This window comes from Pinus tabuliformis, chromosome 9, assembly GCF_031772625.1.
Source record: "Pinus tabuliformis cultivar Carrire ecotype Pingquan chromosome 9, CPIR1, whole genome shotgun sequence".
Classification (NCBI taxonomy): domain Eukaryota; kingdom Viridiplantae; phylum Streptophyta; class Pinopsida; order Pinales; family Pinaceae; genus Pinus; species Pinus tabuliformis.
The window spans coordinates 856152773-856441130 of record NC_142307.1 but is presented as its reverse complement, the minus strand read 5'-3'; the positions used below and the strand labels follow the sequence as shown (position 1 = coordinate 856441130).

The following is a 288358-nucleotide window of genomic DNA, read 5'->3' as shown; positions in this document are numbered from 1 at the left end:
AAAAATTACAAAATGTGAAGTATATGATATCATCATTGTTTGGATGGTAAATGTTTATACATAAAACCTTTTATCAAAGGACTTTAAGTAGACCAAAGGTCAACAAAAATGCTCATTCATGAGAAAACCTGTAGTATAGGCAAAAATATATGTTCGCTGTAATTTTGTATTAGTAGTACAACACTATATAGAGATTGAGAGTTTCAACTCCATTCAACATTTAAGATGGTATCATAGAAAAAGAGGGAGAAAATTTTTATTAAAAAGAAACTTGTTAGTGTAAAAAAAAGTGGTATATATATGAGGGATATTACAAGTGGTAACAGAGTTGTGGTTACAACATTGGGCCTCTTTTTGGTCCTAAAACTAAAACAATTATACATGTCGTGAACATATTGTTTAACAATTGAGGAGTTTGAAAGTATGGTTGAAGAACTTAATGGACAGGCTTCTGTGGGATCACCAAGGGGTGGCGAGGAACCTGATACTGAACTAGGAATGGTGGGTGGTGGTACCAACAATGCAGAGAAATGAGAATATGAATTAGTGCAAGTAATAAGAAGTTTGAAAACATATTTGGATGATATAAAGGCAAACAAGGAAAGATTGCCCAAATTCAAAGAGGAACATGAGGAGATTAATGGATATTTGTTAAGAAAACTGGAAGAAGAAAGAGTCAACAGAAAGACTCACAAGAAAATATCTAGAAGCAAATCAATTAGTGGAACCAATTCCATAACTTCTAGTGAAAGACAAACAAATGAGTCTAGTGACAAAAGAAGAACAAAAATCAAGTAGTAGTACCTCTATGCCTAGGAAAAGAAGGCTTACCTCTCAATTACAGGGAGATTTTAAGAATATTAGACCCCCTAATTTTGATGGTGAATATTAAGAAGGAGTGGAAGCGTGGCTCCTCAATATGTCCAAATATTTTGAGGTTTACAATTATCCAAGTAATCTGAAAGCAAGATTAGAAACTTACCAGTTAACTGGTAAAGCAACTCTATGGTGGGAAGAGAACAAGGTTGTGAAAAGAATTAGAAGAAATAATGTAACTTGGAAATTGGTTAAGAATGAACTCAAGAAGAAATATTTGACTCAAAGGTATTTTGATGAAAAGGCTAGGGAATTTCATGAGATGAAATTGGGACAGTCTACCATGGATTAGTTTGTTAATAGATTCATGATTTTATTAAGATATGTCCCATACTTGAAAGAGGAGAAGGAAAAAATACAAATATTTATCAGCCACATGCCTTTTTCATATAGAGAAATAATTGAATTTGACTAACCAAAGACCATGGATGAGACCCATCAGAAAAGTCAATGTATGTTTCAATCAAAGCAAACAAACAAGGGAAATCTCTAAAGGATGGTGGCAAAGAAATCTGACATATTCAATAATAAGAGGAAGGGGTTTGAGAAACCTACCTTTTCTAAGAGTGTGCAAGAAGGAAATTATAACATAAATCTTAACCAACAAAAGTGTTTTTGGCAGAAAGGAGGATCTAGGACATGAAACATAAATTTCAATGAAACAATAAAACCACCAATAAAATGTTGGGGTTGTAGTGAAAATCACTTATGGAGAGATTGTCCACAGAATCCATTAAACAATAAGGCAATACTAAATAATGTTAAACAAGCATCTACTGTAAACAATGTTGCTTGTAACATACCTAGAATCAATGTTGCACTCGATGGGAAGCAAGCAGTTCATCAGTCCACCATGGTGGAAGTTCAAGGTAAGATTCTTGATAAAGATGTATCTGTATTTATAGAACCAGGATCCACATTAAGTCACATTTTCCCTGTTGTAGTTGAAAGATATAATTTGGTGAAATAAAAACAAAATAAGCATTAGTTAGTACAGTTGGCCACAAGAACTAAAAGAAGGGTGACTGAAATAGACAAGCATTACATAGTAAACCTTAACGGAATGCAAACTACATTAAATATGAAATAATTACCCTTGGGATCTAGATATTCTCATAGGTATGGACTGGTTAGAATCACATAGAGTGATATTGAACTGTTTGGAAAAGTCCTGTACATGTGTTGATGATAAAGAGGAAGCTTGCATGATTCAAGGAATTCCAAGAAAAAACTTTTTTAGACAAATTTATGCAATATAGATGAAGACATGTGCTAGAAAAGGGTGTCAAATGTTCATTGTCCAAGTACAAGACATTTCTGATGATAAACAACGACCATCATTAGAAGAATATCCTATATTAGAACAGTATAAGGACTTTTTCCAAAGGAAATACATGGGCTTCCTCCTAAGAGGTAGATTGATTTTACCATTGATCTTATACCTGGATTTTTCCAGAGGAAATACCTGGGCTTCCTCCCAAGAGGGATATTTATTTTACCATTGATCTTATACCTAGATTTTTTCCAGTGTCAAAGGCTCCATACATAATGAGTATCCCTGAATTAATGGAGCTAAAAATTCAATTACAAGAACTCTTAGACAAAAAATATATAAGGCCAAGTGTGTCTCCTTGGGGAGCACTAGTTTTGATTGTGAAAAAGAAGGATGGTACATTGAGATTATGCATAGACTATAGACAACTTAATAAGATGACCATCAAAAATAAATATCCCTCACCCATAATAGATGACTTATTTGATCAAGTTATAGGAGCTTCTATCTTCTCCAAAATTGATCTAAGGTTGGGATATCATCATATAAAAATTAAGAATGAGGACATTCATAAGACAACATTTTGCACGTTACGGGCATTATGAATTTGTAGTACTTCCATTTGGGCTTACTAATGCACCAACTACATTCATGTGCCTCATGAACAATGTCCTTAGACCATTCCTAGATAAATTTGTAATTGTCTTTATAAATGATATTCTAGTATACTCGAAGAGTAAATAAGAGCATGACCAACATTTGCAGATGGTCCTTCAAACTCTAAGATATAGTGAATTGTATGCTAAATTAAGAAAATATTCATTTTACCACAAACGAATTCACTATCTAAGAAATGTAATATCAGAAGAAGGAATTGTTGTTAATCCAGAAAAGATAAAAACAATAATGGAGTGGCCAGTACCTACAAATGTAGAAGAAGTTGGATATTTCATGGGAATTACACGCTACTATAGGAGATTTATAGAAGGATTTTCCAAACTTGCATACCCAATTACTTCTCTACAAAAGAAAGGGATCAAGTTTGAGTGGAGTCAAAAGTTTCAAGACAACTTTGACAAGCTAAAGCAACTATTGACCATAGCCCCAATTTTAAAATTAGTTGATCCCAACAAGGGTTTTGTGGTAGTACATATGTATGTAAAGAAGGTCTAGGGGCAGTTTTGATTCAAGATGGTCCTGTTTTTTCTTATGAGTCTAGAAAGATGGAAGAACATGAGAAAAACTATGATACTCGTGATCTACAACTAGAAGTCACCATTCATGCATTTAAAAAGTGGAGACATTACCTGATAGGGAGAAAGTTTCAGTTAAAGATATATAATGTTAGTCTTAAGTATATATTTGATCAACCTAATCTAAATGTTAGACAAGCAAGATGGTTAGCATTTATTAGTGAATATTATTTTGAGATGACACATATAAAGGGAAAAGAAAATAGAATAGTTGATGCCCTAAGAAGAAAACTTAATCAAATTTGTGTTGCATTACCAGTCAGTTGGTCAACAAACTTAGTAGATCAAGTCAAAATAACTACAAATTCTAATTGAAAATATATGAAAACCAAGGAAAAAGTGCATAAAACTGAAAATTTAGATAAGGAGATAAGTGATTTTTCAATAGACAGTTAAGATTTACTATTGTTTAAAGGAAAATTTTATATACATGATGATAAATATCTAAAACATTTTTTCTTAGATGAGCTGCACAAATGGCCAACCATTGGTCATCCTTGCTACAAAAATCTAATCACTATGTTAAAGAAGGGCTTCTATTGGCCAAATATGAAAAATGAAACAGAATACGTAGCTAGATGTCTTGAGTGCCAACAAGTTAAATCATCTCATCAACATCTTGTTCGGTTGTTCCAACGCCTACTCATTCCAGAATGGAAATGGGATACAATTTCAATGGATTTCATCACTGGGCTACCAAAGACTAGGAGATATCATGACTCCATTATGGGCGTGGTTGACAAACTTAGTAAAGTAGCACACTGCAAAAAAGTTCATGAGGGAAATTTTCAAACTTCATGGGATGCCTAAAGTTTTAATCTCAAATAGGGATGCAAAGTTTACATCCAAGATTTTTAAAAGGTTGTTTGAAAACATGGGAACAAAGTTAAACTTCAATACATCCTATCATCCTCAAACTGGTGGTCAAACAGAGAAGACCAATCAGATATTGGAGGATATTCTAAGGATGTATGTTAAAGACAAAAAAAAATGGGAATATTATCTATACTCAGTAGAGTTTGCTTATAAAAATGGATATCAAACCTCCTTGAAAATAAGCCCTTTTGAAGTCATGTATGGAAGAAGATGCAAGATATAAGGGATCATCCTGAAGATAGATTAGTACTTGGACCAAATATGTTAAAAGAAATGGAAGAAGTGGTTAAATAGGTTAAACAAAAGTTTAAAATAACTCAACATCGTCATAAAAGTTATGCAAACTTGAAGAGAATTCAGCAAGAGTTTAATGTGCAAGATCGTGTGTATTTAAAACTTAAGCCTAAGAAGAGCACACTCAAACTCAGAAGTTGTGCCAAGTTATCTCTTAGATATTGTGGACCTTTTGAGGTGTTAGCTAGAGTTGGACCTATAGCTTATCAGCTAGCCCTACTAGCCAACATTAAAATTCATAATGTATTTCATGTTTCTTTATTGAAAAAGTATGTACATGATCCATCTCATGTAATTGATTGGCATGTTGTACAAGTGGAACCAGAGGGAGAGTTCCTAGCAAAACCACTGTGTATTCTATATCGGAGGGTAGTTACACTCTGAAATAGAGATGTAGCGTAGCTGAAGGTTTAATCGAAACATTTCACTAAGGAAGCAACCTAGGAGTTGGAGGATGTTGTCAAAGAAGCATATCCTTCTCTATTTTGATCAAAACTACAATGTGTTTCCAGGAAAAAGATGTTGATTAGACATAGAGATGGTGTCAAAGTCAAGTGAGGGAGGATGTGATATCCCTTGGCTTGATAATTTTTTAATTAAATGTGCATAAGTATGTTTTGGTTAAGCACACTACATTGAAAGACAAGTGAATAGTTTAATTATCAGCAAATTTAGTGTTGATAATAACTTATTGAAAGGTTGTACTTACCGTGTTTATTTTTGTAAATAAAGAAATTTGGAAAAATAATTGTTGAACACAAATGGTTGAAAGAGAAAAAGGTTTCAATTTAATTGTGGAAGTGTTATTACCCATCAATAAGTCTCACGCATCTAATCCGAATGATTAAATTTAATTGGGGAATTATGATATTGGTCAATTAATTGTTTCCTAGAAGACATGGAGTTGTCTTTAAGAGTGGGAAACAGGAGCTCATTAATGAGCAAATAACTACCTGCCACCTATTGATAAGGTGGAAGAAGTTATTAACCACCAAAAGAGTGGTAGATGAGATATTATATGTGGTTTTCCTTACTTTTGTCTCATAATTCTGGAAAGAAAAATAGACAGAAGAAAAGCAAGAGGAAGCAGACAGACAAGAAAAGTTATCGGCCTTGTATGTTTGGGGGACACTAGTTGTGTTGCGGTGTCAAGGTTGGGAGGAGTCAAAGTGCTTGACCATTAATTTTCTAGAGAAAAGAAATACTTAATTTCAAGATGATATCTCTAACTTCTATTTCTATTTGTTTTAAAAAGAAGAGAATTGGAATTGTGTTATATTAGATAAAGAGTAAAAGGAGAAGAAAGATTTATGTTACAGTTTAGAATATATTAATTATGCATAATGCAAAACAAGTTAAAGTATGTAAGCTGACAGAAGAGTAAAAGGGTATGTTGCGAATTTATAAAATATTATTCATTCAACATAATTTTTAGTTTTTATATTTATGATGCGTCGAAAGGACTTTTACCGAAAAGAGAAATATGGTGATTCAAAAACTAATAATAATAATAATAAGTTGTTTTTAAGACTATATTAGCAGATTAACAATGTAAATAATAGAATTAAAGTAAAGAAAGGATGTGTGTATGTGTCCTATATTTTAGAAGCCGGAAATGAATTTTGTAATTATTAGTATAGGAATAACTCTATCAATACTTGTAAACAAAATAGACTCGAAAAAATAAATAAATAAATAATAATAATAATAATTAAAATTAATTAATTAAATTAAATTAAATTAAAAAATGCATATATTTGGTATGATGAAAATATAAGTAAACCAAAAATATTGTAACATAAATAACTATTTGTAAATAAAATAAGCATTTGCAATTGTACCAATTCATCAAGAAACGTTCAAAATCAAATGATATATATATATAGAGAGAGAGAGAGAGAGCGAGAGAGAGAGAGAGAGAGAGAGAGAATTCAAAATAGACATTTGTATAATTTCAAACATTGAAATAAGGACTATTAAAGTGAGCGCAGAAGCATATCTCTTTAGAAATTATTTATAAATGTATCAGTTCATGGGAGGAAAACTCCATAACTAAGTATTTAGTACAAAAGGTCGTAGCCATCTAAATAGTCGTTACGATTGGAGTAAAAACTTTAAACTAACAATAATAAAACAAAAATTTCGTTTTCATGCACTATGTTCACACCATAATAAGAAAGGAACCCGACCTAGTGAACACAAGTGATAGATTAGCTAGTTTGCACCGTCGAATTTCATTATAGAAAGAAGCGACATGGAGAAGCGAGGGCTTCAGAAATTACCTGCAAGAATAATGGAAACATATTGTAAATAAGATTCGAAGAAAGGAATTTTATAAATAGAGCTTACACCTCGACAATTTCAGGGTAAAACATTTACCTTCAATTTCATACTGAACCAAAAAAATGTCTCCACTTTCCTCTCAAGAAAAACATTGAAAATTAGAAGCAATGGAATGTATTTTAAGCAACATCATAGGGAAGGTGACAAGTAAACCTTTAAAGATTTGTGTATAGCACTTCAAATTAGCCGAAATGGTTTTCAACTAATATGCAATCAAACGCATCAATAATAAAAACAAGGATATGTATACATAACCAAGTTTAACAAAATATGAACTGGTATTTGAATAAAGGAGAAATACGACAAGACTCTGGTCATAAAACAATATATATATCGTTCAAGAGAAACCACCATAGTAAAAAAAAAACAACAACAACATGATGCAGGAGCATCAGCTCCGAAAAACACATTGTATTTTATCTAAGCTAGGGGGTTTCATGTTTTAAAATTTCATGTAAATATTAATATTATTTTGAGTGATTAATTATATTTTAATTAATCATTTGTGAGAATTTGTAAATATGAGAGAAATTAGTTTCTAGATTATTTAGAATTAATGATGGAGCCTAAGTTAGAATTAGTTTCTAAGTCTTAGGGATAAGAATCTATCTTTTATGGATGTTGAGAGATTTAGGGGTTTGATGAGGAATTGAAGGGACAAAGCATTTAATTAGATCATTTTAAAAATTGTATAAATTCAGCAAAGCCTCAAAGGCAATTAGGTAGATAGGGTAGAATAGAAAGGAGAAGTAAAGCTTGGGCAGCCAAGGCTTGTAAGCCTTCGGCAATTGTAAGGCCATCATTGTCGCACATCCGGCAAAGACAAAGTCTGTAAGTGCTTTCATTGTTAATGTAAAAAGTGGTTTCAGAGTTGTGTAGTTTGATTTCTGGAGTGGAATATATCTGCTGCAATTGGGTTTAAATGAAGAATGCCTGTTTTATATAATTTGGTTGAGAAATCGTTGTTTATGAGTTCATTGCAAACCTATTGAAGACAGAAGACATTGAATCAAACATTAAATCTTGTGTGAATGGTTAATTTGCAATGTAATGGGAAATCGATTTGAATAATCGATGTTGTAATTGGTTTGTATTATGACTCTGCACTGGTTTAAAGGAATTGGTATTATTAATATCAATATTGTAGTAATGATAGAATGTGGTGATGGAAGATGATTGGGTTTCTGTTTTAATACAAGAATTTAAATCTATTTCTGAGAATCGATGTTGTGATACAGAAATCATGTTAAATTCCCAAATGAATGGAGTTAAATGTATGTAAAAAGCGTTGTCTGGAATCAATAGCTGACAGAGGTCGATGTGCAAGCGAGTGAGTGGTAAGCTGGATGATAAAAGGTTGAGTTGAGTTTTGTTTTGCAGAAGTGCCGGAGAAGAATAAAAGCCCTGCGCAAGCCTGGAACATCTTCAAGAAAAGAGCGCTGAGTGAATTTGATTCACACATTGGGGAACTGCAGCTACGTTGGCTGATAAAGACCATGAGATGAACAACTTTGAAAGGCATTTGGACGGCGTATTGATCAGTCTTGACAGTGGCACGAATTGCCAGACACAGCAAAGGTAATGCATGTTGAAACTTTGTGAAGAACTGTGGTTGATTGTAAGTTGGGTAAAGGATTCCATATAAATTTGGAGCATCCATTATTTACCATGGAAATCGATACAAGTTTAGATCCTTCGCTGTGATGATTGATTGTATTTAACACATATTTCAAAGTTGAATGGATTGTTGTTAGGTTGACTGAAAGAATCGATGCCCAAGGAAAAATCAATACAAATTTTTAATTAGCACTCCTTTGATTGCTAAGCATTCAACCAGTCAACGACTTCAGTTTGCCTTTCTGTATATTTAAACAATTCTGCTTTGCAATAGCGTGGAAGTGATGTGAAAGGATTTTGTAAAATTGTGATGGTTATATGTCCATGTAGACAGAAGTCCAATTGCAGGTTTTGAAATCGTGGACTTCACATAAACCATTATCCTCATTTACTCGGCAACCGGCTTCAATAGTGACTCTGGTTTTCACTGTGTGCTGCATAAAATCAAATTCAATTAATGTTGAATTCATACGCTGTTTGGTTCGTTGTGGGACCATTGTTGTATTGGGTTATATGAATGCGAATTCAAGGTGTCTGGTGGGTGTTTATTCTTGAACAAATTCGAGTTGAATATTTAATCTGCTAAATTATATATACATGATTGATATTGGGTCGAAATACAGAGTTTTGTGCTGGTTGGGTCGATTAATATAATGTCGAATGGAATATGGGCGCATTGTTTCATGGGTTCAAGTCATATATGCATGAATTGAGTCATTGGATTTGATTGAAGATTTCAGAAGTTGTGAATTTACCATGAAGGAGGAAACTCTCATATACAGAGATTGATTGATTGTGAAATGGTTTTATAACCATAATCTGAAAGATAGCTTCTGCATACTAAAGGGAAAGTGTGAATTTGCAGGTAATTTCTGTTCTGATTTGGGTAAAAAAAGCTGAGAAGATGTTTATATGCACAAAATATGGAGATCCTGGTTTTGCAGGTTGGTACTGCATCATTTGGTATCAGAGCTTGGCTCTGAATGAAAGTTCTTGAAAAACGTTGAAGACTGAATTTGAATTTATACCAAATTTTGCGTGGAGAAGTAACTCTTGGTTATGCATTCGAACAGAATAGAATTCTGTTTTGATTGGTAAAATTCGATATGAGTTGTATGAGTGATTGACAAATTGCAGGCAATAAGTGCAGGGATAAATTATGACAGCGTTTATGAAGTAGCAGATGTGCATGCAGGCAAAGGAGATCAGATTCTAATCTGACAGTCAAGCAACCAGAATGCAGCTGAATGAATGAAGAATTGTGCAGGTATTGTGTTGTTTAATTTTGATTTGAGTTTTACTGACAAAGAAATGGAATGAGGATTGATGGTTGCAGAAATGAAGTATCTCAGCAAAGGAGATCAAGGGTTAGTAATGAAAGAAGTTGTTAATGATTTTTGAGTGGAAGAAACTCAGCAAAGAACGAATTATTGCTGACAGCTGAAGTTTGCCAGAGGATTGGAAAAGAGGATCAGATTCTAAAATCTGATTGATAGTAGTTGAATATCGAGAAATTGTGCAGAGGAAGCATAAAGATTTGCTGAAACAGATTTGCAGGAATTAATTGAAGTGCAGGTGAATGGAAGGACAAGATCGGACGAGATCTTGGAGGTAAGATGATATGGTTTTATTTGGATTTGAAGAATAGAATATTGTAGTCTTTGCATTGAAGTATTATTGCAGCTCCCAAAAGGCAATGTGTTTAGAATTGCTAACAGATAAAGAAAACTGGTGAAAGTTTCTTAGTGAAAACATAGATGTGGCAGAACCTTGAGGAATTCCAACAGAGATTGGATAAGGAGGACAGTTGTGAAAAGGCAGATGAGTTGGAGCCCAGGAAGAGCAAAGAGAAGTGCTCAAAGGAGGTTCGAGAGATAGAGAACCAATTGCTTACCAAAAGACTGAGTGAGGAGAGCTTGGTGAGGTAAGTGGCGGCAGGACAGGACTTGCTGCTGAAGAGGCTTTAGTGCAACTCATAGTAAAGTGAGTGAGGGACTCATAGAGATGGAAAGGATAATGACTAGTGACAGTCGTAACAAAGGTTCTGAAATAAACTACAGCAGAAGACAAAAGGAAAAGGATGCCAAGGCAATTGGCATACAGAGACAATTAAGCAAAGAGGAATATGAGAGGGAGAAGGCTAAGATAGTAGTTTAGCTTGAGGTGTTAATGGAGATGTTGCAAAGAAATGAGGAAGACCAGAAGCATGGTTATGTCATGAGAAAGAAGTTGAAGTGGCAGAGGCTACAAGAGAAGAGGAATCATCAGGTGAATATGCAGTTGATAAAGGAACTAAGGGAACTTGAACAGGTTATTGATGCCAGACAGAGGATAGAGAAGCTCGAAAGAGTTGAGCTACAGCAAAATGAAGATACTGAAGAAGATGTTGAAGTTTCGATATGTTACCCAGAGAGTGGACCATTACTTTTTGAAAGTGATGAAGAGCTAGAGGAGTTGAATCATATGAATGATTCGAAGCAGCCCGAAGACTTGATGACTGAAGCATCAAATAAGACTGTAAGGTCTTGTGATTTTAAAACTAATGATTTGTGTGTGATTGTAGGTTTGGAAGAAGATAGGCAGTCTTTTGAAGTTGTCAAAGATGTGAAAGAATACCTTCCAGAAAATGAAAGTTTTGAAGCAGAATATGATAAAGAGGCTGGGAAAGAATCAATTCACTACAGTGGACAAATGTTGGAAGACATCATTGAAATAGCTGATGAGAAGGGGAGACTAGCTGACAGTCTCAAGAGTTCTTTGAGTTTGGATCAGCATACTGATATGCTGACAGAAGAAGAGAAATCAACGCAACATACTGAAGTGTTGCTAAAGGGAAAAGAGGTACAGAGGCCTTATTTTTTTTATTATAATGATTGTCTTATGATTGAAGATGTTGTTGCAGACGCTGGAACATATTTGGCACAAGTGGATAGCCAAATGAAAGAAGGAGAGGAAGAACATCTACTAAAGGATGTTAAGGAGAGATTGTTGAAGAAGGATGACAAAGCAGTTGTCATAAATGATAATCAAGAAGAAATTGACAGATGCAGAAAACAGAGGCAAGAAATTGTTCTAAAAGACGATGTAGCAGCAGCAGAAAAGGTGCAAAACAGCAGTAAGGGTGAAAAGGAAACGATCAAAACAAGTAAAGAACAAGCAAGAATGAGAGTTCAGCAATCAAGAGATGGAAACAATCAGCAAACAGAGGACATACTGGACAGAGAAATTGAGTTGATAAGGAGGTTAATGATAAAACCATCCCAGAGAAAGACGGCAATAAGAAAGAAAAGGAAAGACAACAAGAGGAAGACAGTAGCAGACTTGGAAGGCAAAGCAAGTGGAGCACTACAACACAAAATATAGAAACCTAGAAGACAACAGCAGATAACAACAGCAGTAAAGCAATTGACAAGCAAGGAAAATAAAATTTGGGATCCAGGAGGAGATAATTATCCAGACTTATGACCAGGTGGTCATGAATTTTCTTACATGGGGAGTCTGATGCAGGAGCATCAGCTCCGAAAAACACATTGTATTTTATCTAAGCTAGGGGGTTTCATGTTTTAAAATTTCATGTAAATATTAATATTATTTTGAGTGATTAATTATATTTTAATTAATCATTTGTGAGAATTTGTAAATATGAGAGAAATTAGTTTCTAGATTATTTAGAATTAATGATGGAGCTTAAGTTAGAATTAGCTTCTAAGTCTTAGGGATAAGAATCTATCTTTTAGGGATGTTGAGAGATTTAAGGGTTTGATGAGGAATTGAAGGGATAAATCATTTAATTAGATCATTTTAAAAATTGTATAAATTCAGCAAAGCCTCAAAGGCAATTAAGCAGATAGGGTAGAATAGAAAGGAGAAGTAAAGCTTGGGCAGTGAAGGCTTGTAAGCCTTTGGCAATTGTAAGGCCATCACTGTCGCACATCCGGCAAAGACAAAGTCTGTAAGTGCTTTCATTGTTAATGTAAAAAGTGGTTTCAGAATTGTGTAGTTTGACTTCTAGAGTGGAATATATCTGTTGCAATTGGGTTTAAATGAAAAATGCCCGTTTTATATAATTTGGTTGAGAAATCGTTGTTTATGAGTTCATTGCAAACCTATTGAAGACAGAAGACATTGAATCGAACATTAAATCTTGTGTGAATGGTTAATTTGCAATGTAATGGGAAATCGATTTGAATAATCGATGTTGTAATTGGTTTGTGTTGTGACTCTGCCCCGGTTTAAAGGAATTGGTATTATTAATATCAAAATTGTAGTAATGATAGAATGCGGTGATGGAAGATGATTGGGTTTCTGTTTTAATACAAGAATTTAAATCTATTTCTGAGAATCGATGTTGTGATACAGAAATCATGTTAAATTCCCAAATGAATGGAGTTAAATGTATGTAAAAAGCGTTGTCTGGAATCAATCGCTGACAGAGGTCGATGTGCAAGCGAGTGAGTGGTAAGCTGGATGATAAAAGGTTGAGTTGAGTTTTGTTTTGCAGAAGTGCCGGAGAAGAATAAAAGCCCTGCACAAGCCTGGAACATCTTCAAGAAAAGAGCGCTGAGTGAATTTGATTCACACATTGGGGAACTGCAGCTACGTTGGCTGATAAAGACCATGAGATGAACAACTTTGAAAGGCATTTGGACGGCGTATTGATCAGTCTTGACAGTGGCACGAATTGCCAGACACAGCAAAGGTAATGCATGTTGAAACTTTGTGAAGAACTGTGGTTGATTGTAATTTGGGTAAAGGATTCCATATAAATTTGGAGCATCCATTATTTACCGTGGCAATCGATACAAGTTTAGATCCTTCGCTGTGATGATTGATTGTATTTAACACATATTTCAAAGTTGAATGGATTGTTGTTAGGTTGACTGAAAGAATCGATGCCCAAGGAAAAATCAATACAGATTTTTAATTAGCACTCCTTTGATTGCTAAGCATTCAACCAGTCAACAACTTCAGTTTGCCTTTCTGTATATTTAAACAATTCTGCTTTGCAATAGCGTGGAAGTGATGTGAAAGGATTTTGTAAAATTGTGATGGTTATATATCCATGTAGACAGAAGTCCAATTGCAGGTTTTGAAATCGTCGACTTCACATAAACCATTATCCTCATTTACTCGGCAACCGGCTTCAATAGTGACTCTGGTTTTCACTGTGTGCTGCATAAAATCAAATTCAATTAATGTTGAATTCATACGCTGTTTGGTTCGTTGTGGGACCATTGCTGTATTGGGTTATATGAATGCGAATTCAAGGTGTCTGGTGGGTGTTTATTCTTGAACAGATTCGAGTTGAATATTTAATCTGCGAAATTATATATACATGATTGATTTTGGGTCGAAATACAGAGTTTTGTGCTGGTTGGGTCGATTAATATAATGTCGAATGGAATATGGGCGCATTGTTTCATGGGTTCAAGTCATATATGCATGAATTGAGTCATTGGATTTGATTGAAGATTTCAGAAGTTCTGAATTTGCCATGAAGGAGGAAACTCTCATATACAGAGATTGATTGATTGTGAAATGGTTTTATAACCATAATCTGAAAGATAGCTTCTGCATACTAAAGGGAAAGTGTGAATTTGCAGGTAATTTCTGTTCTGATTTGGGTAAAAAAAGCTGAGAAGATGTTTATATGCACAAAATATGGAGATCCTGGTTTTGCAGGTTGGTCCTGCATCACAACAACCAAAAACAACAACTTTATGTCCATGGAGTATGAGGGTTAAATGAATAAACCCCAATACAAGCCATATTCGTCCACAAGTTGGATAATATTCAAAAGCCCAACTAGGGTTTTCTTAGGAACAAATATTACATGTCAGATAATACAGTAACAGAGACACGCTGACAAATATTTTGCATACAACTACTAATACAAGTCCGACAAAGATCTATACCAACATTTCCCTATTATAAAATTATTATATCGAACATTAAGACAAAAAAAAATAAGTTGTAGGTTGAGAAACCCTAACTTTATTAAGAGAAATGTATTAAAAATTATGGTAAACAATTAAAAAACACAACACTCTAACTAGTAGAGAAGGGAATAAACCCAAATGGGTTTGAGCATGAGGGTTTGAAACCCTCGCATTTCTTACAATATCAAATGTATATATATATTCTAGAAAAACCTTAAAAAACAGTGGACACTGGTTTTACACCAATTATAAATCTAAATAATGAGAAAATTATGTCAAACAAAAAGGAGTGAAAGGTTCAAAATTATTTTACCTTGAAATGTTGACACGGAAGTTGCAAAACGTTCTGCATTTGCCATGGCAGGCTTTTGTCCCAAATTTGATCTGGGCATCTTTTACATAAAGATTATCGACAAAAATTATGAAGGGCTTTCAAAGGAAAAGTGTTCTGATAGGGAAACATGCCCTTCATCCACCTGCAAAAACCAGTAGAACCAAAATATAGTCGTAAATTTATAAAAAGTTTTAGAAACAAGTAAAATTTTGCCAAGGAAGAGTTGTAAGGGTAATATAATCACCTCACGGTGTGTCGCGACTAAGACGAATGAATAAGTGTACTCAATAAGCGAGCAACTTGATGACAAATTAATGTAACATTGTAAAATTCAAAGGAAAATGCAACCCTAACCTCCAATTGCATAGCCAATAACTTGGTGGATAAAACAAATGGAAATGACAAAGGAAAGTGAATGAACCATAGTCAACACAACCACGAAAAAACCTAAAAGATTATCTATCGTTGATCTCGTTTCAATTCATCTCCAACATCTGTTTGTTAGGTCAAATGTACCTAGACATGGAGCCATCAATGCGAACCACGTGTATTCGTAGAAATTTCTAGAGAGGCTCCGACATTTTTCATAAGCCTTAGGTTAAGGATAATACCACATTCATAATGTGATATAGGGGTTTATATAAAATATCAAAACATTGTGTCAAGCCACCAAGAGTATTATCAATCTGAAACACGAGCTATGTTTACGACATAGGCTACATAAATATGTTATAGATTATTAATAAGTGACAAAATGTAGCATGTGTATTGTGTTATATGGTAATAATACAAATATACCAAATGTGATGCAAATTACAAAGGTAGTCCCAAAAGTTATTAATAGATGCAAATCATAGTTAAGAGATGGATAAGGAAATCTATATTTTTAATAAAAAAGTATGTTTAAGGACAAAGCATTTAGAATTCCTCCATATATATAAGCATTTAGAATTCCCCAATATACAAAAAATATTACAAAATGTAAAGTAGATGATATCATCATTGTTTGGATGGTAAATGTTTATGCATAAAACCTTCAAAGGTCGACAGAAATGCTCATTCATGAGAAATCTGTAGTAAAGGAAAAAAATATATGTTCGTTATAATTTTGTAGTGGTAGTATAACACTATATAGAGGTCAAGAGTTTCAAATTCATTAAACTTTTAAGATGGTATCATTGAAAAAGAGGCGGAAAACTTTTACTAAAAGGAAACTTGTTATTGTAAAAAAAAAATAGTATGTATATGAGGGACATTACACAAACAATTGTCATCAATGGATTTCTCATTGACAGGTTGACCATTTTATCTCCCAATCTAAGAAGTGATAAGAGGTATTTGACTTCCTAGTAAGGAAAGTTTGATCGGAAGAAATGATTGGCCCAACTACCATTTATTACAATAGCTAATGAGTAAGTATTTGTCTACTTTTTCTACTTTTTGATGAAATTTTTGTAACAAAGAAAGAATAGCCTGAGAATTTAAAGATTCTCATGGTTGTCCCTCGATCTCTTCAATCAAATTAAAACTACAACATTGTCTATAAGAACATCTTTCTCTACTCGAGCTAGAGAGGATGATTAATTGTAATTTTCATTTTGAATTTCTACTAATACAAAGTTTGTGGTTCTATTATGCTATGTGCATATTGTGTATTACTAACTTAGGCATTCTATTTATTCCTAAGGAGGTAGGCCTCCCTCCTTAGTCAATTATTGCTTGTAGCTACACACATTAGCTTTTAGTTTATCTGTGTTTTTGTTAATTACTATGTTTCTTTATGCTCATTAATTTGATTACTAACTTAGCTTGATAATGAAAATTTGTGTTTCACTTATTCTATTTTCCCAAATTTGCAGTATTACCTCTAATATATCATGTTGGATTGGATTATGTGCATTAAAGATTGTCAACATTCTACCATTTCATATGCATTTTTGTTGGAGGGATTGGAATCATCAAAAACCTTGAACAAGTCACCATTTACTACATGTGTGATTTATTTATGCGTGTGTGATTTGCTTTCTAACTATGTGGATTGTCATACTTGTGTTGGCGGTTACAACATTAACCTTCCCGATCTTACTATGCAAAAGTGTTTGATTTGCTTTCCTACAAAAGTAGTTTAGTTATTCTAACTATGTTGGGGGTTACAACATTAATCTTCCTAATCCCACTGGCTAGAAGTGTCTTATTTGTATTATACAAGTGTGAACTTTAAATTCCTATAATTGTGATTTGCTTTCCTCAGTGAATTGTAAAATAACATTTATATCTTGCTCTAAAGCACTCCTTTAGGATACTAAAATCTCATTGGCAGTTAACAGAATTGTACTAGCATATACAATGCATGACAGTCGAAAGAACTATATGAGCCTTTTATTGATAATTAAATGCACAATTTCTCATTTATCTGCTAAGTAATTAGGAGGTCATTAAAGAACCTGTAATTTTTCACGTCATTGTCGAGGAATTGTCAATAGAATTGCCATTGTTTTGTTGCTTGATTTAATTAATAGTTTTGAATAATTAATGTGATGTATTTCGTTTAATTTTTTCGTTACAAAAGTTTGTTTTAGAAATAATGTCATTTTAAATTTCCATGCGCAGAGTTAGAGACAAACAAGGTATATTTTGTTAGCTCCACCAAAAATACCCACAATACAAATAGTGGAGGGAAATTTAAAGAAGAAATTGGGTACAGTCACTTGAACTATTTAACTCCTACAACAAGCTCCCTTGGAAATAAGAAACCTATATCCTCTTTTTAGGGACCCAAAATTGTACAAGTTTCACCTTTTGCACAAACATAAATCATGTTTCGTGAAGGTCTTGTTATCCTCCACAATGTCCCGGGTTGAGAGGAGATCGACGGAGGTAATTACAGACCAAGCTTTTAGTTTTGTAGCTAGCCCTACCAAACCAGAGAGGGCTCTCTCTATGAAATCTTGACCAACAGATGACTATGATGTAAAGGATTTTACGTTAGATAACTAGGCTCGGGTGGGTTTTGGAAAATTTAGGGTTTTGTTGCTGGATAAGGGAGAAAAACTAGGTAGCTAGGTCAGAGGATCAAAGGGTTACATCAGCAAAGATATGAAGGAGAAATGTAGTAGTACTTTTGTGATGGATCTTAGGGTTTGTCGGTGTAGTATGGTGTTCAGAAGAAGCATAAAGGTCTTAATGAGCATGAAACATGAATTCATTAAGCAAGAGAAAAAGTAACACATAATAATTTTCCATCAAAACAGAGCTTATTGCAAGAATTTTGTTTATAAATTGTAAGAAAAACCATTTGAAGAATTGATAAATGAAAAGAGAAGGTGAATATCTTTCATGTAAATCTATAACAGAGAAAAAGCAACATCACAAACTTACTGCACATGAAATCCTAAATAATAGTTGCAAATTGTGTCCTTTGATTTCTAGAAATGTCAAATACAAGCTACAATAGTTTTCTCCTCAGATGTCCAACCTGTTCTATGACTGAGAAACTAATACATGTAGACCAAAACAGCCTCTCCCCACTCTCAGGGGTCGAATCCATGACTCTAGGAACTGTTCCATGAGGTGTTCTAACCAAACCCTAATGTCTAAGGAATTTGAAACAACTTCTACAATTAACTTTGATTGCAATCTCTCTCATAAATGAACCTCAATTTACATCAAAAAAAATACCAACCATTCATTAATACATCATATTTACATTTCCTCTTACCCTCACATTCATCTGCTTCACCATTTTGAATTTTACCAAAGTCAAACCAGAAATTACAAAAATTACACAGTGACAATTTCACAAGAAACTCATAAATTTCCAAATGCGCAACAAGCTTTTGGAGGCCATTTTTTATTGCCTTAAGGAAGTCCAAATCATGATATGAAGCTTGTTCTGGAAATATGAGAGTGTCAATGTCTTTAGAGTATTTTTGCACTCAAAATGACTCATTTGTGGCTGAGATTTGGCCATTTCCCCAAGATGTCTCCAGGTGCGCAATGAAATGGAAAAAGAGAGGCGGAAAGGTGATTTTTAGCCTCTTTTTTGCAAAATTGTCGAAAACTGAGTCGTCGACCAGGAAAGTGAGAAAATGGGTTTTGAGAGGAGGTCACAAGATTTCCAAAAATTCTGAGTTTTTATCATTTAGGGCTTTGAGGAAAAAACGCAGCGTGAGTTCTCTGCTCACTTAGACAGAAATTGCCAAAAACTGAGAATTTGCACGAGTTTGCACCAAAACACAAAACTTTCTCCAAATTCTCTCAAAATTTGTCCAAATATGCATGATGAGGTGTTTTATGCAACCATGGATGCATCAGCAAGAAACTCTAACTTACCCTTATCCTTTTGGTTGATTATGGTTTCCTTGAGTTTGGCCTTCAATTACTTGACTCTGACCTTGGCAACCTGATTCCTTGTGTCATAAACTTATAATGGGTGGCCATCTTCTTTTGCAACTTGTTATCCCTATTTGCCTTGTCAAGGAGCTTCTTGTTGAAAATAGCAACAAGAAATGCTAAAAATAGAAGTGTTATAAATATAGTTTGGGTACCAGTGCTCGATTGAGAAACAGGGAATGAAAAATGGAAGTGCTAAAAATAACATTGCTATTTTTAGCAGTTCAGGATGGATTCCAATTTTATTCAGTCCCTAGACTAAAATAGGAAGTAAAATTCGAATTTGAACTTCATAGTTGTTTGAAAATAAATTAATTAATCCACCATGAGTTAATTAGTTGTGAAAAATCAAACATGAAGTCTATGTGAGGACGTGCAACAGTTTCTCCATTAATTGAGGAATTTATCCATCAGTTAAAGAGATAAGGATGAGTTCTAATTTGAGTTGTAATTAGTTGGCTCAGTTAATTGAGTCAAGTCCAATTAGATTGATTTAAACAGATTGTTTAAATTAATGCAAGTTCAGTTAGTTAATGCATGCTTGCATATAACTGCTGCACTTCAGATAACTGAATATTCTCTCATGAATAACTCATGCATGTCAGTTCAGACAGAGACCCAGTTGAGATCAAAGGAGGGAAAATGTACTATAGTTGGATGGATTTTTCCTATAAAGGAAACTCATCCATGGAGAAGGATTCATCTCCTTCAGGATTGCGTAGTTAGATCAGAGGTTAGTGAGTGTGTGAAGAGGCCAATTCACACAAGTGGCTGCACTAGACCCCAATCAAAATTGCACAAAGAAATAGGAGGCTTGGAGGGCAGAGGAGAAGGTTTGAGAGAGGCCTATGACTGTCTATGAACAGTAGAGTGATTGCAGAGAGAGCAGGATAGCTTGTGAGCTGATTCTTTTTGTAATCCGGACTATATTTCCACTTGTATGATAATACAAAGTTGGGTTTTTAGGCTGAGGCTTTCCCCGGGTTATTTCTTCTATGTTATGTGTGATTGATTCCTTCTTATCAGTTATATGTGTTCAATTGATCTTACTCAATTTGATTAAGCTTCCGCATAATTGGTTGTAGAAGTAGATCAAGTATTTTGCTTTAGTCTATTGCATAATCCGTTGATCTACAGTGGGAATTTCTACACTTCTTAAGGCGGCAATTGACCTTTTCAAGCCAGATCTCCCTGTCTTCATTTCTTTCCATAACAATCTTCTCCTCAAAGATTAACTCTTCCATTGGTGACTTTTGTTCTTTTTATTTCTAAAGTGCCTTCCTAAGACCCCTTATTCTTGATCTTTTTCTTGCCACATGTTCTTCATGCTGCTCAAGGTCTTCATGGTCCACCGGTGCCTTACCCTTCATCTCTTGTTTCTTGACTTTGAATTGTTCTTTCTCCATAGCTAGTTGTTGTGCTTTAAGTTGATTGTTTTCTTGCTCAAGGAATGAAATGATGAATTTAGCCCTTTGCCAAATTGTCCTTGAGCTCCATGATCTAAGAATCATTCTTTTTGATGACTTGTTGCAGGTTTTGAGGCTCATCTTGTGCCTCAGAGTCAACTAGGTCAAAATCATGCTCAATGAACTCCTCATCATGCAAAAAAGCCTCATGTTGTGATGGTGATCCTTGTTTTGCTGATCTAGTAGGCTTGGCCCCTTCCTCAATTTGAGGAGAAAAGATAAGCCTTTTGCCTCTCTGATATGTCTTGGTCACCACAAGTCTAGGTGCCTTGGAAACCTCATCATGCTTGCTTGATGACCCAACCTCCATTGATTATGTTGACATAGTTGGGTGCAGGCTTGGTGAAGTAGTTATATGCATTTTTTAGGCTGCCTCAATAAAAGTGTCCCATGTCATGTTCTTCTCTATCAACCGATGGAGAACTGTAACCTTTATCAGGCTATGATGAAAGATACTGGGATAATGCACTTTGCCTTTCAATTGCACCTTTTCAGACATCTTGGTTAAGCTCCTATACAAGTAACTGCACAAATTGAGAGACTTAGCTATTGTAAAGTGCATGAGAATAATTTCATGACAGCCTTCATTAATGCTGCATATCTCTCCAACAAATATCTGAATAGGCAAACATCTGAGTGAGTTTCTTTATACTGTGATTTCAGGTAGGGTTTGTACTCTTCTAGGTCTAGGTTCATGCCTTTGAACCAACTTTCACCATGGTTTGGCATGCCTGTAGCTTGAGAGATAGCATTCACTAAAAACATGAAATCAATCCCTGCAATGGTGATCTTATCTTCCTTCAAGGTGAGGGCAAATATACTTGTGAGATGCTCATGGTAACCTACTTCCTGCACTCTTTGACAAAACCCTAAACAATTCACATCTTCAAAGTATTTAATGACAAATGGGGAAGAGGTGATTTCATTGTAATTAGAGGGCTCAAACCTCAGTATCTTTCCCCCCTTGTTGTACTTCCTCTTCTTTGATGGTGATGAGTTAGGCTCCATACTTCAAACCCTAGGTGAAAGGCAAGCAAAAACAGTGAAATTTGCTGCTGCGAGGGAATGAGGTGGTATGAGGGACTTGGGAGTTGGCTAAATTTTTTAAGAAATTTAGGAGGGTAGGGTATGATGTTAGTGAGTAGGGGAAGAAGGAATTTTTGGAAATGAGTGAGGGGAGCGGGTGGAAAAGATCAAAACACATGCCTACCCTAGAAAGAGATAGGGTAGACTAGGATTTAGAGGAAAATGATAGAAAATGAGGGAAAAAGGATTTGTGATGGAGGGAGATGATAGTTGCAAATAGAGGTGTAGGGATAAGGAATCTAGCGTTTAGGGAAGAAATTCATCATTTGAATAAAACCATGAAAATCATGTAAACCCTAGGAGAAGAAGTATTTGATCAATTTCTTGACATATGAGGCAAAGGAGGGCATGAAAATGATTAAACTTACTTGTTATAGAGCCTTGAGGATGAAATGACTGAAGAGGAGCTTTGGAAAACGAATTTTGGTGGTGAAACACCAATTCTGGAGAACTCTGCCCTGTGCACAGCGAAGGCTTCCTGTGCGCAGCGTGTTGTCCGGGTGCGCAACATGGGCTCTCTGTGCGCAGCGAGCTGTATTCCAACCCGCTTTTGGAGGCCTTAAACTGCTCCAAATTGTGAACTTGATAGCTCGTTGGAAATATCTTCAATTATGCTACAATATGGATGCCTCAATATTGTAATTTGGACACTCAAGCAGGGAGAAAAATTGATTTTCCCAAGGTCACTCCAAAAATGCAAGTGTGTATCTAACAAAAGCACAACGCCAACTTGCAGAGCACTTTTAATTGCCTTCCTGGAGGATTTTTGGGTTGAAAGTGATATGGTTGGAAATATTATGATGTATGCTACACAATAGAGTCCTTAAGAACTGCCAACACCTGCTCCTAATCCCTGAAAAATTGTCTTGAAGTTAAGTTGTCCAGAAGTGTAACAACTCTCTCGTAGCAAGTGTAGTTTGGGCATTTCTCTCAAATCATAATACCTGTGCATAAGATGAAGGAGGTTTTTTTTTGTTGGCCTATCATTGACAAAAACCTCTTTAACTTTTGTAAAATGCTTCTCCATTTGGTCAGAAACATATTTTGAAGAAAAAGTGTCGCTATGAGAAATGATGAGATGAGGTAGTGTATTGCAGCATTGTCTTATTTGAAATAAAACATTACCTTTACCTTTATTTTGCTTTCCCTAAGCTTCTAACTCCCTTTACCCACTGACTCACATGATGGACATGTTTTTGTTTTTGACATATGGTATCATGATGACACATGGAGTGAAACCCTAGACCATGACCCGAAATGAGGAATTTTACCATTTCATGACGCAATACATTTAAATGAAGACATGATACCTCGAAGAAGACAATGACCATGATGAGTGATGAAGACCATGAGTAAGTGAAGGGAGTAGTAGTGACCTAGACACAACAGCCAGTGACCAAATTTTTATTTGAAGACTCACTGAAATGACAAAAAATTTACTTGACACCCTAACAACACCTTGTAAGAGCATATTTGATCATTGTTGACTGACATGACTAGCAGGCATTAACATTGGCTCCAGCTAGGGATGGCAGCTCCTTGGAGGTGTCAAGAACACTGTAGACCAGGTAGCCTTATTCATTGGGCATGGAGTCAAAATGCAAATACCAAAATCAAACTAAAAATTGACTAACTAACTGAACTGACTTGACTATAAAAAACATACTGACTGAACTTACTTATGGCAGAAGACCATCGAGATCATAGGGTCTTCACCTTGGGCTTCAAATCCTGATGATAACCACTCACTTGCTGAAGATATATATACAATCATGTGAAATGATCCCTCCAGTGTAACCAATCCAGCAAATGGCTACTTACTTGAATTATGCTTGTACTTTCCTTGAGGAGGCAGAAAAAACAAAAGCTAGGCCACTGCAAGTGTCCATTGAACATGTGTACATGATCCATAAATATAATAAAACTCATCTCCCTTGATGACTACAACAACTTAACAAAAGGATCTTGAAACTCGTGAATGACTACCTTTTCTTGATGATTAACAACGAGACAAGAATCTTATTCCTTTTTAGACATGGTTGTTTTATAAAATTAAGTTTGTCATTCTCAAGCTAAACAGATGTAGATTGCAATTTTTTTTATGAACTTCGTAATGCGACTCGTGCTGAACAAGACAATGAAGGCAGGTGCTTGATCAAATTCGTGTCATGTTTGTTTTGAAGCTCATAGTTGACTAATGGAGAAGGGCTTTGACTACATATATCACCCACAACATCAACTATTGGATCAAGGAGAACTTGCGAGGACTGCTGCAACTTGTCATACATTCGTTCCAATGAGACTACATGATTTTCTATAAACTCTTCATGTTCCACACTTTCGGCTACATTTTCAAACTGAATGTTGCTTGGTAACAATGATTGTGGACTGGAAAAATGTTCATTATTACAAACAACAGTCTCAACAACTTCAGGAGAAGGTTGTCTACTGTTGTTAACTTACTTATTTGCTTCCTTGGTAACCTTATAGTTTGCTCTTATTATTTCGAAAGAAGAGAAACACAAAGGTAAGGAGTCTTGGTCAAGAATTTCATGGTCTTCTCCATTCTCCATGTGAAAACTGAAAGACTATTGATTTCTAATCTTAGGAAAGTTTTCTCTCAGTAATTGAAATGAAGTAAAACATAAAGGCAAAGACCTTTCACCTAATTTGAAATTTTCTAGATTCTCTTCATTACTGTCATGATTGATATGCATAGGCTGAGTGCTACATCTGAGATGCTGTAATGAAGATTCTTCCTCCCAAAAACATGTCGTTGATTGCCTTGTAGAGTCAACCTCTATTTCAACAACATAATCATCATCATATTCATCGTACTTAGGAAAATCAGGTTTAGGAGAAATGTCACCAAACATGAACATTGAAAAAGAAGACAATTTTTCTTCATGTTGATCTATAAATCCAGTTTTAGGATTGTCCTCAAGCGAATACATAAAATCATAAGCTTCTAGCTCCCAGCAACATGGGTCAACAACGAAATAATTTGGACCAGCAACTTCTTCTTCTTCTGCAATAAGTGAGACATGGTGCTTCTGAACAACAAATCCATCTCTCATGATGATCTTTTGCATCATTTCTTCCATTGTACTTATCAAAATGTTGAGCTTCACTTCTGGAGATGTTAGATGTTCCTTCTTTATGTTCTCCCTCACTTCTTCTTTCAACTTTGATCTTTTGACCAACAAATTAGCTTCCACAGCTATTGCACTGTCCTGCATTTCTTTGAGTGTGGTAGGATCCCTTTCTCTCAATTGAAATGCCATTTCCAGATCAAAGGCATCCGGGTAGTGTAAGAGAGCTAAACCGGGTGGCGGTTTGATATCAGCAGGGATTGAATGGTATACTTGATTGAACCTGGCTAAAAAGTGTTGCACTGTTTCTCCTGGTTGTCTTTCCAACTGATTATATTCTTCTAAAATTAGAAAAGGATTCCTCTTGATCACCCATCTATCAAGGAATACTTTCACAAACTGATGGAAATAAAAAATGCTTGCAGCTGGTAAGTTCTTAAACCATTTCTTAGCTTCACCTTGCAAAGATAAAGCAAAAATCCTGATACTGACATCATCTTCTTCAACCTCAAAAAGGTCAAGAAAATTTTCAAAATTCTGAATGTGTTTCTCAGCAGTGATGTTACCATATTCTCCATCAAACCTGGGAAGATATTTATAATAATTTTGAAGGAAATCATGGAGTATAGGAGGTAATATGAGTGGATTGTATCTATGTGGAATTTTACAAGGTGTAGGAGTATGTATAGAAGCTATAGGATTAGTCTTGATCTCTTGAGGCTTATCAAGTTGAAGATGGTCATCATAAGATTTGGAAGAAGGGTCTTGACCAAGATCAAAATTTATATTCACAATCTTCAAAGGAAAGGAATCAAATGCGGGTTTGGGATCTTTTCTTAAATACAGTATACTCTGGAAAACCTTCTTGACATTCTCAGGGAAGAAAAGAAATAATTTACAACAAATAACATGAAGTCTTGGATGAAAGTCCAACTTGAATACCTGATCATCCAATATTGTCCTTTCATTTTTCTATTGGTAAGGTTCATCCTCCAGTGGAGTCTTCGAATTAAATTTGAAACTGATTTGGAGTCGCCAGGTGAATGATTTCAGCCTTCCTATCTATGACCGCTATCCACCATCAAAAAATCAGATATGATCCTTGTCATTCCTTCCCAGGGAAGATATGATCTCTCGTTTCCCAAACAATGGCGCCAAAATGTTATCCTCCACAATGTCTCAGGCTGAGAGGAGATCGACGGAGGTAACCACAGACCAAGATTTTAGTTTGGTAGTTATCCCTACCAAACCAGAGAGGGCTCTCTCTATGAAATCATAGACAACATACGACTCTGATGTAAAGGATTTTGGGCTAGATAGCTAGGCTCAGGTAGGTTTTGGAAAATTTAGGGTTTTGTTGCTGGATAAGGGAGAAAAACCAGGTAGCTAGGTTAGAGGATCAAAGGGTTACATCAACAAAGATATGAAGGAGCAAGGTAGCAGTACTTTTGTGATGGATCTTAGGGTTCGTAGGTGTAGTATGGTGTTCATAAGAAGCATAAAGGTCTTAATGAGCATGAAACATGAATTCATTAAGCAAGAGAGAAAGTAACACATAATAATTTCCCATCAAAACAAAGCTTATTGTAAGAATTATGTTTATAAATTGTAAGGAAAACCATTTGAAGAATTGATAAATGAAAAGAGAAGGTAAATATCTTTCATGTAAAGCTATAATAGAGAAAAACCAACATCACAAACTTACTACACATGAATTCCTAAATAATAGTTACAACTTGTTCCTTTGATTTCTAGAAATGTCAAATACAAGCTACAATAGTTTTCTCCTCAGGTGTCCAACCTGTTCTCTGACTAAGAAACTGATGCATAAAGACCAAAACAGCCTCTCCCCACTCTCATGGGTCGAATCCATGACTCTAGGAACTGTTCCATGAGGTGTTCTAACCAAACCCTAATGTCTAGGGAAGTTGAAACAACTTCTACAATTAACTTTGACTGCAACCTCTCTCATAAATGAAGCTCAACTTACATCAAAAAAAGGCCAACCATTCATTAATACATCATATTTACATTTACTCTTACCCTCACATTCATCTACTTCACCATTTTGACTTTTACCAAAGTCGAACCAGAAATTACAAAAATTACACAGTGACAATTTCACAAAAAACTCAGAAATTTCCAAATGCGCGGCGAGATTTTGGATGCCATTTTTGAGTGCCTTTCTGAAGTCAAAATCCAGATCTGAATCTTGTTTTGGAAATCTGAGAGAGAGAAGATGTCTTTATAGTATTTGTGCACTCAAAATGACTCATTTTTGGCTGAGATATGGCCATTTTCCCAAGATGTCTCCAAGTGCGCAGCGAAATGGAAAAAGAGAGGTAGAAAGGTGATTTTTAGCCTCTTTTTTGCAAAATTATCAAAAACTAAGCCCTGGATTAGGAAAGTGAGCAAATGGGTTTTGAGAGGAGGTCACAATATTTTCAAAAATGCTTAGTTTTTATCATTTAGGGCCTTGAGGAAAAAGTGCAGTGTGGGCTCGTTGCTCACCTAAACATAAAATTGCCAAAAACTAAAAATTTGCACCAGTTTGCACCAAAACACAAAAAATTATCCAAATGATCTCAAAATTTGTCCAAAGATGCATGATGAGGTGTGTTATGCAACCATGGATGCATCAGCAAGCAACTCTAACTTACCCTTATCCTTTTGGCTAATTAGGGTTTCCTTGAGTTTGGCCTTCAATTGCTTGATTCTGACCTTGGCAACCTGATTCCTTGTGTAATAATGGGTGTCCATCCTCTTTTGAAACTCGTTATCCCTGTTTTCCTTTTCAATGACATTCTCAAGGTGGAAATTGACCTTTTCAAGCCAAAAATCCCTGTCTTCATTTATTTCCATAACAATCTTCTATTCAAAGGTTAACTCTTCCATTGGTGGCCTTTGTTCTTTTTCTTTCTGAAGTGCCTTCCTAAGACCCCTTGTTCTTGGTCTTTTTCTTGCCACATGTTCTTCATGCTGCTCAATGTCATCATGGTCCACCAGTGCCTTGCCCTTCATCTCTTGTTTCTTTACTTTGAATTGTTCTTTCTCCATAGCTAGTTTGATTGTTTTCTTGCTCAAGGAATGAAATGATGAATTTATCCCTTGCCAAATTTTCCTTGAGCTCCATGATTTGAGAATCCTTCTATTTGATGACTTGTTGCAGGGTTTGATGCTCATCTTGTGCCTCCAAGTCAACTAGGTCAAAATAATTCTCAATGAGCTCCTCATCATACAAAGAAGCCTCATGATGTGATAGTGATCCTTGTTTTGCTGATGTAGTAGGCTTGGCCCCTTCCTCAATTTGAGGAGAAAACACAAGCCTTTTGCCTCTCTGATATGTCTTGGTCACCTCGGCCCTAGGTGCCTTGGAAACCTCATCATGCTTGCTTGATGACCCAACCTCCATTGACTGTGCTGACATAGTTGGGTGCAGGCTTTGTGAAGTAGTTATATGCATTTTTAAGGTTTCCTCAATGAAAGTGTCCCATGTCATGTTCTTCTCTGTCAAATGATGGAGAACTATAACCTTTATCAAGCTATGATGAAAGAGACTGGGATAATGCACTTTGCCTTTCAATTACACCTTTTGAGACATCTTGGTTAAGCTCCTATACAAGTAACTGCACAAATTGAGAGACTTGGTTGTTGTAAAGTGCATGAGCAGAATTTCATGACAACCTTCATTAATGGTGCATATCTCTCCAACATATATCTAAATGGGAAAACATGTGAGTGAGTTTCTTTATATTGTGATTTCAGGTATGGTTTGTACTCTTCTAGGTCTAGCTTCATGCCTTTGAACCAGTTTTCACCATGGTTTGGTATGCGTGTAGCTTGAGAGATGGCATTCACTAAAAACATGAAATCATTCCCTGCAATGGTGATCTTATCTTCCTTCAAGGTGAGGGAAAATATACTTGTGAGATGCTCATGGTAACCTACTTCCTGCACTCTTTAACAAAACTCTAAACAATTGACATCTTCAAAGCATTTCATGACAAAAGGGGAGGAGGTGATTTCATTGCAATTAGAGGGCTCAAACCTAAGTATCTTTACCCCTTTGTTGTACTTCCACTTCTCTAATGGTGATGAATTAGGCTCCATACTTCAAACCCTAGGTGAAAGGCAAGCAAAAACAATGAAATTTGTTGTTGTGAGGGAATGAGGTGGTATGAGGGACTTGGGAGTTGCCTAAATTTTTGAAGAAATTTACGAGGGTAGGGGATGATGTTAGTGAGTAAGGGAAGAATGAATGTTTGGAAAAGAGTGAGGGGAGGAGGTGGAAAATATCAAAACACGGGCCTACCCTAGAAAGAGATAAGGTAGACTAGGGTTTAGAGGAAAATGATAGAAAATGAGAGAAAAAGGCTTTGTGATGGATGGAGATGGTAGATGTAAATAGAGGTGTAGGGATAAGGAATCTAGGGCTTAGGGCAGCAATTCATCATTTGAATATCAAAACCATGAAAATCATGTAAACCCTAAGAGAAGAAGTATTTGATCAATTTCTTTACATATGAGGCAAAGGAGGGCATGAAAATGATTAAACTTAGTTGTTATAGAGCCTGGAATATGAAATGATTGAAGAGGAGCTTTGAAAAACAAATTTTGGTGGTCAAACACCAATTTTTGAGAACTTTGCCCTGTGCACAGCGAAGGCTTCCTGTGCGCAGCGTGTCATCCAGGTGCGCAGCGTAGGTTCTTTGTGCGTAACAAGTTGTCTTCCAACCTGCTTTTGGAGGCCTTAAACTGCTCCAAATTGTGAACTTGATAGCTCATTGGAAATATCTTGAAGTATGCTACAATATGGATGCCTCAAGAATGTAATTTGGACATTCCAACAGGGAGAAAATTTGATTTTACCAAGGTCACTCCAAAATCGCAACGTGTCTCTAACAAAAGTGCAATGCCAACTTGCATAGCACTTTTGACTACCTTCCTGAAGGATTTTTGGGCTGAAAGTGGTATGGTTGGAAAGATTATGATGTATGCTACACAATATATTCCTTAAGAACTGCCAACACCTACTCCAAATCCCTCGAAAAAAGTCTTGAAGTCAAGCTATCCAGAAGTGTAACAACTCTCCCGTAGCAAGTGTAGTTTGGGCATTTCTCTCAAATAATAATACCTGTGAATAAAATGAAAGAGGTTTTTGTTCCTTAGCCTATCATCAACAAAAACCTCTTTCACTTTTGTAAAATGCTTCTCCATTTGGTCATAAACACATTTTGAAGAAAAATGTCCCTATGAGAAATGATGAGACGAGGTAGTGTACTGCAACATTGTCTTATTTGAAATAAAACATTACCTTTTTGGCATTATGATACAGGTGCTGTCCTTGATGGCAACTCACTCAGATGGAAGATCACGGTGCAGCATGTCAACAACAAAGAATTATAGATCAAACTACAAAGAATGAAGAAAGAGAGGTATATGCAAGTTCACCTTAACCAAGCTGCGTATACACGCAGGTTCACTGAACACAAGTCGCGTATACATACACACTTACTTTCACAGAAGGAAAAGTGCGTATATGTTGGAAAACTAAGTTTTTGGTCCGTGGTATTTGGTCCAAGGTATTTTGATCCATGGTATTGGTCCAAGGTATTTGGTCCGAGGTATTGACCCTAGGTATTTGGTCCAAGGTATTGATCCTAAGTGGTTTTGATCCATGGTATTGAGAAAGGCCTAAAACTATATAAGGAGGAGAAGATCATTAGGCCAAGGTGTGCAAGCATTGAATATCTGATGAAGTGTGAGATCTAGTATGCAGGTTATCGACTTATGGTGCATTGCTTGATCTAAACCAAGGGTGAACCTGAGCGGTTGATGAGGGATAAGATCTAATGATGGATCGTGATCTTAAGGCTTGAAATGAATTATAATTATGTCGTTTGATCATGTATAGTCTAGATCTGAATACTGACACATGTGTTGTTCTGTAAATGTTATGATCTGGGTATAACTGAAGTCTGGAATAGCTGCAAAATTATGAATTAATATTTGCAGATGTATACACTGGTTGGCTTTGGTAAAAGCGCGTATACACGCTGGTTCAGTTCATCAGAGTAGCATATACATTATGAGATTTGATATTTGAAGTTGCAGTTGGATCTGGCTGTTGTTGTAAAATTCTGCGTTCTGCTCTGTGTTCTGGTGACTGTGTTGATGATAGTATTCTGAATGTTCAAATTGATTGATTGTGATTTGCTTCAGTGATTCAGATTCAGAGATTTATGATTGAGTTTCAATGATTGGTTAATGCATATGTATTTGATGGTTGTATTGCAGTGGTGATTGATTTTAAGCTTCAATGTTGTTGATGGGTCTAGTATGAAAATTGGATGAAATGTGGCCTTCAGATTGTGGTGTTGTGTTCTAGGAGTATCCAATCTGAAAATTTATGAAACGTGGTCCCTGGAGGAAGAGAGAAGGTTGTATCCTTCTGTAGGTCGGCGCTACGTACTAGTAAACATATCGGCTAGTACAAGAGCTAGGGGGTTCTAGCTCCCTTCCAGTAGAAGCTGGAGAACGAGAGAAGGTTGTAGCCTTCTACAGGTAGGTGCCTGCATACTGGTATGAGTCTGCACTAGTACAAGATTGTAAACAAGTTTTTCTTATATTAAAAGAAGACAACAACAGGTGGTTTTTGTCCCGTGTTGGGTTTCCACCTTACATCTTGGTGTTCATGCATTTTTCTCATGTGTGATGGTTTGTTCTGTTATTACTGCACCTGGTTATTGTTTGTATGGCTAATTAAGTATTGATGCACTGATTAAAGATCAACATATGATGAATTAACTGAATCATAAGTTTGTTGGATATACGCTTGTTGCCTTAAATATAGTTGCGTATACACGCAAGTTACCTTCATTGAAGTAGAGTATGAAAAGAAAAATATTGTTGATTTGACTAATACTAATTCAGCCCCACCCCCCATCGCTCCCCACCCCCACCACCCTCTTAGTATTATTTCCAACAGACCTTTACGTTTATTTTTCTTACCCTAAGCTGCTTACTCCCTTTACCCATTGACTCACATGATGGACATGTTTTTGTTTTTGACATATGGTATCATGATGACACATGGAGTGAAACCCTAGACCATGACCTAAAATGGCGAATTTAACCATTTCATGACCCAAGACATTTAAATGAAGATATGATACCTCAAAGAAGACAATGTCAATAATGAGTGATGAATACCATGAGTAAGTGAAGGGAGCAACAATGACCTAGACACAACAGTCAGTGACCAAATTTTTATTTGAAGACTCACTGAAATGACAAAAATTTGACTTGACACCCTAATAACATCTTGTAAGAGCATATTTGATCACTAGTGACTGACGTGACTGGAAGGCACTAACATGTCTGCTAAATGAGCAATACCACTTCATAGAGCTGATTTTTCCTACCTCTCCCAGGGGACCTTAAGAAGAGGAGGATAATTCTTAAGAAAAGATGATACATGAGATTGTCAAGGAAAAGGCATCAACCTTCAAATTCCTATTCCAAATTCAAATGAAGAGATCAAGATAAATAAAATTTGCACTTAGCCTTGCCTAACTTACATGGCTTATCAAAAGCGGATCTTGACACCTTCCTCTTTGAATTTTATGTTCTTTATAGAAATTATGACTATGTGACGGAGGCCTAGAAATTGAAACTCTTCCCTACTCAAGAATGTTGCACTATGCTAGTTCATGAGCTTTGACAGGGATAACATCCACACTTGGGCACATATGAAATAAGAATTCTTGGAGAAATATCAATATTATTGTAAATACAACGAAAGGAGAGGGGAACCCTTTAGGATTCCCTTAGGATAACCCAAAATGAAGATGAGAGCCTTGAAGGCTACGTTGAAAGGTTCAACTACAACTTACAATGAACAAGACAAGGAGGTTTGGCTCCTAACACACTATGTGTTGTGCTGCTATGAGGAAACCAAGATGATTGTATTAAGCTTTTAAACTTGATGGGGGGAGGAGATGTCTCTCAACAATCCTATGATTTCATTGTCAAGTTGCGTCGAGGATATTCCAAAGGTACTTCAAAGACTAGAAAAGGACAGAGAGTTGGAAAAACTACTAGTAATGGAGTTACTAGAGTAGAGATTAGGAATATTTTACAAAACTTTAAAATTGATATTCTCAAATCATTGAGTTCCCAACTGGACACATTACACATGAACAAGTAGAAGGATTAGATGGAATAATTTTTGTCCATATTTTGTCCAAAGTGTGGAAGAAAACACCCATTTAAGGGATGCATAATATGTATTGAGGTCCATGATATGAGCAAGTTTCAATCCATACCTAGATTAAAAGTTGTTTATCAGGATGCCGAAGAGCCTGAGCAATTGTGTTTTATCTCCCATAAGCATCCATGGCAGCCAAAATCTCAAGGTATGATTCAAGGCCAATCACAGTATTATAATTCATTTTCGACTAACCCTTCAATGCAATATTCTTCTCTACCATGGTGCTTACCTACTCAACCATGGATGGATCCTCCACCTAACCATCCTTGGCCAAAGGTGTGGATGAATGCATCCTATGGAGGCCCTCAACAAGCCTTCTCTTCATCAATTAATTTTTTGATTGCTATAGAGTTTCTTCTCAATCATTATCAAAACTAATTTCATTGCTTTCTTCAAACAAGTCACTACCCCTTTTTTTGGTAGAGGTTGTTATTCTACTTATAAGAGTTCTTCTTCTTTTCATGCATGTCATGTTTGTGCTTATATTTGTGTTGATGATATTTGATTCTTTTCTTTATGTTGCAGTCTTCTTCATCAATACTACTTTCATTTTTCACATATGGAGACATAGTAACAAAATGTCCTACTTTTCCAAAATTAAAGCATTTAAATGGAAGCTTGCATTTGTATTTTTTGGATCATTCTGAAGTGCCTCACAAAATGAGCTTCCTCTATATTTGATCCTCTACTAGAGTTATCACTTGATTCATGCTCTTGTTCTTTGTCTTCTTTGAAGATTTGAAGGTTGCTTCTTGCTTTGATGGCTTCTCTTTCCTAATCCTCATTTCATATGTCATGAGAATCCCATGCAATTCATCCATTGTTAATTTATCAAGGTCCCTCATTTCTTCAATAATAGAAACTTTGGCATCAAACCTTAAGGGGAGTGATCTTAACACCTTTTGTACAATAATCAGTTCTTCAACCCTTTCACCAAATCCTTTAATGATGTTAATCATTTCATCCCCATGAAGGAGATAGGATGCAATATTTTCTTCATTTTTTAGTTTCAAACTCTCAAACTACCTTCTATGAGTTTGGAGCTTTCCTTCTTAACCTTGTCATTTCCTTCATAGATATTTTGAAGCTTGTCCCAAATTTCTTTTGTTGATTCACAATGCATTACCTTGAAAAATTCTAATTTTGATAAACCACACAAGATACCATTCAGAGCTTTTGCAATATTTTCACTAGCCTTCTTTCCAGCTTGATTTGTTGGTGTAGTTGTTGGAGATTTATAGCTATTCACAACATATTGCCAATTGTTAAAGCCAAGAGCCATTATATAAGTATGCATCCTTATACTCCAATAAGCATAGTTTGTTCCATCAAACAATGAAGCATTTTTTGTGGAGAAAACTTCTTGATTTCCCACATGTTCTTCTGAGATCTACCTTTCAGATTTTAGATTGTTTCCAAAGGAACCTACTATGATATCAATCATTGAGTAGACACTTATAATGAGGAGAGGGGTGAATTAGTATAAGATAATTTTTACTTATTTAAACATTCATGAACCATAAGAAAACATTCACATATGAAATTATTAGTTGCAGAATATGGAGCACAAGAATTATATGGAAACCCTTTCAGGAGAAAACCATAAAAATTCTTTTTATAATTCTTTGTAGACACCAACCTACTAGAGACACCATTCCCCACTGGTCCAATACTCGGTAGGCACCAACCTACTCTTACAAGTCTTTGTGTACACCAATCCCTACCAACCTACTTGAGACATTAATCCTCACTACTGAAAATATTCATAGGCACCAACCTATTGGTGAAACCAATCCCCACCATTACAAATATTCATAGGAACCTAACTACTGGAGAAACCAATTCCCACCATTGCAAATATTCACAAGCACCAACCTACTATAGATACCAATCCCCACTGTTAAGCAATAACTCGTCAAGAGACAACAATTTCGTTGATTGAACAAAAATCCTCAAGTACAACTTTTCTTTAGTTCATGTAACTTCTTCAAAAGATAATAACATTCACATCACCTTCACCAATTTTGCTTGTTACTTCTACCTTCACTAGATTTGGTGCTACTTCTGCCTTTATCAAGTCTACTCATCGCTTCCACCTTCACTAGGTCTACTCACTACTTTTGCATTCACTAAGTCTTACCAAAATTTGGATCTCCAAATGAAATTTATGGTAATCCTCCCAAAGGTTGTTGTTTTTAGCCTCTTCCCAAGAATAAACTTATACAACATGTCATATATCCAACTTTGTAAAATGCTTTTAAATTTTTTTACTTAAGGAACTTATGTATGTCTCCTCAATCTCTAAATTTTTTGCAATCTGTAAAGTCCTGGAGAAGAAGTTATAACAAAATTTCCAAGCTGACATGTTTGAAATTGATTTCAAAACCATTCAAAAATCCTAAATTCCGTACGACATATCTCCCAAAATATAGCAACCATAGTTTGAAATTTTTATCATAGGTACCTAGAGATCTCACCTATGTCTCCTAAAAAATTCATGGTCTAAAACATCTCAAAAAATAAGTTATAGTGAAAATTCCAAACCAACCTATTTGAAATTGATTTCATGAGCATTTAGGAACCTTAACTTCCTCTTAGCATATCTCTAAAATTATATGGAATTAAATTTTAAAATTTTGATCATAGATACCTAAAAGTCTCACCTCTCCCTCGTCAAAATGTTATAGTATGAAATTCCCTAGAAAATGTGTTATAGCGAAAATGCCAAATTGACCTGTTTGAAATTGATTTCAGGAGCATTCAAGAACCCTAACTTCCATAGGGCATATCTCATAAAGTATAACAAACGAATGTATGAAAAATTGACCACATGAACCTAGATATCTCACCTTTGTCTCTTCAAATTTCATGGTATGAAACGTCCCAAAAAAATATGTTAGAGTGAAAATGCCAAATTGACTTGTTTGAAATTGATTTCAAGAGTATTTGGGAACCCTAACTTCCACATCATATATCTCTGGAAGTATAACAAACCAAGATTTGAAATTTTAATCAGATGCTCCCTTCAATCTCTCCTTAATATGTTAATTTCATGATTTGAAGCAGCCCAAAAAAAAGTTATAGAGAAATGCCAAGATGACTCATTCTCTCCACAATTTACATTTTTGCGCATACACAAATTCCTTCAATGCTTTCTCCTTTTATACATTATGATAACCCTTCATGAAAAGACATTACAATTTGAAAATGTCACATCAATTCATTAATCAAATAATGAATTCCCTCTTTATTTCACTTTTCCAAATGCCATGGGAAAACACCATGGGCTTCCCAAACCATGGGTTTGAAACCACTATTTCAATTTTTGACTTCTCCTTTTTTACGAGAACCCCTTTTTTAATATTCTTGGATACTTATATATAATATCAATGATATAAGCCCTTTGACATCAATGACAAAAATTTGTTCAACATGCTGTGAAAATGTCTACCAAATTGGGGATTATTCAATTAAATATCATATGTTTTCCATTGAGATAGAGGGTTGCGCATGAGGGGCATAACTACACTTTCAATGGCATCATGATAGACTCACCAAAAATTATCAATTCACATCACATGGAAAAACTCCTCAAGAAGGGTAATTTTGGTATCATTGCTCAATTCCATGTTACTAAAGCTTTTGAGACTCCTTCCCAACCAATTCATATTGACATGCAACTTCTCTTATCCTGCCACCACTCCAGTTTTTAAAATCCCCAAGGCCTCCCACCTTCCTGCAGTTCCCATGATCATTTTATTCCACTCATCCCTGGTAGCCTTCTCCCTAGTGTTCAACCTTATCACCACCTGTTTCCTTAGAAAAATGGAATTGAGAAAAATGTTCAAGATTTATTAGTTATCAATGTCATCCACCCCAGTATCAACTCTTATCCATCTCTAGTGGTTATGGTCCTTAAAAAGGAGACAATTAGCACATGTGTCTTGAAAAAAATTACCATTAAGGACAAATTTCCTATTCATATAGTTGATGGCCTTTTGGATGACCTTTTTATATCATTTTGTGGTAGTCTTCTTCGATGGCATCGTCATTTACAATAAAACATTACAAGTTCACCTCACCCATGTGGATAAGATCTTGCAATTACTTTCTCATGATCAACATTTTCTTAAAAGGTCCAAATGTGTCTCTGGGGCCTTAGAAGTATTGTTAATAAGGATAGCATATGAGTAGACCCCAAGAAAACATAAGCTATGAAGGATTGGCCATGACCTAATACTTTTAAAACCTTACGATGCTTCTTGGACTTAATAGGATACTATAAAAAGTTTGTCCACCTCTATGGAAAAAATGTTGCTTCACTTACTATTTACTTAAGAAAAATGATTTTAGTTGCAATGAGGTTGTTGATCATGCCTTTCATGATTTGAAAGATGTTATGTGCACCACTCCAATCCTAGCCTTACTTGGCTTCACTAAGACTTTTGTTTTGGAGTGTGATGCTTCTGGCAAAGGCATTGGCGTAGTTCTCATGTAAGAAGGTCACCCCTTGGTCGTTACAAGAAATATTGAAGCTACATTTGGGAAAATTCACTTATGAAAAAAAAAGATGGCCATTTTGCATGTTGTCAACATTTGGTGCCCCTACTTGCTTCGGAAATGTTCCTAGATTAAAATGGAGCATCACAATATCAAATACTTTTTGGAACAATTAATTTCATCCCCAAAGAAATATGAATGGTTTACAAAAATGTTTAACTATGATTATGAGATCATATATAGGAAGGGCAAGGACAATGTGGTCATTGATGTTCTTTATAGAAATATGAAGAGGAAGGGTCCCCTTCTTCCCTCTCTTTCATTGTAGTTGATTGGTTCATGACAGTTTGCCATGAATGGTTCCAAGATTCCAAGACCTCCAAACTAATCCACCAACGTCAACAATATATTTAAGCATTTCATGGCTTCACTTGGAAAAATGAGGATCTTTATTATAAAGTCCATCTTTATTTGCTCCCTTAGTCCAATCTTAAACACATAGTGCTTTAAGGACTTCATGCTTTGTGAATAGTAGGAAATTCGAGCTTCCACAGAACATATGAACACATTAAACACACTTTTTTCTTAGATGGAATGAAAAAGGATATTCAAAAGTTTGTTGTTGAATTTGATATTTATCAATACAAGGGTGAAATATTGAACACTCTATGCAAACTACAACCTATACCCATCACACCTACTATGTGGACTGATATATATATGGACTTCATTGTCGAACTACCCAAATATGGTAATAAATCAGTCATCATGATGGTTGTTGATAAGCTTTCCAAATATGTTCATTTTTGTGCCCTCCAACATCCTTTTAAAGCTTCCATAATGACCCAAGTTTTCATGGACAATAACTTCAAACTACATGGGATTCCACAATCGATTATCATTGACCATGATCTTGTTTTTATTAGTAACTTCTTGTAAGAATATTCATGCTCCAAGGCACTCAATTACACCTTATCATTGCCTATCATACCCAAAATAATGGTCAAATAGAATCTGTCAACATTGTTTGGAAGCTTATTTATGGTGTGAATGATAATCTCAATGGGTTCAATGGTTATCACTAACTAAATGGTGGTATAATAAAATTTATCATGGTGCTACATGCATGACTCTCTTTGAGGAAGTTTGTGGTAAAAAGGCACCAAAAAATTTATCTTACCTACTTGGTGTCTCAAGGGTACATGAAGTGGAAAAAATTCTTACAATTTGGGTTGACATTCTCTATACTCTCAAAGAGAATTTGGTCATGGCTCATAATAGGATGAAACAATAGGTTGATCAACATTGCTTTGAATTCCATTTTGTTGAGGGGGATTAAATGTTTCTTTGTCTACAACCATATAAGAAAACCTCCCTTGGAAAAGTTTACAACCTTTGTACAGTACTCTAGCACATTAGACCTGTAGCTTACAAATTACAACTTCCTAGCCACTCTGAGATTTACCTATTTTTTCATGTTCCTTGCTTAAAGAAAGTAATTGGATAGGATTGTAATGTTTAAACTACTTGACCATGATTGGATGAAGAAGGTTTCATTAGGTTGCAGCTAGAATCCATACTTGACCATCATGAGTGACATCTTTGCTAGTGCACAATTCAATAAATTTTAATACATTCAAAGGACATTTCACCCAAGGATACCACATCCTTTGACATTTTGCAACAATTTTCCCATCTCAAGCCTTAAGAACAAGGTTGTTCCCTAAGGGGGGTGGACATGTTAGGGTCATAGCCTCCCTAACGTTCAATAGATAAATTAACATATTATTATGTAAGAAAGGTAACATTGGTAGTAGTATGAACGCAACTATTATAAGAGGGCTTACTAGAACGTTATGCCTTCTAGAAAGTTCATCCTCTATGATGTTCTAGGAGGGTAAAAAACAATATATAAAGAGCTAAAAGCATTGTAAAATATGTCTTGGATAATTATTGGAATTGAGCTCTGCACTATTGAAGGTTTCCCCCTTAAAGAGGTGAGTGAATTTTCAAGCCAAGTATTTGGTAACTCCACAAAATTGAAATTTCTATTAAGCAGAGTCATTAATATATACATAGAAAAGGGAGACCTTTGGGATTCACATTCCAAGATCTCTTTGTCTTCTTATTTTGTGTTTACATATTTACAAAATATTTTCCCAGCCTCAAAGGATTAGGTGTCAACATTCCCCCCCCTTAATCTGAAGGGATGTTTGTAATTCCAAGCACCATTCCGAATCTTTAAAACTTTTCTCTTCCAAATGTTTTAGTGAAGATGTATGCAATCTGATCATTTGTGGAACAATGGTGTAGGTGAATAGTCTTGGCCTCAACATGATTTTGAATCAAATGATACTTTGTATTGATATGGTTGGTTCGATCATGGAACTTTGGATTCTTGGCCAATTTTATTGCAAAATTATTGTTAATTAGAAGAGTATAATACACGTATTTCTCCTACAAATATTCAAGATTTTTTATGATCCACACAGTCTCCTTGGTTGCTTCTGCAACTGCCACATATTCTGCCTCTATTATGGAATCTACTAGAACTGATTGTTTGTGTGACCTCCAGGAGACAACTACTAATCCAAGACCCATAACATAACCCGAAGTAGATACTCCATTTTTCTTATCTCTATCAAAGTCTGAATCAGAGTATACAATCAAGCTAAAGTCATCCACATGTGTTTATTTGAGTCCACAGTCTTGAGTTCCCTTCAAGTACCTAATAACTCTTTTTGCAGTAGACCAGTGACCCTCACAAGGTTTATTCATAAACTTGGAAAGGATTCCAATAAGTTTGGTAGTAGCGAGGTAGTTAAGACTTCCTACAAGATGTTTGTACTTAGTTGCATCCTCAAATTCATTTCTGGCTTTGGTTGTGAGCTTTAAATTTTGTTCCATTGGAGTGGACAAAGGATTGCATTCAACCATACCAAATTTGTTCAACAAAACTCCAATGTACTTCATTTGAGAGAGGAATATAAACTTATGATGGTGGGTTACTTCAACACCCAAATAGTAGTCAGACATATCCCAAATCTGTCATCTCAAATCCTTCCCTCAATTATTTCTTTATGGATGCAATATAATTTTCATTGTTCCATGTCATTAGTAGATCATCTACATACACCACAAGATAGACAATTGCTTTGCCAACTTTCTTGCCAAATAAAGTTGCATCATCAAGATCACAATGTTTGAAATTCAATTTTAGAAGATACTTTGTCAATTTCTCATACTAGGCTCGTGGTGCTTGTTTGAGGCAATACATGGATTTGATAAACTTGCATACTTTATGCTCTTATCTCTTCACGACAAATGCTTGAGACAAAAATTTTTTCTTTCAAATCTCCATTCAAGAAGGCAATTTTTACATCCATTTGATGGAATTTCCATCCATTCTAAGTTGCTAAGGCAAAGAGAGTCTTGATGGTAGCCCATCTCATTGTGGGGGGGAAGTCTCCTCATAATCGACCCCTTCTTTCTATGCAAAACCTTTTGCCATAATCCTTGCTTTGTGCTTGTCAAATGAGCCATTTGATTTATACTTGTTCTTGAAGACCCACTTGCAGCCAATCAATTTGGTTTCAAATGGATGGTCCACCAACTTCCACGTTCCCTTCTTTGTTAGAGAATCATAGTCTTTAGAGAAGCAAATTCTTTAAAGGAAATTGGTTCAAAATTTGTAGAAAAAATTAATTCATAATCATAATAAACATCCATATCAATTGCTGAATCATAATCATCTACATCACCTCCATTATGTTTAGTAAAACTTCTCGTTCCTATCTTTCCAACCTCATCAGGATGAACAATTTCAAGTGTCTTAGTGGGCAATTTTGGAGGACCTTTATGAGATGGCCTGGGCTATTCTATTGACTGAGATGGGGGTTGAATCAATGTTTATCCTTCCAATTCTCTCAATCACATCACTTAAAGTGTATTCTTGATAAGGAGTTGGAGATTCATGAGGGTGGAGAGAGTGCTTCAAAAAAATATTCCACAGATCGATCTAGGATAGGGATCCCGCCTTCAAGATGTGGAATCTCATTATCAAATTCTTAAAAATATTTTGCATTCCTGAACCTATCCAAGCGATTAAGTTTTCGCTCAACAACATTGTGAGTCTTGGAAGATTCAAGAAAAACCACATCTCTAGACAGTATGAACTTTTTATTTACTTCATTGTAGAGATGATATGCTTTGGAGGTATCCAAGTACCATAATAAGATACACTTTTGACTCCTTGCACCAAGTTTGTTTCTTTGTTCCTTAGGAACCAAGGCATAACAGGTGGAACCAAAAACCTTGAGATGCCTCGTCGAAGGAATGTGGCCATTCCACATTTCATAAGGAGTCTTGTTTTTTAGAGCATGCGATGGACATTTGTTTTTAATATACATTGCACATAGAACTGCATTAGCCAAAACATCAGCTTTACATTTTTGAAAAACACAATTGAATGAACCATATTTGAGATTGTCCTGTTCATTCTTTCAGCTACACCATTCTCTTGAGGATTATAAGACATTGTTGTTTGATGTTGAATCCCATGCTAGCAAAGATAGTTTTTTAATTCATTTGAATTATATTCTTTTCCATTATTAGTACGAATAGAGCCAATATGATATTGTGTATTATTTTCAACCCATGCATGAAAGTTTTTGAAAATTTCAAAAGCTTCAAATTTGTTCTTCAATAAATATACCCAACACATTCTGGTAGTCATCAGTAAAATTCATCATGTATTTATTTCCATTTGCAAAAGGAATAAGCATAGGGCCACACAAGTCAGAATGAATCAATTCAAGCTTTTTATGTGCTCTAGAAAGAGAATCATAAAATTGGTGTTTGTTATGTTTTCCTAAGATACAAGAATCACATTGCTTCAGTTTCCTATGATTGGTTGGCAAACTAGTAACACCATTTATCTTCAATAAACGAAGACTATCACAATTCAGATGTCCATATCTAGCATGCCATAAGATATTGGATGGTAATGTACCTTCGTCATACTGAGAACTCTATGCAAAGTTCTATGCACGAGCAAAGGTTCCTTGCATCTTCAAGAGTCTTTCTTCTTCTATCCTGGTCATGACAAGTGAATTTTGTGATGCTTTTCTCACCTCAACTTTTCCTTCAAACATGTGAATAGAGTGTCCTTGTTGGTGGATGTGAACTGAAGACAAGAAGTTTCTTCACAATTCTTGGAGGTAGAGAACATCATGTAGAATAAAGTCAGGGAGTCCAGGCAGTTTGAGCCTGATGGTGCCAAGTCTGGATGGCTTGAGTTTTGACTTGTCTACAAAGTAGATTGCTCCATCTACATTGTCATTGAAATCTTCAAAGAAGTCCTTCTGAAAGGTCATGTGGCAAGTTGCTCTTGTATCAAGCAACCATGCATCTTTCCACAAAGCAAGTGAAGTATTAAACAAGTCTTTATTTACTCCAATATTGTAATGTGCCACAATATAATAAGTGAATTTAGATGCTTTACCTTTCCCTATATCTGGTGATTTACCTTTCTCTTTATTTCTTTCTTGCTTGATTTTGTGCCAAGAGAGCTTGCATGTGGATGCATCATGTCCATTTCTATTTCGATGTATACAATGATAATCAAGTCTTCCTCCTTGGTAATGTTTGCCCACCCCCCCACTCCCACCACCTGTGTTATTCGTCTTTCCACATCCCCTTCTACCACCTCTTCCTCTAAAAGAATCTTGTGCTTGATTCTTCTCTTTTTGTGCAAGGCACACCAATTCTTCATAATATTGAGTAGTTGTCTTCCTCTTTCCGAAAACTCTCTCTTTCTGCAAAATTATCCACAAGAGCGTCAAATGTAATCTCTTTGAGTTTGCCACTAGCTTGTAATGATTCAAGATAGTTAGAATATGTGGGATGTAGTGCCTTGACGAAAGTTGTGAGAGGAACATCCATTTTAACTTTGGTGGCTTCTACATCATGCATGATAGCTCCGATTTCAGAGGCTAGGGCAAGAGGATCATTATATTTCAATTCAAGATTAAAGAGTTTGATCATCAGTTGAACTACTTCAAGCTTGGAGTGTGAGTCATATAAGTCGTTCAACTTCTTTAAAGCACTAAAGGCATTGGTAAATGGCGCAATGTGACAACTCACCTCTTTATTTACTAATGCAGTAATCAAGGCATAAGCCTTGTTGTTTTTCTTCTCCCATATGGCAAGTTTTTTGTCAGATGTGGGTTTTTTAGAGGATTGCCATCTTCTCATTCACAAACACCTTTCCATAGTTCATTGAAAATGAGAGTATGCTTTATCTTTCTAGACCATTCATGCTAGTTCTCTTTTCCAGTGATAACTACTCCAACTACTGAGATGAGAGAATACATTATTAAATAAAGTACCAATGCACCAATATTACAATCAACAACCGGTGTGCAATAGTTTTTTTCTAAGGCATCTCATACAAACGTCTTCTCTCCTCATGTGTGTAATATTAAATACAATTCCACAATATTGAATATAATTTTACAACCATGTAACCATAACCAATTGCCATATAAAAATAATTTAGTTCAACGTACCACTAACTGCTCTTCAGTTGCATATAATTCATTGCTTAACGCATGCCATATCAACTTACTCAATGCACAAATGATTTGGAACCCTCAACAATAGTTTAACATGTATATAAAAAACTCAACCCTCAAAGCACATATAAATTAAACAAATCTCAAAGTGAGCGCCAATGCAACACAATCCATAATATACACACAGAGAATAATACACGCACAAAGGCTTACTCCTTATAAATAATACACATAAAGAATAATATAACTCACTGCTTCACACCAGAGATTCAACCAATGCACAAACTTCAACTAGAGAAACTTGAAGAGACACAGTTGATTGTTACTTTGGACATGGTTGATTGGAGTTGTTATATATAAAACATTCAACATATCCCAACGCTCAATGTATCCCAATGTTGTAGCAATAATATGTCTAGCATGAGGCTGAGCTCCAAGTTCCAGTCCACCTATCTTGTTAAGCGAAAACCCTTGTTTTTCCACCCAACGAGTTGAAAAGAAATAGCCAGCCACAATAGCATAGCTTCAAGGCGAATCCGCATGTTTGCATGCTTCCATGTCAATCCAAGTATTTGGTAACTCCACAAAATTGAATTTTTTATTAAGAAGAGTCACTAATGTATACATAGGAGAGGGATACCCTTGGGATTCACATTCCCAGGTCTCTTTGTCTTCTTCTTTTGTATTTACATATTTACAAACTATATTCCCAATCCCGAATGATTAGGTGTCAACATGAATATTGTGCTCTTAATAATAAATGTATCTTATATTGGCTACTGGTATCATTCCACTCGCTATGTAGATTGCTTTATGCTAAATATTTTTATGTTATTTGTGTTTATGCTCTGAATATTTCTACTGGGTACACTACGTAAACCCCTATCTTATGCAAGGAACTACCCTCACCTGAAGCATCACATTGACCATAATAGGTCCATCCTCTCCCCTCTTCAAACTCATACATCTTGAGCATCAATATTGCTATAACATGACTATAAACCACAACCTTTGCAATAACATGGCACTACTAGCTACTTTGTTTCACAAATGAGGTCTTTAGTTTACTTTATTGCTTTCCTTTTTGTCACATGGCCCATATGAATAATCATAATAGAATAAGAAATTTTGAAACATTAGTACATATGATAGACAATATATGCACTCTCATTACTAACATCCAAACATCACATTTTTGAAATACTTATAGCTCATACCATAAGGTTGTGCTACCGTTTTGGCTTGGGGGTTTGTTTTATTAGTGCATGAATGTACATGGAATGCTAAGATTCATTTCCTCCTCTCTAATAAATTCGATAATTTCATATGAATGGATTAATGTGACACTATCAATGTTCTTATTGATTTGATTTATTTCATACTACATTAGAGCCTCAACAAAAATGGTAATCATGTCTTTGAGTTATCACACCTCAAGGCCCATGATTCTTTGCCTTTTGCCTCACATGCAATTTTTGCATTGATGCCTATAAACAATGTGTAATCACATTGAGAAAAATATCCATCCATTCACATTATCTCCAAAATGCATCCATTACAAATTTGTGAACATCATCTTTCAAGGTATACAAGACCAAGGTTCAAGAGTTAGAATGTTCAATCTCAACTAGAATGTTACCATATTAAAATGCAAACTACTAAACAAATGCATGGAGAATGTTGCATTATAACTTAATGACAAAGTTAATCTTTCTTATATTTAGGCATATAATTAAATGGTGAGATGCTTCATATCTACTCACAAGCTTCTTGTTATGAGAGAAGATGTGGAGGATCTTCACCAAATTAGGTTGGGGAACTTGAATTCTATATGATAAAGAAACGTGAAGTGTATAGTCAAGACAAAACTACTATGAATAATGTGTGAATCCTGTTGTTTTTTATGCGATAATTCGATGCCAAATGACCTCCAATGTGGCTCTATTTATAGTGGTCAATGTGAAGGGTAATGACCCTTGAAAAACCACCTTTTTTACCATGGAACCAACTTGATCTTTTAAGAAGTTGACTTGACCAGAATAGAAAAATTTAAATTTGTCTCCAATAATATGCCAATGAAAGTACAGACCAAAGCTACATTTTTCAACAATCCCTCTTAGCTAGGGAGGTACTCTTCATTCTCTCTCTCACGATCCATCTCCCCAACCAAGTGACAAGTCTCATCAAATATAAAAAAGGGAGAGATCAAACACATTATAAGGAAAGGTATATAGTCCACACTCTCTCACAAAGATGACTCATCCTTCATCAACCAAGGAAGGGATCATACTATTAATATCCTCTTTCGAAGAGATGAAAAATGATACACCACCAATCTCTTATCATGGAGAGATGATAATAATACACCATCAATCTCCTCTCATAAAAAGATGAAAACAATACACCATCAATCTCCTTTCAGGGAGAGCTGAAATTTGTACACCATCAATCTCCTCTTCAAGAGAGATGAAAATAATACACCATCAATCTCCTCTCATGGAGAGATGAAAACAATACACCATCAATCTCCTCTCATGGAGAGATGAAAATAATACAACATCAATCTCCTCTCACAGAGAGATGAAAACAAGACACTATCAATCTCCTTTCAGAAGAGATAAAAAACAATATAATATCAATCTCCTTTAAGGAGAGATGAAAACAATATACCATCAATCTCCTCTCAGGAGAGATGAAAATAATATACCATCAATCTCCTCCTATGGAGAGATGAAATTAATACACCATCAATCTCCTCTCAGAGAGAGATGAAATTAATACACCATCAATCTCCTTTTAGTGAGAGATGAAAATAATGCACCATCAATCTCCTTTTATGGAGATAAGAAAACAATATACCATCAATCTTCTCTAAGGAGAGATGAAAATAATACATCATCAATCTCCTTTCAGGAAGAGATGAAATTAGTATTTTATGACTGCAAGCCTTAGAACCAAACTCCCTGATCACATAGGTCTTACAATGACCCAATGATGTTATCAAACCAATGCTCCTTGTCAAAGGGATCCTCAGCCATTCTAGGCTTCTTACATAGTCATCAACCTGGTCAAAAGCAAAAATGTAGCCATGGTGGATTTTAGCACTTATTTCAGTAACAACATCCAACTTTAACCAGAGATTTGCACAAAAGAAAACATCAGCAACCTATAAGTGCTCTTTCTTTACTTAACGGGCCAAATCAACATATTAGCAATGGAATCTTGCAACTTCTTCTTTCATTAAGCAAGTGCCCATGGACTCATATCTCATCATGCCACATTTTCAACAAGTATTTCATCAAGCTCACACAACACTTCCAATCAACTCACTCTTACACTGAAGAGATTCTCAACCTTTGTTAGAAACATATCATCAATGCATAGTAGATCAACATCTTCTTTTAGGACTTCAAGCCATATTGATATTTTAATTTACAGGTCAAATCATGCTTCAATCAAGCTGATCTTGTTTGCTCTCTCTAAATCCAAAGCTCATCCAATCACGAGTCATCTTGTCATTTCATTCATCCATCAATTTTCACTGGTTTCCACACCTTGGCAATCTTTAATATGTACTTGCAATCCTCACTAGGAGGCCTCTTGAGAGTGTGTCAACTCCCTTTTAATCTTAACCTTCTTGCAATCAATCAACTTTGTCCACATTGACAAGACTGTGGAGGCCAATCATTAGGGAAATAGTCCACATCATCAAGAAGATAAATTTCCAAGATTTATCATCAAACGATTCCACATCATCATCATCAACGAGATCCATATTTACATCAACATCAAAGGAATCTACGTCTATAAGGAGTCAAAACACATCATCAAGGAATCCAATCTTCATCCATGTCAACAAGGAATCAATTTTGTCGACATTATTAGGGATATAAACTGGTTTATATCATCAAGGAGTTGAACTTGACCAAATCATCATCAATTGGCTCCATATCATCAAGAAGTCTACATTATCATCATTAAGGAGTAAGCACCAAGGAGTCTATATCACCATCAAATAGTCCAATCTAATCACCCACGTCATCATCACACGTCAATATCATCAACATAATCCACATCATCGAGGAGTCCATGTCGTCACGGAGTCCACCCATATCATCAAGAAGTTCAATTTCGTCCATGTCATCGTTAAATAATCCACATCATTCATCATCATCATGATCATTAATATGTCATGTATATAATTGTTCTTATCTCAAGTTTGTAGGCCACATAGTCATAGAGACAATGCAAATAGATGGGTCGACTTTATGTAGTGCTCCATTCATCTTTTCATTTCAAGTGTAGTTTTTTATGACATAGTTTCTATATATTTAAGTCACAGGGACACTGTTCCGTTGGTCATAGAGTTACACTGTGATATATAGAGAAGAGCATATGACACACATAGAAGATGCAAGTCCCATAAACAATACCACAGAGTGCGTCACATAGTGTATATATGAGCCATCACTTTTATATCATTGCGATGCCACATAAGATCATGTGTGTCATATAGCGAATAGTACATGCCACATTACGTAAATATTAATAAGCAAATTACTGTGATCCATAAAGAACTATAACAACCTGAGTGAATATAACATTCTTTAGAGAGGGATGGACCATCTACGAGCCATGTATATGAAAGAGATTCTAAAAAAGATACATATTGAACCACAGAGATATCGACCCATAGTGCATATTGAGTATAGTGATAGTGAGTTGGAGAGGAAGCGAGTCATGAAAGGTGAGATACAAGTCTCCACACACATACAATGTGAACCTCAGATATAAGTCTTTGAAACATATGCACGAGCTACATTGTAATGCGAGTTCTCCAACATATTTACAACAATTACACTTCTCCAAAAATAGATCCAAACCTCCGTTTATTAAATATCATGTCATGATTTGGTAGTGATGTTGACCGTAGAGGAGGGTGAGCCATAAAGAAAAGAATGAACCACCAATACGAGTTATTGTAAATATATATATTTGAACAACACTGTACACTATGCAAACCATATAGTAAATATTTTTGCAGGCCTCTTCAATCAGAGTCTTAGACAACTTCGAATTTCACAGATCTATCCATAGGTCCCATCATAAGACATCACAGGGATTCATCATAATAGGTTCACACGACTCCACAACAACTCGCATACTAAGAAAACAGTTCCACGGTAGTTCACATGCAATCTTTAGAAAACCACCACATGTGTCTCGCATTCTGTCACAAAGAAATATTACATAAGCTCGCATATCATCCAACAAATTTGCTTTATGAATTTGTCACAAAGAATGCAAACAGATTGATCTTGAGGCCTCCTTCTTTAAACCATAGCTTTGATACCATGTTGTTTTTGATGTGATAATTCGATGCCAAATGAACTCTAATGCAGCTCTATTTATAGTGGTCAATGTGAAGGGTCACGACCCTTGAAAAGCCACCTTTTTGACCATGGAGTCGACTTGATCTTTTAAGAAGCCGACTTGACCAAAAAAAATAAAAATATTTTGTCTCCAATAATATGCCAATGAAAGTACCGACCGAAGATACATTTATCAACAAATCCACCTACATTGACACCTTTATATTGGAGCCAACATGCTAAACTTTGTGAGAGACATTGAATTCTTGACAAACATATAATGTTAGGCACCATTCCTAAAACACAAGGTCATATGCCTACAAATATTGTCCATCACACTTCTATGTGTGACACCCAATTGTTTATGTGAACCTCCATTTTTGGGACTTCCTTCTATCTTCTAAAAACATTTCATTAACTTGGTTTTCATTCTCTCTAAGCATGGGAACAAATATGGTATTATTTTGATCATGGATTTTTGACAACTACGCTTTATAATACTATTAATTTCAATTATATTATCAGGATGTTTGGTTTCAAATACATGCACATAGCCCTTTACATTATTCTCACAATTCAAGAAAGATGGCATCATGCATTGTGAAGAAAACACATTTGTAAGAGATTACCTTCTCATTTTATAGAATTAGAGAGTTGTAGAACTAGTGATTTTATATCGAATGTATTGTAGTTGGAAGCCTTTCCCAACAAAGGTAAGGCATGCCAATCAATTTCTTTCTATTATTTTGGGACAATGTGCAAACCATAATTTAGTCCCATGACCAAAATGTTATTAATCATAACACTTTACCATATAGATGGTTTGTTTGCAAACTTCTTAGTTTTTAGAATAAGATTGACAATTCCAATGCTTGGTTGGTGTCTTAATCTAGTTTGGATCTAAATTTTTTTATGAACAAGTACATGGGTTTGGCAATTCTTTGAAGATTTATCCAACTTGATTGACATGTAATATATACAGATTAAATTTCGCAACCGATCATTTATATTTTAAAGAATATTTCTAGGCTATGTTCTCCAATTTGATTTCCATGTCGAGTTTTAGAGCCACATATAATATATTGATAATCAAACCTAGTACATATAATACATAAAATTGAATCTTGTCACTCTAGGATTTCATATGTAAAGCCTATAATGGAAATCCATAATTTTAGATTAGTATATAAATGGCACTTCATATAAATGTATGTTAATTTGGATCTTTGTAGCATCAAAAGTTATTGCCTTCGAGGGTTTCACATTACATAAAATAGTTATTTCAAGTTGTATGGTGCATGCACCTTGGAAAACCCTGTCCTAGAACACAATTGCGAGGCACGCTAAAGAAGTTTTAATACTTTTTCATCAAATACAATTAGTACATATGAAACCTAGTTCCATGACCATGCCAAGTATGTTCCTAGCATGCACCAATGTCGTAGCTATATAAGAAGGTTATTAGATCCATAATTTATGTGTGCTAGATATGGCAACATAAATGTTGCACGTCAATTGTTTCAAAAAATCACTAAATATGATGTTATCTCATGGAGTACAACGATTACAAGATATGGAATACATGGCTTATACTAGGATGCCCTTGGATTTTTTTTATTATTATTTTATTTCCTCAAACACAACAATTAGGGATGAAGTTGCATTGCACTAGTTTCGTTGGTGTTTTATTTGCACACACTCATGCAAGCCTTGTGGATGAGAGGTAAAGATAGTTTAATTGCATGAGTGGCGATTTTCTTCTCACACTTAGGGTGAAACACTATGTCTGCATGGTTGAGTTATTGGTCATGATAGTTAGTTGGAAGAGGCAAAAAACATTATAAAAAACATGATAATAATTTGATAGTGAGGCATGAGGGACTTTACTTGCTATTTGTAGAGCTCATTGAATATAGAGTTGGAAGAACATGTGTCAACAAGAGTTATAACTTAAAAATGTTGGAATTTATGTGTTGCTTGCAAACCTTAATGCTGTAACTAGAAGGTTAGAGGTTGTAAGAAATGTAAGAGTGATGTCAAAAGATAGGGGGTTGAAAAAGACTATAAGATGCAATTGGATTGAGATCAAGATCAAGGTATATGCATCCATAGTTAAAGACTAAGCATGCCCACAAACATAACAAAACCTACTTTATGTTGAATACTTTGGTTGGATAGATGGTTGATGTAGTATATGCCCCTTGGCCCAAATTTTCATTGCATTGAGTGGATAATGTAGACAAGGAAAACATCGTTTTTAGCCAAAATTCAAAGCTAGACATTTGAAATTTGGTTTTTTAATATCAAATCCACGAAACCTATTGAGATTACAAGAGGAAGATGATCTTCACCTAGGCCTTCACTGCATGATAGAGGAACTTTGTTGCCTTTGAGCTCGAGATTAATTGTGTTACATGGATGAAGACATGAACATAGTAGTATAGGTGAGGATGAAAGCAAATCACAGATAATTGCACCATCTTGCATTAATTCCTTGTTGTCCACAAAAGGAACAATCTGGGATTTTTTTGGACCATTTTAAGTGGATTAATAAAGAATAACTTAGACAGAGATGGGCCACAAGTATTTCTTAGATGGAGAACTGTTGAGATTGAAGGAAGATAATTATTGGTAAATGCTGAGTCTATAGAATCAATAAACTACCCTTTTTTGCATATATAAGGTCTCTAACTAATGATTGTTGTGATATGCTCCTTCTTAAAGAATGGTAAAGGGATTTTGTAATGTTACAAGTGCAAATATAGTCTCCACCATGAGGTTCTACCCGCAACCTAATAAGGACCTCCAACAACACCCAACCAACAAAGTACTCTGGGAATAAGAACTCTCTAAAGAATTACAAACATTTGGACCACACATCAAGGTCTCACTCACCTCTAGTAACTAATGGACCAACCTATAACCTCAAGCCCAGGGGTAGCCATAAAATGACACCGAAAGACTTTATCGCAAGGTTAAAGTGCTGATTAGGAAGATAATACAAGCTAAAACTTTTTACCGATAACCTAATAATGACCTCCAACAACACCCAACCAACAAAGTACCCAAATAACTAAAACTATTTAAGAATTCTGAACATTATAACCATATAGTGAGATTTCACTCACCTATCGCAACAAATGGATCAACAAATCTAATCTTAAATAAAGAAATACCCATAAATAATACTAAAAGATTTTATCTCAAAATCAAAATGCCAAATAGTAAAACAAATTCACATCCCAATACTCTTCACTTATATAAATTTGGCTTATATGAATTACCCAAATTCAATGATATATGAAAAACATATATGTAAATAAAAATAAAAATAAAAATAAAATTCATATAAACACCACCTTGTAATTTGGAAACATTAATAACTTGCTATTTTGGTCCAAGATTAAAAATATATACATAAAAATAAAAATCATCGATAAACACCTTGTAACTTTGAAACTTGCTATCTTGGTCAAAGAGTAATGTCCAGAAAGCTTTCTTTTGGTTACGGATTCATGTTTACAAGGTTTTTAAGCCAAATTCTTCGCAATGGTTGGAGTAGGTGGTTCTTTTGAGTTTTGTTTATTTCCGTGGAACGGGCTATTTTGAGAGTTCGGGAGTGTCCCAATCACTTCCCCTTAGGATCAGTACACTCAATTTCTCTATTGACTTAGGATCTAAATACTGAATCAATATAAATACTGCAGAGTGAGCAGGTAAGAATCCAAGGTGAGGGAGCTGCAGACCTGTGACGAAAGCTTATTCTCTTTTCCTTCGACAAATCATTTGACATGCTTATTCTCTGTTCCTTCGACAAATCATTTGACGTTTAGCTGTTTGAGGTGCCCTGGTTGATAGGGCACATAGGATACTCATTCTAGGATTATTTGGGCAGATTTCTAATATAAACGGAAGGAATTTAGGGGGTAAAAATGCAAGTAATCAACAGGCTCCGGCAGCTGGACGCGTTTCCAAAGATCAATGAGGATTTCTACAGCAGGACTCTATCTGGTGGTGTCATTACACTCGTCTCCTCCATTGTGATGGTCCTGCTTTTCTTCTCCGAATTTTGTAAGTTTTTCCTTTTTTGTTCTTCCTTATTTTAGCTATAATTTGCGGCTACCACACAATTCATATGCTCCGAGGATGCGTACCTATTTCGATCTTAAATTGCGATCTGTAGTGAAGGATTTTGCATGGTGTTAATAAAACATAATATATGGTTCTTTTCATGTATTGAATGCTTAGTAATTACAAATCACGCTTTTGAACTCAGAACGCTAATCGGCGACGCTTTTAGCTTAAATGTCAGCGTGGGATCTATCAACCGGTGGCAATAATTGAAACCCACAAAAGATCTGCAAGACTGCTGTAATATAAAAATGCATAGTCTCATTTCGAGATTCGGAACTCTTACATGTTCAAGGTTCAATATTGGACCAAAATCCTCAATCGGGATTTTTACCTTTGCGGTTAATTAATATATTCCCTGATCTTAGCACGTAAAAACGTTGCACAAACTGGGAATTGAACCCGACCCGCGTCTAGCTTTTGGGCAACTCTACCACCGAGCTATACGCTCTTTCAACGATGGGCAATAACGGGTTCAGGTTTGGGTTGATACTCCAACATGCTTCTCAAGCCAAATCAGTCATTGAGACCTAGGGATATGGAATTTCTAGCCACAACTGTGGCACTGATACCATATGAAGCCGTTGGACATGACGGGGATCGAACCCAGCACCAGTGCCCAGCCCGTGGGCTGCTTTACGACTGAGCTACATGCCTTTTTGATGATTGGCTACAGTATGTTCAGTTTTGGATTGACACTCCCAACATAGCACAACTTTTCCTTTCCATCATCCTATCAAGTCAAATAGTAAGGGTTCAGTACCCTTTTTTCTAACAAGTTAACTTAGTGGATTCTGCATTAATCTCAACAAGTTGTTGCCTATTTTACTATCCCACAGCTGGAAACCTTTGTTCAAGCACAAAAAGAAAAATCACTACCATTGGAAAAAATTGATTGTGTTGGGGCTGTCAGGACCATTTTTTCATTTTACAGGATCAGTCTTCACAGCAGTGTGCCTCCCCTACCCCCTGCATATTCTTGTCCTTAAGAAATGTCCAAACACTGATAAATGTTTAGCCATGTTGTCATTATGTCATGAAGAGTTCGTTGATGAAATTCATAAAAACAAATAAATCATTATTGCGAAGGCATGGACATGGGGATACAATAACTCAAATTTTGATTGGATGGTTTGGATTGTTTGCAAAGTGCACATTGTTTATTCAACATTATTCAATGGCTAGCCAATAGAGATATCTTTAGATAGGTTAGAAGGGTTTTTGAACTCTGAATGTTCCCAATTGGAGAAACAATGTGTCTCTTCAAGCACTTGTTCACAACCCATGTTGATTGGAGCACACGTGTCACCTTATACGACAGTCCATCTTGGAGATAGTAGTTCAGGAAAGGTTTTTGATCGACATGTCTAGGTTGCAGCAAAAATGACAATCACTTCCCAGAGTGTGGGTTAGATGGATAACATATTTTCCCCTCATCATAATTGTGACATCAAGCACCTAGAATGTTGATACGAACATGGGAAAGTTGTTGGCTGAATTAGTAACTTTAATTTTGTTTCTTTTCTAGTATTTAGTTATATGGTTGGTCCATTTCATTTGACAATCTAGTCAACGTATATGTGTAGCATGTGAATGCTCGTTACAGTAATAAAACAAAATGGAAAAAAAAATGAAATTTGTTGTCAGATGTTAAAAAGAAAGAACGGACAAAAAAGTAAGTGTGAAATAAACTAGCACATATCCATGCTAACTTGATATCTTTTAAGCATAAAAGGATTTTCACCTTGATTTTTTTTAATCCATCTTGGTTCTTAATAGATCATGGTTAAGACGGATTTATGCTAGTCATATAAAATATTTCCTTCAACTGTCAATAATATCACTTATGTACATATTGGGCCAAAAAACACGTTGAATGGTAGCTACTGCAAGTTGGTAAAATTTGGCTTCAAAATCCCTAAAAGCTATAAAAATTGCTTAATAGCATAAATCCTATTAAAATTGCCAATTACCCATACAATAAAAAAGCAAAATCTAGAGAAGGATCATCTTTGGTATTAGGTGCCAACACCCAACAATCATTACTAGGTTCAACATTTGAGATAGCTGGACCCCAGCTATCATTAGTCGGATAAACATTCTCTAGTTGTTGCATATTTTTAAAGATTGCTAGGGAAAGGGTTGGGACTTATCATCCTAGTGTCGTGGAGTGTTGTGAGGCCAATTATTGCGTTTCTGTTGTGTTTCTTGAATAGCTTCGCTAACTTTGTGTCTTAGCCTTCCATTAGAACACCATGATTGCTTGGAGTCGGTAGGAGTAGAACACTCGACATTAATCTATTTTCTTACAGTGCAAGGAGTCCCCATCCTCACCAATACTCATAACTACAATGGCAGAGATGTGCCACACACATCTCCACTTTCTTTCTATAGATAGTTATTTTCTTAAAGTTTGGTGCAAAATAGTGAACTGTTAGCCCAATAGAAGCTCTGAACAGGTTGGCCTAGTTAAGCAAAGAGTCATTTCCTTTCTTCCAAGTAAGTAATAAGATCAATGTTACATTTGTTTTTATTGGCAACTTATTGCCGGGGGTCCAAAATTTTAATTATTGGCAATATCAGGGAAATTATCGGGAAACTTAAAAGAATAAAAAAATACTATTTTTTTTCAAAATTTTAAACTTCTAAAGCAACATCAACATCAAATAAACACAGTCACATAAATATGAAGATTAAACTACTATCTAAAATGTATAAAATGTCAAGTAGTACATCAATCATTGATACTAGATAGTAGATACTAAAATATGACATTTTTTCAAATTTTTATTCTTTTAAAGCACTTAGCAAACATCAACATCAAACAATTAACAAACACATTGTCACACAAATATGAAAATAAAATTATAAAACTACAATATAAAATGTATAAGATGTATATACTACTATTAGATACTGAAGTCTGAAATATGATATTTGTCATTTTGTCTTGACTCCTCAGTCAAGAGTTATGAGTCCTGACAAGATAATAGTTAAAACTTAAAACTTAATACAAAATCACTTCATGTATCTCATGAGATGATCATCATGAGGCATCTAGATTCTAGATACTATAAGTCTGTAATGATAATCCGCTAAGCTTGTGGTTCTCTCTTTCTAGTAGTATCACGAATTGAGTTCTTTGCAATAAGGACAATGTCTGGGGTAGCTGTAGGGCAAATATGCACATCATGCCCTGGGATTTTGGCAAGGTGGTATTTCAAGCGGGTGATTCAGCCAAACATTTCCATTCCACAGAGCTTGCACCTTAGCTTTGCTCTATTATCATCCTCACATGGTTCACCATACTCCCACATTTGGTCCAATTTTGTAGAGCTCTGATTAAATTTTCAGGTTTTGGACCTACCACACAAAACAAATGTGGAAATTCAAAAGAGGATAAGAAGAGGTAGACTATAAATTGATAGTATATACTAATCTTGCTTGATGAAAAATAGTCTCAAGACTCACACAACTCTCAGAGGTCAATCTTAGCACAAGGAAAAACAAAAATAACCCGAACAAAATCCAAACCGCAACTTATATTTGAGCTTTTTTTCAGCAGGGTGATCATTTCCGATCGTCTTACGATAATTTTGAAATTATCACGATAATTTCACTTGTTGCATTAATTTTCGACGATAATATCGGTAGAATGTCTTATTGGGATAACATTGTGATAATTCCAATATTATTGCGATATGTGCAACACTGAATAAGATGTCATCATTGGGGGCCTGAAAGTGTTTCCAAGCCGTATGAATCTGGAATAGACAAGTTGTCTTCTTGGATTGAAGTCTCCAAATTTGCTTCAGCATTAGTCTATTATAATGGCAAGTTTGAACTTATTTTTCAACTCAGGACAGTGTCAGATTTCTTAAACCATGGTAAACAGGCGTTTTACTAAAAGAATTTGTAACTTACTAGATAGCTCACTTTAATTTTGGTATTTCTACTTTCTGTGTTGCAATAATTTTTTTGATTAGTTTTTAATTTCATCAGAGCGGTTTATTTTTAAATTCTTATATACTTTATTTTTTGGTTTCTTGTAGATTGAAACTTATTAATATGGTTTTACTATGCCCTGCCAAATGCAACCCATCCTGGGCCATTATAATTTTTCATACTATTTAGAAAAAGATGGACATTTGAAATTTTCAAATTGTGTAAAATAAGTTTAATGATACAGAAAGGGGCAAAATAATAATAATGTGAAGATTAGCATGATACGGAGAGGTATTTCAGTACTCTCATATGAGATAGGCATTTCAATACTTCTCATATGAGAAGACATCAGGTTGAGAAGTATGTCAGTACTTGCCATGTTAACGTCTTTTCAATAAAATAAGACCAAATAGAAAATTGTTCACAAACATCTTACGTTGTCAAAGTTGAAAGCAACGAGGTAAAATAATGAACGTGAAACTACATAGATGAATCTTAACTTCATATACATTGAAGATCCACAAAATTTGGATGTGAACTTTGTAAGCATCGTATCTATGTTTATTTTTCCTCTAAAAATTTGTAATTTTTATTTGAGTTGAAAATGAATTACATTCAGAGATGCTTGTAGCATTGAATCGTATTGATCATCAAAATAAGGCTTGACCAGCACTCTTTCGTGGATTCTATTATATTCCTGAAATTTTTTCTTCAAAAAGACTGTTCATGCAGATCACTTTGTACTGGATTTTTTATAAATCCTTACATAAGTTCAATAATATACTCTCTATTCTATGACACTCGTAATTAATACTGAAACAATATTAAAACTTTATATACTGAAATCAGAGCTGTCTGTCTTTAAAACTTTGATGCTTCTCCACACTTCACTATGCTGGGCATTCCCTAGAAATCTGTTTCAAGGTAGGGAAGGAACTGTATGATTAGCTGGAGGACTAACTTAATTTATATGTATGACAGTTGAGTCTTGACTACCATAACCTGGGTGTAGGTACAGGGTATTTGGATCTGATATCAAAATAGATATGGGCCAAGTGTGCATCATGAGAAGCTAGAAACAACTAATAATGGTCTCAAGGGTTGATACTGGAAATGCAGAGAAAATAGACAAACATTAATTTGAGGCCTTTATCTAAGAGTCAGCCTCTTACATAATTGGAGACTCAGTTATGAGCAGACTTGCATAAAAGATTGATAGGACTATACACATATATGTGCTTACTATAAAACGATATCATGTAATACAAATGAATCACAAAATACAAACAGCATGATTAGAATAGAATGTTATTGTCATGTGCATTTTCCCTTTTTGGCTGTCCAAAGTTTTCATACTGGTGTACTGGGATCCTCTTTGGGAGCTGTGATAGTTGGAAACCTGCATCCAGATAGAAAATATATGCCACTCAAACAGAAAAGAAACACTGTTTCCTAACCAAATGATCAACCTTTGTTTCTGGAAGAAAATGTATAGAAAATGGAATAGCATGGAAAATGGTGTTTTGTATGTTTGTTTTCATTTCTCAGTCCACGAAACTGGTTTCTCCAGAAATGGATGGTTTCATGATACAGTTTTCTGAGAAACGTGATTCCATTTCTCCTTAAACTGTTTTACCTGCATGGAGGAAAATCCCCACCAGTTGGTGCTTCTTTCCTAATGAAATTCGTCGTGCCCACAACAGAAGATCTGTATCAATGAACTAAAAGAAAACAAATGCCAAATGTAGCAAGAAAAAAATATGAAAGGGCTATAGTTCTTTTAACCAAAAGAGAAACCCTAACAAGATACACCGTTGATTTGCCGGAAACAAATCAAGACCACCAGTTACAAAACTACATCCTGTCATGTGATAACGTGTGAAGTCATGTGCAGAATGACTGCGTGGATCAAGGTAGTCGAACCATGTGGCTAGGTCGCGGATCCCATGCAATTAGCCACACACCACCTCATTAAGATCAAAGGCTAGCTATATACATAACAATTGTAGGAATAGAAATCAAATCAAGGGCGTTTGATTTGCAAGCAAACATATATTACAAGGTTGGGTAAACATGATAAGATAATGAATTGCAGCTTTGTTCACATAAGGGATAAGAGAAAAGCCCTTCATGATTATATCTGCAAGTGCCGACCATGACCATGAGCGAACCATCATAAGATGTAAAGGATTATGCCAGTGCAAGGGCCCAACACTACTATTAAGGGCATAATACATCAATTAATCATAAGCAACCTGTCCATAGAATATTATGGGATGAAGACCCACGAGAAGGGTAAGAGTATGTTGGGATGTAGATATGCATGTACTAAGAAGAGTTAATGACTCACACCAGTGTTCTAACATTAATGCATTAATGTAAATATTGTTAATGATCAATTCAAACATAGAAATATGTCTCACTGGTGATGAAAACCATTTATAGACTGAAGTTAAGACAGTAAGAATTTTTTATTTTATTTTGGTGTGTGAATTGAGGTACATTACATTTTATTTCTTGCTTTTTTTCCCTGGATATGCTTATAGTTATAAGAATACATGTAATTTTTCAGTACTGCAAAACTCTTATTCTTATAAATGTTTGCCTGTTTTGTAGTATCACTGATTGCCTTAACTTTTGGATCTACTTTCAATGTAATAACAAAGGACATATTATATCTTTTCCTTCACTAATCCACCATGGCTAAATGTGATCATTACAATTTCACCTATGTAATCAATGAATGCAAAACCTCCAAGCTCTGTTTCTCGTCCTGTTGTCATTTCTTGTTTTGTTTCCCGTTTCTCGTTTCTGGTAACATAGGTTAGCTCAACCGGTTCTCACGAATGTTGGGCATTTGGGTAGTTCTGTACCAGTGGGTATGCAGTTTCTATTCCCTTGGATGAGGAACAGTAATCTATGATGATGGGTTTATTAAGGATGCCATACATGAATTTGGGGAAGTATCCTTTCGGTTTCTCAGCAAGGTTTTCGTTGGAAACAAATTAGTTCTTGTCAATTCCCATATTGTGCCCACAGGCTATCTAGTACCTACATATGAAACTTAGGTACTTTATGGAAAACTAGTGTCTACATGCTGCGCACAAGCTGTCCGCAAAGAAATTCAAGTGCCCAGAACTTAAAGACAGCTTTTTGTTTGTCAAATTCAGCTCCTCTAAGTTCCCAAATGCTACTCACATGCAAAAAATAAGCATCCACTTGCAAAACAAGTTCATGTGCACTGCCAATAAGTGGAAAGTGAGTGCAACATGCTGCATAGTAGTGACAAGCAAGTGGCCAATCATGATAGATAGCTTCCACAGTTGAAAACTGCGCTTCTCCCACTAGGACACACTGGGACATCCTTCATGTATGGGCATGCATATACTTGGCAATCAGTCACCATATCAGCACATTTGAGACGTGGACGTACCTGTTCGAGTGTACCAATTCCCTGGGGATATGCACCAGTGTAACTACTTTTATAAATCACAAACATTAACCGGGCAGGAACAAATTGGTTTCTAAGGTGCTTCTGTTGCACTATATTGGTTATAACTTTACCTATTACCTTTCATGCTTTGTTCAAGTTATTGATCTGTCCTATGATAGTGTTGAGTGTGTTCCACTGTTCCAATTTGGGATGCAGCCATCCAGTGGATTTGGTTTATTGATACGTTATTAAAATTCTCTTCATTGTCAGTCTGCATATGCCATCTTCCACATTGAGATGTTGCCATTGTTATATGGCCTGCTTATGGTGTCCTCTGCATTGATTGTTTGGTGTTTATGATCAGATAAATAGCAAGTGGCATAGTGAGCAGATCAAGAATCAGTATGATGAATGTAGAAAGAGTGAGGGATTGATGGGATTGTTTATGCAGGAATTGGTTAGTATGTTTTGCTTGTGAGGAGTTGTATGGGACCACAGAGGCATTTGCAGAGGCTTGAATAGTAACCTACCATAGTTAATAGATACTGGAAACAGAGATCAGTAAGGGGTGACAGAATCAGAAACTATGGAAGAGTGGATGAAAATGCAGAAGCATTTCAGAGGGCAGAGATGCAAATAAAGAAAAGGAATGGTGACAGCAGCAGAAGGATGGAGGGATATTACAGGCACAAGAGTACACTCTGATACCAATTGGAAGCAGATCAGGAGTTGCCTATATTTAATTTTTTGATAGGAATATATGGTGATTTTGAATTATTACAAGTTCAAGTGTCAACACATAGTGATATTGTTTTCGAAAAGGAGGCGACTATTTGTCATGATTCTTTATTCTTTATTTTGACTATCATTAATTACTAGTAATATGATTTTTAACACTGGTAATAGAATATATTCACGCGTTCAAAACAGATCCACTCGAATAATTTTATGACTTCATCTCATCACAATATGTTTTGTCTTTTGGATGTAGTTGCTTCCAAGTGTATTTATCCCTTAGGTTTTTACTTATAAAAAAATTCCTTGGGTATTCTGCTTTTGTCCAAATTGCCTTCAATGAGGGGATTGATCGCTTTTGTATCAGTTGTTAAGCTTTTGTTTTGATGCTAGAATAGAGAGCGAGTTGAACATTGATCTAGTTTTCTGTTTTTAATGATCCTGCAGCATTATTCCTTAATCCAGTCACTGAGAGTGAGCTTATAGTCGACACATCAAGAGGAGAGACCCTTCAAATCAATGTAAGATATATAATTTTATGTTCTGATCACATTTCTCTTCCATAACCTGTTTCAGTTATATCTTAGCAATCACATTACAAGCAATATATGTCATCTTCATATACCTTAATTTAAATTTGGATTTTATTATATGCACAACTACTGTGTATTATTTCTAAGAAGTTTGATAAGGTCTTCTTTACCATCAGGGACTGCAAATCATAATACTTGCTAGAAGTGTGTTGAGAGTGCATGTTGGATGCCACTTTATTGTATTTGTACAGCTGCCAGTTTATTAGTGTTAATTTTCTTGAAACTCTGCAACTACTTAGATGAATCAACTGAAAACAAGGCAACTGAAAACTGAAACCAAATTTACTTTCACCTGTCAAGATAAAAAAACACATGCACACAAAATTGACACGCTTGTTTTACCTAGTAAAACCAAAAGGGAAAACCTGCTTTCTTTGTTGTGGTATTTTATTGATTGTTTGAGCAAATGGATCTATTACAATTCACGCTGCTACTGCAGCCAACAATCTGTCTCTGAGAAAGCGCTAGGCTTCTCCTCACTATTCTCAGCTCTACAACTGTTCTCAACCTTCTCTTGATCTTGGCATTGCACAATTGATCTCTGCTGAGGATAGTCTTGACATGCTCTACGAATCCTGATCCCCTGCGCCATAATCCTTGCGCACTCTGGCACCTAAGTCCTTGTGCACTTCTAGCTCCTAAATCCTTGCGCACTTGTGGCTCCTAAATCTATGCGCACTATTGATCCTCAACTGATGCACATTCCACAATAAAGAATGATCTATGATCTTGTGCCTTGTCCTTCTCTTTATAGATAGAAATCGATGCATGCAAGGAGGCCTTAGTTGAATATCAGTTCACACTAGTGTCACGAGTTTCTTTTGCTAGTTAATTGGAGCAAGTCCTAGTTACACTTGGACTAGCTCTCAGTTAACTAGCTCGAGTTCTTCCTTGATTTCCTCTAGTTGTGATTGCGAGTTAACTGAGAACTCAACTCGTTCTCTCTCCAATCAACACTGAAGTCTTAACTCGCTCTAATTGAACTTGTCACTGCCACCTCATCCTGTAGTCTAATTGAAGAAGATTCCAACGAATTGAACTCCAACACTACGCATGCAAACTTGATGACTATTCCATTAAACTGGAAATCAACTCATCGAAATTGAAGTCTATTTCATGAACTCGCATTGATGCTAGAGAAAGACTAAGTTGAGGTCTTCATGGGTTAAGGCACAAGCCAAAAGACCTTCCATTGCTACATTTTCAACGATTAGTAGAGGACACAAGATTCCTAATAGGATTGTGTTAGGTCCTTATAATACTAGTGTATTCCCTTATTATTATTGTCATTGTACCCCTTATTTTTGTTGTTGTGCCCATGTTGTCCCCATATTGTTATTATTGTGCCCTTACATTATTATTGTTATGTTGGCTCTGATTATTTTGTGACCCTTTAGACTCCTATATATAGAAAGGAGGTCTTGTCATTTGTGTCATCCAATAATTGTTCATTTGTGTAATGTAAAGGAGGTTGCCCCCTCGAAGAGGCTACGTTTTAAGTCGTTGATATATCTCTTTCTTCTATTTTGTGAGCTGGTTGCCTAACAATTGGTATCAGAGCTTTGGATTCTAGGGTTTTGTTGCTTCAAGCAGGTCATCGTGGCATTTTCGCTATAACTTTTTTCTACGAAGCTTTAGAAGCTGAAAATAAAACCCATTTGAGATGAAATCGCAATGAACCGTGTGACCGAATTTAAGATTTTGTCTCGCTGTATTTTCAGAGATATGAACTGAGGAAGTTAGGGTTTTTGCAAGCTTTCGAATTGGATCTCAAACAGGGCACCTTGGGAAAATTGTCATAACTTTCTCTTTGAGCATCTGATTCAAATTTCGTAAAAATTAATAGAAAGTAGACGGACTGTAGTTTGTTGGGTATTATTTTTAGAACCGAAGGTTGCAACAATGCACGTCGTACAAGTTCGCTCTATTGAACTAGTCTATAATTAGGTCATCGCGAGAGATTGGGATAACTCTTTCTTCGGGAATCCAATTGCAATCAGACTTGTGGGGTTGGAAAGAAGACTCAGTGGGAAAATTCAGAACTTGGAGATCAGAAATTACAGAGTTATAGGCATTTCAAGATCGAGCCCCTACAAAGCAGAAAACAAAAAAGGTGTGCAGTTTTTTTTTTTTTTTAAATTTGCATAAGCCTTGTTTGAGAAAGTAGTTTGAAGTGATTCAAAGGGCATTGGGAAGCCTATCATTCATTGATGACTCGAAGAAAGAAAATTGAAACACCTAGTAAGCAATCTGAAATCTCTACTATGACACATGAAGAAGAGGAAAAATGCAACACGATATATCAAAATTACGAGACCAAGTGCAACAAATTTCGTTCTCACAAAAAGTAAATGAAGCTAAGATGGATGGTTTAAAGAATGGCATGGAAGCTAAGATGGATGGTATAGAAGCAAAATTTAAAGGCAACATGGAAGATTTGAAGATAGATTTGATAAAATTGTTACAAGAAATGCTTACTAATGGCGAAAGGGTAGTAAAGGAAACTCGTGATGAAAACAAAAGAAATGTTAGTCATGATTTCATAGACTCTAACATTGGATTGAAGACCTACCATGTTCCAAAGATCGATATGAGGAAGTTTGATGGCAAGGATCCCGTAACATGGATACTATAGATAGAGCAATATTTCAATTTCCATAATGTGCAAAGCACACAAAAGGTACGCATTGCAACTTTATATTTGGAACCCAGTCAGTTTGTATGGTATCGATGGCTTTGCTCTCGTAAACAAATTGCAACTTGGGAAATTTTTATGGAAGAAATGATAACACATTATGAGGCTACAAAAAACAAAAACAACACCTTTTTTAGCCAATTGATAAATCTCAAACAAAAGGGTTCAATGGTGGAGCACATTGAGGACTTCCAAAAATTGAATATAAGGGTAAAAGATATTCCAGAGGAGCATAGGATTGATGTGTTCATAGGGACTTTAGAGGATAACATTCAACATGAGGTTTGCCTTTGGGAACTTGATTCATTGGAGAAGGCATTCAGGTTGGCAAGAAAAATTAAAAGCAAAATTATGGCAACAAGGAAGTCTACCACTCACAACTATAAAAGTGGAAGTGTTGTTGTCCCTAGCCTTCCACAACCTACAAGGTTGACACCACAACAATTGGAAGAAAAAAGAACAAAAGGGCTTTGTTACAGTTGTGATAGCAAATACACTAAAAGTCATAAGTGTGCTGAGAAGAAATTATTTTACATAGATTGTGAAGAGGAGGAAGAAAATGAACAAGAAACATCGAAAGAAGAGGATACACACAAGGGACAAACCCTAGATAACGAAGAAATGAATCTGACCATATCTTGTAAGAAACCTTTATTGTGGAATGTGATGCCTCAGGAAATGAAATTGGTGCTATTTTAATGCAAAAAGAAAGACCCATTACTTTCGAAAGTCGTCCAATCAAAGGAAAATATTTACACAAAGCTATTTATGAGAAGGAAATGTTGGCAATACTACATGCACTTAAGAAATGGCATCCTTACCTAATGGGAAGACACTTCAAGGTAAAAACAGATCATGATAGTCTTAAATGCTTTTTAGAACACAGATTATCTTTAGAAGAGCAACAAAAATGGGTCACCAAGATGTTGGGTTATGACTTTGAAATCATCTACAAAAAATGGAAGCAAAATGTTGTTGCAGATGCATTCTCAAGAAAGGATGAGGATGTGGAAGCATTGCTTTGTGCCATTTATATTATCCAACCAGATTAGATAAACGAAGCAAGGGATGAATGGAAGAATGACGAAGAAGTGCGGGCACTCATTCAAAAATTGCAGCAAGATCCCAATACATCTGAGACATTTCGCTCGAAAAATGATTTGTTATGGTACAAAGATCGCTTATACCTCTGTAAGAATTCCCAACTCAAACAAAAGATTCTTAGGGAATTGCACACATCTCCCTTAGGAGGGCATTCAAGATTTGTAAAAACTTACCATAGGGTTAAGAAGGATTTTTTTTAGGATGACCTTAAATCTGATATTCAAAAGTTTGTGGCAGAATGTTTGGTTTGCCAACAAAATAAAGTTGAGACAATTAAGACCCCAGGTCTATTACAACCTTTATCCATTCCATGTCAACGTTGGGAGGAGGTTTCAATGGATTTTATCACAGGTTTACCCAAGTTAGAAGGAAAAAGTGTCATCATGGTGATAGTTGATAGACTTACCAAGTATGCACACTTTTGTGCATTATCTCATCCATTTAAAGTCAGTACAGTGGCTACTGCATTTATGGAAACAGTTCAAAAGCTACATGGAAATCCAAAGATTATTGTAAGTGACAGAGATCCTATTTTCACTAGAAATTTTTGGACATAATTATCTTCTTGTCTGGGTACTCAGTTAGCTCATAGCTCATTTTATCTTCCTCAATCTGATGGGCAAAATGAGATAGTGAACGAATGTTTGGAAGGATATTTCAGTTCCTTTGTATCTGATAAACAGATACCATAATGGTTGCTTCTCGCTGAATGGTGGTATAACACTTCTTTCCATACTGCAGCAAAAATGACCCCATTTATGGCGCTTTATGGATATCATCCACTGTCGATCACATCATATTTAAGAGAGAAAATTCTAAGATTCAAGCAGTGGAAGATCACATCGAGCATCAACAAAAATTTCACCAAATCTTAAAGGATAATCTCACTTTGGCGCAAAATAGAATGAAACAACAAGCATATCAACATCGCAACGAAAGGAGTTTTGATGTAGGTGACTGGGTATTTCTACGGCTACAACCAAACAAACAAATGTCCCTCAAGCAAGTTAAGAAGGATAATAAATTATCACCAAAGTATTATGGTCCGTACAAGATGTTGGAACTTTCTGCATCTTCCCGAGTGCACCCAGTTTTCCATGTTTCATGCTTAAAGAATGTTATAGGTGACAAGATCCCAGTTCAAACAATATTGCCAGAGTTTCATAAGGAAGGAAAAATCATATTGGAACCCTGAAGCAATCACAGAAACAAGAACTCGACAGCTGCGAAATCGATCAATTTCAGAGTATCTCATCAAGTGGAAGAACTTACCTACTGAAGATTTTACATGGGAGGATGAGAATTTTATACAGAAGCATCCAGAATTACTCAAGCGTTGAGGACAACACTTTTTTGAAGGAGAGGGGCATGTTATGTTAGGTCCCTATAATACTAGTGTATTCCCTTATTATTATTGTCATTGTACCCCTTATTGTTATTGTTGTGCCCATGTTGTCTCCATATTGTTATTATTGTTCTCCATAAAAGCCCACTATTGTTATTGTTGTGCCCTTACATTATTATTGTTATTGTCATTGTACCCCTTATTGTTATTGTTGTGCCCATGTTGTCTCCATATTGTTATTATTGTTACCCATAAAAGCCCACTATTGTTATTGTTGTGCCCTTACATTATTATTGTTATGTCAGCTCTGATTATATTGTGACCCTTTAGACTCCTATATATAAAAAGGAGGTCTTGTCATTTGTATCATCCAATAATTGTTCATTTGTGTAATGTAAAGGAGGTTGACCCCTCAAAGAGGCTACGTTTTAAGTCATTGATCTATCTCTTTCTTCTATTTTGTGGGCTGGTTGCCTAACAATTTCTAAGTGCACTTTATGTTTTTAAAGTGACTTTTATTTTGAAAGTCACTTTATGAGAGAAAAAGTGACCATGGTACTAAAACAATAAAAAGTACAAGGTAGGCTCATTAAATGGAGGGTATCACATGAGGAAGGGGGTCGAGAGAGGGATTGATTTCCACCCTTGATCTAATGAGCTGATATTTTCAATCTCAGCCAGTAATCTAAGGTTTAGGATTCTCATCTTATTGAAAAGACAAAAAGGAGGAAAACGAGAATGGAGGCTAATTATTCTCTTTAGCACTTGAGAAGAGGAGAGGGAGAGCTTGAAAGGAGGAGCAGCCATTAATTGTAGAAGGACCTCAACATTATAGGAGCTCGACTTCCAAGGAAACTGTTGGCTCAAATTCCAAGAAATTGGTTGGCTCGAATTCCAACATAGCTTGAGTTTCTAGGAGCAGAAATCAGATTGTGAGTCTCATGTTTCAAGCAAATTTCAGGAGCTGGTTTGGCCTAAAATTTGTGGGCATTTTCTCTAGGCGGAACACATGTTTTGAGGCAGGAATTGGGTACAGAAATTGAGGCTGTCTCTGCATTTGTTTCTCTCTGTCAGTGCGGAATTTAAGGCTACATGAGCGGGTATTTCGAGGCTTTGTAGATCATTTTTGATCACTGTTGGAGGATTTTAGCAGTGCAGAAATCGACTCTTTAGGCAGACTTTCTTGGAGGTCTTCTGCTGTGTTTGGCTCAGAGTTTGATGCAAATGTCAGAGACTACATGCACTGAATTTGAGGCTAATAAATCAGTTTGAGTAAAGACTGTGTGGAGGCTCAAAGTACTATGAAATCTGACTGTGACATCAGCAAACACAAATAGGGAGATAAGTGATTTTTTCTCTTTGTGTAATGATCTCCTTAAAAGCAATATAAAGACTCCCTTAGAACTAGTTTTCCCCTTTTGGGTTTTTCCAGGGCCAGTTGACCAAATACAAGTGTGCAAAAATTTATGTGTGTGCTTGCTTGTTTATTTCTTATATCAGCTGGAAGACTAAATGGTAGAGTAGTCCTTTGTTTTCAAGATAAATGCAAATCTGATATATATATGAGTCATATGTTTTATAATGGGTTTGGGAATTAAACCATGCAAAACTTGAAAATTGGGTTGAGATACAGATTGAGCAATTTTTTCTACATATTTCTGGCCCAATCAACATTAGTGTACCCATGTAGTCTCACATCTCCGACAAAATATCTTAGTCAAAGATTGATAGTCCCATGCAGGTATCTCAACACATGCATAGCAACAACCTAGTGTGCATGTAGAGGCTCAGTAATAAATTGACTAAGAGTGTTGACAACAAAAAATATGTCCGGTCTAGTGTTGACTGAGAACATTAGTGCCCTAATCAATTGTCGGTACTCAGAGGGATTTGGTAAATACAGGTCCCGCAACTTCACCACATAACTTCTTAAATTCATCTCTATCAATGTGGCCATGGAGTTGCATTCCACCATTCCAAATCTCTCCAATAGTTTGACAACATATTTCCCTTGAGAAAGGAAAATCTAACCAGGTCTTTGCCACACCTCTAAGCCCATGAAATAGTGCATCAAACCAAGGTCTTTCGTCTCAAATTCAGAGGCTAGCTTCCTCTTACACTCTAGAATAAGAGGCTCTCCACCTGTCAAGAAAAATCATCAACATATAATACCAAAATTAGGGGGATACCTTGGACAAATTTGAAGTAGAGGTTCGGGTTAATGTTGCTTCTCGTAAATCCAAGCTTCACTAGGTAGCTATCAATGCGGGAATACCAAGTCTTGGGGGCTTGCTTCAATCCATAAAGCGCTTTCTTCAACCTTCACACATGAGTCTTCCTATGATGCTCCTCAAAGCCCTGTGGTTGTTCAACATGTACTTCTTCCTTAAGAATGCCATGTAGAAACACAATCTTCACATCTATTGAAGTGTCCATCCTGGGCTAACAACAAGAGCAACAATAGATCGAATGGTAGTATAGCACGAAACTGGTGCAAAAATGTTATCATACTAGTAAAAAATGTTGCCTTGTTTTTCTGGATACTTCCATCCGCACCATGCTTAATCTTGTACAACCATTTAGAAGTCACAACAAACTTTCCTTTGGGTCTCAGAACTACTTCCCATACATCATTCTTCATGATAGTTTCATATTCTTCAACCATAGCATCCGTACATACTTATCCTGTCACTGCTTCTTCAAAGGTGTGTGGTTCAACTTGTATAATGTTGCTCATTGCTACAACATATCCTTGATATTGGCATGGCTTCTTGCTTTCCCTAAAGGTTCCTCTTGCAACAACATGTCTTTCAGCATCTTGTAAAGTATCACGAAGCCATAGTGGTCTCTTCTTGATAGGAGGACCACACAAAGGGCGATCCAAGGGGTCCATGGGTTCCATGGGATCATCAACAACATTAGTCTCTGGCTCATGCATATGAGAGTCGTCTTGTACATCCATGGCATCATCCTTTTTCTCAACATTGGCAAGGGGAGGAGTGTCCCTTGCTTTCCCAGGGCAACATCTTTATTGAATGTCACATCCTTGCTAATAAGCTATATTCACATGTAGCTTGGATTTTTCTCAATCTAATTCAAACTCTATATTCTATTGACTAGGCACATATATTCTATTAGCTTTAAAATTTTCACAATAACCAACAATCGTACCTTTCTTTCTTGAAGCTTCCAGCTTGTTCCTTTTGTCCTTCGACACATGAAAGTAGACAGGGCAACCAAAGATCCTCAAGTGTCCAACATCGAGCTTCACACCTGTGAAAACTTCTTCGGGAGTCTTGTCACCCAAGGCTTGATGAGGAGTCTTATTTTGAACATAGACAATAGTGTTTGGGTCTTGTCACCCAAGGCTTGATGAGGAGTTCATCGACTCCATTTTGGTTGGGGTTATATGGTATGATGGTCTCCTTCTTGATTCCTGCTTTCTTGCAAAAGTCGATGAACTCATTTGAAATAAATTCATCTCCATTATCATACCTGAAGATTTTGATCCTCTTCCCTGTTTGATTTTATAGAGCCTTGAAGTTCTTGAACATCTCAAATGCTTGGTCCTTGTGCTTTGAAAAGAAAATCCATGCCCTGTGAGAGAAGTCATCCACAAAGATTATGTAGTAGAGGTAGTCACCAAGAGAAGTCACTGACACGGGTCCACAAAGATCAGGATGTATGAGTTGAAGTATTCCACTGGTCCTACTCCTTCTTGAAGGGAATGGTCCCTTCACCTTCTTTCCACATGCACATCCTGGACAAACTCCATCATGATTTACTTGAACCCTAGGCATTCCATAAACCATCCTTCTCACCTTAGGCAAGGCTTCATAATGAAGGTGAGCGAATCCTCGGTGGCACAACTCACATTGATGATTACTATCATGAACCAATGCTTGGGTTGGTCTTCCATCAGGCAAGATTCCATTGGCCAAGAAATGACCTTTCCATTTATAAAACCAACTTTCATTCCTTCAAGCAAGATTCCATTGGTCAAGAAATGACCTTTCCATTTATAAAAACAACTTTCATTCCTTTGTCCTCCAAGGCAAATATAGACACAATATTCTTTTTCAATCCTGGGACATACAAAAAATCTTGTGTAGATGTATAGTTTGACCATAATCCAAATGAAATGAAACAAAACCAAACCCTTTAATAAGATAAGTAGAATTGTCCCCAAGAATGACTTCAAATTTGACTTCCTCTCAACCAGGTTTGAGAGGACTTCATGATAACCAGTGAAGTGTATAGAGGCCCCACTATCCACTAACTAACTATAAAACAAATCCGGAGGAGAGGAACTAGAAAGAACATAAATAAGAAAGTATTTAGATTGAGTAGCAGCTGCATTATTATCATACCTTGAGTTCCTTGATCTCTTTTGAGGACAATGGCCTTCTTCACGCACAATGGGAGCATCTCTTCTTCTTCTATAGTTAGACCTGTTATTGTTGTAGCCACGATTGTTGTTGTTGGACCTAGGAGCATTATCATTCTTCAGCAATCTTGGCCATAGTGACCATACTTGTGGCAATTGTAACATTGATTATGTGACAAGTCCCTATCCCTTTTCACTCTTCTGTTGGAGTCCTTGGATGTTGGTGTAGGCTTTCCCACTTCCTTTCCTCTTCTTGTCTTGAGCAACAAATGTAGAGGGTTCTCCTTCTTCATGTTTTTGAATTCTTCCTCTAGAAGTCATCGTGGTCTCTTCTTGAGTGCACTTGTCCCATAACTCATCAAATGAAGGGAACCTGTTATTTTTACTAATGGTGGTAATAAATGTTTCCCAAATTGGAGGAAGACCTCCAAGTGCAATTAGTACCATCTCTCTATTAGTTGTAATTTCTCCAACAGATAGCAATTGATCCTTGAGTTGGGATATCCTCATGAAGTATGATTGCACAGTCACTCCCTTGTTCATCTTAATGTCCTTGAGTTGATTTTTCAAATATAGAATATGGTTCAAGTTGTTGACTTCATATATCCCAACCACCTAATCATACATTTCCTTTGACTTCTTCAACTTCGCAACATAAGTGATCTAATGATCTCTTAGCGAATCAATAATAATTTTCTTAGCTTTGACCTCACCTTTCTTGTACTTGGACTTGATAGCAGCGGAAGCATTCTCTGGAGGCTAAGGTACCTTTCCTTCAACATATTCCAAAACATCATTCTCCTCCAAAGTCAAATAAACTCAGCTCTCCAAACAACATAGTTAGATGAGTCATTCAACTTCTCTTTGATCTTGAAGTATGAGGTAGTCATCTTGACCAAGTCAAGTGATCTTCAGCAGCAGATAAGAAATCTTCAAATGGTGATTGCTCTTCTCCTTGGGCTTGTCTTCACCTCAAGTATGATACCATGTTAATTTCCCAATGTTCTATGCTGAAACAATCACTTATAACAATTCTTCTTCCAATAGCATATAATTATCCAATATATTTTCAATCACCTAGTAACAATAAGCAATTTTAGATAAAGCATAAAACCATATGCACAATAGAAGACAATCAAGAACAATAGAGACACGGAGATTTAATCAAAGACCAGGGAAAAGCCCCACAAGAGGGAAAACTCTTTCCAAATTCTTCTTCTATTAGATTGTCATCAAATGTTCAGCAAAGAGATACATAGTCCAAGTACATCAACAACTAGTCAAAGGTCAAAGCCTTGACCAACCAATCAACCAACCAATATCCAATCAATTTTGAACATAAAAGTCAATTCTGTTCAAACTTCAATTCTGCAATTATCAGTCAAAGTCAACAACAGTCAATGCAGCCCTAACCAGTCGCACGGCAATGGTCAAATCTGCTCCAAAAAGTTTTGTTAGCCTGTCAAAGAATGCAGCCTTCCTTGCTTGGTCAAAATCAGTCAAAACAATCCCAAAAGTATGCCCACAAAATCTGGTCAAAGTCAAAGTTTGACCCACAGAAACCCTAGCTCAGAAACTGCAGTCAATGATTGTCAAGATGCCCAGAAAATTTCAGTCAAAGTCTCAGTCAACTCGCCCCTCCAAAACAGATCTAAATCCAAGTCAAATGAAGTCAAACTTCCCCAAGTCAATGCTGTCCAAACAGTCTGAAAACAGTAGTTGACGCTGGTCAATAGAATTACCCTCTCTCTCATTCGCACGTGTCTTGGACCCTGCAATTTCAAACCAAATTGAACCAATGAAGAAGAGATGAATGTGTGATGAGATGCCTAGTAACTTGTATTTATATGTGGTCTTGGGGGTCGAATTTCCTCTTCCAGGCTGACTTGTACTTTTTGATGTGACATGGACCAGCATTAAAATAATAATTTTCACATGTGCAAATTAAATTTTTCCAAGGGCAAGAAGGGTTTCCTTAGGGTGAGAAGGGCTCCTTGAAGGAGGGAATTTCTCTCTGAGCTGCCAATTTTCAACACTGTAGTTGTTAAGGTGCATTTTTTTTTGCTGATAAAAGTTATTTATACTAACAGAAAATTAAAAAATACAGAGATCCAAGGGCATCCCAGATAGCAATGCAAGCAATTGTAAGAAAAAATATTTAAAGAATGTCCCAACAATTTAAGATTGTCAGGAAATTGAAATTCCCATTCTTCTTCTTAACCTTGTTACCTTAGCTGTCATCTGGATTCTGAATCATTAGAAGATTTAGATGGTGTGGATACCAAATGAGAAAGCTGTTTGAAACAGGCCTCCTACTATTCCTTCATTCTATAGTTCTGAACCTTACCCTCTGCACATTCCTTATGTTGATTGTAGGGAACAAAGCATTTTAAATTCTTCCACTTGCACTCAATGTTACTAGTTCTATTTCTTCGCATCAAATGTTTAAGATTGTAAGGAAAGCTCCATTTCTTAACCAAACAACTGAAAATACTACAAGCAGACTAGAGGGTGACCTATCATGCCTTGAGTTGCTTTACTCCTTGTCACTCTGGCTATCGTCTGAATACTTAGAGGATATAGATGAGCAGATACCAAATGACAAAGCTGTTTGAAACTCACCTCCCATCTTTCCATTATTCTGTAGTTTTGAACCACACTGTCTAGACGTATTGTTACTTTAATTAGTAGTAATGGTCATATATTAGTCTTTAGTAGTTACTTTAAGTCAATAAATAGTACATTAATAAGTTTAGAGTTAATGATAAATAAACAAGAAGAGGTTACTTATATTCCATCTTCATTTATGTGTATGTAAGAAGACATTTGTTCGTTATATTTGGTTTCAGAGCATGTTAGTCATTCAAGCAGAAACACCTGCAGTGTTGAGGACAACACTTGTTTGAAGGGGAGGGAAATGTTAAGGACCTTATTAAACCCTAGATATTGAGAATTGTTAGTAGTAGGTTGGTGTGACACCTCTCATAATAAGTTCCCCTAGCTAAATTTTTGAGTTGGCTCTTTAATGAAGCCCTGATTCAACAAAGAAGATAGCCATCTCTAACATCAGATTAGATATTGCAATTTTTGTCACTGTATCAATCAAAAAGAAAACTCTAGAGTCATAGAGAAGGAAGCCACGATCGTATTAATAGAAAAGGAAGTTGACCTTTCATCGAATCAAGGGAATTGTTGCAGGGAGCCATTGGACATCATGGACCTATTGCAAGAAGCCACTGTCCTATCAATAGAGTTGTGCACTGCCACAATAATAGAGATGTGGATTGCTACTGTAGAGAACCTTACATATTGTACAGGGACATTTATCAGATTTGGAGAATTTTATTTGGACTTCAAGGTTTGTATGTATTAAACTTGAGGTTTTTAGGTTCCTGGAAAGGAACACATTGTTACCAGACTTGGAATCCGTAAAAAATTAGAGAGGCAAAGGAGCGAGGAGTTTGAATTGGATTGAGAATATGTTGGGAAAGAATTGGCTAGTACCAAAAGAAAAATGGATATACACATAAAAAAGCATTTTTCCTTGATATTTAATAAAATCATGTCCAGACAATGGAAAAATACCATTAGTTATTGAAAATTGGTTTGATGAATAGGTATCTCATATATAATACGAGTTCAAGTTCAACTTTAGAACTCGAAGCATCTACTTATAAAATTTAATTAAATAGTAAATATCTAAGTCACAGGACACGTCCCTCAGGGTCTCTTGTCCCGTGTTTCACGTGTCAAACACGAAACATTCCCTAAAACCTGTCGAAAACGTTTTTCTTCGTGGTCTCCAATTGAGACACGTGATTTGGACGTGGCGAAAACATGCCCTTGGCTCTTAGGACACGTGTCCCATGAAAAGTGATATTTAAAACCTGCAATATGGTTTATTTTTGGGTTTTTTTTGTCATTGTTTGTCGCTGAAGTTGAGGTTGCTCATTGCAGAAATCAAATTTGTTGTGCAGTGTGAGGAATTCCACGAGATTCGAGCACAATGCTCACAACTTTACATTGAGAGCACAGTTCACAACTTCACATCGACCTAGCCCTGGAGATGCAGGAGACGAGCGTTTGCATGCTTTGCTGAGAGTTTGGAGCACTTAAATTCCTATTAGTTGTGTTATTGCCTATGGAACTTGACTTTATTATACACCAGTGACCACATTTTATGACTAGTGACCATGTATAGATCATGTGTTGAAATAAAAGGCCCAGCTCCCCATCACGTTCTCACTCCTTACTACACCTTCAAGGTCTAAAGGGAGGGAAAGCTCGATTAATGCTCTGGTCAATAGTAAAGTTTGAACAAATATAAATTTATAATTTATAAACTACCTTATGTGAAGTTTAAACATGATCTAACCTGTTTGAAGTTATTAACAAAAGTTATAACATGAACAATGAACATTGAACATCATTGATGTAGTAAATTAATAAACTAACTAGTAATTTACTAAATAGTAAATAGTGTATATTAAATACTAAATAGATATCATCATGATTCATATCTAAATGGATCATGTACTATCTTTTAGTATTTTTTTAATATATATATATATATATATATATATATAGATATAGATATAGATATAAAACGTGTCCCTCATGTCCTGTTTCCAGGGTCGCTGTGTCTCGTGTCGAATACTCGTATTTACGTGTCCTCCGTGTCTCGTGTCCTCATGTCATGTGACTTAGGTAAATATTGATACTAATAGTGAAAAAATTAAACCTCTGACTAAGAAGTGTTCACCGATTGTGAAAGTACCCTATTGCCAAATGTTGTAGTGTTGGGGTAGCACTGCCATGCATATTCCACCACTCCTTGATAAACAATGTTTCACCACTGCTTATATTGGGATCCTCATCATCAGTATCATCCTTCATTCTATTCTTCTTGTCTACCTTTGCCTCTACCTCAATCCTCTAGGGACATCAGTGGACACCACTCAATTTTGATGAAACTGCCTAATCCAGATTCCAAACCTTAAAATATGGTAGAAAAAGCTTAACATGCTTGATCAATGATTTTGGGTTGATTGAAGGGTACATTTTTGCAAAGGCCATGACAAAGGAGTTCAACAATCAACACCAATAACACTGGGGTACATATAGGGTTTGGTGCTCTTGATTAAATGCTAAACACATACCCTCATATCTGATAGGATCCAATGAAATGCTGCAATCCCATTGATCCTGAAATCCTGAGAACTGTGGACTCTGCTGAATTTTGAATGGGATTTGGGATTCGATTTTCTCCATACGAGGTCTGATGAGGTTGGAATCTCTCTCAGACATCTTGAAAGAATTAATGGTAATGTTAAAACTTTTACTTTAAGAATTTAATATTACCATTAGGGAGTGTCTAAGGAGTGTGTAGGAACTGTTCAGAGAATGCCTTGGGAGCACACTCCTACCATTAGGGAGTGTCCAGTGAGTGCCTAGGAAGTGTTCAGGGAATACCTTGGGAGCACACTCCTGCTCGGAATGTGGTTCTAGTATTGGGAGTAGGGTTGGGCACGGGGGTGTGGTAGGGGACAGTTCCGGAATCCGACAACATTGTTCTGGAGTTCGCTTTTGTACTCTTTCTTGTACTAGTTTCCAAGCTGTTTATGGCTTATTTTGTATATATTAGATCTTTTATTGTTGATAATAACTTAGATCTGGGAGCTGCTTTAGCACTCCCACTTTGTACTATTCAGATTGTACATTATTCTAGTCCCATTGACTTAATTTGTGATCATTCATTGGATAAAATTATCTTATCTTATTATCTACTCCATTCATATATACACAGTGGTCCTTATTTGTTCTGATATTTACAAATTTGACTAGTTGATTGATTATCTTCAGGGAACGGCATGAAGAGGCATTTATATTTTAAAGGTAGTCACAATTCTGGCTTTACCAGATTCATGACTCCTAGTTATAAGGAGTACTCATTTTATTGTTTTAGTAGAGTCTCTTTGCATTACAAACTGCTTTTGCAGGGAAGCCTAGGGAAGAGTAAACACTAAAATGAAAATTTTTACTGGCCATTTCTTATGTATGTGATTTTTTTTTTTTGTGGATTGATGTTCTTCAAGCCTTGGTGTTAAAAGTAAAAGAGATATTGTCTAGCAAATAAATAGACTGTGTAGATATTATTTCTTATGTTTTAAGCATGTTTAAGGTTAATTAAGAGGAACATCATGATCAAAATGAAAAACAGCATCATTACGCTCTTCCTTAAGAAAAATAGGGGTCTTTTGAAGCAATATTGCAAATATCGGCATCAGGTTAAAATCGGCAAGGGTCAGTAAAACCAAAAGATCGTAAATATTGGGAAAATATCAGTAATAATGGGCAAACATCAGCAAAATATCGATAAAAATCGGTAAGCATCGGCTAGGCCAAAAAATCGTGATTTCGCAATTTTATCGCGATAAAATCAGGATGTTTGCATCACTTTTTTGAAGTTGGGCATCTGTTGAAAACAGGACTCACAGTAAGACAAGAGATATAGAATGTATAATTTTATTATCAATGGAGTCATTCGATACAACGAGGTTGATAACATTTTATTTGTTGCCTTGTGTAGTTGATCTACCCATATGATCTAACCACCTTATTAGTAACCCTGTTTTAATGATACCTGATTCAATGATATTAAAGTCACCATTACATTTACAACTCTATAGTAAATGACTGTTATATCATTGAGTCATATTGGACTGTTATAGGCTTATAGCCAATGTCAAACTTTAATAACATATCTAACTTAAATAACCATCAAACTTAGATAACATGAGTGACAACAAAAACATAAAATAAAAATTTCTTCTTAAATAACATTTCTATTCCACAGATCCAGGATTGTACAAGTACCTCATTAAGTTATCTCATCACCCTTCCAAGTGTAGAATTCCCAAATCCATGAATACTCTGAATTCTCCATTTCCTGAATTGTTCAAATTTCTGAACCCCTGAATTACTGAAATCCCCAAATTTCTGATTTTCTTAGTCAACTATCCATGCCAAGTTAAACCTTTTTTGATTTCTCAGTCTTGGAGGAATGTTATATCATTGAGTCATACTGGACAGCCAATGCCCCCTCTTAAAGCCATGATGTTAACCATCAAAATTTGACTGACTGTAAAAACATAAAATAAAGCTCTTAGATAACATATCTATTCCTCAGGTCCGGGATCGTACTAGTACTCTGTCAAGCTATCTCATCACCTTTGTAAGTGTAGGATTCCCAAATTCCTAAATTTTCTGAATTTTCCTGTCCTGAATTGTTCAAATTTCGAAACTCCTGAAATTATTGAAATTCCTGATTTTCTTGGACAACTATCCATGCTGAGTTCAGCTTTTTGTGATTCCCCATCCTGGAGATTCAACCACTCAGAATAGGAAATCACTGTTAAAATTTTGTTAGAGCCATCCATAACCTCTGTTTCATGGGTATAAATATATTCGTTTTGGTTTTTTGAGTGGTAGACACATATCTCAAAATATTCTCAGATTTAAAAATATGTCGAAGTTCTTTCTCTTCGTCCAAATCCTGGATAATGTTGGTCAAATAGACAACCTGGATAAATTAGAATTGTGACCAATAACATATTATTTCGAGGCCAAAATGCAAAGCTTCTGGAAATAACACAAATTCTGTATTCTAGAGATAAATTTGTCTTTAGTTCTAAAAGTTAGGGCATTATCTTCTGCTTTCTGTAACTGAAAATATTTAGAGAAAAGTACCTCTGTGCTTCTCTAATCATTTGCTTTATTGGAACTTTAATACAGGCTCCAATTCTGCAAATTTCAAGAGGAAATCTGTCTCTCAGAAACTCTGCTTGTCAGTGTACTGAGTCTATTATAGGTTTATTAGGGCTTTCTCTCTGTGTCAAGATGGAGCCACTGACTGCTCTCTTTTGTATACATTAGGAATTTTATGAATCTTCTATGTTTTCCAACTGTTGGTGCTCCTATGTTTACGTCATAGCTTCTTCTTTATGAATCATCTGTTTTTGTTGCACAGCTCAAATCCCCAAAAAGGGCTAAAACAATTTCTATATGCAAATGGTCCATGTTCCATCATCTGGTCACATGTCAGAGCATGGGTACTAGCCTCTAGGTTGTCTGTTTTGCATTCTGTGCTGGTATGGTTTTGTTTGTTATTGGCAGATTATAAGCTTTTTTCTCATCCTCTGCAATCATTGTGTTCTGGTGGGCATTGTGCTCATGTGGATATCTCTCTTTCTCTGTGACTTTTATGTTTTGGTGGGTGTCACATTTTTCCTACAAGCTTTCAAATGGCTCCTATATCTCTTGTTTTGTATCTTTAATCTCTTTTATTCTAATTGAAGTGCAACACCTTTGATGTTTTTTTCCACTTAGACAAAAATCATACCATCTACTAATGTTTAGACTTTCAAAACATAAAAACAATGAATTGTTTTATGATTTGAATTATGCTACAGTTTGTTTTCTCTTTCCAGGTTGATGCCATGTTGAAAAATGGACTCACAAAAATGTATTCACAATAAAGTTGAGGGATATATAATGTATAATTTTATTCGTTTGTTTTTGGGGCTAGGTTATCTGTTTTGCGTTCTCTGCTGTTATGGCTTAGGTTCTTACGGATTGCTTGCAAATTTCTTCTATTCTCTACAATAATTGCGTTGTGGTGGGTGTTGCACTCATGTGGATTCTTTGAGAAAGCAATGTATTTCCACATGGGACGAGCACCTTAAGCAGCTGCTCACGTAACTAGATCAAAGATCATTACATCAGTGTTTTATGTGGTAAAACCCTAAAAAAAGGAAACAGTCCATGGCCCCAGTCGATGTGGCCTTTTGAGGAAATATATTTATGCAGAGAAAATATTGTACATAAGAGTTTCTCACAACTCACAATCAATCTTCAATGAATGACACTCAAGCTAGGCACATATCAATATAGCTGTTAGTATTGAGGAGATATGATCCGTTTGATCATTTTATGTCTAGAAAGTATTGTGACCATCAGATTACATAACTGCAAATGCATACTACTAAGAAACACACTTTTAACTAACTCCTAAGTGTCTAAATATCCTAACATCTCCCCTTGAAAACAACTTTGTAAAGGATTGAAGGATTTACAAGGTGACACAATAGTTGAAGGAAAGAGGCATTAGAGCCTATTTGGATATCTTTTTTTTGTGACCATCATGTTTTAGTGGGCATCATGTTTTTTCTTGCAAGGTTTAAAAGTGGCTCCTCCATCTCATTTTCCTTATCTTTAATCTCTTTCTTGAATCTTCTAATTGAGACGTGGCAACCTTCGAATGTTTTTTCCCACTTCAACAAAAAATCATGTCATTTACTAAAGTGCGGACTTTTGAAGCAAAAAAATAATGACTTTCCTTCTGATTGGAATTATGCTACTCTTCCTTTTCTCTTTCCTCCAACTCGTCTTTCTTGAACTTCAATCATTGAGATTCTAACCCTGGATCTTTTCAGGTTGTTACTATGTTGAGAAATGGACTCCCAAAAATGTGTTCACAATAAAGATGAGAGATATAGAATGTATAATCTTATTACCAGTGGAGTCATTTAATACAATGATGTTGATCTAACCATTTGACCTAACCAGCTCATTAATTACCCTTTCCTAATTGTGCCTAGCCACCGTTATATTTATTACATTAGCAGTGAGAAAATGTGAAAGACAACATCAACATACTTGGAGAATGTATGGAAGCCTGATATTGCCCCAAGTAATTGGAGTTTTTTAGAAATGATTCTACAAAACCCATGAGAGGGCATACAAGTCCTAGATATTCTTTGCTATTAATTGCTTGAAGCAAACATCGAGAAAGTAAATCACTGTTCTTTGGAAATTTAGGCCGGGATTCTTAAATGCTTACTCACGGTACTTGAACAATGAATAGTCAAGTTTGAACTGCTGTATTTTACTTTATTTCTGTGTGACTAAGTTATACAACATCAATGGCAAAAATAAGGTGCTTCAGGTGTACATCAACTGATAGTAAGTTGAGACTATTTTGGTTTTATGGTTTTATGACTAGTTCAGTATGAATGTGAGCTATGAACTGGAGATATGGTATCCAAAACGTGAAGCAATGGTTAGAACATTCGTAGTCATATTCTAGTTTCTTGTCTTTTGCATTGGAGCATAGGCAAGGATCCTCCCTACCATTTCAGATTTTAACTGACCTACTTTCTATGTTCAAGCATTTTACACTAACTCGTGTGGGCGTATGTGTGGGTGATTTTGAGCAACTGCCGATAGGCCATTGTTGTTGATTACAGTATGTTCTAGGAGAAATTACACGTGAACTAACTCTTGCTTAAGATGTAGAAGCTACACATAAGATCTGTTCCTTTTCAAAGTTAGAAATTCTTATTTTGTTTTTACACGTGCTTTTCAATGTATCTAGAGTAGATATATTAAATATTTTAAAATTCTAGCTTGTCAAATAACATCCACTACTACTTGCTTCTAAGACTTTTAATTATTTTTAATGAAAATGTTTCCTGCTTTGTTAATAAAGGCTGCCCTGTTACAATTATAGTGGTTGACATTCTTATTTTGTCTCCGTGTTTATGCAGTTTGATGTGACTTTCCCAGCACTTGCATGTTCCATTCTTAGTCTCGATGCCATGGACATAAGTGGGGAGCAGCACCTCGATGTGGTAAGTGTTGGATTGTGTTCTCAGTAAATTTCTCATTTTATAATAAATGATTGTGATTGTTCTTCGTAGTGGATATGTAAAGTCATGGCAGGAATGGAAAAATCCCTCCAGATGAAAGCAAGCAATAGACATGGGTTGGGTCATCCAGTTACGTTAGTTAAGAAACACATTTATTGGTTAGGATATGATACCAAATACCTCACGTGCTACTGAAGTGTAACTGTTTGAAAGGTTGGGTGAGTGGAAATAAGGTGTCTAGATTAATGAAAGCATTCAGCTTACATTGGGGTCTTGGCAGCTGGATTATATTTCTGGGACTGAATTAACCTTAATAGGATTAGAAATGACTAGCCAACAGAGTGGAAAGCTTCCTATATGAAACTAAGGTACTAATCTTATGACTCCATAACCTTTGATTTCTACTATTAGGCTTGTGTGCATTTGCTAAATTTAAATTGTGAAGTCGAGCCATTGCTTTTCAATAATTTTGAGATCCCTTAGTTAAAAACCTGTCGCCCCTCCCTATTGCTCTTCCCCCTGAATGCTATATGCAATCTTTAACCCCCTTTAAACAACATTAAAATGTTGGTGCATCTCTAGTTGCTGACATACAAATCTACAGTCGAAGATATGAAGATTCCCATATGCTACTAGCTTCATGTGGGTGAATTATTGTGAGCCGATGTGGCTACCACTTGGATCTCCTGGAAATATTTTGACCATTAACTTGCCAGGGGTAATAACATTATCATACAAATCTTGCTTGATGAAAATGAACCATTGTTGGTACCTTCTGACTTGTAGAATGCAGGGAGGACCTTTAGGACGATTTTCCTGGAGGTATTTGACCCGAAACTTTTGCATCTTTAACCTCGAACTGGAGGATTTTCAGTTTTGGTCTGTCAGTGAAATTCCAAAGCACCAATAAAGTCATATAATAACTTTGTCGATCCATTTGGATCATGCGGTCTTCGGAATTCACCAATGGTGTTCATTCTATTGGATTTGTATCACTCAGGACTATCATGTATGGTATTTGAAAGTAGAATACATGGCCTAGTACCAGGGCCATGAATTCACGCAGAAAACCATCAATTAACATCCCCTCAATTGTTCGTTGTGCCAAGAGGCTACCTTTTAAGCTACCGGTCATACAAGCAATGAAACCCCTTCACCTTTCTTTAAAAGTTTATATGAAGATTGGACATGGGGTTTGCTCCCACATTTTGTTAAGTAGCCATGATGCTTGTCAATTCTCTAGAAGAGTATCTTGGAAACAGATGCATCTTCAGATTATTTGCTTCAATGTTTTGCTAGTTTCTTTAGCTTTTTACACCTATTATGTTGGCAAATTCCATCTTTGAAAATTAGATTTTACTGTTGGGGAGCATCCACCTTTTTTTTTTAGTCATAGGCACACAAAATTATTGTTGGGTTTTTGTATGTACTGATGAAGCCCAAAACCAAAAGAATTGGCTTCTAAGTTCTTATCCAAAACCAAAACATTCATGTATACATATATTCTAGCATGTGCAATATATTTACATCTCCTTGTGATTTCAAATGTTTTGATGTAGTTCCAAGCGTATTGCATTTTTTGGACCGAACTTTCCATCCAAAAATGCAGTTGCAGGCCTGTTGAGTTGAAAAAATATAGGCCATCTTAAAAGATGTGCTCCCTATCATCAGTGTTTGTAAAAATTACTGTAAAGAAGCCTTTGGATCCAAGATTCAGGTCTAGATGTCTTTTTGGCAATGTTGTGAAAATCGTGATCGGGATTAAATCGGCACATGGAACAAATCGGAACAAATCGGAAAAATTGGGAAAAAAAAAAATCGTTTGGTATAAAAATATTCATTTTTTTTTTTCAATTTTTTTAATATCTAAACCATCTACAACATAAAATAAATACATTGACACATAAATATGATAAAAAAACTAATATATAAGATGTTTAATATCATTTCTAGCGCTAAAATCACTCATAACATTGAATCATGTCCTGAATATTAAGTCCTGACTCCTGAGTCCCAACTCAGCCTCAAAATATCAACAAAAAATATGATAATGTATCTCATCATTTCATAATGTCATATACAATAAAATGAAAGTCATCATTTCATTGCAATCACTGCGTGATCTTTTATTAACTGTCGACTTTGGAGGAGGTGACTTAATATGTTGGATTTTCTGTTTTTATAGCAAGGTAACTCTTAGAGTGCTTGTCAGGTACCCTTAGTAATTTTGTGGCTTTTGCCTGCTGTACCTTTTTCTACAGCTAAGGTGGCCTCTCTTGTGCCTTTATTTCCTGTGATTTACTGGACTGTTCTGACAGGACATCTTTGAATGAGGGTACTTCCTTTAGGACATTTGGCTGCTTGATCTTTGTGTCCATGATTGGTTGTAAGCTTGTCCTAAGATGTAGCCCTGTTTTCAATGTTTGTTGAGACAATAGTTTCAACAATTTGGCACTGATGTCACTGCGAGAAAATGCTAGTTTGAGAACTTGGAGGTGTACCTCTTTTGGGCTGGTGTCATGATGATAATAGCACAAGAGGAGTCTACCTACTTATGGAAGGAAGGAAACCTGCAAGTGAAAGTTCTGTGCAGATTAAAGAAATAATGCAACTCATATAAGTAAATGTTCCTCTTGAGAATCTAGAAACAATGCATATAGTAGAGAAAGAGGTGATTGTGTTGTTCAAACTGTTACTTTGTCTTGGAAAGAAGGGAAACAAATGACGTAAAAGTTAGGTGATAATTCTTGTGGTTGAGACTGCTATTTGAAATTGTTGGTTGAAAGAAAGATTATATATGATTAGAGAAATCAACTATCAGTTGAGAAGTGGAAGTATCAATTGTTTATTATGCAGAAAATAGGTGAATTGGCTATAGACAGTGCTTTGTTAGTGGAGTTCTTGTAATGCTCATGTGCCTTTGAAAGTTCTGTTGACTAGTGTAACTAATCATAATGTTGATGTTTGTAGCTCAGGCAGATACTTCTGCGCAGGCATTGAGTCTAGGTGTGTAGAAGTCACCCATAGTCTCCTTATGCATTTGCTCAAGTGTGAGCAAGATTGCTAATGTAACTTAACCTAAGTCTAACTTAGGAAAAAACACATTATTAAGTTGGCTTATTGAGCGAAAAGAAACTTGGGAAAAGTAAATAGTTTACTTTAGTGATTATGTTTTAATCTAAGTTGCACTGAAACGGATACGGATACAGGGTTTGAAACCGATACGACAATTTTTCAAAAAATCTGGATACGATACGGCAGGAAACGACACACACACATATAGATATTTTTTAATATATATATATATATATATATATATTTCATATTACCATTCATCTTTTAGAATCTAAATTCTATATCTAAAAATACATAATCAATTATCATCCAACATCATCATCAATTCAGCGTAAACATTGTCATCATCATTAATGATTATTATAACATTCATGATTCAACATATCATCAAGTTTCTTTTTCAAATTTCAATCATCAACATGACAAGTTACAACATCATCACCAAAATTAATAATGCACATTACATATTACAAAGTACAAAATGAACTATGACTGACAGTCTACTATCATTATTCATAATTCATATGGTTGTTCAAAAGTTTAAAATTTAAAACACCATCATAAATTACATTTACATATAATCAAATATGTCTTCATTCCTGTCACTAAGAAGTTCCACATCCTCTCTAGAAGTGGGAGCATTGCTGCCATGTCGCCTTTTGTATGTTAGTTCAAACCTTTTGCTTTGAACGTGTATGTTAGTTCAAACCTGCTGCCATGTCCACCTATTCGTCTCTTTTGTGTGACAAAAGGCGAAGGTTTGAACTAACATACACTAGTTTCTCAGCCTTCTAAGATCCAAATCTGTTTCGATTCACTGAATGGATGAAGCCATATGTACTCCAGTTCCTTTCTGCTGAAGAAGAACTAGCAACCTGCGACAAGATCCTGATGGCCAATTTTTGGATATGTGGAAGTTCCCCACCATAGTAGTTCCACCATTCAGTTGGACTTATTGCCCTCTTGTCTTGCATACAATCAATATTAGAACCGCAACCCTTTGATCCCACAAAATGAGCAAACTCTGCACGAATCCGAAGCCCAATTTCAGGATCTACAAAAAGCTTTTTTAAATCCTGGTGAGACTTCTGGGTCTTTGCTTGGTGCAGTTCTTTCTGGATCACTTAGCAACTTTGCAGCATAATGTTTTGGATTCATTACATAGGCCAAAAGGTGCAATGGGGTGGTCATCGTGTTCCACCTTTTGGTCAATATACCTTTTACTTCTCTTTAAAAGAATTCATCTATGTCATTCTCCTTGGCATTTATAACCACCCTTATCTTCTCTATCATGGAATCAATGCCCTCATACACCTCTTCCAAATTAGGCATATCTGTGTCAAACATACGGAACAAATCCACAATTGGCTTAGTAAATGCCAAGAGGTACTCCACCCTATCCCACCATTCATCATCAACAACCAACCTTTTCACTGCTTGTGCTCAATCATATTGGGATTGCCTCCATTGATTACAAAGAGAATTGCATACCATTGATTGTAATGCATTTTTCACTTGCATAAGCCTTGTTAAGACTATGATGTGAGAAGCAAAATGAGTCTCAACAACCTGCAGGTGCCAAATTGCCAATGTTTCAATAAATTAAAAATCATAATTTGATTGAATAACTATTATGATTCATGAATCATGACATTTGAGAATCCAATTTACATATTTGAATTTAGAGTCATAAAAATTAGAATTTATGAAATAAACTTTAAAGTTTAGGTACCTTAAGGAGCTCCAACTTTGCAAATTCCCTGTAGATGCCTTGGGACATGTGGTGGTTTGTGATGAAGGCTTGAATTTCTTTTGCCTCTTCAAAAATAACTCGAATCCATTCAATTTGCTTCCTCATCTTGCTCAACATGAGGTTCAATGAATGTACAACACAAGGGGTCCAAAAGATGCGTTGACATTTGCCTTCAATAATTAGGCCTGTTGCTCTACACCCTGTTGCATTGTTAGTTATTACTTGGACGATATTTTTTGGCCCCACCAATTCAATTGCTTCAATCAAGACGTCAACAATGAATTAAGAACCTTTCATTTGCCCCTCACAATCCACTGCCTTCAAAAACATTACCCCTTTGGGCTCTGAGCAATCACATTGATCAATGACCTATTCCTTTGATCTTTCCATCCTTAAAAAATGATGGACACCCCTAAAATGCGCCATGAATTACGAATGGGGCTTAATTTAGCCTCCAAATCTAACTTTTTAGCACTCAACATTGTGGTGTGGACCTTTTCATATCCAGGGCTCTTGAGCCCTTTTTGGGTTTAGGGAAGGCCATTTGCATAAATGCATTGACCTATAGCTGCAATTGCCGTCTCTCGAGCATCATTATTAAAACTCTTTTCAAACGGTCCTAAATTAGACTGCTTTGAACCAACAATTCCATGAGAATGAAGTGGAGGCTTTGATGAAGATGCTCCCAACCTTGTTGGGTGTTTTAATTGCGAGGCAGGATTTTCCTCATTTGCTTTAGCATCTGCCTCGTTTTGTTCTTTCTGATGTTTTGCAAGTTTTGGCTTGCTTAAACCATTTCCATCTGTCCCATTCTCTTTAGGTGGGCCCATGCTTATTCGAACCCCATTTCCATTTAACCCAAGTAAATGTGCTTTAACTCGTGTGTATGATTAATTATACTCCTTTTTACACTCACTGCAAAGTGATGCCAATGATCCTCCTCCTTGGATCTTCCCAACAATAGTTACATATTTCCAAAGTGGTGACTTTGGATCAACTTTAGGGGCAGGTTCAATTTCATTTTCCATTGCCTTTGCCTCACGAATAGTTGAACTTGAAGTTGCCATGAATGATGATGATGATGTATATGAAACTACAAAATAAAATTGACAAATTTGTATTTCAAAAGTTAAAACAAGTTTGTAACTTGTAAGCCTTGAAAAAAAAATCATTGTTGAAACCAGTGATTGGACATGTAATCTATGCTGGTTAAAATAAACAAATAAATAAAAAGTGATATATGGGGACATCAGTAAACCCTAGAGTGTCGCTGTTGGGACTATTATATCTTCCTAGAAACCCTACACACTTCTCATTCTCACAAACAGGACAAAACATGACAAAACAATATAAGGTTTTATGTGCTGATATTTTTGCATGGAAGTGCTGCCCAACATTAGCAATTAAGATCTAGTGATTCATCTTCAAGTTCTGTATGTCATGTGATTGCTATCCATTCTGATAGTATTTGGGTTTTGCTCTTAAGCTCGATGACTCTAGATTGTAGGAATGGCTTTGGTTATATAAGAAGATTGACAAAGGAGTAACTGGCCGGTGTACTCATTGGCTATCTTTTAGGACAAAGATTAACACTGATTAAATGAAGCTTAAGAGTATACAATGTGAAGTAAATATAAAGTAATTATTAGGAAATTAGCTAGTAATGTTTTAGGGTTTGATTAATAACTGCAAAAAGACAATTTAAAAACTACCAGAGCTGGGGAAATGAATTTAATGGAATGTAGCTGTAGATAATGAAAATAGAGCAGAGATAAATATTTAAAATGGCTCGTCATAAGGCAATAGTAGAAAGTCTGCTTGAAGCGTAAGAAACAAATTCTCTCCACATCAGGGGATGGAAAATAACAACTGGACTCTTCTGGACTTCTTAGAGGAAATGAAGGGAATTGGTCAATTTGTTTTTTCTGAAAATAGAATCAATCATATAAGGAGATCACAAAACAAATGTGCAGACATGTTGGCAAAATGGAGGTGCAAATCAAAACCTACAAAATTGAAACATATACTTTCGAGCGTGACACATGAGACAAGGCTATGGAAATCATTAAGTCGTAAGCTATCATTGGAACATAAAAGATGATTCGAATTATTATGAATATCCAAATGATAGTGAGGATCCAACGAAAGAGTGTCATTGCATTGGTAGAGTCTTTGTAAGACTTTAGTTAGGAAGAATCTGTGCTACTCAATCGACCATTTCTCGTTTTGTAGGAAGTAATTGGAAAGAGGTGTGGAGCTAAGCTACATTTAGAGACTGATGAGCCGTAGGAGAAATGATTTACCCTCATTGGGCAGTCGGTGGAAGTTTGAACTTTGAAGACTCTCGATGGCAGCGACAACAGTGAGAACTGACAACAAAAATGGCAGTTGGCGGTAACAACGAGAACTGAGCAGTCGGCAGAACTCTGTCTCAGGCGACAAGAATGAGAACTGTAGTCTTGGGCAACAACAGTTGGCAGAATTGTAGTCTTGGGCAGTAGCAATGATGGGCGGAAAAGTTTAGGAATTATCTTGTTGAGATCTCAATAGATGAATCAATCCAAACCTCAAATTTCAATTAGACCCTGATGATTTTATCAAATCCCCAAAAGGTTCTCTGGGTAATAACCTTTTCATTTTCGCTCATTTGATGAAATATGCTAAGAGAAATCAGATACTATATCATTCTTTGGTCATAATCAACATAATTATGAGAGGGGATAGATCCTTCGATTTATTATAGGAAATACCTCTTTCATTAAAACTTAAAAGTTATAACGTATAAAAAAATTTGACCTAATGTTTAATCCGTTCCCGACTGCTCAAGGATCCCAACCCGTTTCCGGCAGCCGAAGAAAAAATCGTGAAACATATTTTAAATTTGCCGGATCCGTTTCCAAAAGTGCAATACGTATTCATTTTTTCCTGAAACGGATTGGTTTCCCAAAAAACCTCTTTGAAATGTTTCAAGATCTTTCCTAGCCGTTTCCGGAATTTTGAAATGGGGTTGAAACATATTTAGGCCGTTTAGTACCTGTTCCAGGATTCGAAATGTCGAACGACAGATCTGGGAGGCTAGGCTAGCGTTTCTGGTAACTTAGGTTTTAATCTTAGCCATTGATCTCAAGTGAGGTGAGATTTAATCTTCATCATTAATCACTTTGGAGATTAGCGTTAGGGCTAAGGATTTAGCTCAATGTAAAGTTATAAAAGCAAGGTCAGGGAGAAGGGAAAGACACACAACAACATCACAAGATTGAGAGAGACATCTCAGTGAGTAAAGTGTTGGGTTCAAGGGCAGTGCGGCAAACATCTTGATTTTTTCATGATTAAATTTCGAAATTGCGATTTTTTGGCATAGCTGATGTTTGTCATTTTGTCGATATTTAGGTTAGGTGGTATCTTAATTTTGTTGAAGTTTGCCTATTTTTACTAATATTTTCTCTATTTTTACGATATTTTGATTTTCTTGACCCTTTCTGATTTTATACCGATGATGATGTTTGCAACATTGTTCAAGGGAGTGCAGGGAAGTTGGAGATCCATATTTCCAGATAAGATGGAGCATCAATCTAGGGCAGATTTGTTGGATCAGATCCAACTTCCAAGTCTATTTTGTACTTTGTATTTTCTCAGATGGGCCATTATCCCAGGACGAGAGCCCAAGTAAGTTTGGATTATTAATGAAAAATTGTGATTGGGCAGGATATGTCATGACATTGTGATTGAGATAGATATATTTTGCTTTTCGTTGAATTTTATTGTGTTAATGAACCTACTTGTGTATTTAATCAATAGATTTGTTGACTCTGCTAGGAATTAAGTGCCAGGGTCTAGGTTTGCAGGAAATTAACACATAAGAAAGACTATTGCCGATGAAAAAATATTCAAAGGCACATGCTAGTTGAAGGAAGTTAGAAGACCAACTAATGAAGAATGCAAGTAGAAAGCAAAAGATATGTGGCTGCAATTGTATAATTCATTATGGGGAAACACAAAGTCTATTATTAAACTTTTCAAGAATGCAGAAACGAGCTTGAATTTGAAGTTTGGATGGAATAAGGGTAGTTTACCCAAAAACCATGAAGGGATTGTTTGTCTTGGGATTATTTGATGGGCCAACTAGGAGTAGGAGGACACATTTGGTAACATAGGTCTATAGTATCTTAATTTTTTTTTGGGGTCATAGAAGTAAAATCTAGCCACTGAGTTGTGTCTTAGTTGAGTCAAGCCTCATGTGCAGAGCGTCATAGAATAGTGAGTCGGAGCCATCCTTCATGTATATATAAATATCATATTCCCACATATTGCTAGAGACCTAAAATTAGTTTGATAGATTTGAATACTTGATAAAGGAGCTAGTGAGAACCCCTGTGATTGAAAGGGCAACAAAAGAAAGACATCATCCAAGCAGAAGATATGTTTGGCAGAGTAAAGATATATCTCAATGCAACACAAATTTTTCTTTGAGTATTGATTTTGATTGCAGACTTCAATTGGCTGTGTCAAGCACATAGGTAAAGAGCATTAGAGTTGAGCATTGATTGAGTGCTTTTGCAACATCAACAACTGAGCATTTTATCAAGCATGACATCAGATGACACACACATAAGGATCTTAAAGAAAAGATGATGGCAGAAGAACAAATGAAATGATTGAACCCCTTGGTATTGTCAATTGCAAAAAAGTTCCTTGGTTTATGACCTTGGATGCTAGAAGATAAAGAAATGGTAGGTAAACAGAGCTCAAAGTAAGCTACTCATGTTGATAGAGGAACCGACCTTACTGCCAATTTTGATTAGGTACAAGATGAGCATAGGACGAGCCACTCATGACTCCAAAGGCACCAGAGAGAACATGGTGAAACAATAGGATCAAGGGGACTATTGTTCAATGGGAGAAAAATGCTGGAGACTCTTTGATTGCATAGGCACCTACTAGATTGAAGATGGAGGCTAAAGAGTAACAGGTTATGCTAGAGCCTTGTATACATGCATCTTATTGTCGCAAAATCTAACAGGCCTTGGAGAGGGAAAACCTACAAGGCATAAACTAGACCAAGAAGCAATAATGGGGTAGTGGCCCATTGTCACGACAACCAAAACCCCTTGCTCTTTATGGATTTTTATCTATTAAGGAGTCTCAGTATGTGATATAGGTCACCTAGGGTAAGTATTTTAGGTATAATACAAGGTGATACAACCAGGTCTTCAACAATAAAGACTTAACAATGGCACAAGGCTCTAATGGGGGCAATTCACATTCAATGAAGAGACCTAGAAAAGAAGGCACAAGACCTAGGGTTTAGTAATTATGATGAGTGTTGTATTCAATTGTCAAGATCAACAATGTTTTGCAAGATCAATGCCTTGCAACCTTCAAGGAAAACCCCTAAGTTGAAGGAATATAAACTAGGGCTTCCTTCCTAGGGAAATAAAGTTTATGGATGAAATTGAAATGGATGCCCACCAAAAGGATAAATATTTTTGTGGCAAATACTATCCCCTTGATGTTTAGGTTGTCCAACCCCCAAAACTCCTCTTGTGTAGGGATTTGCACCAAGCCCTAGTTTCTCAACCTTAGCTTTCAAGGGGCTGAAATAAGGAGGGAGAAAATATGGATAAGATATAAGATTGATCACCAAAGAAATGGACTAGACCCTTGTCCCTTCGGAGAATGGAGTTCTTGATGTGTTAGATTAGCTAAAGAGCTTCTAAGGAGGCCAAATTTTTGATCCCCTAGCAAACCAAAATTTCAACAACTACCTATGCAAAGGAAGATGTATTTTTCATGGGAGAGCTACCAAGAGTTCACCACTAAGGATATTCATTTACATGTTAAGCATGAGTAATGCATGCAATAGATCACCTACATTAGCATTTCCATAAGTATTCAACAAATTGGGTCTCGATTGCATTACTAGAATCAACAAAATTCCATAAATTAGACATGTAAAAGATCGATTTTCAACATTTAGAGACACTTACAAGATAACATGCAAAGAATCCATTCCATTCATCCAAAGAATAGCTCCAAAGATAGATAAACCAACTCCAATGTCAAAGTGCATCAAGATATTCCAAATCCTCCACAAAAGAGAAGGCTAAAATTAGCTAGATAGGTCGAAAATCCCAGTCAAGTGATGATGAGAAGTTATAATGAATGTCTCTTCTATTTTATATGAGGCATAGAGAGACCTAATTTAGCCTAATGCCCCTCTAAATAATAAAATAATGGGCAAATACTAGTCTAGGTGACAAGATGACCTAGTAGGCTTTGTGAAATAAATTAAATCTCCACATGTGCAAGGCAAAATGCTGATGTCATGCTAGTGTAGGCCTCTTCTAGGCAAGCATTGAGGACCTTGAGTGCCTTGACTTGTGTATAGGCCCTCTAATTCACCTTCTAGGGGTTTGCCCTTGGACCTTTGTCAAAATTATCCTATGGACCCCAGTTTTGGCTTTGGGGCACAAAATGGCTCTCACCGGTCTCCAAGTGGTGTATAATGCCTGATTCTGCTCCAATGTTGAGGGCTCTGAAGATGGTGTTAACCTTCCCATGTCCCAAGGTATGAGACAAACCGCATCTAGGTCCTGGATCAATTGCTTGACCCTGTAGAACTACTAAGCCAACTGGGGGCATGTTGGTCCAAGTGCATCATCTCATTAATGATATGGGGCAAAGTGCAGGGATGCTGGGGTGTTGAAGGTGCCCATGGATACAAATGATGCTCTACAAATGTTAGGAGTTCCCATGGCTCTCAACGAACCACCTGTGGGTGTCAATATGCTCCTCTGGTGGACTTGGACCTTAGTTAAGTTGCCCAACCCTCAATGAAACCACCTATCAGTTACACACAATATTCAGTGCTGCAACCTCACCATTAGGTACATTTAATCATTATTGCATCTAAGTGAACCAAGCTTGTTATTTAAGGGAAAATTGACACTTCTGACAAGGCCCCCCTTCTAAATTTGGGGCTTTGATCTCGTAATAGTGTTACCTTCTTAGGTAGTAGTGGCTAATAAACAATCCTATTAGGTGCTTCTAGCCCCAAAGGGGAAAGACATGTCCTTAGTTCACCCTTCAATTGATAGGTGTCATGTGAATGATGATGGAATGGAGGGGAGAAGACTTCATGGCCAAGTGCCATGGTCAATGGGACCAACAATAATGGGGAATTCCACATCTTGAGTGTACAAATGTGAGGTCCGTGGAGGGAGAAAGCATGGATGAATGAGTTACCTCGACCTTTGTTTTTCCACCCCTCTAATGCATTTTACTTTTTCTTGATTATTCTTTGTATTACTGCTTGAAGCTCAAGGAATGAGAGCGTGCTTTGCATGATATGTAGTGGTTATTACCCCCTTAGTGATGTGGCAATTCATTGCCCATAAGGGGTTGGGGCTAGTAACGATTCCTTTTCCATAATGTGGCAGGGAAACATTAGCCCAAGAACTGGGTGATGGTCATAATGAAAGGGGTAGAGCTCATGCTTGGCTTTTGCCCATGCGCTTATTTTAATGTCTCGACCATCATTTGCATTTTAATAATTTTCTTTCTTTGCTTTACTTGTGGCCACGATATGCTTTTTCTCTTTCTTTTAGTTGCATCAACCTCCCAGGGAAAATTTCTAGGGTCGGCTCAGATATGTGGATAGGGGAAGGGGTTGTGCCAAATCTCAAGGAGTCATGGTTAGTTGACCCCGAGGTATAGAGGTGGAATATAGGGCTTATAACAGGAGATGGATATAGGTATGGAATAGGGATAGATGGGATCACACTATCTCAATCAGGGTTTCGCAAGTAGTGCCCTTCTTAAAGTCATGGGCCATTAGGGGAGGTTACACTGGACTAGGACAAAAAATTAACCCCCCCATTTTAAGGTGAGGGAACACAACCATAGTCAAAACACTTCCTTCTTCTAGGTTAACCTGTAATCCATGCCAATTTCCCAAATAAAGACAAGCTTAAGCACCTAATTGCAATGAATAAAGTACCTTTTGGGTTGGATGCCCACCTTCTAACACGAGCTCTTGGCAAATGGGCGGGAAAACATATGACTGATGCAGGTGGTGGAGATATGAATGGCATGTCACATCGGCTATTTGGTGGCTATCAAGGGCTGTTGGCTGCCGGCTGGAAGAGATGAATAGGAGAAAATTTCTTGTAGGGGTCACCCACTTTTGGTGGGTAACACATCTTTCTATATTGTGGGTGGCTGGTTTACATATGCAAACCAGTATGCTTCGTTCATGCACATTGAGGTTATTTCAGTAGATGCAAGGACCCAAGATGTTGTTGCATAGTTGCTTTGGGATGAAGCAAGACTTTGACGTTGGGGGAGATGTTGTAGATCCTTGTAAAGGTCATCATACATTGTATTAAGACAATAGCCTATGAATAAAGTATAAGTGATAAAGTACATGATAATTATAACTTAACAAATGATGACGTGATGGTGGTTGAAAAAGCCTTAACCATCATTATATTGTATAAATACTCACGTACCTTATTTTAAGATCTGGTCGGCTCGGATCTGACTCGGTCTAGTTTGTCCGAGCCGGAATTTTTTTTTTGTGACCCGACAGATTAACCGATTTGGGAGGCCGAGTCATGACTGACTCGGCCAACCCGGTCGGTTCCGCATCTACTCGGCCAAGTCAATGAATGCGGCCTGTAACCCCAAAAAAACTGTGATTTTTCATTTTTTTTTTTAAATTTTTAATTGTTAGCTGAGTGTTTGGGACTCCAAGGTGTTTTATAAATTAGTTAAATGCTATTTGGGGTCCATTCCCCTCTCCCAAACCCTATTTAACTCACTCAAATGCTCTCATTCTCTCACAGCCATCTCATGCATTTGAGTGAGAACTTCAGTGAGAGTTAGTGAGCAGTTCTTCAGTTTGTTTTTGGAGCAGCAGTGAGGAGTCTTGGGCAAGCATTGTAGCTGGAGTGAGGAGCTTCTTGCGTAGCCATTTGGAGCAGCATTGAGGAGTTGATTTTTGGAGCAAGCTTGAGGAGGCAGTTTGTGCCTAGAGGTATTTTTTTTCACTTGTACAAATCTGTTTTTGCTTATTAAATTTTAGGTGCATATCTAGAAAGCCTAGAGAGTGTTTTTTGTGAAGGAAATGAACATTGAATCAATGTTTTTTTTTTTTCATTTTCAGATTGTTTGCTTTCATTTCCTAGTCAAAAAATGGCACGCAGAGTTAGAGATCCTGCTTGGGCATATGTTGAAATGGTTGATAGTCAAATGCATTGCAAATTTTGCCAAAGGAAAATTAAGGAAGGTCCTGGGGGCATTAATAGGCTGAAACAACACTTGGCGGGGATTAGAGGTCAAATTACTCCATGTACCTCACCAGAAATTGGGGAGATTAGGAAGCAATTGTTAGCCAACTTTGAGAAGTTTAAAGAAGATAAGGCTAGGCAAAAAGAGTTAGAGGCTGAAATTGGGAGGAAGAGGGAGATACAAGAAATTATGGCTACCAACCCCCATTATGATTTTGAGGGTTCTTCCTCTATCCCTCATACTGATGCATCCAACCCTTTCCCATATGTTCCTCCCTCTTTTGGTTCTGTTCAAGATAAGGGAAAGGGTAGAATGAAAATGGGTGATATCAAAAGTTATTTCACTCCCTCCTCTCCATCAGATGCACATGGTCCTCAAGCTAGTAAAAGTCAAATGCAACCCACTTTAGATGACCATTGGAAGAAAGAATTGAGGAAGGCTACTTGTGATTACATAGCTAGATGGTAGTATGATGCTGATATCCCCTTCAATGCTTCCCGTTCACCATATTATGAGCCTATGTTTGATGCCATACATGCTGTTGGAAAAGGCTTCAAAGGCCCTACTATGCATGAGCTAAGGGGGTATCATTTGCAGAAAGAAATTGCCTCCATTAATGAGTATTTGAAAGATTTCAAGGAGTCATGGGCAAGAACAGGATGTACCATCATGTCAGATGGATGGACAAATCAAAGAAACCGTACCATCATAAACTTTCTTGTCTTCTGCCCATGGGGAGCCATGTTTTTAAAATCAGTTGATGCATCTTATAAGGTAAAAGATGGGCAATTGTTGTTTCAGCTATTGGATCAGGTTGTTGAGGAGGTGGGGGTGGCTAATGTTGTTCAAGTCATCACAGATAATGCCTCTAACTATGTTCTTGCTGGTAAACTGTTAGAGGAAAAACACAAGACCATCTTTTGGACCCCATGTGCTGCACATTGCATAGGCCTTATGCTTGAGGATATTGGAAATATAGATTGGGTCAAAAACATTGTAGATCATGCCAAAAGCATAATTTTTTTTATCTACAATCATTCATGGATTTTGAGCCTCATGAGGAAACACACTGGGGGCAGGGATATTATTAGGCCTGCCATCACTAGATTTGCTACTCATTTTTTGACATTGCAATCTATGCTTTCCCAAAATAGAAACTTGCAAAAGATGTTTTCCAGTGACGAATGGAATCAAAGCAATTGGTCTCACAAATTGGAAGGCAAAGAATTGAAAAAGAAAGTTCATGAAGAAACTTTTTGGAGAAAGGCAGCAAAGATTGTGAAGCTTGATGAGCCACTGGTTAAGGTGTTGCGGTTGGTAGATGGGGAAAGGTTGGCTATGGGCTTCATTTATGAGGCTATGGATCAAGCAAAGGAGCAAATAAAGAGGGCATACAAGGATAGAGTGGCTAAGTATGGGCCCATTTGGGCAAATCATTGATGAAAGATGGAACAATCAACTCCATCGCTCTATACATGCAGCTGGGTATTTTTTGAACCCACGGTATCATTATAAAGGTAAGGAGTCAAGAGCTTTGAGGGGGGAGGTCAGAGATGGACTGATTGACTGCATTGATCGCATGACCCCATTGGAGTCTGATCAGATGTAGATACACCAACAGGTCACGACCTTTAGCAATGCCTCAGGTACCTTTGGGAAGAACCTAGCAAAGATTGCAAGAGAAGCAGATGAGCTAGAGAAACAAAAAATTCAATTTTCAAATTCTTAATAGTTTTAATTTTTTTTAAAATTTTGTTAAATTGTTTATTATTTGAAATTGAAAGTTGTATATAATTTGTAATTTTGTTGAGCTAACTCATTACACTCCTATGTTTTTGCAACACAATGGTGGGAGGCTTTTGGTGGCCATTGTCCTGAATTGCAGAAATTTGCAATTCATATTTTGAGTCAAACTTGCAGTGCTACTGGGTGTGAGTGCAATTGGTCTGTCTTTGAGAGGATTCACACAAAGAAGAGAAATCGTTTGGATCAAAAACGGTTAAATGATCTAGTCTATGTCCAATACAACCTCCAGCTCAGACGAAACCAATTGCTGAACAAAAGACCTGATTCAAATCCCATTGTGTTGGAAGACATTGATCCAACATCAGATTGGGTAGTGGAGAGTCAACCAGTAGAGCTTGATCCTGATGAGGATCTTGATTTAGATTTTGATATGGAGGCATCACTCGAACATGATGTTTAGTTGAATGCAGATCCCGATCCACCTGTACTACCAGCCTCAGTCTCACAACCATAAGGACTCCAGTTGCAGGCGCTTCCTCTGCTCAGCCACGACAGAAGCGCAACCACATATCTTCTCTATCTCAGCTTGCATCTGCTGCAGTTGCACAGCCTGCTAGTGGTACCACTTCTATAGTTGCAGTTGGAGATGATGATGATGAGGAGGAGCCATGGGGCCCCCTGCCTGACTTTGATGATGGTCCAGAGATTGATCGACATGATCTTGGCTCCTCCGGCAGTAGCTACTAGCCAGTAGTATTGGACCACTGGTCACAGTTTACTTTTGTTGTAGAGGCCATTTCTAGCCTCCTTGGTTATTTGTTTTTTGTTTTGAATCTTTGATCATTTATGTATTGCCATTGGACAGTGCACTGGGTGCCATTTTGATATAATGGATATATTCATGAGCCTACTTTGATCATATGTTGTCTTCCATCTATATTATAATGTTGTGTGTCTGGATACATGAATGAAAATCTTTAAAATTATGTTTTTTTATAAAAAAAATAAATATTTAATGTATTTTTTACAATGACCGAGTCATTGAAATCGAGCAGGCCGAGTCGATACCGAGTTGGAGTCGACCCTCGGCCAAGTCAGAGTCTTAAAACATTGCTCACGTATAAGGAAACTGGTAAAACCAGCTGGTATGACTAGTTACGGGGCCGTACCAGTTCAGTTCAAGGTAGAGAATTTCAAATGGTGGGTTCCAGTACATGAATAGCCAAATTGGCTGGTTTTGTATGGAGCCATAGCACCAAGGCTAGGGACCACACAAAAAATGAATACACTGAAGTCAACCCTAAACCCCCATTAATTCTATTTAAAGATTTTCCCACCCTCCATTTCACTCATACAATTCGTTTGAGCTTATTTGGAATTTTCAAGCTTAGTTTCTTGGGCTGATTTGGAGAACTGATGGAAGAGTTGTTTTGAAGAATTTGTTGTACTGATTTGGAGAGTGTTGAGCTCATTCCAGGGATTATTTTAAGAAGTTCTTGGGCTGGTTTGGAGTTGATTCAAGGGTTGATTTTCAATTTTTTTGGGGCTGTTATAGAGCTGTTTTTCTGCTGTTAGGATCTGTTTTGGACTATTGGAGCTTGTTAAATTCTTTTATACCAGATCTGATTTACTTTACTTCAACAATTTATTAAGAACCCAGAAAATATTTATCTCAAAAATTTCTGAAATTGCTCATAAAATAAACACACTGGTATATTATCTCAGAAAATAAAATGCAGTGGAAATAAATGGAGGGATCAATCACACTATGACAGCAAATTTGCACCCAATACAATTTTCCTGCATATTAAATTTATCAAGAAAATCTGGGCCCGGATCCACATGAAATACATAGAAAAATACAACTGCTGGGAACCTGGAAACTCGGCCCCACTGGGAAAATTTGTGTCTGGAAATTGACCCTCCTAAAGAAACTTGGCCGTGGAGAATTAGACCTGTATCACCTGCAATTTCTTCTCACCTCGTACGGCCCCTGCAGACTTGAGAAAATCAGCCTCTCTGGATATTTCAGCCTCCTCCACAATTCGACCCTCCTCTTTAGCAACTCAACCTCTCTCTTTCCTTAACTCGATGCCCTCAATTTCTCCCGAAATTCCCTGCTGCACTTCTCTTCACTTATCTTCAATCTAGTCAAGTGGCAAGCCTCTCACTCTAGAGAAAATAGGTTGCTTTGCTTTTGTGTGTCTTCACCTCTCCCTTAGGCTTATTTTATAATTTCATTAAGCCAAAATCCCTAACCCTAATCTCCTAAGTGATCAATGGCTAGGATTAAATCCTAAGCCTCACTTGAGATCAACAGTTGAGATTGTTTCCAAGTCACTTAAATAATTTTATTATTTATCCTTAAGACCTTTGACTAATAGTCCACAATAATTAATTATTGATTAAGTTAACCTTAGGAAAGGAATCATAAAATCACTTCACCAAGCAAGAACCTAAAGAGGCAATCAAATATCTTCTACATGCTAAGACACCAATGTAGAAGACCTTTCAAGGCTACAAAATCAACAGAGCTACTCTTCTTCTCTTAATTTGGAAGGCTTGTGAAGGTATGTGATTTTTTGAAGGAATGCTTGAGCAAGACATTTGAATCAAGCATCATAGTCTTGGATGATATATATATATATATATATATATATATATATATATATATATATTAAATATTTTATGTATTTTTTGGTCAACTGGGATTTTGGTCCGGATATTTTTCTAGTTTTTGTCCAGTTCTAGTTTCTGGGTTTGATTGGTTTGATGATCAGTTTACTATGGATAACATTGCTCAAGTATTTATGCCTATTGTAATGTCCTAGGATAATTTTTACCCTTAGGGTTGTAAAGATGATATGATAATTTACAGCACATTTCATCTTTAGGCAGAGATAAGATAAATCATACAATAATGCAGATGACAGTACACATCAGGTTATTCTCATCTATCTGATCTACTAAGACTTGTTATATCAACAGCAGTTATCTATGCAATGTAAATTGTCGACTTTCATGCTTACAGCAGTAACCAATATCTAAGCAACAGTACTGATTCCATAATTCAAACTAAGTTACAGAAGCATTTGATCCACTTAGCAAACTGATTTCAGCATACAGAGAGTCTGGCCATCTAATGACAGCCTAACTGGACTGGCCGTTTGGCTGTTTACCTAGTTCTTCCTTCCAGACTCCTTTACTCCTGTGCATATCCACAACCCTTGTGAAGTCTAGGCTGCAGCCTTCCTCAAACTCCTCTGCAACCTAATCTGTCCCCAGAGATCTGTCCTCACAGGACTGCTTCCACAGAGAATGCTCAGAACTGATCTGCTGCCCTTCAAATAACCAGAGGAAGGTGTGCCACAGCCTCAGGGAGGTCTAATAGGCTGATCCATTACCCTAAGCAGCCGCAGGGAGGTTCATTAGATTATGACGCAGTCCTAACAGCCTCAGGAGGGTCAGCTGACCACAGCCAATGCCCTAGAGCTTTCGCTGCCCTTGATGCATATAGCTTGTCGTTTGCCCCAGGGAGAGAGTGGTGGAATGAGTAGTTTCTTCTCCAAGTAGAATCTCGCAGAAAACTCCTCCTGTTTGCAAGATAACCAGATGAGGGGCCTTCGCTGTTTGATTCCCCTCAGCTTGGACGTCACAGAGATATCCTTTACTACAAGATATCCAGAATTGCCTTGCTGTTTCAGATCAAGGGGGTCCTGCGGTTAAAGGATACGGTTTGACCTTTGCTCCAAGAGAGGCCACAGGAATGACTTCGGCCGCCCTTGAACAGCTTCGTTTGACCACAGAAAACTACTTCCTTACTTGTCAGACCAGACCTGAGCTGCTCCAAGGAATATTCTGTGCCAGAACAAGGAAAATAGGTGTCTAGGTAGGGTGGGATCAGCTCCACTGAAACTAGACAAATGATTAGGTAGAGTGGGATCACGTCCACTGAAACTAATCATGAAGAAGGGGGGTTTTAAAAATCTTAGCCTCAACTCAAGAAAACGGAGATATCCAATCCAAATTGATGATCCAAAATGATTCCAACTCCTCTATGGTTATAGATTTCCTTATGGGGTCCTCTCTAATGTGAGGGGTTGCAAGTGTAACCCCCAATTTGGGCTGTTTGCCCCAGCTGCCCCAAAATTTATCCAATGTTGCTCCAAAACATTGGATAATTTGGTTTTCCCACTTTATCAAGACTATAGCCTACGGGGTTGGATATGCTACTTTGTCCTCCCATAGGCAATTTATCCATAGGGGATATTACATGTATTTTCCATGATGTGGTCATTTCTTGATTGCTTCTTGAAACCCTACTTTCGCCACCTGGCCATTTCGAGTTATTTAATATTTAAAAGATATTTTTATCTTGCCAGTATCCATGGCTTGAATTTTGAAACGTTTGCTAATGGATTTGAACAAAGGTGTCAAATTTTTCTTCATTAAACATGTCTCTATTTAGCACTCATTAATGAATACCGTTTGAAAGAAATAAAATATTTGAAAAATGTCATTGCCCATCCCTTACCTCTTTGTAATCCAGCTTCTTCAACATATTAGTCACTTATCACTCTCTTTGCAGGAGGCATCTCATTTTCTGATGTCAAATCATGTCCTGGGTGTCTTCCACAACTCTGTGCCCTGTGTTTCTTGCTGGGTTATCTAACTGTCGTTTCTTGCAAAAAACGTGCGGCGTCTTCAACACTGGATTTTCTCGATTTCTCTGAATTTTTTTGTTTCTGCAATGTGGATGATGTTGGGGTGACTGTATAATGCTGTATCCAACTTTGGCTGGTGTTTATCTTTGCTGCCTGATTTTCTAAAATTTAATAAATATAATCTGTTGAGTATTCCACCTCACTGCTTGTATTTGTCAGCAAGCACCTTGTTTTCTGTGCAATATTGAATGTTGTGACCCTGGAATAAACAATAACTTGTAATGGTCACAAATCAAACTCATGCACAACACATTGACTAGGCACGGTGGTTGATGGGTCATTTCCCTTGATTAGGTCATGTCCCTTCGTATGTGTCACTTCAATTATTAATGTAAATATTAATATTGATTTTTCTTATATTTATGTTCATTACAAACATTAACTGATTTAACCTGTAAAGTGTTCACATGATGCCATTGCTATTGTTAAAGTCATACAATAATATACATCAACAAAATGTTGGAGCTTGCTGTTTGCTTCTCCAACAGTAAAGCAAAATGATCCCTCTTTATTTTTCTTATATATGTTGGCTTATTGTTTTTAGTGTTCTTCTGCATTGAAACTGCCCTTTGCTGGATATAATTGTTGACAGAGATGACTCGAAATACATGCAAAACTCTCCTTATGGTATTCTATTTTCAACTGTTGCTTATCAATGTGGCAGAAACACTGCTAGACTACTGTTAGATTAATTGGGATTTTATAGTTTGTCCAGAGTTGTACCATAGAAATGTCAGATGCATGATTCACTGGGAAACATTCTTATAGAGCCGCATCAATAAGGGCACATGTATCAAGAGATGATGGTATTATCACCAATTTTCTCACTATGAGGCTTTTGATTCTGGACGTTCAGAGAATATCTGCTGATAGCATTGAAATTCACTGTATCCATATAGTACATTCATCTTGAGGTCACCCTAAAGATGATTATATCCATCATGAAATGAGTATATAAGTATTTCCGTGGTCCTTAGGTGAATGCATGCTGTTAATGATGTAAATGATGGTTGATGCTGCATTCAAATCAAACTTGCATCTGTATGAGACTTGTACATCATCTATGTAATGGTTAGCGGGGCACCAGTTCTTAAGAAATTGACTGTGCATTACCTTTCCTATTTTTCTTCTTTCAACTTCCAAGAATGATGCTTACTTCATTCCGTTGATTACATGTATATATTTATAGTTTACATGCGCTATTGATAGCTTTTGTGGTTTTTTGTGGACACATGTGATGTCTTTCCTGCCTTCTGTTTTATTTTGCAGCAGATGCTTATGTTATACTTGTTTATAAGTTGGTATTGTGCATGTTTTCTCCTATATCTCTTTTCTGCAGATGCATGCTTTGGTCTCTTTTACAAAACGGGCATCTTCCAGGAAAGAGGAAAAAAATCTTCTCAGGTCAACATTCTTGCCAAGAAAAATTTAGGAGATCACTTGGAAATTGTGCCAATAACAAAAATCTGCCTGTGGAACTTGGAATTACAAGAAGTAATAATGGAAAATTAAAAAATGCCTAAGACATCTCCTCTCCAAGGGAAAAGTACAAAGAAATAATAGTGAAATTGGGGTTAAACTGAAGACGTGTAAACTTTCACCCCTTGATATGAGACATAGAACACATGCTGTTACAATTGAGAGATCAAAATTAACTGAAATATTTCAACCAGGGCTTGTTTCTATATAGGAGAGATTTCTATACAGAAATTTACCAGAAGTTTCGTGTGGGGAAATCTTTTTGAAAAGTTTCCTAAATCTTTCTTAGCAGATTCCAGGAAGGATTTGGACAGTTAAAGCAGTTTTTTTTTCTTTTCGATTTAGTAAGCACTGGATTGGTCTCACCACTTCTTCAAAAAATGGAGAAATAAAGCAATAATTCATAATAGATAAATGAGCAACGCTGAAATCTAAAAAAAAACCTGCAAGTATATACATCTATTTTCAGGTGTCTACTTTGCCTGTTTCCTGAAATTTTGAAACTGTTGTTTCCAAATCCTGCAGCACTTACCTGGTTATCTAAAAAAAAACTTGAAAGTATATACATCTATTTTCAGGTGTGTACTTTACCTGTTTCCTGAAATTTTGAAACTGTCGTTTCCAAATCCTGCACCACTTACATGGTTATCCTAACCATTGTTTCAAGACTAAAGAGAATGAAATAAATAATTAAAAAAACAATAAAATTAAAATAAAACTGAAAAGATCATTTCAAAACATCTCTCTTACCGATTTCCTGAACATTTTATAGTGTTATTTTGAAAGCCTGCACCGTTTTCCTGGTTCCAGGCGAGATTTGATGTTATATTTTATAGTCATGCTATTATAGAAGTCATTAGATATATGTGTGGATAAGTGTAATGGGATATTATGGCATCGAAGATGTAAATACTAAATATAACAGTCTGCTTATAATCAGTGGTTTTCAAACTGGAATCCCAATTTCATGATGTCAAGTGAATGCTTTTCTGTTTGAATGTTGAACTCATATATTGCATTTTGCCTGCAGAAACACAATATAATCAAGAAAAGAATTGATCAACATGGTAACATTATTGAAACAAGGGTTGATGGAATTGGTTCAACAAAGGTTGGGTCTTTTCTACCCTAAAGTCCCTTTTTTTGGAGATTTTGGATTTTAGAGTTGGTTTTGAATTTTTCTATGGATTCTGATCAGTTATCCTATATTATTTGATGACATTTGATTCAACTTTATTGATCTGATGAATATTAAATTCTATGGTTTCCTGACAGCACAAACTGCCACACGGTTTTATAGCTTTTCATCTGATGAATATTAAATTCTAATGTTTGAGTACATTGAAGGACTGGAGGCAATCAATGTTTTATCAGAACCAAACTGGTCATCGAACCAGTCAAACCCAAAACCAGAAAAAAAATTGAACCCAAGAACTGGTTGATGAAAAAATACATAAAATATTCAAATTTTGAATGCACACACACATGTGCATCCATATGAATTCAAACCATTATGCACAAATATTAAAGTTCCATATATATATATATATAGCAAGGGTGCCTATAACCAAAATAGCACTGAGTGCAATCCATCTCTGAACCAAAAATACAACAACAAATAGGGCTCTAAATGGTCTCTAGAGTACAAAAAAATCATGCTACAATAAATAACTACATATCATCAAAATCATTGCCTGTATTGGGATCCTGTTAAAATTGGCAACTAGGGCCAAGTTACACCTTAGGACAGCTCATATGATGAAGATGATTATTGCATTGGATTCCTCTTTTCGAAAGGTCCAATTTTGATATAAAGATCATCTCATTCTAGCAAGCAGAAATGGAATTCCGAATTTATTCTTTCTCATGGACAAATTGTCAAGGTTGGCCTCAGTCAAATGTAGGCCCTTGAAGCCCAATGGATGTGTCTCCTCACCCTCAACGAAGTGTATAAATAGGAGTGACCTCTCTCTCATTTGGACATCATCTCAACACATCACATCATCTTCTCTCTCCTCTCTTGATTGGTTCGTACAACTCAAGGACAACCTCTCTCTTCTTCGCACGTGTGGCAGGAGGCTGAATTTCTGGACTGTTTTGGAGGCCGAAATTTTCAGGGAACAGGGAAGCGTTGACCAGCATTGACTTGGACTATTTGACCATGCTTTGACTTCGATCTGGGGGCAAAATTCTGATTTCTGAAGGCTGCATTGATTGGCATGGTTTTCAAGGTGTTTGGGGACAGTTTGACCAAGTTGACTTCAGTGTTGACTTTCTGATTTGACTGAAGAATTACAGCAGGGTTTTCTCTCTCCTTTGACTGGTTTGACCGATCTATTTTGGGCTGACCTTGACCCTCTTGGAAGGCCAGATTTTTCTGCTGTTGACCGAGCTGCTTAGAGGACATTTTGGAGCTGTTTTGACCACCGTTGACTTTCTAGTTAGGGCTGCAGTTGACTGCTGATTTGATATTTGTACTCTCTCTCTCTCTACTGAACTATGAAGAATAATAAGAAGATTTGATCAAAGGGTTTCCCCACATTGGGGTTTGTCTTTGACATCTGCCATATTTTGTGTCCTCTTGTCTTGGCTTGTCTTCTGCACTTGTTTTTATGTTTTATCTGCATTTACTGTCAATGTGATTGCTATTGGATATAATTGGAAATTGTCATTGGACTACTAAACATTGAAGTAAATTGTGCTAAAGCATAGAACATACCATTGTTTTTTTTCTCTAAAATTAACAATTGGTCATCGAACCAGTGAAACCCAAAACCAGAAAAAAAATTGGACCCAAAAATTGGTTGATGAAAAAATACATAAAATATTCAAATTTTGAACACACACGCATGCATGTGCATCCATATGAATTCAAACCATTATGCACAAATATTAAAGTTCCATATATATATATATAGCAAGGGTGCTTATAACCAAAATAACACTGAGTGCAATCCATCTCTGAACCAAAAATACATCAACAAAGAGGGCTTTAAATGGTCTCTAGAGTACAAAAAAAATCATGCTACAATAAATAAACTACATATCATCAAAATCATTGCCTATATTGGGATCCTCATCATCAATATCATCCTCTAAGCATTAGTATAAGATTGACAAATCTTAACATGCCAAATCAAAGGTTTTGCATGAGTGAAGGGTACATTTTTACTAGGGTCATGACAGAGGAGTTCAACAATCAATGCCACCAAAATCAAGGTACATAAAGGACTTGGTGCTCTTGATTAAATGCTAGTTCCATACCCTCATACATCACAAAACCCATTGGAAACTTTGCAATTTTGTAAATCCTGAAATCTTTAAACCTGTCGAGTTGGCCGAATTTTGAATGGGATTTAAAATTCTACTCACCCCATATGAAATCCAATGAAGTTGGAACCACTCTCAAACATTTTGAAACAATTAATGTTCATGTTGAAAATTCAAGTAAACGGATGAACATGAAAGATAAAAATTGTATTAGCAGGTCCCTAGGGTTGAGTATTTGGCTTCCCCACTCATAAATTATTGTTTTTTAAAACAAATTTGAGTTTCGTGGGTCTTTTGTCATGTTTTATGAAGTCCTCTAGAACTGGTCGGTTCAGCGAAATAAGGCCAGTTTGGACCAACCAATCGGACCAGTTTTGCCTCTAAACTAGTCTGACAAGCATCGGTTCCAATAGCACTGGAGGCAATGTCTTCAAGTAAAATTTCAAACATTTTGAGTATTAAAAGCTTTACTAGATATTTGACATAAGTCAAGGCTGAATCTATTAAGGGTTTCAACATTGAACTTGAAGAAGATAGGGAATATTTATTGTTGTCATAAAGCACATTTTTGAGCCGTTTTATGCTTCATAAGATTTCCCTAGAGGGCTGAAACATGTTGCCACACATTTGGTATCTTTCCTCTTGGATTGCTTTGTTGTGTTAGTTTGTGTAGCTCAGACAGGTGTTCTAGTCTCAAGTGGTGTCAATGAGGCTAGGAACATAATTGGATTAATTATCTCCAAGCCTAGTTTATTTTTTTAAGTGAAAATGTCTTAATTAGATTATTGACTAGTTTTTAATTATTTTCCTAAGTCTAACTTAGGGAGTTTTTTAAATTAATCAATATTAATTGAGACAAGTTGATTTCTCTCTAGTGACTTCTAGAAAAGTGATTTGATGGGGTCAATATGATTTTAGCTATCGATTGTGATTAGATCGTAGTTGTTGATTCGTCAATGAGAGATTATAAGAGAAATTTGATGTGGCTCTTGGAGACACAATTTGAATGAGCAAGGGATGCACAATGATAGCATGGGAGGCACCAAGAAAAAGGTTTCTTTTTTTGGCTTAGGCAAGAGACGGTCCTTCTATTGACTTAGGCAGGAAAATAAATTAGAAAGTTTACAACAAGCGCGTCGAGGCGCAAACCCCCACAAAGGAAGAGGGAAGAAGACACAACGTGTCTGAAAAACTAAAACCAAGGCCGAGACAGCCCCAGAACCTTAAGTATGAACGTGGACCCCAAGTTAGCCACCAATGATCTATCTCCTTTCTATCCGATGATCTAAAACCAAATCGTGCGAAGCAGTAGCTCGCGGAATAACCCCTAACCTGCATGACCATCGCTAGTTGTCAATCTTCTCCTTCTAATCCGACGCCTAGTATCCATATCGCGCGGCTTAAAAGCACGATAAATACCGCGCGATGAGGGTGGTTGTCCTTTCCCGTCCCCTGCCACGTGTTGCTCTCTAAGTGGCATCGTTGGTTTTTCATGAAAAGCATCTTTTGGTTTTAGGGCGCTCGATGAAGGTGGTAAACCATAAGCAGTTTTGACCTTCCAGACCCACGAACTTGCACGACAAACTGTGGTTGTTGATCTCTCCCCTCCTGATCTGACGACCACAGTCAAAATCGCGCTACCCATAAGCTTGAGGAATATCGCATAGTGAGGGTGGTATTTTCTCTTCTTCCCCCGGAAGGGTCATCTCGTGCGTGGAATTTCCTAGGATTTGTGATGGCATTCATTGTCCTTATTCACGGTAGCCCATTTCCTCATAGCTTTTTCCTTTTTGGCAGATATCCCCTGGCCCGTTGACTATCTCTGTCTAGGCTTCTTGTGAGAACTTACAGTGCCCATCCTCTGAGAAATACTTATGCTTCATTGACATGAAGTGTAATACTGTCTCGTTGTCTATTCTGATATTGCTGTCTGTAGCTGAGGGCCTGCGCTGAGCATTCATCTCTCATTCTGTCATTCGTTACCTCTTACCACAAGCAACACATGTCTGTGAGCTTACTTCTAACCCCCTCATTGGGAAGCCAATCCGCCACTTTGTTGGCTTTCCCGCGAACATGCACAAACCTAAGAGTTCTTAGGATTCTTAGGTGTGATTGAATTCTTTGGTAGACTTGTAGAAGCCGCCAGTGACTTGAGATTTTCTTTGGTGTTGCTCCTGCACTTATCCGCTTGACCGAATTAATTACTAATTCCGAGTCAGCCTCAATGATGACATTGTGTATGTTGTGCTTGAGCAATATTTCCAAGCATAGCGCCATCGCCATGAGCTCAGCCATATTGTTGGTTGCCTTCCCTAGATAACTGTAGAAGATGACCTGTGTGTTTCCCTCCTCATCTCTCAAGACCCCTCCATAACCTGCTTCTCCAGGATTTCCTTTCGAGGCTCCATCTATTTTAAATTTCAAAAAACCTTGAGAAGGCGGTTGCTAGAAAGCCTTTCCTTTTGAGGTATCCTTGTTGATCTGCAGAGTTCATTGAGGGAGATGAACCTGTAGCTCCAACTTTTCCAGGATTCTGGGCTTTTTGTGTCCTAAGGGTTTTTCTGTAGAAACACCCCCAGGATGTGGACAGTCTCCTTGAGTTGCTTAAGGATTAGCTTTAGGATGCTGCTTATCGGGCCCATTTTGTCTTTAAAAATCTTGTTGTTGTGCTCCTTCCATACATTCCAGATTAAGAACCCTGGAGTCAATGCCCAGGCTGAGTTGATTGTATCATTATCTGAAAAATTTTTCCTCCAGTTTTTCAGCGTGGTAATGATGTCATCTTCGTGCCTGTCAGTCTGCTCGAAGACATCTCCAACCCAGTTCCATAGTGTGGCAGTGAAGGAGCATCTGTTAAGGAGATGATTTGTGGTTTCTTCCTGCTGTCCACACAGGTGACATCTTGAGGGGCCAACAAAGCCTCTTTTTCTTAGATTATCCCATGTCAGAATCTTGCCCTGATGGACCAGCCACTTGAACAGTTTGACCTTCATCCAATGAGGTTTATCCCAGATTTCTTTCCAAGTCTTGTCACTGCTTGGAAGGTTAAGCCTTGTGGCTATTCTTTTGGCCTCTTTAAGGGTAAAGAGACCTGTCTTGTTCTTTCCCCATCTTAATTGATCATCCGAGGTTGAGGTTAAGATTTGCCTTTTTTCCAAAAGACCTTTAAGGGCTATAGCTTGAGTATTCAATATGCTCATCTCATTGTAAACTGGAAGTTTCCATATTCTCTGTTTTCCATTGTTCCTTGATTGGTCCCAAAAGTCACTTACCCTCCTTAATCCTTTGCTGATGGTATCTGTTTGGATACTCACTAAATCCTCACTACTGAGATTTCCTTCATGCTGCCAATTATCCTCCCAGAACTAGGCCAAATTTCCGTTTCTGATCTCCCAGAAACTGTGTTTTTGTACTAGGGCCCTGTTCCATACTTGAGAACCTTTTACTTGTCCTGTCATTCTTATGAGGTTCATATCTTGCCAATTCATTGCATACTTTTGCATCCATAGTTTTGCTTAGGGGGATTGTATTTCCTTTAGCCATCTCCACCAAACTTTAGCTCCCAAAACTCTGTTTAGAATTTCTGGGTCATGTAGACCTAGGCCACCATAGGATTTAGGTTTTCTTACCCTTTCCCATGCCACCAGGGCCCATTTCTTCTTTTCTTCACCTTTTCCCTAGAGAAATTCTCTTTGAATGTTTCGTATTTGAATATTGACCCTAGTTGGTGTCGGAATGTGTGATTGCATATAGATAGGGATGGTTTGGAGGATAGCCTTAGTGAGAATCAACCTCCCTGCTAGGTCTAGGGCTTTGTTTGTCCACTTGTTGATTTTGTCTTTCAATTTATTTAAAACAGGCTCCTAGATGTCCTTGTGCAACGATTTATCAGTGAGGGGAACTCCCAGATATTTCGAGGGCAATGAATCTCTCTGAAAGCCCAAAATCCTGGAAAGATTTCTTTGAATCAATATATCAGTGTTGAAAAAGAAAATCTTTGATTTATTAAGACTTACCTCAGTACCCGCTGCCATAGCAAACTCATGCAGAATTAGCTTGAATGCTTTGGCTTCCTTGATTGTAGGTGTGCCTTGAAGCATGGTATCATCCACCAATTGCTGATGTTTCACCGTGTCCCCGCCTCGAGTGAGTCTCAGACCTTGAATTCTTCCCTCTGCCTTAGCAGAACTGATTGCTCTACCTAACCCATCCATCATTAAAATGAAAAGGAAAGGGGAAAGAGGATCACCTTGCCTGAGACCTCTTGTAGGCTTGAAGGTTTTGGAGGGGGAGCCATTGAGAAGAATTGAACAGCGAGCAGTGGTAACTAGAGCCATGACCCACTTAATCCAATTATAGTCGAAGCCATATGCCTTTAGTACTGCTCTTATGTACGTCTAGCTAAGCTTATCATAGGCTTTCGCTATGTCCAGCTGAATTATCATCCCTGCCTGCTTATTGGTGATGAGTGAATGAACCACTTCATGTGCTTGAATTATGTTATCAAGAATTTGTCTTCCTTCCACATAGCCTGTTTGCTCCTCTGACACCAGGGTTGGGAGGAGTGGTTTGAGTCTGTTGGCAATTACTTTGGATATTATTTTGTACACCACATTGCATAATGCTATAGGTCTAAATTTGTCCAGAGAGGTGGCCTTTTCCTGTTTGGGGATTAAGGCTATGAAAGATTCATTGAGCGCCCTCAAGACTTTTTTAGATCTACGTAAGTCTTCCACTACCTCCAGAATATCATGCTTTACAATCCTCCAGCATGTCTTGAGAAAGTCCACATTGAAGTCATCCGGGCTTGGAGCTTTCCCATTGTGCATCTCTGTGTACTATGTAAATTTTTCCGTAAACTATGATCTATCTGCTGTAGTTTCCTTTGCAATTCTCTGAAAATGCTAGATTAGAACCTCTTCCATCTCTTCACGAGTGTTCCTTTCTACACCATGATGATCTGTAAGTTTCACAATTCTATTGTTATTTCTGTGACCTATGGTGGATTTGTGAAAGAATTTGGTGTTTCGCTCCCCTTCCTTAATCCATTGGACTCTGGATTTGTCTCTAGAATATTTCCTCTTGTAGACATCTGTTTTCCCATTCATGCTGAAGTGACTTTGCTATCTCTTTCCTTTCTTCAGTGTAGCCTTTCCTCAGAGCTTTGAAGATATTCCCAAATTCATTTTTATTCCACTCTTTGAGTCTGCCTTTAATGTGTTTGAGCCTGCGATGTAGAAGGAACATCTTTGTACCTTGCAATTGTAGCTCTTCTTTCCACCATTTTTCAACGTTTGTGAGGAAATCTGAGTGCGTGAGCGAAACGTTCTCAAACTTGAAGGGGCCCTTCCTTGGTTTACCAATTAGAGAAGCTTCCAATTGGATGGGCTAGTGGTCTAAACCACCAAAAGGAAGGATGAACGTTGTCAGGCCACTCCCCATGAGTAGAAATTTCTTTGAGATAATAAATCTGTCTAATTTTGAGGCTACTTGGGTAGAACCCCCTCTTTTGTTATTCCAAGTGAAAATACCATTGCTAGTGTCGATATCTACCAGTTTCATATTGGTGAGAAAGTTCTGGAAGGCAACTGAATCCCTACCAAGTGTTCTAGTTCCCCCTTTCTTCTCTGTGAGTGATTTTATCATGTTAAAATCTCCCCCTAGAATCCAGGGTAAAGCTTGATATCTCTTTTTCATATTCTCCAGTGTAGTGAGGAGCCAAAGTTTGTCCTCCACTGGTTGAGGACCATAGACATTGGTGATCATGTAACACTGCCTGTCACCTACAGGTTGGATTATCAAAGAAAGGTGGTGTCTGGACGCCTTCGCGTCAAGCATACCAAATTTCTAAGGATCCCATAGAGTGAGAATGCCACCAACAGATTTATTTGAATACTGACCCCAGGCCACTGAGCATTTTGTTTCTTGTATAAACACTATGTCAGGTTTTTCCTCTTTGATCCTATTGCTTAGATTCCTCTGTTTTCTTCTACTCCCAAGTCCTCTGATGTTCTAGGTTGTGATCTTCATTGAGGTGGGGTTTTGAAGGAGTAACTGGAAAGGCCTTTCATCCTTCTTGAGTCAATCATGAGTTTGCCACATTCTAACAACAAGTCTTTCTGCCTCTTTCTTCCTTTCTTCTTGCCTGGGTTTTTTTGTCAATTTTCCCTTTATTAATCCTATTGAGGAAGCCCCTTTGTTTTCCTGGTTATCATGTCCCATTTTGTCTCCAACAGCTTTTTAATGTGACTTGTTAAGGAATATCTGTTGTACCTTGTCAACTTCCTCTTGTGGTATGGAGTTTATTCCCAGGTTTTCTCCTCGTTCTAGAAACTTTTCTAGCTCTAGGTTCTCCCTTTCCAGGATCTCCTGTCCGTCTTGGTCCTCTGTACCACTTTCACTTTGAGTCATTTCATGGTCTTTGTCCGTTTCCATGGTACTCAATGGGTCTGCTGTGTGTTCATTCTGTTCCTGAGTGAACTCCATGTTGGTCTCTTTACCTTTCCCCCTTTCTGCCTGATTCTTCGTTTTCCTTTGATTGCCCTCGTCTTCTTCTCTTTCTTCTAAGATCTCAAATCTATTGTGACTTCTTGTTTTGTTATCATTAGGATTCTTTTGTATCTTCCTTCCTCCTTTCCCTTTTCCTCCCACTTTAGTAAAACCTGTATGGTCTTTTTCTTTACTGGTGTTTAGGTATTCCTCCCTTTTATTAAGAGGACAATCTCTGAATAGGTGTCCATGCTCATGACATTTGCGATATCTGAACGGGATATGCTCATAGTCAACTGTTTGAACCCATTCCTTATCATAGACTTCTAGAATGACCTCATCTGGAAGAGCTCCTGATAGGTCCATCTCCACACATATACGGGCATAGGAGGTATACTTACCTCGTAGTGTTGCCTCTGAAATCTTTAAAAAATGACCTAATTTATTGCCTATAGCTTTTAAAGACTCTGGCATCCAATAATCTAAAGGTAAGGCGTAGAGTTTGATCCATACTGATACCTATGTGAATGTTTCTCGCTCTGGCACAAAGTTCATCGTCCATGGCCGCATATATAGACCAGCTGCCGCATAAAAGTATGGTCCTCCTTCAAAATTCCTATCTCTGTCCTCCATATTCGTAAACACCACTGTAAAAAAACCTTTGGATCCAAGATGTATATTTAACTCCCCTTTTGGTTTCCAGTTGTATTTTATCCAAGTGTATAGCGTTTTCTCTGTTGGCCAGATTCCCATAAACTTGCATATTATAGCATAATTTGCCATGTGATCCCTGTGCTCTTGCAGAGCTGGATCATTCAATATTACTCGCGGTTTAGTATTGGTCTTGGGTTTATAGGGCCCCATCTTGGTTCTATTCTTTGTTCCCTGACCTCTGTCTTTTGCTATCTTCTCCTGTCGGTCTTCCTTGTGGGTCCCTTGCTCTACATGGGTATTGCTGCCTTCATCGTCTGGGTTTTAGTATATTTTGTCTTGTCCTCCGGGGAGTGTGGAGGCTTGTTCTTTCTCCCTGCACTTCCTCTGTTTGAAACTACATTACTGTAGGAGGGAGTGGAGCTCCCTCCTCCATGCGCTTCCATGGTTACCTGTGTACCTCTGTCACTTCCTTTGTTGAACCCTAGAACTAGGTCTCCCTCCCTCTCCCACATTTAAAAATATCACCAAGAAAAGGGTTTCAACAAGGGAAATTGAGGAGAGATTTGTTGGAGGAAATTTTTCATAGTGATTCTAGTTTTTTGAGAGACAACAAGAGGCCAAATTATTCTACAAAAGGGAGGCCGAATTTACTAGTGAGATTTTTCGGAGGATCAGTTTGTGTTACAACTTTCAGAGCAATTTCGCATCCTTTTGAGTACATTGAAGGACTGCAAGCAATCAATGTTTTATCAAAACCTAACTGGTCATTGAACCAGTCAAACCCAAAACCAGAAAAAACTGGATCCAAAAACTGGTTGATGAAAAGATACATAGAATATTTAAATTTTGAATACACACACACGCATGCGCATCCATATGAATTTAAACCATTATGACCAAATATTAAAGTTCCATATATATATATATAATAAGGGTGCCAATAACCAAATAACACCCGCATGTGCATCCATATGAATTCAAACCATTATGAACAAATGTTAAAGTCCATATATATATATATATATATATATATATATAGGGTCCCTATCCAAAATAATACTGATTGCAATCCATCTCTGAACCAAAAATACATCAACAAAGAGGGCTCTAAATGGTCTCTAGAGTACAAAAAAAAATCATGCTACAATAAATAACTACATATCATCAAAATCATTGCCTGTATTGGGATCATCATCATTAATATCATCCTCTAGGCATTAGTATAAGATTGACAAATCTTAACATGTCAAATCAATGATTTTGCATGAGTGAAGGGTACATTTTTACTAGGGTCATGATAGAGGAGTTCAACAATCAATGCCACCAACATCGAGGTACATAGAGGACTTGGTGCTCTTGATTAAATGCTAGTTCCATACCCTCATACATCACAAAATCCATTGGAAACATTGCAATTTTGTAAATCCTGAAATCTTGAAACCTGTCAAGTTGACCGAATTTTGAATGAGATTTAAAATTCTACTTGCCCCATATGAAATACAATGAAGTTGGAACCACTCTCAAACATCTTGAAACAATTAATGTTCATGTTGAAAATTCAAGTAAAAGGATGAAAATGAAAGATAAAAATTGTATTAGGATGTCCTTAGGGTATTTGGCTTCCCCACTCAGCGCTGAAACATGTTGCCACACATTTGGTATCTTTCCACTTGGATTGCTTTGTTTTGTTAGTTTGTGTAGCTCAGACAGGTGTTCGAGTCTCAAGTGGTGTCAATGAGGCTAGGAACACAATTGGATTAATTATCTCCAAGCCTAGTTTATTTTTCTAAATGAAAATGTCTTAATTAAATTATTGACTAGTTTTTAATTATCCTAAGTCTAACTTAGGGAAATGGGTTAATTAATCAATATTAATTGAGACAAGTTTATTTCGCTCTAGTGACTTCTAGAAAAGTGATTTGATGGGGTCAATATGATCTTAGCTATCAATTGTGATTAGATCGTGGCTGTTGATTCGTCAATGAGAGATTATAAGAGAAATTCGTTGTGGCTCTTGGAGACACAATTCGAGTCAGCAAGGGATGCACAGTGATAGCATGGGAGACACCAACATCAAGGTTTCAATAGGAGAAATTGAGGAGAGATTTGTTGGAGGAGATTCTTCACAGTGATTCCGAATTTAGTATTGTGATTTTCAGGGGGATCAATGTGTGTTGCTAACTGCCAGAGCAATTTCACATCCTTTAGAATTGAATGTGACCTCTTGCCCTTTATTAACCATTTGACTTACACTTAGAATATTGTGCTTTAAACCTTCAATAAATAGAAGATCTTCAGCGTTAGCTTTTTTGTTACCAAGGCTAACTATTCCTTTTCCCATTATTCTGGATGATGCATTATCTCCAAGAGTGACACTGACATGTTTGACTTTCTTTAGAGATGGAATTTTGGTTTTATCTCCAGTCAAATGACGTGAACATCCACTATCTATATACCATTTGCTATCATTGTTTTGAACATATAGAGCTGAACCACATTCCACCTGCTCTTCATGCTTCCTTTTCCATACCTTTTTTCATTGATTTCTGTTTTTAACAACATCTTCTCTACTTTGGTTTAGCAACCTCATTTCTACTTCTGACATCTTCTTCTATACTTTGGCTTAGTGTCCTCAATATATCACTTCTGCTATCTTGAGCTTTGTACCCAAAAGTATTGCACTTGAAACATTCAACATGATCTGATAAGGGGGCAAATGAATCGTAAATTTTGACTTCATTCTCATTAAAACTTCATGGATTGCTGCTCATACAACCAGTGTTTTAAGATTCGGCCGGCTCAGAACTGATTCGGCTGAGTTGGTTCGAGTCAAGGCCTCACCGGGTCGACTCGCCCAGTGAACCGGTTCGGCTGGCCGGGTTATTACTGAGCCGGCTCAATTGTCTAACAACTCGGCTGACTTGGTAATAACCCGGTCGGCTCGGCTGGGTTGGATGGCAGCGGCCTGTGAACTAAAAAGCAACATTTTTTATTTTTTTATTTTTTTGCTTTTGGGGGACTCCAATGTTTTCACTATGATACTTTAATGGTTTTTAGTCCCTAAATAAGTTATCTCGTTTGATCTTGAGAGGTTTGTAACTTTGTTTAGGTGGTATCACATATGTAGTAGAGATTCCTTAAGGGATAGCTTCATTCTTCTTCAAAACCTTCCAATAGGTTCTTTGCCCCTTTCTTAAAGCAAATCTAACTTTGTGGCCCCAACCTTGGCCCTCCAAAGATGAGCATCGAGCCTTGAGTTGATTCCACGTGATGCTACACCCCTTGATGAGCCTCCAAATGCTAAACACTAAACTAAAAGCTTGGACGTTGGAAAATTTGGTGATATGCCCAAATGGACTGAAGATGCCCCCTGGCTGGCCTTGACCTTGTTTTGGTGGATGGTACCTTCTTCCAAAGCACAGATGAGGATGGTTATCATTGAGATGACTTAGGAGGGCTAGCACATACCTCTTTGATGCCAATGCTTACCCTTAGGGGTGCCATGTCACTCACATGCTTGAAAAGGGTGACATAGGGTCTCTCCTAGATGACATCATGGTGGAGGATGCACCTTTTGAAGATGTACACATTCACTTTGAGACTTTCTTGGAGTGAGGAAGACTTTTGGACCGTTGTATTAGTTCCTTGATTTCTTACAATCTATTTTGGAGGATAATGCCATTTCTAGCCTCCTTGGTTATGTGTTTTTGTTTTGATCTCTATATCATCATCATGTATGTATTGGACAATGCACTGGGTGTCATTTTGATATAATGGATATATTCATGAGCCTACTTTGATCATATGTTGTCTTCTATCTATATTCTAATGCCGTGTGTTTGGAAACATGAATGAAAATCTTTAAAATTATGTTTTTTTTTTTATAAAAAAATAAATATTTAATGTATTTTTTACAACGATCGAGTCATTGAAATTGAGCTGATCGAGTCAATACAGAGTCGGAGTCGGAGTCGACCCTCGACTGAATCGGAGTTTTAAAACATTGCATAGAACCATTCCTTGAGATCTTATATGGTCCCATGCTTTTATTCCTCATATAATCATTTCTTACATAGGCTCTGTAATTTATTGCCTGATGACCAAAGTTATGGCATGGAAAGTAATACCCATAAAAGAAATTTTGATACCTGGATGTGATGAGCCTTCTTGATGGAACAATTCTTCTAAGTCGATTCTCGGGTTTTGGCTGGTCTTCACTTCCTTGCTTGGTGCTACTTTCTTTTGTTTGAGGATTAGATCTCTGCTTGTCCTCTTCTTCTTTTGGTGTCTTGAGCTTGATTCTCATTTGAACATCTCATGATCTTCTTTAAAACGAAGTCACATTTTGAGGGCCGATGATCTTTGTCAATTGAGAATGTTATCTAATGAGTCAGTCTCTTTTTCAAACTTTAAGTTCATATTCAACTGAGCATTTCCGTTCTAGTTTCTTACAATGTCTTTTCTTTTCTTCTAGTTGACTTAATAGTGTATCTATTTTCTTTGCCTCTTTGTTGAAAATGTAGCGAGAGAAGGTATTTTGTCTTGTGCCTTAGCCAGTGAAGACGTCGATTTGTCTTTCTCTAGCATAAGTGCGAGCTCATGAGATAGACTTTAGTTACGATGACTTTATTTCCAGTTTACTGGAATGATCATCTAGATTGCATGCGTAGAGTTGGAGCTTCTGTTATGTGGAGTCTTCTTCAATTTGACTATAGAATGAGGTGGAAATTACAAGTTCAGTTAGAACGAATTAGTCTTCAGTATTGATTGGAGAGAGAACGAGTTAAGACTCCAAGTGATGATTCGAGAATGTTGAGTAGTACTCTCAGTTAACTTGCAACCAGAACTCAAGCTTCTAAAGTGAGCTAGGCCAACTTGCATGCTGAAATTGGGTCTATAAAGAGGAGGATGAAGGCCCAAGATAATCACAATTCTTGTCAGATCATTCTTTGTGTGTGTGTGTGTGTGTAGATTTGAGGTGTTTGTGCCCTAAGAAATAGGAGGCCACAAGTGCCCAAGGAAATAGGAAATTTGTTCTATAAATTGGAGCTAGGATTTGCACAAGAAAATAGGGGTTGCTAGTGCACAAGGAAATAGGAGCAAGGATTAGGGATTGCAAGGGCAAGTTAAGGCTATTCAATAGGAGAATAAGTGTGTTCTTAGAGATAGATTGCTAGCTGCAGAAGGCAGCGAGAATCGTAATAGATCCAATTGCTGAAGAACTATCAATAAACTACCACAACGAAGAAAACAAAATTTTCCCTTTTGGGTTTCCTTCGTAAACAAGTGTGTCAATTTGTGTGAATGTGTTTCACTCGATTATTTTCCGTTGCTTATAAATTGTTAAGAAACTTTGTATCTTGGGGAAAGTAAATTTTGTTTCAGTTTTCAGTTGTCTTGTTTTCAGTAATTCATATAAGTAGTGGTAGAGTTTCAAGAAAATGAACATGGTATCAAAGCAAATTTCAACATAAAGACCAACACCAAAATGCTTAGTAAGTAACGAGCACAATTTAAGTAGGAGGCTTGCCCTAGAGTTTTGAAGATCAGTGTTTGGATAACATGATGGCTTTCCAGAGACTAAGGGCATATCAGTGTTTAGAGGGAGCCTCAAACTTCTGCTCATGGAAGGGAGAAGATCTCAGTGGTGTTGGAAGATAATGGGGTTCTACAATTTGCGAAGAATCAAATAGTCCCACCTCAAGTTGCCCAATGGTTGATCCAACATAATAAGAATGACACCAACGCCAGGAAGATCATTGTTGAGGGGGTCAAAGACCATATTATCCCTTATCTCCATGGGAAGAAGACAACATATGAGATGTGGAAAGCCATCTTAGATCCGTATTAGGGTTCCAGTGATGTCAGGAAGCTTACCTTGAAGGAGAATCTAAGAAGTATCAGGACGAGCAAAGGAGATCTCATCATTAGGTATCTTTCCAACTTCACCCAGGTTCAAGATGAGAATGCTAAAGTGGGTGATACCATAGCAAACAGTGACCTTGTGAGTCTTGTGCTTTTGGGACTTCAAAAGCCTTGGGAGAATTTCGAGGATGTAGTTAGTGGCAGAGAGAATCTTCCCATTGGGAAAGATTATGGTTATATTGCATTCAAGAAGAAATCCAGAGAGAGACAAGAGTTGGAAGATCAGCAAAGACAGAGGATGAGGAGAACTTTGCCCTAATAGGCAAAGGTAGCGAAGCCAAGGGAAAGAAGGGCCAAGGTAAGGCCGAGTCTAGTCAGAAGGGCGAGAAGAAGAAGAAATATATGAGCAAGATCAAGTGTTTCCATTGCCATGAGTCTGACACTATTTCATTAAGTGTCCTAATAGGAAGAAGGGGTCTAGTAAGGATCCTATGGATGCATCAACTGAGGTAGATGAGTTTTCTTCTCAGGCTTCTCATTGATAGCTTGCATGGCAAGCCTAGTAGGCAACATTGTATGGTACATTGATTCTGGAGCATCCTTCCACATAACCGGGAATAAGGAGTGTTTCAGCCAGCTGAAGGAGGAGGACAGGCAATTTCATATTGAGCTAGGAGATGATGTCAAGTACTTGACTAGGGGAGTTGGTATTGTTAGCTTTGAGAGGGATTCTGGGAGCTCTCTCCATTTAAGGGATGTCCTCTATGTTCCAGGCCTTAAGAAGAACCTTGTTTTTGTTGCTACCCTAGAGGACAGGGGTTATGATGTCATCTTTAGCAGAGGTAAGGCTTACCTCAAGCACTTTGCTTGTGGATCAATGAAGCATATTGGAGTGAGGATGAAGAATATCCATAGGATGCAGGTTGAGACATGCACAACCTTGAGCAGTAAGGCATGAAGTGTGTAGAGTAGAGATGTGGGGGAACTTTTGCACAGATGCATGGGGCACTTGCATCATGGGGCACTGAAGATCCTTCAGTAGATCGCCACAGGACTACCATAATGCGCATTCGACCAACATGATGTGTGCAAGTGGTGTACACTTGGCAAGTATGCCAAGTCATCTTTTTAGGGCCGAGACAACAGAGCCAAAAGGATTTTGGAGCTGGTACATTCAGACGTATGCAGGCCCTCATCTTCTACATCTCTCATGAGACATAGGTACTATGCCCCTTTCATAGATGATTATTCCCGGAAGATATGGATCTTCTTTATGAAATAGGAGGAGGAGGTCTTCTCCAAGTTCATGGAGTTTAAGGCCTTAGTAGAAAATCATACTGGGAAGAAGATTAAAGCATTGAGGAGTGAGTGACAATGGCAAGGAATATTTTTCCAATGCTTTCAGGGATGTGTGTGCCATGGGAGGCATTAGGAGAGAGCTCACAACACCCCATAACCCTCAACAAAATGGGGTGGCTAAGAGGAAGAGCTGCAACATAGTTGGAGCGGCCAAGGCCATGTTGCATGTCTAGGGACTGCTTATGTTCTTGTGTGTAGAGGCATGCAACACTGCAATATTTCTATAGAACAGGAGTCCACACAGGGTGCTTGGACAAGTTACACTAGAAGAGGCTTTCATAGGCAAGAAACCTGATGTTTATCACATCCACATCTTTGACACAAAATTTTACTACCATGTGACCAAAGAGAGCAGGAAGAAGTTGGAGCCCAGAACTGAAAAGGGAATTTTTGTGGGTTACAGTGAGACAATTCAACCATACAAGGTGTACATACCATCACTCAAGAAGATAGTTATCAGACAGGACGTGAGGTTTGAGGAGGACAGAGCTCTGAGGGCATCCTTGGAGCGAGAGCAGGCTAGAGTACCTAAGGAGGAGCTACTTGCTTCCAAGTAGGAGCCTCAACCAGTTTCACAGATTGAGTCTTAGGTAGGTGGCAAGAGGGCCGTATAGCAAGATGACCAAGAGTCATTACAAGATGAGGAGAGGCCGGGACGAGTGGAGGCAGCCACTCAATCAGTTATTCCTAGCATAGGGAGGAAGAGAGCCAAGTGGGTCAATAGGTTAATTTAGGAGGCCTAGAAACGAGTTGAGACTCCTAGCTCTATGTTTAGGCAGAGCAAGCAGTTGCAAAGGTACATAGGATATATGGCGTTGATGACTGAGTTGTTGGACACAATTTTCTTGTTATGAGGAGGCAACCTCTCAGCAGGTTTGTCGGGATGCCATGGTGGAGGAATATTCCTCCATCATGAAGAACAATGTTTGGGAGATTGTGCCATGGCTAGAGGGAAAATCAATGGTAGGCTCATGCTGGGTGTACAAGGTGAAGCATGGAGCAGATGGGAGTGTGGAGAAGTATAAGGCCAGGTTTGTGGCCAAGGGTTTCTAGCAAGTTGAGGGCATTGACTATGATGAGACATTCGCTCCAGTGGCACGTTATTCATCCATCAAGAAAATTCTAGCACTTGTAGCATAGATAGGGTGGAAGATCCACCAGATGGACGTGAAAATAACATTCCTTAACGGGGTGGTTGAGGAAGAGATTTATATGGAGAAGCCAAAGGGTTTTGAGACCTTTAGCAGAGACACTCATGTCTATTTGTTGAAGAGAGCTCTATATTGGCTCAAACAGTCCCCGAGAGCATGATACACTTGTATTGATAGCTACCTTCAAGGATTGGGCTTCAGTAAGAGTGAGGTAGATGCCAACCTATACTGCATCACAGTTGGAGGGTTTCTGCTCATCCTAGTGCTCTATGTCGACAATCTTATCTTAATTGGAGCAAACAACTTGATTCAGGATTTCAAGGCAGACCTTGCAAGGGATTTTGAGATGAAGGATATAGGGCTTATGCATTATTTAATCGGGCTGGAGGTATGGCAGTGTGATGGGAAAATCTTCTTGGGGCAGGGGAAGTACACTACGAAGATCCTCAAGAGGTTTCATATGAAGGATTGCAGGCCCATGACCACACCTCTAGTTATAAATTGGAGGAAGGTGGATGCTAGCATAGTAGAGCGAGTAGATGCTACATTGTACAGGCAACTAATCAGGTTGTTGATGTACTTAGTCAACACATGACTTGATATTTGTTTTGCAATGAACTAATTGAGCCAATTTATGATGGACCCTATGGGAGTTCACTAGGTCGTTGCGAAGCATGTTTTGAGATATCTCAAAGGCACAATAGATTATGGATTATGGTATAGATAGGTTGATGAAGTGAGGCTTGAGGGCTTCACAGATGCAGATTGGGCAGGGAGCTCCACAGATTAGAAGGATACATCAGGTTTCATCTTCAACATTGGGTGAACAACTATTTGCTGGTTCAACAAGAAGCAGAGATCAATTGTGCTCAGTTCAATAGAGGCCGAGTACATCGCTGTTAGTTTGGCAGCATGTGAAACTATCTAGATGAGGACGCTGCTTGTGAAACTTTTCAAGCAGGGTATGGAGCCCACAGTGATACACTGTGACAATCAGAGTTGCATTTAGCTCTTTTAGAATCTAGTGTTTCATGATTGCTCCAAGCATATCGAGCTCAGGTATCATCATCTTAGGGATTGTGTGCAGAAAGGGATAGTTAAGCTACCGTACATTACAACAGAGGAGCATACAACATACATATTGACCAAGTTGTTGGCAAGAGGCAGTTTCGTCTATTTCAGAGATAAGTTGGGAGTTGTTCAAAATCCTTCCTCGCTAATAGGGAGTGCTGGAAATATAGCGAGTGAAGGTCTTCCGGCTTGTGCCTTAGCCAGTGAAGACCTCAATTTGTGTTTCTCTAGCATGAGTGTGAGCTCATGAGATAAACTTCAATTACGATGACTTTGTTTCCAATTTACTGGAATTATCATTTAGATTGCATGCGTAGAGTTGGAGCTTCAGTTACTTGGAGTCTTCTTCAGTTTGACTATAGAACGAGGTGACAATTACAAGTTCAGTTAAAATGAGTTAGTCTTCATTATTGATTGGAGAGAGAATGAGTTAAGACTCCAGGTGATGATTGGAGAAAGGATGAGTAGTACTCTCAGTTAACTCATAATTAGAAGTCGAGCTTCTAAATTGAGCTAGGTCTACTTGCATGCTTAAATTGCGTCTATAAAGAGGAGGACAAAGTCACAGGATAACACATTTCTTGTGAGATCATTCTTTGTGTGTGTGTGTGTGCAGATTTGAGGAGCTTGTTCCCTAAGAAATAGGAGGCCACAATTGGGGGATTTGCGCTATAAAATAGGAGCCAGGAATTGCGTTATGAAATAAGGGTTACTAGTGCGCAAGTAAATAGGAGTAGGAATCAAGGATTGCAAGGGAAAGCCAAGGCTATTCAGTAGGAGAACAAGTGTGTTCTTAGAGACAGATTGCTAGTTACGGAAGGTAGCTTGAATTGTAATAGATCCAATTGTGCAAGAACTATCAATAAAATACCATAACAAAGAAATCACGTTTTCTCTTTTGGGTTTCCTTGGTAAACCAATGTTTCAATTTGTGTGAATGTGTTTTTATCTCTTGATTATTTTCCGCTGCTTATAAATTGTTAAGAAACTTTGTATCTTGGTGACTATAAATTTGGTTTCAGTTTTCAGTTGCCTTGTTTTTAGTAATTCATTTAAGTGGTTGCAGAGTTTTAAGAAAATTAACACTCTTCTAGTTCTAACTTTAGGAGGATGATTGATGCTTCATCAAAATCATGATATTTCTCTTCATATTCTATAATAGATCCTCTAACTCGTTATTCTTTCTTTTGAGTTTCAATCTTCATTTTGATGATTAGTGGCTTGAGCATTCATGGCTTTGCCTTCTTAGTTCCTCTTGAGATAGATTACGCTTCCTCTGCATCTGACTTATCGTTGGAGTAATCACAAGATTTGAATTCTCCTATCTTATTTGAATCTTTGGGGCTGCTTCCTTTTGAGCAGACTATTTTGTCTTTGTTTCACATGGAGTGTGAAAGTCATCTCCCTTATCAATGCTTTGTAGCTTGTCCCAAATCTCTTTAGCAGAGTCATGATGAATCACTTTAGCGGAATTTGATTTTGATAGGCCACACAAGATGATATCCATGGCTTCTTTTTTATGCTTATTGTAATTTCTTCCATCCACTACACATTGCCAAGTATAAATGCCATGAGCCTTTAGATGATGCCTCATTCTTATTTTCCAGAAAACGTAATTTGAGCCATCCAATAATGGAGCTTTGGATGCGCAAGATTCATCCTGACTAGCCATGGTCCCTTTGAGATCTACCTTTTAGTGGTTAGACTGCTACTGAAGGAACCCACTCTGATACCAATTGTTGGAATTGACAATTATACTAAGAGGGGTGAATCAATATAACGACAATTTTTACTTATGGAAACCCTCGTGGGAGAAAACCACAAAACTTCTTTATATGAAGGATCTTGTAGGTACCAACCTACAAGAGACATCAATCGCCTTTGCTTCTTTGTAGGCACAAACCTACAGGACACACAAGTCCTCTCTGTTGCATTGTCTGTTGCTTTGTAGGCACCAATCTACACGAGACACCAAGCCTCTTTGTTGTTTATAGGAGACATTAATCCCCACTACTGCAAATATTTATAAGCACCCAGCGACTTGCTTGGTTCTTCACATTGTTTATTAGTTGTGTCTGCTTCACCAAGTCTAGTTGTTGCTTTTGTCTTCACCATCTTTGTTTCTTGCTTCTGCCTTCACTAGGCATACCTGCTGCTTCTTCCTTCACTAGGCATACATGTTGTTTCTTCCTTCACCAAGTCTATTTCTCCCAAAACTTGTTGCTTGTGGCTTCTTCCCAAGAATGAATTGCATAGCATACTACGTATTCAAGTTTGCAAATCTGGTTCTGAAATTTCTACCACAGGTACCTAGAGATATTTTGATCCAAATTTCACTAACCAAAATATCTTAAAATGAAAGTTGTAGCAAAAATGATGAGCTATCCTAATTGGAGCATGTTTCATGAGCATTCAGGAACACTAACCTCTTCAAATCATATCTTTGAAATTGGAGTGAAACAAAGTTTGAAATTTCTACCAAGATACCTTGAGATCCCTCCTATGCCCCCTCCAAATCTCAGATTTTGAAACATCATAGAAAGAAATATATAACGAAAATTCCAAGTTGACCTATTTGACAAAGATTTTAGGAGCATTCAAGAAGTCTAACTTCATTCGGTCATATCTTCGAAATTATAGCGAACTAATGTTTGAGATTTTAACCGTAGGTACACAAAGATCTTCTCTATATCTCCTTCAAGTTTCACGGTCTGAAACATTATAGAGGAAAAGATATAGCAAAAATTCCAGGATGACTCGTTCACTCCATAAATCAAATTTTTGCTTCCACCTTTAGACTCTACGAATCACCCCAAAAGTTATTCCTTAGCTCCTCTTGTGACTTTAGATATGTCCTTCAATGTCTTGATGTTAAAATGAACTCATATGCCCTTTATTTATAGTGTTTGTATGTGGCCGACTTGTAAAACTGGTTAGGTTTCTTTGGTTGTACTTTGGATGGGTCATCTTGACGAAATATTTCATATCTCCTCATTCCTATGGAATTAAAGGAAGGGACATATACTGTTGGAAAGGTCTCAGAATAAGCTTTCCAACCATATATTCTATTCTTCCATTTGAACTAGGTAATTGGAGTAAAAATACATTTAAAGATAGGGTATCCGAATGGGGTCGACATGTAATTTGATCGGGTCATCTTGACAAAATTTCATATATCCTCATTCCTCTGGAATTAAGGGAGTGCCATATATTCTTGGAAAGGTCTTGGACTAAGATTTCAACCATATATCCTTTGCTCCCATTTGAGCTAGGTAATTGGAGTAAAAATGCCTTCAAAGATAGGGTATCCAATTGGGGCATCAAAAGTCCAAAAACAAAATTTCCAACAATTTTCATTTTCCAATCGTTATCCTGGACATAAGTAGTCTCCCCGTCTTTGACATCAATGACAACAATATTTCCAACAACATGGTGAGGGCATGTGTCAAACACGTGTTTGGAATGTCTCCTGTGAGCAGGATATGTGCCAATGACATGTCCTCATGTATTGTGTCCAAAACATAAGATACAATATACGTGTTAATTTCTAAGTATTAGGTTTATATCTGAGTTTCCTACAACTATTTTATTCCCATAAATTACTTTAACTCAACAAATTATTTTTTTGCTATAAAATAAAATCTAAAATTGTAAAACACAAGTACTCTAGGAGCTTCCTTATTAGAGAAATTGGCCTTAGAAATACAGAAAGCTTCCTTATTAGAGAAAGTGGCCTTAGAAATACAGAAATTATAACAGAAATTAACTTCGAAATATTAAGAGAATTTCCAGCAACAACTATCTTCTCCACATGTGGCAAAACACCCTACGCAGCCTCCCACATGTGGCTGATTGTTGTCCCTGTGCTTTGGTAAATTTGTACAACTCTTTTCTCAAGTCTTTAGCTCTTTTTATAATTTGAAATTGAGAAAAGTCCCTAACCCTCAATCTCCATAGTGATAGACAAATAGGATTAAATGTTAACCCAATTAAATCAATTACTTAGATTAGATCTAAGTCAATTAAATAATTAAATATTTATGCTTGGAAATTTGCTCAATTTACCAACATTAATCAATTAAATTAATTAATGCGTTTTCCTAAAAACTAAGGAAAGAAATCACATTAGTTTTTCCATTTAAACAACCACCTAAAGAGGAATTCTTCTCTAGCATGTGAGACATTGGCTTATGCAGAAGACCTTACAAAGCTACAAAATCAACACTCCCTCCTAGCAAGGAAGTTATTCTCCAGCACCCCAACTTGTTCCTGTAGAACTTCCCCGTCACTAGGGGCTTGGTGAGAATATCTATCACTTGCTCATTCGTGGATATGTATTGTAATCTCATAGCACTTGCAATCCTCCATCCTAAATCTCATGAGGATATCAATTGCGTACTTGCCATGCTCAAAGAATATCTCTCCTGACTGCTGCCACACCTCCAATCATAGAAAGTAGCTCATCATTCCAATGCCCATCTTGAACTACAAAGCAAGGTCATTCTTACATATTAATATGACTCTCTTAGATCTCATCTAAAGAGATTGTTCTCATAGAGCACCAAGATGAATGGGTCTCCATCAACAAGTACATAAAACAAGTTGGAATCCGCTTCACTCTTAGTGCTTGCTTAAGTCTGTACAATGCCTTCTTTAACTTGCATACATGGAACTCCCTCCCATGTGCCTTAAATACCCATGGCTACTCAATATAAACCTCTTCCTCGATTAACCCATGGAGGAAGGCATTCTTCAGATCCATTTGATATATCCTCAACTACATCTGTAAAGCAATGGAAATGATCACTCTGATCAATGCATATCTTGTGACAGGAGCAAAAGTCTCCTCATAGTCTATACTCCCTCCTTTCGGGATAACCCTCTCGCCTCGAACCTTGCCTTATACTTCTTGAGATTGCCATCTGCTGTATGTTGGATCTTGTAGATCATTGAGAAGTGACAACTGACTTCCCCTCAAGCCTCGGTATAATATCCCAGATATCATTCTTCATGATGGAGTTGTACTCCTCCACAATGGCATCTCTCCAAACCTGTTGGTCTGCTGCCTTCTCAAATGTAGAAGGCTCGGTCTCACTGATGTTGCTCATTAATGCCATGTAGTTGGAAAATCCCCTTGGCGGTCTACTCTCCTTGAAAGTGTTGCTAGGAGCATCCAGATGCTCCTCAACATCACTCAAAGTTTGCTTGACCCATCTTGGCCTACACTTGATAGAGCTTAAAGGAATATCTTGATCCTCCTCTTGATTAGAAGGTTGTGTCCTTGCTATTGGTGCTGCTAGTCCCTCTTCAGTATTTAGAGCCTCTTGCTTTTGATCCTCTACCATTGTTGGATCCAACTTGTTAAATTTCCAATTTCAATCCAGATTTATTTATACCTCAACAATTTTTATTCCTAGAAAATTACTGAATAAAACTCAGAATTTTTGTGAAAATAAAGTCACTAGTATTTAACTTCTCAAATAAAATATTTGCAGCGGAAGATTTAAGTCAGAGAGATCAATCACATCACAATAGTAATTATACACCCATAACAATTTTCCTTCTTTAAAATCCTTGGGAAAATTTGGGCCTAGACATAGAAAAATACATAAAAAGATGCACTACTAGAAATTGTAAATTGGGCCCAACTAGAAAACTCATCCCAAGGAATTCGGCCCGCTAGAAAATTGACCCCCTGAAGAATTCGACCTTGTCAATGTTATCGTAACCGAATCGATGATTGCACTGAAAAACCCTCTAAACTGGGAACTGGTATAAAAAATGGGACCAAAAAACTGGTCGACCAAAAACACATAAAATATTAAAATTTAAAAGAAAAGCATATATATCCATGTGCATCCATATGAATCCAAACCGTTTATGCACAAATAAGAAAAAGTTCTCATTTATATAACATGTAAGGGTGCACATAATGAAAATAGCATCAAGTGCAATCCAACTTTGAACTGAAATTACATCAAAAAACATGCTCTAGATGGTCTCTAGCATCGAAAAAAGTTATGCTACAAAAAATACCTACCTATCATCAAAATCATTATTTATATTGGGATATTTGTCATCAATATCACCCTCTAAACAATAAAATAAGATAGAAGAAACATAGCACGTCAAGTCAATATTTTGTTTGAGTGATGGGTACATATTTTGTAAGGTCATGATAGAGGAGTTCAACAACCAATGCTACTAACATCAAGGTACATAGACGGCTTGGTGCTCTTGATTAAATACTAGTACCATACCCTTGTACATGACAAAATCCAATGGAAATGTTGCAATCCACCCAATCTTGGAATCCTGAAAAATTGTACTTAAAATTCCATATGAAATTCAACGAGGTTGGAACCACTCTCAAACATCCAGAGTCATTTCATGGTAATGTTAAAAATTTAAGTAAAACGATGAAAATGAAAGATAATGGAGAATATCACTTTTGCTTTAAGAATTTAACATTACAATGAATTGCATATAAATACTTGGGGCATAGGCTTGAATATAAGCTTGTCCCACTAAAAAATTCTTGTTTATATTTTAAATTGCATTTGGAACATTTGTGGTCAAATTGTATAGAAACAGTTGGTTTGGTACAAAACCAGCTAGTTGGGTTCAAAACTTGCTTGTTTGGCACAAAATTAGTCGATTCAGTGAAAAAGGCTGGTTTGGTACAGAACCAACTATTTTCGGTTCCAAGCTTTGAACTGGATTGGTTTGACCCCCAAATAGGTCGGACCAATCTATTCCACTGGTTTTGATAACATTGGGCCTTTTAGAAACTCGGCCTCTAGCACTAGCAAATTGGCCCTCTCCTTTCCTCCTCGTACGACCCCTGTGCACTCAAGAAAATCGGCCTACTAGATAAATTTCCCTCTCCACAACTCTGCCTCCTTTGTGCTTTAGCTATCTGACCTCTCGATTTCATGAACTCGGCCTCTTGGGAATGCTCCTGAAATTTCCCTATACTCTTCCTTCTCTTGAATCTAGTTGAGCCTCTCGTTCTAGAGAAAATTGCTTCCCCCACTGTGTGTCTTCACCTCTCCATTAGGTTTATAACTTCATTTGCTGATTTGTGAGTGCATAGAGGTTGAGTGAGAGCAATGTGTAGTGGCCAATTCACTGGTGAGAGGACGACAAATTTTCTCCAAGCCGAATTTGTTGATTAGGGTTAGGGATTTCGGCTTAATGAAGATTATAAATGAAAGCCTAAGGGAGAGGTGAAGACAGACAAAGAAGAGAGGCATCTATAATAGTTTTAGGAAAACGATGCTCCCAATAAGGAGAGAGCAAATTCTCTCGAGCGAGAGGTTCAAGGCAACTGAGGAGAAGGAAGGAGAATACAAGGATAATTTTGGAAGTGTTCCAGAAGGCTGATTTGATAGAGGTTGGAGAGGTGGAATTGTTGAAGCAAGGGGGCGTAGTTATTGGGGAGGCTAATTTGTGAATGCGCAGAGGCTGAGTGAGGGAAAGGCGCAGGGGCCAATTTAATGGTGAGAGGAAGGCCAATTTTATCCAAGTCAAATTTTTTGAGTGGTTAGTGTTGTCGCCTAAGATGTACACCTAAATGTGGGAAAAGTTTCCAACCCCACAAGGTATAATCTTTGTGGCACAACGCTTAGAGCAGGGGCTGTCGTTTGTCACTAATTCCCTACTAACTCGGTTTAAGATCTCTCCTAAGTATGATGAGGGTGGTGGTCCCTAAAGATGGTTAGTGAAGGAAAACTTGTTGAAACAACAAGTTCTAGGAGACTAAGGGCAAGGCAATTGCCTATCTAAGTAACTTGAAATTAAGGATTATTTAGCAAATATGATTATTAAATGAGCAATGTAAAGGATATATTCAATTAAGATCAATGAAGCATTCAACAAGATATAAAGATTATAGACCAATGCCTTAACAATGCTCAAATGGAATTACAATACTTGCAAAATAGAATGATTTTTCAGCCACAAGACAAGCAATACTGCAAGACAAGGTGAGTACAAGAGATGACACAATATTAAAACATGAACAGTGAGATGTAACTTGCAAAATGAAAGAAACTTGTACCTTACTTCAAAGAGATGCTCCAATAAAATATGATAATATCGAAGGATAATGAGCAAGGAATTTAAATGGCAAGTACAAGAGTAGTAATGTAAATTTACAAGTAAAATAAAATGCTCACAATTAACAATATGCCCAAATGAAATGAAAGTTAGATGAATGCAAGACTAGACTAAGTGAGATGCCTAATCTAAGGTGAATGCCTCCTCCTCATTTGTCAAAGCTTGCCTTAGAACAAGGTTGTAGAAAGAAGTGTTGGGGAAGGAGGCTAAGGCCTCATTAATGATACTTGCCCAGGAATTCTAACGACCCAAAAGCCTCCGTTCCTACAAGGGACTCGGCCACAAGAGAACTACAAGGTCACATGTTTTAACTGTTGTTTAAGGGTCAAGCTCCTTATATTGAATGGTGAAGAAGGTTGTCCTAACTTTCTATTCAACCAAACTTATGCTTGGAGGTAGATTTTAAGAATGCAAATCTAGGTCTAGTATGAAATGCAATGTTAATGAAATGCTTCAATGAGATGCAATTATAACTAGAGATGCTTCAAAGAAAGAGATACTAATCCATAAGATAATGATAAATATTTAGAACAAGATTAGGTCAACTTACACAAATAACAAATGAAACATATAATGATTACTCAATGAAGCAAGAGATGACAGTGTAACAATGTTAGAAAAAAGAACTCAAATACCTCAATTACAAATGATAGACAACTTTAAGATCACAAGATAATTGAAAAATGGCAGATGAGATTGCTAATGCAAATTATTACTTTAATCTAGATTTCAAATGAATTTTAGACAAGAATACCCAAGTGCAACTCAACCAAGTAACAATAGCTCACAATAGAAATTGATTATGACAAGATAAGAGGGATTAGATACAAGAAACAAGTTATTAGTTAGATCTAATCTAATTTAGTAACTTAGAAGGGATACCATGGCATGAATTCCCAAGCTTCCTCAAGAAATAAAAAATCTCATTAATGAAAGTTACAAAAGTAAGACCTTTTGACAGAGAGAAGGGCTCTTTAAAACTTGAAGAGGGTTTACAAAAAATGGATCTTTTAATGAAAGAAGGTCCTCTCCAAATTACAAAAGAGAAGAAAAGAGCAACACATGAGTGTGCAAGAAATTTGCTCCAAATCTTCAACGAACTATGATCCTCACTGGTATAAAAAAACTGAGCCTCCTTCGCTCTTGGCCAAGGGGACAAATTTATTAATCTCAAACTCCCAATAATGTGCAAAAAATCCCTACAAGGCAAAGGCTTAAACTTGATGATAAATCCTGCAAAACCACAATGTTAACCTTAAGAAAACTTCGTACCATGTGAGAGAGAAGCTCTCGGCCTTGAGAAAAAATATGCCTTGGAAGCATACGATCTTGGAGAAAATGCTTAAAAATTTATTTAAAATTTTATTAAAATTTTAAAGTGATTTCTTTTTTGAGATTTCAAGGCCCCAGGACTTAAAAATTTCTCGCAGTCATTTAAGCCCAAATGGCTCTCGCCCCCGGTGGTCTGATTTCGACCCTCTAGGCTCACGACTAAGAGGAGGAAACCCCCCAAATAAGCCTGCGGCCTTGGAAATTTTTTACAAACTTTAAACGCTGAATTTCTTGCCAAAATTTTAATAAAATACTCGTCCAAAATAATTTAATTTCTTTGCAAACTAAAACTAGGGTTAGTGCAAATATTTCAATAGAGATCAAACCTTTTATGCCTATGGCTATGCCAATTTGTGATTAAAGAAATGCTTGCATCTAGCTAGGAAGGATTTCAAAAATTTTAAACCACATGATAATGCTATATGCCCACAACTCTCAACTTTGGTGGCTAGGAGGAGCTTGTGGCTTCACAAGATTTTTTTTTTCCAAGTCTGCAAAATGAAACCCAAGTGAGAAAAATCTTGATTTTTTTTTTGTAAAAAATTTCTATAATAAAAAACCCTTTCAAAATGCTTTCAAATTAATTCAAGGTTGGCCTTAAACTGCTTGTGGCCTAAAAAGAAATTTCGTGATTCAATTTCTTAAGCCTAAACAAATTTAAGAAAATAAAAAAAAAAATCTTTTGAAGAAATCATACTGGAACTTGGAAGCAAGAGACGACCTCTCTTGCTCGCGGCTTGAAAGGAAAGAAAAAAATGACCTCAAAAAATTTGATAAATGGTGAAACCCTAGCTGTCCAAGAAGGAGAGGGTTTGGACAAAAAATAACTTGATTTTCCTCTTGATTTTAGATAAAATCCACCTGCAAAAAAATATATCAAGAGATCCAAATTCAAAATCCTCGCTCCTGTCTTCATATCTGCAAGTAAAGCTCAATAAAAACCCAACAAATATATGCAAAAAAAATTCTAGATATAAGGGTTAGGAAATATTTGCAAAAGGGTTAGGAAATATTCTAGATATAAGGGTTAGGAAATATTTGCAAAAGGGTTAGTAAATATATACAAAATAAATTTACAAGTAGCAAAATCAAGTTCTTACTTCTTAGATATCAGGTTTTCAATATATGTATGTACTTGAGAACAAGAGAGATTTGAGATAAATAAGTTTTTTTAGATCTAGAGCAAATGGCAAGAAAAACTCCCTTTTTGCTTCGAATGATAAGTCTTCCAGAAGTCTTGCTATGGGTTCTTAGCTATTATGTGTCAAGTAGATGGATGATCCAAACAATAGTTTCTCCAAATGCCTGACTCGAGTAGATGGATGATTCAAACAAGAATTGAAGAAGAACCTTGTATCTATATCCGCCTTGGAAGATAAAGCGATGAGAGTTGCCTTCATAAGAGGAGAGGTCCTCACTTGCCCTATGGAATGTCGCATGAGGGATGCATCCACTTTGGGATCTAGAATTGAAGGATTCTATAGAGTCAATGGAAGACTGATGCGAACATTGTCACATAATAGCAATCATCAAAGTGAGCTATGACACCAAAGGTTTGCCCATCTTCACTATGAAGCCTTGCCTTAAAGTAAGGGGGATGGTTTTTGGAATGCCAGAAGTTCAATCAAATCATGATGGGGTCTGTCCGGGATGTGCAAATGGAAAGAAATCGAAGGGATCATTCCCCTCTAGAAAAAGCAGGACCAATGACATTCTTCATATAATACATTCTGACTTATGTGGACCCGTGCCGGTGAAATCTCTTGGTGGCTATCTCTACTATATGACCTTTGTGGATGATTTCTCAATGAAAACAGGGATATTCTTCTTGAAGCACAAGGATGAAGGATTTGAGATGTTCTAGGACTTCAAGGCACTTATAGAGAATCAAATAGGGAAGAGAATCAAGGTCTTTAGGTTTGATAATGGTGGAGAATTCACATCGAATGAGTTCACTGACTTTTGGAAGAAAGCTGGAGCCTGGGATTAAGAAGGAGACCATTGTACCTTACAACCTTCAACAAAATGGAGTGGCTGAAAGAAAGAACATGAACATCATGGAAGTTGCTCGAGCCATGTTGCATGATCAAAAGTTGTCGAAGTTTTTGTGGGGTGACGGTGCGAACACTGCGGTCTATGTTCAAAACAGGACCCCTCATCGTGCCTTGGGGGACAAGACCTCCGAAGAAGTGTTCATTGGTGTGAAGCCCGATGTTGGAATTCTGAAGATCTTTCGCTACCCTGTGTTCTTTCATGTGTCGAAGGATGAAAGGAACAAGCTTGAAGCCATTGGAAAGAAAGGTACATTTGTTCGATATTGTGAAAATTATAAAGCTGTTAGAATATATGGTGCTTGGTGAAAGGAATATCGAGTTTAGCAGGGATGTAACTTTTGATGAAGATGCTTCCCTTGGAAAAGCAAGGGACATTCCTCCTCCTCATGTTGAGAAGAAAGATGATGACATGGTCCTACTAGAAAGTCCTTCTATGCTTGAACTAGAGATAAATGTTGCTGATGATCCTATAGAGCCCATGGACCCCTTGGATCCTCCTCCATGTGATCCCCTTGCCTGGAAGAGACCACTTTGGCTTCATGATACATTATAGGATGCTGAAAGACATGCTGCAACCAGAGGAACCTTTAGACAAAGTAAGAAGCCATGTCGATATCAGGGTTATGTTGTGGCTATGAGCACCATCATATAGGCCAAGCCTCCCACCTTGGATCCTCCTCCATGTGATCCCCTTGCCTGGAAGGGGCCACTTTGGCTTCATGATACATTATAGGATGCTGAAAGACATGCCACAGCTAGAGGAACCTTCAGAGAAAGTAAGAAGCCATGTCAATATCAGGGTTATGTTGTGGCTATGAGCACCATCATGTAGGCTGAGCTTCCCACCTTTGAAGAAGTAGTGAAAGAGCAGGTTTGGAAAGATGCTATGGTCGAAGAATATGAATCTATAATGAAGAATGATGTATGGGAAGTAGTTCTGAGACCTAAAGGGAAGTTTGTTGTGACTTCTAAATGGCTGTACAAGATCAAGCATGGAGCAGATGGAAGCATTGAGAAATATAAGGCGAGGTTCGTGGCTAGAGGTTTCTCCCAGAAAGAGGGAGAATATTATGATGACATCTTTGCACCGGTTGCCTGCTATACTACTATTTGATCTATTGTTGCCCTTGTTGCTAGTCAAGGATGGACTCTTCACCAGATGGATGTGAAGACTGCATTTCTACATGGCATACTATAGGAAGAAGTATATGTTGAGCAACCACAGGGTTTTGAAGTGCATGATAGGAAGACACATGTGTGCATGCTGAAGAAGGCACTCTATGGATTGAAGCAAGCCCCTAGGGCTTGGTATGCCCACATTGATAACTACCCGATGAAGCTTGGATTCACGAGAAGCAATGCTAACCTGAACCTCTACTACAAAGTTGTACAAGGTATGCCCCTTATTTTGATATTATATGTTGATGATTTTTCTTAATAGGTAGTGAGCCTTTGATGCTCGAATGCAAGAGGGAGCCAACCTATGGATTTGAAATGAAAGACCTTGGATTGATGCACTACTTCCTGGGCTTAGAGGTGTCGCAGAGACTTGGTGAGATTTTCCTTTCGCAAGGGATATATGTTATGAGGTTGTTGGAAATATTTGGAATGGTAGAATACAAGTCCATGGCCACACTGATGGATATGAGCTTCAAAAAGCTATGTGGAGAAGCTGTTGGACCTGTCTTGGCAAATCCCTCCGAGTATTGACAGTTGATTGGGGCACTGATGTTCCTTGTGAACACCTGATCAGACATATGTTTTATAGTTACCACTCTGATTCAATTTATGATTGAGCCTCTACATGCACATTGGGTCGCTGTTAAGCATGTGTGGAGATATTTACATGGGACGATTAATCTTGGTCTGAGATATACTGTTAGAGATGTGAGACTTCATGGTTACACTGATGTTGACTGGGCTGGAAATGTTATTGATAGGAAGAGTGCATCAAGGTGCTGCTTTAGTTTGGAACTCACCATGATATTTTGTTTGAGTAGGAAGCAAAGAGTTCGTTGCTTTAACATACCTGAGGAAGAATACATTGCTGCTAGCATGGCTAGCTACGAGGCTTTATGGTTGAGAAAGCTCTTTGGAGAGTTGTTTGAGCAGGTTCTAGATACAACAATTATGTATTGAAACAACAAGAGTGGGATTCGATTGGCAGAGAATCTCGTGTTCCATGACAAGTCCAAGCATATTGAGATTAGGTATCACTACATTTGAGATATGGTGTAGAGAGGAGCAAGGAGACTCCATCAAATCTTGAAAGACTAGCAGATAGCAAATATTCTTACCAAGGCTTTATTGAAAGAGAAGTTCTTGGTCTTTAAAGAGCAGCTTGGATTGATGGATGTGACCCTCTTGGGTAAGGGTCATGTCTGATCAATGACACTGGGCTATGCTCTTCCTCCCTTGTTTGAGCTCCTAGGGTGAGGAATTGAGCCATAAGAGCTCCTGGGGTTGAGGGATCTCTGGACAATAGGATGTGCGAGCCTTGTCATTTACGGCAAGTCAGGCTATAGGATGTGCGAGCCTTGTCATTTACGGCAAGACAGGCTATCTTGCCTATTGTTACTGTAGGGTGTATGTGATCCTTGTCATTTATGACAAGTTGGGCTATCCTGCCCTACCATATGTTTGAGACTTAACAGAGTATACCCTAGTATGCATCCTCCCACAAGCTCGGCTTGTTGGGAGTGCCACCCATCTGGCTAATGGGTGAGGAGAGACTTGGGAGTGTGTGATCCTTACCTCAAGTAAGTTGGGTATCATCCCCAAGTGATAGGATGCAAGTGGTCAACCACTTGATTCTTGAGGGTAAAGGTGGGAAGATCAACGGGTAATAGGATGTGTGATCCTTGTTAGTTGGGCTATCCTGCCTATTGTCCTTGGATATATGATCATGATTCTTCTTCTTTAGATTCGAGAATGTTCAACAAATGAGCAAATATGAGATATGTCTTAATGACGAGGATGAGACATTTGGGATGGGACTTATGATGCAGTTGAAAATTTCTCCCTAGCTAAGAGGGAGTGTTAATTTGGTAGCTCAGGGATAAATTCCCTCCATTGGAGAGCCTTCTTCATTCAGGGAAGCCCCTCCGAACCCTTGGAAGAAATTAATCTGGTCAAGGAAAAATATTATTTTTAAGGTGAAATCCACATGTGCACAAAAGTACAAGTCGGCTTGGGCAAGCTAATTCGACCTCTTGAGACTCGTATAAATAGACCACATGTCACATCACTTTGGAGCATCATCACACAACACATCTTCTCTTGGATATACTTCACACGTGCGAAGGACTGAGAGAGTCTTTTATGTAGGTCGAAATTCATCTTCTGTTTTGATACTTTGACCAACATTGACCAGCCTTTGATTTGGTTTGACTTTGGTTCATTTGACTTGGAAAATATGTATTTTGGAAGGCCAAATTGCTTGGGAAAGAGATGAACTTTTTTGGGCTGTTAGACCATCCTTGACCACAGACTTTGACTGAAGTTGGCCGCAGTTCTATGGAGGTTTGACCATAGGTTTTATCTCTCCTTTAACTGAGTTCTTGTTGATTGTTTTTGTTGTGTTTGACTGAGCTTGGAAGGCCACATCCTTTGACTGTTGACTGATCTTTTTTAGAGGCATTTTGACCATGGACTGTTGACTGGTTAGAGGATCTTTGACTGTTGCTGATGTTGACCAGAAATTGCAGATCTGACTTATACCAGATTTGACTTTTGAGCTCATCATTGGATTGGATATTGGTTAGTTGATTTTGGATAATCAAAAGTTTGACTTTGACTCATTGTTGAGTAATTGGAACATTGTGATCTCTCTGCTGAACATTTGATGACAATCTAATAGAAGAAGTATTTTGAAAGGGGGTTTCCCCTAGTCTTTGACTAAGTACTGTCTCTCTTTTCTTGGCTGTCTTCTATTGTGCATTGGATTTATTGTTCTATCTACAATTGCTTATTGTTACTGGAAGATTAAATTATATTGAATAAATTGATTACGGAGAAAATTGAAATAAGTGATTGTGCTAAGCATTGAACATTGGAAAATTAACATCTGACCCTCTCAATGAACACAACTTCTGAACACTGAAACTGAAGAACCACCCACTCTCAACCACAAATCACTGGGTATATAGTTTGGTTTATGCTTGCTGGTTGCACTTTATCGGTTGTAGGTTCACGAATCACTGGTGCTCTGATACCATATAGAATTTTTTTGTGTCTTGTAGACTACCACTACTCTTTCACTTTCACTTTAAGATGATAAAAAATTTCACAAGCATGCACGTGAAATTTTGGACGTTTATTTTTGGTCAACACGACCCTGGAAAAACCGTGAAGGGAAAACCAGTTAGAAGAGGATTTTTATTTTGCTTTATTCAGAGAATTATTACATCATTAAATACACATCAGGGTACTTATCTTTCCCCTTGGAGTTTGTGCCACTGACAGACTTTGATTGCCTTGAATTTTGTGCCATAGTCAACACTTCAGCTCCTCGATTTTCGTGCCACAGTGAGCAATCTCAGCCCTAAAAAATTGAGCCACTGTTCAGTGAATTCCTCGAATTTTGGGCTACTATCAGAAACCTCTGCCCCTCGAATTGCATGTTGATGGACTGAAAATTTCTTCTCAATCTGCGTGCATGTTAGTTTGATTCTCTGCCTTAAAAATCACACCTTTTCGACTGAAATTTTCTCTTGGAAATATGTGCTGTTAGACCTGCAATTTAATGCGGTCTGACACGCTAAAAAACCATGTTAAATCTCTACCCTTGGCCCCTCAAAAATTGTGCTGAGATGGAAAATTGTACCTCAGTCTGCATGCCTGTACTTGCTTGGGAATTCGGGCCTGTGTGTTGACTTTTGCTTGCTGTAGATGGTTCTCTCCTTCAACAAAACTTGCTATCTCAACCTTCCTCCTCTTCCATCCTCTTCTCTTCTCCAACTTTGCACATGAAGAATGAATTCTCTCTTTGCCTTTTTCCTCCTTTTTAGTCTCATAATGATGAGAAATCCTATCCTTAGTATCAAATGTTGAGATTAGATCAACTCTCCTTGATTAAGGGTGGAGATCTAATCTCCCATTGACCCCCTCTTATGTCTCCCCATTCATTAATGAGCCTCCCTAGTCACTTTAATAACTTATTGTACCTTGTACATTTTCCTTATAAAGTTTAAAAACATAGTCACTTAAATATAATAAAGTGCAATGTACTTTTAGTACCTCATAAAGTGACTAAAAATATTACATGACTCCAATAACCACTTAAAGTCACACTAAAAAGTGGGTTCACATGTTTTCCTAGGCCAAGGCAAAAAGCAGTAGGAAACACCTACTTGGTACCTTTTTCAAGATTATTTATCCTTAGTACTTTGGTTTAATAGTCCACAATAATTAATTGACTTAATAGTCCACAATAATTAATAATTATTGTACTTTTCATAAGACTAAGGAAAGAAGTCAGAAATCACTTCTCCAAGCAAACACCTAAAGAGGCAATCAACCATTTCCTACATACTAAAACACCAAGCTTGTGTGGAAGACCTTTTGAAACTACCAAAACTTTAATATGACTCACATGACTTCTTAAATGTCCTACCCTCAAATATGACATCCTTGCTGACCACTGCCTTCCTCTATGTTGGAATGTTGACATTGTAGGCCTTTGAAGTGTCATTGTATCCAACAAAGTTGCCCTTCTTTGCTGAGGGCTCTAGCTTAGTCCTTTTCTCTAATGGTATGTGGACATAAATTGGACTACCAAAGATGTGGATGTGGTGCACCTCTAGTTTCACTCCTATAAAAGCCTCTGGGGAGTCTTGTCCCCAATGCCTTGTGAGGATTGCTATTTTGCAAATGCACAACCATATTACATGCCTCTGCCCACAAGGACATAGGAAGATCCTGAACATGGATCATGGCATTAGCTGTTCCATTGATAGGCCTATTCTTCCTCTCTGCTACTCCATTATATTGCAAATTATATGGTGTTGTTGCCTCCTTTTGATTCCTACCTCTTTGCAAAATTTCTTAAACTCATTGACGGTATACTTTCTCCCAGTGTGGAACTGATTGAAGGCCTTATCCTTGGCCTTTGGGAAATATATTCATGTTATCCTAGAGAAATGGTCCATAAATGTCACATAATAGCAATATCCAATCGCTGGACCCTACACATTGGAATGAACCAAGTTGAACACACCCTTGGATTTGCTTTTGCTACTTGAAAAGGGAGCCTCGAGATACTTTCCGAGTGTGCATCCCTCGCACACTCCATATTACCAATGTTTTAAAACTCTGACTTGGGTTTGGAGCCGGCTGAGCATCGATTAGTCCTATTCGGTATCGACTTGGCCTAGTTGATTTCAATGACTCTGTCGTTGTAAAAAATACATTAAATATTTTATTTATTTATGAAAAAACATAATTTTAAAGATTTTCATTCATGTCTCCAAACATAAAGCATTAGAATATAGAGAGAAGACAACATATGATCAAAGTAGGCTCATGAATATATCCATTATATCAAAATGGCACCCAGTGCATTGTCCAATACATACATGATATAGAGATCATAACAAAACACATAATATATGAGGCTCTAAATGGCCTCTACAACCAAAGTTAAACATCACTAGTCACTAGTCACTACTGGCTACTGCTAGAGAAGCCGACATCATCTGGCTCAGATAGGGAAACCCATGGCTCCTCCTCATCACGATCTCCTACTGCAATTGTAGAAGTAGTAGCACTAGCAGGCGCAACAACTGCACGCTGAGATAGATGAGCTATGCATTTGCGTCATGGCTGAGTAGAGGAAGTGAGGAAATGTGAGGGGGTTGGGTAGATTTTATAGGCTTGGGAGAGGTTAGATGGACAAGCAAAAAACCTAAAACCAAAAATAACCAAGTTTGGAGTCTGCTTTCCCTCCAAATTCCGTCGTTGACTGGCTTTGACTGGCTCGACCAGTTTAAGTCGAACTCGGCCGAGGCGGTCGGTCTGTTACCGAACCGGTCGAGTCAATGACTAGCTCGGTTGGGCTGATTCGGTAACAGACTGGACCTTTGGACCAGTTTTTGTATCGAGACGACCTGGGCAGGGGTCCGGCTCGATTGGCTCGGCCTATTCCGAATCGACTTGGCCGTTTTCGAATCAACTTGGTCGAATTTTAAAACACTGCATATTACTCTACAATGAACTCTGTTAGACTAGTGACCATCTCTTGTGAGGATCGTAAAGCTCTATAGTGTAAATGACCTATCCTCTTGTGCACAACTCACATAGATTGTCACTGTCATGTGCTAGGGCTCATACTGACTATCATGTCAACAAGTATAGATTAGCCTTTCTTCCTACAATTACTCACCTCGCGCTAGAATCAAATCCTTTCGGCCTAACAAGTACTTGTCCTTCTATTAAGATGACCTCATACCTTTGTCCTCCATGGCCGAAATTGAGAGTAAGTTCTTTTCAAGCCCTGGTACATATAACACTTCATTCACCTCTATGGGACTCCCATAATCCAAATGGCATTGTATGTTGCCCACACCCTTTACTACATACTTGGAATTGACACCGAGCTGCACATGTAGGTCTCTGTGTTCCTTAGCCATACTGGTGAATAGGTCACGAGATTCTGTCACTTGATGAGATGTCCCATTGTCCATAAACCACACCCTATGTCTAATGGTGTCACAAAGACAAGGCACCAAGGAGAATTCATTCTAACTTATTGGCTAACTAATCTATTTGTGTAGATGCAACCCTAGGTGTCTTCACCTTGCTCTTCTTGTTTGGACATTGACCTACATAGTGTCCATATTTATGACATGCAAAACACTTGACTTTGCTCATGCCCTTCTTCTTGTTTGAAGATGCTTTTGCACTTGATTTCTACTTGGCCTTTGCCTTGCCCTTCTTTTCTTTCCCGACAAGAGCAAGGTCCTCCTCATCCCCACCCTTATGTTGTCCACTAATCAATTGCTCCTCCCAAATCTTCTATTTTCTGGAATTGTCCCGTAGGAAACCACTGTGTCTGATCTCTTCATTTTAGTGTTTCTCAACTTATCTCTTACCATCATTTTCCGGTTCTAGTTATTTTTTGGCACATCATTGTCAAGGTTGTCCACATGCTATGGGCTTTCTTCTTTCTCGATATATGAGGGATCACATGATCCTTAATGACTTCCAAAATGATATGTCTATCCTTCACATCCTTCAAGTTACCAATGGCTTGTGCTATAGCATCCAAAGGAGGTTGGAGGTCCAAAACAAATTCTCCTTTTTTAAATTCTTATTTGGAAAATTAGGGGCTCCCTTACCAAGGAAATTGGTGTGAAAAAATATAGAAATCACAACAGAATTAAATGTGGAAATATTTAGGAAATTTCTAGCAATAACAATCTCCTTCTTGAATATGTGCCAAAATACCCGACTTGACCTCCCACATGTGTCTGATCACTGTCTCTGCGATTTGGTTAACCTTTGCAGTTCTTTTCCCATGTCTTCAACGTCTCAAACTTGCTTCTCTAGAAATGAATGTGGCTTCATCCTCTCCCTTAGGCTCCTTTATAGTTTCTAGTGTGGAAAAAGTCTACAAAAAATCGCGATTTAATCCCCCGACTTTTTGGCGACTTTTTCAGCAAGGGAAAAATCGCGATTTAATCATTATACTCCCGATTTAATTGGGAGTCGACCCAAAAAGTTGGCCTCTCTCCCAGGGCTCGGATAAAGAGGCCTCAAAGGCGAAAATGATATAATTTTCTGCTGTTTAATCTTAAGGCAGAGAGTGGAATCTTTCAAACATAGCCCTAGAAATTTGATGATAACGTTGTGCTGTGCAATTTGTTTTGTTGTTGAATCTTCATTTCAAGCATTATAGTTGGTTGGTGTTACTGATAAAATTAATTGCTTAGTTGCTATATTCTGTTGAATGTTGAAACATATACGGCTATTATTGGTTTGCTCTTGCTGGATGTTATGTCTGCAAAACAATAGGGATCTATATGAGATGTGCAAAAAAATACAGAGAAGAGACATTAGCGAGAGACTAAGCTGTCAGAAGGTTGCTATAAGAAATTGCTATGAAAAAGAAGTGCATACCTACCTCGACGAGCATGATTGTGAGACATAAGAGCAAGAGGACAAGGAGTCTCCAGACTAGCAAGCAAGGAAGTGTAAATAGCTGAAGAACATTCCCAAGAATCAACACTGTTATGATCATATTTTTTGTGGATAATGTTGAAAAATATTGGTGATAAAATGCACTTAGAATGCAGACTGCAAGAGTGTATTGTGTAACATGATTTTAGTGATCGAATTCACTTGTAAAGAATGACATTGTAGTAAAACACTGAAAACGCCTCTAAACTATGATTTCGACTCTAGATGTTAAAATAAAAAATAAAATGAATAATTTTGTGTTTTTTTTTTTAATTTCGCTGACTTTTTGCTGACTTTTTCAAAAAACTCCCAACTTTAACGAGTTTTTCAACTTTTAGACCCTTGCCGAATTAATCCCGACTTCAACTTTTTCCACATTGATAATTTCAAATTGAGTGAAATCCCTAACCCTCAATCTCCAAGGTGATAGATGGCAATGAGTAAAACCTAGCCCACTTAGATCAATAACTATAATTAGGTCTAAGTCACTTAAATAATTAAATATTTATCGTTGAAAATTTGCTCAATTAGGCAACACTAATCTATTAAATTAATTAATTTTCTTTTCTAAGTTAGACTTAGGAAAGAAATCATATTAGTTGTTCCTCTCAAGCAACCACCTATGGACGACTTCTTCTCAGACACTAGTCTATGCAAAAGACCTTCCAAAGTAACAAAATCAAGAAGAGGCCCTGTTTGTAGGTGTCCTATTATTTAGATTATATGTTAATGGCAATCTGAAATATCTTGTCAAGTCCTCCTTCAGGGATAGAGATTTCAAAGGGTTTTGACTTGTAACATACTCAAATAGTTTATTAAGTAACAAAAAAGTTAAGGATTAGGAGAATAGTGACAACCTATTGATTTGTGTAGCTTAGGAGGTACTCCCAATTTCTAAGGTTCTAAGTTTTGGGAGAAGTTTGACCCACATGGGCTTTGTGGACAAGTGCACCCAAGTAGTGGGTTTTGCAACCAAAGTCGTGGGCATGAAACCAAGTGGATATTTTGATGGTTTGATCATTGAGGGCATGTAGGGCACCCTTAAAGGGCTAAGGGGCACCTAAGGTATCAATGACGTGGCATTGGATGAAGGAAAATAAATTTTGTCTTATGTTTTGATGGAGTTTAAACATATTGTTTAGGTCTGCTTGGAGTCTTGTGATGACCATTGGTGGCTATGGGAAACCCACCAAGAACTCTAAAAGGGAGGCAAGTTGAGTTCATTCAACAACCATCCAAGTACAATCAATCAAGTGGATAGGCAAATCTGATATGGTCCCAGACCTATAGGAGCAAAACTGGAGTGAAAGGAGGACGAGTTTGGCTTCTTTCTTGTGTTTTGGGTAGGCCGAGTTAGGGCATCTGCTAGAAGAATTGTTTAGGCAGAATTCTAGGCACTCGTTGGTGGGATATTCTCTGTAGCATGCCAAGTTGTATCTCTTTGTATTGCAGGAGGGTCGAGCCCATGTTTGGAAGCTGGACAGTGGTCATATGACCTAAGGAAGAGGTTTCCCACTGGTTTTGAGGTTTGTTTAGGGCCAAAATTAGGGCTGTCCTGGGGTGGTGACAAAAGCCCTAAAGAGGGCCAAAAACCTTAGTGAATTCTGTGCATAGAATTACAAGGCTATTGGTGATGTCTTGTAGAGGTATGTATCTGTCTTTCAAGTTGATGTTTGTTAGGAGATGGTGTGGCTATTCTAGTGTGTTTGAACAATGGTTTTGTGATGCCCTAGTACTGCCAACAAGGAGCAGACTTGTGAGAGTTAAGAGCGTTGTTTTGGATGCCCTAGGGAGAGCGACAAAGGGGCTGATTTTTCATTGTGTGGGTAGTCCTTTGGAGCCCTAAGATTAGATTTTTGCAGTGAGCTAAAGAACTATTAGTGGGTTAGTTATTGTGCCCTAGTTCAGTGGGTTGCTAGTGGATAAACTCAGTGATAAGAGGGCAGCTTGTTGAGCCCTAGTTCAATGATTTACAATGGGTGAAATCAATGATAAGAGGGCGACCTCCAAGCCATAAGTCTGGTTATCTGGTTCAGTTACGCTTGGAGTAGTAGGAGGGTTGATAATGGTAGTTTGAGTAGTTGGAGATGCAAGCCTTCTGAAGTTGTAGTGATCAGTAGAAAGGGAGGCAAAGTACCTGCCATATGTGTTCAAGGTATGTGGACTAAAAGGATTGTGGAGCGCTACATCAACAAGTATGTCAAGTGTACTTTGTTTAGGGAAAGATTGGTCATCATAGTTGTTGATACCAAGCCCTAGTTGTCTTGTATTAGGGCTGATTGTAAGAGCCATTATTCTTGGTACGAGAGCCCTAAGATTGTTGTATTAAGTTTGTAATATAACAAGTTGTGGGATGAAAAATTATCTTGTGTAGTAGTTGATTCACTGTTGTACTTTATTCTGTCGTGCAAAGTCGTAGTGTTGTGGCATTTGAGTGTGTTTGTGATCGTAATCTTAGACTCAAGCCTGATTTTTAAGCACAGTGGAAAATCAACATGGTATCAAAGCCACTTTGAAGGGCCAATGAATCAGAGTGTGCGCAACATACAACTCAAAAGGGAGCTGGTTCCATTATTATTGAAGCACTAATAACAATGGTGAAGTTGTCGGTTGGTCTGCGATATGAGGATAGGTTGGATGGCTTGCCCAACTATAGTTCTTGGAAGGAAAAGATCAAGTTGGTCTTGATGGTGAACAAGATCTAGCATTAGTGACTAGTGATGTTTTGTTGTAGAGGCCATTTAGAGCCTCCTTGGTTATGTGTTTTTGTTCTGATCTCTATATATTACATGTATTGGACAGTGCACTCGTGCCATTTTGAGACAATAGATATATTCATGAGCATACTTCGATTATATGTTGTCTTCTCTCTATATTCTAATGCTTTGAGTTTGGAAACATGAAAATCTTTAAAAATATGCTTTTTCATTAAAAAATAAATATTTAATGTATTTTTTACAAAGACCAAGTCATTGAAATCAACTAGGCTGAGTCGATATCGAGTCGGAGTCGTCCTTCAGCTGGTTCCGAATACGAGTCTGAGTTTTTAAACTGTGACTGTGAGTACAAGAGCTCAAATACAACATTTTTTCCGTCTCAGTTATCGAGGCAAAGGGGTTTGAGATGATTTTCCAGGATGTGAAAGTGAGACTCAGGCTCAAAGGCTCTAACTTTGCTGGAGTTGTCATTGGAGTTAGGGAGCATGGTCTATATCGACTGATGGGCAACTATGTAGATCATGAGAAGATGAAGGAGGTTCCTGAGGCTCAGAGGGAGCCAAGTTGTAGCAGGAGTATGTAGGTTCAGAGCGAAAATCTACAACCTAAGAAGAGCGCATGGTCAGTTGGAGGTAAGGGGACTTCTACAGCTACCAAGAAGGAACGTGGGATGGCATGAAGGCCTATGCGGAAAGGAAGCAACAACAAAAAGCTTCTGGTGGCAGAGACACTACCGAGACAAGCAAGGTTCATTCTATAGGGTATGTTGTAGTGGTGAACACTAGAAGTTGGGTTAGTGTTGTTAGTGACAATGACGACGAGATAGTTTTGAGTGGTGGAAGTACCTCCCTTGCTAAGAGGGAGTGTTGATTTGTGTACATTAGGAGGTACTCCCACACCCTAGGGTATTGGATTTGGGAGAAATTTTTACCCACATGGTCTTTGAGGGCAAGGGGTACCCAAGTAGTGGGTTTTGCAACCAAAGTCGTGGGTGCTAAACCAATTGGAGATTTTGATGGTTTGATCATTGAGGGCATGTAGGGCACCCTTAAAGGGCTAAGGGGCACCTAAGGCATCAACGACATGGCATTGGATGAAGGAATATAATTTTTGTCTTATGTTTTTATGGAGTTTAAACATATTGTTTAGGTCGGCTTGGACTCTTGAAGTCATGTGATGATCCTTGGCGGCTAAGGGAAACCCACCAAGAACTCTATAAAAAGGAAGCAAGGTGAGTTCATTCAGCAACCATCCAAGTGCAATCTATCAAGTGGAGAGACAAATCTGATCTGGCTGCAGACCTATAGGAGCAAATTTGAAGTGAAAGGAGGACGAGTTTGGCATCTTTCTTGTGTTTTTGATAGGCCGAGATAGGGTATCTGCTGGCTGAGTTGTTTAGGCAGAATTCTAGGCACTTGTTGGTGGCATATTCTCTGTGGCAGGCCGAGTTGTATCTCTGTGTATAGCAGGAGGGCCGAGCCCCTGTTTGTATGCTGGACAATGGTCATATGACCTAAGGAAGGGCTGTAAGAACAGGCCAAGTTTCCTGGAGTAATAGTGCAAGAGATGAAGGTCTTGTGGACTGGTTTGTCACTGGTTTGAGGTCTGTTTAGGGACGAAGTTAGTGCTGTCCTGGGGTGGTGACAGAAGCCCTAAAGAGGGCCGAAAACCTCAGTGAATTCTGTGCACAGAGCCAAGAATTACAAGGCTGTTGGTGACTTCTTGTAGAGGTATGTGATCTGTCTTTCAAGTTGACGTTTGCAAGGAGATATTAGGGCTGTTCTGGTGTGTTTGAACAACAGTTTTGTGATGCCTTAGTACTTTCAACAAGGAGCAGACTTGTGACAGTTAAGAGGGCTGTTTTGGATGCCCTAACGAGAGTGACAAAGGGGCTGATTTGTGCATGTGTGTGGGCAGTCCTGTGGAGCCCTAAGATCAGACTTTTGCAGTGAGGTAAAGGATTGTTAGTGGGCTGGTTAATGTGCCCTAGTTCAGTGGGTTGCTCGTGGATAAATTCGGTGATAAGAGGGCAGCTTGTTGAGCCCTAGTTCACAGTGGGTGAAATCAGTGATAAGAGGGCAGCCTCCAAACCCTAAGTCTGGTTATCTGTGGAGCAGCAGAAAGACTAGAAGAGGGCAAGTTGTGAAGACCCTAAGAGTTGGCACACTCTTGGAGGAGCAGGAGAGCAGCTAGAGGGCAGACTTGTATGGGCCAAAGTTAAGTCACTCTTGGAGCAGCAAGAGAGTTGATAATGGCAGTTTGAGTATGTGGACTGAAGGACTGGCGCACCACATCAGCAAATAAGTCAAGTGTACTTTGTTCCGGGAAAGATTGGTCATCATAGTTGTTGATACCAAGCCTTAGTTGTCTTATAGCATCGCTGATTGTAAGGGCCATGATCCTTGGTACAGGAGCCCTAAGATTGATGTATTAGAGTTTGTAATATAACAAGTTGTGGGTTGAAAAATTGTTGTGTACTAGTTGATTCACTGCTGTACTTTATTCCGCTGTGCAAAGTAGTAGTGTTTTGGCATTTGAGTGTGTTCATGATTGTGATCTTAGACTCAAACCTGATTTTTAAGTGCCATGGAAAAATCAACACAACTATGGTAAATATTGATAATGTCGTTCAAGAGAAAAATGTAATCAATATCGAAACCAAAATATATCGACAAAGAGGCTCTAAATGCCCTCTACAGTCCAAAAATATGCATAATACTAATTAATAATTGTAGTATAGATTCTAGACTCTACAATCTAATCATATGTGATGATCATTTACGTCCTCAGCATGACTAGAATATGAAATGGGATTCTGGTTTTGGTCCCCCTGGCCCTGAGGTACCCATCCAATGTTCAGATCCTCTGGCTGTGGAAGGGGGTCCAAGTTCATTCAAGATAGGTCTTTATTGTCAAATGCTGGTTGCCAAGTCTCTACAACCCACTCTGACGAGAGATCAAATTCATCCGAGACTATGGTGTTTGATTCAGGGGTCTTTTTCAAGGCTTCCTTCACATACCTTCACAAGCCTTCGAAGTTAAGAGAAGAAGATGAGCTTCAGCAGCCCAAGACAGCTCCAAACTGCAGTTAAACAGCTTTATTACAACCCAATAAAATTTGAAAATCAGCCCTTGAATCAGTCCCAAACCAGCCCAAGAAATTCTGAAATAATTTCTTGAATCAGCTCCATATCAACCAAAGAAACTTATTTTGAAAAATTTCCAAATCAGCCATTCATTCAGTTTTCCAAATCAGCCCAACAAATTCTTCAAAACAATTCTTCAATCAACTCTCTAAATCAGCCCAAGAAACTGCTCTTAAAAATTCCAAATAGCTCAATGGAGTTGTGTGAGTGAGAGAGGGGGGGGGACATTTTTAAATATTATTAATAGGGGTCTAGGGTTAGTTTTAGTGTATTGATTTTTATAATTCAATGATTCTTTTTAAAAATTGGGTTTATGTGGTCCCTAGCCATGTCTATATGGCACTGTATGGATCCAGTTGGTTTAGCTATTTATGGCAGGTTCCAGGACAGACCTGGCCATTTCTGCTTCTTTACCTTGAACTTAATTGGTACGGCCTTGGAACTGGTAGGACTGACCGGTTTTGCTGGTTTCAGTCCAGTGCTGATAACATTCTTCCAGTTTCCATATTTTTGATATAATTGTTTGCTTTGTCTTTGTAGACGCTGAAGCAATTTAGATTCAATATGATAAATTTTATGTATTTGAAAAACATCCCTATAACAAAGATTCATTTCATTTTGAATTTCAAGTCTTCCAATGATTAAAACTTTCTTGATGTGTATATATTATGAGCTTGCCATTTTTTTTTATCTTAGGGATTGAACTTTTTTTCCCTAGCCAGTATGCTAAATTTTTGTATTTGAAAAGAATCGCTATAACAAAGATTCATTTTGTTTTGAATTTCAAGTCTTCCAATGATGAAAACTTTTCTGATGTGTATATATTATGAGCTTGCGGATTTTTTATCTTAGGAATTGAACTTTTGTTCCCTCTGGTTGTATCTTGTTAAATGTGGTTTGATTCTCCTCTGAATTCAGAAGTTTCAGTATAGTTTCGATTTTGTCTTGCGCTTGAGCTATTTTAAATTAGTGTGTATTTTTTTTTATAAAAGAATGTTTGCTAATTCATGATGAAGTCTTCTATTTGTATTTTTTTCTTTATTCCTCTAAATTTTAGTTCACTGGGTCAGCTGACCTGATTCATCCTTTTTATACAATCTTAGGTTTGACTCAACTATCTTGAGTCTCTTGATTACTGTACAAAGTCTCCAGCTGGAGAGTTGCATATCAGTGTCATTTTTTAATGTATATTAAGCTGTTTTCCAAAATCTTTGGTAGCTATAAATTTGCTGTTGCTATGCTTGCAGATTGAGAACCCGCTTCAAAGGCATGGTGGCAGGTTGGAGCATAACGAGACATATTGCGGGTCTTGCTTTGGGGCAGAAACAGTGGGTTTTCCTCCACATTAGCTTCCCTCTTTTATTAGAATTTAAATATTCTAACTGTTTGCTAATGCTGAGCTGGAGTCTTTAGCCCATACATAATTTTTTCCTTGAATTAATTGCTATACCTATACTGCAATTAGAGGATGTTAACAAGTTCAATGTGGTGATATTAAGTTTAATCTTGAGTCAGATATGGCATTACTCTATTGTTTCTTTGTACTTTTTTTTTGCTTCATTATTTACAAACTAATATTAATATGAAGGGTCTGCAAGAGTCACGTTCATTTTGTTCATCCGGTGAGATTTTTTAACATATTTGTAATTTGGCTAATTTATCTTTGACAGTTGTAAAAACTATATATGCCAGAGATTTCAGTTTCAATCTGATCCTGGAGAAAGGTGTTAATCATGTTTCTAATGCAATGCCACTACTCTCAGAATTCCTTTCAGTTTTGGATTAAAATTGCAAACATCTGGTTGCAATCAACATTCTAAAATACTTTCGATAGAGGGGTGAGATATTCTGTCATATTTTCTTTTGATTTCCTTGATGACAATTCTTCTGAGCCCCCTGAGATGAAGTGCAGTGTCCATGAATCATCATTGAATATGAACATGTATGCCAATTGTAGAATGGATTTTTCCTAATTCTTGCATTTGTCAGTGCTATACAGCATTACAGGAAACTCATAAACAGTTACAGTTCCATGAATGGTTCCATATACTTGACTGTACCATATCCTTACTGTATAGAAAATTTGTTGAATTTCCATACAGCAGAGTCCAATACAGTGAAATCTTGCAACCATGGAAGTCACCTATCCAGAAGTGAATTGCTGATTTAGACTCCATGTTAGTTGTGGTCCTGACTCACAATCCTACTAGCTGCTTCTGGCTTCATTTTATAGACCCCAATGGTCTCTTATCTAGTTGTAATACTCTAGTGCTAACAACAGCAGCAAGACTGTTGTATGCCATGATCTCATAACAAAAAACCAGTGGAAAACATGTCTTGCGAATAAACTATCAGAGGTATTGCGCAAGATGGATTGATATGCTAAATATAAGGAATGTTTCTCTTGTAAAACATGCAACATTATTGGTTAATAAATGTAGTGTAATATTTTTGATCTGTCGATGACCATTTCTGAACCATCATTGGGAATGTGGCCAAGTCTCAGACAGACGAGAAGTGTTCATTGGCCACTGGCAAGGAAGGCATTTGTATTGACGCTCTAGCCTGTCTTCGCATTGATGCTAGGATGGTCATCAATGCTAATCCAACACTCTTGTGGATGTCGACCAAGCTCCCTTGGACATAGACCAAGGTACTTGTCGATGTCTATTAATCACCTCATCAATGATGATCTTGTCTTCACCTCAACATCGGTAACAAAAATAATTGATGTTGAAGTAGGTTTTGTTGGAAGAATAATTTGTTATTGATGTCAAAGGATGACTTGATGAAGATAGGACGACATAGGCTTGTAGAGGACTTCAAACCCTTTCCAACGAAGCCTCCTAGCTCCTCGTTGAACAGAATTCAAATTTACAGGTTAGGAAATCCATTTTTGCCTCTCAGGACAAGTCAGCCTAAGTCAGCCTACATAAACATAAGTCGGTCCCCCTTCCAAAAGACATGACGGTTCAAGCATTGTTGAATTAGTATAAATAGACAATACGACTCCTTCATTTGCTCATCCAACTAGGCCAAGGAGACTGTTGAAAAAACTGAGAGGGGGGTGAATCAATATTCCTTTTCAATTGTTACTTTTACTAGTTAAATCAATTATATTTAGAACACAAAATGAGCAATAGGAATAAATGCTTTTATTAATATAATCTCTATAATGAATCAAGTACAATATATAGGGCTCCAACCCTTGATGAAGACACCGATCTTCAATCTCCCAAGCTCCAACTTGTTGCAAAGCACCAACTTGGTCTTTTGTGAGGCTCCAACCTCTAGGGCACCAACCTTGTGTTTAGAGGCTCCAACCCCTAGGGCTCCAACCCTTATTTGGTATAGGTTTCGACCTCATTTATTGAGGACACCGATCCTCTAGGCCCCCAACCCTATCCTTCAAGGCACTTACCTTGTTTGTTTGAGGCTCCATCCTTTAGGGCACCAACCCTTTGGGTTCCAACCCACTGCTACACTTTATCTAGATATGTTTATACTTTATAGTAATTCACGGCTCCCAAAAATCCATAGCTTCACTGTAGTCTCCATGCTACATCATCAATGACAACCTGTCTTCATATGAAGGAGTCTTCACAATTCTTCATATTGCCCAACAAAGTCTGCAAAGTTTACCTCATGATGATTTCAACAATGCATCATGATCTTCAATAAAGTCTCCAAGATCTGCTGATGCTTATCAACAAGATATCTGCGCTAGGCCTCAATGTCTTTACAAAACAACTCTCTATTTCAACTTTCGACCCTCTATTCTTATTGTCACGGTAACTGCTTCAGGAGTGGCGCTTCAGGAGTAATTCCTTCAGAGGAGTGATTGTTGTGGCTACAGGTTGTGTATTCAATTAAAACGACCCTGTCTATGCAGTCTTCTTAACAGATCGCACGCTGCAATTCTACGGATTCATTCTAGGTCCAATCCTTTCAATGAATAACCCAGTCAACAGAATGCTCGACCTTTGGCTTCCTTCTTCTTTGTTGGACCTTCGGCTTCCTTCTGCGCTTGCTTGACCTTCGGCTTCCTCTTTCGCTCGCTCAACCTTTTTCTGTTCCTTCACGTTCACGAGTTGTGAACTGTCCTTCTGCTCTGTGTTCGATGCTCGAGATTCAATTTCCAGAAATGAGGCGTCTTAACTTGTATTTATATGAGTTTCACCAATGACCGAAAAGACACGTTTATTGGAGGGAGGCCGACTTGTATATTAAAATATATTGAAGAGTCTTCCATCCAATTATATCATAGACTTGATTATTCATGGAAACCACATAAAGAAGAGGCTATACCCACAGAGAGGTCCCACATACTACGTCACTGCTTAAATACTGCAATCGTAACTCTATGAAAATCCCGCAATCGCAACCCTTTTGGCTTCACGATATAACATAGTTGATGCCCCTATTTTCGACGGAGCGGATGCGATGTGATATTAAACAGTTGTTAATAAATCTGTCGGGTCCACAACTTTATTGCAATCGGCGGTCCGCAATAATATTGCAGTCGGCGGTTTTAAGTGACATCCCTTTTAAGGCTTGCGGTACATGACTTCCGATGAGGCGGATGCAATATTACATTAGGGCGTGTTCTATTTGAACAATGGGGTTCGCAGTATTCATGTCGCAATCGGGGAATTCGAGTGGTAACGCATAATAAATCCGTCGATATAATAACTCCGATGCATTATGGACTTTTGTTAAAAAGGTTTTATTACGTGTTGTCAACTTTAAAGAGTTTCCATGGTTTAATACTCGGATGTTCCTTACCTCCTCCGATATGTTAACTTCTTCGATATTTTGATTATTTGAAAACAATTTCAGAAGAAATCACATTGGTAGATTTAGGCCGACGCGTTTCGAACCAACCAGTGTGGCTCATCATCAAGACAAGATGAAAAATCAGATCATAGCGGTAAGTTAAATAGGGAGTCAAGACCTTCTAACGACTAAGAGAAAAGGGTCGGAATCTAGCAGCTATTGATTTTCCAACCGTCATGTTAGTTATATATAATTATATATTGTATTTAATATTTAATTTGATTTATTAATTAATTATTAATTAATAATAAATAAAAATATTTTGTCCCTTTTTCCTATCCAGTAAAAAATAGCCGTTTTTTAGCCATTTTCCATATAGCCGTTAGAAGGTATTGACTCCCTATTTAACTTACCGCTATGATCTGATTTTTCATCTTGTCCTGATGATGAACCACACGGGTTGGTTCGAAACACGTCAGCCTAAATCTACCAATGTGATTTCTTCTGAAATTGTTTTCAAATAATCAAAATATGGATCACAGTAGCTTGAATTTGAATATCCTTAGATATTGTTTCATGTGATATCTCGATATGGCTCTTACTCTCGGTACTTGCGATATTTCAATAAAAACAGATTGTAACAGACTCTTACTCTTGGCTTGGCTTTCCTGTGGCTTCTCTGTGATTTCCAATGGCTACTCTTTGATGGTTCCTGTTCTTGTCTTCCAATGGCTTCCCTGATGGCTTTCCTCCTTGGCTTCTTGCTTCTGTTACTTCACAGATCTGCTTCTCCTTGGCTTTCCTCCTTGGGTCTACTGCTTCTATTCTGTCTGTACATATATATATATATATATATATATATATATATCATTCCATATGTTGTATTCAGTGCTTGGGTCCTTCATGGGCAACATAATGATCACAAGAATTTTCCATCAAAAACATTGCCATATTGACATCAATGACAACCTTGATTAACAGGAGACAAGAAGAATTTGGATGTGGAGACAAATTATAAGGGTTCATAATGTTGAATGTTGTCATTGATGCCAACATTAGTTAATGAACACTCTTAATATATGTCTAGATTGCATTAGTTGTGACAAATTATAAGGGTTCATAATGTTGAATGGTGTTGTCATTGATGCCAACATTAGTTAATGAACGCTCTTAATATTTGTCTAGATTGCATTAGTTGGAAGCACAAATTGAAGGATGGCTAGAAACAATGGACATACTCTACACTTTTTGAAGGTTTTTGAAGAAGCATATCACTAAATTTGCCTTGGAAATCCTCGCCATTGGATTCTCCTTGTCAAGCTGATTCCGGTGGTATGTGGCACGCCTTGAGAAGCTCATACACACATAAGAGACAATATTTGCTTTGGGAAACCCTTTTGGGAGAAAAACCCAGCTGGAAGGTGCGGCCACTCTCTTTCTTTGTCTGGAAATATCGCTGTAAGTACAAAGAAGTATGGCCTGTGGCCTGTGGGTTGCTACAGTGCACAAATCCCCTCTGTGTTCTCTACCTCCTATCCCTCTTGGCTATTTTTGCTTAGCTATGGAACAAATGAACTTGAAAGAATAGAATCCCTTTTCCTCTTAGTGGCCTGGTTATAACAGAACTCAATAACCCTCTAGTGGTTAGGTTTGACTAACTCAACTCTTAACCAGAGTTACAATATAGACCCTTCTAGAGTTTTTTACATCAGAATCACGTGGCTAGCCCCTTTTCCACGAATAAGTGGGGTTGATGTGACATCCTCCTGAATTATGGGTGTGAAATTAGGAAGGTCAAACTTTTGAGTGGCATAACTTTTACATATAGACTCTGATTGTCACGGTCCTTATGTTGTTGGAAAGATCTGTGTGTAAAATAGCATGAAAAGCTGTGGCGCTAAAATAGAAAAGTTTTACCCCCAAAAAAGTCGTTTGACGTCTCAAAACGCTCTTGGAAGGTTTAAGAACCTGTTTTGCGAAACTGGGTCCCACCAGTAAAAACAGTCCCATGAGTTGATTCCTCCACTTTTTCCCATTCGAATGCATCGAGATGGATGAAAAACAATATAATGATCCAATTTGGATCACACCTCTCCATTTTGGAAGGCTTTTGGTCCCTAAAAGCTTCTATTGAATGAAATGAGGAAAAATTTCCTCCACTTCCTCTCTAGTGTACCATTTAGCTTTGCTTGGAAGTTGTCCTTTCAACCCAATCTGCCAAAGGTCGTGCTCATAGAGTTTCAAATTCTCTACATTCACAACTGAGTAAATGCACATATAATATGGTAAACTAAGTCGATAGGCCTTATCACCCACCTTTTCTAGTATCTCAAAGGGACCATACCTCAGAGCCTTGATTTTCTTACCAGTTCCTTGCAACCTCTCATTGTTCAACTGTAGCCATACTCTATCTCCCACCTTGAATGATTTCTTTGTTCTATGCTGATCATGCCTGGCCTTATATTTCTCCTACGACTTTTGCAGTGTCTCTTGTACCTGTAGATGGATCTGCTTGATATTTCCTACAAACTTTTTAGCCCTCAAGGCGTCACCTATAAGATATTCCCTCCCTCCTTGCTAGCCATATGCGATGTCAAAGGTAAAGGTGGCAAATATCCAAAACAAGTTTCAAATGGGCACTTTCCTGTAGAAGTATGGACTGCTCTCTTGTAAAAATGCCATATGTATACCAGATTTTCATGCCAAGTCTTCAGATGCTTTTGGTTGTATCCCCTTAGAAGCTGCACCAAAGTCCTGATGATTACTTTTGTCTGCCCATCTGTCTGTGGCTGGAATGTTGTAAATCTCTTCAACTTCGTGTCCATCTTCTCCCACAATGTAGTCCAAAATGCACAGAGAAATCTCGTATCCCTGTCTGAAGCGATGCTTCTTGGTGTCCCAAAATGCACCTAGACCTGTCCAAACAACATGTTTGCTGCTTCTTGCCTGTGATGGTCTTTTTACAGGGCATAAGAACACACATCTTGTTGAACCTGTTAACTACCACGAACAGGTAGTCATGTCCCTTCCTGGTGGTTGGTAAACCTCCCATAAAATACATGGAAACACTTTCCCAAGGATGAGTGGGTATAGGTCAGGAATATAGATCGTGTTTCCTGTTGCTAGGCTTGCTGGTACAACAAAGCATGCATCCTCTTATGAACCTAACTACCTTCTCTTGTATCTTGGGTCAATACACATACCTCTGCAAGTTGGCCACGATCTTCCCCACACCAACGTGCCTTTCAACCTTGGAGTTGTGAGCCTCTCTAATTAGCTGCAATCTCTCACCTGTAGGAACACATAGCTTATTCAACCTGTAGAGTAACCCATCCTAGAGATGGTAGTCAACGATGTTGTCGCCATTGTGCACATGACTCTGAATCTGCAATTGCTGATACACCTCCTTGATGTCCTCATCCTTTGAATATGTCTCTCTGTATGCATCATGGGTAAATGGCTTCATGTGCATAAGAGTCCCCAAGTTGTGATCTTTGATGTGGGTGGCCTTGAGAGCATATCGGGCAACTTGTTTGTGCTGCCTTTCTTGTGTTTGATCACCAAATGAAACTGCTGTAAAAACCCCATACACTTGTAATGCCTGGTCTGTTATAGCTTACTTTGGGCCTGCAAGTATTGTGGTGGCTGGTGATTTGTGTGGATTATTGTCTCCTTTCCCATCAGATAATGCTTCCACTTCTTCACAACTTGCACCAGGGCATAAAGCTCATTCTTGTAGGTGGGGTAGTTAAGAATTGCCCCATGAAATACTTCAGAATGATAGCATAGACGCCTTCCTCGCTACATCAAGGCTGCTCCCATAGCATACCCACTCACATCTGTATCCACTTCAAAGGGTTGCTACAAGTTTGGTAATGCCATAACTAGTGCTTGAATGATTTTCTTCTTTAGCTCCTCGAAATCCCTTTGCTAACCCTTTCCCCACTGGAAACTCTTGCCACTTGCTGTTATGGCGTGGAGTGTTGTTGCTACTGCTGAAAATGAGGCTATGAATTTCCTCAGGTATTGTGCTGCCCCAATGAAACTCTTGACCTCATAAACATTAGTAGGCACCGACCATTTCATCATGGCCTCCATCTTGGTAGGATCTATCTTCAACTCTCCTCCACCTATCACATACCTAGATACACCAAAGGCTGCTGCGCAAATTCACACTTCTTGATATTTGCTAGCACTGAGCAGCTGGTGCTTCTCTATTGTCTCCAACACCTGTGTCAAATGTGAGATGTGCTCTTCCGAGGTAGCATTGTATACCAGTATATCAGCCAAATAGACAATAATAAATGAATCTATAAAAGGGTGTAGTACATCATTCATTGATATCATAAATGTAGCTGGTGCATTACATAGGCCAAATGGCATGACTAACCGCTCATACGAACCTTGCTTGGTTTTGAAGGCGGTTTTCTAGGTATCTTGGCCAGGGGGTATCTGTTCTTGAGTGTGATTTTGTTCAACGCCATGTAATCTATACACATCCTCCAAGTCCCGTCCTTTGGCACAATGATGATGGGTGACCCACATGGTGATGTACTTGGTCGAATGACACCCTGTTCCAGTAGCTGTTGCAACTTTTTCTTCACCTCACTTGCTTCTAGAACAAATTGCTTGTACAACCCAATGTTTGGCGATGGGGAGTCTGACAAAAGTTCGATCTCATGCTCCACTTCCGTCTTAGGCGGTAGTCCTTTAAGCTCTCAAAACACATCCCTGTATGCCTATAACAACTCTTCTAGTTGTTGTCTCTGTTTCTTAGTACATGCCTCCAGGGTTGCCTTGCCTCTTATTGACTCTGCTACAGACTGAGTTTCTCTTAGAAACAATAAAACATACTTCTTGTTGGAATTGATAAATTTCTTGGCTTGGTTAGCACTTACAAGCAAACTTTTCGACTTGCCTTTGTGTGCATTGATGATGAACGATTTTCCATCCTTGACGAGTTGGTACTGGTTGGCTCTCCTTATGAATATTGCATCTCGCATGTACATGGAGGGACTTCCAAACACAACTCCACATACATCAAGGGGAACACATCTAGTTCCACTTCGTCAATAAAATCAACACTGATGGCAAACCTAATCTTGCATTGTTTTGTTACCTTCAACTGTACATCCTTATTCACCCATCCCAGTGGATATGGGTTTGGATGATCATGAACTTCCAGCCCCAACTTCTTGACCAGCTCTGCTGCAATGAGATTCGCCTGCGATCCTGAATCAGACAGAGCATCAATCTTTGTCTTCTTGACCTGTATCTTTATATGGAAGAGTTTGGTCATTTTTTTCTTTTCCTGTTGCTGAAGGCTACTCATATTCACCTCCTTTTGCGCTGACGTACAAACGATCATCTCATCCACATCTGAGTTGATTTCAACTTGGTTGCTCGAATTAGTGGCCATGATATTCTTCTTCTTATTATCTTTCTTTTTGTTTGTTGAGGTCAACTTTGGATGCAACTTCCAATACTTCTCCTTTGTATGGCCATCAATGTTGCAGTGGTTTCATTGGTTGGTGGGATCTTTGCACTGGTGTGCTGTGGCTACTGTCTTTTTATTTTTTCCTCCTTTTCCCTTATTCTTCCTCTCCTTAGAAGTGTCATGTTGCTCCTTTTTCTTCGATCCACTTGATTGTGCTTTCTTTAGGCCTATGTTCTCCAGGAACTATACTTGCACACAAGCCTCGTCCACTGATTTGGGCTTGAACAACATCACTTGCTCCTGTAGATGGTGGTGCAGACCCCCCAAATACTTGAGGAGCATATTTGGGTTATTTGGGGAGATACCCAACATTATGGCCATCTTTCTGAATTTTGTGGTGTACTCCTGCACACTTTGCCCCGACTTTTGCCTGAAGTAGTGCCACCGGATCCATTGGTCCTCTACGTACCCAATAGGGTAAAACTATGACTTAATGAGTGTTTTGAAGTCCTCCCACTTAGTTATTGGAGGCTCTCTCTCCAACTTCAGGGTCTCTATGTGGCTCTCCCACCAAGTTAGTGCATGGCCCTCTAATTTCAGCTGTGCAAATGAAATCCTTTGTCCTTCCTCAATTTGATGATGATGCAAAATAACCTTCTAGTTGATGCATTCAGTGATTCAGCTTTAGAGCGTTGATTTCATCGTGGTACGACTTGATATCGACTTTAGCTTCCATTTTAAATAGGGATTGTGATTGATTCATAACACTCAAACTAGGTCGTTCTTTTTCAGGTTCTTTCTTCAACTGGTTCTCCGTTTCTTCCCGATATTTGAATCCCCCTTTTGATTTGTCCTTTGCATTTGAATTTTGAACCCCCATCTTCTCCAAATATCCCAAGCTTATTGCTCAGGGCCACTGTGAGGAGGTTTACATTGCGATTCCTATCTGCGACTTGTTGTTCTAGCCGCGAAAACCTCACCTCTGCAAGATGACGAGGGTCATTCAAAGATTTGTCGGCCATGATTAGGATTTTACAATTTTCGGCCTTGTCGATCTAGATCCCCTGCAAATCTCCACAAAATACCAAAGAAACCTGCTTTGATACCAATATGATCCGTAAACCATTGTGGATATTCCATTGGACAGTTCGTCATAACAAATCTAATAATATTATGCTTAAAATCCGAAAGCCTACACTACTACAATTTTATTAAATTTCTAGATCTGTAGATTTTACTGGAAATAGTGCATGCATACGAATGGAAATTATGTAGAAAATAGAGAATGACAATAAAATCTCACACACACATAAGACACTTAGACACAATATTTTCTTTGGGAAACCCTTTTGGTAGAAAAACCTAATTGGAAGGTGAGGCCGCTCCACTCTCTTTCTTTGTCTAAAAATATGGTTGCAAGTACAAAGAAATATGGCTTGTGGTCCGTGGGCTACTACAGTGCAAAAACCTTCTCTGTGTGCTTTACCTCCTATCCCTCTTGGCTTTTTTTGCTCAGCGATGGAACAAATGCACTCGAAAGAATGGAATCCCATTTGTTCCTAGTGGCCCGATTATAACACAACCCGTTAATCCACTAGTGGTTAGGTTTGACTACCTCAACTCTTAATTAGAGTTACATATAGACTCTTCTAAAGTCTTTTATATCATAATCATGTGGCTAGCCCCTTCTCCACGAATAATGGGGACTGACGCAACATCCTCCCAAATTATGGGTGTGAAAACAGGTAGGTCAACTTTCAAGTGGCATAACTTTCGCATACAGACTTTGATTGACGCACTTCTTGCGCGTTGGAAAGATCTGTGTGTGTAGCATAACATGAAAAGGTGTGGCGCTAAAGTGGCAATGTTTTGCCCCCAAAAAACATCGTTTGATGCCTCAAAATGCTCCTGGAAGGTTTCAGACCCTATTTTTCCAAACTGGGTCCTGTTGGTAAAAACGGTCCCGTGAGTCGATTCCTCCACTTTTTCCACTCCAAATGCATCTTAGGTGGATGACAAACAATATAATGATTCAATCCGGATCACGAAAAGAAGAATAATGACATTGCTCAATCGAAGATAAAGGCAAAAGAAGCAGAAGAAGTTCCGTGCAATAAAGACACAAGCTCCAAGTCCCCGCAAAACAAGATTGATGAGACGTCTGATAGGAGGATCTGTCAAAGGGAAAATCAAAATAAAGGACATAAGAAGATTAAAAATGTTGCGGCTCCTAGACGTAATGTTGAAGTATTTAAGGACAAGAATCAGCAAGAGGCTGCACCTCCTCCAAGAAAGAATGAATATAGAAGATCATCCAGAGAAGATAACTCATCCTGGTACGCTAATTTGTTTAATGGTTATTGTTTTTCATGTACCAACTTTGGACATATGGCTAGGGATTGTAAAGTTTTTGATAGGTACAATTATCAAGGCCATTATCAAAACTGTAGTAAGGCTGCAGGAACTCAAGAGAAATACTTCAATGATTTTGTCAGCCCCTCAGGCCAAATGTTGAATGCTACAACTGCCATAGCTATGGACATATAACATGCGATTGCAGGTACAAGATGGAATCTTTCATGACGGACAACCCAAATATTAGGTACAAGAAAGTTTGGAGAAGAAAACATATGTAAGGAGACCAAGCAAATGAGAAAGTCTTAGCAGTAATGCTTTCAGGTTTTGTAAAGGCAAAAGGGCATGATGAATCCACAAAGAAATATGGCAAGGTTCAAGATGATCGAACTGTAAAGTTGGTTTCAACCTTGTTTTGAACTTTGTTGTTGAAGACTCCCTATCTGGTGAATGTTGAATTGGGGGAGCTTATATAGCAGGTTGACAAATGATAGAGTATAGTTTGCATCAACAGTCAGAGAAACTTACAGCATCAGGGACAACTTCAGTAGAATAGCAACATTAGATTGACAAGCCATGGAGAAGATTGCATAAAGATTTAGGTAGAATCAGATGTGTCAAGTCATGGGATCATAAAAAACATTAAGGAAGAGAAGAACAATTAAAGGAATACAGGTCCACAATGATTGTCATCTTGAGGAATAGCAGGTTTGTAGAGAAAAATAAGGAAGAAGTCAAAGAGTTATCAACATTGTGGGCAGATTAGTCAACTTGAGGAATAGCAGGTTTGTAGAGAAAAATTGCAAAAGATCTCAATTATGGCAATTCTTATGAAGCACATGTCAAGGGGAGATTGGTTGTTTTTCGCATTAAACATTGATCAAGGCATTTCGAAGTAGATAGGCATCCTATATGAAGATAGAGGAAGGCACTTCATTAGGGGAAGCACATGCATGTTATAGGTCCACAAAAGCAGGGAATTTGTCAGGAGAGTCACCCTTGGCCAATGATGCCAAAGGGGGAGAGAAAACATGAAAGAAGAGTCAGAGGCTTCGAGTTAGGGGAGCAGTGATCGCAGGAGGAGTATGTGTTGCCATCAACGGACACTCTTAACACTGGTCTAGATTGCATTAATTGGAAGCTCCAATTGAAGGATGTTTGGAAACCCTAGCTCCAAGTTTGAGATTCCTTGGATGATGGACATACCCCGCACTTGTTGAAGTTTCTTGAAGAAGTAGATCACTGAATTTGTCTTGGAAATCCTCTCCATAGGATTCTCCTCGTCAAGCTGATTTTGGTGGTATGTGGCACACCCCGAGAAGTCTCACGAGTTGTGAGTTATGCCAGGTTGAAGATGAAGAACCCAAGTTGTGGGTAATAACCCCAAAAGGGTGTTGAAATGGTAACTCCTCTTTAGTCAAAACAAATGGTCAAGGAATGTGACACTTCTCCGTCAAATAGAAAATTACAAAGGATTATTCTTGAGGGCTTTCAAACCTATTTTAAAACCCAAAATCTAAAGAAAGGGTTTGTGGTCCAAAAGGTAACTTGAGGGGTCCAAAATATTAAAAACCCACAAAGGGGTTTCTCTTTCAAAGTTTGAATCTTAAATCAAGGGTTTCCCTCCAAAATGTGCATACGACTGCCTCTTTGGAATCCCCTTCTCATGTATAGAGCTATCTATTTAAAGGCTTCAATTAGCTTTCCTCCAGTGTGAAAATGTAATGCATATCTCTTGTACGAAGCTCTGAAATAACCTCGGCCCTTGCGGAGACATTGTTACATTTGACGAGAAGGGTATGGTTTGTCTTGTTTTGATTTCGTTGAAGGTTTCGTTGGAGTGATTCATTACAGGTGGAGATAAAAGGTTTTGTGGGTATCTTTCTGTAGTTTCGATCTTCTTGAGGACAAAAGGAGAGTTATCTCTAAGAAGATATATGATGCAAATTTTCTATGATTTGTTGTTGAACTTAATCTAAAGTGCGGACCCGTGGCAATCCTCTAAGACATAAATTCAAAGCCTATTTGTGAAAGCCCTAATCTTTGCGATTTGAAGTTTGGCATTGGTTTTGTGGCTTGATATCATTCTAAGAATTGTTTAAGGTTTTGTTTGGCATCCTTGTAAGGATTCAGAGCATTTATTGCTCATTTTGAAGTGAGGAATTGTTAAGGCAATTTGCAAGCAAACAATTGGTTCTAAAGCTTGATTTCTAATCTTGCATGGTTGCTTTTTGTCTCTCCTGTGTGAATTTTAGATCAACGAAGTTCACTTTAAAAGAAGACTGAGCTTTGAAGGAGTGCGAAGTTTGTTTTGTGTTACAGGACTTTCGACCTCCTTTTAGAAGGATTGAGGGTTGTGTTATCCTTGCGAAGGATCTCGAAGATCATTCAAATAACTCTGCGGCTTCTTGTTTATGTCATCCTGTGGTCTGGAAGAAAAATAATCAAAGTCTGAAATCAAGCACAATGGTAACTAGTAAATAGTAATATCTTATGAGCTCAGTTGTGGATGGCTAGTTTTGGTGCGCTATCTAATTTGCGTAAGAGACTTTTATGTCATACGACAAGGAGCATTGTCCTTAGACTGATATATCAATTATTTTGCAAACGCTTGTGATTGGTCTCTTTTTTGAAGACGTTGATCTGGTTGTTACGTTGCAAAGGTAGGAATATTACGCTGGCCATATACATAGCAAAAGACTAGTTATAATGGCATAAATCCATCATTTTAGCTAAAGTCGAGTTGAAGTTTTGATCACAACAGAGATTGAAGTTTGGCATCATCTGTGTTTTATAAATATGACATGCAAATCTCAGCAGACACGTTGACATACACGATGACATATGTGTGATGCTTCTAGGCAACTTAGCTAGTAGTGTATGCACACACTATATTGGTGGACCCCTGGGAGTGTACATGACACAATTTATGTTTTGTTTAAAGATTCCATTTGTCGCACCTTTTGTAATATTAGGCAAGCAATTTGTAGCATAGGCACCAATATTTGAACAATTTGTAGAACAATGCCAGAAAGTGGTGTTTGGTAGAATGCTTAGCTTACTATATGTTTTAATATGATTTTTAAGAGCATTATTGATCCAAATTAAGAACCAGGAAAAGCATTAAGATCAAAAGATTTGCATTAGTTGATGACATTGGTAAGAGTAGCTAGGGTTTTGTTGCAATGTATTATTTCGACATTCTATGACTCCAAGCTCGTCCAGGATGCAACCTACAATTGGGCATAAGTCGGATTGGTGGCGTCTAAGTCTGTGCTCGTGGGCATAAGTCGATGGTGTTAGCAGTTGCAGTATTACAAGTTTGTGATATGGAGTTGTGTTAGTGAATTGGACATACATCTGCCAAAGTTATTAACATATATATCTATACAACAGGCAATGTTGGTTACGTTCATGCAACAAGGTTTTGGTGCATAAGTTGATGCGTAGATCGAGTAGAGGCAGATTTGATCGACAAAAATTGTTTTGCAATTTCTTTATATTGATATTGAGTACAGGTGGATCTAGTCTGAAAATTGTAAAACGTGGTCCGCTAGTGTGGTTGGGTTGTGCAAGACAGGGGAGTGGAGTCTCCTTTAGGTTGGAGCCCGAGAACACTTCAGGGTGGCAGGGTGGTACCAGGGCAGGTTGTAGCCTCCACAGGGCGTTGGAGCATCCATCCAGTATTGAGTTCAACCGTTATTGTCGATTTCTAATCTTGTTAATGTTTACCATTATAGGCAAGTTAACCACAGTCTAGCCAACCCTTGAGGAGGAGGGTGGTAGAACCCTTGTTGGAAATGCAATCTCAATATTTGTGTCTCTCCTTGCATCTGTTGTTGAAGAAATTAAGCACTTGATAGATCGTTAACCAAAGGAGTTCGACCATGGTATGCCTTATTACCAAGATGGGACCTCTTGATAATAGCTTTGGAGGAAGATATTGGTGTTGAGTGATCTAACTTAAGATTTTAGGAGATAGCTTAGCAACACTCTCACTCTTAGTGGTCAAATGGCTCATTGAGATTCGATGAATCTGGATGTTGAGGTGGTAGTGTTGTTTGTTGGACTCTTTGCACCCTTGTCTTATGGGAACATTGGGAAGAAGGATGTGAACAACCCAATGCTGTTTAGTCATGAGGTGGGGGCGAGGGTTGGAGGGATTTGGATTTGAATCTAAGAGCCTCCCTTGTATATAAAGCCAAGCATTGCTAGGTTAGATACTAGAGATAGAGTTTTAGGGCTTCCCAACTAGACGACAAAATTTATTGCATGAGACTTGTAACATCCGGAAACTTATGGTGGTCTTGTATCAAGCAATTGGCAAAAGTTTGAGCACGATGAAGATGAAACACAAGTCCAAAAATGGATTGAATCTTGAAATGGTGGGCCACAAATGCCGCTTGGATAAGGGGATCAATATTGATCATCCTCTTGCTTTTGATGATTTAATGAAGCATCGAGTTCTAGACTCACTTTATCTTAGCCCAATCTAACTCTTCCAAAGCAATCCTTGGATCTTTGAGCCATAAAGGACCGTGGGTTTGATAATGGTGTTTAAGAGATCCATGTTGGATAATGTGTATTAAAATTAATTATGGAAACTTTGGCTCTTGAGAAGAGCAAGGGAGCCATATTGCTTGTTTATCGAAGGTTGAAGAGCCTTCCTCATGCCAAATTTGGGCCCAAAAAATTGAACTGCGAAATGTGTAGGAGTAAATAATCTCAATTTCTTCACCCCTAAAATAAAAGTGGTAGGCCATATGGCCATTCTTCAACCCAATGAAGATCATAACCTTGGTTTTACAATTTCACCTAGTTTCACCATCAACTGCTAAAGATCACAAAAATTGGCAAAGGCATCAGATTGTCTTTGTAGAACGCTCTGAGGTGGAGGAAATGAGAACCACATTATCTACAAATAGGACAATGGAGATCAAATTGTGGTGAAGAAGGCACCCACCAGAAGGTTGTATGCACTCTTCTAGAAAGGACTTCAGCTCATCAATGTCAGTCTTGAATAATGTGAGTGAGTGAGGGCAACCCTACTTCACTCCAATGTTGTTCACGATTAAATCCTAAACTAAGTGTGTTGTGTGAGGTTGGCTAAGAATAGACTTTGAGAGACATAATAACAATAGTTAGGGTTTTTGAGTTACCATTGTCTGTAAGTGTTTTGAAACAATGCCTCTCTCAAGATCTAGTGAAATGCCTTCCTGAAGTCATCAAAACAACAAATGTCCTAAGACTATTGTCTCACCTTCTCAATGATGGCACAAAATGTGAGAAAATGATTTGTGGTTGGGTGCTTTGGCTTGAAACCTACCTATCTTTTATCCCTCAGATGTATTTTTTTAGGCTATGGTGATGGTTATTGGTGAAGGTTACTAGTGTAGAGTTTGGAGAATGTGTGGCTCACCATGGTTGTCCATTGATAATTTGGATCCACACTAGTGGTCAATTTGTGGATCACATGGATAGTGTGGTGGGACTAGGATCGTGGGAATCTTGAGAACACAATATGGTTAAACAAATCAACAAGATAATCAATCAAAGGATTTTAGCCATGTTTGAGGAATTCTGCCTAAAAACCCCCCTCATCCATAGCTTAATTGTTGTTCATCTTCCAAATTCCTTGGATATCAGTGTAGAAGAATATGTGACAAGAGGGTGGTAGAGTGCTTGCATCAAATAGGTACTTTCTGATTTTGGTATCTGTTATTTTAAGAAATTCTATTTTTATAATCTCACCAATTTTAGAAATTTGTTGTAGTTTTGAGCACCATTGTAGGTTTGGTGAAAGTGCATTCTTTGACTTTTGAATTTGCTATTTGGAAAGTTTTTATTTTTAGAAACTTGCTATTTTGGGCACTTATTAGGTTCTCAGACACACTTTATAGAGGAGAGAATCCATGTGACTTTTGTTGTTGAAAGGATAAGGTATATTTATAGAGTTTTTATTTTTAGTAAATGCTATATTTAGATTGATTTGTGGTGATGGAGAAGAGAACCCATAAATTTCAATAATTCATCAGAAAGAAAATTAGGGGTTTTCTCATGTCTACAAATAGTAATAGGTTGAATAAGTTTAACTTGAGTTGTGGGTTGTTTCCCTTTGAGTCTTGGTTACCATCTAAGGCTCATAGGGGTATAATTTTGGTAATCTTATTTGTTCTCTTTTGGAATCTCATCTATTGTGCTTTTTATGGATCTTACCTTCTCTATTTTGAGACAAGAAGAGGGTGGCCTACTTGTGGTCTATTAATAACAGAGCAATTTATTCTTAACATGAGCGGAGTGCTCCAACTAGAGGTTCTTATCTAGTTTTGATTTCTGTTAAGAGGAAAGCACGAGGTTGAATGTGAGGACAAAATGAGTGCTTTTTGGAGATTTTATTTTAGGTAGGTTTCATTCTAAGCCAAATAAGAGCACTCTAGCTTGGAGTTTATCTAGTTCATCTTTTCCATCATGCATCTAGTTTATTCATTTATTGGAAGAGGGCATCCCACTGTAGGCTATTTGAGCAATTTCTACTTTTATTCTTGAGAGAAGCAATAGAACATCTTTTCAAGCTTTCATGTAGCAGTTGAAGTACTTATTCATACATTCATGCATTTTTTCATCCATTTTATCGCAAGTAGACGAGGAGGCATCACTTGGAGCTTTTGTTCTTTTTTGAGACAAACTTCACGTAGGTGTTGAGTTGTCTCGTTGATTTTTTGAGCTTGGGTGAGGATCTGACCACCTGAACCATGCACTTACTTTTAGACAGATTTAGCATGGTTTTAGAGTTTCTATTTTAGGTTTTAATATATTCTTAGATAGGTTTTTGTATCAATTCATTCTTAATCTATAAAAGATGGAATCTTTAGTGAGAAGGATCGATAATTTTGTAGTCCTCCCACTTCATTCTTCCATCTCCATACTTCTTTTCCTAGTCCTTTCATCTAAATATATCGAGCTAGTTTGTAATTAAGTGTTATAAGATGCTTCCGTGGTGTTCATGTGAATGTGTCCCTTATTACCATGAGAGTAAAACACTTGAGAAGTGATAGTTCATCCCCTTCAGTTCTTATGGTGTGAATTTGATATCTTTAGATGTTGTATTTTCAACTTTGAAATAATGTTGAAATCTTTTAGCAACCAACTTTCAGCCGCTTCTTGAAGATCTGCGACTCTGTCTTGGGCTACTTATTCTTCACAAGGATGGAATTGCTATGATGTGAAATGACCTCTCATGGTCTCTTATTTATAGTGTTCAAGGAGTGACTTTTAACCCTAAGCGTTATGTCACTTGGCTCCTAGCCGACCTGAGCTTACATGCTCAAACACAAAATATTATTATTTTCTTAGTTTTAAGTCCACACTTTGGGTCCAAAACCCCCAGGCTTGGGTACTTTGCCCCCAACTTCCATTTTGTAGGTTTTCTCGTCACAAGTCAAGCACCCAAGATTTGTGGGAGTACCTCCCAAGCTACACCATTTTCAACACTCCCTCATAGTGAGGGAGGTACTTCCATTCCTTAGAAGTACATATTCCCACATTGCTAACATTGCCTTGTCATGACCTTCATTCATTGTATGGCTTGTCATCCATCATGGAAGTATAACTTGTAGTATGAACAACAATCTTCTTGGAATTGTCCCTGCCACTAGAAGCCTCTTGCTTCATCTTCTCGTCATTAGCCTTTATGCCATTCCATGGTTTGTCCTTGTCATCTGTAGAAGTCTCCTTTCTTCCCTTTGACGATGCGATCTTCTTGGGTTGCGTATTATCCCTATGAGTTTGCAAACTCCCTCTAGAATTAGACTCCCTCTGAGTCTTAGGAACCTTCTTCTTCCCTTGGTCAATAAGCTTTCTCTTTAGCTTGTACATACCATTCTCCCTAGCTCCAAGAACTACTCCCAAATTGCAGTTAGAGCCATGATGTTTGAGCATCACCTTTCCATCCCAGAATATCGCCTCAAACCCGTTAGCCTCAATCGTTGAGACAAACATGTTGCACTTAAGCTTCGGTACCCAAAGTACATCTTAGACTCACAACAACCCTACTGACTCCATCCTGAGTGGTATAGTTAAGCTTCGGTTCCCAAAGTACATCATGGACTTGCAGCAACCCTCATGACTCCATCCTGAGTGGTATAGTCTCGACTCCTTTGACTTCCTTCGGACTCTTAACACCAATCTTCGCATATAGATCAGACTTCAGTTCGGTGGCTCTTAAATACATCCTGCGATCTTGTCATATGCTTCGACGCTCCGCTATCTATGAACCATGCACCATCACCAATGTGGTTCTCTGAGAAATGAGAGACTAGAGAAAACTCCTCCTCAAACCTTCTCTTGAAGTCATCCTGCTTGGTTGTAGATGTAGCAGCCATTGCGACCTCTTGCTTTTTCTCATTCCCTCCTTTCTTCCTCTGTGCACACTTACTCGCATAATGACCAAACTCACCACATGTAAAGCATTTCACTTTACTTAGATCTTTCTTCTTATTTTTTGAAAATTTGGCAGCACAGGGATGAATTTCTAAAAATAGAAAGTCTAAAATTATGACTTTCCAAAAATAGTAAATCACCTTGCATCAATTGGTAATAAAGTATTATTGATGGAAAATCCCTTGTCATGAATCAATCCTAATAGTTCAACCTCGACTTAATTATCGATATTATTATTATTTTTATTACTATTATCCTTTATGATACTATTATATTAGTATTAAAAGGAAATTCATGTCTCTCAATCATGGCATTCAATCATGTCATATGTAACTCCCCTCAATTAATTCATATGTTACTCTGCCTCACTTAATGGATATGTTATACTCTCTCTTACACACATTAAAAGCCATGGCATATTCCTCTTACACACTCATTAAAGCATGTCATAAAAGATTCTTCTTATGCACTCTTTATTGCATATGTTACATCTTCTTCATAAGTTACCAAGGCATGCATTTCTCTCCTTAATGGCATGAGTTACACTCTGTAATTGGCATATGTAACTGCCCCTTAAGGCATTCAAGTTACTCCTACTTTATGATTCAAACTCCGTGCTCCTATATATATGTGCCTCTCATCCTCTCTTCTTATTACTTGTGCATTGTGAAAGAAGGGTTCAAACTTGAGAGTGAGAGTTGGAGAGATTTGAAGAAGATTGTGAGAGAGAGAGGCTTGGAGAGTAAGAGCAGAACTTGAAGGTTGATTCAGTGTTTGCATCAACTGCTACTACCAGTGATCTTCATGCTACAACTTGTTCAAATTTGGGTGAACTTACTCATTCTCTTGATCTCTCATTGTATTTTGTATCTTTGCTGAACAATTGATATCTAATAGAAGAAGAATCTGGTTGGGTTTTCCCCTTGTGGGTTTTGCTTTGGTCATTGGACCTAAATTCTCTGTGTCTCATTTTGTTCTTGGTTGTCTTCTATTGTGCATTTGGTTTATGTTCTATCTATAATTGCTTAACTAATATTGCAGCATAAAGAAGTTTTGTAATAAGTGATTGTTACAACATAAAACTTCAGAATTTTAGAACTTCTTGCCAGTATTGTACTTTCCTTTACCCTTCTTTAGCTTACCAACGAGAGCCATATTCGCTTCATAAGAATTCTTCTTTTGAGGATCCTCATCTCGGAGGTCCTCCTAAATAAAATTGTCCCATAACCTGTTCCAATCCGATAGTTTTTCTCGAGAGACTATTCCTTTCATAAATGGTTTCCATTTGTCCAAGAAGCCCTTTAAGGCAATCCTCACTAATTCAGTGGCTAGGATATTATCACCAATGACAGTAGGCTCGACACGAACTTGCTGAATTCTCGTTAGATACAAAGTCTCATTTTCTCCATCTATCATCTTGGTGGCCCTGAGCTTCTCTCTCAATACCATCTTTCGATCCTCGTTATTGTTCTGGAAAAAATCTTGGAGAGCCCTCCACATATGATGTGCAGTGGTCTTCCCTGAGAGATGAGGTATTGAGCATAGTTTTAAAAACCGTTCACAAAAACCGGTAACCGGTCAAACCGGCCGATTAGATAGCTGGCCGGTCTGAACTGGCCTGAAAAGCCGGTCAGCTCCCTCGTTTGCCCGAAATTTGGCCCTAACCGGTAAAAACCGGCCGGTTTGTATCAAACCGGCCGGTTCCGTCGTAAACCGGCCGGTTTATGGCAAGCCCACCGTTTAATGAAAAAAAGCGCAGCTGTTTTGTGGTTTAGGGGTTTTGGGGGGGAGGTAAAGGTATTTTCCCTCCAAAAACACCCTCTCCAAGCTATAAGAGACCCCTCTCACTCTCATTTGTCTCACACAACTGATTTGGAGTGTTTGTGAGTGTTTGTGAGTTTGTTTGTGAGCTTGGAGAGTGTGGAGTTTTTGCTGAAGTAGTCATCTTGGAGTTGGAGTTGGAGCTATTTTGGAGATAGTGTGTAGCTGTCAGTGGAGTTGCCATCTTCAAGAGGAGGCTAAGGGAGCTAGTTTGCATTTCCAGGTAAGGATTTGCACTTGATAATTCCTCATTTGAGTCTGCTGTCCATGAATTTTTTTTTAATGTGTTATACTTATAAACTTCTCACTTCTATGATCTATCATGTATGCTATAAACTCTCTAGCTCTATGCTATCAAATTTTGTAGCTTGAGCCTTGCATGTGCATTTGTTTTTCTACATTTATCTTTGGTTTTCCATTTTGCTTAGCTGCAATTTTTTTTTAAATGGCAGATTTCTTTGCAAATTGTTATTATTTCAAGCAAACATGGCTCCAAAAGGAAAGGACAGTGCATGGGTTCATTGTGATGTAATTGATGGAAAAATGATATGCAAATTATGCCATAAATCTATTGGAGGTGGGGGTATTCTTAGGTTGAAAAAACACTTGGCTGGGGTAAGAGGCCAAGTAAAGCCATGTGATGCACCAAAAGAACTGTTAGGTCTTATTAGGGCAGGCCGCAGAATACATTGCCAAGCTTGAAAAATTTTATGAGGATAAGGCTAGGGAGAAGGCCATCCAAGATGAAATTGCAAGGAAGAGGGAATTAATAGAAGCCATGAAAGAGAGTGGGTATGATGATTATGAGATTCAAGACTCCACTTCTATCCCTTCCACCAATGACCCCCTTCACTATGTTCATCCTTCTGTTGGAGTTGGCCAACCATCAAAAGGAACAAAGAGAGCAAACATCCAAAGTTATTTCTCATCTTCTGCCAACATTGCCTCTTCTAAATCTAATCCCACTTCCTCCTAGCCAAGTTCTCAACCCACTTTGGATCAACATTGGAAAAAACAATGCAAAGAAACTTCTCACCAATACATTGCTAGATGGTGGTATGATTCAGATTTCCCATTTAATGCTGCTCGCTCACCTTATTACCAAGCTATGTGGGACTCTGTTATAGCTGCAGGAAAGGGCTTCAAAGGCCCTAGTATGCATGACTTGAGGGGAGCTCTTTTGCAAAAAGAGATATCTTCCATTGATGAGTATTTGGTTGAGTTTAAAGAGTCATGGCTCAAAACAGGTTGTTCCATTATGTCAGATGGATGGACCGATGGAAAGAACCGCACTATCATTAATTTCCTTTTTTCTTGCCCTCAAGGAACCATGTTTTTGAAATCAGTTGATGCATCTGATAAGGTAAAGGATGCAAGCCTTCTATTTGAGCTTTTGGATAACATTATTCAGGAAGTTGGGGAGCAGCATGTTGTGCAGGTCATCACTGATAATGCCTCAAACTATGTTCTTGCTGGAAAGATGCTTGAGGCCAAATATAAGACCATATTTTGGACTCCATGTGCTGCACATTGCATAGACCTCATGCTTGAGGATATAGGCAAAGTGGAGTGGGTAAAAAACACTGTAGAGCATGCCAAGTGCATTACAAAATACATTTACAACCACTCATGGGTATTGAGCCTAATGAGGAAACACACTGGAGGCAAAGAGCTTGTTAGGCCTGCAATTACGAGATTTGCAACTCACTTCCTCACGTTGCAATGTCTCAATGGTCAACATAAAAACTTGCAGAAAATGTTTTCCTCTGAAGAATGGTCTGAATCTCGGTGGGCTCGTAGACCAGATGGAAAAGACACCAAAAAGAAAGTGTTAGACACTTATTTTTGGAAAAGGTCTGTAGAGCTTGTGAAAATTACCGAGCCCCTTGTTAAGGTGCTAAGGTTGGTGGATGGGGAATGATTGGCCATGGGCTACATTTATGAAGCTATGGATCAGGCAAAGGAGCAGATACGGGCAGCTTACAAGGACAGGTTAGCTAAATATGGCCGTATATGGGAGATCATTGATAACAGATGGAACAATCAACTCCATCGTCCTATACATGCAGCGGGGTATTTTTTGAACCCAAGGTATCACTATAAAAATCGGCTAGGAGATCAGCATGATGGGGAGGTCAGAGTTGGATTGATTGATTGCTTGGAGCGCATGGTCCCTAACCATGTAGACCAGTTGGAAATACATAGATAGCTTACTATTTTCAATATGGCAAGTGGTACTTTTGGCAAAAACTTGGCAAAGATGGCAAGAGATGTGGACCAACTAGGTAAGCAATTCCAATTTCCATTTTGTTTTTCATTTCAAGTTAAAATTGTTTACGTTCTTTACAATTCAAATTATAAACTAAGTTACTAATTATTGTCTTTTTCTTTGTAGCACATTGGTGGGAGTCATTTGGTGGCCAGTGTCCTCAATTGTAAAGGTTTGCAATTAGAGTCCTCAGTCAAACTTGCAGTGCTTCAGGTTGTGAGCGCAATTGGTCTGTTTTTGAGCGCATACACACGAAGAAGAGAAACCGTTTGGAACAAAAACGGTTAAATGATCTTGTTTTTGTGCAATACAACCTTCGACTGAGGAGGAACCAAATGATGAGCAAATCACCTGATCTAGATCCCATTGTGTTGGACGATATTGATCCAACATCAGAATGGGTGGAGGAGACTGAAGATCCTGTGTTTGAGGCTGATTTTGATATCGACATGGCTTTAGCGGGGGATGAGGCAGATTATGTGGCGGCATCAGAACCAGGATCAGTAGCGGCATCAAGGAAAGGCAAGGAACCAATGGAAGGCACTAGTCGTGCAGGTCGACAAACTTGTGCTTCCATTAGGTCCACTTCTATTGTCATTGGTGGCATTGATACTGATGTTGCAGATCAGGCTGAGGCATCCTCAGACTCTGAACCAGATGATGTCTATGTAGCTCCTGATGATGATCCTATGTCTAGTAGTGGTGATGGACTTGATGATTGATCATGTGTACACTGTAGACTTGTAGTAGGCCAATGGCCTCATAGCTTGCAGCATTGCTTTTGGACTTTATAGGCCATTTAGAGCCTCATTTCTTATGTATTTTGCTATTTTGTCGATGATATGTATTGCACTCGGTGCCATTTTGATATATTCACCTTTGCATGGTATATAAATGAGCAAACTTTGCATATTTTGTCTCTATTGGCTTGGAATCATGGTTTTACATCTTAAAAATAGTTTTGTTTCATTAAAAATTAATTATTTAATGTATTTTTTTAAAACCGGTTCGTTTAGACCAAACCAGTTCCGGTTAGACCGGTTCCGGTCGGTAAACCGGTTCATTAGGTGGACCGGTCCGGTCACCAGTTCCGGTTTTAAAAACACTGGTATTGAGTGATCCTTAACTCCATCAAGAATGATCAACTTGGCCCAATGTTGCACGAAGCGCCCCCCCCCCAAGCCCAGAAGCGCGTCCCGTGCAGAAGCGTCTAGGAAGCTTCGACGGAAGCGTGCTTCCACTTGTTTTGGACGCTTCCTGGAAATTTCAGAAGCTTTCCTCCGAAGCACGCTTTGTACGGCGCTTTGGCAGTACGAAGCGTGGCGCTTCGGAGGGTGAAGCGTACGCTTCCCGTACGCTTCCGTACGATTCCGAAAAGCATTTAGAAAATCTTTTTTTTTTTTCAATTACTTTTTTTAATTTTAGGTGAGTTTGCTTGTTGGGGGTGGGTCCACCTTGGGTTAGGGTGAGGAATGAAGGCAAAAAAAATATAAAAGAAATATAAATATAGCAGATGCTCGGAGAATGTCACTTTTACTTAAATTTTTAACATTACCATGAAATGACTTAGGATGTTTGAGAGTGGTTTCAGCCTCATTGGACTTCATATGGAGAAAATAGAATTTCATATCCTATTCAAAATTCAGCAGACTTAATAGTTTTCAGGAATTCAGGATCAATGGGATTGTGGCATTTCATTAGATTATATCAAGTATGAAGGTATGCGATTAGCATTTAATCAAGAGTACCAAGCCCTATATGTACCCTAGTGTTGGTGGCAATGTTGCATGAAGCGAGGACATTTTTTGGAAGCGGGGACGCGAAAGAGGAGAAGAATCTAGATTCTAGATGGTTGATGCATCTAAATGGTTGATGCTCGAATAATTAATCATTAATGTACAATGGATGTTATATCTATCTTGATTTATGCAAAAATATGCATGTTTTCATGTCTTCTACAACTAATTTGGTATTTGGGATGTTTGTTTTGAGTATAAATGCAAATATATATATATATATATATATATATATATATATATATATATATATATATATATATATATATATAGATATATATATATATATATATATATATATATATATATATATATATATATATATATATATGCAGACGCTTCACTTCCTAGATTTTTGGAAAATGACGCTTCCGCGTCCCCGCTTCCAAAAAACGTCCCCGCTTCGTGCAACATTGACTTGGCCTTTGCATTTGACTCTCATGCTTTTCCAAATTAGCTTGATCTGTTGTTTTAGCAATACTCTTTTCAACCAATTCCCATATTTCATTAACCAACAACACTAGCTTGATCCTTTCCTTCCACGAAGAGTAGTTGGACAACCCATCTAACCTATCCTCATGCCTTAAGCCAACAAGCATCTTTGACATGTTGTTTGTCCTTGAATAACAGGCCAACCAACTCCCTCTTAAGTTGCTTCATGTGCACACTTTGATCCACTTTCCCTTCAAAGTAGCTCTGATACCATGTTGAACCTCCCTTTATCCCAGGTCTAGTCTATGTATAGATTAGATCATAAGCACACTGTAGATACTCGACTAGAAACACTTTTCACAATGGAAATATAACAACAGTGAAACCGATAGAAGTACACAAGATATATGGGCGCTAAACACTTCTTATCAGTCCATCAACAAGAAATTCATAAGGCTCCCGTACCAAGGATCATGGCCCTTTGCAAACCCTGATACAAACTATGATACAACTAGGGTTTTCGGTCAACTCCTTTAGTCCTTCAATTTTCCCAACAAATCAAAGACAAAAATCATAGCCTGCTAGTTGAGCTCCTTTTCAAACAACCCCTTCAATCTTGATGTCCATAGAAGATCAACTGCCTTTTGACTTCTTCCCTGGTTGTCCTTTGCCTCCTTAACTCACAGGGAATGGCTCCTTTGATTGCCTTGCACACTCAGCTGCTCACAATGGACTTATCCCTTCAGTCAATTGTATTTACTAGCATAAATCTTGCTGTTTGGTCCTCCTTCACCAACAATACTTTATTACAACACCTCAACAATCCTTCATTCACAGAAAAACACCCTTATCATTGCTTCGCTGATCTCTCCATAGGCTTGAGGCACCTCGATCTTGCTTCCTAAGGGTTTGGTGCCTCTCACCCCCCTTTACTGCTTGCGGACTAGCCTTAGAATAGGTTGCAACCCTCTGTGGCTGACTATGGCCCTTTGTGGCCCTCTTCATCCAATAGACAGAATACTTGAATCCTTCAAAATATGCTACTTGTCCTTCTTCCTAAGACATAAAGCTCTAGCTCGACATCTTCTTGAAGATCTGTGACTCTCTCTTGGGCTACTTATTTTTCACAAGATGGAATTGTTATGATGTTAGATGACCTCTCATGGTCTCTTATTTATAGTGTTCAAGGGTCATGTCACTTGGCTCCTAGCCGACCTGAGCGTACATGCTCAAACACTAAAAATATTATTATTTTCCTGGTTTTAAGCCCACACTTTGGGTCCAAAACCCCCCGGCTTGGGTACTTTGCCCACAACTTCTTTTTTGTGGGTTTTCTCTTCACAAGTCAAGCACCTAGGTCTTGTGGGAGTACCTCCAAAGCAACACCATTTTCAACACAAACAAGACAACCCTTGACTATTACTATTGCAAGAAGGAAGACCATAGGACTGCCTGTTGTTGGTATTTTGCATATGTTTGTTCAATGGGAAGAAAGATTATATTGTGATGTCTTGTTGGGAGAAGCGAGCTACATGACATAAACCATAATGCTTTTAGAGGAAGAACCACAAGAAGGCTTCCCCAATATGATAAGAAATTTAGAGGCATATGGAGAAAATAGAATGCCAAGCAGTTCATGCAATAGTTGGAACTTTTTCCAACACTGCAAGATAAATGGACATTGGGAAGCCAAGCATTGGAGGGTTCATCCATGGCTTTAATCCTAAAACCACACAATTAGGAGATGAGTGTGGAGTGTGAAAATTAAATGGAATGAGGAGCCCTTACATTTGCAACCCAAGGATAAAATATTACCTACGGAGTTGCAATAGCATATGAGGCCAACTTTTTCAACAAAGTGGATAGTGACATCAAGGGAAACCTTGATCGAAAATTTTCCTTCAATATTGCTTTAAAATTCCGCCCCCTTAGAGATATGTTGGAGATTAATGCATGGAGGACGTTGACATTTTGGGTTCCTTGAAATTCCATTACAACCAATGAAGCAAATAATTCTTTGGTGTGATTGGTTCCTTGGGTGAATTTGAGATTGGGTACTCTTGCACCATAGCTTGTCCACCAAGCATCTACAACAAAATAAAGCTTGTGTGGAATTTTGGTTTCCCTATTTTGGATAACCATGTTAAAGCTAAATATTCCACCTTCCATCCTATATATCTCCATTTCTTTTGAAATTTTCATACTTTCTTGTAGAGATGGCACCATCCTCTGAAGACAAGTGAGGAATCCATCCATTACCTCAACATCAAATCTAAAACCACATGAGTAAGAAAATGCAGGGTTGAGGTAGATCCTTGCAACATGAATGGGGCGATGGAGTGTGTTGTTCCATCAATCATCACTCATTGTCCATATGAGTAGTCATTTATTAAAATCATCACCCCCTTATGGATGGCTTGTTTGGCCCTATCCATGGCCTCATACATGTAGCCCATTGCGGGCTTGGCTCCATCAACTGATCGAAGAACCTCTACCAAAGGGTTGATAATGGCGCACACCTCCTCCACTCCCAGCTAAAAGCTTTCCTTATATGAAACTAGCTTGTGCATGGCCTTTCCATTTAGTTTGCAGCGAAAAGTTAAAGCACATCACTTCTCTGAAAGAAACATTATCTTCACATCTGTAGAAGTCAAGAGAGCTGGAAGAGATGTGATTCCATTCAGTTTGCAGCGAAAAGTTAAAGCACATCACTTCTATGAAAGAAACATTCTCTTCACATCCGTAGAAGTCAAGAGAACTGGAAGAGATGTGAAGCTAGTAGCAAACCTTTTAATGACAAGATGCTTCAACTCCTTGTTATTGGTGAATCTGCTCATCAAGATAAGCACAAATGAATGACTATATAAATTTTGTTATGCTCTTGGATGATTCAACAATATCACTAATATAAGGAATTTTTCTTATATCTTTTAACATCAAATCAATACAACGTGCAACACAAGATGTGCAATACAAGTTAGAATACCTCTCCATAAGCAACCTGCCAATAATGACGTAATTTGCAACGTTGTTTGTTATGACTTGGACAACATTCTATGGACTATCTCCTGAATGAATAGGTCCAATTTCTTACATGATAATTGTGTATCATCAATATGTGCAAATGCATCAACAAATTTTATAAACATTGTCCTCTTGGGACAATTAACCAATAAGTTAAGAAGGGTCCTACCGTTCTGATCAATCCAACCATTTGACATCATGGTGCAACCACTGTGTTCCCATGATGCCTTAAAGTCCTTCAATCTAGTAGTGCAATTGACCTTGTCATTTTGAAGATTAGGCCCTCTCAACTTGTCATAGGAATGGACTTTGTACAATGAGCCAACAATAGCAACAACGTCAAACATAAGATGGTAGAATGGATTCCTTTTGGCAATGTTGAAAGAAATGGCACTTCATAGAAAACATCAATCCACTAGCTTGTCAGCATTTTCATTCTTCATTCTTTTAGGCACTAACGTGATAGAAGATTGTGCACCAGATATGGTTCTAGGAACAAAAAATGATAATGTAGATGAGGGTTCTGCCATTGTGGGAGGTGATGCACACTTGTTCTCTCTACTCCTACCCTTGCAACTTGACTTTTGACATCTTTCTTGTTCTCTTTGGCTGCATCCTTATGCAGTGCTTTGGTGGCAATATGGATGATTTCTGAACTCGCTTTTGCGCAAAGTTATACATCATCCTAGAATTTGTGCAAAGTGAAATTTCAATTGGGAGATTTCCCCATCATATGCTTCCTACACAACTTGCAATTCAAAGTTTGTATATTCAAAACCCCCCTTTGGTTCATCATATTCCCACATAGGGTCCAAATTTCTAGGTTTCAATGTAATGATTAAACTTGAGGCACAGAAAAAATGGAAAAAATTTAAATCAACACTTTTAGAATGAAAAAGAATTGCATTAAAAAAGACAAATACAAAATTTAAATAAATGGTAGATCTACTACAGTATAATAAAAATTTAAGGAAAGAGGGAAAAGTTATAGGCATGAAAACTTAACCAAATTTTGTAAAAACAAAAAAGAAAAGAGGTGGACATACCTGCAAATACACCACAAACTGTGGGAATTTGGGAAACCCTCCCACTCCACATTAAATTGATGATGGTAGACGAATCACACTCTCCCTAAGAAGATGAAGGAAAACTAATGGGTAAAGGAAACCGCATGAAAAATATGAAAAAACCAAAAACGAATTTGGTGGAAATTGATGCCCATACCTGCAAATGCATTCACAGTTAAGGGAAATCAATCCCCACTTCAAAAACATCATGATGGAAAAGTTTGATGGTGTCCTCCTCCTTGGCTCAAGTAAAACCAGTCTCCTTCTCCTTTGCTCTCCAAACCCTTCTTCCTGTTTGCAAAATGAGTGAAAAAGTAAAAAAAAAAATCAACTTAAAGCTCCCCTGTCTGTGGCTCAGCAATTTTTTTGGTTATTGTGCGATTATTGTGATTTTTACGATAAAATTGTGATTTTTTTGGCTTGTCTGGGCTAAAGAGTTGAGACATCACAGTTTTGTTTGTGATGTTCACAAAACTGGTTATGAGTCATGACCCTCAGTGGTATTTAAGCTTTTTGTGTCCCTAACTCCCTAATGATGGATGAAATGCACTCGAAATGCCAGACATTTCAATTTTATTACAGTTTACTTCCAGAAAACCCATGCATTACTATAACTGTGAAAGCCTACATTATCAGGTTTTATTATTATTTATTACATACTCTATGTTCGTTACAAAAATATTAAAATAAAAAATAATATGTCAAAAGTTTCTTGCTTTGAATTGTTAGAGAGAAAAAGAGCATATCTCAGGCAAACGGAGGGCTTCTTGAATGAATTGAAGTTGTTCCTAGCTAGAAATGACGTTCTAGATACAATGTAAAAGTTCATATGGCATAGAAGTGCTCAAAAGTTGTAAAGCAGTACTGTGCTGTGCATGTAAGACAACTACAAGGAACAATTGTGCAACAGATGGAATAAAACTTCAATATGCAGGATATTTCTTCCTTAATTGTCATAAGTTAGGATTTTGATAAAAAAGGGGTGAAGGTTAACATGCACTGTAATAGCATGTTTGAAAATAGGGTATAATCACACAAGTCAACCACCTTATGTGATTCACTTGCACGCATTTCTAAAAAGAGCCAGTGGTGTTTACATGGTTGAAAACCCTCAAGGAATAAAAACAATCCATGACACAAAAGTCACTTTATTGTTGCAGAAAAATAGTTTTCTTGAACATCTCTCACATTGATAATTGACAAATGATCCTCCATACTTTGTAAGTAGAAATATGGACCAATTGGGTGTTAATCCATAGATCAAGTGGAGATGGTGAATCATTGGATCTCTCATGTGTAAAACATTGTTGTGACAGTAAAGCACAAAAACCATGAAAGAACCTCTCTAAAAGCACACTATACCTAAAAGCACTTTAGACCAAGTTGAGCTTAAACTAGCTTCTAGTGTCAAAATATCCTAACAGTGATTGTGGATATGTTTCAGTCACCTTGACAACTTACTCCAATTGGTGAAGGTCAATCACTTTGAGCAGTCAAGTGAAAGTCCAAATAATGTGGACATATTTAGCCTATGATTTATTGTAGTGTGCAGGGGAGTAAGACTTTGTAGTGTTCGATGTAGTGAAATTTAAGAAATACTGGATTGGAAGGGGATGGTCCTTTGACAGGAAAACAAATTGTGAGAAATAAAGTTAGCTGCATTTCCTGCAATAGTGTACCTGCTCAAAATGGTCCTCATGGCTGCCATAAGAATAAAATTCTGAAGTCTTCAGACTCACCACCCAGTGTGTAGCCTGTCCTTTAAGCTATTGCAATATTCACATTATTTCTTGTTTGTCTTCCAATAACATCATCATTTCTTTAGCTAGTAATGTGATGTATCAATCTTAATCTTCTCTGGTTAGAATATAGAATTTCTACAAATCATTTTGTTCTCAGACGATTCTATCAGCTACTTAGTAAATGAATACTATAAGTTTTAAACTTTAGATGATGTGTGAATGCTAAGGTTCTTGATCTTGAAATGATAGAATGTTAAAACAGGATGATGTTTCCAGGTTGATGATTCTGTAAGTGCCTAATAGATATTATAAAACTTGAAAGTCAATCTAAACTTTAATCCCGATATCTTGTTGTGGCTGCAGACAGATGAAGACTGTTGTAATTCTTGTGAGGAAGTTCGTGAGGCATACCGCAAAAAAGGCTGGGCATTGACAAATCCCGATTTGATTGATCAGGTAGCTAGTTTACAAACTTACTTTGTAATTTTGACTGTTTGAAATCGTATAGGTTTGGTTGCTGCAAAGATGATAGTGTAAACACTTAGAAGGATAGTGAATGACGTGATACTTCACCCACATTGTTATTCCTTAAATTGATTGGGAATAAACTGCTTTATTTTCTGACCATCTTGTTCATTGATTATTTATTTTAATAGAAATGTGTCATTTTGGATGCGTTCCATCTGGAAAAATATGTGCCTGACACTTCAGGACTTGGCCCTGATTATCAATTTCTTCTTATATTTATCATCTTAATGAAGTGCTCGGTATAATCTATTATGCTAAAACACTTTTGTCACTTCACAACTTGAAATCTTTTTTTTTTCTCATAATGATCATGTATAATTAATTTTGCTGAACTGATGATATCTGCATCTCGCATTTTTCAAAATTATGCATTTTGTCTTTAGTATGGTTCTTTGTAGTGCTTAGTTTAGACCCTCTGATTCCTAATCTGTGAAGTTCTGGTGTGTGCGTTGAATGCCCCAACTCACAGGTAAAGATTTGTGATTAAAGATCATGTATCACACGCAATCACAGAACAGCTTTTCTAATTATAGAAACATGACCCGAATGATTAGTTCTCCTGTAGATGCAGGAGCCATGATTTGGAAGCATGTCTTTATATTTTGGATTTAATAGTGATATAAAATTTAAATTGTTATAGCGACAGGAATATCCATTTTAAACAATATAAGCTTTTTCTTTTATCATGAAACATCATTGCATGTAAAACAAATTAAATTTGTTGATTCTAATTCTGAAGTAAGTTGTCTACAAGAATGGGCACAACACAACTCTTTGGGAAATGAAGAAGTTGCTTTTGGCAGCATTTATTGGTCAGAGTAGGACAGCTTATCCAATAGCTAGCCAATAACTATAATTGATATGCTATCTTGTTGAAATGGATGTTCTCCATAAAGGTTGGATACTATGGACCTAAGTTATTGTCAATACAGGAGTTTTGGATAAGGGGCTTCGTACTGGTTATTTCCCATCTGCTTGGTCACCATTACATGTCCCAAGCCATAAATTGGGCAGTTTTTAACCCATATATCGAAGATAACTTACAATTTTGTTTATATTACAAATATAAATTCCTTAATATTTGGTTGTCTTATAAATTTTATATTTTATTTTCATTCATTTGAATCTTCTGCTTCAATACTTGTAGATTGTTCAGACATGTTTTCCTTCCACACTCTAGTCTCGAACAGTATCAGGAGCATCATTGACTTGAGGGTCGCTTATAGTTTAGATTCGATCTGCTTGGTCACCTTGGGAACCAACTGTGATTCTCATCAGTTTTCTGGGAGAGCCACCTGGCAACATGACATGTCTCCAATTTGTTTGCATTTTGTACAAATAAACTCAAATGAAGGATATATCTGTAAGCCTTTGTCAGACTCTATGAGTAAGCTCTTGGATAAGTGATTACCAAACTGGATATTATCTAGAAGACTTTATCAGGACGTAGATGTTACATATTGTTCTGATGTTTCTGGAGTTTTTCCATAAGATTTAACACCTACTTAAGGGTTTAAACTGATCTATAAAACAATTTTCAATGGCGATATGTCCTGCAGGGTCAGGGGCATTCCCCCCATGCTTCCCATGCCCCCCAGGATGAGGGGGCACTTGGTGAAATGTTTAACCACACCTGCTGTTTTGTGAAACACGGTGAAACCTACAGCAAAATGTTTCGCCAGTGTGCGGGACACGTTCTGGAAATGGGGTACTTGTTGCCACCCTCTTGAAAATCAGACTGCCAGGGCATGCCACACCCCCACTGTCCCCCATTTTTCTTATAAAACCCCTAAAAACTTTGAATAATGAAAAAGAAAAACAAAAAATTAGAAAACCTAACTAAAAGTTATACCTACTTCACTTTACATATCCCTTGGGTACTCATGAGAGTGACTTTGACTCAGATGATGACACTCCCATTGATGATCTTGATGCTTGTTACCACAAAATCAAGTAGGCCTAGTGCAAAAGCCTCACTAGGCAAATTCAGACCTCATGGCAACAAGAGATTGGCCAGCACTGTCACTTCAACATCCTTTCTTCAGCTGTTTAGTGGTAAGTAAACCACAAGGGAGGCTTCCCTATAAATAGATCACCTAAAGGGTATTCAATAAGAAGGGTTCAAGGTGATGGATATGTCTAATGATTGGGATAGGGTATGGGCAGGGGCCGGTGTTAGAAAATCAGAAAGAAAATATTTTCTTTATGCTGATAACTACTTGTGATATTCTTATGTTTTCTTATGTTCCTCTTTTATCTATAGTTCATCAAGAAATTACCAAAACAATAGCACAAAGATCACAGACACCAGATGTAGGCGGATAGCTGGGGCAATACCGCTATCTAGGGGAAAACCCAGTCAACAACTCTTCCTTAATAACTTCACGAGATAATCCAAGACTCTTGACCTAGACACAAAATTCCTCCACACAAAGTCATCCTTTTCTTCTTTCTGTAGATGATAACCCTTTCAACAATAACTTCGACCTAGCAGCAACAACTTGTTGTAGCAACAGAACTTCGATCCAGCAACAACTTGGACCCAGCAGTTAGCTCAGCAACAACTTTGACCCAACAATTAACCCAACAACAACTTCGACCCAACAATATTTTCGTCCTTTCAGCAAATATCCTAGTATACTAAATCTACACGAGTGAGGGAGATACAAACCCAGAAACATCAATCTTCCTTTTTCCAGCGACTTAGCACTTTCTTTTTCTCCTCTTAGATATCGAACTTGTGAGTGTGAGTGAGTGCTCCAAATGAATTCAAACCGCTTCAATATATAGGCTTCTGGTGAGGTTGTATTACCATGTTTGAGTCCGACTTGATCTCCTTGAGGCCAACTTGGTTTGGAGGTGACAAATAGCTTATTTGACTCAATAATAATTCTTTTTACATGATTCAAAAGCCCAAGAAAGGCCTCTTTAGATGGACAATGACTCTAATGACTCAAAATAAATCCTAGAAGTCCTCAATGGGGACTTCGACCTAAAACATGATGACCCAAGCATGAAACCCATGCTTTAATAAGTCTTATTAATAATAATAAAAAATTCCTTTTCTTTCTTTTGATAAATACATTTCATTGTGACTCAAATACAATTTATGAAGACCGAACCTAGTTACATTCTTCAACAGCATGAAACCCATGCTTTAATAAGTCTTATTAATAATAATAAAAAAATCCTTCTCTTTCTTTTGATAAATACATTTCATTGTGACTCAAATACAATTTATGAAGACCGAACCTAGTTACATTCCTTACCAAAGTACAAGCACTCTACCTTTAGACCACTTAAGCAAATTTGAGGGCTGTTATAAGTTAGGGTTTGATAAATTTTCAATGATATGGCATGTAATGTCATTTAACAGCTGGAACAAATAGCCTTATTATGATAATGAGAAATCAACAAAGGAGCAAGACTGATACAATTAGTTATGCAAGGTTTAGGTTTTGCAATTGAGTTTTTATGTTTGAAACATGCATAAAATAGAAACTTGATGATGATGTCAGCCCTAGAATTAGGGTTTTGTAGTGCAGTAAATGCTAGATTCTGTTTTTTACCAATTAATTATTTAATACAATCCTAAAGGGAAACAACACATCAAAGAGACTTACTTTTTAAACAATATTTCAAGAAACCTTAACCCTAGATATCTAGAATTTTATAGACAAGAGAGAAAATAGTTAGAGAGATTGATCACCATGTCTAGACTAGTGTCTTGATCTAAATGGGCAATGGTGTTATCTGGGGAAACATTTATGGAGATGGCCTTGATGAAGAGGGTGAGAGGGCTAAAGCCTCTTCTTACAAACTCTAATGACTTCCTTAAGAGGGAGGCTTTAAATTCTAGAGATGCACAATTTAGAGTTCTCTTGAAGGAAACAATCTTGCATAGAATAATGAATCAAGATTTCAAAATAAATATAGCAATTTCATACATGGCACATTAAGAAACACTAATTCACATAAGATAACATGCAAAATATAGGTGGTCTGCCATAAAGTTACAAAATTTCCACAAGAATCTCTTTAATTGATCCCAAGAAACCATCCTTAAGCAAAATTTCTTCTCCATGATCAATTTGCACCATAGAATCACATTATGGACAAGTAGAAAAGAAGACAAACTAGTGCGCACTTCTAAAGAGAGAGAAGTGTGATGATGAATGAGTGAAAGAATTCCCACTATTTATTAAAGTGACCAAGTCTTATTTCACTAATTTTACAAGCAAAATCCCTAAAAAAGTATACTTGAGCATTCAACTAGCTCAAAGATTACAAGCCAACCTTAAAATAGCTTTAAAACACAAAAGTGCCAAAAATAACCCACACGTGTGGGAGAAAAATGGTCTCCACCATGCGATCGTCCTCCAAAATAGGAAATAAGGCATCAAGGAATTGGGGCAAGTGTCCAAGAGTGCTCCTCACTCCAAGAAATTCTCAAAGTGCATGTGTAGATCTTCAAAGGTGCCTCCTGCACTATGATGTCATCCAAAAGAGGCCCTATGTCACCCTTCTCCATGCATGTGTGAGTGATGTGACACCTCTAAGGGCAAGCATTCAAATCAAAGAGGAATGTGCTAGCCATCCTAAGTCATCTCAATGATAACCATTCTCATCTTGGCTCTGGAACAAGGTATCACCCATCAAATAGGGTCAAGGCCAGCCTATGGTCATTCTAGGTCCATTTGGGTACATCATCAAATAGTCCAACTCCCAAGCTTTCAAGCTTAGTGTTTTTGCATTTGGAAGCTCATCAAGAGATGGGGTATTGTGTGGAAGTTGCTTAATGTCCAATGCTCATATCTAGAGGGGCAACGTTGGGGCCACAAAGTCAGGCTTGCTCTTAGAACGAGGTAGAGTACCCCTAGAAGGTGCTGAAGAAGAGTCAAGCTATCCTAAACGGATATTTGCTGCATATGCAATAACATATGAACAAAACCTCTCAAGATCAAGTGAGATCATATTCATTAGGGACATGAAACCATTAAAGCACCATAGTGAACCATATCTAATGTTAGGGGCACAAAAATACTTCACACAAAACTCGCTTTCAAATGTTTGACTAGATCAAGATATGTAAAGGGAATTGGGATGATTAGGCCAAGAACCATATTAGGTGCCCCCCCCCCCCCCTACTGAAGGGGAGTGATATGTCCCAAGTTAGCCCATCGATCCATAGGTGTGTGTGATATCATGGTGATGGAGTGGGAGAGACTTCAAGGAAGGTGCCACAACCATGAGACCAACCTATGGGGGTTTGACATCTTGAGTGTATTGATGTAAGGAGGGAGTAATTGTGGTGGCATGAGCTGCCTCTTTCCTCGGCTTGCTTTTTCAACCCCTCTTGTGCGTCTTTTGCTTTAATGATTTGTTTTTATTTGGTGCATAGCGTAGGAACCCAAGCTTGCTTTATGCTTATTCAATACCCCTTTAGCATGTAGTGGTTTCTCGTTCATCAGGTTTGGGACAATCAAGAGTTTTTTTATATAGACGAAGCATTAAATGCTTTGTGGAACTGGGTGATGGCTACTAAGGGGGGTATAGCTCATGCTAGGCTTTTGCCCATGTGCTAAATATTGCCTTGACTATCTTTTGCATTTTACATTTTCTTTCATTGTGGCTTTGTATGCTTTTAATGTTCTTTTTGTTGCATGAACCTTCAGGTTACTGACCCAGCCGGTTGTGTCCCTCCCTTACTGTGGATGTGTCTTTTAGACACTCCATAAGGAGTCTTCTTGACTACCTATGACATTCATATCATTGTATCAATCATTATTTATTAAATATTATTTATGTCCTGGGATATTTATGGGCTTCTTATGCCTTGTTTTGTGATGCATTTGTTAATGAACCTTCTATGGAGGGTGCTTTTAGACTTGTGGCATGATGAGTAGATACTTGAATGCTTTTTGTTTATCTTTGTGGTAGTTCCTTAGTTGGATATCTTCTATTGTTTTTGGAGTATTTTCTGTTGTGGGTTTTTGTTTTTACTTTTATTATTTTATTATTTTATTATTTTTATTTGTGGTTTAATTTGCATGGTGCAATTCCCTTTTGGCTAATGTAGTCTCCTTTTGACACAATGTCTTTGGTGTTGAGAGTGGCTGTTGTAGGGGCCTTTATTTTGAGAACAAACTTATGTTTTCCATGGCGTATTTGCACCTTTGTTTTACAGACATAGTGTTTGGTGGCAACTATCTTGTGATGTTTCTAGGATATTATATCCCATGGGTTTTATACTCTTCTTTTTGGCAAATATCATCCATATGTGTAGCTTTTTGACTTCTGCTTAGGGTTGAGGATTGTTATCTCTCTCTCTCTCTCTCGCTATATATATATATATATATATATATATATATATATTTCATTTATAGAGAAGAAGGCAGAGAAGGAAAAATAATAAGATATATATATCAAGGATTTCAATGCCATTATTATTATTTTCCAAACTTATTCTTTTTCCTTCTCTGCCTTCTTCTCTATAAATGAAATTTGGGTGTGCCGAAAGTCCAAATCAAAGTATGCGGAATGCAGATCTGAAGATTGGGCATTAGATGAGGAGTGGAAAAATGAATGGCCATGAGCTAACTTCGATGATTAACTAAATGGTTCATTAATGCAACCATCATAGAAATACACACAAAAAACCCATAAATGTTCAAGGGGAAAATAATATTAACTAGGGAGTGACTGTTACAATGCTATGAAAGTGATAGGAAGTCAAGAAGACTCATTATATAGCGCCTAGAGACACATCGATGCTAAGGGATGCAATCCAAGGTAATAATCGATATCATCGTTGAAAATATCAGCATTGACAAAAATCGGCCAGGTTCCGGAGTTTAACTTCCTGGCAACATTTGCAAAAAAATACAGAAAAAATGAGCAAACAATGGCAAGCATTACAGAGTACAAAATAAATTCAATTTTTCCCAATTGTTTAAACATATAAACCAGCAACAACATTGAACAAACACATTGGCACATAAACATGGAAAAAAACACTGATATATATGAGTAGTGGATGCCAAATTAAGAATGATACATGAAAGTTGAATCCTAAACCCTAATATCTATCTAGTGATGGACTTAAAAGTGGACAATCAATATAAAATGACATCAAATATTTAAATCTATCTCAATATCATGAGTCATCTATAATCACAAGTCTAGAGCTGGCCATCCAATATCAATTCCTTCTTGCCCTTTTATGGGAAAAGGTTGGGACAGGTTTGCAACTACATCATCTATTTGAGCTCAACTAATGGGTGTAGCTGTACCAATATGTGTAGAAGGTGGTTCTGATGCTGCCACATCACCCTCCATGATGTTAAAGTTGTCTCGACCCCACTCTTGCTGCTCCTCCCTTGTCCCCTATGCCTGTCCTTGATCCTCCTCCTCACCCTTTGACCATGCAAGTGCCTCCTCCATAACAGGAGCATTTTACTCCACCCTCCACTCATACAATTTGTTAATATTGTCCAGGGAAATGTCATGACACTAGGTTAGTGATGACTTTGCTATCTTGACGTCTTAAATGCACAATCACATCACTCATCATAAACAAGCATTTGCTTCAACTCAGCGTGACATTAGGGCATAGACTAAAGAAAAATGAAACTATTGGAAAAACATATGATTGTGGGACACTGGGATGCAATAGCTTCATGTTTCTTGTGAATTTCCTCATGAGGTTAAGAACAAATCCATGGTTATGCATGAATTTTGTGATGCTCCTAGCTTGATCAATGGCGTCCTTGATCAAGGATAATTTTTCCCACATCCTCAGGGATCAAAATGATGCAAAGGCCAACAAATGAAGTCTATAACAATGTGAGGTGTTGATTTGATGGATGGGCATCCATATAATTAGCTACATTATCTTTTATGATTTGCACAACATGTTGCAAAACAATCTCTTAGATGGATCCATCCTTCAATTCACACAACAATGTCACATATTTAGCATGCATCGATACATCAATGGGTTTAATAATATTGCACCCTTAGGACAATGTACCAAGTAATTAAGAATGTTCCTACCCTTCCTATCTGTCCAACCATCAGACATCACTGTGCATCTAGTGGACTCCAATGACTTGTTTAGGTTATCCAATCTTATATTGATGTCATTCTTTTCTGCTTGTAGAATTGGCCCCCACAACTCTTTGTAGGTAGGGCACTCGTAGATCGAGCCAAGAATAGCAATAGCATCACACTACATATTGGTTGGAAAAATGGATTAATCTTTTTTGATGCTTAAAGGTATGTCGCTTTAGAAAAGTCCCCACAACTCTATTTGCTTCTGTTGAAAAATAAGTAACTAGGTTTGGTCTTCATAAATATGAAATGTACTTTTGATTCTTGTATATTGTAAAATGAAAGAAAAATTATTAGTATTATTTTTGGAGCATGGGTTTCATGCTCAAGGTCTTTTATTTTAGAGGTCAAGCACCCATTGAGTGCTTCTAGGATTTGTCCTAGGTCAAGAAGTCAAAAGAGTCATTGTCATAAGTTGAAGACCCCATCGGGCACATTGTAACTTGTAAAGAAAATTATTTTTGTCATTAAAAGCAGTGATGATAATATCGGCGAGATATCGCCGAATATCATAAATATCGGATATTTTCGGCAAGCCGAAATATCGCCGAGAAAATATCGCGATATTTTGGCTCCCGAAAATATCGTGATATTTCTAAGATATCGCTGATATCTCGGCAAAATATCGCGTGACGATATAAAATATCGCTGGGCAGGCTAGGTCGCGGCTAGAAAAAGGGAAATTTGTCTTTTTTTTTTCTTCATTTCTGTTTCTGAGTGTTGGAGAAGGAAGGGGAAGAGTTTTGTGGTGGTTGTCAAGGAGGGACTGAGGATCAAACAACGATTATCACCACCAACTAAGATCTTTTTGTGGATCAAAGATTGAACAACAGTGAGACAAACTTCATTTCTTCTATTAACAGGTATGTTCTTAAAAACCCCTATGTTAATGATTTTTTCATAGATTTATGGTTATGCTTGCTTGCCTCTTTGCCTACCAACATTTTGTTTCTTTGTTCTTTTTCCATTTGCTATGATTTTCATGCCCATGAGCCAATGCAAGGGTTTTCTCCATATTTGGATAGCAAGCTTCATTTTTTTTTCAACTTTCTTATGCACCCTCTTATTGCCATTTTTCATTCACATTGCAAAATGAAAATAATGTAGTAATTTTTTTAAATGAGGTGGTTATTACTTATTATTTTTTGTGTTGGGGGGTTTATTGCCAATTTTTTGTTTTTTGTTTTGAGCCCTAGGTTTGAATTAGTTCACTACAAATGTCAAATATGCCAAAAGCCTTGGACCCATTTTGGGAGTATGGGGAGCTTGTTGGTGGGGCAAATTAAGCATATATATCATGGAAATTGTGTGGGACCAAGATGTCAGGAGGGGTTACGCGATTGAAATACCATCTGGCTAAACTCCCTGCAAATGATGCAGATGTAATGCCTTGTATGGTTTCTAGTGCAAAGGTTATACAAAAAGCTCTTGAAGCAATCGCTGAACAAGACAGAAAGATAGTTGTTAGGGAGAGGGCACTGGTCTCAGATAGATAGTTGCTAGTTTTATTTGTTTTGCTACATATAAGTTTATAACTCATGATGATGAGATACTTTTATATATGTGATATTATTTTGTATTATTTCTCCACATTTGAGTTCTTGATTGGATAATTATAAGGAATTAGTAGGATTTGATATTGCTTTTGAAGTTTGATGTATCATTTCTATTTGACATCATATATATTAGTGCTTTCTTCATATTTATGTGCCAATGTGTTTAGTTCATGTTGTTATTGCTTTATATGTTTAAAAATCTGAAAAATGAATATATTATGCATTTTTTATGCTTGCCGATATTGCTGATAAGATCAGTGTTCCACCAAGGTTCCAGGACGAGGGGGCGAGGGAGCGAGGGGGCGCGGGAGCGGCCTATGCAAAAGCTCCCTACCATTTTTTAGGAAACGTGGGGGAGCGTCAGGGTCTTAAAAATTTATAAATATAAAATATAATTTATTAATTGAGTCCACTATGACAATTTGCCAATTTGGTTTGAATTGAAAAGCTGCAAAGCATGATCATTGATATGAATATCATTTGACATTATCTAAATTTATAATATCATATAAGTTTTCTTTTGGACAGTGGTTTCTAAGTTTGCTATTGACATCTGCCAAGTGTATTAATTTATTAACCTGATTTGGTAAGTTATATTCCTTGAGTTAAAGAATTCCTAGAGCAAGAAAGCAATGAATTTGAAAATTTACACAATCCTTCTTAGAAGAAAACTTAAACAAAGAGAGAACTGTCCTTAGAAAAACAGTGATGAGCAATTTTTTGGTAGAAAAAGGTGGCATGGAAGAAGTAAACTACCAAATTCCAGATCTTTATGAGGTGCAGCACAGTGGCACACTATAGATTTAAATTTTGGTCAGACAGAGGGAGAGCTTCAGCTTGATAAGGTAGCCAGTAGCCACTGAATTCTGTGAAAAGGTAAATGAACAGATCAGGGAGACTGCATTGGCAGTAGAAGGGGCAACTACAATGGGTTGTCCAGCTGTATTGGAAATTTGGATCCAACAGCTAGAAAGTTTGTTATATAATATAGACAGTACACCATATGCTGAAAATCATACTGTGTAATTAACTCCAAACAATTATGAAAATCGTATGATGTAATAATAAAAACCAACATCTATGATTGTAAACCTAATTAGTCAAAGGATTGAATCCATAAAACACCCTTCATGGGATCTTGGAAAAGGATTATTGGATGAACAGAAGTGGAGGAATATGATACCTACATTAAATCTTTGGAAGGTAAAAATTTAAAGCAAGGATTGCAAGAACTTGATGAAATATTGGAGGCCTTGACATTGGATTATTTTCAATAAAACCAAAGTTTCTGTTTTTTTGTATTGTGTGGAAATCAACATCTTCATAAGTTTGCAGGCTGTGTAAAAGACTATATAATGGAGTATTGGGATAAGCTCTAAGACAGGCGAGAAACAATGTTTCATATTTAGATGGATAAACTTCATCCAAACCTTTGTGTTATATAATATATTTGAAAGTTGAAACGGTTCATATATTTTAGAGCCGCAATCATGTTTTTATAAAAGCTTCTAGCTTAATTGGCATCAGTATGAGCGTTGTCATATACATTATTAGCAATATTGCTCAATCATACCGAAGTTGACTGGGCAGGGTGTAGAAGGGCATTTATGATTTAACCATGGAAAAACATTGTAATTTAACTCTAACTACACCAACAGTACACACGCATCACAAAAGCAAACCGATTTCAATTTTCAGGGCTACTTCACAGCAATAAATTTTATATTGATATTAGTTAGGCAGGCCGTAGATTTTCAACTGATAATATTAATATATGAATAGCGGCTAGCCTATTTGGTTGACAGTGGACACTGCTCTGAGACAGACACTCTGATGATTGCCCAAACTTCATTCACACGCCCAATGATTCGGAAAGGGCTGATGTACTGTGCAATGATAAATCATAAAAACTGCAGAATATATGTAAAATCGAGACAAGGCCGTCATATGAAAACCAGTGTGGCCGTAGACAAGGCCGTCCGGCGTCATATGAAACCCTGCATAATATATTTAAAATTTTTAATTTATAACTGAAACATGGAAACCTGGTTTCTTTCGAGACCATGGTGACTCTACGGGAGAACTGATGGCTGGAAGTTACGATAGCATTGTCGCTTAAAAAAAAGTTAAAACAGCCGTCAAGACACACCAAACAATGCGCACTATTGATCTGTTGGAGACTTATAAGTTATACTGTTATATCACTTATTGAACTGTTAGTCTGTTACTAACCTGTTCAGCTGTAGCAGTCCGCTCCTCAACACGCAGCGCTGCTCAGGGAGGTGCTGCTCGCACGATGCTCGATGGGAGCTGCTGCTTCTAGGACGCTCGACCAGAGAGAGGGAGGAGTTCTGGAATGATGAATCGGAAATCCAAACAGTGAAACAGTGAGTGGAGCGCTCAACAAACTTGCAAAGGCTGTGAGTGTGTTGTTCATGGCTCAGGTGCCGTTTTTATAACATGAAACCGCCATTTTCCAAAACCCTAAACGTTAATTAACTCTTAATTAAAGATTAAATTCAGCGTTTAATTAATTTAAATGGTTTTTAATGTGCCACGTCCCCCCTCGCCCCCTCACGCCCCCCCACGTCCCCCCTCGCCCCCTCACGTCCCCCCACGTCCCCCCACGTCCCCCTTTTGGGAAACGCCCCCTCAGGGAAGGGAAACGCCCCCCTGGCACGTCCCCCTTAGTTTCTTCATTTTTGGGAGCGTGGGGAAACGTCCCCTTCTAGTCCGCAAGTCCCCGGAGCGCGGGGGAGCGAGGAAACTAGACCCCTAGGGGGGGGGCGAGTCCCCGTGGAACACTGGATAAGATGTTTAAAGGACCCTCGCCGATATTTTGCCGATACTGATATTATCAATGTTGATTAAAAGTGTCAAAATACCCTTCAAGACCAAGTCGGACCAATAGTTGGTAAATCAGCCTAATTTGAGGAGCAATGTCCACCTTAAGGAAGCCTATATAAAGGAGGGAACTCGACCTCCTTGGAAGACATTCATCACTCACTCATTCAAGCGAAGGAGGAAGAGGAAGAAGGCAACAAAGAATGAAGAGGATGAAGAAGACTTGTTTCTGGACTATTTTGACACTTTTGTCATTAAAAGAGTCAAAATACCCTTCAAGACCAAGTCGTCTTGGTAGCTGGTAAATCGGCCTAATTTGAGGAGCCACGTCCACGTTAAGAAGCCTATATAAGGGAGGGAACTCAACCTCCTTGGAAGACATTCATCACTCACTCATTCAAGCGAAGGAGGAAGACGAAGAAGAAGACTTGTTTCTGGGCTATTTCTTTCTCACACATGTGAAGGAAGGTTAGGGTTTCTACTGCTGGTTTATGATTTTTCTTCTACAGGTTTGATCTTGAAGAAGGAAGAGAAAGAAGGTTAGCGAAGGTCACATTAGGCCATCCTCAAGCACCAGAAGGAGAAAGCCAAGCGAAGGCTTGAAGAAGTCTTGGGAGGCCAGAATAAGCTCACACATGTGGCAACAACTGCTATTGGGAGGACCGAAAAATTCTGACCTATAGTAGAGGCCGAAATTCTAAAGTTGGGGGTCGAAGTTGTGCCGCTAGAAGAGATTTGATTGTGTTTGACTTGGACAAAGGAAGCACATCATCCAGAAGGGTTGGACTTGGTCTAGAGGTCTTCGAATTCGTCAATTGAAGAATCTATAAGAAGAGAAGAAATTTGCGGGTTTTCCTCTCATGTGGAGAGGTTTTGGCCCTGACTTGCAGCCTACATTCAATGTTCTTGTTCTTCTTGTTTTGGTAGCTGTTTGATGATATACAAACATAATAATAAATAAAGAAGCTAAGAACACAAAATGTAGGCTGCAAGCTAGGGACAAAACCTCTCCACTTGAGGAAAACCCGCAAATCTCTTCTCTTCTTATAGATTCTTCAATTCATGAATTCCAAGACCTTTGAACAGATGGGTTACCAATCCGACTCTTCTTATAAGATCTCTTTAGATTGAAAATGTCCATGTACCATTTATGAATACCTCCCTAGTTAAGAGGGAGTGTTGAAAAATGTGTAACTAGGTTCGGTGTCCATAAATATGAAATGTAGTTTTGATTCTTGTATATTGTAAAATGAAAGAAAAGTTATTATAATTATATTTGGAGCATGAGTTTCATGCTCAAGGTCTTTAATTTTAGAGGTCAAGCATCCATTGAGTGCTTCTAGGATTTGTCCAAAGGTCAAGAAGTCAAAAGAGTCGTTGTCATAAGTTGAAGACCCATCGGGCATATTGTAACTTGTAAATAAAATTATTTTGTCATTAAAAGTATCAAAATACCCTTCAAGGCCAAGTTGGCTTGGTAGCTAGGAAGTCAACCTAATTTGAGGAGACACGTCCACCTTAAGAAGCCTATATAAAGTAGGGAACTCGACCTCCTTGGAAGATATTCATCACTCACTCATTCAAGTGAAGGAGGAAGAGGAAGAAGGCAACGTAGAAGGAAGATGATGAAGAAGACTTGTTTATGGGCTATTTCTCTGTCACACATGCAAAGGAAGGGTAGGGTTTCTGCGCTAGCCTAGGGTTTTTCTTCTACAAGTTTGATCTTGAAGAAGGAAGAGAAAGAAGGTCAACAAAGGTCACATTAGGCCATCCTCAAGCACCAAAAGAAGGAGAAAGCCAAGCAAAGGTCTGAAGAAGTCTTGGGAGGTCAGAATAAGCTTACATGTGTGGTAATAACCGCTGTTGGGAGGACCGAAAATTCCAGATCGGCAGTAGAGGCCGAAATTTTGAAGTTGGAAAAGATTTGACTGAGTTTGACTTGGACAAAGGATAGCACATCATCCAGAAGGATTGGACTTGGTCTTGGTCTAGAGGTCTTGGAATTCGTCAATTGAAGAATCTATAAGGAGAGGAGATTTGCGGGTTTTCCTCTCAAGTGGAGAGGTTTTGGCCCTGCCTTGTAGCCTACATTCTGTGTTCTTGTTCTTCTTATTTTTGTCGCTGTTTGATGATATACAAACATAATAATAAATAAAGAAGCTAATAAGTAAGAAAAAGTAAAAGACATCGCACACAGTTATCAAGAAAAAAGAAATCACTCTAATCATTGCCCTATAGATTTCTCAACAACTTCTTGCTTCTCCATTCTTTTAACCATTGTTGGATGGAAGCTTGTGACCCATCTTTGATTCTTGAAACAAAGAAAGGTGGGGTTTTCATTGAAGGTGAATCCATGGAGTCTCTCTCACTATCTTGATTCCCAGATCTACTTGTGGTTCTTGAGGATCCAACCACTTTAATGGCAACAATTTCAACTTTGGTAACAATTTCCTTTTCTGTCTTTTTTTATCCTTTTCATAAATAGAATGACAGGAATTTTGCGTAATATTTTGGGTTGATTTATTACAAAACCTGACATCATGCCTAAGGATTTTAGCCATGCGCTAGTTTAATGGGCTAATGCCTTCTATCATATATTGGTCACATAGTTTACAAGACAATCTTTGTTGATTTGTCCCATCTTCAGGATCACCATATTGTCAAATGGGATCCAAAAACTTTGGGATGTTGGCAAGACAATACTAGATTTCCAGCCATGGAAAAAACTAGTTGGCTGGTAAAAAAAGAATGGACCTTTGGTGTAAGATACCCAACCAAATAACCAATGTTCCACCAAGGTTCCGGGACGAGGGGGCGAGGGAGCGAGGGGGTGTGGGAGTGGCCTATGCAAAAGCTCCCTACCATTTTTTAGGAAACGTGGGGGAGCGTCAGGGTCTTAAAAATTTATAAATATAAAATATAATTTATTAATTGAGTCCACTATGACAATTTGGTTTGAATTGAAAAGCTGCAAAGCATGATCATTGATATGAATATCATTTGACATTATCCAAATTTATAATATCATATAAAATAATAAATTTAAAATTCTAATTCAGCTTGGTCAAATTCTAATTTAGATTTTGGTCAGACAGAGGGAGAGCTTCAGCTTGATAAGTTATCCACTGAATTCTGTGAAAAGGTAAATGAACAGATCAGGAACACTGCATTGGCAGTAGAAGGGGCAACTACAATGGGTTGTCCAGCTGTATTGGATCCAACAGCTAGAAAGTTTGTTATATTATATATAATATAGACAGTACACCATATGCTGAAAGAAGAGTTTTAGTTCCAGGAGAGATGAGAAGATCACATGAAAGAGTTTCTGACAGTTTACTATCAAATGACATTGACTGCAGGATGACCATCTGCGAACCAACTTGGGTGACCAACGATGGCATGGATAATTTGTCTACCTTATTAGAGCAATGCCATGCAGTTCAAACTTCAAACTAGCAGTGTATTTCAGGGGTGAAAATAATTTTCAGACCTGAGAATTCAAGCTGAGCAACTGTGCTCTGTGTAAATTTTGTAACTGTATAAATTCATATATAACGACAGTTCCTGAGATTTCTTGCTGCCCATAGTATTTTGTCATGCTTGCAGTAAACGCATGTTAGTCTATAGTACACCCAATTATTTCTCACTTGAGATAGGTGCTGCTTCCATAGTTTGTATGTCAAATGTCATGCAAATTAAAAACACAAACTGAATGTCTCATATTCTTTGCCTGTCACTCTAGTTATCTCCCCACTGTAATCCAGCCATCACTTGAGAAAAAAAGGAGAAGTTTTAAAAGGGAAAATTCATGTACGTGCTATATGGTCCAGCAAATTTTTCATGATACTGACCCTCTAAAATAACGCTTGTTGAAACCAAAAGACAGCACAAGACGTTATCCCCATACAGAACATGAGTAGCTTTGTACCACTTTAGGTCTATTAAATCATAAACTATAAGCAAGGCCATTTTTTTGGGAGCGTGGGGAAACGTCCCCTCAGGGAAGGGAAACGTTTCCCTGGCACGTCCCCCTGAGTTTCCTCCATTTTGGGAGTGTGGGGAAACGTCCCCTACTCGTCCCCAAGTCCCCGGAGCGCGGGGGAGCGAGGAAACTAGACCCCTAGGGGGGGGCGAGTCCCCGTGGAACACTGCAAATAACTAAGAGAAAACCACAGAGAGTCCCGAGTTTGTATGGTTTGGTTCACTGTAGCATTTTAACAAACAGTTTGTGTACCAAATGCTGTAGGTGAATTTCTTGCTGTTGGCTCATGTAAATACATAATATGCTGGAACAAATACTTGTGGAAGCACTTCAGAATATTAATTTAATATGAACTTTAGACCCAGCAAGCATAAATAATATTATAATACTAATAACAAGAGTAGTCACTGAAATACATGTTCAGAATTTACACAATGATGTTGTCAGTTGTAGATGCTAGCAGTCATTTAACTATTTTGATAGATAAAGGGAAGAGCTAGTACACAAACAAAATCATATATATATATATATATATATATATATATATATATATATGCACTGTCTATGATGGCATTAACTCACAGTCCGCTTCGACATTTGAGATACCAGATTTGAGTAAGTTACTGGCAGATTTTTGGCTACCTCTTCGACAGATATCGGCACCTCAGTATCAGCTACAGCAAGTTAATAAACATGTCCCTCGACTCTGCTAAACTCAACTAACAAGGGGTAAATCAACCAGCAGGCAGTAAACTTGTTCCTTCTCTCTTCTAGAACAGAGTCCAAATCAGCACAGAAAAACTCTCCAAATGCGGTACCTTGTGGAGTGTGTTTAACTAGCTCTGAACAGAGGGAAGCTTGGCCCTTATTTAACAGAATTCAGCCACAAGAATGATGACAATTCTGAGCCCACAGAGAAGCCACACTTTCAACATTTTAACTTGAGGGAAATTGTCCCTTTTCACAAGGACTTCGCACTAACTCTGTTTAACAGTGGAATTTGTCCTCGCGGGCCCATATTTGGATTTATGTGCTCAGACTATCATGAGATCTTTCAACCTGGGATAATTGTATGAATATATTTGTAGTGATGTACGCTGCTACCAGAGGTGCCACGCTTCAACTAGTTCATGATTCACTATAGGACAAGTCCACGTCCCTTTATCAATAATCCCCTTGACTGATATCACACCAGCAGTAAGTCACACTTCCCACAGTCAACAAATAGACTCAGATACTCTACCTAGTGAAAAGAATATACAGCCACACACACAGCCTCTAAATGGCATCCAAACTGAGACAAACTCGTTCTGGTATGGCAGAAATTGACCCAGAATACCAACAGACCAACCAGCAGCAATATATTAGGTAACTCGTCCCCTTTCTCTTCAGAAAACTCTTGCTTGCTATGGCCGCTGCCCAATAATAAAATTGAAATAACTCAGCTCACTAAGAGGGTAAAAATCGTGCCACTGGTGTATAGAAACTCGTTCCCATAACTTCCTTGAAAATCCAGTCACGTGAGGCTCTCCGCTTTTACTCTGTGGGACATATGTAGGCTGGTCCCCACAATAAAATATGCAGGCTCCTTCAGATAATTCGTGGGCCCAGGAAGCTGGAGAAATTACTGCTCCTGTACACAATCTCTCTCTATTGTCTCAAGAAAATCTCTACCCTGTCAAAAGAAATGGGAAATACTGTATAAAGATATAAAAACGATTGATAAATCTTGAGTACCTCAACATTTCTCAGAAATCTTGTTGTCCATTGAAGCTCAATGGGGAAATCTGAATGAATTCACTCTCATATCCAGACTAGGAGGTCTCGTTGCAACACTGAAGTCTTCTATGGCAGCTAGGGCTCCAAAGCCCTCAGATTCATCTTCCCACTCTCTCCAAGAGCTCTCTCTTCAAACTCACACAATGCATGAATGAATTATATCTCCTCAATTCCCCCCTTTAGTGAGTTTAGGATTGTCTTTTCATCTTTGCCTTCCCTTTTGTCTTTTCATCTTCACCTTCCCTTTTCGCTGTTTATTATTTATTTTTTCTTTTTATTAATTTCACTTTTATAAAGTCACTTTATGATACTCCATTTTATAAAGTTAAAGTGACATCCAACTTGCCTAGGAAATATCATCCTTTCTCCTTCTTTAATAAAGTTTCCTTAGGCAAATTTAAGTCCCCTTATTAATTATTTCACCACTTTAGCCTACGGGTACCACTTTAGGCTAGCGGACTCCATCATAAGCTTCCTATGGGGACGGGGCATTATCTTTGGATTGTTTTGTGAGCCATGTGTGAAATTCCTAAGCCAGAATCCCTACTGCAACAAACTGATGTTACTTCTCCTACTTGATTAAATCATACAAGTTATTTACTGTCTTCTACGGTAAATTTCGAAGTAAATACATCTGCAACTTTCACTTAATTTACATATATGCAGAAACAAAATACTGAGCAAGAAAGAAAACTACAACACATAGGACACAATTATTTTTGGACAAATAGTCCCCGGAAAAAACCGATGTGGGAAAATCGGTGCAGCAACTCCGAGGGTTTATTATTATTAAGCAATAGTTCTGAATACAACTGTGGATGCCCTTCCGGCAATCCAGTCGCAAGTCCATATTTTGGGGAACATGTCCCCCACACCAGGGAAGAATTTCCCTTATGCTTTCCCACATTTCCCCAAAATGGGGACATGGGGAAACATTTCCCCAACTGTTCCCTTGTCTCGGAAATGTGGGGGAACGACCCCAATCTTGCCCCACCCTTAGGGATACGTCCCCATGGGACACTGCTTCTTCCCATATCCTCTAAAATCAAATCACTGTAATGGGTAGTGGGAGGAGTCCAAAACAAGGTTAAATATATTTTCATAAGTGCCATGCCAACATCCATGTTATTAACAATGTTATCCATTATGACATGGACAACATGTTGTAGATCTATCCCTTAGATGATTGCATCCAATGACTTACATAATAATACTACATTTTAAATTATGGGTGCATTGACCAATTTAATAAAATATTGCCTCCCTATGACATTAACCAAGAAAGTAAGAATTGTGTCGCCCCTCCCATTTTTCCAACCATCTAACTTCAAGGTGCATCTAGTGGTTTCCCATGATTCCTTAAGCTTCACCAATTTACAAGCATAATTGGGCTTTTTGTTTATAAGTAGGGGCCTTGTGCTGTAGGCAAACAACATCCAACATTGCTTGGTAGAATGGGCTGTTTGCAACCTTGAAAGGAATGTCTCTCCTTAGAAAACATTTAGTGGCAATCTTGTCTACTTCTTGCTTCTCCTTTATTTTAATCATTAACTTAATAGAAGTTTGTGCCCCATTAGTGGTTCATTGATAAAAGAAAGTTGAATTTGTTGAGGGCATCATGGATGTTGAGGTGAAGGAATTGCTAGAGGGACTCTTAGAGCATATTTTCTTTCTTATCACTAGTTTCATTAAGTGATTGATTGGCAATATGAATGCTTTCGAGGTTGATTTATTACATTTTTTCACTTCATGCTTTAGAATTTGGCAAGGTTATATTTCAAGCCGTGGATCGTTGATCGACAAATGTTGCTATTAGAAGTGCAAATTGTTCTTTTATGCCTTGTGGGCCATTAATTGTTTTTTCTTAATTTTCTTGAAGATTGTTGAGGTCTTTGTTTTGAAGTGTGTCTGTCTTCTTTGATCTCATCTTTAATAAGTATATTCCACGTAGGTTTATGACAACTATCCTCCTAAATGCTGCTCCCACCCTAAAATTATGTTTTAAGTGGGAGAATCCTTGGGGGTGTGCTCCGAGGCCTTTTAGTGCACTCCTTACCACTGTTGAGAATGTGATGCATGCTCTCTAGACACTCCCTTTGCACTCTCAAGCTTGCTTAGATGCACACATGGAGAAGGGATAATTTGATTCTCTTAGAGGTGGGACCTAGGGGAGGTTTAGGGTTTAGGAGAAACTCAAGGGACAAACAAAACCACTTCTTAAGTTCTCCCTCACTATTTTTCTCATTACATTCATCTTTCTATGCTTGAGCTTGAGTGCACCGCTTAGTTTTTGAGGAAGGAAAATTTGTGAGAGCTTGGAGGAGAGAGCAAAGGTTACCATCATCTATTATTACAAATTATTTAGAGAGCTAAAGAGGTAACCCAAAGCCCATTTTTAATAGCTTTTCTGTTTGTTTGTGATTTTCCTCGTCTTACTATTTTCCATTACTTCTCCCTCATTTTATTGTGGGTTGTTCTTGTAATTCTGGAGGAAATTGTTCTTCTTGTGGTTTATGCTTCCATTTTTTATTCTCATGGTGTTGGTGGGTGATACGCATGAGAGGGAAGAAGAGGATATTTATTCTCATAGTGACCCATTATATGAAGATGAGGAAGGTTTTGGACGGGGATGAAGATTGAGAATCCTCATTAACACCCTTGTGGAAATTTGTGACAAAACTTCTTGAGGAGGGTGGGGTGGTGGAACTACTAAATTTTTATGTTGCATGATGGTCATCAAGGAAAATGTTATTCTAGTTCACATATACCTACATGAGGAGGCATTTTTGTGGGGTATTGGAGAGTGATGGTAATAAGGGGGCCATTGGGATCTCAATTTGCCACAATGTATCAAAAGAAGATTCACAAAATTATATCAAGGTAGAGGAAGCTGCACAAAAATGCATGGTAAAAAGGCAAAGGTTCAATTTGACTCAACATCTAAAGTTGGTGGCAATACATTGTTATCCCTTCATGTTACAAATAGTGAAACCTCCAGGCATGCAGGGGTTGGATCGAAATGAGCAATAGAAGATTTCCTTGATATTGGTGGTGGGGATGACGTGGATGCATAAGTGGTGTGGTTTCTCTATGCACGTGGTGTACCATTCAATGTCCTTGACTCCCCCCTGATGGCTCAGTCCATCAGCAAAACCCCCAAAGGATATAAGGGCCCTGGGTAACTGTGTGTTACTAGACAGGGAAAGTGCAAGAATCCAAATAGCTCTGACACAATTTATATGTGAGTGGGTGGATACCAGGATATACAGTGTATTTGATGGTTGGACAAATGTTAGAAACTAATATTTGATAAATGTTTTGGGTGCTTTGGCTAGTGGTGCATTGTTTCTTGTATTGCATGTCTTTTTATTCATCACTTCATCTATTCAAAACATTTCAAAGCTCCTAAATTGTGAGGGAGTTGGAAAAGTCATTGAGTGTGTGCATCCTCACATCTCTCAGTTTTGGTGTTTGGTGCACACATTGAAACTTTTGATGGATGATATTGTTAGGCATAAACACTGTGGATATATTAATTTCTTGTATAAAAGTTAAGAATCTTAATTCATCAAACTTGCCACTGAGCATACAAGGGTCCTTTACTTTTATGGTACTTACTCTAGGTTGCAGCTACCTAAGATTTTAAAGACTAGATTTGGTATCTATTCCCTCACCTTTAGTCACCTATTGCGTGTATGACAGGCTTTGGGTGTTATGGTGACTGGGATAACTTGAGCACTGATAGAGATGGTGTTAAGGTAGTGAAGGAGACTGTTCTTGATAGTCATTTTTTGTTTGTCACAAGTTAGGTATGTTTCATAGTTCTTCAAGCCAATTTATAACATGGTTTGGTTTGTAGTTTCAAGTCAACTAATCATTGGCAAGATATATGAGAAGAGGGGCACCACGCTAGGGTAGATTAAATACATTGTTCAACCTAGAGATGTGAACTTGTATAACCATATTTGTATAGAGGTGGAAAATGGCGTGAAAAGCTAAATATTCCACTACATGCCTTAGCAGGTGTTCTTACACTAAAATACTATCATATATCATGGCTTGTAGCACCAGCACGTGGTGGTGGGATGAAGATAACAGCAGGATCTAGAGGTTCAGGTTAGTTATATGCAAGCATTATACAAACTGGTCAAAATAGAAGACAATTGAGGCACTAAATTAGTGCCAATTGTGCCGTCTGTGAGAAGTCAAAGATGGATAATTTATATAAACTTGGGGATAATTTATATAAACTTGGGACTACAATCCAGGAGGATAATTTGGAGGATGGAATAATGGTTTTGGAGGGAAAATTCTCTTATTGATGATGATAGTGGTGAGATACCACCCCATCCACTATCATGGTCCCCCTAATTAGGAATATGATTGCAGTAGTCGAGGCTTCATGTTTAGTTTCACTTCCATCTAAACAATTGGCTCTTGCTTCAGCTCCACTACCACCACATGGAGGCTAGAGGGCAATCGTGGTGTTGCAAAGAGGAAGAAAAACTTCTTAGAAATTAGAATAATTGTTTATCCCTTTTCACTACTTTATATGTCATTGACTCGTAATCTTTAGCAGCTAACTTAATTTAGTGTTTTGGACCTTTCAGTCTTTATACTTAAGTTAAATTATCATTTTAGAACTTATGCAGATGGCCCATTTTGTAAACATTACTATTTATTCATGTTGACAGTTGATGGATAACCTATTTCATTCCATAAGTGGTCTACTTCCTATTATATGGTTTAAAAATTTGTATGTTGTAACTGCTAGATGGTTGACGCTCTAATGCTTAATCATTAATGTACTATAGATGGCATAATAATGTAGTATTTATTTGCAAGTAGTACAAATATGCATGTTTCATATATGTTAGCTTTTATCTGGGGCTGCTTTATATTAATAATTTGATTTCATTCTCCATTTGTTTTTGCCCTCATATAGTGTAAAAGGGAAGGATTCCTTCAAAAGATTAAAGAGGAGGAAGGTGAAGGATGCAACTTATATGGATCTATTGAGGTGAACAAAGTAGCTGGGAATTTTCATTTTGCACCAGGCAAAAGTTTCCAACATTCAAATATGCATGTTCATGATCTCTTGGCATTTCAAAAGGAAACTTTCAATGTAAGTAGCTTATGCTGAGTTCTCCTTTTTTTTATTCTTCTCTTTTCACAAAGGTATATTGGCTTTTGTTTCTAATTAAGAGTTTATAGCTTTATTCTGTGCTCTTTACTTCCTAATTAGGAATTAGTCCTAGTTTTGCAACATGCTGAAATGAGCATCATCTGTTATGCATGGAATTTACTACTAAAGAATGCTTATGAAGAAAGAAAAGGAATTCTGAATTTCAGGTCAGTCATAAGATACATAAGTTGAGTTTTGGAGCACATTTTCCTGGAGTTGTTAATCCTCTTGATGGGTGAGTTCGTGACTAATATTACAATGAAACGAATTTGTTTAATAATCGATATGGACTGTTTCTGGAGAAGATGCTAAATAAAGAAACTAGATTCATTTGAACTACTGTTATTTCATTTCATGATTCTATTGCAGTGTTGAACAAGGACAGCAAACTTCAACTGGTATGTACCAGTATTTTCTGAAGGTGGGAATTCTGTGCTCAGTGACACATTTCTTCCATTCCCTAAATCATTTGTGAATAGAATAACTTTTATATCTATAATGTTACAAACCTTTTAGAGGTTATCCTTTGAAAGAGAGAAAATATTATTCAGTTCATATATTGTTTACTTGTTTTAGGTTGTCCCCACCATCTACACTGACATAAGAGGACATAAGATCCTATCAAATCAGGTTAGTATGGAAATAAAAGAATCGGATGCTTCATATATGTACTTTGTTGTTGAAGACGAGTATAACTGCAGATTTGTTCTGGTTGTATGCAGTTCTCAGTGACTGAACACTTCAAGGCTGCAGAAATTGGATTGACTCGCTCCCTCCCTGGAGTGTTTTTCTTTTATGACCTTTCTCCAATAAAGGTTAGTGCAAACTGAGTGTTAGTCTACATGGCTTGTATTACAAAACTTGTCATCTTGTGCACTTATTCCTGACATATTTTCACTAAATTGGCATTGAGAAAGGAAATAATAAAACTATTTTGGTTGCTTAAGGGTAGGTAGCAGAACTGGTTTGGTTCCTGGTATCACATATATGTCATTTCATTGTCGCTGCTTTGATCATGATAATTTCTTAGACTGACCTTAAATTTACAGGTGCAATTCACAGAACGGAGGACACCATTTTTGCATTTCCTAACTAATGTTTGTGCTATTGTTGGAGGTACGTGGTCTTTTTCTGCAAACGGTATAGTGAATATACTTGTACATTTACGTGCATTTACTATGTAAGCTGATTGATTTCTGTCATGAATACATTTATCTACTCTCTGTGTTAAGGTAGGAAGAGAATATGAATGTTTCAAATACAGTGGCTGCTTCTAGGGATTATTGATGGATTGAGATGTGCTGTTACTGGGGAGATTATTTTGCCTCTGTTGTTTGACTGAATTAAACATGCTGAATTAAATGTTTAAAAGTGCTCTATTTGACTAATGTGCGATAGTAACATGTATTAACATAAACTAGCTGATGACTTACTAAATTTCAGTGATTCAGAACACGCGTATCAATGCAACTTTTGTTGAGAATTCAGCACATGGTTCTTCAAATTTCTCATCCTTCTGTTGCATATTGTTTATCAGGGGTTTTCACGGTTTCTGGTATCATAGATTCCTTTGTTTATCATGGTCATCGTGCTATCAAGAAGAAAATTGAAATTGGAAAGTTAAGCTGAATGAAGATTGCCTGCTTGAATTGATGGAAAGTTGCAACTTTGAAGTGGACATATTGCCGGTTCATTTGTCTAGGAAACTCATTGTTTGGTGGCATTTTCAAGATGCAAAAGCATAGATCTTGTAGTGTGTGAGGTGACAAGTTTTCATGTGGTGCCTCAAAAGAGGCTGGGAAAATGCCCATCTTTTTTTGGTGAATTTGTAAGATAGTCGGGTCTTCATTTGTCCACCTTTCACTAAAAACTGATTTTGCAATTTTGAACGTTATCATATTTTTCCCATTATATTTTATTGTCCATTTCATATGCTAAAATGGAAATGGTAACTGTTGAAGACAGTGGAAGGATCATTGCTGGAGCTATAAGTAACTGTTCTTGTTCTCAAGTAATTTATATAGACGTTGAAAAATCAGACGTGTTTTTGTTGTTTTCGATATATATTCATCCATTGGTTATCTTCATTTGCATCAATAGAATAACAACGATCCAATTAGCGTATTGAAGAAGTGTGAAGTAGGCATCTATGTGTTTTGTTGCATTATCTGCAAATATACAGTATTAGAGAGATGAACTGACTGTTGAAGCAGCTATATACAGGCGTGGTGACTTTTTTATTTGCTTTCATTGGAACTCATAATATTGAAATGTAGAAGAACTTGGGAGTATCTCATAGTGACAATCAGGAAAAGAGGATAGACACTAATCTCTAAGTCATGAATACCAAGACACTTCAATTCTTGTGCTTACTAATACAAGGTGCAGTCAACCTTGGTAGTCAGGTCACATATCAATAAATGGTTGGACGATGTTTCATTAAGACACGATGATGTATATTCCGATACCATCTTTGAATAATTGAATATATAGTTTTTTTCATGGGAAAAGATCTTTTGCTGGAAGGAATTGCAATAGGAATGGGGGACCAAGGTCTTGAATGAATTTATATAACTAATGCTTAATATTGTTTAACGTTTGTAATCATCGAGGCCACTTGCTCTCAAGACTCTCAAAAATAAAGTATTGTTTTATTTTAACGAATGGTATAAATTAGGGTGCTGTAAGACTATTTGATGTCCTTCGTGACGTGCTTGATTCCCTTAGCATGTGAGCCTCAACATTCACAATTCTAAGAGCATAAGAAATCAACATAATTTAAATTTTCATGGAAAGTTTTTCTTACCCAATTTTCCGTATGGGAACCTTCAAGGCACTTCCCCATAACACTTCGGGCACAAACATGCCTCCCAAAATATGTTCAACCGCCTCATATGTTAGTTGTTACTAAATACCCACCCCATCTCCCTTTTGGGTTACGAATGTGTCGTCTCACTAGGTTCTTTCCGATGGCCTTAAAGCATTAGGGTATTCTCCAACAACTTCCTCTCAAGATTAACGGTAAACCTTCTCAACGATGAACACGCCCTCGTGGATGTTGCTGATGGATGTATTTACAACACCTTTATTTTGATCGTATGACAAGGACACCATCCTCTTCTGTATTTACATCAGCCCTTTTCATTTGGTAGTTAAGTATTTTTTGCTTTGACCTTTTAGTAATATATTTGACAATCCTATATTATTGGATATGAATTCCATTAATCTATTTTTGTTGGTCATTTGTGGAAATTAATAAAATTATCTGTATAGAGGGTTTCCATTTTAGAGTTCTATTTTCATAGAAGAAAGTTTTGTTTGAGAAAGCCTCCATTAAACTTCATTTTGATGGGTTTGTCATATGCAATTAGAAACACTTTTTGATGGGTTTGTCATATGCAATTAGAAACACTTCTGAATCAGAGGTAAATGAAACTTTAGTTCAAGATTTATATAACTAACATAACTATATAAATAAAATGGCTGGTAAATGCCAATAGGCATTAATCCAAATTCTTTTCAATTGTATTTTGAGATTATTAATTACTTAACAATTGTTATTTAGGATTTTTATATTTAATGAACACACGGAACATAATAATTAATTAAGATTTTCATATTAACTATTTTACAACCACTTGCAAGTGGTTATTATAAAACTATTCCTTTTTATTTTAGATATGAATCCTACCAAACTCTTTTAATCCATTTTAATAAAACAAACTATAAACAAATAATAACATAAATAACATTGCTATAATATCAAATCTACTGAAACAAACGATCAATAATAAGTTGATGGTTAAAATTTTTCAAACAAAAGTAATTATATTTAAAAGGATAATTCTAATAGACCTAAAATGTTGATGTGCATAATTAGAAGTAGGTTTTGTCTAATTCTTTTAGCACAACCCAAATGAAGAATACAAAGGAAGTAAAGGTTCTTGTTGCAACCTTTATGATGGATCCATCCATAACTCCTCACTTGACGCAAACATGAATTCTCATTTAATGGGTTTGACAAATTAATGTGATTATGGAACTCTTAGGTTGTGTTATTATAATTCTTGTTAAGACTTAACTCTTAACAAGAATTATATTGTGGACTCTTTTAGAGTCTTCATCATAATCATGTGGCTAACTATTTTTCCCTACGGGTGCTGATGTGGCATCCTTTCGAATTATGGTGGCCAAAACAATAAAGTCAACTTTTGAGTGACATAACTTTTGCCTACAGATCTTGATTGAGACTATTTTTGCATCGTTGGAAAGGTCTTTGTGTGTAGAATATGAAAACAAGGTGTGGTGCTAATGCAATAAGGTTTCACCTCCAAAAAATGTCGTTTAATGCTTCAAAATGCCCCCAAAAGATCTTAGACCCCAATTGCCAAATTGGGTCTCGTTGATAAAAATGTTAATGTGAGTTGATTCATCTATTTTTTCCATTCTAAAAGCATAAAACAATCCAAACTTTGAAACGAGAACTATAAATTTAAAACGGGAACTCTGACAAAAAAACCCCAAAAAAACATAAAAAACAGTGCTAAAAATGAAAAGTGTGTATATTGGAACGATGGTTTTTTTTAGATTCAATTTTGAACATGTTTTAAAAATGGCAATGAAAACGAATTTTTCGTGCAAAAATTATGCAAAAAAACACCCTGAAAACGAAAAGTGTTGATACTGGAATGATGGGTTTTTTTAAGGTCAATTTTCAACATTTTAAAAAAATGTTAGTAAAACCGAATTTTTATGTGCAAAAAAATTGTTGTTTTTTACAAAAAAACACATTAATGTTTTTGGTAGAATACCATTTTTCTTTCCTTAGTATAAATTCAGCGTGTTTTAGTAATGACGATAAGGATAAAATATTGAGCTGTGAAACACATTAAAATTCTATTAGTTTTCATCCATGTTGTTAAACATAAAATAACATCACACTAAAGATCGTTAAAATTCTAGTTGTTTTCAACCATAATATTAAAGATACAAAAAAATTTGGCAAATTTTCAACCATAAAATTAAAAAACCATGACATTATGAACAAATTACATGACTAAATTAATCAAAATGTCATTATTTGTAGATTGAATGGAACATACATTATGTTGCATTATAGAGATTCTAAACAATAAAAATCATCATAATTAAAACATATAATCCAACAACATAAAAATGACTCATAACCTCTGATTTAACACCATATGGAAATCAAATTTTTTATTTCAAGATACGATGCAAACATCAGTTATATAAACTGTCTTAGACAATTTTTCAAAATCACTCATATTTTCTTGCACACCATTAGAATTCACATCTTCAGATGAATCACTGGATGCAAATGAAGATGTTCCATATTCTTTTCTTTCATCAACTAGTGCCCCATGTGAGTCCACATGCATGCCCACCATTTCAGGTTTCAAAATTCTTCTGGATCTACGACTAGTTTCAGCAGACTCCCATCTCAACATTGTTCCTTATGGTAACAATCTTTTCAGAATCTCTATCGTCTTGAAGCGAAGAGTTATTCTCTTTGTTAAATTGAAGTCATAAACAAGTATGTCAACATCCTCCAATTTTAAGAGGTTTGTGTGGCAACGATTTATATTTGTACCTTTTCTTTTTCTCTTTCCGCCAATTTTTTTTTATCAACTACCATCTTAGACTTATACACACCATTGAATGGGTGTGTATTTGTGGCATATAATGTACTTCAATCCCTGTAACATCTTCATTTTATGTAAATACCTTTATAACCTTAGCAACCCAAAATGGATAACCATTGGGATCTCCATCTGTTAGCACTGTGATCATGCAACTCTCCTTAATAACCTGTATTGAACCCCTGTAAAGGTCTTCCATGGCTTCACGTTATGCACGAGAGCTTCTGGAACCAATATACATATCTCTTTCCCCCCCCTGTGAAGAATTAATAATATCTTGAGATTGTTGCTATTCAACAATGTTTCTTTCCTCATGTTCATTTGACACATTTTGTGGCCAAATAAATGGATTTTTCTAAGGTATATCTTCATTTGTTGTTCTTGAAATGATATCACTTTGATTATTGAAAATGACTCTTACCAAACTGAATCAACAATGTCAGAGTACTCATATGTATATCTAATACAATTTTTAATTTCTTTTAGGCAATTTGAATAATTTATATATCTATTCTATCTGCGTGCATCATGAACTTCACCAACTGATTGTAATAACAATATTTTTGATGCAAATATTGGATGATCTGGAATGAACTTCAAAAATTCCAAACCTGATGACGATGCCCATTCTGCAGTATTGGAATACTTTTTGCCTCATATTAGTGTTTTCCCATCAATTTTTTTTGATACGAAATTGATGTTGGAAGCTAATGTTATTAAGTTGTTCAATGCATTTCTCCTCACCATGCGATCCTAGAATAAACCTTCGTATCTCAACAGATTCTTCCAACACATCAAAAGTAGGCTCTGGCATGTATGATTTCTTAATACATTCAATTAATAATGACAGACTCCTAACTTCATTCCTCCTCAATGTGACTGAAAAACGACTGAACATCTGATCAATATGGTCATGAGTGTGCCCAACAAGAAGGAAACCAACCATTACCTTTGAAAAATTCTCAATTCAACAAGCATGTTTAGATATCCAAAAATAACCTGATTTTTGTTTTCACGACAAGTGTTATCCAATTGTAGATACAAAACTTCAGGAAGATTACCAGATCAATGAGAAAGCACGTCATGAATTATGGTTATTGTCAGATTTGCATCATTATGAATATTTGGAGTTGTGAAGTACACCCTTGGCAACATTTTCCCATTGAAGACCATACAACCGACCAAGTGATACTTAATAAAATTTTCCTCCTCTAAATTTCTGGGTGTGCGAACAAAATGTGGTAAAAGTGTTTTCTTCTGGTCCATATGATCAATTATCAAACCCAAATATTTATTCGGATTATCATAACACTTCTTTCGATGCTTGTACAACTTTTTTCCTTTCACTTGTTTGTTGTTTGCAATGCTCTTGAAGTTCTTTGTCAGTGGAATCTACACAACATAAAAGAAAGTCATTAAGAAATACGTTTTCATAATTGATGACTACAATTTTAAAAGTTAAAGTTATGAATGCTTACCTCTTTCTGACCCTTCACATTTATCCCTTTTTGATTTAAGAGAAACACATGTACTGCAAATCCCCATCCTTGTCTTCTTAGTAATATAGACATTGTTGAATTCTTTCTTCCATACCTTCACAGAATATTGATATGTAATAAACCGAGCATGTCCCTCAGAGCCTTCTGCATATTCTTTGTACAAGCTGTAGATTTCTCGTCTTGAAAAATTATCTGGATTATGTATTGTCTCTCTATTTTGGCATACACTCTCCATGTTTTGAAAATAAATCTTTCATCCATGACATTGCAGTATTTGATAATGGCCCAAACTGTCGTTTATGATGTACTTCTGAATAAAATGTGGGATCCTTTTTCAAATTTTCTTGGATTCTTGAGAGACGAAAATTACCCATCGAATGAAACATTTTGAAAGCTTTTCTACAGATAAATAAAGACCCAATATGATAATCATAACTTGACAATGTAGATTGCATGCACTCAACTAAATATGAATTTTGCATGCTTTAGTTTATTGAGAAATATCTCTTCCTTTTTCTCTAATGAAAATTTGAAATCCATATGTTTCAAGCAATCATTTTGACAACATTCACTTGAAATGAGAGCACTGATAGAACTTCTTGTCATATATTCTACTTTACCCCTTGTATAACTAGAACATCTTGGATTGATACGAAAAAATCTGCGCCTACTCATCGATACAATATTTCTTGGCAACATCTCCATCATTGGATCATCATTTATATAATCATTTTCATCATCATTCTAAGGACTGTTATCCTCACTATGATCAACTGTGCTTTTGAAACACTGACTTGGAGGATATTCTTCATCTTCCCCTTCTTCAGAGCTACTGTCATACTCTTTAGAATTAGGAGTAAATGGAAAATTTGACTCGTTTATTGGATATTCTTCCTCATGTACATTGTTAGTGCTGCTCTCATAGTCCATAGAATTAAGACTACGTCGAAAATGTGACTTTTTACTTACTGAAAATTCTACATCCTGTCCTTTGTCACTGCTACTCTCATAGTCCTTAGGATTAGGATTAAGTGCTTCATCCTGTCCTTCATCACTACTGCTCTCATAGTCCTTAGGATTGTGACTAAATGAAAATTGCGACTCTTTATTTATTTGAAAATCTTCATCATGTTCTTCATCACTACTGCTCTCATAGTCCATAGGATTAGGACTCAGTGGATACTATGACACTATTCATTTGAAATTCTTCATCATGTTTTTCATCACTGTTGCTTTCATAGTCCATAGGATTAGGACTAAGTGGACATTGTGACACTGTATTCATTTGAAATTCTTCATCATGCTCTTCATCACTGCTGCCCTCATAGTCCATAGGATTAGGGCTAAGTGGACACCGTGACACTTCATTCTTTTGAAATTCTTCATCATGTTCTTCATCATTGCTACTTTCATAATCCATAAGATTAGGACTAAGTGGACACTGTGACACTCTATTTAGTTGAAATTCTTCATCATGCTCTTCATCACTATTGCTCTCATAGTCCATAGGATTAGGACTAAGTGGACACCGTGACACTCCATTCTTTTGAAATTCTTCATCATGGTCATCATCAATGCTGCTCTCATATTCCATAGGATTAGGATTGAGTGGACATTGTGACACTCCATTCTTTTGAAATTCATCATCATGCTCTTCATCACTGTTTCTCTCATCGTCCATAGGATTAGGATTAAGTGGACACCGTGACACTTCATTTTTTTGAAATTCGTCATCATGTTCTTCATCACTGTGGCTCTCATAGTCCATAGGACTAGGACTAAGTGGACATCGTGACACTCCATTCTTTTGAAATTATTCATCATGCTCTTCATCACTGTTGCTTTCATAATCCATATGATTAGGACTAAATGGAAACCATGGCCCTTTATTTATTTAAAATTCTTTATCCCGTCTTTCATCAGTGCTGCTTTCATAGTCCTTAGGATTAGGACTAAGTGGAAGAATTGACTCTCTATTCATAGTGGAAGAATTTCTGTTATATTCATCAATATGAATAGAGTTGTTACGCGACGAAGATGTTGATGCTTCACAAAGCGAAACTTCACTATCAGAAGAATCCATGCATTTCAGATAAAAGAGGTTGAATGATACAAATGCAGACTCTTCTAGTGATAATATATAGCTTAAAGAATGAAATTTCCCCTCCAAAATTTTTCGCCAAAATTTTTCCCTCCAAAAATTTCGTTTCATGTATTTTCCTCCATCATTTTTTTCTACAATTTATTGAAAAATTTTAACTATTTTTTTTTTTTTTATTTTTTATTTTTATTTTTTTTTTTTTTATGAAATAAATATTTAAAATTAAAATTGTAAACTAAATCTTTTACCTAAATTAATTTATTATTTAAACTATATAATATTTACTAAACAATTGAATGTTGTTGTTGTTGTTGTTTTTTTTTAACCTTCTAAAACAAATGAATGCCACATTCACCGTGTTGTAAAACAATTCTATAATGTTCGCTTTATCATAGTTTCCTATATCGCCATAACAAAATTAACATGTTTAAATTTATAAATATAAATTAATTCCACATTAACCGTACAGCAAAAACAATTCCGTAATTTCCCTTATATAATACATTTCATTATCACTATTCCTCACATCACATTAAGGTTTTCCGAGGTTCGTTAAAAGACTTGGAGCGAATTTGTGGAGCAGCTACATTGTTATCAACAACATATTCAATGGAAGATTATCACATTTGAAAAGTTAGTTAATTTTTCTACTGTGCAAATTTAAAAATTAAATAAGTTTAATGAAATTTAAATTTTTTTAGAAGTTAAAAATTTGTGGGACAGATTTACCCACTATGTCAGCAGTGGGTGTGGTGGGCCGATCATGCTCTCGGCAGCACAACAGGCTTGTGAGTGAGAGGCGGGCGGGGCTCAGCACCCTGCTCCACCTTGGCGGTCCAACGGCCAGCCGGAGCGGCGTGCCATTGGGCTGCACCGGTGGTGGGTCGTTGGGCTACCGGGGTACCCCGATGGTCCAATGGTCAGCCCATCGGGGGGCTGACTGCTAGCCCTTCGCCCCACCCCGAAGGCCCAATAACCAGTCGGAGTGGGGTGGGGGGGCTGGCGCTGCTAGGGTTGGCTGGGGTGGGGTGGGGCGTGGGGCCGGGTGGGGCTGGAGTGGGGAGGGGTGGCGGCTGTTGGGCCGCCAGGGTGGGTTAAGGGGGTTGGGCCCAACTGCGATTTCCGGGGTGGGGCAGCAAGGCGCTGCATTTTTTAAATTATATATATATATATATATATATATATATATATATATATATATATTGAAATTGTTATGTTTTACAAAATTAATTATCATTTATCGTTTTGTTTGTTAATTTAAGCTATTATTTTTTTATAATTCACTGATTTATATGTGTCTTTTTTCTTCAAGAAAATGACATCAAACAAGATTTTTGTGAATATTTCTGGACCAAACACTGTTAAAGGCAGATCTTCAAAAAACACTATTGGACGAACCAAACCTACGCTGATAGCTACAAATCTTTCAAGTGCCTCAAACGATAAGAAGATTATTTCATACTAGAAGAAATCAAAAGAAGTGAAACTTCCAGCAAATATCTGGTATGTGAAAGAAAGAGAAAGCCAAGATGCGAAGATATATCTATATGTTTATATATCTAACGATAATGGAATTTATGAGGTGCTGAGAAAGGTCATAGACATGTGTTCGGTACTAGACAGTGAAGTTGTTTACATACTTACAAAACCCCCCAAGTTACATGAATGGATTAAATATCAATTATCATATTCATTGTACGACACGAGAGAGGTATCTAAAAAGTTGGGTAAACAAATCGTAAATGAGATGAAATAAAATATCGTAAGTATTGTTATTTATATTTGTGTTTTGTGTTCTTGTAACTGTCTCGTTATATTTTTATAACTTTGTTTTTATTGACATATAATATTTTGTTTGGAAGAATTTTGTTGAAAGTGGTTCAATTATGTTGGGAGACATTCATTTCATAGAGCATGATATTATGAACATTGTCAGCAGTTTCTACTCAGTGTCAGAAAAAAATATGGCAAATAAGCAAAATGTAGTAATTCATGATGCTACAAAACTATATCCAAGGGATCAGAAAAAAATGCCTCTAATGGATAAATCTAACAAAGGTAGACATGTTACTTTTGAAGATGAGGCAATTGACTCTGACACTGAAGAATATGTTGTCGTTATTGAGGATGACATTGGTACTGATTTTAGAAAGGAGAAGAGCTGTAAAAGACCAAAAGTAACAATGCCCAAGAATAAATTTGTTCTAGTTAATGATGAAAATGTTACGAGGAAGAAAAGTAAATTTGAACATTTTGAAGTAGTCTTTACCAACAGTGAAGATCCTAGTGAAACTTCAAGAGAAAGCAGCGAAATCATTACACTAGGCGCTGATTTAGAGGATGACATTATTAAAACAAAACAAAATGCCATTTGACAAAACTCGACAAAGAGAAACTTAATTGAGGGTGGTCGTACATTTCAGCTTAATGTGAGACAAATCTATAAGGCAAGTGAAGGACAATGTAAATATCAAATCAGAAAGCCACACCACCTGCATGTTCACAACTTGAAGATATTGATGAGGTACAATCCATATGCTCATGTGGTTAATTATGTGCTTCTTGTTGATCCAGTTCAAGTTCCCAACAAAGAAGTTGTTATGAAACCATGTCACAAAAAGATAGAAAAAATAGATCAATGCCTTAAAATTCAACCTCTTCAAGGGGGCAACCTCATTTACATTACAAAAATGAAGAATTTTTGAATGATTCAAATGACAAAGCCTCCTTTCTATATATAGGAGTCTAAGGGGTCACAATATAACCATGACGACTTAACAATAATAATATAAAGGCACAAAAATAACAATAGAGGGATTTTATGGGGCACAATAATAACAATATGGGGACAATAGGGGCACAAAAATAATAATAAGGGATACAATGACAATAGTAATGGGGGAATCACTAGTATTATAGGGACCTAACATGCCCCTCTCTTTCAAAAAAGTGTTGTCCTCAACGCTTGAGTAGTTCTTGTTTCTTTGAATGCTTCAGGTTCCAATATGATTTTTCCTTCCTCATCAAGTTCTGGAAATATTGTTTGAACTTTATTTTGTTGGAAAACCAAACATTCCGGCACAAACTTTTGAATATCTGATTTAAGGCCATCCCAAAAAAAATCCTTCTTAACCCTATGATAGGTTTTTAGAAATCCTGAGTGCCCTCCTAAGGGAGAGGTGTGCAATTCCCTAAGAATCTTTTGTTTGAGTTGGGAATTCTTACATAGGTATAATCGATCCTTGTACCATAACGAATCATTTCTCAAGCTAAATGTATCAGATGTACTGGGATCTTGTTATATCTTTTGAATGAGTTCCCAAACTTCCTCGTCATTCTTCCATTCATCCCTTGCTTCATTTATCCAATCTGGTTGGATAATAGAAATGGCGCAAATAAATGCTTCCACATCCTCATGTGCATTGTCAGTGCTGCTCTCATAGTCCATAGAATTAGGACTACGTCAAAAATGTCACTGTTTACTTACTGAAAATTATACATCTTGTCCTTTGTCACTGCTACTCTCATAGTCCTTAGGATTAGGATTAAGTGCTTCATCCTGTCCCTCATCACTACTGCTCTCATAGTCCTTAGGATTAAGACTAAGTGGAAAATGCGACTCTATTTATTTGAAAATATTCATCATGTTCTTCATCACTACTGCTCTCATAGTCCATAAGATTAGGACTAAGTGGACACCATGACACTGTTCGTTTGAAATTATTCATCATGTTTTTCATCATTGCTGCTTTCATAGTCCATAGGATTATGACTAAGTGGACACTGTGACACTCTATTCATTTGAAATTCTTCATCATGCTCTTCATCACTGCTGCCTTCACAGTCCATAGGATTAGGACTAAGTGGACACCGTGACACTTCATTCTTTTGAAATTCTTCATCATGTTCTTCTTTCATAATCCATAGGATTAGGACTAAGTGGACACCGTGACACTCTATTCAGTTGAAATTCTTCATCATGCTCTTCATCACTGTTGCTTTCATAGTCCATAGGATTAGGACTAACTGGACATCGTGACACTCAATTCTTTTGAAATTCTTAATCATGCTCTTCATCAATGTTGCTCTCATATTCCATAGCATTAGGACTAAGTGGACATTGTGACACTCCATTCGTTTGAAATTCATCATCATGCTCTTCATCATTGTTTCTCTCATCGTCCATAGGATTAAGACTAAGTGGACACCGTGACACTCCATTTTTTTGAAATTCGTTATCATGTTCTTCATCATTGTTGCTCTCATAGTCCATAGGATTAGGACTAAGTGGAAACCACGACACTCCATTCTTTTGAAATTCTTCATCATGCTCTTCATCACTGTTGCTCTCATAATCCATAGGATTAGGACTAAGTAGAAACCATGACCCTTTATTTATTTAAAATTCTTTATACCGTCTTTCATCAGTGTTGCTCTCATAGTCCTTAGGATTAGGACTAAGTGGAATAATTGACTCTCTATTCATAGTGGAAGAATTTCTGTTATATTCATCAATATGAACAGAGTTGTTACGCGATGAAGATGTTGATGCTTCATAAAGCGAAACTTCACTATCAGAAGAATCCATTCATTTCAAATAGAAGAGGTTGAATGATACAAATGCAAACTCTCCTAATGATAATATATAGCTTAAAGAATGAAATTTCCCCTCCAAAAATTTCCACCAAATTTTTTCCCTCCAAAAATTTTCTTCTACAATTTATTGAAAAATTTTAACTATTCTTTTTTTTTTTAATGAAATAAATCTTTAAAATTAAAATTTTAAACTAAATATTTTACCTAAATTAATTTATTACTTAAACTATATAATATTTACTAAACAATTGAATGTTTTTTTTTTTTTTTACCTTCTAAAACAAATTAATCCCACATTCACCGTGCTGTAAAACAATTCTATACTGTTTGCTTTATCATAGTTTCCTATATCACCATAACAAAATTAACATGTTTAAATCTATAAAAACAAATTAATTCCACATTAACCGTACGGTAAAACAATTCCGTAATTTTCCCTATATAATAAATTTCGTTATTACTATTACTCACACCACATCAAGGTTTTCTGAGGTTTGTTAAAAGACTTGGAGCGAATTTGTGGAGCAACTACACTGCTATCAACAACATATTCAACGGAGGATTATCACATTTGAAAGGTTAGTTAATTTTTCTGAAGTGCAAATTTTAAAATTAAATAAGTTTAATGAAATTTAAATTTTTTTAGAAGTTAAAATTTGTGGGACAGATTTACCCACTACGTCTGCAGTGGGCATGGTGGGCCCGATCATGCTCCCTGTGGTTCAACGAGCCCGTGAGTGAGGGGCGGGAGGGGAGGCTGGCTGCTTAGCACCTCGCCCCACCCCGGTGGCCCAATCGCTAGCCGGGGCGGCGTGCCGTTGGGCCGCCCCGATGGCGGGTCGTTGCGCTGTCGGGGTGGGGCGGAGGCCAGCCTGACGGCCCAACGGTTGGCCCATCGAGGGGCTTACTGTTAGCCCTTTGCCCCACCTCGGAGGCCCAACAACCCGCCGAGGTGGGGCGGGGGGGCTGGTGCCATCGGGGTTGGCCGGGGTGGGGTGGAGTGCGAGGCCGAGTGGGGCTGGAGTGGGGAGGGGGTGTGGTGTTGGGTCGCTAGGGTGGGGTAAGGGGGCTGGGCCCAACTGCCGGCCCAGGTGGCTGGCCGATTTTCGGGGTGGTGCAACAAGGCGCTATATCTTTTAAATTTCTTTTATATATATTTAAATTGTTATGTTTTACAAAATTAATTATCATTTATTGTTTTGTTGTTAATTTAAGCTATTATTTTTTTGTAATTTAATGATTTATATGTGTCTTTCTTTCTTCAGGAAAATGGCATCAAACAATATTTCTGTGAATCTTTCTGGACCAAACACTGTTAAAGGCAGATCTTCAAAAAACACTGGTGAACAAACCAAACTTGAGCTGATAGCTACAAATCTTTGAAGTGCCTCAAACGATAAGAAGATGATTTCATACTGGAAGAAATCAAAAGAAGTAAAAATTCTAGCAAATATCTGGTATGTGAAAGAAAGAGAAAGCTAAGATGTGCAAATATATCTATATGTTTATATATATCTAATGATAATGGAATTTATGAGGTTCTGGGAAAGGTCATAGACATGTGTTCGGTACTAGACAGTGAAGTTGTTTACATACTTACAAAACCCCCCAAGTCACATGAAAGGATTAAATACCAATTATCATATTCATTGTACGACATGAGAGAGGTATCTACAAATTTGGGTAAACAAATCGTAAATGAGATGAAACAAAATATCGTAAGTATTGTTATTTATATTTGTGTTTTGCGTTCTTGTAACTGTCTCATTATATTTTTATAACTTTGTTTTTATTGACATATAATATTTTGTTTGGAATAATTTTGTTGAAAGTTGTTCAATTATGTTAGGAGACATTCATTTCATAGAGCATGATATTATGAACATTGTCAGCAGTTTCTACTCAGTGTCAAAAGAAGATATGGCAAACAAACAAAATGTAGTAATTCATGATGCTACAAAACTACATCCAACGGATCAGAAAAAAATGTCTCTAGTGGATAAATCTAACAAAGGTAGACATATTACTTTTGAAGATGAGGAAGTTGACGTTGACATTGAAGAATATGTTGTTGTTACCGAGGATGACATTGGAACTGATTTTATAAAGGAGAAGAGCCATAAAAGGCCAAAAGTAACAATGCCCAAGAATAAATTTATTCTAGTTAATGATGAGAATGTTATGAGTAAGAAAAGTAAAGTTGAACATTCTGAAGTAGTCTTTACCAACAGTTAAGATCCTAGTGAAACTTCAAGAGAAAGCAGAGAAATCATTACACTAGGCGCTGATTTAGAGGATGGCATTATTAAAACAAAACAAAATTCCATTTGACAAAACTTAACAAAGAGACTTAATTGAGGGTGGTTGTACATTTCAGCTTAATGTGAGACAAATCTATAAGGCAAGTGAAGGACAATGTAAATATCAAATCAGAAAGCCACACCACCTGTATGTTCACAACTTGAAGACATTGATGAGGTACAATCCATATGCTCATGTGGTTAATTATGTGCTTCTTGTTGGTCCAGTTCAAGTTCCCAACAAAGAAGCTGTTATGAAACCAGGTCACAAAAAGATAGAAAAGATAGATCAACGCCTTAGAATTCAACCTCTTTGAGGGGGCAACCTCCTTTATATTACACAAATGAAAAATTCTTGAATGATTCAAATGACAAAACCTCCTTTCTATATATAGGAGTCTAAGGGGTCACAATATAACCATGACGACCTAACAATAATAATATAAAGGCACAAAAATAACAATAGAGAGATTCTATGGGGCACAATAATAACAATATGGGGACAATAGGGGCATAAAAATAATAATAAGGGATACAATGACAATAGTAATGGGGAAATCACTAGTATTATAGGGACCTAACATGCTCCTCTCCTTCAAAAAAGTGTTGTCCTCAACGCTTGAGTAGTTCTTGTTTCTTTGACTGCTTTAGGTTCCAATATGATTTTTCCTTCCTCATCAAGTTCTGGCAATATTGTTTGAACTTTATTTTGTTGGAAAACCAAACATTCTGCCACAAACTTTTGAATATCCGATTTAAGGCCATCCCAAAAAAATCCTTCTTAACCCTATGGTAGGTTTTTAGAAATCCTGAGTGCCCTCCTAAGGGAGAGGTGTACAATTCCCTAAGAATCTTTTGTTTGAGTTGGGAATTATTACATAGGTATAACCAATCCTTGTACCATAGCGAATCATTTCTCAAGCTAAATGTATCAGATGTACTGGGATCTTGTTGTATCTTTTGAATGAGTGCCCACACTTTCTTGTCATTCTTCAATTCATCCCTTGCTTCATTTATCCAATCTGGTTGGATAATAGAAATGACGCAAATAAATGCTTCCACATCCTCATCCTTTCTTGAGAGTGCATCTGTCACAACATTTTGCTTCCCTTTTTTGTAGATGATTTCAAAGTCATAACCCAACATCTTTGTGACCCATTTTTGCTGCTCTTTTGAAGATAATCTTTGTTCTAAAAAGTATTTGAGACTATCATGATCTGTTTTTACCATGAAGTGTCTTCCCATTAGGTAGGGTTGCCATTTCTTAAGTGAATATAGTATTGCCAACATTTCCTTCTCATAAATAGCTTTGTGTAAATACTTTCCTTTGATTGGATGACTTTTGAAAGCAATGAGTCTTTCTTCTTGCATTAAAACAACACCAAACAGGTCATCGTGGAATTTTCGCTATAACTTTTTTTTTTGCGACGTTTCAAAAGCTAAAAAAACCCATTTGAGATGAAATTGCGAAGAACCTCGAGTCCGAATTTTAGTTTTTGTCTTGCTATATTTTTGGAGATATGATTTGAGGAAGTTAGGGTTTTTTGCAAGCTCCAGAATTTCATCTAAAACAGGTCATTATGGAATTTTCGCTACAACTCGTTCACTACGAAGTTTCAGAAGTTAAAAAAAAAACCATTTGAGAAGAAATCGGTTTGAACCTCGGCTCCGAATTTCTGATCCTGTCTCACTATATTTCCGGAGATATAATTTGAGGAAGTTAGGGTTTTTGTAGACCCTCGAATTACATTCCAAACAAGTCACCTTGGGAAAATCGTCATAACTTTCGCTTTGATACCAAATGTTATAAAACCAGTTCACAAAATATAGAAAAGATAGATCAACGCCTTATAATTCAGCCTCTTCGAGGGCGAAACCTCCATTACATTACACAAATGAACAATTCTTGGATGATTCAAATGACAAAACCTCCTTTCTATATATATGAGTCTAAGGGGTCACAATATAGCCAAGCTGACCTAACAATAATAATACAAAGGCACAAAAATAACAATAGAGGGATTCTATGGGGCACAATAATAGCAATATGGGGACAATAGGTGCACAACAATAATAATAAGGGATACAACGACAATAGTAATGGGGGAATCGCTAGTATTATAGTGACCTAACAAAAGCATTTGATAAGTCAAAATGTTTTGAATACAATTATTATGTGCTTGGGGGGAACCATTCTGTAGAAGCTCAAAGACAATTGATGGGGCAATATCCCAATAACCCATGTTTTGAAACAATGAAATGTATCATTTATGCTGGTTTATCAGATATATAAACAAAGTTAGTGGCATGAAATCATAATTCAGATAATGAATACAGGATGTCTATGACTTTCATCCAAAGGGTTAGATTTATTCATAGTGAATTTGAAGAAAAATGTGGTGGGGATAAGATAAATGTTACTGTAGATTTCCGAAAGGAATTTTGTATGGAAATAGGCTATCAAATTGAGGAGAAAATCAATTCAAAGGCAATAGAGTAAATAGTGATTTATTCAGAGGTATTGATAACATTTTCCAGTTGGCATTTAGAACTGGAGAGATATGGGAATTGATTAATGAGATTTTTAGCATGTGGGAGAACATTGATATTAAAAACCAAAAGGTCAAAAGGTCTAAATCATTGATATGTAGCAATAGTAAATCAGGTTCTGAAATGAAGTAGCTTCTAGAAGATATGACTATCACACCTTGGAGAGCATTGGAAGGAGTAAATGATGAAAAACTTGTCAAAGCAATATTATTTCGTGTGAGGTCAGGGGAAGTATCATTGGAGGAAATGTCTGAGGAATTTCAAAAGTAAGTTTGTTGAATTATTTTTACTTATTTCTAGATTATAATTTTCTTTTAAATATAACATATTGTTATTGGTAGTGTTTGTTATACATATCATTATATTAAATTTTTTTACTTTATCTATGCAGTCACAAAGTTTACATGAAAATACAAGAACAAATGGTTAAATTGTTGAATGAAGATAGTTGGGATGATGTTGTACGCAACTATCCAGATTCAAGTTCTACATCAACATTAATTAATTATATATATATATATATATATATATAATTATTATTTTTTTTTATTTTTTTTTTTTTTTATTTTTTTTTTATTTTTTATTTTTTTATCTTGCATTTAAAAATGTATGTTGATTTATACATTCATTTTTATTCATCTATATACTATTTTTATTTTATAACTTACACATATATTTTTTTATTATTAAAGATGAGGAAGGGTGCAAATGGAGCACCAAATAGTTTCAAAACCTTTATTGAAAAAATTAAGATCGAAAGACTGAAGAAGCAACGTCTTAAGAATGTTGAACTTGATCCAACTCTTACTCATTGCATTTGGAATCCGTTTCACACTATTCAATATCAAGTAATACAAGGCAACTGTGAAGACATTGCTAAACTCATACGTAAAAGAGATTATGCCCTAGTTATTGCAGATATTCCCCATGGTTTCAATATACCAAACATTGACTATGATAGTGACCCTTATACTTATTAAGCGCTTAGTAAAGTGGTTGCAGGATTTCTAGAAGTCACATTATCACCATTATGGAGATTTGTGACATTTCATTCAGACACACAATTGACAATGTTATTGTCAAGCTTCAAGGGGAAAACAAACTCGAGGGTGCAACTTACATGATAAGACGTTGAAAATGTATATTTGATTAATGTTAAAAAAATAATTTATATACAAGTTAATTGAACTTTTACTATTTCATGTTATAGGCAAAAGTCAAATTTTCTTAACCGTGAAGATCAACCATTTATAAATGATTGTGAGTTCATCCATATTGATAGTTGGGCAACAGATGATAGCTATATGTCTATGATTTTTAATTGGGTAGATGGAAAGAGTCATAGCCAAGTACTGGCTTATGATACTGTTGTGAAAAAACTAACATATGAAGACAAAGAAACAAAAGGAGAGATATTTAACATTTATCAAAAACCACAGTTATTGATTAACTATCTTATAGGCATTTGTTCAAATGAAGGAGATTGGGTTCTGGATTTATTTTCTTGCTCAGGTAAGTTTTATTATATTGAATTGAATTTCAATATCTTATTTTTTAATTTATATGCTATTGTACTAATTTACTTCATTATTTATTTTGTGCTTGATAATTAGGTACGCATGTTGCTTTCAAAAAGGAAGAAATTGCATTGCCATTGAAAAAGATCCAATACAGTGCAATTTTATTCAGCAAAGAATTAATGCTTTTCAATTTCTTTTAGATGCAATGCAAGAAAATGGGTTGAAGCAAGGGGACTTTAGTGAATCACGTGTGGCAGAAAAGGCAAAGGAACCCCAACCACCATTACATGGAATGATTGGAAAGACATACATTGAGAGATTCACAGACATCAAAGATCCATTAGAAGAGGAAAATTAGAAAAATGAAGCAGAAAATATTGTGGAAGAAGATAATGATGAAACTCTATAGGATGAAAAGTTTGGATTCCATGATATTGTTGATTAAATTTAAGTTATGCTTGGAAATCAAGCTCATTTTTTGTAACTATTAATGAGTTATACTTGAACTATTTTGACTTTGACATAAGCATTCAATTAATGTTTTTATGTGTTGAATATTTGTATTATGTGATTTTCGCATTAATTTTTATGTTAATCATTATTTTTTGAAAAAAACAGTTATTATTATTATTTTTTGACATGAAATTCATAGAAAAAACTATTATTTAACCAGTTTTAGTTAAAATTTTGCTATAAAAATTGTGATTTTGACATGTCTTTTCTAGCAAAAAATTACAAAAATTGATCAAAATGTGTAATTTTTTAGTTTTATTTATGTGAAAATGGTTATTTTTATGTCAATTGTTAAAAATTATTGTTTTTTAGAGACAATTATTTCATGCGCATTGAAAAATTAATTAACGATGTATAAATATGTAGAATATCGAAAATTCAAAATATTGACCTTCTTTTTTAAATATGCAAAACAATAAAAACCTCACTACAAAAGAAAAAATTAAATAAAAACAAAAAAATATGAAGTAGAAGACCACCTCAAAAATTTTAAATTTAGAAAATAATTATTTACATTTCATACATTAGAAAATTTAAAGTAAAAAAATAGGTCTTTTAAAAAAAGGGCCTAATGCAGAATCACTATTTTTTTTAAATCAACATGCAAATCACTAACATTCTAAAATGTGATGTGAATAAATAAATTTAAAGTGCCAAAAACTCTGCTCTAAAAAAAAATATGTGTGTTCTGCATCACCCCTTTTCAAAATCGGGTCACTTTTTTGCTATCTCTACGAAATGGGTAACAATATCAATTCCCATTTCAAAGTTTACATTGTTACAAAGATATATGAAAACCAATATAATGATCTAATCTTGATCACACCTCCCCATTTTGGGAGGTTTTTGGTCCCCAAAAGATTCTACTTAATGAGGTGAGGAATTTTCTATTCCACCTCTTTGGTGTACCATTTAGACTTCCCTAGAAGTTGTCATTTCAACCCAATATGCCAATGGTCATGTTACCATTGTCTTGTAGTTCTGGACCTTTTCTACAAAATTGTATCCTCTATCAACTCTACCTGAGTATTTGGTGCCAAATCCTCTACAGAAGGAAAGACTTATTCCTCGTCTTGATCTAACTTGGATGACTCATAGAGTTTCAGATTCTCTACATTCACAACTGAGTAAATACACATGTATAGGGGTAGACTTAGTCTATAAGCGATATCTCCCGGTTCTTCCGGTATTTCAAAGTGACCATACCACAAAGCCTTGATTTTCTTATCAGGAACCTATATCGTTTCCTTATTCAATTGTAACCATACTATGTCTCCCACCTTGAATGACTTCATTATTTTGTGTTGATCATTCTAGACCTTGTATTATTCTTGTGACTTTTGAAGTGTATCCTCTAGCCGTATATGGATTTTCTTGATATTTTCTACAAATTTTTCATCCCTCAAGGCATCCCTTGTAAGATCCTCTCTTACTCCTTGCTGGCCATATGCAATATCCAAAGGTGAAGGTCGAAATTATCTAAAAAAGGTTTCAAATGGGGAATTACTAGTAGAAGTGTGGATTGCTATATTATAAGAGTGTTGTATAAATACCATGTTTTCATTCCAAGTCTTCGGATGCTTTTGATTGTAACCCCTCAAAAGCTACACCAAAATCATGTTGACTACTTTTGTTTGCCCGTCTATCTAAGGATGGAATGTTGTAGACCTCTTTAACTTCGTGTCCATCTTCTCCTACAATGTAGTCCAAAATACATTGAGAAATCTCGTGTCCCTATCTGAAACAATGCTCCTTGGTATCTCAAAGTGCACACAAACCTATCTAATGAACGAGTTTGTTTCTTCTTGCTCGCTGATGGATTTTTTACAACACATTAAAAGACACATCTTGCTGAAGTTTTGAACTACCACAAACAAGTAGTCATTTCTATTCCTAATTGTTGGTAAACCTCCCACAAAGTCCATGGAAATGCTTTATTAAGGATGAATAAGTACAAGTAAGGGATGATATAGACCCTATATTATGTTACTAGGCTTGATGGTACAACAAAGCATGCATTCTCTTATGTACCTAGCTACATGTTCTTACATTTTGGGCCAATACACATACCTCTGCAAGTTGGCCACTGTCTTCCCTACACTGAATTTCCCTGCATCCTTAGAGGTGTGAGATTCTCTAATTAGTTGCAATCATTCATATTTAGGAACATATAACTTATCTATCATATATAGTAACTTTTCTTGGAGATGGTAGTCAACAATGTTGTCACCATCATGCACATGATTATGGCCTTGAAATTGTTCAAACACCTTTTTTAATTCCTAATCCTCTAAATATGACTCTATATGCATCATGGGTGAATGATTCCATGTATATCATAGTTCTTAAAATTTTGATCTTTGATGTGGGTGACCTTGAAAGTATGTCAGCCAACTTGTTTGTGTTGTCATTCTTATATTTGATCATTAAAGGAAACTATTGTAGAGACCCCACACTTGTAATGTCTGGTATGTGGTAGCTTACTCTGGGCCTACATGTATTGTAGTGGATGGTGATATGTGTGGATTACTATCTCCTTCCCCATCAGATGGAGCTTCCACTTCTTCATAGCTTGCACAAGGGAATAAAGCTGCTTGTCGTAGATAGGGTAGTTAAGAATTTTCACATGAAATACTTAAAAATGGTAGCATAAAGGCCATTTGCATCAAGACCACTCCTATAACATAACCGTTCACATTTATCTCCACTTTAGAGGGTTGTTGCAAGTTTGGTAATGCCAGAAATGATGCTTGATTGATCTTCTTCTTTACCTCCTCAAATGCCCCCTGCTGAAACTTTCCCCATTGGAAAGTCTTTCCACTTGTTATGGAATGGAGTGGTGTTGATACCGTTGAAAACGAGGTTATGAATTTCCTCAAGTACTGTGTTGCCCCAAAAAAAATCTTAAAGTCAAAAACATTAGTAGGCACCATCCATTTCATGATATCCTTTATCTTGGAAGGATTTATTTTCAGCTTTCTTCCATATATCACATACCTGAGATACACAAAATATTGTTGTGAAAACTCACACTTGATATTTGATAGTAACTGATGCTTCTTTAATGTCTCTAGCCCTTGTGTCAACTGTGAGATGTGCTCCTCCCAGATAGGACTATATACCAATATATCATCCAAATAGACAATAAAAAATGAATCTATAAAAGACATTCATTAACCTCATAAATGTAGCTTGTGCATTGCATAGGCCAAATGGCATGACTAACCACTCATATGAACCTTGCCTCGTTTTGAAGGCAATCTTCCAGGTATCTTCTTTGACTCAAACTTGGTGTTATTTAGACTTTAAGTCTAGTTTGGTGAAGTATTTTAGTTGCTGCAACTGATCCAACAAATCATCTATTTTGGGCAAGGGATACCTATTCTTGAGTGTAATTTTGTTCAATGCACTATAATCTCATCCTTTGGTACAATTATGATGAGTGACCCGCATGGTGATGTATTTAGTCAAATGACATATTGTTATAGTAGCTTCTACATTTGTTTCTTCACCTCACTTGCTTCTTAAAAAATTGTCGGTTCAAACCAATGTTTGGAAATGGGGAGTCTGACAATAATTGGATCTTGTGCTCCACTTCCTTCTTGGGTGGTATCACTCTAGGTTCCTCGAACACATCCTTGAATTCCTGTAGAAACTCTTCAAGTTGTTTATGTTTCTTAGTACACCCCTCCAGGGATGCCTTTTCCCTTATTAACTCTTCTATAGACTGATTTGATCTCAAAAAGCAGTAAAACAAACGTCTTGTTAGAATTGATTAGTTTCTTAGCTTGTTTTCCACTTATCAGCAAATCTTTTGACTTACTTTGGTGCACGTTGATGGTGAATGATTTTCCATCCTTGACGAATCAGTACTGGTTGGCTCTCCTCACGAAGATTGCTTCTCACATGTACATGTAGGGACTTCCAAACACCACTCCACATACATAAAAAGGAACTACATTTAGTTCTACTTCATCAATAAAATCAACACTCTTAGCAAATCTAATTTTGCATTGTTTTGTTATCTTTAACTTTGCATCCTTAGTTATCCATCCCAATGGATATGGGCTTGGATGATCATGACTTCCAAACCCAATTCATTGATTAGCTCTACTGCAATGAGATTCACCTACAGTCCTGAGTTAAACATAACATCAATCTTTGTCTTCTTGACCTATATCTTTATGTGGAAGATTCTAGTCATTTATTTTTGTTCCTATTGTTGAAGGCTACTTAGACTCACCTCCTTCTCCACTGACATGTAGATTATCTTCTCATCCATGTCTGAGCTACTTTCAACTTGGTTGCTCAAATTAGTGGCCATGATATTCTTCTTCTTATTATCTTTCATTTTGTTCTTCTGGTTAAGTTTTGGGTGCAAATTCTAACACTTCTCCTTTGTATGACTGTCAATCTTACAATGGTTACATTGGTTGTTTGGATCCTTGCACTAGTGTGTTGTGGTTGTCATCTTTCTATCTTTCCATCCTTTTCGCTTCTCCCCTCCTTACAAGTGTCCAAGTGCTCCTTCTATTTTGGTTCACTTGATTGCACTTAATTTTGGCCTATATTTTACAGGTATTGTGCCTGTACACAAGCCTCGTCCACCAATCTGGGCTTGAACATCATCACTTGCATCTATATATGGCTTTATATACCCCCTAGATACTTGAGGAGTACATCTAGATTGCCACATCTAAACAAATAAAAATTATGGGTTAACAAATTTGAATATTGGTTAGACTATAACATCAATTTTAAGGTTGGGACATTGTTTCCCCATACCTTGCATGAGGTAGTTTAGAGGGATATAATGGCTACAATTTAGATTATTGAGACCTTTGATTTTATGTGTACATAGATAAGTATCACAATCAACTATTGTATGTCTACCTATAATAGGACATAGAGATGTGTCAAGGAGACAAAAAACTAGTATTTAGATATATATAACAAGGAACCAAAGGCTACCATAGAGGCCACTGACATAATGAAATCAACAAACACAACATAGTAGTAGACCTACTTTTACTAAATATGGGAGTCAATGTCAAACACCTAAGAGGGGGTGTTGGACATGTGGAGGACCACATTTATAAAGGGCGTGTCTATGTACACAAAGCAAAGATAGTAGGGAGAAGAGTCAAACCACACTTGGTGATATGGATAACACCCAAATTATTTATGTAGTAGTGAACAAATGCCAAGCCATACTTCAATCCATTGTACTAGAAACATTACATAAGATTAATGGTGTTATTTTTTCAGTATTAATAGATCTAGAACAACATAGTATTAGAGTTTAAAGCCAAGAAAATTTATGTTATAGATAACGTAGAACATAAATGTTAGCATTATGGCTAATGTGTTGTAATTGATGTCAACCTAGATGTTAACTTGTCCATTATGTCATGGGTTTATCACACTTCTGTCACATCATGTCATTATGATTTTGTCACAATATGAAACTATTGGTATGCATGCAGAATTGATGTGCCTAGATGTGTCACGGATGGAGGATGTTTCCTAATCATTAGGAAAGGTATTACAAGTATCCTGAATATAACAAAGGTGTATTGATGATTTCGTATGAGTTGCAAAAGCTTGCACAAGGTCTGGATCAGTTGTAGGAGGATGGACAATGATTGGAGCTGCTTGAAGGTGAAGAAAACTAACAAGACATAAGTGGCTGATTGGAGAAGTTTTACTAAGGCTTATGAGGTGTTATTGAAGCCTTATCAAATATTGACAGGTCCCCCAGGTGTTGGGAAAGGCAAGGTAGAAGTTGGAGAAAATTTGAGCAAAGTTTGACAATGTTTTTTGGCTGATTTCAGGGCTTGGAGATAGGGTAATGCAAGTTTCATTTGTTGGAGGAGAATTAATCCCTAGGGTAACACATGTTGTGTGTTCAATACGTGAGCTATGATTCCCTTCCTGAAGGGGAGAGGTGTGTTACTTCCTGTAAGCGCAAAAAAATAAAAACTTTGGGTCCAACCATGTTTTTTCCCAAGGTAATCTTCTGGAAGTTCCATTTGATCCTGTCAAAGTCTTTTATCAACAAATCCCTGGGATTCACTCTTGGTATTGGAAAGGTATAGAGGTTATAAAAGGAGAAGAAGATTGAGCATCAAGTGTGTGCATTATTTGAGTTTCTAGTGAGTTGTCTCATATAGATGTGCACCATGGCGTAGAAGGAGGCTCAAATCTGTCCCTCAATGACATATCTGAAGGAGATTTGAAAGATATATTCAAAACTTGGCTTTTTGCCTGAAGATTCATTATTTTGATGAATATCTGAAGGGTTTAACATTTTTTTTTTTTTTATTTATTTATTTATTTTATTTATTTTTTTTTATTTTTTTTTCAGGTATGATTGTGAGAATGCAGAGAGCAGGGAAGAGACTATGTGTAGCATCTAACTGATTATAGTGTTTTGAGACCATTTTGCGGTGAATGTTAAAATATTTTGCAGAGTTGGAAAGGAATTTTGGATCTCTTCTTTTTTAATGTGAATGTATATGTTCTATGCTTGAGTTGACAGGTTCTTATTTCTAAGTAGTGCTGATAGAATTCAATGTATACATAATTGTGCATGTTTTGACAATGCATGCAGTGAGTGGTATATGCAAATCAGTGTGTTGAAAACGACAGACTCTATGACCTAGTTTGCTTGGCACTTGGATTTTTCAAAACATGTATACAAAGATTGAGAATCTTATTCTTGAAAAATTGAACATTGTGACAGGGGTTTGACAATGGTTTATGAAGGAATTAATGTATCAGTGTGGCAAAGGCTTAGTATTAAAATGAATACAAAGGTTCTTGTATGTTGCTTGTTTTCTAATATTTGATTTGTTGATTGGAAAAGATATTGAATGTTGAGAACTATATGGAAAAAATTTCTTGATTCCTTAGATCTTGTATTGATGATAGAGTTTGTGATTCTTATGCTAAGTGTGCCTATGAATTGATGCAAACATGCCGATGCTTGTATTCATTACTATTGTGAAAATTATGACATAATGTATGCAAATACAAATGTGATAGAATGACAGAGGTTCATGTATGCTTTCCCACTATTGTTTGACTTGCTTGACAAATATGTTATGTGTTGTCCTATGGCTAAGGTTTCTTGGCTCTTCAAGGTTGGTATTTAAGACATAATATTCTTGATGTTTTTTCTAGCTAACAAAATATTTGTGTCAGAGGATTGATGCCAATGAAATTCTCTATTGATTGATCTACATGTTGGTAATGGTTGTTTCTTGAATGATGTAGAGACATATGTGTCAGAACCTGGTATGGAAAATACTTGTATATGTTATATGATGCTGCTTGTCATTAATATGAACCTATGGTGATGGTGTTATGATTTGTCTAGTTGAAGGAACTTGATGTTTGAGTTTGCTACTATTGAAGAAGGCTTTGACAAATATATTTCATATTGATATGAATTGAGAAGGGTAGATTTGGTTGTGTCTTAATTCAAAGAGAGTTTTGGCTTGTATGGCTTGATGTAGTTTTCTCCAAAATTGGGTTTCCACCTAAAAATATTGTGTCCCCATGTGTTGAAGTGATTGAATTCTATGGTTTACCTTTTCTTATGTAAACTACTCATAATTTATTGAATATTCTCATATCTATAATACATTGTGCTAGTAAATAAATAATGGATAAGATGAATTTGAAAAGAAAAGTATAAAGTAAGTAAAAATTGATTGGGTATGAGATACTAATTCATCACCCCCCCTCTCGGTATTTCTAACAATTGGAATAAGAGAAGGTCTATCTAGTAAAGCTTAACCACTTGAGAGTATATCAAGGACTATTAGAGGAAACATAAGAAGGAAACACAAAGGAATAGGTGAAGTCAAGAAAGTTGTGACAATGATGTATCTGATGCCATGACAATATCAACAATCATAGGTAAAGGAAAATCAATAACAAAACAATTCAAGTAAAAAACTATAGATAATAAAGGTATGCTTGTACTTGATGATGCTAATTATCAGGATTGGAAAGAAAAGATGAAGTCTAGGACAATATCCCTCATATCTGATGTTTGGAATTTACTCTATAATCGTTATACTAAAACTCCACCTTCAAGACAAGAACTCTAGAAGAATAGTTAGGTATTAAATGAAATATTTTGTAACATACCTAGTTCAATATTAGAGAAAATTATGCACTATGAAACCACAAAGGAGATATGGGATAATCTGCTGGAAATCCATGAAGGAGAAGAAAACTAGTAACAAAGGAAGTTTGTTCATCAGGAAAACCAATAGGTAATATTCTCTCTGAAACATCAAATGCAACTGAAGGAAATTGTAGTTTATTAGAAGATGAGTGTGACCATGAAACAACCTTTTCAGATGGAGTTACTAATTCATAAGAAGAGGGGTTAGAGGAAGTATTTAAACTTAGAAGAAAACTTATTTATGCCTTGAAAATGATAAACAATCTTGAGAATAAGTTGTAGGAATATAAAATCACTGACCATGATGAATCAATAAATATTGCAATAGTAACATAACAACTTAACGAAAGAAATGATATTGTGAAGGACTTGAAGTTGAGATCATCTCTCTAAGAACAAATCTAGAAAATTCAAACAAATGAAATGAGGAGCTAAAACAAGTATTTTATGGGCTTAAAGAAGAAATTATTGAGTTAAGAACACAATTGGAAGAAGGAAGAAAAATGGAAGAAGGAATCAGTGTCAAAGAATGGAGGTTGAGGTAAGCATTCTAAAAGATAAATTAGCAGAAAAGGAAAAAACATTTGAAATTTCATGATAGTACAAGGATATTGGACAATCTTTTTAATAGTCAAAGATCCCCCTCAATCAAATCAAACATTGGATTTAATGAAACTGTTAAGAGAGAATCTAGCTCACGAGCTTGTGCAAACAATCTTGAGGTTAACAAAGAAAACTTTGAAAATACTGGTAAATAATTAAGAAGTCAACCAAACCAACAATTGAGAAAAGTGAATTTTCAATGGAAATCATTTTCTCCCAGTAATATAAATAACAATACATTCTCTCTTTTTGTTAATGATATTGAATTTTTTATTTGTCATAAATTTGGACACATTGCAACCAAATGTTGAAGCAGATTATTCAGACCTCAAGTAAATAGTCTCTCCACAAGAAGATGATCAGTTACTAGGTACTCAAGTTTCTTTAAGGGGTATTGTTTTACATGCAATGCATTTGGTCACAAAGTTATTGATTGTAATGAGAGAAATGTGAAGAATAAAAATTTGATTCTATTGCCCCCTTCTTTGGTCATGTAAGGTGTTATACATGTACTAAGTTTGGACATGTAGAAAAATAATGCAGATCAAGTCAATGAATTAATACAAATATTTTAGACAATAAGTAGATTCCATCCAAAACAAGTAACCAGACAAGAATACTACTATCAAAAGACCTGAAAAAAACGGATCACTAGCACCCCACATATTAAGCAAAAGGAATGAAAATAAATAAAGTGTGGCCTTTCCCTATGCACATTTGAATAAGAATATAAATGTTACATAGATAGGGGACAATCTCATCACATGTACAGAAATAACAACAAATTTATCTCTTTCAAGAAAAACAAGAGTGGTAAGGTTATTCTTGGAAATAATGCACCTGTAAAGGAACTAGGAAAGGGTAGTGCTAATCTTGATATTAAGAACACAGAAGCAACTACTATATTATTGGTTGAAGGGCTAAATTAAAACATTTTAAGTGTAGGCAAAATAGGTTATAAAGGGAATGTAATTGTATTTACATTAACTAGATGCAAAATTATAGAAGAAGACACTATAAAAGTTATAGCAAAAGGATTCATAAAAGCAAAATATCTATATGTTCTAAAGAAAAATTTAGGTAGGAATAAGAAGTCAAGTTCCTCAACTTCAGATTCAGAGTAGGGGAAGATATTCTCCAAGGCAATGTATCATATCTGATGCTTATTTCTAAAAGGACCGCATAAATTTATGTCAATAAGGTTCACATGATTCAAAGTAGGGGAAGATATTCCCCAAGGCAATGTATCATATCTGATGCTTATTTCTAAAAGGACCGCATACATTTATGTCAATAAGGTTCACATGATCAGTGGTCCATGATCTCAAGGGGAGCTATGCATGTGTGTTATTTCAACCTTGATGATGATTTCATCTATTATTCTTTTGGTGATGATTTATGCTACTAATGTTGCATCTGCTTAAGTTGTTGTGTTCAGGGAAAGATATGACATGTTCAAGGGGAGCTTCTCATATGCTTTCAACAATTCATTATGGTTATGAAATTGGTTTATTGTATAGCTTTGATGATGGCTATCTGATGTTTGGGCGTGTTGATCCATGATGTGTTTATGAGTTATGCATCTATTGTGAACAAGATTGACATAGATTCAGGGGGAGCATTCCTCTGCTTCCAATGGTTCATTGTTGGCATTATAGTTTATTATTAGCAGAAAAGAAACATGGGCACTACTTATCTAATATTGGTTTATTGTAGATTGTTGATAGGATTTATGATGAGTTAATGATTATCGTTGTTGTGATCAATCTTCTTACATTGGTTCTTCGATGCATTGATTACTTTTGGAAGATATATATGATGTTGTCACTATGTCATGGTTGATGTTGGTTGATATTCAATATGTTGTTGATTAGTCCTATTATACTTAATGACTTGTGATGTTGGAGGTCTTCTTTGACTTCACATATGATGTTGATAAGTCTCTTGTTTATGGAAAGTAATCACTGTGATATAATGTCTTGAATGTTGATCACGCATTAAGGAGAGCCCCACCTATGTTGGTGTTGAAATTATGTATTGAGAATGGTCATGCGCTACCATGTATTGTGCTTCTATTTATGTATGCCATGAATTAATCATGCATATGTATCATCATTGTCCAATATTTGGTGTATTGGTCAAGAAGCGACCCATGTTGCAAACATTGTAAAATTCAGTCATGTATGGGCCATTGGTCATGTCATGTTTATATCCCTATTACTTTGGGTGATTGATGTAAACTTGGGATCATAGAGTCACTATTTGTGTTGGTCATGCTTATGGGAAATATATGCTTATGTGCAACCATGTATTTTCTTTATAAATCCATGTACTCACATTGTATATCACTGGAAAGTACAATATTATATACTCAGGGGGAGAAAGGACAATTTATGGTGATATCTTGTAGTTGAACTATTTGATTCACAATAACAGATCAAATTTATAGTTTTAAGCATTGCAGGGGGAGTACTTCTCCTAGTTTGGTTCTACCTTTTACCCTTGATCTCAAAGGGGGAGAGAAGGACTTGGTGTTTTTCATGAGGTTGACATCTAGTCCAAAGGGGGATATTGTTGGCATTATGGCTGATGTGTTGTAATTTATTTCAACGTGGATGCCAACTTTTCCATTATTTCATGGGTTTATCACACTTTTGTCACATCATGTCATTATGATTTTGTCATAATATAACATTGTTGGTATGCATGCTGAATTTATGTGCCTAGCTAGGTCATGGATGGAGGATGTTTCCTCATGATTAGGAAATGTATTCTAGGTATCCTTATGATTATAGAGGTGTCTTGATTATTTCATATGAGTTTCATAAGTTTTCACAAGGTCTCGATTAGTTGTAGAAGGATGGACAAGGACTGGAGCTGTTGAAGGTGAAGACAACTAACGAGACATAGGTGGCCGATTGGAGAATATTTACTAATGTTTGTGAGGTGATATTAAAGCCTTATCAAATCAAATCTTGACATGTACCTCAGGTGTTGGTAAAGGAAGAGTAGAAGTTGGAGAAAGTTTGAGCAAAGTTTGACAATGTTTTTGGATAATTTCAAGGCTTGGAGATAGGGTTACGAAGGTTTCCTTTACTGGAGGAGCATTGATTGCTATGTTAATGTAGGTTGTGTGTTCAGGCCATGAGTTATAATTCCCTTACCAAAGGGGAGAGGTGCATTACTACTTGTAAGCGCAGAAAAAGAAAAACTTTGGCCCAAACCATGGTTTTTTCCCAAGGTAATCTTCTGGAAGGTCCATTTGATCCTGTCAAAGTTTCCTATCAACAAATCCATGGGATTTTATCTTGGTATTGGAAAGGGACAAAGGTTATAAAAGTGGAATAATATTGAGAAGCAAGTGTATGCATTCTTTTTGGAAATATTGACAAGGGGGTGAATCAATATTTCTTTCATTTGTTATTAATGCCAATTAAAATTTTATTACAAATTGAACCAGAATATAAGAGACAAAAGAAAATAATCTTATTAATAAAATGTAATGAGGACTTCAATCCTCAGGTTCCAACCTTTACAAAATTTTTCCAAGACTCCAATCTTTGATGAGGACTCCAATCCTCTTTCAAAAAATCTCAAGCACCAACTTGATAAATAATCAGGAGACCAATTCCACCAAGCTCCAACTTGTTAAAAAACAAGGAAACCAATCCAAAAAATATTTACTAAATAACTTATTTCCATTTCTCCAATTTAATCTTCATATCAAATATCCTTCAAGGCTTAAAATTATTTAAAAAACATGCACTCAACATTTCTTCAGAGTTTCAATAAGGTTCTGTAGCTAAAGGTATTCCAAGAAGTATCACTATAGAGTCTAAGGAGTATCAATGTAGAATAAATGCCCAATCAATATATATAACAAAAGGGGCTTCCATAAAGTCTGCTTCAACTCAATTCAAGAATCACTGAATAATTTACAACTTCAAATGTTTTCTTTGTCCAAAATGAAAGGTCTCCAATAGTTCGAATTTTGATGGCAAACAAGTCTTCACTAGAATAGGTCCAAAAATAAACTTGAACTATAAAAAATTTGAGTTATAAGTATGAGATTGTTACTTCTTCTTCAAGTCCACAATTTCTTCTTCAAGGTTATCACAAGTCCAAGCTTGAGGTTCTAGGTCTGCTGCTCCAACAATTTGTAGATGTCACGAAGTCAACAACCCAACACAAGATTGAAGTTATTCTCCATAGGTCCAAAGAAAGAGGTCACCATAGGACCAAATCTCTTTGGAAGCCTCAGGTCTGAAAAAATATTCAAACTTCAGGTTCAAACTATGTAAACCTCAGGTTTGAGTTTTGGTGCAAAATCCTCCCAAAAGTCCGAGCTATAACAATATCACAGGTCTGAGTTTTTTGTGCAAAACCTTCCCAAAAGTATGAGCTATGACAATATCACATGTTCGATTTTTTTGTACAAAAGCTTCCCCAAAAATTTGTGCTATATCACAAGTTCAAAATGTCTTCAAAAACTATCACAAAAAATACCAACCAAAGATCTTATTCTTAGCTCTTTTAGTTCACGAGTTATGAACTAGCCTCCTTGTTCTGCAATGTACTTTTTTCGTGAACAAGGATGATGCTTAATTGAACTTCCCATTACTTGTATTTATACTAATTCATTTGTTCAAAATAGTCACGACTTATGGAGGTCGACTTGAGTTGATTTACATAAAGTGTATTTTTTAGACTTAAAAAAATAAATTATCCTCAATGCTAAGGGTTTAAAGGGTGAGTATATTGTTAAAAAAATATATATTACAGAGCAATGGAACACATAAAACATTACAGAAACACAAACACAAACACAAACACAAAAAACACATAAAACAAGAGAGACAAATATACGTAGTTCAACCAATTTGGCCTACGTCCATGGAGAAACAACTAGTGCTTCCCTTTATATTATCCAACAAAATGAAGAGATACAACCTACAACAGATCCACTGTAATTTCCTCTTCACTCCGACATAGTCTCCTCTCTCTTTCTCGCTCAAAATAACAATACACAGTCACAATACAATTCCCTCATATAAACCGAGGGTTGCCTTCTAGGGAAAAAACCTTAAATTAACATAACTTCTACTGTCAGATCATCCGCTTAATGAACGACTTAGATTGACTACAAAATTACAATATTTTACAAGGAAATTTTTCATCTATTTTTAGCTTCAGGGGCAATACCCCCGCTGATGGCGATTAAACGGGCGGCGTTGCCACCCTATCAAGAACTATGGTCCAATGCGGTGATACCTCTGAATAAATAAGATAATGAGGCTCCACACCCAACATATATTTTCAGTAGAAAGGTCTTCAAACCTTCTTCAAGCTGGTGAAAGAGGTATTTCAAGGTATTGACACTATTGTAAAGAATAAATTGTTCATTTGTGACAACATTTAGAATTCTATGACAATCCTTAGGATTTCTTAGCATGGTCTTCTAAAGGGATCCTTCTTATGATTAGGGCATCATCATTTATGGACCTAGGGTTTGCATAGATGGTTAGGGTATCATCTAGTGCTAGGGTTTCATCATATATTTGTCATAAATATTTAGGGTTTAAGGTTTCATTTATGTACATAGGCTTAGAATATGCTTCAATAAGGCTAGATTTTATGGCAGTATTAACATCAATGACAACTTTATCCAACAATATCCCCCTTTATCATTGATGGAAATAATCTCCCCCTTTCAACTTTATCTCCCCTTGTCACTATTATGCTCTCTCTTGTCTTCATACTTCTCTTTTTTTTTTTTACATTAAAAAAGATACTCTAATGGGATGCAAGTGAAATAACCCCCATATTTTAATGAAGACGTTCAAATTCTTCTAAGGGAAGTGATTTTGTAAAGATATATGCAATTTTCTTTTTGGTGTTGACATGCTCCAATATGATGTTTTGTTATGCAACCTGCTCTCATAGGAAGTGATATTTGACTAGGATATGTTTTGTCTTTGAATGCATCACTGGATTCTTTGAAAGATTGATTGCACTAGTGTTGTCACAATAGATGGTGATTGGTTGATTTGTTTCTGTGTTGACATCCTTACAAGCTTCCTTAATCCATAGAATTTGTGTACAGTAGTTTGTAATAGCTATGTATTCAACTTCAACTCTGGAGAGAGATATGGATGATTGCTTCATGCTAAGACAAGATACAAGGCAATCTCCCAAAAAGAATGCAATTCCACTAGTATGTTTCCGATCATCAACACATCCTGCCCAAACTGCATCAATATATGTTGTCAAACTAAGTGTTGTGCTCTTAGGAAACCATAACCCAAAATCAATGGTGTCTTTCAGATACTGAGAATTCTCTTTACAACTAGCATATGAGATTCTTTAGGGGCTGATTGGAATCTTGCTACCATTCCCACTCCTTGAATGATATATGGTCGTGAAGCTGTCAAATATAATAGGGCTCCAATCATTGATCTGTAAAGAGTAGCATCTACTATAGGGGATTCATCATATTTACTTAGTTTGCATTTTGTAGTCATAGGTGTGTTCACAATGACACATTCTTCCATTCCAAAACACTTCAGCATATCTCTAAGATATTTTGCTTCTGAGATAAGATACTTGCCTTGGTTTGTGATCCAAACTTAAACAGGAACACAAAAACTTACATATATAATCATAAACACAGAGATGCAACAGAAAAAAACTTCATTTCATTAATAGAAAAACACTGAACTATGCTTACAAACAGAATGGAAATAAGATAACTCGGGCGATCGTAGCTTATCTTTGAGAAGAGATGTGGTGGCTAGATGCCTCTGAACTATGTTAAAATGAGGCTTAAGGGCCTATTTATTATTGGAAAACATGATAAAACCATAAACAACCAAAACCCTAACCCCAGGAGAAGTAACACCAAGAGTTTGTGGGCCCCGTTGGGGTTAGTTGGGAAACCAACTTCCCGGGGTCGTAACTTGGTCATATTATCTCTATTTGGCGCGTACAATACCTTGTTGGAAAGGTCTTGCCGAGTACTACAGGTTTTGCTACAAGCCCCTTCTTATGGCTATGGGCCTGCCGCGAACCCCAAAAAATGTTGTTTAAGGGGTCGAAACTACTCCGGAAGTTTAGGACCCGAAAAACTACTAAACATAGTAAATGCTGAAATGAACAAGGAAACAAATGAAATTGACTGGGGGGTCTAGGTGGAATAGGTGGGTGGCCACCAATATCCACCTGGATCACTCCTCCCCCCCTTAGGAAGCAATGGTCCCCATTGCGTGCAAAGCCTTCATGAGGTGAGGAAATTTTTGTTGAACCTGGTCCCTCTTGAACCACTTGCCTTGGTGAAGGAGTTGACCTACTTTGACAACTCGCTATAACTATATCCTCTGTTAGTGAGTGTTCTTGATTGTGTGCCCATGATCTGATTGGTTGTGGCCTTTTCCATGTAGTTTGAGTTGATCTCTGTTGGTGTGAGCTATTTTGCAATGTCATATGTGTCCAACAATGGTGGAAAGTATGGCTGAAGGTGATCAACATTGAACACTAGGTGCAAACCAAGGAACGGTGGGATGCTGAGCTCGAAGGCATTATCACTGATGGCCTTGGTGATGGTGTATGGCACATAGTGGAGTAGGTGAAGCTTGCGGTGGAGTCCAACAAGGCGCCCCTTCTGCAAATGAAGCCAAACTTTGTCGCCCATCTGGAACTTGTGCAGTACTTGATGTTGATCATGGTGCTGCTTGTACTTAGCATTGGCTCTGTCCAATATATCATGGACCTATTGGCAGATGTGTTGAATACGTTGAATGAAGTTGTTATCCCTTTCAGCTTCAGACTGCATGTGAGACGAATCTACCTGATTGGCTACAAATGGTATGGCCACATCAATGGGGCATAATGACTAAAATCCCAGCCCTACCTAAAAGGGGTTGTGGCCTGCTGAGCTGTGGATAGATCTGTTGTAGCTATGCTAGACAGAGGGCATACTTCCATCCCATGTGCTTGGATGCTTCGAGTTGTACATGCGCAAAATGTGTATGATCATCCTGTTGAAAACCTATGTTTGGCCATCAGTTTGGGGATGGAAAGTCATGGACTTAATAAGTTTTGTATCTAGCATCGACCAAAGACTTGACAAAAATGCACTCATGAATCTGCTGTCTCAATCTGAGATAATGGACTGTGGGATCCCAAAGTGTACCCACACTCACTCAAAGAAGAGCTTAGCAGTGGCCTCTTCTGTGATACTCTTCTTGCAGGCTGCCATGATGGTCATCTTAGACAACCTGTCGACGACAACGAAAACACAATCATTGCCATGATTAGTAGAAGGAAGGCTTGACATATAATCCATGGAGACAGATTCCCAAGGCTGACTAGGAGTAGGTAGAGGAGTATACATGCCTTGCTTCTTGATGGTTGGTTTAAAAATGACGCAGGTGTTGCAGGATCTAATGTACTTCCCAACATCCTGACGAAGTTTTGGCCAATAAAAATACTTCTGCAATACTGCCATTGTTTTCTCTACTCCGAAATGTCTGACGAACTAACTATATTGCACCTCCCAAATCATCTTGGCACGCTCACTTGAAGGAACACATATGTGTCCCAAGTGGAAAATTAGTGCATCCTGAAGGTGAAATTTTGGAACTTGCTTCCCTTCCAGGAGTGTCTAGTATATGTTGCCGAACTCTAGATTGCTCTTGTAAATATGTGGCCACCCTGATGTCTCGTGCCGAAAGGAGTCAAGCACAATGATTAGCGCCATGACCGATGGTCGGCTGAGGAAATCAAAAACCTTATTGGTATTGCCCTTCTTATACTTAATGCTCAAATGTACCTGTTGCAGATATGTGGACCAATTCTGATGGCGATCGTTCTACAACTTCACTTGTGTCTGTATGAACTATAGAGGCCACTGGTCTGTGTGGATGATCATTTCCTTCCCTAGAATGTAATAATTCCATTGACGGTAGGCCTGTACAATGGAATGCATTTCTTTGTCATAAGTGGGGTACTTTCAAACTGTGTCTGAAAGTGTCTCACTGTGGTAAGCCACTGGATGCCCATTTTGAGTCAGAACCACACCAATAACATAGTCAGAGGCATCTGTCTCAATCTCAAATAGTTGTTGCAGGTCTGGCAATGTGAGCACTGGTGCATAACATAGGCGAATGTTCAACTCGGTGAATTATTTTTGTTGAATTAAAGGCCAAGTGATATGAGAGAACCCCAACACGAACCTACGGTAGAAATTGGCAAGACCCAAAAAGCTGCTGAGCTTTGTTAGAGCGGTTGGGGTTAGCCAATCCCGAATGACTTGTATCTGGAATGGGTCCACATGTACAACCTGCTCATCAATGATGTGTCACAGATATTGAACCTAGGTTAGGCCAACGATGCATTTATCCAAGTTAGCACACATCTTGTGTTGTTGCAGGGTTTGAAGGACTTGTCGAATATGGTGGAGATTCTCTTCCCAACTCTGGCTGAAAATCAAGATGTCATCTAAATACACCACCATGAATGCATTGGTGAAGGGTCACAAGATGTGGTCCATCAGTCTCATGAAGGTTGTAGGGGTGTCCGCCAATCTGAAAAGCATGCCCAAACATTCGAAAATGCCCTCCTTGTATTTGAAGGAAACCTTCCACACATCGGAGGGTTCCATAAGCACCTAGTGATAACCTAACTTCAAGTCAATCTTGCTAAAATATTTGACCCCTTTGAGTTGGTCCAGAAGGTCATCAATCTGCGGGATTGGGTGCCTATTCCATACAATGATCTTGTTCAGCGCCCAATAGTCAATACAGAGCTTCCAGGTGCCATCCTTCTGCTGTACCAATACAATCAGGCTCCCACAAGGTGATGAGATTGGCTTGATGTGCCCTTTCTACAATAGTTCTTGGATTTGCCTCTTGATCTCATTATTCTCCAGAATAGAGCGTCAATAGATCGGTCCATTGGGAAAAAACGTGCCCGGGGTCATATCGATGGACTATTTGACTTGATAGTGCTAAGGTACCCTTGTGAGTGAGGCGAAAATATCCCTGTACTCCTACATGATCTTGTCCATATGTTGTTGTTGTGCAGAGGAGCCCTGCTTGGAAGCCGTGGCCACAACCTTATTCTTTGCCTAGTGGTAAATCATAAGGAAAAAATTTCTTGGTATGGGGAAATGATCTTACTACTTTTCTTTACAGTGATCAAAGAGATAGCGGTAGGTGGGGCTACCTTCGGTATCCTATTCAACTTATTTTCCAAAGTAATAATCAAAGAGCTAGGTCTAGACTTATATACAACATGTCACTTCCACAAGTATGGTTGTCCTAAAAATACATCAGAAACTTCAAAAGGATAAATGTCACACAATACCTCATTCGTGAAGGGCTTGATGTTGTAGGGAAGGCGACACTGCTGGATAACGTGAAGATATTGTCCTTAGTGAAAGCACCTGATGGTATACAGATGTGGATGTGCTGTAGTCTTTAGGCCCAACCACTTCACGACCTCTGCTGAAATGAGGTTCTTTTGGCTCGTGCTATCGACAATGAACTGTAGTGGAGAACCCTTCATCCACATTTGTGAGTGGAAGAGGCTTTCCCCCTCCTCTGGATATTCAAGCTCAATCTTCTGGATCTTGGTGGTGGTGACGATGGAACTGGGCTCCACATTAATGATCTACTTCCCTTTATCAGTTACCTTATTAGGATTTGATTCATAGTCAGAACCTGTGTGTGATTTGAAAGCCTTCAACTCAGCCACCAATGATTGCTTGGCCCGACATTCACTTGTATTGTGAGCGGATCTCTTATGGAACTCAAACCATTTTCCCATGTCCTTCATCATCTTCGTGGTGTTTTTATTTGATTGTGGCTTCAGTGGGATGTCCTGGGTAGACTTGCCTTGGCTTGGTTCTTTGTTTTGTGGTTTGGGGGTGCCTTTTCCTTGCTTTGGATTTGCAGATCCAAAGTCCCGCGTCTTCTGTTTAAACTTCTGCTCAATCTTGATAGTGTACCGATACGTCGTACCGAGTGAGGAAATGTCTAGGAACTCCATCTCGTCTTGGATGTAATTGTGTAGACATCCATTACTTGAGCACTAACTTCGTGTGAAGGGTATATAAAATATTTGTGAACTTTGGCACATCTTGGTCCCTTCCCTACTGTAGCATGGTCCACTTTATGTATTTGTATTCATAGCCCCCGAAAAGGTAATATTGTTCCTTGATGGCATCTCAGAAAAAATTCCAAGTGGGTGAGGTTGAAAACAAAAAGGGTTCACTCTCGTCCTTTTGTTCATAGTAGGTTTCCCACGAGTCCTTGACGTGTGCGATGACTTTGAGAAGTGAAAAAGTAATATTTTCCCGATTGAAAAAGTCATGAACTGAAAAATATCTACGGCATCTGCATCTATCAGGCATTCGAATATGGGAATATGGAAGTTAACTTGTACCTTAGAAGGAGTGGCACCTCCAGAGTGGCTGTTGGATGAAGATGCATCGCCTGTGGCTAGCCGTCGAAGGATTTGGGCAAAGTTATCCATCATCATGTCCCTCTGTTGCTTGAGGGCTTCCTCGAGCAACATTTTGAAAGGATCTCTTGCCCCCTGGGTATTGTTTAAGGGTATTGTTTAATATGCCACAAACGCACGTGATATGTATGAGGTTCATTGAGTGAAACCCCTGTGGAATCAATAAATATTGCAGTAGTAACATATCAACTCAACGAAAGGAAACAATATTTTGAAGGACTTGAAGTTCAAATTATCTCTCTAAGATCAGAACTGGAAAAGTCAAACAAACTAATTGAGGAGCTACTTCAAGTATTTGACTGGCTTAAAGAGGAAATTATCAAGGTAATAATGTTGAGAAATATAACTAGTATCGATCTTCATAATTGTTGTCTATAATGTAATTCATATGTACTTGTAAAAAGAAGAAATAAAATTTATTGTAAGAGAAAAAATATTTATTTATAAGCATGGGTTTCATGATTTATTTATTTTCCTAGTTCTAATCACCCATTGTGTGCTTTTAGGGTTTGTATCATGAGTCATTGTTCTTGTCATTATGTACATGACCCTTCTTGGGCTCATTGCATCAAAAGAATAAAATTAATTTACATATAAAAGGTATCACTTGTCACTCCTCCACCAAATCGGCCTCAAGTGCAATCAAGTCGGCCTAAAAAGGGATGATTCAACCACTATATATAGCCATGCATTTGACCTATTGTGAATAGATTCATTTAAGACATTCGATCTGCACTTCTTGTAGGAGAAAGAAGTGTGAAGTTGAAGGAAAGAAGAGACAAACCCTATAAAGGAAGAAATAATCTTTTGTCAAGCAAGAAGGATTAAAATTTCACTATTTCTACCACATGTGTAGAAAATTAGGGGTACTATAGGTCTGAGGTGTTGCAAGAGGAATTTTAGAAGTTACAGTGAGGGCTGAGACACCCGTTGCTTTGTTTTTGAAGAATTAACTTGGGTTGACTTGGAGGAGGTCTCATTGTTGAAGGCTAACTTGGTGGAGTAGAGGAGGTATCTTTGTTGGTCTAAAGGTCTTGGTTGTCTCATTTGATTTGGTTCTAAAATAAGAGAAGAATAATTTTTGGGTTTCCCCTAGAAGAGGGGGTTTGCCCTTACTGAGTGCCTACATCTTGTGTTCTTTTGTTGTGTTTGCAATCTTCATTATTTGAAATTTTCCTTGATGATAAAATATATAATAATTGGACTTCAGTGAGGGAGTGGTAGCTTCCTTCCGGTAGGAGTCGATAAACTTGTTTAGGGAGTGGTAGCTTCCTTCCAGTTGGAGCTAGATAATTTGTGGGGGTTTTAGCCTCCTACAGGTTTGAGCTTGCATATTGGTAAGAGTGTGCGCTAGTACAAGATGTAAAAATATTTTCTTCATAATTAGAAATAAGACACCGATGAAAACAATGGTGGTTTTCTCCCAAATTTGGTTTCCACCTAAAACCCTAGTGTCCCAATGCACTAATGTGATTGCATTACATGGTTTACATGTTCTGATGCTTACTGCTCATAATTTATTGAATATTCTCACATCTATAATACATTGTGTTGGTAATGAAATAATGGATCAGATGAATTTGAAAACGAAAAGTTTAAATTAAGTAAAAATTGATTGGGCATGAAATACTGATTCACCCCCCCTCTCAGTGTTTCTAACAATTTGAATCAGAGTAGGTCTCTCTAGTAAATATTAACCGCTTGAGAGTAAATCAGGGACCATGGGAAGGAAGCATAAGAAGAAGGCAAGACAAAGGAAGAGGTAAAGTTAGGAATGTTGTGACAATGACGTATTCGATGTCATGAGAATATCAACAATCATAGGTCAAGGATAATCAATAACAGAACAAGTCAAGTCAGAAAGTATGGATAAGAAAGGTATGCTCATACTTGATGATGTTAATTATCTAGATTTGAAAGAAAAGATGAAGTCTAGGATAATATCCCTTAGATCTTATGTTTTGCATTTAGTTTGTAATGGTTATACTAAAATCCCATCACTAGGACAAGAAATCGAAAATAATAGTCATGTATTAAATGAAATATTTTGTAACATACTTGATTTAGTATTAGAGAAAATTATGCACTATGAAACCACAAAGGAGGTATGGGATAATTTGTAGGCCATCCATGAAGGAGAAGGAAAACTAGTAACAGAGGAAGTTTGTTCATCAGGTAAAACAACAAGTAATATATTTTTTGAAACATTAAATGAATCTAAAGGAAATTGTAGTCTATCAAAAGATGAGGGTGACCATGAAACAACCTTTTCAGATGGAGATACTAATTCAAAAGAAAAGAGTTTAGAGAAAGTATTTAAACCTAGAAGAAAACTTGTTTCTTCTTTGAAAAAGATTGACAATCTTGAGAACAAGTTGTAGGAATATAAAAATAGTGACCATGATGAATCAATCACAGGGGCTTCACTGGGGGAGAAATACCATACCCTGTGGGTTCATATTGGGGGATATTTATTGAGGAAAAAATGACATAATATATTGGGTGATATATAGGGAGTAGAGGGTTTTTATATTGGCATCTATAAAAGATGGAGCCCAAAGTTAATGAAAAATATAAAAGGGTATTAAAAATGTTAATGAAAAAATGGATACCTCCAATATCTAGTGAAAGTAGGGGTTTTTAAATTATTAAGGTGTATTGGGTTCATATTGGTAGGGGGTTAAATAATGTGTTTTTTAGAGGTAATTTCCAATATGTAGTCAAATTAAGGGTATTGTTTAATATGCCACAAATGCACGTGATATATATGAGGTTCATTGAGTGAAACCCCCGTGGAATCAATAAATACTGCAGTAGTAACATATCAACTCAACGAAAGGAAACAATATTTTGAAGGACTTGAAGTTCAGATTATCTCTCTAAGATTAGATTTGGAAATGTCAAACAAACTAAATGAGGAGCTACTTCAAGTATTTGACGGGCTTAAAGAGGAAATTATCAAGTTAATAATGTTGAGAAATATAACTAGTATCGATCTTCATAATTGTTGTCTATGATGTAATTCATATGTACTTGTAAAAAGAAGAAATAAAATTTATTTTAAGAGAAAAAATATTTATTATAAGCATGGGTTTCATGATTTATTTATTTTCCTAGGTCTAATCACACATTGTGTGCTTCTAGGGTTTGTGTCATGAGTCATTGTTCTTGTCATTATGTACATGACCCTTATTGGGCTCTTTGCATCAAAAGAATAAAATTATTTTACATATAAAAGGTATCTCTTGTCACTCCTCCACCAATCGGCCTCAAGTGCAATCAAGTCAGCCTAAAAAGGGATGATTCAACCACTATATATAGCCATGCATTTGACCTACTGTGAATAGATTCATCTAAGACATTTGATCTGCAATTCTTGTAGGAGAAAGAAGTGTGAAGTTGAAGGAAAGAAGAGACAAACCCTATAAAGGAAGAAATAATCTTTTGTCAAGCAAGAAGGATTAAAATTTCACTATTTATACCACACGTGTAGAAAATTAGGGGTACTGTAGGTCCAAGGTGTTGCAAGAGGAATTTTAGAAGTTACAGTGAGGGCTGAGACACCCGTTGCTTTGTTTTTGAAGAATTAACTTGGGTTGACTTGGAGGAGGTCTCATTGTTGAAGGCTAACTTGTGGGAGTAGAGGAGGTCTCTCTGTTGGTCTAAAGGTCTTGGTTGTCTCATTTGATTTGGTTCTAAAGTAAGAGAAGAATAATTTTTGGGTTTGCCCTAGAAGAGGGGTTTTGCCCTTGCTGAGTGCCTACATCTTGTGTTCTTTTGTTGTGTTTGCAATCTTCATTATTTGAAATTTTCCTTGATGATAAAATATATAATAATTGGAAAGAATAATTAATAAGTAACATCACAAGAAAGTGTCAAGAAAGAGAAATCAAATTAAATAAACCCTAACTATGTTGCCCTAAGGATTTCTCAAAACAGAATCAAAGCTAAGGGCAATAACATGATGACAACTTGAAGATCACAGGTGTGTGAAGAAAGATGGATTATTTGCATTATTTGTAATGACCAAACTATATATAATAATATTCAAGCCTAAAAACAAAATTTTTGGTAACCTTGTAAGTAAAAATATCAATGACTAGGCCGCAGAAGACCGAAGTAATAAAGGGAGCCATGAAGCATCAGTTGGGGATCCGAGAAGGCTAAACTATGAGCCTATACCAGGTCGAGATCTCTTATTGGTAAAGTGAAGTTCTGTGCGTGGAGTTTGGGGTATGAAATCACCTCACAAATCCAAGTCATTTACAAAGTTTCTATGGCTGACCAAATTACAATTTCAAGACATCTTCTGTCGACTAGAGTTAACCAACAAAAATAAGGACCAAGATCAAACTGTTTAAAGGAATTATAGGCTACAATCACCCCAAAAGATGAAGGAACTAAGTTTTATGTGAAGAAACAAAAAGACACGTGCACATTTATATAGGAGAGTCAAAACCTACTAGTAGCATAAAAGGCTGACCTTGAAGGATAAGAATAATATCTATCTTGTAGGGCATATTGAAGGTCTATTTTAGTGGTTGGTGAAGAATCATATATATCAGTCTTTGACATGACCTATAACAATTGTGACACACTGAAAAAGATCAAGTTCACATCCTTTTGAAGAGGTATTGAAAGTCATAAAAGGACCAAATCTATTATTAAAGACAAAGGAAGGAAGATTATATGCTAAGTATATTTTGAGGACCTGTAGAAACTCCTACATCATACTCTAACTAGAAGTTAAGAATAGTAGTGGAATTGTTTCTTGAAAAATATTCTTATTTAGTTTTTTGAAGAATCATTAGAAGGAATCATTGAAATATCTAGTATATTGGGACCAGCTTGAAGGACTATGAAAGCTACAATTAGTCACATGATATTTCTCTTGAAGAAGACTATGTTGTTGTACCTTTGAAGTCAATCTTTGATCTTGACACCTTTGGAGTATTCATTCTTGAGAGCAACAAGAAGATCATGGCATCTTGAAGAAACTTTTGCAAAAAACTTCCTGTGATCTTGGAAAACTAAGGTATGAAAATTTTGAGGTATGTATACTTGTTTTGATAAGGTATAACTCAAATTAGATTAGGGTTTTGAGATCTCATTTTTTTTATTCTAGGGTTTATAGCCTACATATTGCTAAATATTGTTGGAATCCCTAGTTGGTATTCGAAAACCATAGAAAAACCCTAACTGATCTGAACTTAAACAAGAACGCAACAAATTACAAATAGAATCATAAACACAAAGATACAACAGAAAAACCCATTTCATTAATAGAAAAATAATGAACTATGCTTACAAACAAAATGGAAATAAGATAACTCAGGTGATGGTAGCTTATCTATGGGAAGAGATGTGGTGACTACATGCCTCTGAACTGAGTGACAATGAGGCTCAAGGGCCTTTTTATTATTGAACAACAAGAGAAAACCCTAAAATACCAAAACCCTAACCCAAGGAGATGTAACACCAAGAGGCTATGGGCCTCGTTGTGGTTAGTTGGACAACCAATTTCCCGGGGTTGTAACTTGGTAATATTATCTCCGTTTGACGCGTATGATACCTCATTGGAAATATCTCTCCGACGAATATTGATATTGACGCGATTACTTTTGTAATCACCAAAGAAATTTTGCCAAAAAAATGTCATTTAGGGCCTCAAAACAGCTCCAAAAGTTCAGGACCCGAAAAACTGCCAAAAATAGTAAACTGTGCTACAATTAAGGAAACAGATGAAACTAACTGGGGGGTTAGGTGGAATAGGTGGGTGGCCAGCAATATCCACTTGGATCATTCCTCCCCCTTAGGAAGCAATGGTCTCCATTGCATGCAGAGCCTCCATGAGGTGAGGAAATTTCTGTTGAACCTGGTCCCTAGTGAACCACTTGCCCTGGTGAAGGAGTTGACCTACTTTGACAACTCGATATAGATGTATCCTCTACTACTAAGTGTTATTGATCTGTGTTTCCATGATATGATCAGTTGTGGCATGTTCCATACAGTCCGAGTTGAGCTCTATTAGTGTGAGATGTTCTGCAATGTTAGATGTGTCCAACAATGGTGGAAAGTATGGCTGAAGGTGATCTACACTGAACATATGGTGCAGATCAAGGAACGGTGGGATGCTGAGATTGAAGGAATTATCACCGATGGCCTTGGTGATGGTGTATGGCCCATAGCGGAGAGGGCAAAGCTTGCGGTGGGGTCCAACAAGGCGCCCCTTCTGCAAATGAAGCCAAACTTTGTCGCCCACCTGGAACTTGTGTGATACTCAATGCTGATCATGGCACTGCTTGTACTTAGCATTGACTCTTTCCAATACATCATGGACCTATTCATGGATGTGTTGAATACACAGAATGAAGTTTTTATCCTTTTCAGCTTCAGACTGCATGTGAGCCGAATCTACCTGATTGGCTGCAAATGGTATGGCCACATCAATGGGGCATAATGACTGAAATCCCAACCCTACCTGAAAGGGGCTATGGCCTGTTGAGCTGTGGAGAGCTCTATTGTAGCTAAGTTGGACATAGGGGAGACTTTCATCCCATGTGCGTGGATTCTTCGAGTTGCACATGCGCAGAATGTGTACGATCATCTTGTTGACAAACTATGTTTGGCCATCAGTTTGGGGATGGAAAGCCATGGACTTAGTTAGTTTTGTATCTAGCATCGACCGAAGACTTGATAAAAATGCACTTATGAATCTGTTGTCTTGATCTGAGATAATGGACCATGGGATCCCAAAGTGTACCCACACTAGCTCAAAGAAGAGCTTAGTAGTGGCCTCTACTGTGATACTCTTCTTGCGGGCCGCCATGATGGTCATCTTAGATAATCTGTCGATGACCATGAAAACACAATCGTTTCCGTGCTTAGTATAAGGAAGGCTTAACATATAATCCATGGAGACAGATTCCCAAGGTCGACTAGGAGTGGGTAGAAGAGTATACATGCCTTGCTTCTTTCTAGTTGGTTTGGAAATGGCGCAGACGGTGCAAGATCTAATGTACTTCCCAACATCCCGACGAAGTTTTGGCCAATAAAAATACTTCTGCAATACTGCCACTATTTTATGTACTCCGAAATGTCCAACGACCCGACTGTAGTGTGCCTCCCAAATCATCTTGGCACACTCACTTGAAGGAACACATATGTGTCCCAAGTGGAAAATTAGTCCATCATGAAGGTGAAAATTTGGAACTGGCTTCCCTTCTAGGAGTGTCTGGTATATGCTTCCGAATTCTGGATCACTCTGGTAAAGATGCGGCCACCTCGATGTCTTGTGCACACAGGAGTCGATCACAATGATTAGTGCCATGACTGATGGTTAGCTGAGGCAATCAATGACATTATTGGTGCTTCCCTTCTTATATTTAATGCTCAAATGGAACTGTTGCAGATATGTGGATCATTTTTGATGGCGATTGTTTTGTAACTTCCCTTCTATCTGTATGAACTGTAGAGGCCCATGGTCTGTATGAATGATTGTTTCCTTCCCCAGAATATAATGCTTCCATTGACGGAATGCCTGCACAAAGGAATACATTTCTTTGTCGTAAGTGGGGTACTTTCGGATTGTGTCTGAAAGTGTCTCACCGTGGTAAGCCATTGGATGTCAATTTTGAGTTAGAACCACACCAATAACATAGTCAGAGGCATCTATCTCAACCTCAAATGGTTGTTGCAGGTCTGGTAATGTGAGCACTAGTGTAGAATAGAGGTGATTCTTCTACTCAGAGAACACTTGTTGTTGGGTTTCCAACCAAAAGAAATTTGCTTTCACTCCGCCCTTGGTGACTTGACTTAAAGGCTAAGTGATATGAGAGAACCCCAACACGAACCTACGATAGAAATTGGCAAGACCCAAAAAGATGCGGAGCTCTGTTAGAGTGGTTGGGGCTAGCCAATCCTGAATGAATTGTATCTTGGATGGGTCCACATGTACACCCTGCTCATCAATGATGTACCCCAGATATTGAACCTGGGTAAGGCCAAAGGTGCATTTCTCCAAGTTAGCACACAACTTGTGTTGTCGAAGGGTTTGAAGGACTCATCGAATATGGTGGAGGTGCTCGTGCCAACTCTTGTTGAAGATCAAGATGTCATCTAAATACACCACCATGAATGCATCAGTTAAGGGCCGCAAGATTTCTTCCATCAGTCTCATGGAGGTTGCAGGGGCGTTTGTAAATCCAAACGAGATGACCAACCATTTGAAAATGACCTCCTTGGATTTGAAGGAAATCTTCCACACATCGGAGGGTTCGATTGGGACCTACTGATAAGTTGACTTTAAGTCAATGTTGCTGAAATATTTGGCCCCCTTGAGTTGGTCCAGAATGTCATCAATCCGCGGGATTTGCTACCTATTCTGGACAATGATCTTGTTCAACGCGTGATAGCTAATACAGAGCCTCCATGTCCCATCCTTCTTCTATACCAATATAGTTGGGCTTCCACAGGGTGATGAGCTTGGCCTGATGTGCCCTTTCTATAGTAGTTCCTGAATCTACCTCTTGATCTCATCATTATCCATAATATAGAGTCGATAGATTCATCCATTGGGCAGCGACGTGCCTTGGGTTAGATAGATGGAGTGCTTGACATGATAGTGCAAAGGTACCCTTGTGGGTGAGGCGAAAATATCCCTGTACTCCTCCATGACCTTTTCCATCTGCTGATGCTGTGCAGAGGAGCCCTGCCTGGAAGCCGTTGCCATAACCTTCTTCTTGGCTTGGGGTAGAATCATAAGGAAAACAAATTTCTTGGTATGGGAAATGATCTTACTGCATTTATTTGCAATGATCAAAGATATGGCAGTAGGCGGGGCTACCTCTGGTATCCACAAGTATGGTTGTCATAACAATACATCAGAAACTTCAAGAGGAGAAACGTCACACAGTACCTCATCCGTGAAGGGCTTGATGCTGTAGGAAAGGAAACACTACTAGCTGACACGAAGATCTCGTCCTTGGTGAAGCCACCCGATGGTGTACGACTGTGGATGTGCTATAGTCTTTAGGCCTATCCGCTTCATGACTTCTATTGAAATGAGGTTCTTTTGGATCCTGCTGTCAACAATGAACTGCAGTGAAGAACCCTTCACCCACATATGTGAGTGGAAGAGGCATTCCCCCTACTTTGGATCTTTAGGCTCAATTTTCTGTATCTTTGTGGTGGCCACGGTGGCACTGGGATCCGCATCAAAGTTCTGCTTCCCTTTTTCAGTCCCCTTATCGGGTTCTTATTCAGAGTTGGAACCTGCGTCTGATTTAGAAGCCTTCAACTTGGCCACTAGTGACTGCCTGGCTTGACACTCACTTGTATTCTGAGTGGAGCTCTTATGGAACTCACACCATTTTCCCATGCCCTTCTTCGTTTTCGTGGTATTGTTATTTGCTTGTGTCTTCAGCGGGATGTCCTGGGTAGTCCCACCTTGGATTGGTCCCTTGTTCTGTGGTTTGGGGGCGCCTTTTCCTTGCTTTGGATTCACAGATCCAAAGTCCTGCTTCTTTTGTTTGAACTTCTACTCAATATTTACGGTGTACCAATACGTCGTGCCAAGCGAGGAAATGGCCAGGAACTCCATCTCGTCCAGGATGTACTTGTGTAGACATCTGCGTTACGTGAGCACCAAATGCCACTCAGTATCCTTGATACCTAACTTCGTGTGAAGGGTATGGAAAGTATTTATGAACTCTAGCACATATTGGTCCCTTCCCTTCAGTAGCGTGGTCCACTTTATGTAGTTATCTTCATAGCTCCCGACAGGGTAATACTGTTCCTTAATGGCGTCTAGGAAAGAATTCCAAGTGGGTACAACTGAAAACAACGAGAGTTCACTCTCGTTCATTTGTTCACAGTAGGTTCCCCACCAGTCCTTGACGTGTGGGGTAGCTTTGAGAAATGCAAACATAATATTTTCCCGATTGAAAAAGTCATGAACTAAAAAATATTCGTCCAATAGATTTAACCATTTATCTATGACGTCTGCATCTATCAGGCCTTCAAATATGGGAATATCAAAGTTAACTTGTACATTAAAAGGAGTGGCACCTCCAGAGTGGCTGTTGGATGAAGATGCATTGCATGTGGGTAGCCGCCGAAGGATCTGGGCAAAGTTATCCATCATCGCATCCCTCTGTTGCTCAAGGGCTTCCTTGAGAAAATTTTTGAAAGGATCTCCTGCCCCCTCGTCTTTCTTTTCTTTTGCCATGGGAGGTCATCGGGTTTTGTGAGGTTGATCCTGCAATGGTTCAACGAGATCGAGCCCTAACTCCTTATACCTTGACCTCATTGGGGACATTCAAAGAAAAATAGAGAAAAATAGACTGCTCTAATACCACTAATCCAAACTTAAACAAGAATGCAACAACTTACATATATAATAATAAACATAGAGATGTAGTAGAAAAACACTTCATTTCATTAATAGAAAAATAATGAACTATGCTTACAAGCATAATGGAAATGAGATAACTCGGGTGATGGTAGCTTATCTCTGAGAAGAGATGTGGAGGCTACATTCCTCCGAACTGAGTTACAATGAGGCTCAAGGGCCTTTTTATTATTGAACAATAAGAGACAACCCTAAACAACCAAAACCCTAACCCGAGGAGATGTAACACCAAGAGTTTATGGGCCAATGTTGGGGTTAGTTGGGTAGCCAACTTCTTGGGGTCATAACTTGGTCATATTATCTCTATTTGACGCATATGATACCTCGTTGGAAAGATCTATCTGAGGAATACAACCGCTGATATGATTTCAATAGAAATAATCAATTTATATTTTTCCAAAAAAAATGTCATTTAGGGCCTCAAAATGGCTCTAGAAGTTCAAGACTCGAAAAGTTGCCAAAAATAGTAAACTGTGCTACAATTAAGGAGATAGATGAAAATGACTGGGGGGTCTAGGTGGAATAGGTGGGTGGCCACCAATATCCAACTGGATCACTAACCCTATTCTATTTTGATATTCATATAAACCCTAGCTTTTGGACTATAGACTTTATAGGTAATCTAGGGAGAAATGGAAAATTCTAGTGAAGGTAAAATTAGATTTGAAATTCAACCCTTAGAGTTTCAAAAAGTAACATCATGTGACTTTGGAATTCTCACCCTCCAAAGATTCCATGATATCCCTAGATTTTTAGAAACATAATCATGTTATTGTACTTGTATACTTTTGGTGGTACCTATTAGTGAATGTTACAAGAACATAAAAGAAATGCTGACCTTATGCCATAATTGATCTGAATTTGAAACTACTTGAAATTTGTTTGCAAGGTATTCAATTCAGAATTAAACATGTTTAAAAGATTTCCATGTCTTGCAGAAAGAAAACACATGAAATTTGCAGCTGTTCATGACCCATTTAAGCATAGCAGAGTTATTTCCTTTTACTGTTTAACACATTAAAACGAATTTGATCTGCAAAATAAATCAACCACAAATGCAAAAGAAGTTGATAAAGCAGTTCACCCCCTCCAGGGCTACGTCTGCTGGGTCCAAAGCTCCCAACCGGGCTTGTCCTTGTTTTTATTAAATGCTCAAATTGAAAATACAGTTGAATAGAAGCATCTACAGGAGAAATAGATGGTAAAAATGGATTCAGAACACTTGAATCCTTCAGGATTGACTATTGGATCACCTCCAATGGATACCTGCAACCCTATACAGTCTTCACAAAACTGGGCCCTGGTGGCTCCTAGAAATTTCACGGCTCTCAAACCTCTGAAAATGACCTCAGATGGCTGTAAGACCTACACCAATGGCTTCAGAAGGTCGAAAATACCCAAAATCAAAAAACATTTCGTCCAAAACCGACTTTCCTAGCCAAAGTTATGGCCATTTAAAGTTTCTCTAGTTTGCCCCTAGAAAAACTCCAGCTAACTTTAGTTAACTCCAGTTAGCTCCGCCAATTATGGCGGGTCCGCCAAATTTGGCGCTCCTGCCAAAATTCCGCCAACTTAACTGCAGTTACATTTAATGTTTGGTGGTTGCCTCAGATTTCGTGCCCGGCGGAATATTCATTTTTTAATTTTTTTTTGAAAAATTAAAATTTCTAATGTTATGGACAAATTCTTCTTTTTGCCATAACTTCCTCATACGGCGACCGTTTTTTGAACCGTTTGCGGCGCCGGAATCAAGAAGACGAGCAATTTCCAGTCATTCAACTTTGAACCAGTTTTAAGCACTTTAAATTTTGAGCATTTTACGACACTTAGGACATGAGCACCTGATCACGCCTCCCCATTGGGAAGCTTTTGGACCCCAAAAGCCTTCAACTACATGTTAAAGAGGTGAGGGTACAACTCCCTCACTCTGTCCACCTCCATCCACTTTGCCTTGTTCGGTTTGCTGCCTTTGAAACCAACCCAAACATAATCTACACTGCCCCTTCTTGAAGTGCGTGTCCTTCTGTCAAGGATTGTATCTTCTTTCAGCGCATCTAAGAATTTTGGTGAGAAATCTTATATAGATGGTAGCTGAACAGCACTTTCATGATTAGCAATCAAAGGAGGTTCATACAAACGTAAGTTCTCCACATTGACAACAGAATACATTTGCATGTAGGAAGGCAAATCTAATTGAAAAGCATTATTTCCAACCTTCTTGAGGATTTTGAATGGACCATAACGAATAGGATTCAGATTTTTACCTTCTCCTTGCATCCTTTCCTTACTAATGTACAACCATACCTCATCTCCTTCTTGAAACTTGTGATCGACTCTATGCTTGTCGTGTCTTTCCTTGTACTTGCCTTGACTCTTCTCAAGCTGTTCTTGAATTCGCTGATGTATTTGCTGAATCCTTTCAATGAATGAACGAGCTTTGTCAATGTCACTATCTCCCTCAATGGCAACATCTTTCTCAAGAATGAAATCAAGAGGTGATTTTGGCAAATAACCAAAACAAGCTTCAAACGGTGAGGTGTTTGTGGAAGAGTGCTTGGCACGATTGTAAGCATGTTGTATGTAGCGCAAATGTTCATCCCAAAGCTTGGGATGCTTGCTGCAATAACCTCTCAAGAGGTGCACAATGGTTCTGTTCACAACTTCGGTTTGTCCATCTGTTTGCGGATGGAAATCAATACTTTTCTTCAACTTTGTGTCCATCATCTCCCATAGGTTGGACCAAAAATTCCCCACAAATCTGGAATCCCTGTCACTAATAATGGAAGTAGGCAAACCAAAGTGAATCCATACATGATGAAAAAATAATTCAGCAGTTTGTTCAACAGTTATAGTTTTCTTATAAGGCATAAGTATACACATTTTGCTGAAACAATCAACTACTACATATAAATAATCATGCTGCTTTCGAGATTTTGGCAAACCTCCTACAAAATCCATAGAGATTCTCTCCCATGGTCTAGAAGGTACCGGAAAAGGAGTATACAAACCAAGCTTCCTGTTGCTAGGCTTGCTTGTAGCACATAATGAACAACCTCTTATGAACCTTGAAACAGAATCTACCATGTGAGGCCAATAGCAATACCTCTGTAGATGTGCAACTGTTTTGCTCACACCAAAATGGCCAGCAATAAGAGAAGAATGAGCTTCTCTTATGACATTTATCCTCTCCCCCTGTGGTATACACAACTTGCCCAAATGAAACAACAAATTGTTATGCATGTGATAGTCATTTTCCTCTACATGATTTCCTTTACTCAAGTTAGCATACACATCTTTAAAGTCGTCATCAGATGCATATTGTTCTATGTAACTATCATGTACAATGGAATCATTCTTAAGTAAAGTAGCAACACCAATAATAGGCCTTGAAAGCATATCAACAACCTTATTCAAACTACCTTTCTTATACCTTATTACCAAATGGAACTGTTGCAAGAAGCCCATCCATCTGAAGTGTTGTGACTGTTGTAACTTGCTTTGTGATTGCAAGTACTGTAAGGGCTGATGGTCGGTATGTATAACAGTTTCTTTGCCCATCAAGTAATGTTTCCACTTTTTGACGCTTTTTACCAACGGATACAACTCCTTATCATATGTAGGATAATTTACAACAACACCATTAAAAGTTTCAGAATGAAAAGCAATAGGCTTACCATGTTGTAGAAGAACTACACCCATAGCATAATCACTAGCATCAGTTTGTATCTCAAATGGCTGTCTCAAATCCGGTAATGCAAGGGCTGGAGCTGAACTAATCTTCTCTTTCAAAGATTCGAAAGCTTTTTGCTACTTGCCTCCCCATTGGAAAGCATGCTTCACACTTGTCACTGCATGCATAGGAGCTGCTATAGAAGAGAAGTTAGAGATAAACTTCCTCCAATATTGAGCTGCACCCAAAAAACTTCTTACCTCTGTTATGGATTTGGGAGTAGGCCACTTCACAATAGCCTCAACCTTAGCAGGATCAATTCTCAAAGCACCTCCTCCTACTATGTGTCCCAAATAAACCAAAGAAGTCTTTCCAAATTCACACTTTGACATTTTAAGAAATAACTGATTCTTCTTCAAAACATCAAGTACTTTTCTAACATGCATGACATGATCTTCTCTAGACTTGCTGAAAATTAAGATGTCATCTAAGTAGACAATAACGAAATCATCAAGAAAAGGACGCAAGACATCATCCATTACCCGCATGAAAGTTGCAGGTGCATTGCACAAACCAAACGGCATCACAAGCCACTCAAAGAGTCCTTGTTTGGTTTTAAAGGCTGTCTTCCAAATGTCACTTTCTTCAATTCTTACTTGATGATATCCACTGCGCAAGTCTAGCTTAGTGAAATATCGAGCATCTTTCAGCTGGTCTAGCAAATCATCTATCCTTGGGAGTGGGTAACGATTCTTTACCATTATCTTGTTCAAGGCCCTGAAATCAACACACATACGCTAAGTGCCATCTTTCTTTGGAATCAATACAATCGGTGACCCACATGGCGAAGTACTTGGCCTTATGAAACCCTTGTCCAACAAGTCCTTGATTTGCTTCTTTATTTCAACATTCTCCATAATAGACATGCGGTACATGCCTATGTTTGGAAGAGGACAATCTGGATGCAAATGGATTTCATGCTGAATCTCCCTCTTAGGAGGCAAACTTGTAGGCTCCTGAAACATCTCATGATATGCATCAACTACATCATACAGATCTGATTTAAGTTTTGGATCACAATTGTCAAATGACTCATGATTTACATCAACCTTAGGCTTAATCATAAGAAGAACAAAATTCTTACTTGAATTGACCAACCTTTTTACCTGTCCTGCATTCACCATCGCTATATTTGTCTTCTTGCGATGAGCTCTAACAATGAACTCCTTGCCATCTTTGAACATATGATATTTGTTTTCATGGCGATGAAAGATAGCTTTCCTGTCAAACAAGTAAGGACTTCCCAAAACAATTCCTGCTATATCAAAAGGTACCACATCAAGTTCAACTGTGTCAATAAAATGTGTGGTAATTGCAAAGCGCAATGTGCACTTTCTTGAAACTTGTAAATTTGCATCCTTGCAAATCCATCCAAGTGGATATGGCTTTGGATGTGGAACGGTCTCAAGTTTAAGTTGCTTGACCAAGTCCTCTGATATAAGATTTGCTTGTGACCCACTATCAAAAAGTGTGTCAATTTTAGTATGTTTTGAAATCACCCTCACATGAAACAGTTCAATTCTTTCTTCCTCATTAGGAGCTTGTACATGGCAGTGTGAGGTACTAGTGCTGGCTTGAGTTTCAATTTCTTTTCCCTTCAAGTTTTTCAAACCCATGGCTGCAATTTTGGTTTCATCACCTGAATCTTCCCCTAAATCTTGTGGTGTAGATGTAGTAGCAACAGTTTTCTGTTTCCCTTTGGATTTGTTAAATTGAGGTCTTTTTTCAGGATATAATTTCCAACAGTTTTTCTCCTCATGGCCTGGTTTAGAACAATGTTTACAGATCACTTTCTCACTCTCCTGTTTGACAGATGCATTCTTTTTGCTCTTTCCCTAGGAGGTTTTCTCTTTGTTTTTCCCCTTGGGGGGCTTGTTTCTACCCTCTTCAAATGTGTTTTTTCCCCTTGCCTCTAAATGGGTAGCTTGGACACAAACCTCGTCTAGGCTAGTAGGGTTAAACATCAAGATGGTGTGTCTAAGGTAGCTATGCAAGCCACCGATGTATTTCAGCAAGGTTTCTTTGGTCTGTAAATCTACCCCTAACAAGAGAGCTCTTCTCCTGAATTCTTGGGTGTAGTCTTGGACACTCTGACCCTTAAGTTGTCTAAAATTTTGCCAATTCATAATGGCTTTCTGCATGTGAGCAAGAGGATAAAACTGTTTTTTAATGGCTAACAGAAATTCAGGCCATGTTAAGGTAACCTTACCAAATTTCTTGATCTCCTCTTTAGTCTTGGCCTCCCACCAGACCAATGCTGCTCCATCCATTCTCAAAGAAGCCAACTGAATCTTTGTGGCATCATCATGCATATTTTGGATCCTCAAGTAAACTTCCAACTGCCTAATCCAGTTGTCAAGCTTTTCTGCATTCACTTCACCATTAAACATAGGTAATTCGAATTTTACATCAAGCTTCAAAAAAGGACTTTTTCGAGAGGATCTATGCTTATGAATAGAAGAAGACGAGGATGAAGAGGAAGAAGGTGAAGATGGGGGTGGTGGATCACCATTTCCTCCATGTCCTTTCTTAGAATGATCATCATCCTTCTTACCTCCTGAAGAGCCCTCTCCTTCATGTGGATGTTTGGACCCTTCTCCAGCCAATTTCTCATTTCTTTCTTGGTACAATATCCTCACCATTTCAGTGAGGTCTAAGAAAGCCTTTCTGAAGACTCTTTCTTCTTCTCTTGGATCTGTCTCTGTAGGAATTTCTCCTTCATGTGTAGACATTCTTGAAGCTTCTGCTGAGACTCTTGAGGGTGAAATTGAAGGTGGAGGTGATGGCTCTCTGGCCTTCCTTGACTAAGGATTCTCTCGTTCTCTAGTCAACTGTCCTTCCCCTCTTTTGAGTTTCAACTTGGTAAGCATCAATACTTTGCAAGACAGTTAGAAGATCTTTGCACAAAAACCCTGAGCTTTGATACCAACTTGATCTGAATTTGAAACTACTTGAAATTTGTTTGCAAGGTATTCAATTCAGAATTAAACATGTTTAAAAGATTTCCATGTCTTGCAGAAAGAAAACACATGAAATTTGCAGCTGTTCATGACCCATTAAGCATAGCAGAGTTATTTCCTTTTACTTTTTAACACATTAAAACGAATTTGATCTGCAAAATAAATCAACCACAAATGCAAAAGAAGTTGATAAAGCAGTTCACCCCCTCCAGGGCTACGTTTGCTGGGTCCAAAGCTCCCAACCGGGCTTGTCCTTGTTTTTATTAAATGCTCAAATTGAAAATACAGCTGAATAGAAGCATCTACAGGAGAAATAGATGGTAAAAATGGATTCAAAACACTTGAATCATTCAGGATTGACTATTGGATCACCTCCAATGGATACCTGCAACCCTATACAGTCTTCACAAAACTGGGCCCTAGTGGCTCGTAGAACTTTCACGGCTCTCAAACCTATGAAAATGACCTCAGATGGCTGTAAGACCTGCACCAATGGCTTCATAAGGTCGAAAATACCCAAAATCAAAAACAAATTCGTCCAAAACCGACTTTCCTAGCCAAAGTTATGGCCATTTAAAGTTTCTCTAGTTTGCCCCTAGAAAAACTCCAGCTAACTTTAGTTAACTCCAGTTAGCTCCGCCAATTATGGCGGGTCCGCCAAATTTGGCGCTCCTGCCAAAATTCCGCCAACTTAACTGCAGTTACATTTAATGTTTGGTGGTTGCCTCAGATTTCGTGCCCGGCGGAATATTCTTTTTTTTAATTTTTTTTTGAAAAATTAAAATTTCTAATGTTATGGACAAATTCTTCTTTTTGCCATAACTTCCTCATACGGCGACCGTTTTTCAAACCGTTTGTGGCGTTGGAATCGGGAAGACGAGCACTTTCTAGTCATTCAACTTTGAACTAGTTCTAAGCATTTTAAATTTTGAGCATTTTACGACACTTAGGACATGAGCACCTGATCAATAATGAATGAAAGAGTAACATGAGAAAGCCATTTCAAAGGAAGAAATTAAAGGTATGTTTAATATTTCTGGCATGTCTCCATCATATAAGAAGGTACGATCATTTAAATTTTTCTTTATATTAATGTCTACCTCATGTCTAGGATTTTGCTATAGAATCATAAAGATTCTTATATTATTGGGGTGATTGATCTTTAAATCTACCCTTGTCTATCTATATTTTTTTCACTTTGATAAAACCCTAACCTTTTGGTTTCACTAAAAAACCTAGCCTTTTAGGGTTTGTTGATGATACCTAGAATATATGATGAAACCCTAGATTTTTAAGGTTTGATAAATTAGGGTTTATGACAAAACCCTTATAATAATTAATGTAAGATCTTAGGAATGAAACCCTATGTATATATGTTTTCGTATGGTTAAAACCATAAATTGGTCTAGCTATTGTATATCTAATGTTTAATATTAAATTTTTGATGATGGTATCTAGGGTTTGTGACAAAACCCTAGCAAAGGTTATTGTAAGAGTCTAGGGCATGAAAATGTAACCCTAGTTGATTGCTAACTAGGTCTATGATTTGAATATCTAAGTTTTGATAACCCTAGATGCTCTCTTTGTGATAATATGCTAACCCTATATTGATAAAGTTTATTTCATGCTCTTGTACATATACATTTGTGTGCTTGGTTATACTTGTTGTTGAGATTTGCAGGCACATAGTTTGCAAGAGATTATAAAGTTGTAAGTTTGCCTCATTTTTATGATGACCTTCTAATAAGAATGATGTAAAGAGGGAGCTATAATATCCTTGATAACAATATTGAAGTTTACTTTGATGATTGAAAGATGACCTTGTTTCCATATAAAGATAATAGGAGTAAAATTTTGGAAGGTTGAAATTCTCCAATGATATGATGATGAAAAAAGATAGTTTGTAAAGTTGTTGATGAACTTATCTCACTAAGTTGAGAGGGAGCTTTAATTAAGGAAAGTGTATATCCTCCATAGTTTAGAGGGAGGACATGACGTGTCAGTCATACGTGTAATAAGGAGAGAATGAGATCGGAGAATATCTAAGGCATTGCTGATGGTTGGTATTAATGTATCATGAATAAGATTTGGTTGGTTTTGAAAAGTGTTAATGCTAAGTTTGGTGCTGTTGGAGAAATTGAAGAAGGAAGCTTCCATAGAGATTTGTTTGGATAATGTGATGAACCAAGTAATGTCAAAATGGTCGAGGACCTAAACTATTGTGCTAGCGTATCGATAATAAGAACCAATATATTAGAAGTGATTGGGGTGATGAGGCTACAATATGTTCAAATGGATGAACAAGTAGTTGATGTGTTGATCTCTCCCTAAGAAGTTTTAATATTTGATAAGCATGCTTGGATTGGTGGATATCTATGATTTGGTTGAGAGGGAGAGATGAGTACCAAAAAGTTCCTGTATGATGCTACTTGGGAAGACATCTTGGCATGGTTGGTATTAAGTATAGGTTTTAACCCTGTACATAAATTACTTGTATACAGATTTTAAAAATAGAAAATAAACAATGACGAGAGTATAACACAAAAAATAGATATACACAGAGATTTTCCCCTGGATCCCAAAATCGGGACTACTAGATTGATTTTTCATTATATTCCTTTCAATTTTACAATACATATATATACATGCTGAAGCATCCATAAACCTAAATCCATTAACCCTGGATTAGAACATAACCATATTTCCCTTGACCGGATCTAAAAAATACCATGGGCAGAAAACCATCATGCCCAAAACCATGTGAGAAAACCACACATAAAACCATAGGTAGGTCCGCCCACCTAATATAGGGTCCAAAAAAAATTCCCGGGGCATTGCCCCAAACCTTGTAGAGGGGGGCTACCGCCCCCTTCAAACCCCCAAATAGGGGGGGCTGCCGTCCCCCCTACTGCACCCGTCACAACAAACACGAGGGCCTATTGCCCCCTGTAACCCCCCTGTGCATGGGGCTAATCGTGGAAAGAATATAACACACACCCAACATTCTCCCACTTGTTGTTTTCTTTCCATGGGGGGGCACAAGAGAGCTTAGTCATTGGTCCACCCCTACAACACCCATTTTTTCTCTACACCAAGATAAATTATTAGTGCTCACAAACTTTGTCAATGCATCTGCAGTATTCTTCAAAGTGTCCACCTTTACCAACAACACCTTTTTGTCCTCAACCATATCCCTTACAAAGTGATACTCAAATGCCAATGTGCTTTGTCTTTGAATGATAAGTAAGGTTCTTTGCCAAGAATGCACTTTGGTCTTTGAATGATAAGTAAGGTTCTTTGCCAAGAATGCACTTTGGCTGTCACAATCTATCCTTATATCTCGATGTACCAACTCCATGGAAAATTTTAGGGGCGAATTTTCACCCTTGGGCTAAATTAAGGGGTTTTATATTTTTATTGGGCGAATATTTTGTATCATAGTACATTGTTACAAACGGCCTCAAATTTATTTTATAAAAAAATAGATATGGAGGTTAGCCCACCTTATTTTAAGGGAGAGGGTAAAAAAAGTAAATTTAACCCTTGAAATTAGGAGTTAAAATCTTCCATTCGCCCTCATTTTCAAGAAAATGTATTTATGATAGTTATAAATAAAAATTAAAATACAATGGAGGCATGGTAAATAAATAAAAGCTCTTTTTATACTTACTCCAAATGTATGGTAAATAAATAAAAATACAATAAACTAGAGGTATGGTAAATAAATAAAACTTCCTTTTATATTTAGTCCATAACCCTCTTTCTATTTAAGAATGCTAAAAAACGAGGTTTCATTTAAGTGAATCCTATGGGCCAAATGCCATATTTATAAAAGAGGTATGGTAAATTAATAAAAATATAAATAAACAAGAGGTATGATAAATAAATAAAACATTTTTTTTATATTTACTCCATATGTCACCTTATATTTATGAACACGCAAGCATGTAAATAAATAAAAATATAAATAAAGTGGAGGTATGGTAAATAAATAAAACCTCTTTTTATATTTCAAAGGTATGGTAAATAAATAAAAATAAAAATAAAGTGGAGGTATGGTAAATAAATAAACCTCTTTCTATATTTAGTCCATAACCCTCTTTCTATTTAAGAAGGCTCAAAAAAGAGGTTTTATTTAATTGAATCCTATGGGCCAAATACCATATTTATAAAAGAGGTATGGTAAATTAATAAAATTATAAATAAACGAGAGGTATGGTAAATAAATAAAACATTTTTTATATTTACTCTATAAGCCACCTTATATTTACGAACACTCAAAAAATGTGTTATATTTAGGTGAAGCCTATGGGCCAAATTATTATTATTACCATGCAAAAAACATTATTAACCCTAATATTAGTATTAATAAAAATAAAGATGGCACATGGTATTGACCCATGGTATTCACATGGAATGCAACCTATTTAAAGGGGGAATTAAACTAGCATAGATCCATCTTTACTTTGGATCAAATATCGTGATATGCAAACTAACATAGAGTGAAAAAATATTTGATCCTTCTCTAAGAGTGGTAGATGTGGAGTTAAGATGGATATAGGTTGGTTTTTATGATAATGAAGATATTAAATAGACTTAGGAAATTATATTGTAAAAAAAATCTTAAGGTGAATGGTTAAAGATACATTTAATCACTTCACAAAATTTAGTAAAAAATACCGATATCTTCATTAATATTGGTTTTTCTGATTTAACAAAAAAAATTCAAAACAATGAAATCTTAACTCTTTCCGCAACACCCTCGCAAAAGAGAGATAGTAGCTCCCCAGACTTCCACCATTTTTCAAACATTCTCAATATGATATCGAAAAATTTAAGGTACTGATCTTGGATTAGTTGTTCGAAAAACATGCTGGTTTGTACAACCTTTCATCTTCTCTGCTATTCTTAGTTTGTCATAATGATCTGTAGGGGTTGGGTCACTGCACCATATTGTCCTAAAAGGTGGAGATTGTGCACCAAAAAGGAAATTAATCCACATGTTACAACGTTGTTAAAAATGGTATGAAGGTAGTGAATTATGATAATAAGAAATTTAGATTGGGAGAGACGTAATTAAATTTTATTATTTAATTGAAGATTTCCAATTAAAATAATAATAAATCTACATTTATATATTTATATATTGATTGGAAGGCTTCTGACAATGGTCACTTCTTTCCATTAGATCCCCTTCAGGCCTTTGTGATACCTACTACTTCATTATATTATATAGTTGGGGCTTGCTACTTGTTGGCGTGTTGGGGTAAACAAACTTGATGTGTTTTTTTTAATCTCGCAGTTTGAGTCTATGAAATAAGAAAGAAATTTGATAGCTTGGTAAACGTGGTAGCTTGACAAAAGTGGTAGAGAAAACATTAATCTCTCCTACCATGACAAACATGGCCACTAAAACTTGCAATATTGTTTGTAAGAAGTGAAAATTATGTTTCTTTTTTCCAAACATGTATGTAGTATATTACAGTTTAATGAATATGTTTTATTATTATCATATATGGTTTCATACTTTAACAAAACATTCGCCAAGACTTCACAATGTTTTATTATTCAGTGAAAGATTTTCCAAGATCTTACAAGATTTTATAATTCAGTGAAAGATTTGCCATGACTTTACAAGATAATATAATCTAGTAAGAGATTCGCCAAAAAATATATATATACCTATTATATTAGTGATAAAATCGCCTCCCATTTTTCCTATGTATCACGGGGATTCACCCATTTATTATACATATAAATTTATGGTGGTTCTTAAAATTTTCCCTGACCAACTCCATACTTGAACACAATATCTGCAACCAAAATAATTCCTTGCTTGCATGAGTGGTTGCCATGTATTCTGCCTATGTAGTTGAAAGTGCCACTCCAAACTGTCTCTTGCTCATCCAACTGATTGCATCTCCAAACAAGTTAAATACATACCCACTTGTAGATCTTCTCTTATCCACATCGCTGGCCTAGTTTGCATCAACAAATCCATGGATGTCAAAAACTCTATCCAATACTAGCCTTCCTTTGTAGTACAAACTATAATCACTAGTGAAAACCTGCTTCACTGTTAGGCCAGGCAGTAACTCCACAAAGCAAAAATTGGTTCGTGTATTTTATTCCATCAGGTAGGTCTATTATATACATGAGGGAGAGATTGTTCAGTTCATCTCCCGATGACTGTTCATATTTCTCATTTATTTATTTACATATATTTACCCAATCACAAGGATTAGGTGTCAACATTCCCCCCTTAATCTGAAGGGATGTTGGTGAGTCCAAGCATCATTTTGAATTGTTCAAGCTTTTCTCTTCCAAGCGCTTTAGTGAAGATGTCTGCAATTTGCTCATTTGTGGAACAATGACGGAGATCGATTGTTTTGGCCTCAACATGATGTCGAATCAGATGATATTTAGTATTGATGTGCTTCGTTCGATCATGGAACTTTGGGTTCTTGGCCAAATTTATTGCAGAGGTATTGTCAATCATGAGTGGAGTTGATTGTACTTGTTTTACCTACAAATCTTCAAGAATTTTCCTGAGCCACACAATTTCTTTTGTTGCTTCAGCTGCTGCCACGTATTCTGCTTTTGTTGTGGAATCTGCTGGAACTGATTGTTTGCGTGATCTCCAGGAGACAACTCCTGATCCAAGACTCATAGCATATCCTGAAGTAGATACCCCAGTTTCTTTGTCTCCATCGAAGTCTGAATCAGAGTATCCAATCAAGTTGAAGTCGTCCACCTGTGTATACTTGATTCCAAAGTCTTGAGTTCCTTTCAAATACTTTAGAACTCTTTTTGCAGCAGACCAATGTCCCTCACAAGGCTTTTGCATAAACCTGGAGAGGATTCCAATAGCAAATGAAATGTCTGGTCTGGTAGTAGTTAGGTAGTTGAGACTTCCTACAAGCTGTCTATACTTTGTTGCATCCTCAAATTATTTTCCTTCAATAGATGTGAGCTTTGAGTTTTGTTCCATTGGAGTAGTAAGAGGATTGCACTCTGTCATGCCAAACCCGTTCAACAGATCTCCAATGTATTTCTTTTGAGAAAGAAATATGGACTTTGGATGTTGGGTTACTTCAATGCCAAGATAATAATGAACATAGCCCAAATCAGTCATTTCAAAACCTTTCCCCAATTCCTTCTTTATGGATGCAATGTAGCTTTCATTGTTCCCTGTCATCAAAAGATCATCTACATATACCACAAGATATACAACTGTTTTGCCAACTTTCTTGACAAATAAAGTTGCATCATCAAGATCAAAATGTTTGAAATTGAGTTTCAGAAGATGCTCAGTCAGTTTTTCATACCAGGCTCGCGGTGCTTGTTTGAGGCCATACAAGGACTTCACAAGTTTGCATACTTTATGTTCATGTCCTTTCACAACAAATCCTTCAGGCTGGGACATAAAAACATTCTATTTTAGATCTCCATTCAAGAAAGCAGTTTTTGCATCCATTTGATGGACTTTCCAATTGTTCTGAGATGCTAGTGCAAAGAGTGTTTGGATGGTAGCCCATTCTTCTGTGGGGGAAAAAGTCTCCTCATAATCGACCCCTTCCTTCTGTGCAAAACCTTTTGCCACAAGCCTAGCTTTGTGCTTGCCAAGTGAGCCATCAACTTTATACTTGTTCTTGTAGACCCACTTGCAGCCAATTGGTTTGGTTCCTAATGGAGGATCAACCAGCTTCCAAGTGCCGTTCTTTATGAGGGCATCATACTCCTTTTTCATCGATTCTTTCCATTCATCATGAGAAGCAGCTTCTTTGAAGGAATTTGGTGCAAAATCTGTAGACAAGTTCAACTCACAATCATAAGAAACATCCATATCAACAGGTGAATTAGAGTCATCTACATCACCTCCATTTTTTCGGTTTGAATTTCTAGTTCCTGTCTTTCTAATTTCATCAGGATGAACACTTTCAAGTGTCTTTGTCAGCCACTTTGGGGGACCTTTCTGAGATGGTCCAGGCTGCTCCGTTGATTGAATTGGGACTGAATCAAGATTGAGTCTCCCAATTCTATCAATCACATCACTTAAAGCATCATCCATTGTTGGAGTTTCATGCGGGGGAGAGTGTTCTTCAGAAGAAGATTCCACATATTGATCTAGTATAGGAATCCCCCCTTCAAGATGTGGAATCTGATTATCGAATTCTTGAAATGATTTTTCTTTTGCGAATCTGTCCAAGCAATCAAGTTGCCGCTCAACAACATTGTCGATTTTGGATGATTCAAGAAAAATGACATCTCTAGATACAACAAACTTCTTATTTACTTCATCATAGAGGTGGTATGCTTTGGAGGTGTTTGAATACCCCAGGAAGATACACTTATGACTTCTAGCACCAAGTTTGTTTCTATGTACCTTTGGTATCAAGGCATAGCAGGTGGAACAAAAAACCCTGAGATGCTTTACCGAAGGAACATGTCCATACCACATTTCATAAGGAGTTTTGTTTCTTATAGCATTAGATGGACATCTATTCTTTATATATGCAGCACATAGAACAACATCAACCCAAAACATTATCTTTACATTTTTGAAGAAAAGCATGGATCGTACCGTATTTAAGATTGTCCTATTCATTCTTTCAGCTACACCATTCTATTGGGGATTATAAGGCACAGTTGTTTGATGTTTGATCCCATGTTGGCGAAGATAGTTTTTCAAATTCATTTGATGTGTATTCTTTTCCATTATCAGTGCGAATAGACCCAATATGAGTTTGTGCATCATTTTCAATCCATTTATGAAAATTCTTGAATGTTTGAAAAGCATCAGATTTGTTCTTCAATAAATAAACCCAACACATTCTGGTGTAGTCATCAATAAATGTCATGATATATTTATTTCCATTTGTAGAAGGAACAGGCATTGGACCAAATAAATCTGAATGAATGAGTTCAAGCTTCCTATGTGCTCTTGAATGTGAATCATGAAAAGACTGTTTGCTATGCTTTCCTAGAATGCAAGCATCACATTGCTTAAGTTTCCTAGGAATTGTAGGCAAACCAACAACACCATTTTTCTTCAATAAGCGGAGACTGTCATAGTTCAAATGTCCAAATCTAGCATGCCATAATAAACTTGATGGAAGTGTACCTTCTTCATGATGACAATTGTATGAGAAATTTTGTGCATGAGCAGAGGTTCCTTGCAGCTTGAGAAGCCTTTCTTCTTCTATTCCGCTCATGACAAGTGAGCGGTCAGATGTTTTTCTTACCTCAAGCTTGCCATCAAACATATGAATGGAGTGACCTTGCTGGCGGATGTGGACCAGGGACAACAAGTTTCTCTTCAGTTGTGGGAGATATAGAACATGATGCAAAAGAAAGTCTGGAAGACCAAGCAGTTTAAGCCTAATTGTGCCAAGCCCTGATGGCTTGATTTTTGATTGATTTTCAAAGTATACTGCTCCATCAACATTGTCAGTGAAATATTCAAAAAAATCATTTCTATGAGTCATGTGGCAGGTTGCTCCTGAATCAAGAAACCAATCATTTTTCCAAGAATCAAGTGAAGCATTAAATAGATCTTCATTTACTCCAATGTTACATTGTGCCACAACATAGTGAGTGGATTCAGGTGCTTTACCTTTGTCTGTATCATCAAATTTACCTTTTTGTTGATTTATTTTCTACTCAATTTTGTCCGATGGTAGCTTGCATGTAGAGGCATCATGTGATCCATTTCTTTTGCAGTGAATACAGTGCAAATCTGCGTTTTCTCCTTGAGAATGTCTGCCCCCCCTGCCTCTGAAATATCTTCCTCTTCCTCTTCGTCCACCTCTTCCTCTTGTATAATCTTGAGCAGGATGCTTTTATTTATGAGCAAGGCACACAATCTCTTCAGAAGATTCAGGGGCTGTCTTCTTTCCAAAAGCTTTCTCTCTTTCAACAAACTTTTTCACAAGAGAGTCAAAGGTTATATCTTTGAGATTTCCATTTGCTGGCAATGACTCAAGATAATTGGAGTAAGTAGGATAAAGTGCCTTGAGAAAAGTGATAAGAGGAATATACAATTCAACCTTAGTGGATTTGATATCATGCATTATAGATTTTACTTTAGATGAAAGAGCAAGAGGATCATTATTTTGCAGTTCAAGAGTAAAGAGTTTAATCATGAGTTGGACAACTTCAAGTGCATAATGTGAGTCATAGAGTTCTTTTAGCTTTTGTAAGGCTTCAAAGGTAGTTGAATATGACGAAATATGGTGACTCACCTCTTCATTTACAGATGCTGCGATTAATGCATAAGCTTTGTTGTTCTTGTTTTCCCAAATGACGAGCTCTTTGTCTGAGGTAGGATGTACTGGGTCATTGTCTCCTTCTCCGACACACACTCCTTTCCAAAACTCATTGAAAATGAGGGTGTGTTTTATCATCCGGGACCATTCAGGATAGTTCTCCTTGCCAGTGAGAACTATTCCCACCATGGATATGATTGAATGCATTCTGTAAAAAAAAATTACTTTTGCTGATAGAAAAATAATTCTGCCAATATACAGTAAAATTGTACTCAAAAGGGCATTCTCAAAATATTTCAAATCCACCATGTGACCCACATAAATCCATCATTATATAAATCCACCTCATATAAACCTCATATAAATCCCATAAATGTCAGTGGTTTTATATACCAAAAATAGTGGCTTGGAATCCTTTATATATATATCAGTGTTATATATATATATATATATATATATATATATATATATATATATATACCAAAGAAAAAAATGATATTAAATATACCAAAGAAAACACTGTGACGCCAACGATTTTGGTTGTTTAATTCATATCACAGTCAATAATCAATCATGCACCGCGAGCTCTACAAAGTTGGAGCAGCAACGACATCACAATTTGGGAACCATTCCACGATCTCCATACCCTTTCGACTTCTTCAAAACTCAATTACCATATCAGCGTTCAAAACTCAATTATAACATATTATATGTGATCCAAGCAACTATTACAAAGCGTCGAACCAAGTCTAAGTCGACCGAGCCACGAGTTACAAATCAGGTCGGCTACGCCCGCGCAGGTTCGAACCCTGCTGTCGACGCAAATGAGGATCTAATGCCTAGAAATGAGACGCAAAAAACTGGGAATGAAAGGCAAAGAAAAACAGAATACAAATGTGTGTATACTCCACGCCAACACCAGAGAGCAGCGCATTCAATACAGGGTTACCATCTCGACTTCTGAAACCCTCGGTCCAAGAACATTTCCTTTGTCACCGCTTCGTATGACACAAGCTCAAGCGTGATTCCTCAACGAAACAACGGTCATACATTCCTTCGGCATGGAGATAGACCACAGAGCACTCAGTGATTCAGGGCGCGCTCATAGAGATGTTTAACGTTATGTGAGAAAACGTTGATAGTCTAGATGGAATATGGCAGAGGCAACAACGTTTATGGACAGTTGCCTTCTGGTAGATAGAGAGCGCCTTTTTTTTTTCAGAACAACAAACGTTTATGGATAGTCGCCTTTTGGCAGACAGAGAGCGCAGGAAAGGAATATGGTAGACAAAGGAGTTACAAGGAGCATAAGAGCTAAAAAAGGAGCTGGCTCTGATACCATGTCAGGCCAGGCAGTAACTCCACAAAGCAAAAATTGATTCGTGTATTTTATTCCATCAGGTAGGTCTATTATATACATGAGGGAGAGACTGTTCAATTCATCTCCCGATGACTGTTCATATTTTTCATTTATTTATTTACATATATTTACCCAATCACAAGGATTAGGTGTCAACATTCACTGTTGTCCAATGCTCCTTCCCTGGTTTTGACATAAACCTGCTCAATACTCCCACTGCATGTGCTATGTCTGGTCTAGTACAGATCATTGCATACATCAAGCTACCAACTACACTTGCGTATGGAACACGGGACATGTCCTCTTCCTCTTCTTTTGTCTTGGGACATTGTTCAAGAGATAAATTTACACCAACATGAATAGGAACCTTCACCGGTTTACTATCCTGCATATTAAACCTTTGCAATATTGTCTTGACATACTTCCTTTGGTTTAACTAGAGCTTCCTTTTTTCCCAATTTTGTTTAATTTCCATGCCTAAATAAGTTTGTAGCACCAAGATCTTTCATATCGAATTTGAAGGACAATTGGGTCTTCAATTCTTAGATAATTTCCTTGTTATTTCCAATCAACAACATATGATCTACATACAAAACCAAATAAATAACATGGTCACCAATTAATTTAAAATACACACAGTGATCTGATTTACGCTAGGTGAAGCCAAGTCCCCGTATATATGTATCAAATTTTTGACACCACATCCTTGGTGACTGTTTTAACCCATATAGAGAATTTGTTAACCTGCATACCAGTTCTTTTTTACCCTTTACCGCAAAGCCTTCAAGTTGCTTCATGTAGATATCTTCTTCTAGATCCCCATGAAGAAATGTTGTCTTCACATCCATCTGTTCTACCTCAAAATCAAAAGTAGCAACAACAGATAAAAATAATATAATAAAAGCTACCTTAGCAACAGGAGGAAAAATATCACCAAAATCAATTCCCGACACCCGTGAATAACTTTTTTCTACCAACCAAGCTTTGTATTTCTCCACCTTGCCTTCTACATTTATCTTCTTCTTAAACACCCATTTGCTGCTAATGGGTTTCCTTCCAGCTGGAAACTCCACCAGATCCCAAGCCTCATTTTTTGCAAAGATGTCATTTCATCAACCATGGCCTCTTTCCATAGTTTGCCATCCTATGAATCTACTGCTTCCCTGATAATTCTAGGATCGTCATCAGTAATAGATAAAGAAAATTTTGAATAGAAAGTAGTTGGACTATACCTTTCTGGCTGCCTTCTTTCTCGAACTGATCTTCTTACAGCTGGAGTTTGTGGCTCTTCATCTTCTGATTCCTCTTCTACTGTAGAGTCCGATTCTTTCTCCTTTATCTCAAACTCTATCTTCTTAGGTTCCTTAGGTAGGACTTCATGTTTAATAACATCTTTCACCTCTTTAAACACCACATCATGGTTGTACACAACCTTCCTTGTTCTGAGTTCCAAAGTTTATAACCTTTTAAACCATCCTTATACCCAATAAAGATGCACCTTTCCGATTTACTATCCAGCATGGTTCTTTTCTCCTTTGGAACATGTACATATGCATCACATCTAAATACCCTCAGATGTGAAAGAGAGGGTTTCATACCAATCCATACCTCTTGTGGAGTCTTATCCTCCAATGTTGATGAAAGTGATCTGTTGACTAGGTAACATGCAGTCTCCACTGCCTCTGCCCATAATCCCTGTCCTAACCTGACACCAATGAGCATGCTTCTTACCTTTTCCATCAATGTCCTATTCATTCTTTCTGCAACTCCTTTTTTTTGAGGTGTGTATGGAGTAGTCTTCTATCGTGCTATACCACACTTCTTACAAAAATCTCCACCATTATCTGACCTCAACACCTTTATCTTCTTCTCTATCTGGTTTTCTACTCGAGCCTTAAATTCTTTAAACCCATCAAAGACTTCAAATTTCTTCTTAAGGAAATATATCCATGTATTCCTTGATAAGTCATCTATAAATGATACATATTACATAGACTTACCCAGTGATGGAACCAACACAGGTCCAAACAAATCACTATGCACAAGCTCTAATATTCGTTTCACCCTCTTGGAACTAGAGGGGAAGCTCACCCGATTCTACTTCCCATATACACAATGTTCACAGAAATCGAAATCCAGATAGAATTGAGACATACCTTCTACCATAACATTACCATGAAGTATTCAAAGGCCCTTCTCTCCAATATGTCCAAGCCTTTGATGCCATGACATGGTATTTTCTCGAGAGACCACTAGATTTTCCACTCCACTTTCAGGAACCACGTAACTGTTGCATTGACCAATAATAGTGTTACCCTGAAGCTTATACAGAGTTTCAAAATGAACTCTTCATCTCAATACCAGTGCTCCCTGAACCATCTTGCAAGTATCTTTCTCTAACACTATTTTTACACCTACATCATCCATCTTGCTTACATATATCAGATTTCTGGCCAATGCAAGAATATGAAAAACACCCAGAAGTGTTCTAATCCTTCCACCTTGCAACTTCAACTTGAATTTTCTGCAACCGATGATTCTAGCCTTCCTATCATCCCCTAAGAAGACATCACCACCAGCATATTTATCATACTTGCAGAACCACTCCCTGTGAGGAGTGAAGTGAAAGGATGCACCTGAGTCAATCAACCATGCCTCATGATCTACATGTGTACTTGAAGAAGAAGCCAAGTATGCATCCACACCTTCATTTGAGGTGTTTTTCTCCTCTACAAAAGGAGCATCATCAAATGCCTTTCCTTTCTCAGGAGCTTTAGATCTATAGTCCTTTTTGAAGTGTCATTTCTTTCCTCTTTTCCAACACGCCTTTACATGTTTTCCTGGAGATTTAGATCTCCCACTCAATGATTTTTTATTTTTTATTTTTATTTTTTTCTATGTTCTGGGACCGTCCTCGTACAAACAAGGCACCACCATTTTGGCCCTCCATATTTTTTTGTCTCATCTCCTTCGACAGTAAGGATGAGACTATTTCATCAAACTACAAGGCAGTTACATTGCTACCTATTGCAACAACTAGACTATCCCATGAATTTGGTAGAGAACACAACAAACTAATGCACTTATCTTGATCTGAAATTTTAATATTAACAGATAACAACTGGCTTACCACAGTATTAAAGGCGTTCAGATGCTTTGTCACTGAGTCTTCATCCTTCATCCTCAGGTTATACAACTTTCCCTAGGACCAATTTATTCACCAGAGACTTAGATTGGTACAAAGCCCCTAACTTATCCCACAAAGCCTTTGCATAAGCTTCCCATGATACATTCAACAATACTAAATTTGAGACATACAACCATATTGTTCTCTTTGCCTTCTGATCCAACTTCTTCCTGTCTTCATCGAACATTGTCATTGGTTTGGTATCTGGATCTACCGCAATCCACTGATCTTTATGCACCAACAGATCCTCCATCTTGAGTTTCAACAACTCAAAACTCTGACCATTAAATTTCTCAATCTCTATCTTTCCACTGATCACCATATTCTTTCACCACAAGAATCGATCTCGCCGATCTCCCACTCAATAGGGTCTACCATAGGCCTGAGAAAAACCCCTTAGTAGTAAAGGCATCCCCTTGAAGCCAAAACAACTCTGATACCAAATGTAGCTTTTAACCCTGTACAGAAATTACTTGCATACGAATTCTAAAATCAAAAAATAAAAAATGGAAGGAGCAGCATAAAACCAAAAACATATATACATAGAGATTTTCCCCTGGATCCCAAAATCGGGACTACCAGATTGATTTTTCATTATATTCCTTTCAATGTTACAATACATATATATACATGCTGAAGCATCCATAAACCCCAATCCATTAAACCCAGATTAGAACATAACCATAGTTCCCTTGACCGGATCTATAAAATACCATGGGTAGAAAACCATCATGCCCAAAACCATGTGCGAAAACCACGCACAAAACCATAGGTAGGTGCACCCACCTTATATAAGGGCTAATCGTGGAAAGAATATAACACATACCCAACATTGAGATATCAGTTATAGTTTGACCTTGATGATGTCTAGATCTCGGTGTGGGAGGGTATCTTGGTCGTATGGAGCTCTGTTGTTGTGTTTGAACTTGATGATACCTAGATCCCTGAGGGTTGGTTTCTTGTCATGAAGGCTTAGATGGTATATATATCCAGTTGGATTGATACCAGGGTTGTAGCTTGATGGTACCTATAGTGGAAAGTTGCCTTGATGAAACCTTAGTACCTGTTAGTGTCTTAGATCCTTGTATTAGTGTCTTCGAAATGTCACTTGGATCCCTGAGTTGATGGATCCTTGAAATAGTGTCATTGACACTTGGATCTTTGATGTGTTGGATACCTTGGCAGTTGTGGTATCCCTAACATTGTGTATGTTGTAGTACTCTTCTTGGAACATTTCAAATTAAGTTCAACCTTGTACCAATCGAAAAATTATGAATACCTCCGTAGTTAAGAGGGAGTGTTGAGAAATATAAATAGTATCAGTCTTCATAATTTTTTTCTATGATGTAATTCATATGTACTTGTAAAAAGAAGAAAAAGAAAAATTATTTATTTCTAAGCATGGGTTTTATGCTTTATTTATTTTTCTAGGTCTAAGCACCCATTGTGTGCTTCTAGGGTTTGTGTCATGAGTAATTGTTATTATCATTATGTACTTGACCCTTCTTGGGCTCATTGCATGAAAGAAGAAAATTATTTTTCATGTAAAATGTATCACTTGTCACTCCTCCACCAAGTTGGCCTTAAGTGTAGTCAAGTTGGCCTAAAAAGGGATGATTTGACCACTATATATAGTCATGCATTCGACCTATTATGAATAGATCCATTCAATACATTCGATCTGCAATTCTTGTAGGAGAAAGAAGTGAAATTTGAAGGAAAGAAGAGACAAACCCTAGCAAGGAAGAAAAAATATTTTATCAAGCAAGAAGGATCAAAATTTCACTATTTATGCCACACGTGCAAGAAATGAGGGATACTATAGGTTCAAGGTGTTGCAGGATGAATTTTAGAAGTTGCAGTGAGGGTCGATACACTTGTTGCTTTGTTTTTGAAGAATTCACTTGGGTTGACTTTTGGAAAACTTGGCTTAGAGGAGGTATCACTATTGAAGGCTGACTTGGTGGAGTAGAGGAGGTTTCTATGTTGGTATAAAGGTCTTGGTTGTCTCATTTGATTTGGTTCTAAAAGAAGAGAAGAAATTTTTTTGGGTTTTCCCCTAGAAGAGGGGTTTTTCCCTAGCTGAGTGCCTACATCTTGTGTTATTTTGTTGTGTTTGTGATATTCATTATTTGGCACTTGTGTTGATGATAAAATACATAATAATTTCAAAGAAGAATTAATAAGGAACATCACGAGAAAGTGTCAAGAAAGAGAAATCAAATTAAATAAACCTTAACTATGTTTCCCTAAGGATTTCTCAACAAATAACATAGCTTGAAGAAAGAAGAAAAATTGAAGAAGGAATGAGGAAACATTATAGGGAAAAGGAAGATTAGTGTAAAAGAATGAATGTTTAGGTAAGCATTATAAAAGGTGAATTAGCATAAAAGGACAAACATTTGAAATTTATATTACAAATATATTGGACAATCATTTTAATAGTCAAAGACCCCCCTCCACCAAATTAGGCATTAACTTTCATGAAAATGTTAAGGGAGAATCTAGCTCACAAGCTTGTGCAAGAAATATTGAGGTCAACAAAGAAAACTCTGAAAATCCTAGTAAAGAATTAAGAAGTCAACCAAACTAGAAACCGAGAAAAGCGAATTTTCAAAGGAAATCATTTGCTTCCAATAATATAAATAACAATCCATTCTCCTTTGGTTAATGATATTGAATGTTTTATTTGTAATAACCTTAGACACGTTGTAGCCAAATGTTGAAGTAGATTATTCAGACCTCAAGAAAATAGTCCCTCCACAAGAAGATCATTGGTTCCCAGGTACTCAAGTTTATTTAAGGGTTATTGTTTTACATGAAATGTATTTGGTCACAAAGTTATTGATTGCAATAAGAGAAATATGAAATAGAAATATTATGATTCTCTTTCCCCGTTCTCTGGTCGCGTAAGGTGTTATACATGTAATAAGGTTGGAAATGTAGTAAAAGAACGTGTGACCAAGTCAATGAATTCATACAAACATTTCAAACAACAAGTAGTTTTCATCCAAAGCAAGCAACTAGACAAGAATACTAATATTAAAATACTTGAAATAGATGGATCCACTAACACCCCACATATTAAGAAAAAGGAAGGAAAAAAAGTAAAGTGTGGCCTTTCTCTCTGCACATTTGAAGAAGAAGATAAATGGTACATAGATAGCAGATGCTCTCTCCACATGTCTGGAAATAAGAGCAATTTTCTCTCTCTCAAGAAAAACAATAGTGGTAAGGTTATTCTTGGAAATAATGCATCTGTAAAGGTACTAGGAAAGGGTAGTGTTGATCTTGATATTAAGAATACAAAATCAACTAATGTATTATTGGTTAAAGGGATAAATAAAAAAATTCTAAATGTATGCCTAATAGTTGATAAAGGGCATGCAATTATATTTACATCAGCTGGATGAAAAATTATAGAAGAAGACACCAAAAATTTTTATAGCAAAAGGACTTAGAAATGTAGACAAATTATATGTTCTAAAGAAAAATCCATGCAAAAATAAGAAATCAAGTTCCTCCTCTTCAGATTCAGAGTAAGGGAAGATAGTCCCCACCACGGTTTATTATATTTGATGCTTATTTATGAAAGGACTACAAAAATCCATGTTAATCAGGTTTACAGGATCAATTGTGCATGATCTTAGGGGGGCCTATGCATGTGTACTATTTCAACCTTGATGATGATATCTTATGTTATTATTTTGGTGATGATTTACGCTACTAATGTTTTTTCTTCTTAAGTTGTATGTTTAGGAAAATATATGACATGTTCAACTCATATGCTTCCAACATTTCATTATGGTTATGACATTGGTTTATTGCAGACTATTGATGATACCTATTCGCTGTTTGGGTGTGTTGATACATGATGTGCAACTATGCATATATTCTGAGTAGGATTGGCACAGGTTCAGGGGGGAGGCATCTCCTATGCTTACAGTGGTTCATTATTGGAATTATGGTTCATTATTAGCAAAAAAGAAACACGGGCACTAATTATCTAGTATTTGTTTATTGCAGATTGTTGATATGATTTATTGCGATTTCATGATTATTGTTGTTGTGACCAGTCTTATTGCATTGGTTATTATTTCAAGATATATATGTTTCTATCACTACATCATGGTTGATGTTGGTTTATATTCAATATGTTTTTGATCAGTACTATTCTACTTAATTACTTTTAATGTTGGAGGTCTTCTTTGACTTCACATATGATATTGCTAAGTCTCTTGTTTATGGAAAGTAATCACTATGATATCATGTCTTGAATGTTGATCATGCATTATGGAGAGCCCCACCTATGTTGATGTTGAAGTATTGAGAATGGTCATGTGCTACCACGTATTGTACTTCTATTTATGTATGTCACGTATTGATCATACATATGTATCATCATTGTCCAACCTTTGATGTATTGGTACATAAGCGACCCATGTTGCAAACATTGTAAAATCTAGTAATGTATGGGCCATTGGTAATGTCATGTATATAGCCCAGTTGCTTTAGGTGATTGATGTAAAATTGGGATGATAGAGTCATTGGTTGTGTTAGTCATTCTTATGCAAAATATATGCTTATGTACAACCATGTATTTGCTTTATAAAGCATTGTTCTTACACTATATATCATTGAAAGGTCCAATATATAGCCAAGGGGAGCATGGCCAAGTTATGGTGATATCTTGTAGCCTAATTGTTTGCTTCACATCAAAAAATCAAATTTATAGTGTTAAGCATTGAAGGGGAAATACTTCTTCGAGTTTGGTTTTTCCCTTTGCTGTTGATGTCAAAGGGGGAGAGAAGGACCCAATGTTTTGCAGGAGGTTTACATCAAGTCCAAAGGGCGATTGTTGGCATTATGAATAATGTGTTGTACATGATGTAAACATGAATGTCAAAATTTCCATTATTTCATGGGTTTATAACACTTTTGTCACATCATGTCATTATGATTTTGTCACAATATGACACTGTTGGTATGCATGGAGAATTGAAGTGCCTAGTTGGGTCATGGACGGAGGATGTTTCCTCATGATTAGGAAAGGTATTACATGTATCCTGATGATTACAAAGGTGTCTTTATGATTTCATATGAGTTATAGAAGCTTGCACAAGGTTTGGATCAATTGCAAAAGGATGGAAAAGGATTGGCGCTGCTTGAAGGTGAATAATACTAACGAGACATAGGTGGTTGATTGGAGAAGGTTTACTGAGGTTTGTGAGGTGTTAATGAATCCTTATCAAAGCTTGATAGGTAACACAGGTGTTGGGAAAGGGAGATGTTGTTGGGAAAAAAATGACTTCATCAACATTTGGGTTACCACTTGGTTAAAGTCCCAAGTTAAACCCTTTTTTGTTGAGAATGGTGGTTCTTTTTGGTTTAGATGGGTCCAATTACCTGCAATAAAAGTCTTAAGTGGAGATGGAAAAAAATAGGTGAAAGTGGATTTATTATTACAATAGAGAAAGACTAAGATAAACTAATATAATAACTGACTTATAATATATTCTACCTAGGTATTATAATGCATATGTGAGACAAAGATAACACTATAAGAATGAAAATAAAGATTTCCAAGATATAACATTTATAAGTGCAATTGAAAAATATTAATTTGATTAAATAGTTAATCAAATTAATGTTCAACACAAACACATATGGAATAACGCTAAATCGTTCAATGTACTGGAAAAAAACAAATATTCACACATCAATAGTGATAATGCTTCAATCAATTAAAACAAAGTACAAAGAACAATGTTTCACTTTAAATATATTGATTCCTTTAAAGATAAACAAAAAACAGAGAAGATAAAAGTACCCAATCTGCTCGCAGTCTTTGCATGCAGAATAAAAAATGGTTTAGATATATTAATAAAAAGACTTAAGTACAATAGTGCAACAAAAGCTCTTTTTGCAAAAATTCAGAACCCTTTGCATGAGTTTGAGAGCCATATTTATAGTCTTCTTTACAAAATAAGGGAGAAATTGAGTCTTTGATATTCTCTCAACTAAACCAAAACAAAATTTGCATAAAATAGTAAAATAGTTACATTTGAAAATAAAAATAAAATCAGATGACTTTAAGTTGATGTCGAGCTAGTAGCTTACTACCATTGTTGATAAATATCTAGAAGGGGTGCCAACTCTTGAGGAGAATGAGGCTTTATATTTAGCTGGTAGGTAAAGAGAGATGCTTGAAGAAGTGACAACATATGATTTGTCAAGTCTGTGAGAGTCTTGAGGACTTTGAAATGACCATGAGGCTTAATTAATAGCTGCCATTTCAACTCAAGGTTTATCTTTGATAACTGCTCAACCTTCTTACCAAATTTTGATCTCTCATCCATCCAACTTTTGTGTAATGCTTCGACATCTGGAAATACATCTTATTCATAATTTGAAATTAAATTTACCTCCAAAAGAGGTCGGGTGATAGACTGTGTAATAGAGCATGAAAGCTCTCGAGTATCATTAACCAATTTTCTGACTAAACGATTTTTGTCTTCCAATTCCCCAGAATAATGGACTTGTGCATTTCATTAATCTTGGGAAAATTTGGTTGTATTCTTTTCTTATCCATTTTCCATTCAAGGAGATCATTCAACTTTTTCTTATCCTCATCATATTGACTCTCCATGTCAACTAGCTCATCAACCAATGAAGAGCTCAACTTTTACTTTACCTGCATCAAGCTTAATTTATTACAAAATAGTTACTATTACTTGACAAGTTGTGCATTAAGTTCAAGAGCTTCATGTTTCAACTCGGCAACATTGAATGCTTAAGTTTTTACTTGTTCTAAACTTTGCTGAAATTCCTTTAATTGATCATCGTGCTTCTTGAGTTCTTCAAAGTGGTGACTCTTGACTTGTTTGTCTTGAGCTTGGACTTCTATTTGAGATTGGGCCACATGTTGTTCCAATTGTTGTATCTTGTTACCCTTTTCTTGAACAAACTACTTAATATGGGTTGTTTTATCAATAGTGGCTGATGCATATGCCCCTTCATACTAAGCCAATTCTTAGAATAATTCATGTGCAGTTGTAGAAGTGCTTTTCCAAATTATTTCAACCATGGAATTAAAACCAAAGATATTTCAACCATGGCATT

The 288358-nt window shown here is 37.2% G+C and overlaps 1 protein-coding gene and 1 long non-coding RNA gene across 5 annotated transcripts; one reads left to right on the top strand and one right to left on the bottom strand.

The window, feature by feature from the left end:
• Nucleotides 1–6492: 6492 nt before the first annotated feature.
• Nucleotides 6493–15260, bottom strand: LOC149151483 (uncharacterized). The gene is made up of 3 exons (XR_016262904.1): nucleotides 15050–15260; nucleotides 14785–14947; nucleotides 6493–6854 (listed from the first exon to the last, which is right to left on the bottom strand). It is a non-coding gene; the product is annotated as an uncharacterized LOC149151483 (long non-coding RNA).
• A 37802-nt stretch (nucleotides 15261–53062) lies between these two features.
• LOC149151482 (uncharacterized) lies at nucleotides 53063–210293 on the top strand. Of its 4 annotated transcripts, none has more exons than XM_089438486.1 (14): nucleotides 53063–53276; nucleotides 53484–53631; nucleotides 62252–62325; nucleotides 82536–82619; nucleotides 105736–105816; nucleotides 152359–152439; nucleotides 184633–184725; nucleotides 208016–208195; nucleotides 208423–208490; nucleotides 208625–208676; nucleotides 208832–208885; nucleotides 208978–209070; nucleotides 209305–209371; nucleotides 209793–210293. In XM_089438486.1, exons 2-14 carry the CDS (start codon nucleotides 53493–53495, stop codon nucleotides 209882–209884), a joined length of 1158 nt encoding a protein of 385 aa, XP_089294612.1. In that variant the 5' UTR covers nucleotides 53063–53276; nucleotides 53484–53492; the 3' UTR covers nucleotides 209885–210293. The 4 variants fall into 4 exon arrangements, with proteins under 4 accessions (XP_089294612.1, XP_089294610.1, XP_089294611.1 ...); XM_089438484.1 differs by having other exon boundaries at nucleotides 53456–53631; XM_089438485.1 differs by having other exon boundaries at nucleotides 53063–53289.
• Nucleotides 210294–288358: the final 78065 nt, after the last annotated feature.

What these genes read in the sequence shown, in the direction of transcription:
- LOC149151482 (XM_089438486.1), top strand. Translation starts at nt 53,493, where the DNA reads ATGCAAGTAATCAACAGGCTCCGGCAGCTGGACGCGTTTCCAAAGATC. An exon ending in GTTGTTAATCCTCTTGATGG is followed by an intron (nt 208,491 to 208,624) that starts GTGAGTTCGTGA and finishes ATTCTATTGCAG; the next exon opens with TGTTGAACAAGGACAGCAAA. An exon ending in ATGACCTTTCTCCAATAAAG is followed by an intron (nt 209,071 to 209,304) that starts GTTAGTGCAAAC and finishes TTAAATTTACAG; the next exon opens with GTGCAATTCACAGAACGGAG.